This window comes from Pithys albifrons, chromosome 2 (assembly GCF_047495875.1).
Source record: "Pithys albifrons albifrons isolate INPA30051 chromosome 2, PitAlb_v1, whole genome shotgun sequence".
Taxonomy (NCBI): Eukaryota; Metazoa; Chordata; class Aves; order Passeriformes; family Thamnophilidae; genus Pithys; species Pithys albifrons.
Genome location: NC_092459.1, coordinates 48,537,956 through 48,814,440, shown reverse-complemented (window position 1 = coordinate 48,814,440; position 276,485 = coordinate 48,537,956). Strand labels below are relative to the sequence as shown.

Here is a 276,485-nt window from a genome sequence, read left to right as displayed (position 1 = left end):
CACTCAGAGCACTCTTCTCCCAAAGCAGCATATTTTGCCCTCTAAATTAACACTTGTCTGGCCACAACAGCTGCAAAGTATTATATGGAAAGTGTTCAGAAAAACAGTTTTCTGTTAAAGAACACAGAATTCCAATTTAATGGTTGGTTTTGCATTGATTAGCATGAAATTTTATGCCTTCCAAGAGGGACGAAAACAATGCCAAAATTAAAAATATGGATATTTTTAGAACAAAATGCTTATTTTTGTTATTTGAAACATCTTTTTTCTTGTAATATTATTGATTAAAATAAAGACATCAGAGGAAAACAAATGGACTTGTTTAATATTTTATAAAGTTTCTCATTGATGTTTTAATTTCTACCCTTTCATTTGCAGGTGGATGAATCTCAGACATCTAGGTGGAAAAAGATGTGGCCTAACTAATTCTGTCATTCTACCAAGTGCATAATACTGATCCTAAATGCAGCATGTGTGCCTGCATGCATGTACGCTCAGGGGCTTTACATGTTAGTAAATATTGTGTAGATTTTGTTTTCATTACATTAGTAAGTACTTACACTAGGTTAGTCATTTCATTGCTGAAACATTTGCCACTTGTTCAGAATAGCAAAAGACTGGTTTTGTTTTTCTGCAGATCATTCTCTTTCTAGCTGCTCTGTCCAAGGCCCATCCTGTTCTAAATTCCTGTCATTAGTCTTATCAAGCTCAACTTCCTCTTCACATTATTACTCTAAAATCTTGTACATGGAAAAGAGCACCTCTGTACTGATTTTCTGTTTCTAACAACTGGACTTGCTTCTTCAAGTGACGGAGCTGTAAGCTGCATTTCTCAGTGCCCAGTTCACAAAGGCACATGGAAAATTCTTTTTATTACAGGAAAATGCTTGTAATGCCTTTTGTCTCAGTCCAGGTAAAATTAATGCTTAACATGTTGGAGGTCCTGTCCACAAGCAGATCTGCTCCCTCCAGGTGGACTGACCTTCCCCAGAGGCCCATTGCCTCAGGCTGCGAAACTGAGGAAGTTATTCTGACTTTATGGTTGAACCAGCCATCTTATAAGTTTGAAGTGCAACACAGCTCAGTGGCACCACATAAATCATTAATAGTACTAATACTTAGTAGAGCAGCAGCCTGAGAAGTAGCACTGTGCCTGGGCCTGCACAGCTTACAACCATTTGTGCACCTTATACTGCTATTTTAAGGCATTACATTTATTAGTAGTTTTTGCTGAAAACGAGTTTTTAGTGGGTAGGAAGGAAACAGGTCTGTAAAACCAAGTGTGGCTCTGAAGGAAGCTCTGATGGGTGAGCTCTGGTACAGAGTCCCATAAGCCATGGCACTAACTTCCCCTTGCTATTATTTACTGCTGCTCTTTTAATGCTACAGGTCCACTAAAGGTCTCATTTCTGTATGGGGAGGGTCCAGTGACCCAGTCCAAATGTCCTACAGCAACCAGGTCTGTGAGGGTTTTACTGTTCAATCTACAATCTGTATGAGCCATAAATAAGTCTGTGTGATTCTTTAATGTTGACTGTGGATTAAATGACAAATATTTGCTGAATTTATAAGAAAACACATGATAGAAACATAGAATTAGAAAGGTAGAAGATGTTTTATGATGAAATTAAGGAATTTGGTGAGATAGATTATAGTTAAGTCTTTTGTAATCAGGTATATCACCCTGGGCAGTCAACTGATCAGTTTTAAGGAAAAAAAGCTGTTTTTAAAATTTATTATAGAAAATGAAATGCCATAAAGTTACTTTGCAAATTTAAGCATTTTAAACCCAAAATATTTCTACACTCATAAATGTCACACCTTGCTGCCTTGGAATTGCTAAATAGCTGAGATTTCACAGAGGGAGACTCATAGAAGGTCTGGGTTGAAAGGGACATTCAAAATCATCTAGTTCCAACTCTCCCCACAATGTGGAGGGAACCTTCCACTAGACCAGGTTACTCAGGACCCTATCCAGTCTGGTCTTGAACACCTCCAGGGATGGGGAGCCCAGAACCATTTTGGGCAACCTGTTCCAGTGACTCACCAGGACAGGATTTCTTCCTCATATCTAATCTAAACCTGTTCATCATCTTAAGACTATTGCCCCCTTGTCCTATCAAATAGATTTGATTCTGTTCCACTCTGTGCCTATGTGTGTGGCCTAATAGTGTTTGATCATATTCCACAAAAGATGCTCTGTACTTTCTATAAATTAATCCATCTTTCTCTTTTTAAACTTTAAGAAAATAACCACTTCTGTCACGGTAATATACCCGACTTCCTTTGCTGCATAAATCTTGCTGCCTTTTTTGTTCTTAACAGTAAGGCAGCACAAAGGTTGAGACCCTATCCCTTTCAAAGCTGTCAAAGAATTGAAAAGTTTCTGGCTTCTGACCTTTCTTGCTCATATATTTTTCAGTCTAATCCTTACCTGCAGAATACCCACGCTGTTTTAGCTTACCACAAATGTGCAAGCTGTGTCAAGCTCTATGGTAACTGTATCTGCCTTATATTAAAGGCTGAACTCTATCGCACTCAACAGCACTTTTGTGTGCAATTTCAATTTTTTTTTTTTAATAGGAAGATATGATTCAAAAGGAAAGAATATTATATAGGACATAAGGAGAAAGCATTCCCAGTTGCCTGTTTTTAATGACAGCAGTAGCTTTCCAAGGCTCTGGGTCTGCTCTCATTTATTCAAATACTCCATCATCATTGTCATTTTATTTCCACACCATTTACAGCTGTATTTTATAGCACTATTGCACATCACCTACATTACTCTGCCTTACATAAAGGTGGAGTTATCTAAGTGCCCTTCCAGGGACTCTGGGACTCTGCCTTTTCCCACTGCTAGCAACTTGCAGCTGGGTCTACCAGGAAACTACATGAGGCATAAAAGATTGTGTTTTATCTGTGCAGCACTTCAGCTGTCCTACAGAGCCTCGTGTCCTCTGAGGTGAAATAAGATATATGACATTTTAAGGCTAATTGACTGTGTACTGTTCACTACTCACTGGAGAAATAGGATCTCTTAATTTCCAGTGGGTCAATCACTTCATCACCTGACAAGAAGTGAAAGAATTTAATTACTTGTCTTGATCAAAATAAGGGTTATGCCATATAAAAAACCTCAAAAAACATAAGAGTGAGAGAAGTGATTATAGTTTTAGACTATAATTAATGGCAAAGACCTGCTATAACTGTTTTAGCATCTCTGCTAGGTCATGGAGCAGTTTGGCCTTCCTTAGCATGTCCCAAAGTTCAGTTCCCCATTCCAAGGACAGTCCTGTTCTTTAGGGAAAAAAAGAAATGCATATGCTTAATATCTATTCCCTCTTGCCATAAAGTAAGTTCATGTGGTTTACTCTCACAGCAGTGTGGCAGTGTAGGGAAGTTTCCATGTCCCAATCCTCCTCAAGTTTTTAATTCAGTGCCATTTCCTGTAGGCAGATCCAACAGGCCCATCCTTCCTGGCATCCCTAGCTTCCTGTGTTATAGTTTTTATGAAGACAAAGTTGGAAACCAGGTTTTTTATATTCACGATTTTAGAATCATTCCACCTCCTTGAAAAATGCCTTCCAAGTGGTGGTAGGTACACACCTAGACTATGTCATGTTTGGTGAAAAAAATGTATGTAAATATTTTGGGACAGTCAAAATTCATATATCCCCTTGTTATGGATTATTGTTCATGGTAACACAGCCCTGGGGGTTGGAGTGGGACAGTTTTCCTCTTGATTGTCTCAGGGTCAGTTAGGAGTCAAATTGATGAAATCACTGGTGGTTTTGGGCACAAGTCAAAGGGGGGAAAGGCCATAATATCTTGCTAAATGTCTTATATAACAGTGCCTTTCAAATATTAGCAATTTCTTTTCTGAGTCCCTAACTTTTTAGAAAATCATCACAAATGCTATGAATGCTGTTTTCCTTTATCAGCCTGAGGAACCTAGCAGGAAACGTAGTATCTTGGAGAAATGCTACATGTGCTTTTAACTGAAGGAATGACTAGATACATAGGGATAAAATGTCAAACCAGGTAAGAAGGTTGGGAGCTCCTTTCCTCATAGAGGCATATGCCTGGGCCACAGCTCATTGCTTATATGGCAGGCTTATGTTTGAGGAAAAGGCTTAGGTGGCAATGCCCAGTTTCACTGTTGCAGTGGTATACACTGTGTGTGTCATGAAGAACATACAGACTGAACCATGCCCTGTCAAATCTCTCATACACAGAGCAGGCTACTAAACAGATGGTGGTTACAACCCATTCCTCATGACTATCTTTCCTAGGGAACCCACTGTGCTTTTCAGTTCTGTCACTGGTGAGAATCTGCAGCTGAGATGGATGGGACCCTGAGTTTGATGCTAACATAAAATGCTATTAAGTCTTAGCTCCTTTCATGCCTTCAAGTTAAAGTTTACCTGAGAACAGATGAGAAGAACACAGCTTTCACAGCATCACCAAGACCCAGGGTGTCTACTAGGATCCCATAATTTTTCTTTCAGGATAATGAGGATTCCCACACCAATTATGGTACTGTTGCAGGCATTCTTGTAGAAAGCATGGACATATAAAGTCATGTCAACTGCATCTCTCCTGCCTTTTTTCTGTCTTCAAATTTGAAAACAAATCTGTGGGATTTAACAGCATAATTCCATCACCACAAGAACATCATTACAACAATGCATGATTTTTATTTTTCTCTTGCTATTTTTTTAATATGAATTAAAGCAGAGAGGATATGGCCTATGGATTCATGTGCTCCTTAGTGGTTCATGGCAATGGCAGTTGTTAACTTTCACTGAAAACTGAAGATGAAATCTAAATTCTCATGAAATTATTAGTTTTCTGGAATTAAATGGCTGCAGCTGCTATGCAGTGTAGAGTGGCAACCAAGCAACCACAAATTTAAATTAGTCATCTATCTGTATTAGTTATTGCTAGGAGAAAAACCGATGCCACGTTTGAGGAAAACCCAGTCATAACCTTATTTTTCAGAATATTTTTTAGAATGCCCTTAATATCTTGTGTAGTTGGGTCCAGCTCTCCTCAAACAGACAATAGTTTTATTCCTTCCTTGACAGGATCCAGAGCTCTTTCTTTGAAGTGCTTTGACATTATTTGTTTTGAGGTTGAACTTGTTTAGAAAACAGTCTATACTGATGACAGTACAGATATATCCAGCATTAGATTGCATAGGCCTGCTGCAGAGCGCTCCTGGAGTCAGCTGCCAAGAAAGGACACAAAATAACATCTTGGCTTCATTAGCTGAATCTGACTTACCAGCCTGAAGTTATCATACTGATTTTGACAGGCTAGACAGAGTAAAGGGATTAAAGCTAGACAAAAGTATTTTTGATCTCAACTCAGGCTTTTGCAGACCAAATACATGCAAAAATGTAATGTCCCAGTGCAGAAATACAGCATATGCTTTCAACACTAATAAAAAATTTTTATCACTGAAAAACACATGGGCCAGCAGAAGAATGTGATGTATTTCAGACATACGGTTCTTCAGAATAAGCTTTGATCTTACAAGTTTTAAGAAATGAACTAATGTGCTCCATTTCCTTTGCCTCCTTGACTCACAATGATGTATATAACATAGCCATTTTTAGCTGGACTCAAAAGATCATTAAAAAATATAAGAACTACATTCCACCCTCAAACGCATACATCACTACCTGTGGGTTGAATTGCCATTCACTTTGTCCAGAATACAGTGAATTAATTTCAGACTAAATTAGGCTGCAGCCCTGAAATGAAGCATGCGTGACTGAACAGCAGTTATTGAAGAGAAGCTGAGTGAAGTCAGCAGGGTCTCTGATGAATACAGGAACCCATCCACATATACTCAGTTGTAGGATAGCCAATTTTTCCTGCAGAAAATCAGTATTTTCAGAAACAAAAAGGCAGCAGAATAAGAATGGGAGAGGCATGTACCACAAACACCTCACTCTTGTGACTCAAGTTTAAATAGGGAGTGAAAAATACCTTTGCTAATGGGTACCATACAGTGACATTTCAAAAGCTGTTCAGTATATCCAATCCAGATGAAACTAGTGCTAAGTGCCTCTGCTGTGGACACAGAGCTCACTGAGACTGCTTCTCTCCTGCACTTCAGATGAAGGATGTAAAGGCAAGGACAGCATCCTCTCCAGTATAAGCAAGCATTGAGCAACACCTCCAGCCCTCCCACAAGTCAGTAAGGCTATCTGGGCTGATCCCAGTTACTTGCTCTTCCTCACCATCCTTCTTAGTGAAGGAAGGGCATCTCAGATTTTGCAATGTACACTGATATCTGACACCTCAAACTGCTTCTTTACTGTGACACAGACACTTCTAACCAACAGCCCAAGCTGCTGGTTGGTGATGGCATGGAACCATCTGTTCTTCTATTTGTTTCAAAATTCATTAAAAGGTTACAATCCTTGGTAAGGAATGAGAGGGATAAGAATGGAAGCAAAGAATGGAAACAAAACTTACAAAACTAGAGAGGGACTTTTTAAAGGGTCTGACCCAGAAAAGAATAAGAGAGTACACAGGATTCTTTTCATACAAGAAATACACTAAGCAAAATTAAGGCTTAACTAATTTCTTTAGTTGCTCTAGCTGAATCATCTGTGCAAGTGGAGTTCAGAGCTGCAAGTAATGACAGTCATACATAGGTAACTCCTTAATCCTTAACAGAAAGGTAATAGATGCAAAGCAAGCAAGCAGAGGCTGGAAAACCCTGGGATGAACACTTTATGCTGAAATGGGTCTGGTCTCTCATTCAGGAGAAGATGAGTGCACTTCATTTCCCTTCACTGTACCATTGCATGTACACCATTCACTTGAATGCTGCTCTGCTTTTAAGACCTGGTTGTGAGCATTGGCAGCTCTTTCAACCACCTCCTTCCCTTTGCATTTCTGGAACAGTGCAGAGAAGTGTAGTGCAAATGAGAGCTAATGTGTATGACCATACTTTACTTTCTAGTCTCTGCAGTTTCATTTGACAGCTGCAGTTCTGACAGTAATTCTGCATTTTCTCTTGACAGCTACACAAATCCCATACTAGAATTCAGATGCCATACTACAAAGAAAAGTAATGCAGATATTTCTCAAAAGTCTTCTAGACTACAAGTTGGTTTTCTATAGCTGATTGTTCACAGCAATAGCAAATTGACGCAGCATAAATGTGCTTAGATATGAAATAAAATCCTGACTTTTCAGTGTTTCATGGCCAATAATAATATCACCTAATATTGAAAAACTAACAGTGTCTTTCAAATTGAACATAAGCCAACAGATAGATTTCAAAGCATGTCTTCAAGTCATCACAGTGCAAAAGCAAAGGTAAGATTTTCAGAAATCCACAGCCTCTCACAGTTTCATTGCTTTCAGCAGGCATCACTGCAAACATGGAGCTATACTGGGTAACATGCCCAAGATCAGCTCCCTTCGCCTTAAGCAATTAAATGGGTGAGTTGGAAAAGATAATTATCAACTTGATATGCCTTTTGCCATTAGGGAAAAGGGGAAGGAATGTCTTGCAGATGTTTCAAGGTCTTATGTGGACCAAGTTACTATGTGTGGGCTTTCATACTCCCAATGACTATGCACGGATCAGAAATAAACTGGAGTCCTAAATCTTGCTTTGACCAAATACACCAAATTTAATTGAATAAATCCAGGCACTGGAGTCTGCAGTATGTGCAAATGTATGTGAACACAGTGCTCAGAACTGGTTCAGTAGCTGGAACCTAGGGAAAATATTCTGACTTGTTCACTGAAGATGTTTACACAAGGAAAGCTCATCACATTTCAACAAATAGATTGGAAGGCTTAACAGGAGTAATGTAGATAACATGTATCTAAAAGGTGCAGAGAAGAGGAAACAAAGGTTTGTGATTTGAACCAAGTGCTGATGAATATAATTACTGTAACTATCAGGAAAAACATTTTAATCAAACAACTTTTCCATAGAGATAATTATAATGCTTTTATTTACCAAATGTACTGAAAGAATTGCTTTTCTGTAAAGACATAAGGTATGCTCCAATTCCATAGAGCTTCTATTTTCTCAAGTAGCTATGAATTCTTAAAATCAGTTTAATGAACAGAAGGGGATATATGTGGAGATGTCAAATTTATTTTTGTCATAAACCACATGATTCCATTTACCACTAATCCCCAAATAATTGACCCGGGCCACCAAGAGCTTGCAGAACCCTTGCTGGTGTTTTATAGAGAACAGGCTGTTCACAAAATTTTAACTGTCCTCTTTCTAGCCATGTGAACAGAAAAAAGACATTAAATACTTTCATAATATACCTATTTTCTTTTTTCATACTGGCAGTAGCTAAGGTTACCACAGGAATGCTTTGGTTCTCTGTATTTTTACAATTGCATATGGAAGGGCAGTCATCTAGGACAATTATTTCCCTACCAAGATGTGCCCAGCTAAGGAGCATTGCTGGGCAGGGCACTGGGTGGAATTCAACCAAGAAGAAGGGGCAGGGTAAACTTTTGAGAGACTCTACCTTGTAAAATGGAGAACAGACCCTACAGCATTCAGCCTTCTATAGTCTACATTTGTCTAAAACTAATTTTTTTTTTCCTGAGAATTGTGTTCTCTTCTACTTTGAGTTAACCATAAATGTACCTTCTGCAACTGCCTGCTAGGTGTTGTGCCTCTTACTCAGGAAGTACTGACATGATTGTCATTTTCCACTGTGCCAGACTGTAAAGCATGAAGGAGATGACATGATATAAGGGTCTGCAATAATTATGCAGGAGTGTCCCACATTGAACTATTCTTTGGTTTGACAGAGAGAAATGAATTCTATTGCTAAGATCTGACTTGTATACTTATGTTTCAATGTCCTTGTCTTAAGAGAATGTCCAGAGACGTCCCTAGCAGCCTGAAATTGTAACTCACTATATGCAAACCAAATTCTGTATAAAAAAGAAAGTCTTTAGAAACACATCCATTAAGAGGCCTCTTCTCACCAAAAAATTAATTACAACCTTACTTTACTGGACTCTGACAAACAAAGCATAATATTCCCTCATATGTGAGACCCAAATCAAAACACAGGGGAGGAGTACTTATTAAGTACTTAGTTTTTGGAGATATTCATTGCTTGCCCTATTCTTTCATCCCTTCTGGTCTGAAAACAATCTTTCCCCAGCTGTTTTTGGAATGTTTCAGAAAAAAAAAAAAAAGATAAACTTTGGCCCTATTAGGGTTAATGCTTTTGCATAGATGTATATGACCATAAACTGGTCAACTAGTAGAGGTCTTCTGCTAACATTGTGACTGAGAACAAGAAGAATACAGCCACAATAATATACAGCTGTCTACTAAAAGTATTGCGTACAGACATCTTTGGCCATGCAGTCTCTTGGCCTTCTGAAAGTACGTGAGCTGCATTGCTAACATGACAAAAAAAATAGCAATGTTGAGAATTAGAAAGAGGCGAGTATAAGAAGCTGATATTGATGGGGCACTACTTCGAGCAGGTGTCACCATCTGTGCTAGTCCTGATCGGCCTTTGATTGACAATCCAGTTTTGTGCTTCACATAAGTGATATCTGCAAAATCCAGAAGATCTTTCATTTCCTCATCTTCATCTACAGGCAACTCTTTTTGTGCTTGAGTCTGTGCCTTTTGTCGCACTTTTCTTTCATTTACCTCAATTTGTGCAAAAATGTCAGGAACAGCATCAACAAATTTGTAGCCTTTGGCTACCTTTCTGTTTTTCTTTGCCCTACCACGCTGCTGCTGCTGCTGCCTCTGTGAGATTGCAAATATCCTGTCAATGGCCTCCTCTGTCTGTCTCTTATCTGAAAACCTCAGCAGGCGCTCAGCAGTCTTCCTAAAGCTGGCTGTGTTGCGTACACGAGACAGGATCTGCTTCTCAAGCTGCTGGAAAACAGGCTTAAAATGTTGCAGGTTCCTCTCCACAATCCCTATGTAGTCCTTCACTTCTGGCACTGCAGAGCTCCTAATGGCAGAGGCTCGGTCAAAGACAATTTTCTGGCGGTCCGCAATAACCTGTGCAAAGGCAAAGCGGGACCCATCCTCGACGGGCCACAGGTACACAGCATAGGCATGCTCACCAGTGGTAACAAAAACTTCCAGCTGCGGAGAATCTCCACGGACAGTAAAGCTCTGCACATCAACAGAGGGCCCAATGAAAAGGTAAATGGCCCTTGTGATGGGGTGCCGCAAGAGGGTCGTTACATTCACATAGTTTGTTCCATTGTATGGGTAGCCCCGGGGATACATCCTTGAGGCAATGGTGGCTTTCTCACTGTGGCCAGTGTCATCCATCCAGTACATCTTATATATCCCATCACGGTGCCTAATAAAGGCCCCATGGACATCATCAACAACTGTTTCTTCAAAAGGCACATCCACATTGTGGAAGAAACTGGTCGCTGCCTCCAGAGGGCTGTCATCTTCTAGGTGAATTTGGTCCACTAGCAAGAGGAGCTGGGGATGGAGCAGTATGAGGTTTCGTTGCAATTTCCTCAGCTTCAGTTTTGGATTGTATGCACCCACTCCTTCTCCCCTGACAAAAACCACTCCACTTTTCTCCATGGCGGCAACCACTCGTCCCTGACAGTCACCAGCTGAGTCATGTTTGTATTTAAGCCACTTTGAAGAACAGTCTTCTGTAATCTGCCCTTCCCATGGGGAAAAGCAGCTCTTTGACACAGCAGGGGAAAACATCAACACATTATTAAAGAACGTATATTTTGGCCCATACAGAGCTTCAGTTATGAAAGGTACACCATTGGGTGCAAAAGTAAAGGAGTTCTGGTCCGGGTGCTCATGGCCAGCATTAAAGTTCCTCCACCCCTTGATCCACTCTTTGTACTTGTTCTTATGAACAATATCATATATTGCACGTCCTCCCAGCTTTCCTGACTTGAAGGAAAGGAAAGGTCTGTTTATTTCAGCTGGCAAAGCACTTCCATAGGTTACTACTCCCCAGTCCTCAAAATAATGCAGCTTAGCAACCCCGTAGTCTGGTGGAGGTACGGAATGCAAACTTGCATCATACCTGCCAAAAAGATGAGAAAAATGAGTTTAAAAATCACTTGATTGATTTCATCATCAGCACCTGTACAAAACTCAAAAAAATGATTCAATCATTACATCAAGAAGCAGGCCTACAATATAAAGCCCACACTTACGCTTCCTAATCATGTAGTTCTAATGATATTTGTCATGCTTATCCCTATACAAATTTGTTGTGCACATTTTACAGAATAGCTGAAAGCACCTATTTTGCATTTAAAGCAAGCAGTCTTTTTGCTGTTCAAAAATAAGACAACCGCTAATTTCAAACTAGCCATGTTTTCTCTTATACAATCATAAAACTATTGACTGCAATACAGACCTTTAAAGAGGGCAGATTAGGACCAGGCTGTAGACACTGTCTATTCTGCACTAGATATCAACATTTGCACCTATTTACTGACTAAACAAAGAGAAGCACAGCATCTGTTTCCCCAAAATGATGATTACAGAAGTCTGCAATCTTCAAGTAGAATTAGCAGTAAATTAAAAATTAATGAAAAGGCATTTTAAAGGATTTTTTATATATATCAGCTAATGTATATTAGTTTCTTTCTCCAAACTAGGCTGAAGCAAAATTCACATGGTTTTCTTGTAAAAATTGGAAGATATAAGACATTTGGTTTAAAAAGAGCTCTTAATTCCAGAAGAGGTTACAATGCTTACAATTTTTGCTTTATTTCTTCTATGGGAGTTAAAACTACAAAAAACCTAATCAAAACAGAACAACCATGGAAAAGAAAACGTAACCTTCTGGCATTGTTTTTTAGCAACCAAAATAAACAAAACAATCATTAAGCCCAATAATACTTCTATTAGATGGTTCCTCATCAGATTTATTCTCTACAGCTAACCAAGAGCTTCTGTCAGGCCCTCGACAGTCATAGCTCATGTCCTGCATATGGCTTGGGGTAACTCCAGCCAGCACTGTGAGCCTGCTCTGTATCTACTGGTCCATGATGGAGACTTCTCTTAAAGCAGATCTTTTCCCTGAGACTGTAATGCAAATGGGCATGCTTATAAGAGTGACACCTGTAGCACAGGGCAAAGGCAACTGCTGAAATATTCAGATAATTTTGGTTTTTTTACTCAGGTACCCTTAAATTTTTTTTCCTTTTTCATCAAAATGAATGTTTTAAGCGTAACTTCCCAGAACTTCTATGATGCCACAGGAGAAAACAATGATGAAATGAGGTTATAGAGGAGAGATTCTGTATTTTGCAAAAAACAAGATGAAGGCTGCTTGAAGCCTAACAAACATGCATTCTAATGTGCCTATAATATGCACAAAACAAGAGATATTCAATAATATTTTTCTTGCAAGAGAGAGAAATGGACCTACACTGGCTCCTCAGTGTGGCTTATCTCCACAGACTGTGGAAATTCCTATGTGTATATAAAGCGTCTTGGGTCTTTTCATTTCTTGCCTTTAGAAGATTGATATAGAAGTTAGCAGAGCTGTCAATTACATGGGAAAATATGCATCTAGTAATCTAGCATTTTTTTCAAGCATAACTTGCAAATTAGTGTGTACAACCGGCTAACAGTAGCCTTACTGCTTACAATACTTTAGCTGTTAAAAGCAAATTTATACTATTTTGCAGAGCTTTTGAAAGAACACTATGCTTTAAAGAGTCCCCTATTATAAAAGACCACGACAGGACTAAAAACCATTAGAATAGACCAAATAAAATAAAGACTATATCCAGACAAATTTTTAGTTCCTTTGGAACTGCCTGTCTTCCATAAAAGCAATTCTGTAAAAGCAACAGATAGTGGAAAGAAACCATAAAAGCAGATGTAGGACAAGACCAAGGTGTTCCCTGTAGCAACCAATACTGTGGATCTATGCTAAATGAAGAAGTTTTTCTGTGCCTAATGACTCCATGGACAACCTCATCTGGGCTTCTACAGTACTAATCTAAAGATAATGAATTATCACTAATAGCAAACAGCTGTCAGGTTCCTTCTGAGCCCACTCATCCCCTTTCATACCAGAGAAATTCAGTGTGGAGAGTGCACCACCTCTGCCCTTTGGATGGTGTCCCTGGGCCCTCCACCACTCGGTTCCTTCTGATCTGCTCTGCCAACCAGTTTCCACTGCCATTGCGCATGACAAATTTGTCGAGAAACACCAGCTGGCTCTCTGGCCCGTAGAACCAGTTATAGTTGGAATCCGCAATGGCCACAGTTCTCTGAAACCCTTGGGAAAAAGTGAAAAGGAATGTAAGAAAGAACAAATAAATGTACAAAGATGCAATTGTAGAGCATGACAGTGAAGCCAAGTGCTACAAAAAGAAGCAGCCTTTTCAGATGTTTATAGACCTGCTTGTAAATGAACCATAAATAGGTTACACAGGAGCTGTTTTCTTCTGCTGCAGCTAACTTGAATATTCACCTTTCTTCTTTGGCTTTGGGATACAGTCACTACACAAAATGTAAGATGCAATGTCCCATATACTGCCTCTTCTCACTCAGATCTGGCAGAGGTAACATTCCTTTTATTGCTTTCACTTTTCTTATGTGAATCTATACACTCCAAAGTAATAAAACAGAGGTGCCCCCAAGGAAAAAAGAAAAAAATCAGCTTCACTTTGAAACAGCATGAGTTCATTTTGCTCTTAGTAACCCTTACTTTCCTGTGGATGCGTGAGGCCTCACATGGAGTCAGCACAATTCCTTATGTGCCTGTGCTGGCACTGGCATGTCAAAGCTGTGCTCAGCCTCTTTTACATGGATAGATCTGGGGTTCCAAAGGAGTTATCATGTTTTTTTAACCAGGATTTTGAGCAATGTAAGTTCCTAACAAATTGTCCTGCAATTAAGCAACACAAGGGGTAACAGCTTTAAAGTGAAAGACAGTAGACTTCGTTTGGATATAAGGATGAAGTTCTTTCCTGTGAAGATGGTGAGGCACTGCAACAGGTTGCCCAGAGAATTTGTGGATGCCCTGTCCCTGAAGTGTTCAGGCCAGACTGGATGGGGCTTTGAGCATTCTGGGCTAGTGGAAGGTGTCCCTGCCCATAGCAGGGGGGTTGGAAGTAGATGATCTTTAAGGTCTCCTCCAACCCAAGCCATTCTATGATTCTATGATAAAACCATTATCAAAAACTTGCAAGACTTCCTGAAACTAAATCTCTTCTGGAAGCTAGAAGAGACCAGTAATATAACTGGTTTTGTATTTGTGTATCTTCATCTTTCAGTCATAACTTGGACTTCAAATCAGAGATGCTGAAACACTGCAAGACACTGGAAAGACACAGAAAGAGAACAGAAATACTAAAAATCTTCAAAATTTAACCATTAGTGATGTCAGATATTTATGTTAAACTTTCACGCTGACAAAAGGACAGTTTATGTAACCCTAGACTGCACACGAAATTTATCACTTGAGTCACAGCATTTTCAGTAAGAAAAATATGCTATAAAAATCTGTTTCACTGTTTAGTAGAAAACTGGTGATCATGTAAACCTTTCCTATACTTTACTGATACTTTTACCTTGGGTTCATCATTTGCTATTTCCTTCACCCAAATTTTTAGTGTGATGACTTTTGGCAAAGGGAAAAAATCAAGAAGAACCTCAAAGAATATTTTTCAAACAGAAAACCCTAGCAACAGGTCTGTTGCAAACTTTGAAAAACAGAAACCAAATTATTTTCCTCCCTGTTCTTTTTTAACAAGTAGTGATAGACAAGGATGTCACTGTTTTTATAAACGACGCAAGCAAAATGCAAGGAAATGGTTATTTTAAAAAAATCCAAGTACACAGTTGTTTTAAAATGGCCTATTTGAAGTATGAAATTTATTGCTGCTTCTAATATTGGAAGATTCATCTTCATTCACCTGAAGGACCTACCTGGCAGGACAGTCCTGTACAGAAATGCAAAGTGCTGCTTGAGCCAAGGGTGGCTGAAGTGATTGATGTCAAAATGCCTTTGGACAAGAAACATGTACTGAAACAGCGACCTAGTTGTGTAGCTGCCATAAGCCACCCCTTCATAGAGGGAGCCATCTGTGACCTCTTGCAGCAGGACTACTGACTTCTCCATGATTGCCAACACTTGCTTGGTCCACAAGTAAGCTTCCTGAAGGTAGCCTGAATGAAAAAGACATTGGCAAAACTAATTACAACACAATGGTTCACAGATGGTGCCATAGATAATCCCACAGTGGGATCCTTCACAGCAAGGAATCTGCAATCCAGAGCTTTATAATGCAACCTACTGTTGCAGCATCCCTGTAGTGCTAGAGTGAAAAATAAAACACTGTATTTAAACAGAGCAAATCAAGGTCACATGAACAGGAGAAAATCTACCAAACGTATTTTGGTAATAATGTGGGATTATGTTTTACAATTTCAAAACAAAATTTCCTTAATGCATTCAAGACATGCAGAAAGGAAAGAGCCAAGCCAAGACTATTGCATTTCAAATTAAAGCCCTATGAAAACAAACCGATCGCCCCACTAGAGGGCTCCAGTAATGCAGCAATTCTGATCAGTCATTTGTCACTGGCAGGACTGCCAGGATGATAAGGAGATTCCCAGAGTTTAAAAATCCAAAGAAGTTCACATCAGTTAACTGCTATTCTACTAACCCATTCTCTATTTTAAGACTTGCCCTGCTCTACTTACATTTTCAGTTTTTTCTACAACCTAAAGGGTTATCCAAATAAAATTTATTTTGGAAGAGTTTTACATGGTTAGTTCCAAAAGCAGATTCCTCAATTCCAAAATAAAATTAATCTTCCAACTAGGTAAATTCTCAGCCTACAAATATACAAGTCCTAATCAGTTATAGTTTTTCTAAAGAAAAGCATTTCAGAGATTTTACTATTTTGGTCTGCTCTGCATAAATCAAGAGCTGGGAAGAGGTCGCAAGAAACCTTCTCAGGGCTTGTCTGCCTTCACCAAGCACAATGGCCTCAGTACTGCATTTATGCATTGCCGAAGTCAGCACATGGAATCCAGCAGAGGAAAGGCTACGTGCTTTCTCTTATTTTCTTTTGGACTGAGTAGCAAGAAAAGTAGGACTTCGCAGAGATCTTGTGCTTCTCTGTGGCAACTTAGTGTTCTCCCAACTCAAAGTGTTTGGACACAGATTTAACCAGAATTAATTCCACCCCACAGCAAAGCCCAGCTGGCACACATTATACCCCACTGTGTGGTGAAACAGTGCCTGCTGAATGAAGCACATGTGCCAGCCTAACAGAGTAGGAGCAACACTCAATCCTGTTACTAAGTGCTTCATCTCTCTGTGTCAAATACTGCATTTATGCTCAACAGAGTGATGAGTAATTCAGACATCCTACTAGTCAAGGCTGTCAAATCCTGCTCAGTTAACAGAGAAAAAAAATTAGCAGTGTCTAAGCAAAACAGGCAGCCTGAGTCTATCATGGTATTTTTATTGGCTTGCTAAAAAGAAAAGCATGATGGGGCAAGCCTGAGCAACAGGGACAGGTGGTACTACTTACTTCCACTTACTTTACTTACAGCAAAAATGACATGACTTCATTACTCTGATGGAGTTGGCAGAACAGTGGTCTGTTGGAAAAAAACTTGAACGCTTCCACTTGTTTTGCCTTGTGACATAACAGTCACAAAAGCTAGTTTTTGACTGATTCAAAAATGTTACTTGCCATGGTTCAGCATGGAGCATTTACCATTGTAATGCACTTATGTTCTGTTTACTTAGTGTATATCTATGCTGTAGTGCTCTATGTGTAGTATACTAAAAGAATACAGAGACATAAAGAAAGGAAAAGACTCAAAGCTCTGTCAGGCTATACAACAAATCAAACCAAAACTCAAATTAGCAGTATGGAAACCATGCATCTATATCTATATTAAGGTCTTACTCAAGTTTCAGTTTTGACTATCTGAGTGCCTAGGTACAAAGTCTACAATATATATGCATAGGATTCATTTCACTTAGTTTAATTTTCCAGTCCTATGGCAATGTTTACGGGCTTTTAAACTGGCTATTTAGTCTCTGCAAGCTGCAATAGCAGAGTTGTGTTTAAAGTTATTAGTTGGAATTTAAACCTTTTGTGAGAAAGGTCAACCCTGGGATACGTTATTTGCAATTTCTATGTATCCAATACAGGAAGTCTACTATGTTTATTCCCTTACTCCCATACCTTATTTTTTCCTTCAGATTTAGTCTTTCATACTGAAAGTACAGTTGTTTGGGGGGTTTTTATATTTGTTTTGCTTTAGACCAACAGAAAAACTTCGTTTAAGTTTCCATTTTAAAAAAATAAAGTTGCTCTATATTGAAACCTCCAGAATTTTAATTTAGAAATATACAGTCTGTTTCGACCTATTTTCCTTTGAAGTATGACCACTATTTTCAAATTGCTCAAGAATTCATGAATTTACTGCTTTTTTCCTTTTTTTAATCCCCAAAACAACCCTCACCAACTTTTAGTGAAGACAGTATTGCCCAACTTTTTTATGTTACCATTGTTTGCCACAAAGTATACTTATGGTCTATATTATAATGAAAAGCAGAGTCATCTTGGAAACTGCCAGCTTTCTGCATTAACAACGGTTTTGGAAAGATGAAATTATATGAAATTTAGCAAAACCCACTGAATAAACATGGTCTAAGTCCTTAGTTTGTGGAAGGCAAGACAGGAAGATAGGGAATAACTTCCACACATGCTCTTCATGCTTCTCACCACATACACGTCAGTCAATGTGCTTGTTTTGATAAGCACTTCACAAAGAGATGACCCTCCAAACACAGTAGGTGCCACAGGTTTTTTACCGTACTTCTTTGGGCATTTGAAAGCTCCAGTGATGTTCAGCTGTGCCTTTTCTTGGCAGAGCTGAACAGCTTGGCAACACCATCAGCATCCAGAAACTAGATTTTCCTTGACTTGCAGCACGTGAGTAGTTTCAGTGGGAATTGCATTTCCAAAATACTTGTAGCACATATTAAATAATCACCTGGTAAAATAATGATTCATTCTTATAAAAGCAGGAGCTGGCACCAAAGTACTTCTGGCATTTAAAAGTCAGGATTCCTTACGTGCTCTCTCTGACTTTGTGACTTGCATTCTCATTTACACTGTGTATCACTTAGACAGGAGGAGCGTGATAGCCCCTATGTATGGCAGCTAAATCAACTGTTCAGGGTATTCACCTTGGAAGTGGGAAGGATGGTTTTAAGTCTCCAAAGCAAAGAGGACACCTGGCACAGACACCTCTTGGATGACAGTTGTGGCATGCAAGGGCAGACTTCAGAGGGAAAAAAAGTAAAGCTCTGCTTATCTCCACAGAAAAGGCTGCTGGAAAGAAAGGTTCTGAGCTCTGGTCTTTGGGTGGATAAAGTTACACTTTTGCAGCTCTCTCAGGAGACAGGACAGAAGTCTTGGAAGAAATTCCAGGTAATTCTGTTTAGCTCCCAACTCGGAGTGCAGGGTGTTTCTGACTGCTGTGTAAACGGAGACCAGGTGCATCGCTCTTTACTGACAGTCTACCCTGAAAGACACTGTGTATAAATCTGGACTGGACAGACTGTACAAAAGGGGATTTTTAATTCTTACAAAATGTGAGATAAGAATTTCAGAATTATTTAGGTAACTGAATTTATATACACACATATTAGGCCTTGTACATCTTCCCACATACCTTTGTTCTGTTTAGTAAATTAAATTTTACTAAGCAGCAAAAGTGCACACACAATACTGCTGTACCCTCAGAAGCACTTTTATCAAATCCTGAACTCTGCTGCACAAATGGCTCATTCGAGTTGATATACTTCAGAGAAAACATTCCTATGGTTTAGCACATACCTTGATTCATCAGAACAAGGCTTCCAGCCAGCAGGGCCACACAGTTGGTAGGCTGGTGGTTGTGAAGGTACTGGAAGCCCCATCCACGTCTGTATGATGTTTCATACATATATCCTGAGGCATTGGCAATTACTTCAAGAAATCTCTCCTGTTGAATCTTGCTAAGATAGCTGTACAAGAAGTCATATGCAGTGGCAAAACCAACCAAGGAGTGAGCAAGAGGGACCTCATCCCAAGGGGCATCCTTCACTAGCCTGTCAATAAAGAAAGATGCCAATTAGTTGAATTACAGTTATTTAGTTTTTTCCCATACTGTACTGTGATATGGATATGATTTAATGTCATTCATGTTGAATTTTAACACAATAGTCGGCTACTTACCAAGTCTCTATGATCATTTCTTTCTATCCTTAGTATGGACAACACTAACCTTCAAAGCTCAATGATTTTATTAGAAAGATTAAGTAGATAAAGATTAAAAAAGTGCAGTATTCTGGGTTTTGCTAGGAGAAAGATAGGTAGAACACTGATTGCATAGAAATGGAATCTATTCATCTGAAGCAAGATTCACATCACTTTTGTGATACAGTAATATTCCATAGTTTATGCTCCTCCAACCTACTGTAACAAAACTTTTTTCTTTTCCAAAAGAGCCAATTGTTGATAAATGATGCCTATGGAACTAAAGTTGTCTTTAAAGCAAGTATAATAAAATAACTCACTACACCATTTCTTCATTTCCCAAATACATTCAGAGTGCAAGTAGAGAAAATGAAATCTACTTTCATAACTACAGCTAAAATTAACATACTTAATAAACAAATAAAATAGAAATAAAATGCTGTCACTACTAAAATTATTTCTAGGAACTACTGCCTTGTATGCAGTGATTACGTTGAACTTAACAAAATTTATTTAGCAACTTTATACCAAGAAAATTCATAATGGAGGTAATGTAGAACAAATATTTCTCTGCAATCAAGCACATATACTGTGTATCAAAGACTTTAGTTTTACAGTACTTCCAATACATGGTTCTACAGAAAAAGAAATGTGAAGGAATATACAGTGAAAATAAACTTTGATAAACAGAACAATCATCAGTTTCATGCTTGTTCTCCTCCTTCACTTTCTTGGCAATATATTTTTTACTAGAGAAATTAATTTTAAATTGCTGAGATGAGACCGTGTCCTAGTGTCATCAGTGAAAACTGAGCTGTGCTCCTGAAGGCATTCACATTCCAGCTTCAAATATTCTATGACTCTGTAAATACGATTTCATCTTACTTTGTGTAAGCAGCAGTGTGAACAGATGAGAAAAAATATCAAAAGAAGAAAAAAATCATCATTCTACTAGAGAAGCATTTATTTGCATTCAAAATGCATTAATAAACCACGTAGAAATTATGATCATGGACACTGCAATGATGGTAAAACACATGTGCAAGCGAGAAAAAATGACTTGCAAATTTTATTTGATCATATTTAACACCATTGAAAGAACTCAAATAAACCTGGCACATTCATACTTGTAGGTAAGGAAAGCCTCTACATGCTTTTTGATTTGCTGAATTTTCAGTAGTTTTAACTGTTCACCTTCTCTTAGCTTTGATCTCATCTTCTGCTAAATTAAATTAAATATTCTTTTTTCCATTTTTTAAAATGAAATATTTGTCTCACAGATTTTAAATTAAACACGTGAATGCATTCAACATTGAGCACAGGATTTGACTTTTTTTTTTGAACTACAGTTTTTATTGGACTACATTATTTTGTTTGCACAATTTTACTGGTTAACAGGCACTGATAGAAAATGGTTAGGAGCAAGCAGTATTAAGGCAGACAGCTACAAGTGTGGTAACAACTGTCAAAGCATCAGGAAAAAGAGTTCTAGAAATTAACTACTTATCTTCTCTGCATCCATGTGCTATTCTCAGTGGTCAGCGTCAGGAACATTTCTCTGACATTTTTTTCCTGGTTCAAATTCTAAATTTATCAGTGAGGACTTTCAGTCAGATACAGTAAAACTTCCTACTTCTGTTTTCACTTGATTGTTGTGCAAAAAATTGCAGACTTGTAAACCAAAATATTTACATGCTTTTTCTACATGCTCACTCTTTCTGTATTTCCAGAGAAACTGGAAAAAAAAATGTAGCTGAACTGGGCAAGTGTCTTCTGACACTTCAGATATTTTTATATTCCTTCACTGAGACACAAAATTTGAAAATCTAAGTTACCTGGTTATTTGTCAATCTTGCTTAATTATCTGGAACTGCTTCTGCTTTTTCATCTTTCCTTATAATTGGAAAAGCTCTTAAAATGTTGTTGGTCTTCCACATAAAAGTAAAGTTGCATTCTATGACAATTATATGCAACACTCTGGCACCATGATTCCTGTCAGTAATTCTCTGACACAGGAACATTCCTTTGATCATCTATATCATGAATCCTAATTTCCAAAGTATTTTTAGTTGTGCTTTTCATTAAACCTTTGCATATTCAGAAATCACAAGTTCAAATGGGTATAGGAAATTTCACTTTAAAGGCCTCTGCTTGGAACAATTACAAAGAGTTTGAGGCTAAGCTTTACATTAGGGTGGAAGAAAAGCACAACAAAAGAATTTGAGCTAAATTAAAATATTTAATTCAAAGTTCAGTATACTTTTAACAACATACAAGTTGCTAATTAGAATCTGCTTAAATCTATTTACTGATCTTCACCTGACTTAATTTAAAATTTGACAGTGAACTGATTTATTGTAACGTTCACTGTTAAGATCTATGCTAACTTTACGTTTGGTTTCTAACACAACACTGCATCAAATTCTACAGTATAAGAGCATATTTTAGTCTCTGTGGCACCACTTCTGAAAAAAGAGAAAGCACTCCTCTACATGGGATGAGCTAAACTGCATTTAGGTTCTTGATTTCTTTGGGGGGGGGGCGGGGAAGACCACACAGCCTTTCAGTGTAAAGGCACACTAATCACACCTACTGCCATAGTCACCCACCTTGGTCTAGACAAGTAATTTTGTTCTAACTTCCCTCAAATTTCAATTCTGTACAGTTAAGTCTTGTATAAAATTTCACAGAGGAGATGCACACAAGTAATAGAGAAAATTAAAGATGAAAATTTAGAGATCCTTATTTCTAAATATTCAAACCCACAGTCTACATCTGTTCTTAAAATGAAGCTCTTCTGAAGTAACAACTCTTTAGCTGCTATAAACCAGTGCACCCCCATTAACTTAACTCAGTGGAACCAAGCAACGTACACCAAATATGAGGAACATGATTCACAAGAAGCGTGGTCAAATAGCAAGCATTACATGGTTTTTGTATCTAAATTATGCCCTCCTTTTTCAAATGCATCTCCCAGTGTCACATTTGGTAAATAGCCTGGCTAATAAACTGTGGGAAAGCATGGAGCCAGAGGTGTGCACTGAATACAGTTGAAAAGAGAGTTCTCAGGGCTACTATTAATTACTAGGAAAAGTTGTGTGTATTTATACAAAAAAGATAGGTAAAAACATGTCAACACTTTGCACTTTGCACTTTGTCTAAGCCTCTCAGGAGTAAAATTTAACATCAGTTAGCATGAACTTCACCTCAGCAATTAACCGATTGACTGTGTCTGAATATAGCAGCTAACCTTTACTGCAAAGCTGCATTAGCCTCTTCAGTCTTTTAAAGGTATCGGATGTTAAAGAAAAAAGTCCATAGTAAATAAAAATGTCTGCAATGGATTCTCTAATATAGAGCACCTATTTAGTTGCAAACAAAAATAATTTGAGCAAAGACAACTGTTCCAAAAATTCTAAAATGTATTTTAAAGTAACAGATAAAACATAAAGGCATCCCTACAATACTTTTTACACTTTTATATCTATACCTGCATTTGGAAGAGATGACTATATGAAAACTTGAGAAAGTTTATAAAAGAGCAAAATGTCCTGAACAGGTTTGCTACCTAATGATCAATCTCCATAAACACTCAAAAACACATGCATTGTTCTGTACAAAAAACTGCTGTGTGCATAAATTCTGTCAATGGCACAGGATAAATACATGCCTGGGGTGTTAAGTATTGTTCATAGGTGTCAAATAAAATATTTTTGTTAATCTATTTTAAACACTTAGAGTTTGATATAAATCCTCCATGAAGAAACTAGAGAAATGAAGAGATTATGGATAAGGTTGGAATTATGGATAAGTAGTATGGTTTTCCTATATGTATTGAGAATTTTAGCATGGTGCAGTGTGGTTTGTCTGTTTTAGATTTGTCACCTTCTACAATGAACAATGAATCTGAAGTGGGAGCTAAGACCCAGTTCTTCAGTGATAAATTTATGGTGTCAGGAACCAGTAATACATGCACTGCATTTGTTCTGTGTATACATAGCACTCTCATTAAACGTAATTCCATGCTCTAAATAAGTATACTATTTGTACAAAATTTTGGATGGAAAGTAAAAATCACTATCAATAACAAAGCCAAGATTACCATAACCTCTCTATTTCTTGACAACATTACTAATGCTACTAAGATCTCTGCTCTCAGTAGAAATGGTTTTCTGCAATTCTCCCCCTCATTACTCACTACTACTACTTCCTTACTGAAACTAGGGTCACCTGGGTCAAGGCTATCCCAGACATGAGTATAGACTGGGAAAAGAATTCTCTGAGAGCAGTCCTGAGCTGCAACAAAAGCAGCGTGGCCAGCAGTTTGAGGGAGGTGATTCTCCCTCTCTACTCTGCTCTGATGAGATGCCACCTGGAGTACTTCATTCAGCTCTGAGAAGGACGTGGAACTGTGGAGGCCACAAAGATGCTCAAAAGGCTGGAGCACCTCTCCAATGAAGACAAGCTGAGAGAGCTGGGGGTGTTCAGCCTGGAGAAGAGAATGCTCCAAGGGGACCTTATAGAAGCCTTCTTGTACCTAAAGGGGGGCTTATAAAAAGACAGGTTCTGGATGGGCAGATAATGATATGACAAGGAGGAACAGCTTTAAACTAAAAGAGGAGAGATTTAGATTAGGTGTTAAGAATAAACTCTTCCTGTGAGCGTGGTAAGGCCCTGGCACAGGTTGCTCAGAGAACCTGGGGATGTCCCATTCCTGGAGGCATTCAAGGCCAGGCTGGAGCTTTCAGCAACCTTGTCTAGTGCAAGGTGTCCCTCCTCAGTGCAGGGGTGGAGGAATTAGATGATCTTTAAGATCTCTTCCAACCCAAAGCATCTGATACTTCCATGATTCTATTAGCATTTCTCTCAGAAATACAGGCCAAGACGCAAAAAACACTGTCTGCCCAGCTCAAGGCAGGATTTAAATCAACGTTTACTGCTGAAGATCATGGATGGCCCCTGGGATGTCTTGAATCGCCCTCTCTTCACTTTGTATCCAGTTCTTATCAACCAACTAAAGTAAATGGGAAAATAACACTCTTTACCTGAGACATAGAACACACTTCCCATCAGTGCAAGACCTGATTTTTTGCCTCTAGGTCACCATTGCTGCATGCAAAATGAAGAATTCAGCAAATCCTGACAGATGCATTACACAATTAATCCGCATCCTAAATTTTAATGCTCCAAACTTTCCCATGACAAATTACTACAGAATAATTCCTGGAGGTGGAGACTGAAGGAAAGACGCCAGTCTTCCCTCTTCAGTACTGAAATTCTCATTCTCATTAGGTAGATGCAAAGGAAATAAGTCAGGGCTCTTTTTTAACGGCTTACAGATGAAAATTAGTTCAAAGACACCCCTTTAGTGCATTTTGATGCCATCTATCTCAGACATGTTAGCCAACTAACAGGATGGTTAAATTTAATGCACGTTAAATGTCAAGTGTGGATGCAAATGAGGCATGTAATGGGGCCAACTGACCTCTTGATCCCGAAATTGCTTGTGTAATTGTACAGTCTTCCTAATGCCAAGGGCAATGCCTTGGTACTCTTGCTATTGTTCTGACCTGCCTCTGGGGGAAGAAGATACAGCTTTAAACCTCCCATCAGGCAAAGGAGAAATATTCTTCCATGGCTAGACAAAAGATACATACCAAGAAGGAGCACACCTGCCAAGAGGAATGAGACCACCAACATTTATTTTATGAACTAGACCAGATTTTAAGTATTTTTCTTACAAAGTATTTCAATGTGCTCAAATAGAATTATTTTCTTCACTAATGGAACCAATATTTTACAATTGTTGTTTTGGGAAATAAAAAGAAAAATCTTTGAAAAAATCTGTTTCATCCAAAACAACCTCTCAGCTTTCACCCTTTCTACATTTTTCTGGTTGGCTGCCAAAACAAAAGACCCATTATCTGCACAGCCTTAGTGCTTGCTCATTTGCAACAACAAAAATGTTAAGAACAAAAAACATATTTGAAAAATTGATGATTTATATTTCCGGTGTCTAAGGTAAAACATACAAGTTTGCTCCTATCTTCTTACCAGTCTTGTTTCAGCAGCAGCCATTTGGACATGCTCGTGTTCATTGTAGCTCAGTTGACAGGAAGACAGGCAAAGGAGTGGTTAAATGTAAAGAGCTACATTCCTATCAGAATGGGAAAAAAGGCAACATATAGACAGAAGTTTAAAGAGTTTACAACAGAAGTTGGGTTGTACTGCTTAGGTGTTGAGGAGGCAACTAAAACTTTAGTCCCTTAAAAACCTTCATCTACCTTTTTTCCTCTTTCCCTCTTTCCCTACAGGTCTATGATCACCATTCTGATGCTTATAAAGCTTCTTTCAGATCCTCTTGCATTTTTGGCTTTGAACACAAGAGAGTCCTTTTCACACAGTACTCATTTTAAGTATCCATCATGATGCTTCTGTGTTGAGGTATTAATAAGGAGAACTGAGTCTGTTTTATTTGTTCTCAGAGCCACATTAAGCAGATTATCTCTAGCTCTTGTTTTAGCAAATGTTTATACCAGGCATGCCACCAAGTAAGCTCCCTGTAGACAGGACCACAGAACTTCAGCACCAATTTATCTCCTATACCAATTAAAAAATCCCAAGATATAAAAGAAGCTCTTCAAAATCCAGCTAATTTCACAGTCATGCACAATTTCTATTTTTAAACGCTACATATGTAAAAGATAAAAACAGCACAGAGGGTTGATATTTCACTTACTAACATAATATGAATTCCAGATACCAAATTCATCCTCTACCCTTCCTTTTGTTTTTCTTTCTCCCTTCAGGAGACAACATATCAGCATCCCTAAGCTTATTTTATATTAACTTCTATGCCAAAGTCTTCTAAAGCCCCCTCTAAGTTTTCTTTGAATGTTACTGCTGGCTGATTACTGGGAGTCAAACAGATAAGTTTCTGGTGGCAGCACAAACTCACTTTATTTCAACTTGGCACATGTGAATTTATTTTAGTTAAATGATTATCTACCCATTAAATTCTTTATATGTATGTATTTTTACTTCATAATCTGTACTGTTCAACATTTAGCACTATCTGGATTCTAACAGCAGTGATCCTATAGGATGCTCCAATACTTTTTAATAAACAGTGACTAACAGAAGGCTACTGGATTGCTAGTTTGTAAGGAAATAGCAGAAAGGTCACAGATTTGTTATGCTGAAGCCTCCTGTTAGCTTCTCCTTAGTTGCTGCTATTTCTGTGGAATGTCTGCATGTGCTTGACAGTAATTATCTCCCCTATGAAACCCAGAGAGCCAGCTACTGTAAAATCCCACACCTTACTGGACATTGGTAACATACTTGTCTTTAAAAATGGGGCGTCAACTATGTGCAAAAAAACCCAAAACCAAACCCACAGAGAAATTTTGTCTGGCAATTGCAAACGTCTCTCCTGCTGCAAGAAGGGTGCAGAATTTGTGAACTTCTAAGGCATTTGTAAGGCAGGCTTAGTAAAGAAGAGAGTTTTTCACTGCTTTGTCCAAAACACAGGATCTGACTGGACTCTTATTTCTGCACAATGTGTGACTCTGATTACATCATTCTGCTCAGTACGGGAATGGGACAAGGCAGCATATGGAAAGAATCACAAGTTCAGATCCCCTTGGCCAAAACGCCCTTCTGGTGGGGAGTGCGCTGGGGGCCAGGCACAGATAAAATGCCAGAAAACGCATCAATATCCTCTGTTGTCTCTAAAAGAAGATAACACAGTTCAAATATAAGGACAAACTTTCCCTAAGGTTTTAAACAGAATCTAGAGATCAAATCCATGGAAAACCAAGGGGTTTATTTATTACCAGCTTTTAATTTCTACAGGAAAAACCATTGAAGTTCATCATATGTTTCTCTGCTGTTGCTAGTCTCCAAAACGTTGTTCTCATATTATTTCGGGTGATTGTTATAGTTAGTTATTAGCCATTGCCCCTCTGTTTACTTTAAAATGTAAACCTACTCCAGGATGTAGCCATTAGGGATGCTCTGCTAATGAGCAGCATGCCTATCAGCATGGGTTGTTATGACAAAGAGCTCAAGTTCTGTTAGTTGACATGAATGGGAGCTCAATTAAGGGTGTACTTTATTATGTGATACAAAATGACAATTTTAGTAGATGAGAAAGGACAAAAGTCCTTAATTACATGTCTCTTTCACATATGTATCAATTATCAGTAGACTTTCTCATAATTGTATCATGAGATATTGAGCCATATTTGAACTAGGGATTCCACTAACGTAAAGATGAAATTTAAAATGTCAGTTTCCCTAATCTCCTAGTATTCTTGAAAAAAATAACCAGTGACATTTTAAGCCATATTTCTTTTATCCAACCACTGCATGTGCAAGTAAAGTACACTTTTGTTTTTTGGCAAGGCTTAAATTTTACTTAATATTGCCACAAAAATTAGAAGAAACTCGTTAAGATAGATTGTTCTTTTAATTCTAAACCGGTTTTAAAGTCAATGCTGCACCAGCAGAAGTCAAAAGAAATCCAGATTATACTTCTGAGAGAATCAAGCTGCCAACACCCATTCTTTCGGTTTCTGAACCTGCTAACCTGTTTGAGCAAAGTCAGACAGTACAGTACATGCCTCAGAGATGTCACATTCCTACTTTCCTGAAAATCACTGTTGGACAAGGGAGGGAGGTCTATATTATTGCCATCACTGATGGAGATACAGTGTAAACTCCATGTTGACAGCATTCAGCCATAAGTTCTCAAGGGGAAAACAGAGAACCTTGATTAAAACTTGGATTGATTGCTGAATGGGTTGTCTACATCAGAAGGGAAAAATGGGAAAAACACGGCTTCTCTTTCACCAAGGTAATGCAAGATACTTCCTTGAAAAAACCACCACTTTAAGGGAGGTAAATAACATCAAAGCTAAGTAGAAATGGGTATCTGATTGGTTCTGATTGGTATCTGGTGAGCTGGGACAAAGGAGAGAATTATAGCAAAGGACAGAAGAACCACAGTTAATCCAAGGCAGAAATCACAGGACATAAGGAACTTAAATAAGGCTGAAACAGTGTGTGAGATGTAGGAAACTGAAAAAGATAGACACAAATAAGTTGTTCTGCTGAAAATAATACTTGCTCGTCTTATTTCATTAGGACAGATGGCCATGTAACTATGCACTTCTGTGTGAACAACGAAACTAGGGAGTAAAATGCTGACTTTCGAGCAGTTTGTAGGTCCTATTGGAGATGGTGACACATCCTTGGATTCACGTCTGTAAGCTATATCCCTCTGTCAATGTGCCAGGAGAAACACAGAGTCTTTGGAGCTAAGAAAGACTGAAGCCTTGTATAGCTATGCTTCAGTGGAAGATTTTAGAAATTACCACCATCCTGTTGTGAAAATACTTTTTCTCCCAGCTCCCATGTGTCCTCTCTTCTATGACACGCAGGCAATATATGGCCAGTGTGTCCCTTGTCTCTCACATCACGTCTTTTGTTCTAGTTCATGTATTTCTGTGGCATTCACCACTTTAATACTCCATGTAGGGAAACCTGAACACTGTAATACCTTTTCATCATGTCCATCAGAAGGACATGGATCCCAAGTCAGGGTATCTCAAATCCAGCATAATTCCAATGACAGTCCACGGATGGATACTGTTTGTAGTACCAGTTGGTCTTAACCCAAAGAACAGTAGTTTGAATAACGAATACTGCTTGAACGGTTAATGTTTCTCTCTGTGATGACTTGAAATTTGACTCAGACTTCTGCTGAGCCATAAATTAGCAGCTGTGACAAAACTGAGCAGTGCCTCATCCGCCTCCAGCTCAATTCCCTGGACAGAAGCCACTGTCCTGGCAAAGCCCATGTTCCTCTCCTCTAACCTACTCATAGGGACAGCAATTCTGGGCCACACTCTGCAAAGTGCATCAAATGGCAACTGCTGCAGGGGATAGGGGAAATGCATCTGCCTGAGAAAAAAGGGAAATAAATTGCTGGTGAGTATGGAAGAAAGATGATGATAAGGAGACCTTGTTAGAATCACTCATACATTAACATCTGTCCCCATAGAAAGAGTGTGACACAACCAGGACAGAGTAACTTGTGGATGACAGTCCATATCCAGGGGAAGTTAATCTAGGAGGTGGTCATCAAAACACCAGTTCCAGGCAGTTCCAATAAAGTACTCAGATCAACCCCTATCACATCCTAGTATGTCTTAAGGAGAGGCTGAAGAACCGTGCAGCCAACCTAAGGCTCAGACAAAAGATAGAGTAAACTGCAGAAACTGTATCATTTTTATCTATACCTAACTATACCTTTTTCATAATCCCCCTTTATTGAATTCTTTCTAAGGAAGAACTAACAAAAAAAAAGTTTGGGGAAAAAAAAATAATAGTTTAAGAATCTTTTGCCACAAAACAATGTGAAACTGCCTTCTGATAGAGTTGGTTTGGATTACTATTTTTTTTTTAGCAATTAGGGTGGTGCATAAAGGGTCATGCTCCTTCTTTCAGCATTAGCTTGCAAGAGGGTAAGTGTAGTGAAGGTGAAAAGCTGTGTGTCACTGCTGGTCCAGATGATGAGGGTAAAGGCATTCAGCAAGTCAGTCACTGTTAGAGTGAATGTTAGAACAACTGAAATAATTCAAGCAATGCACTCATCCACTCACTCTTCCAATTTTAAGCAGTTTATACAGTAAGAACAATTAAAAAAAAAAAAAGACAAAAATCTACCAACTAGGCTGAGCTGCCATCCTCTCCATGTAATCCTTGGCCATATTGATGGCCTCAATGTTTTCAGGGTAGAGTACACAGAACATCGCCAGGGCCCCAAGATTGTTGCCATAAATTTCATTCCACCGAGCGCTGAACTCCTTCGGGTCCCAGGGAGGAAGGTACTCCAGGGGATTCGACAGCATCGTTTGCACTGCCTCAATCAGACGAGCCGCAATGTGCTGGTGTGTGGTGGTGGCCTGGAGACGCAGAGTCTCCACATCCCCTTTGGAGAAGTAGAGCATGGGGTAGCTGTCATAGTTGGCATTGACAAAAGGAACCATCGCGTCTCGGTCCTCCCTGGCGCCGCAGGCAAAGGCAAAGCAAACCGCATGTATGAAAAACACACTTGGGGCTCCCCGTGTGTGAGTCCTCATTGTGGCATCAGATCTCCAGGTCTCAATGGCAGCCAAACCATCTTTGAAATGTCCTACGGCAGATGGAGTGAAAGAAAGAGTTAGAAAATGAATCTGTGACATTGTAATTCAGGAGCCTCTCTAGGAAATACAATTCCATCTAGACTTAAAGAACCCCATGTATTGTCCAGGTGACTTTCAAATCATTTCTATACAAATACTTCAGCCAAAACACCTACTGAGCAATTCATCTGAGAGAAAAAACTGTACACTTTGAAGAAAGCCCCTTCCTCCCACATCTTTCCCTCTAGTAGCTGATACAATGTGAAGGAACACAACAACAGCTCCTTTACTTGAGATTTCAAATAATTGCAACAGTGCCTAATACGAAGCAGCTCTGACTGTGCTGGCAAGCAGAGAAGGGTGGGAGGGGAGGATGAAGCGGGAGAGCCAGGGAGCTTATGCTGGCAGAAGCCAAGCCTGCATGCTGCCTTGGCTGATGTTAGCAGCTGGAGAGGGAAGGATGAGGAATGTTGGAGGGTTTTCACCAGGGTCATTTTCTACCGCACTTAAAGGCCTCTGGCTCTGACACGTCCTCATTTTAAAAAATCAAAAAGAACCGTCAGAAAGAAAAAAGCGAAAGAGAAAGTGTCAGCCTTAAAAAAACCAGCTGAAATACTTTTAACTTCCAGGCATTTAGGGGTTTGCATTATTATCATTTTTTTTCAAGGGTCTTTCCATTTTACATGTGGAGATTTACTGCCAGCTACCAAGGCAGCTGAACATTGAATTAAAGGGCATATTCTCCTAAGTACATGATTTCTTGAAATGTGCTCAAATGGCAAATATATGCAGAGGTTAAATGCAACTATTTAAACATAGTAAGTTACTTTGTAGAAATTACCAACTATCTGGCCTAAAGTCTCAGATAAAACATGGCCAGGATCCCCCTGAGGAAAGCCAGCAAATTCCTAAAATTCTTCTGAGGGGAAAGGTTACAGAAAGCAGGCCCAAGTGAGACAGTTTTATGTAAATAATGAACAGTAGTTTTCAATTATTACAAGGATAAATAGTAGGAAGGAAAACCTAAAAACATGCAATTTTTTTCCCATGGAAAACCTGTTTCATTGGATTCAGTCATAAAACTCATAGGAAGTACAAAGCAACCTTTTACTTCTTCCCACAGGTTCCTATTCCATAGCCAAAATTTTCTAACAGAAACTTAGGCTGCTAAAACCTTATTTAGAGACCCACATCCTGATTCAACAAAGTCATTAATGTGAGACAACCTTAACAGACCATGACCCTTGATGACTACTGGGTACTCACTCCCTTTAGATGCCTGTGTTTAGCCCCTTAAAATTAATTTGGAGGCAAGCATCTTTGGCCAAGAAATACATCTTTTCATGTCCATTCCTGTCTAGGGCAAAAAAAATATTGCACCCTGTAACTGCTTGAATTTATACATTACTGTATGCAGCATAATTGCTTTAACAGAGCATAATTGAAGATGACATTTTCATAGTATTTGAATGCATTTTTCAAGTACATTTTGCCCTTTTTTAGATGTAAACCAATCATTACAAAATGCATTATGCAGATCACAGGCTGGTTTATTTGGTAATACTTTTACTATATCTACATAGTGTCTCACCACATACACACACACACACAAAAAGAAACATACACCACAGTTTATCCAAACATTCTCAAATCTACACATATTCTCATCTATAAATAATGAAATTATACAACAGAATATTTTGAGAGGAAGGAGGTAAAAAAGAGCCAAACCAATACATTAATTCTGAAACACTACATAATTTCTTTAATTGATAACACCCCCCCATTTTTCATAATAAAAACCCCTATAGTTTTGGGGTTTTTTAAATAAAAAGCCTGCATGATCCTTTAGAACTGTAAGTAGAGAAAAGGACCTAAAAATATCTGAAAAAAAAAGCTAAAAATGCTTATAACTTTTTCTGTGTTAACCATACCTTGAGAAAGTTTCCTGGCTTACATAATTATAAAAAAATTTGAGCTAGCAGTCAGGGCTTCATGTATTTTTAACTCAGTTTGACTTCTGTAAGTACTTCTGCTCATCAGTGAGAAATAAGAACATGCATAAATTTAGGGATGGTTTTAAGAGTTTCCTCAATTAGGGTATTTCTGACTTGAGATTAAGGAATATATAGTAAGGTTTCCCAGAACTCCTTTGTAAATCTGAACACACATTTCCCAGCATTACACCATCACCAAACACCTCCAGATTTGCCAAAAAGTCACAGTGCGTACTCTAAGTATTTAATAACCTCCTCATTTTCATCCTTTATTCATGTGTGCATTTCAAAGAGAAGGCAAATCCTTTTTTTTTTTACCATTACATGAGAAGGAACCACCACACCACATTGTCTAGGCTAAGAACAACATTGGAAAACTAACCTATACTATATTCATAAGCATCATATTCAGAGTCAAGATCTGCAAGAAAGTCAATAGGCATTGACAAAAACAAGAGTATGAAGTAATTCATTCTTGATTAAATCCTACTGATGCTCCTTCTATGATACAAAGTCAGTAACTTACAGCAGCCACGACTTGGTAAGGACAGCACACCCTGACCCATGATTTTGTAGGGCTCAGCCTGTTGTGACTGATGGATAGGAGGAGGCAGTTAGAAGGGAGTACACCACATGCAAACCTTTGTGGAGGCACCAGCAACAACCATGTGGAGACAACTGCCCATGAGAAGCTCAGGATGGCATGACTGTGGCTCACACCATGCTACAGAGAGTGAGAAAGACAGATGTTAGACTTTTTCTCATCTATGATGTCCTTAAGAACAAGACCAGCAGAAGTAGTAATGAAGACAACCACAGAGCTCCAAACAGAATAAACACATGGATTTTCAATAAAAATCACCCAGATAGTGAGGAAAGACAAAATACATGGTTCTGGGTACAGCCATGACAAACCATCCTCACAGGCATTTCCAGTGGCAGAATTCAACCACACATACTATCAAGCACTTCACAGACTAGGACCAGACCTGACCATGCATTTTATTCCTTTACTGACTCACCCCAGTAACTCTGCAGGGCTAACAGGAATGATCACCATTCCTCAGTGTTAAGATATATATATATATATATAAAAACACTTCAAAAATTATCAGGTGGTTACAGAAGAACCAAAGCAAGAATGCGACCAAGCCTAGTGACATTTCTGGACTACACAGAATTCATTACAATGGTATAAATGTGACTGGGTAGGGGGGAACCACCAAGCCAAAAACACTGGAACAGATTGCAAATTCAGGTGTGTTACACTCTACACTTTGAGGTTCCCTTAGTTAACTTATTCACACTGAAAGCTAAAGAAACACATATGAATCTTGGTTATCTGCACAGCTTAGGTGAAGCCAGACCTGCATAAATAACTGTCTGCATAAGCTCTAACTTACCAGTTATGAGTGAACTTGCTACAAGTTTGCTTGACACGCAGGGCTCAAAGGAATAGAAGTCTGGGCCTTCTGATCCCTGAACTTGCACTTACAATACCATTTTTTAAAGTCAGAAGAATTTCTTACTCTCATATTACACTACATCATTACCAGCCACATCTTCCAAGAAAAACTTTACCAAGCAACTCAACCTTTTCTAAAAATGAGGGGGTTTTATTCAGTCGGAAAACCATAAAGTATTAAATATTAAAAGGACAGTAAATGATGTTTGTCCATGGAAGAAAATGCTACTATACAATGTGCTTTGAAAACATTGTCATTTCTCATGATTTCCACTGCCAGCAGAAACAGTAAAGAACAGCAATTATTTCAGGAAAAAGGAACCCAAAAAACCCCAAATCAGTTGAATCCTAACTCTTTCAGTTCTTCCCATCTGCATGTTCAACTGCAGTGAAAAAAAGTGTTGTAAAACTGAAGGCACTAACTAAACTCAACATTGGTTTATACAGAGAACTTCACCAAGTAAAGAAATGAGAGGTTCATTTACTCCTGCAACACGTGCAGCACATGTTGCTCCAGCACCGAGAGCAGAGGAGGGGGAGGGGGCAGAGGACTGGGGTTAGGAAAGGATGGCACTATTAGGACTACCAGCTTGCACAGCTGTCCTTGAAGCCATCTGACCTTCTTTTGGATCATTAAAAATTAAAAACAGGAAAAGAATTGTGGCTTTCTGTAGTATCAGTTCTGAAGATCCACTCTGCTTTGTGGATGGTTTTTCCTGGAATCACACTTCTATCACTTCTTAAAAAGCAGAAATTGCAGATGTCACTGCCAGTATCTCCAATGTTAGTCCATGACTCATCTCTGAGACGGGTATCCTGTCAACATTCACAATCAGGAACAAAAAAGGCGGAATTTCTGGTGACTAAAGCTTCCATGAACAGGAGGCATTGCAACTTCACAAATTACTCATGTTTCTGCACAAAAGATCTTCCCAGAGTGTAAGGGCTTAGACATAAACACCTCAGACCTGCCTGTTCAGTCACACCAGGAGTGACTGTGGCAGAACACAGCTCTTGACCACACTTGGGTCATGGGCCCTCCTCCACCTCACTGGTGGAGGTCATGGGCTCTCCTGCACTTCACTGTTTTACCCACACTGATGCCATAGCCTTCCTCTACCTCCCTAGGACCTACCTTGGGAAAGGCTAATGCTCAAACAGATGCAGGAGTCTCCAGCCAGAAGAAGGTAGATGGAGTTACACCCTCAGTGAGAGCTGGGTTTCACACTCCCATGCTGTGTTCTCCTTGTAGATTGCTCAGGAGATGCTGCAGGCAAACCCCCGGCACCTCCACTGTGGATGCACTGGTTTTCCTCTGAATCCCCCTGGAAGATGCCTCACTACCACCAGGGGAGCTAAGAGAAGCCCTGACACACTGCTTGAATATCTAATCTCTGTGTCTATTAGAAAAGAAGAAAAACCAAATATATATATATAAAGGATAGATAGATAGATAGATAGATAGATAGATAGATAGATAGATAGATAGATAGATATAAACAGATACAATTTTTTTAACTGATTTAAAACTCAAAAGTACCATTCAAAGACTTCTCTTCACAGATTGTACAGCTTTTTGTCTTCTTTTGGGAAGCTACTATTTTCCACAAAGGCTACAATTCTCATGATCACTGAGACACCTGAGAAATAAATGTGTTGGGTTTTTTTTAAAGAAATGTGTTCAAATATTTAAAGGAAAGTCTATTTCACCATACTGACAAAAAGCAAGTCTTCAGGTTCAGTGTGCAAACTTTTACCTTAGACAATGACCTCTGAGTCAGCATGGACTTAAATTTCAGAAGTTTTTGCATCACTTCTTCATCAACTACTGACAGCAAAAGCAAGGTTTTCTACTAAATTTTTTGCTATGCTTGTAATGGTAATGTGCAATTTCATTTTGAACAACATTGTAATATTGTCACAAATTACATTACAAGATCAGGTTATTAGGCCATTCAATAAGCAATTTTGGCACCCAATGCAAAAACATGTAAGAGAGTCATAGATATTTTAAAAAGATATGATCAATCACCAGAAACTGGTGACCTACCAAAACTGCAAAACTAATAGTTAATGTTGCAATGAGATGTGTGTGGAATCTGTGCAACTTTCTGTCCCAACACTGCAACTGCTTGTCATGAGGAGTGGTATGTTAGATCACGGTGGAAAAAATAAAACTTCTATAGGTACTCCTTCTTTTGCACTTTGTCCAAATACCTCAAATAATTAGCATATATTTTCACACGCAATTGACTTTGTTGCTGATGAGAGAAGCAACATCTATAAAATTCTAAAATCATGACAGTTACATCAGCTGAAGAGCTATTTTGTTCAACAATGTCAGTTTTACCACCAACCTAAATATTTTGCAAACATATTTAAAAATGGGAGAGCAATTAAGCCTTCTGACTGAATTCACTAACATTTAGGTACTAAAAATGCAGTCCATGGAAACAGAGGGGAAAGGGTGAATAGGAACTAATTCTCATGTGTATGTTGCCATTTGGTTCCAGAGCAACATATACAAATACAGCAAAATTAGGTGGTAAATGGAGCAGAACAAAGAAAACTATAAGCTTATATTTACGCTGTAACAACCACAGTAAATCTACTGACCAAAGCCCCACACTGTATAGCTTGCACATCAGCAAGTAGTACTGCTGAGTGCCTTTCAAAGCTGTGGGGCTGGACACCAGGGCAGGAAATTCCCACGTCCCAAGATAAGAGCAGTCAGGAGTCCTTCATCCAGCTTTTGGTCAGTGAACTAAAACTAGTGACCATCTGTTTCTCCAATAAAAATGCTGGAAATCTGTAAAAATCACTGCTTACAACTTGAAAAATACCTATTACACCTTTAACCACCAGGGGACATTACTTCATTTCTTCCTCTGATTTTTTCACTATGAAAAATATGCTACATCACAATTATATAATGTTCAAGGTATTTCAAAGCTTATATACAGAAATCCCAAATATAGTTCAGAATTACATCTGCAATAAATAAAGTATAGCTCAGGTACCCAGGTGTTGGTATTGCACTTTTTATGAAGTGACCTGAAAGACTTTGAAAGAAGCTTTGTATCAATTTGTATGTCTGAATAACAGCTGTGCTATGAAAATCCTAATGGTAACCAGAAACAACCAGTTTCTATAGGGATTATCAGTATATGACATCTTGTCAGCAGTCAAGATTTAGATGTGTGTCTGTCCTTTGATCTACACACAAAACTCAACGGATCTATGTAGAGCAGTACACAGGCGTGTGCGACAATAACCCCAGAGAATGGAGGGTTGCACTCATTCTCCACCATGCTACAGATAAGACACCAATAGCAAAGTAGTTTTACAAGTTTACAGTAAGATGTATAAAATACCTGTGGAAGTTTCACTGGTGAATTCCTTTAATTGAAAAGTTTATTTGTCTGTACATATAAAATAACAGGGCATATGCACACTGAATGCACAACCTTCTCTCTGCCTCAAGCAAAATGAAGATTTAAATTGTTTGCATGCCCAAACCATATCAGGGAACTTGGAATTTTCTTCTATTTTATAATATATCCTATTATATAAATGCTTTCTCAGTAATTTTTGGTTGCATCAACATTACTATTTTTAACCCTTATTGGAATTTTTTATTCCGTACTTCACTCTATAGAATGAGTAAGGAAAGTAATGTTGATATCCAGAATCCTGCTGATGATCATTCCCAGCCAGTGCAGACATGCCTGTTAAGGCATCCACATTCAGTGAATGAAAGGCCAGTCACTTTTACCATCAAAGGCATAAAACTATAGGCCACCACAGAAAAACTTCCTTTAGAGAACCAGTACTTTATCCTGTGTTGACATAATTTGAAAAGGCCATTTCAATAATTGAAAATAGTGGGGGTTATTTTAAGAAATAAGCTAAAGCTAATGAAAGGCAGTTTCAATCAGCTCCATTAATGATCCAGAAGTCAATCAAGCCACTCGACGATGTAACAGCATGTAGGGCACCTCTGGGGCCTGGGACTATGACAGTGACAGGCACTGCAGAAACAGAGAACAAAAGCGCCTGTAAAATCTGGCTGGTGACACAATACTCCTTTGGCAGCTGCTGAAAAGTAACTCATCCTCCTGGCCCTCCCACGGAGACCCACTCGGGGTCAGTAAGGTTGTGAAGCCTTCAGGATATTAGAAACGACACTGAGGGTTTCCTCTGACAGCAGCCCACTGCTCCGAAGCACAACCACCCCGCACAAGAAGAGAGCAATGGAACAGAATGCCTGGGGCACACAGGAGAGTGCAAACAAAGGACAGGAAAAAACAGTCATACATGCAGAAGTGGAACCCCAATTTTACTGCTATCAGAATTACTTGTGCCTAACCCAGCCACATCAGACAGCTGCATGCTATCCAGCCTCCCTCACTTTCTGCGGCCAATTACAACACCAGGGACTTCTGATACCAAAACAAGTGGTTTTCATTTCAGACTTTAACTTCTATCTTCTTTCCAACTTATTCTTCTTTGCTAGTCTTGACCTTTACTCTTTCAAATACTTGTAAATGTTTTAAGTCCCCTGGTTTGCTGGTCTCCTCTACTATGTATAATTAACGGTTTTACCTGTTTATTGTTTTAATTGCCCTTCATTCAATTGTCTTCAAGATGTTGTAAATGGATGATGTGGTTCTGCTGGAGTTTTGGAAAACTACTTCTCACTCTTTGTATATTTAGCTCTACCTACAGACTCACTAGCTGAAGATATCAAACAAATAGTTTTATTTTTAAAACATTTCCACAGGACATCATATTAATAGACAGGAATTCTAAAATGCATGATATCCTTCAGTTGCTATGGGATCAAAACTAGGTTTCCATATCCTGTTTATGACTCAGTGTTGTATACAAAACTACATTAATTTTTTTTTTACTGTGATGGTTTGGCTGAGGTAGAGATAATCTTCTTCCCAGTAGCTGATACGAGGCTGTGTTTTGGATTTGTGCTGGAAACAGTGTTGATAATTTAAGGGATGTTTTAGTTACTGCTGACCAACGTTTATACAGTCAAGGACTTTTCTGCCTCTCCTCCCACCCCACCACCAAGAAGGCTGGGGATGCACAAGGAGTTGAGAAGGGGCACAGGATAGTTGATCCCAGCTGATCAAAGAGAGATATGGCATATGGCACATCATACTGGGGAGGAAGGAACAGGGGCATATTCAGAGTTACAGCATTTGTTACATGTGATGGTCCCCTGTTTTCCTGAGGATGGCTGAACACCTGTCTGTCCACGGAATGTGGTGAATGAATTCCTTGTTTTGCCTTGCCTGTGAGTGCAGCTTTTGCTTTACCTGTTAAACTGACTATATCTCAACCCATTAGTGTTATCACTTTTACTCTTCCAATTCTTTCCTCATCCCACTGGGCAAAGTGAGCAAGTGGCTGTGTGGGGCTGAATTGCCAGCTGGGATCAAATCATGGCAATTATATATGGTAAATTATTTTAACAGCATATAGGAGCACCAGCAAAGTCCAAAGGTGCTGATGCCAGCCAATTTATGAATCTAAGAAGTTTGCAATCTAAGCAATATAAATCACCACTTGTTTTTATATGATCTGCAAATCAGTTTATATTGTGAGTATGCAGAGCCCAAATCTGTATTAACATAGAAGAACTAGTGTTTCATTTGTTACAGGATAAACTTCATTGTGTTTGTAGACTGAAACTGCACCATGCTAGCCAGTAGTTAAATCTCTCTGCAGATCAGTGTGTTGTTCATTATTATTGGTACAATTCTGTTGTTAGCTCTGCTGCTCTCAGCTGTTACCTCATCACCTAGGGTTTCTCTCTATATAGTTTGTAGTCCCTCTCTCCTGACAGATATAATATACATGTATCCGGATGCAACTGATTTTTTCAAGGTACAAATTTGGAGAAACAATAAAATGTATTGTCCTGTAGTTCTTTCAGGGCTATTACTGTCCTAATCACTCCCCAGAATACTCTTAATAAAAAGCAGAATATACTTGATAAAAGTGACAAATTTTCAAGGACAGAAGCCTCAGCTGCAGATGAAGTTAAAAGGCTATGTTATTCCTGCAAAATGTAGCTACTCACAGTGTGCATACAATTTGTGAGCAGGTGTCAAGACAACCATGAAATTATGGGTTAATTTTGAAATTTACAATCTTACGATCTCATTTCTGACTGTAAATTGCGCAGACATGACTGTCATAGCAGAACTGAAACTGGACAGATCATTTTAACAAAAAGTAGAATTCACCATGCTTGCAATGATATGATGAAATGGCTTTAAAAGCACATGATATGCCCAGAAATGCTTGTAAATAAGTTTTCAAAATACTTTAACAACTCTAGGCAGCCACTTGATTAGAAGGCTTAAGAAGGCATGCCAGGTTTATACAGAATGTTAAGCATTTTTAATATTTCTCATTAAAGAAACCCCACAAACAAAATAAGAACATAACCAGGACAACTGCGGTGAAAGAACTCGTACGTTAAAATTACATTTCTCTTGCACTGAGACACAATACCTGCCTGAGTCAGGTGACCAGGGCCCCTACAATTCTTTGCCTACTCTAAATAATGCTATTGCCAATTCCTACTGTATACTCTGTGATTTTAAGCAAGGGGAAAAACTGAAAGAAGGACCAAACAAACAAAATTTCAGACTGTGTACGTAATGGCTGCACTGTGCCTGTGCTTTCACACCTGACCGTGTCCCAGGAGTGGATGAAAGTGTGATGCCAACAGCTGATGTGAGGAAGTATTTCCAGTGCTCTGTCCTTCATGCAATCCCCAAAATGACTAGACTTCTTCAGTCAGTTCTTCATAACCAACACTTCACTTCTGCTAAATTTCTACTGACAAAGCATTCATGAGAGAGATCCCTGGTAGCATCAGCTACATTTCCTTTTTCCTAGAAGGCTTTAGTTGCCTCCTCTGCCCTGTTCCTATCCTGAGCAGATAACCAAGTCAGCTCAAAGCGCAGTGCACAAGGTTTTGGAGTTTTACTAATGCACCACTGTCACACCTCCCCATATCCCAGGAGAGCTTAGCTGGGCTAGCAGACATCAGAAGAAAGTTTACCCATGTAAACAGAAAACTAGCTCAAAGGAAGCCAAATGCAGAATCTATTAAATTATTTATAGTAAGTATATGGCTGCAGTCTTGAACACAAACTGGCACCACAGTTTAACAGCTTTAGAGACTACACTACTGTAACTAAACTCTTTACCTCAGCTGAAGGGAGACAGCATATTTACCAATTAAATACAACTTGCTAAGCAAAGTCATATTCTCTTACACTCACCAGACATTGGATTACCAAATCTAAATGAGGAAACAATGGTAATGGAAAGTTGGGGGCTTTTCTTTATTTTTTAATTGCTTCAAGAATAAAAATAAACAAAAATAAATAAAAAAATCCCAGAAACAAACAAAAAAAATAAAGGAAAATGGGCTTTATTTCTTGCAACATATTCAGGAAAAATAGCAGTAGTAATAAAATTTGTTTCTGTTCATTGCTGTAGTATGCTGTGGGTGCCAGATGTGCAAGTTCTCACACACAAGCCTAAGAATGTGACTGAGTTTTAGTTAAATGCAATAATCTCTGAGAGAAGGGACACTGCAGTTTTACAAACACATTTACAGCCTCATTTAACCCTAGTTTTCACTGCTCAGACTGCTGGGTACTGATGGATGTGACCATCTCTCAGTATATAAACTCCTTATGTTGATTCCCAGTCCAACAGCTGCCTGGTAATGTGAATGACTTTCTACCCCCAGTAATCTAGGCTTCATTTGAATTTAGTTTTAAAAAAGCTTATGGACCTGGTGTCATTGTCCCTGAGAACAAAATTGTACACACAGACCTCATGAGCCTTTAAAAAGTACCGAAACGTCACTCTAAAACTAGCTTTCAGCTACTCCTTTTTACTTATAACGGTATGCAGTCTATGAAAATCACATCTAACATCTGGCCAGGTAATTAAACACATTCTCCTCTCTATTGTAGAGTAGATATTTACTATATATCAGTTATAATAACTAATACACACTGTAATAAAAACTGAGCTTGCCTAGGCAACCAAAATCTATCAGCTTTTACCACAGGCTCATGCATTTCTTTCTTTCAAACCATATTCTTTATGACCAAAGAACAGGTTGTAAAAGAGACTGCATGTAAATATGCACTGGAAAATCATCCCCAGCTGTCATCTAAGGTCAGTCTCCACTGTAGAGCATACAGATATGTATATAAACTATTCCCATCTCTCACTCCCTTATTATCTTAAGAGCACTCAGGTTTTTCTCATGGCAATTCAGAATTATGCAAAACGTCACAATGCTTCAAATAAAACAACAAAAGCAAGCTCTTACTTTGAATAACAAGAAAATTACATTTTCTTAAAGGACTGTGATTAGTATATTCTGGTTTCATGTCCCAGTGAACTTTATATATAGTGAATACAATTCCAATCCAATACTGCTACTTTGTTTGCTTCCCCTGAAAACGTTGCTTACATGTGTTGTTTTCAATGACCTGAATTGACTATGAGACACAGTTAAAAACTCAGAGTTGAAAAGATGCACCCAAGGATCTACAAGTAGTTATGAAACAAGTTAATTAATTAAACTTCTCAACACCCCTGTGAAGTAAGCAAGCAAATTTATCTGTTTTATGAGGAAGGAAACAGAGCAATGGAGAGGTGGAGTGACTTGCCCAAGGCTGCCCAGCAAGAGTCTTTCTAGAGTAATAAACAGCATCTGAATTATTGATTCCCACTGTTGCCCTTCAGCTGAATTGTTCCTTTTTTGAAATACTGCAGTGAGTTATAATAATTGCTGGCATGAAAAGCATATTGTGGCAATATTTAGGCTGAGAATTTCTTTGTCTTTGTTTAGACTATGTTAAAATTTTAGTGTTATTTAAATTGTACTTGATCTTCTTAGGGCAATCAAAAGTTTCCAACTAGTTGAGCAATATTTGTTGTATTTCATTTACAGTTGTCTCTATTTTGTTATGCTGCCATTGCTTATGACTAAAAACCAAGCCACTACAGCTTGAAAACACAGGAAAATATCACAGTTTTATATTGCTTCAAGAGGGAATGGCAGAAGAGCAGAGAAGGTGGCTACTATCATTCATACCAAACTGAATTTTAAGAGTTAGCGTGAGATGCACCAAGCGATGATGCACTGCTTTCATGCAATATTAGCTACAGGAACTGGAACTCGCTGCCTTGGGCCGAGGAGACTGAGCTTCCCGAATTAACAATTCTGGTCCCAAGTCACTCAAGACTTTAACAATTAAAAAAAAATAAAAAAGAGAAGTGGCAGGAAGTTGCATGGGGCAAATCACTCTGTTCCTGTGTCTCAGCTTGCCTAGGTGCAAGACAAGGATGCTGCCGCTTACCTTTCACACACGCATGTTGGGGAGGCTGAACTCAGCTGCAAAAGGCTCGGAGGCTCCTGCGGTCACGGTGCTGCGGAGGAGCAGAGCTGTTATCACACACGGCACCCGCAGGTAAAGCTTTACACAGAAAGCGCCACGTCCCCCCTGCGCACACCCACCGCCCGCGGACTCGCGGGGCCCATCCTGCGGGCTGCCCGGCACCTCGCGCTGGGGCGGCTGCCCCGACAGCAGCCCCGCTCCGCCGGGACAGCCGGGGAAAGCCCGTGCCTGGGGGCTGCTCCCCGCGGGGCGCACCCGGCCACCACCCCGCGCCTGCCCCGCAACCGGCCCCCGCCGCCCGGCCCCTCGTCCCGCGAACAGCGCCGGCGCCCCCAGCGCGCCCCACGGCCCGGGGAGGCGAGTGCCGCGGCCGGGACGCAGTGCTGGGACCAACCTCCCTTTCCCAAGCCTGCAGGCAGCCGGAGCCCCCAGCCCCGCGCCACGCCCGCGCCGCCGCCAGCCGCGCCGGGATGGGACGGGACAGAGGAGCTGGGAGCGCTGCCCGGCACCGCACGGGCACTCACCGCGGCGCCGACCCGCCTCTCGGCTGCCACACAGTCTCTCCTCCACAGCCCCAGGGGACGGAGCTGGGAGGGGGGAGTTGCGTTTTTCAACGCAGGAAGAAAGTGACTCCCCTCTCCCGCTCCACCTCCCGCTTCCCCGCCCTCCTTCCGTACCTCTCCCCGTCCTCCTCCTCCCCCCGCGGCCCCGCCGGCCCCTCACGCCATGGCGGCATCACTCGGCGAAGCCCGTCCGGCTCTCACGGTCCAGCCCGCGGAGCCCCTGCCGCTCGGTCTATGCCCTCGTGTTTGTTTATTCCTGGCGCATACACGGCTTTTCTTCCCCCGCCCGCTCCTCCCGGGCCCGAACTTCGCGGAAATACCCTAATTCTCCCTTTTAGTGGGAGGACTCGTTTCTCCGCAGGGAATGTGTTTGTCTCAGCACTGGAGTGTCAGCAATTTGATTCCCTTCACCTGGAGAGTACGGCAGCGGTACCACGATTCGGGCAAGGGTGGCTCTGGAGGTGACAGCATCCCGGGGGACCATTCATACTCGATGTCCATCCCTTGAACTGTCCCCACACTGCATGAGAGTAGTAAGACATCGCATCCAAGAGTTCCCTTAAGCCAGCAAAGAAACAAAAAGCCTATTTGTCAGTTTGCTCTTTTATGTGTGGTGTGGCTACTTATATAAAAGTTTCCCAATAAAAACAAAAAACCAAAACAATCGAACAAAAACCCACAAACAAACAAACAAACCACCCTAAAAAACAAGGGAAAAAAAACCACATCCAAAAACCAGTGAAACACCGTGACTGTTCAAGTCAATCACCCTGACATTTTATGCGGCCACACAACAGAAAATACTTCAGAAAGTAATACAAAAGAGGATAAAATAAATGATCTTGTGGAAGAACATTGTCTTTTCTTTCTTGGTCACTATAACAAACTTCAAAGTGGCAAATTCCAAATGTTTGTTGGGTTTCTAAAGCTGAGTGTGTCGACTGCAGACTTCTCTATGTAAATGAAAATAAAAATATTTACATGTGATAGATCAGAATGGTCTCCAACCGCCTGAAGTTTACATCTCACAAAACTTAGTCTTCACTTTAGTAATGTGTTTACTGATGTTACTGAATTCAGTCAGCAGGGTCATAAGTGCTGAGTTCCCTGGTTTTAAATTCAAAATTATGTTTTCTGAAGGTGGTTTTAAACAGTTTCATTGTGGTTTGAAATGTGATTCCCTGCTATTTTATCAAGATTAATGAACTCGTGGAAACTAGACAAAGCTAGAAACTGTAAATTTCCCTTCACCCTTTCACTCTTGTTGCCTTTCCCAGCAAGGTCTCTTGATGGCCTCAGCCCTAAAGAATAGGGATCCACAAACTGTTTCTGCAAACTCCAAGAGCCACACCAGAACCTGGAATGAAGCCTTGCTTTTTTCGCCAGTAATGACATGCCTAAAAGCACTAAGTGTTTCCGTTTCAGTCATACAACACTATGTTAATCATTAGAAGATATGTTTCTAAACACCTATTTGAATTATATTAGTATATATTGCATTTATAGTAGAGTTGTAAAATATTGATGTTGGGACATAAATGAGCATGTGAAGAGCTACAGACTCACACAGTCAGACCAGATGTGGCTAATAGGATGATTCTACTGGCATTTCTAAATCGTTGGGATGCTTAAAGGGATCAGAAGGAAGGCATCTAAGTATTTGTCATATGTCTGCATTATAAGGTAATTAAATATATTAGCTATCTGACTAAGTTAAATGGAAAGCATAATGCCTGAAAGAGCTTTTGAAATCCTGTCCTTAGTCTGTGTTTGTATCTCTCTGTATTGTGGAAAAACTGCCCTGTGCTTCCCTACTGAATACCTGGGCAAAGCAGACCATGGCTCCCCAGTAGCACATGCTATAGCTCTTCTGTTTCTGCCACATAGAGGATGAGATTGGATATGCTACTTGAATCTTGCTCTGGTGTGCAGTTAGAATGTGGTAGAGATACTACAGAGTGGGTAGCCACAAATCCTCTCTGCCTTATGTCCTTGTGTGTAAGATGGGGCTCATTTTGCTGCCCAGTAACTCGGAGTGCTTGTCAGGCTAAATAAGTAAGTTAAAATTTATAGGATGATTCAAAGATTTCTAAGAGAGGCAAGGTCTGTCCATGCTAGATTAATTTCAGCATTGCCACTAGTAGTTTTGAAATGAAAATGACCCTGGCTTTTGCAAGCATGATGTATACTGAAAGACTGAAAAAATTTGCCCAAGGAGAAGCTGGAGGAAGATTGCCTTCAACTATGACAAAGCTACTAAAAAGAGGATAATAATCTCTTATCCCCATCCTCTGAAAACACTATGTAAATTGCAGTAACAGAAGTTTAGGATAAAAAAAGTATTGAATAAAGTAAATAAAGCAGGAGTGAACAGCACCTCTGCCCCAGAGGCTTTTTAAGTATAAGTTGGACATATATTTGACAAGAATGGTTCATGTCTAGAAAGTCTGATGAATACTGCCTTAGAGCAAGGGGTGGACCCGATGACCTGTCAAGGTCCTTTCCAGTCCTGTTTTGTGTGATTATGTTCAAAATACTACTTGCACAGGCAAGACTATGGATCCTCTTTGATCTCCCTATGCCCTTCACTTCTTTAGCAATGGGTATAACCCCTCTTGCTGAGGCTGAGATTCTTACAGTGGTTTGCTAGCCTTGCTGCATGCCAGTGAATTTGTTGCTGATGACAGCAAGAAGAAAACAATTAAACAATGAAACAATGTCACTCTGGAGCAGCAATTTTGGGTGGGATCCATCTAACCTCTGAATATGTCATGTGCTTTAGTTCTATACTTGACTAGTAACTGTCTCTGATAGTCACCTTACACTCTTTATACTTGCAGCGAAACATAAATTCTTTTACAGCAGAATTCATCTGACCTGTTTTAGATGTCTTCATTAGGATGTAATGAATCATGTCCTCAGGCTATGTATTCTTGCCACACCATAAAGTTGGTTTAAATGACTGATTCAGTAACATACCATCACACAATTTCCACTCCCTTGGTGCTTCTGTCCCTCAAATCTCTAACTCCCTCTCTGCTTGCATTGCTCCAGAATGGATATAGGAAAGGAGCTAAATTTACCTATTGGAGCTGCAGGGCATTGACTTGGCCAGTTGCACAGAGTTTCTTTCACGGAAATTTTTTGAAAACTGTTCAGATCAGACATTGCTGTTCTCCTGCGTCACATGCTTATTATTCTTCCTTGGCCTTTATGCCAAGCCACATTAGTAGGGACATGAAGTGTCTGGTGCCTGTGTGACTGAGCCAAACACATGTGGGAAAAGCTGGTCTTTCCCAACAATGGCAAGTTTTTTGGGTCACACCCATGGAAGTCACTGTACACCTCTGTGCACATCTTGAAAATGTCTGCAGCATCACAGCAGCCATCTCTTGGTTACAAGGTCTTGGTAGCATCTACTCTTTCTTCTCCCTTACAGTAGTTACCTGGCTCTCAGAGTGGGTAAGTGCACTTTATTTTCCTGCTGCATTGACAAGCTAGATCATGGGAATATAAAGGGGAGCAAGCCCTGTTATCACACTTGGGCAATGAGGAAGGAAGGCACCAGGGCTATGTGTAACCAACAATGCAGGGCTCATCCGTTTTGGAAGAGACACCAGGTGTCAGCTGATGCTTCATTTAAGAGCCTTTGGTTTTCACTTTGTTGTAAAAATGAAAGGATGATTCCTTTTTCTTTCTTTGCGACTGAAGATGTTGGCCTAAAGAAGGAAGCTGTACATCATTTAGCCTGTTTCACATGTGCAGCTTTGGCCATTCTTTTCTTTCTTCCTGCCCACCCTATGCAACAGCATTTTTTTTTCTCCTTTGATTTTTCCTCTGCAAGGTTTGTTGGGTTTTTTTTGTGTTGGTTTTTTTTTGTTTTTGTTTTGGTTTGCACTTTTTTTGTTCTGTTTGGTTGTTTTGTTGGTTTTTTGTTTTGTTTTGTTTGGTTTCACTAAAGACCTGTTCTCTGTGTGATCTGCTTGGTCTCTAGTTTCCATGTAAGAAATGCTTTTACATTTGTCATTAAGTGACAAAACTCTTCAAAAGAAAAGAGAGAAAAACACAAAATTCTCCAGATTCTTTCACTAATACTCCAAAACAATTGATTTGGTTATGACCATAACCCTTGTGTTTTCTTTGCCTTTTGTGTCCAGCTGTGAAGATCTCTGATCTTTTTGCTATGAGCTCAAACCCACAGGACAAGAGTGTTAGGATAGTCTTTTCTTGTAACTGAACTGCAGACCTGCAAATCTGGATACTTGTATAATGCTCCCCCTGCCCTCCTTGATCTGGGATGTTCTGCCCAACTCTTCCCTCTGGACTTTCTTAGTGCCACATGAAGGCAGCTTTCATTTTCCACACTTATCCCACTTCCAGACTCATATGGGGGAATGTTGTCTATCTCCTCTTTTCCAGCCAGGGTGTGGACCAGTGTCCTAACTTGGTTGTTCCTACTGCATCCTTTGAGTTTAAGAGAGTAGTGCATGATTCATACCATTTACTACTTGGAGATTTGGGGCTCTGGCTCACTGTGCAGGCTATGGGCAGAAAGTCACAGTTCCAAAACTAGAATGAAAAGGAGTTGCCTAAAATCAGCCTTAAGAATGAGAAATAGCTGGAAATCCAGAAATTTTGTCTAAACTCATCAGGGTACCTGTCTGTCTGGGGCTCATTCAATGTGGCACAAAGCAATTTCTCTCTCAGAAAAATCCTGTCTGCTGCTGCCTGAACATACTGGAAATGCTTCACCCTTTCCCACAAATGCAGCCTTTTACTTTTCTACTTTGTGGTAGCCAAAGTATCAGTAGGGTAGCTGGAAGGGGAAAACACTAGATGTGTTTCCTAAACAGCTCTTCTTTGTATGTAAATGAACATCTTTCTCTGCTTTACATTTCCTTTCTTTCCTTCTTTCTTGCTCTCACCATGTGTTCAGCCTGGTTTAGCTCGAGGCCTGCAGACAGAAAGTCGGATGAAAAAAAGGGATTCCTGCAAATTTCTTAAGAAATAGGAAGCCGTGGCATCAGTAATGAGGTAAAACATCAGTGAGTGGAGACAGAGTCATGGTGCTGAGATATGTCAGGAAGACAGTAACCATAAAGCAGGTACATAGGTACTCAACTGTGAAAACCCAAAAAATACCTGGATCCAATGAAAAAATTACTTGCATTGCTTGCATCATCTGTACTGTGCCTTTTAACAGAGGAATCCATGTTACTGCTTTTACCTTGCTGTAGACATACACTGAGTGTCAGTTTATTTTCTTTTAGCAGCTGTCAGGTTGCCTAACTCGTCTGCCCCTTCTTTAGCATGTACCCCTTCTTTTCCCTGATGATGATTAGAACAGGTTGGAGAGGGGAAACCTCTCCAGCAGCACGTGGCTTTTCATTCAGTTGAATTGGTTGTTAATTTGTTTTCAAGTGCATGACCTTTCTCAACATGTATGATCTGTGTCAACGTCTTTCCTTCCAGATTTCTGTGATATTATAAACCAAGCAGTATTCCCTGTGGAGCACAAAATGTTAATGCTCGTACCAAAAGGAACCTTCCAAGGCCAGATTTCATCAGAACTCTGTTAGAGCTGACTGCCACAATCTCTCTCTCTGGATGGCAATTGTTTCGCACTTGTAACATGCTGTTTTCAATGAAATGCATTTTTAAAGCTAGAATCCACCTACTTTATGGAGTCACTTGATATGCAGAAAGCCAGCAGACAACTAAACAACTGCTGGAATTCAGGAAAATTTTTACAAGTTGCTTACTTATCCCCACACCAGTTCTTTTGTTTCATAGTCCTATGTGTCTCTCCTCTTCCTTATACTAGAGACATGTAATGAAAAAGGTTTGTCTTTTTGTCTCTGAGTCTCCATTTCTCTTTGTAACCTTTTACATCTGATTTGCTGCATCCTGGTTGCAAGCAAGGCTCAAGACTGAGATATTAGATCAAACATAAACAAAGGCATCAAAAATTTTCACCTAAACATAGTTCTGACCTATGCATCATTAGCCTGTACAGTAGCTAACAATTCTTTGCACTTGATTCTGAAGAAATGGTGCTCAACAACTGGTGGCTCTTGTAGTCGTACATACTCCCTAAAGACAGTTCCATCACTGTGCTTAGTTTCAGGGTCTTCATGAGGTTGTTTCACTAGTCTGCATCAATAACTGGTTATGTGTATTGCTCTGGGGCTTTTGGGGCGCTGTTGTTTAGTATTTAGGGGGCCTCTGTAGCAAATCCATATTCATTGAGCCCCTGGCAGCATGCTCTGCACAGCAGTGGTTTCTAAATATGTATACACACATGTATGTATGTACATAAAAATATTTATACAGTTACATTAAGAATATCTATCTAACTATGGTCATATTAATGGCTAATGAGTCTATTTTCTTAAATTCATTTAATTGTCTTTGCGTTACTTTTTTTCTCATTTTGTTTATGGATTAATATCAGTAGTCTACCAGATATCTCCAAGTCCTGCACAATAACAGGGGAAAGAGGAAAACCCCACACAATATTTTTTGGTAATTATTATTTTCTGTGATATATGGGCACATGGACTCTTGGTGATGGTCCTGTGCAGGGCTAGGTGTTGGACTCGATGATCCTTGTGGGTGCCTTCCAACTCAGTACATTCTTTGATTCTGTGAAAAATTCCACTCCCTGACACCCTCTAGCCATCTATGTCCTGTAGAACTATTGTCAGCTCATGCTGATCCTTGGCCTTTTCGTCTTTCAGCTTCATTTATACTTCATCGCCTGTCTACTACTGATCTAGAGATTTTCCTGCTTACTGCCTGAGAGTGTTTAGTTTATTTAACTGACCTAAAACTCCAGAGAAATGCAGATAATTTCATCATCCCCTTGGTGTCTGTGTTTCTGTGTCATGGGATTCTAGGCTTTAATTGCTGACTGTTCATGTGAGTATGTATATATATGTACATGGGCATTCATGCACTTTTTTCCTGGGCATCTTTGAGGGAAAAAACAAGTGTAGAAGTTCACGACTGCCATCTTCAACACTGCTGCAGCTGCTTCAAGCGCAGCCCGTCAGTAGATATTGAGGCTTCTGTCAGTATAAGACAAAGACTTTTTTTTATTTCTTAATTTCATAACATCCCCTCTTTTCACAAAAATTACAATGGCTTCTTTCTCTGGATTAATATAATTTGCAGGGTGGTTAGCACCTGTGAGTGCACATTTAATTTTTCAATGTTGGCTGAGGTTATAGGGGATGATGTAGCAAGAATACTGCAACTCTGGTATTATAAGGCAAGACAAGGGTTATTATATTCACCTGGACTTTTATTTCTCAGAGATGGTGGAGGGTTTAAAAATAAATCTTTTAATGTAACATTATTAGGCATGTGGAGTCATAATTTTTAGAATTCCTTTAGTGCTGTGACAGAACAAGGTCTATTGAAAGTTAATGGATTTGTTTACCTAAAATACACCCTGAAAATTCCACTTTGATAAATTTTGGACAAGAACATCTATTTTTTCCTCCTGTATACAGTGTAAAATAGTTTACAATTTTCTTCACTCTTAAAAGGAATGTAAGGTCTTCAACCTTGTAAGAGGGAATCAAACTGAATGTTCAAGTGATTTTACTCAATATTTAGTAGTCACTGGAAAATAGAAACACCTTTCTGGCTGGCAGAATCTGCTTTGGCTGGGCTGTTGGAGCTGTGGTGTGTTCTGTGCAGACTGCTATTCAATTTGTGCTGCTGCCATTTTGTGTCTTGCAACCTCTAATTTGCAGAAGGGGCTGGAAGCCATAACATGGTTTTGAAGTGGCTGTGATGGTTTCTCACCCTCGTGCTAGTATTTGAAAGTCATTAGGGCCATGTGTGAGAGAACTGCATAGGCGCAGTGGCAACATGAGTGGGAAGCATGATAGATTTTTAGCACAGTTCTGATTAAATCAGTTTAGCTGCAGTGGCGCAGAAGTTAAACACGGTACTTCAGATGTTTGCCCTTCTGTGAACTGTGACATCTGGCCAGCTGCAAGACCTCTGTGGTCTTGCCATGCTTGCCAGAGAACTGCTGTGGGTATCCACTTCATACTGAAAAGATTTGCATTACACCTTTGTCCCATATTCAAGAAAGTGATTGGTCATGCTGGCCACAGTACTGGTCCATTGACCTGCAGATAGGAATTCTCAGTTTGCCCTGCAAATATGCTAGCACGCTTTTAGAGCTGGAAATCTCCAAGTCTGTTTAACTTCCTGGATTCCATCTTGGCCCTAACCCAAGCTCCGTTTTCCAGTTAAGCATTTCTATTTATAATGCTTGTGGAAAAACAGGGTTTGTTTCTTGCACCAAAAACATTCAGCAGAAAATATATTTTTTTCTCTCTCTCCTGTGATTCACCAAGGGGGTTTGATGTTTCATTTACTTAGAACTGCAGAAAACAAAATTACAGGCAACTGAATTTATGATAGGATTGAGCCTTTCCCCTGGAGGGTTCTGGATTTGCTATGTGCTTGCTGGAAGGGCTGTTTTGTGGCCATTTGTTAACAATACATGTCTGTGGCTACACCATTTTAGCCATTATACCATACAGCTGGCATTCTCTGCAGAGGTAAAGTTCCTGTAGCTTAGCCATGTGCTTTCCCTCCTAAATCTGATGCTGTGAGTCAGCTGAAATGCTCTTTGCCTCCAGGCATGTGGAGAGAGAGGCATATTTTGTTTTAAAACTCATTCACTTTAATGTACCAGAAAACTTGTCTTGCTCCTTCCATGATGCTGAGGAGCAGCAGGCTGCCCCATGCCATGCCCCTTTCCCAGGGAAGTTACAAGCAACGTCTTCCCATCCTGTATGGTGCAGTTATGAGACTTGTAGCTTCTTGCACAGAGGTGACTTTGTTTCTAAACCTGACTTTCTGAGAAACCATACAGTAAAACATCCTGGTTGTGTACATAAGGATGTTATACACTTACTGCATTTTTGTTCCCTCTGGTGACAAAATAGAGTTGACATGGAAGCCATGGAAGCTCAGATGCTGCCTTTCCTCTGTTGGCATCTCTGCTGATTTATATATTCTTCAGACTCTTCTGCTGCTTACCTTGGTATGGTTTAATGTATCCTTGGCCTCAGGAGGAAAGACTTAAAGCAGTTTGAGGAATGCCAATTCCCAGTGCCTGTCATCAAATTTTCCTGGGAATTCCTTTAGGACTTGCTCCAGCACTACTGTACTGTCACAGACCTGGGACTCATCTGGGACTCAGAGGAGTCAGAGAGGCCCATCAGCCCGGGGAAGCAACAGTCTCAATAAATCATTGTTCCAGCAGTGCCCAGTGTCTGACATGGATAATCTATCCATATTTCTTTATTTAACTTCTACTCACTGGTGATAAAGAAGCCTTCAGCTTCCAGGAAGAAGCCCTATTCAGGAAACACTCGCAGTGAGCTCTGCTTTGCATCAAAGATAACTTCCCTATAGGTATTAAAGGTATTAATTTATTAAAGTTGATTTACATCTTTCAGGCTGTAGCACAAACCTCTCCTTGCACTGCTTTGAGACAACCTTGTCTCTTTTTTTTTTCTGTTTGCTACTCAGCTATAAATTCAGAGAACGCTGGTTTTTTTTGTTTGTTTGTTTTGTTTTTCTCAGAAATAAATTCTCTTTATTTTAAAATTCAGACACCAAAAGAGACTTGCTATTCATCTCTGGTTTTAAGCAAACCTGTGGCTTTCAGGGCTATCTAACCAGACACAGTGATTTTAATGAAACTTTACATTATGTCTCCCTGCTGAAGGTGAAGGTAGTTTTGGAGGCACTTCAGCAACACTTCTGTCAATGGCCTTTCACAAGAGAATCCAAGAAATTTCAAAGATTTCCAGGGTTTAAAAAAAAAAAGAAGGAGAGAAATAAGGAAAAAGCAAAGATGGTGTCCTTAGATGTCATGTGAAATATGGACAGCTCTCTACCAATTTTCTGCCCTGTGCATTTCCTCTCCCTTATTCTTCACAGCACCTCCACTTCCAATAGCTCTCCTATTGCCACAGCACTGATTGCCCTCCTTGCTTGTTCATTGCCAATCTCTGCTCCACTTCCAACAGCTCTCCTATTGCCACAGCACTGATTGCCCTCCTTGTTTGTTCATTGCCAATCTCTGCTTTGTAATAAGACCAGTATAATTTTCAGATTCTTGAATAGAAGAGACTTCAGTAAGAAGAACTTTATTTTTTGAGCAACCACTTCAGTCTTCCTGCAGCCACAGCCTATGGTGGCACATGGAGTCATGCTTACAGTAGCTTTCTGTTATCCTTTTCTTTCTCTGCTACTGTGATGTCCTTCTGGCAGCAAGTGCAAATGACTGGTGACAGTCAGATGGTTATATGTATTTCTTCTGGTGAGCTTCATGTTCAGACTGTCCTTTGAATCTGCCACCTTTCCATTAAAAAAAATACTGTTTCTCTGCTGTGACTCCAGGACCCAAGGACTTAAATGATTTTCACTCCAATTTTGTTTAACAATTCAATTAGTTTTTCTTAAAAAAACAAGAAAAAATCTCCAACCTACAAAAATCAGTTCCGAATTCAGAACAACAGAAGTGTGAGGGTACAAAATACAGGTTTGCACCATAATGTAGTTAGAAATTATTTGCATTAGTACTTGATTCAGGTTAGAATTTCAATGATGCTGTAATCAGGGATCTAAGATTTTAGTCTAGGTATTTCTCTGCTTAATACAAATCATATCCCTGCCATGAGCCAGATTTGCTGCAGAAGACATTGATGCTAATTAAAAAATTTCAAAATAAACTCAAGTATTACTAATTGTTACCATCTTAAGTCAAATATTTTCAGCCTGTAGTTTGTGAGGAGGATAATGGCACTTTAATTTTTATTCCTCATCCACCTTGTTTTAAAGAAAGGTTTTATCAATTTTGTTCCCATTTGTTTTATGGTTCCCCTTCAGTAAACCCATGCTTAATGCTAATTTGGAGAAGTTGCGTATTACTTAGAAGCATACTGGACCACGAGACTATTAAAATAACATTCTATGCAAAGAAAAGGAAAAAATGAGCAAACAAAAGCGGTTATCCCCGAAACAAGTTGAAATGGTGTTTGTGTCTGATTCTGATGCAAAATATTTTAACTGGTGAAGCTGCAAAAATACAGACTGAGCTGCAGTGACACAAGTTAACACAAGTTAAAGCCATTCTGATAATTGTCTAGGCCTAAGAAAATAAATTCTTTTTCTTGGAAACAAGAAAATAAGGTTTCTGTTTATTGTTCTTTAAAATTTGAGGGAAATTTCTTCAAAATTCTGCTGAGTGTGACAAAACTAAACAAATATCTGACAAGTTTTTGCACCTGCTAGGCTGCATTATTTACTGAGGGCTCCCTGTCCAAAGCACTGGAGAACAGGTCTTTGGACATAAATCTGCAGAGAACAGGGTGTCTCTTTGCTTAAATCAGCAGATAAGAAAGCCCATATTCAGTTTATGCCTTCAGTTCTGTTACTCTTCTGGGCTGAGGCTGTTCTGTATCTTTCCTCCTCTTGGAAGGATTTCCCAGGGAGGTGGAGAATGTGGGCTGAACCACTCCATCAGAGATAGAAACTGTATACAGGTTTCCCTTCTTCTGCAGAAGAGCTCTGACTCTTGAGGTATTGAAGACTAAAGGAGGAAAAGGCATGTAGGGAACCCTAATGCTGAAGAGTGGTTAGGCCCTTATCAGGAATACAAAGCGTGTGAGAAATGCTTTCAGAACTATCAGTCGGCATTTACTTGCCTAAATCCCATTCAAGTTCCTCTTTGAGTATGATGCATCTTTTTCTTTGGGCTTCAGTCTTTCTCTATCTTCAAGAATAGCTACAGTGAGAAGAGAAATTCCTCAGAGCCTGCACTATCTATGTTGATAACCTGGACTGTCCAAGGTAATATGGCTGAGGGTCTGGACTGGGTCTTGGGGCTTCCAGTAGCAATAGCATCATTTTACATAGGGATAGTACCTAAAATGTCCTTGAAAATGTAGAATGTAACTTGGGACTACTACATTTCTCCTGAAGATGGTGGGCAGTGCATAGAAAAAGCCAATAGCACTTGGTGAAAGGTAGTGGTAGACAGGAGATTTAGAGAGAAGGATGCATTGCTCATCTGTTCCGGCTAGACTAGAGAAACAAGTGAAACAAGTCTACACAGGAGTCTGCTTTAATCCATCACTCTATTTTATGAAGCATCACACAGCATTTTCACCAATTAGCATTTGATAGCAGTTTAAGTAAGGGCCACAGGGTTGTTTGAGGAAAAAGCTGATAACCTATTTCATAGTCACTGACTCCTCATTTGGCAGCAGTGCTCTCGGAGGGGTTGGATAGTACCCGGCAGTTGCTGAGCTATTTGAGGAAAATCGTGTAAATCTATAATCCAGTGGTAAATCTGCAAGACAGAAACATACCACATCCGATTAGCAACACAGTCTGTATCACATAAAAAATAAGCCTGTGGTGAACAGCAGTTCTTCTTAAAACCTTGAGCTGTTTGCTCACCAGCATTAGAATTCAATCAGATTGCATGATTACACATTTATTTGACGTCTTCAGCTGTCCAAGGGATTGACTTTCAGAGTTTACTCAACTGCAGTAAAGGATATTCAGTTATTTGATTGCTGAAATAATGCTAATTAGAGAAAATTATTTAACTAATACTTAAATACTAATCAAACATCTTCATTGAGCCTAGATGGAATTTCCCCCCAAGTGCACCTTCAAGTTCATTCTTCAACTTGTCACCTTTCTCTTTTATGTCAGCAATCTACTCATAACAGGGTTATGTTTAAAACATGTTTTTCATGGCTGTTTTAGCAAGATTCCCCAAAGGCACCCGCTCTTAGACCTTCTTGCAGTCCAGTGTTAACATCATTTTGTATCAAGCATTCTTAGAAATCTGTAACTTGGTGTACTCATCACTTCCAGTCTGTAAAGAACACTGAATGCATTAAAATAGTTCTGAACAGTAAAAGCTTTCTTTTCTGTAGCTTTAAAAAAAAAAGTCTTTGCTGGTAGCAGTGACCCACCCACCCTCCCAGCCAGAAAACTGATACTTCCTGTGCTCACCTCTCAAAGTTCAAGAAACCAGATTAGAAAAACACATAAATAAAACTTAATTCAAAAAACAATTACATTTACAATAAATGAAAAAAAAAACACCAAACAAAACCCAGCAAAAAAGGGTTAGCTCCTTTCCAGGTTGTCTGCTTAAAACCAAAGCAAAACACAAAAAGTATTACTCAGCACATCTGTACAGTAAGTAAAATTTGCAGTAAATTTGGGGAAATGATATCCTGTAACTATATGCTACAATGTTTGGGGTTTTTTTCACTTATCAAGTTTTATGAAACAGAAACACACAATTTTAGCAGTTTCGGCGCAAACAGGAAATTCAGTTCTGTCTCACAAGCGATTTGCAGGCAGGCACCAGGACAGCATCCAGGTACACAGCTTTAAAACCATATTAAACATTACTATAGCAAGCAAATGAGTAGATCAAGCTGAAAAATCAGAGTGTGGAATAAAGTAGGAATAGGAGGGAACTTGACTGAAAGAGAATTATGCTTTATTAAGTGGGTTATTTTAGCTCAAAGAAGTGCATTTTCTCATTTTGTCTGAGTCAGGAAAATCTCTGGAGCTTGTTCTCAGCACAGCAGAACAGGCAGATGTTTTTCTAGCATGCAGAGGGCCCACTGGATTTACTGACTGCTGAGTCTATTTATGACAGCTCTGTTTAAAACAAAGGTTTCAAAAATAACAGATAATAATGAAAAAGAAAGAAAATATTTCTTAATATCTTTATGAGCTATAAAAATCAAATGCCATACAACTACTTTTATATAAAAGCTTTTACTACCATTTTAGCCTAACAGTCTGGAGTCTCCCAAGAGTAGTTTAATCAAAGAGCAGCACAAATGGGGCAGGCTTGCTGCAGAGTTGCTTATTGCTGAAGAAAAGAATCAGTTGGATCAGAATGGTAATTTTATTGATAATTTCTGTTAAACTAACTTTACACAATCAGCTTGAACACTGAAACCATTCTATATACATGGCACAAGACTTCAGAAGAGAATAATCATATTTTTTACATATTCACCCCCCAATCTATTAATTTAAATATCGCTTTTGTCTCAGCAAGCTGACTTTGAAAGATGACCAGAAGATATCCATATTTAAAAATGTTGCCCAAGGCATCACTAAAAGTTGCTTGAAGCATGAGGCAGACACTATTCTTCACCTATGAGGAAGATTTTATGTATCACATCTGTAAAAACTTCCTGTATTTCCAGATTTGTTTCCATCAGTGATTACAACTGCTGCATCTGTTGCATCTGCTTGGCTCAGAATATGCAATATTTTATACTAGGGTTTGATTTCAGTTTGATATATTTATGAGAAAGCTCTGGAGTGATCCAGAAAGGCATACTTGGAATCTTAGTGGCTATAAATAAATACACACAGAGAAAGAAGGGCAAGTTTACAGGGAAATTAAGATAGATTTTTTTTTATTGCAAAATTTAAAGAAAGTTCTTTGAAAACTCTTCAATTTAAAATAAATCACAGCTCCCCTGGAATGCAGAAGTATCATGTGAATTGTACACAAAAGCTCAATACAGCTTCTTTTAATGTAAAAGGCAATGGTATCACTAGGTCCAGCAATATTGGCTCATCAACAAAGAACAGCAATACAAGTCTGGAGTCTGTCTCCTGGACACAGGAGCAAACAATTTCATGTCTATTCTTTTTCCATGTTCTCACTGATGATATAGAGAAGAAATAAGCAGCTTTGGGGGAAGCCAGGAGGAGTGGCTGAGGTCACTTGTTCTGCTCAGCCTGGAGAAGAGGAGACCTGAGGGGAGACCTCACTGCAGTCTACAGCTTCCTCATGAGGGGAAGAGGAAGGGCAGGCACTGATCTCTTCACTCTTATGACCAGGGATAGGATCTGATGGAATGGCATGAAGGTGTGTCAGGAAAGGGTTTAGATTGGATATTGAAATTAGGTACTTCACCCAGAGGGTGGTTGAGCACTGGAACAGGCCCCCAGGAAGTGGTCATTCTACCAAGCCTGACAGAGTTCAAGAAGTATTTGGACAATGCTCTCAGGCACATGGTGTGATTCTTGGAGCTGTTCTATGCATGGCCAGGAGTTGGACTCAATGATCGTAATGGGTCCCTTCCAATGCAGGATATCCTATGATTCTTATGAATTCCATTTTGCTATAATGAAATGCTTGCACAGAGCATGGCTTGATGCAAAAGAATGAAAAAAATAAGACACAGTATTTGATAATAAAGCCAGTCTCAGGAAAAAAAATAGTTGCTTTTTTCCAAGTTGTTGTTTTCCTAGTATTTCTGCCAGTAAATTCTTCAGGTTTTACTATTGTGTATGCTCACAGCTGCTGCTGTCGTGGCAGACCTTTGCATCTTGGCACCCCCTTTTCACTTAACCCTGATGAAGACTCATAAATTAGGTGGGGGTGGTGGTGGTGGGGGCAGATACCTAGTCCTCTCTGAGATATAATTTGACAGTGAGTCTTTAATCAGTTCTAACCAACAGGTTAGAATTAAGCTCAAAACACATTTAATATTGCCACTACTATAAAACCCCCCAAACAAACACGAATAAACTAAAGAGCTTGAGGCTGGAAGGATGAACTATCTGGCTGTACCCAATTGCTTCAGAATCACAGTTCCAGAATTTTTCTATCATTCTTAGATAATTCCACGCAACCACATTTTTTTTCCCCCAAGATAAATAGGATATTCACTTTTTGAGCCAAAGACTCCTAGAAGTCAAACATGAAGAGTCTCAAGGTCCCTTTCTAGGTCTACAGAAATGTCAGTTATTAGATGCATCAACCTGAATTTCTGTCCCACTTGTTTCTTTGGTCCCATATCAGCCTGAGTACAAGTGAGTGATGAAAACTGGTTTCCTTTATGGTGACTATTCAGTGTTACTAGCATTTCTCAATGGCTTGGGCAACTCTCACAGGTTAATGCCTTAGCCTCAGCTCAGAAGCAGAAGTCCTGCACTGCCCTACCTCCCTTACAGGACTCCAGCAGCCCTGATATAAACAAAATAACAATGATGATATTTGAACAGTAACCACTGTCAGCTACTGTGTTCCAGTTATTCAGCTCCATGTATTAAGTCACAATAATTACAACATTGTGTTCTGAAGCTTATGTATACCCATATCCATGCACGTACTTAGATGCTACTGATGGATTTATGTCATAGTTACAAAGCTGACAATATCTCAGTGTCTGTGTGCTGTGCAATTAGTGTAAGCCAACTAAATGAAAGCTACAAGCTTTTATCAGAGGCAGACTTGAAGTTCCACCCACAAGGAAGGAAAAGAAACCACAAGAAGAAGGGAAAATGTAATATTCTTGATGAGCGATCAGAAAAATATTTGAGTAACTGAATGGAAGACAATTATCATCTAATCCAGACACAGGCCGGTTTGATAAACTTAATACTTATGGATAATTAGTGTGGTTTTTTTTAATTTCCTTGAACAAACCAACACATTAAACAAATAAAATCTCAACTATGCTTTAGATGGAAGGCGTTTTTTTCAATTAAAAGCACAGTCCAAGACTGAAACAGATTTGTCCCAAAATACACAGCAGAAATGTCAGGAAAAATTTTTCAGTATTGAACAACAAAAGCAAAGCCAACATTTTTTCATCATGACACCACAGCAACATCCCCATGACGAGTGAGAAGCTCTACAGAAAGCAGAACTCCCCTCCCCTCTCTGAGGTCTGTTTCTTGCCAGCCAGCAGGGCTGGAGCCAGATACTGCAGTAGCCTCCTAGTAAACAGCAGGGTTATGTTCTTAAGTGAATCCAAATATATTCTCCTGATTATCACCAAAAATGCCCAGGGAGGAAAACTAAAATCTCATTAGTAATATCCAAGTTTGAAAAAAAATAATCTTTGAACTGCTTAATTGTGGCAAATCTCAGAAAACACAGTCAAAACTCTGTCTTACATCTATCTCATCATCCAGGTGATGTAAATTTTAGGGGCAGACCATCAGCCAGTATCAATTCTTTTGCTTTTACAGAATTTTCCATAATGTACACTGGCTTAGCAGCTTTACCATAAATTTTTCATTGTATTTCCAAGTTGCTGTTGAAAGAAAATGTGCATCGAGTGACCTGACTTGCCAATCTGCAGGTAAAGTGTAACAAGTAGGTTTTTTTCTTAAATAATAATTTTATCTCCTGATACATTTCTATTTATAAAAGGGAAAGCAGAGTTTGCCCCAAAAGCTCAGGATGTGAGGGAGCATACTAGTGGCAAAAAGAAAAAAACCCAAGGTCACAAGTAGATTTATCTGATGGCAGTTATTTTTAGAAATACTTCCAAGGCTGATTTTTCTAAGGAGGAGATCAGATGTTTGCTGTACTAAAGCAAAGCTTCAGAGAGTGAAGTCAGCACTAGAAAAGCTTTCCTTCTGACAATTACATGAAAGTCATTGCTGCTGTCTGCATATTCTATGACTCAAAAGTCAGAGAGAAGGAAGGTATCTGTGTGGTGTCACATGGGAAAGGGGGGACTTTTCAGTACAGGTATGCTCTATAGGAGAAAGTTTCTGACTGTGGATGTAATTGGTGACATGAGCCACCACAGTTTATTCCTGAGCATGCAGGAATAAAGACTAAAGTTGGTCTCAGTCAAAGTGCAGGTTTGCGCTTTAATTGCAATTTAATAAGAGTTTTTGCTAACATGGGTGTATTGGTCAGAGACCATGGCTGCAGCACTGCCAGTAGACATTTGTGGCACGAGCTTGGCCTGAGCGAGAGCTTCACTGCCACTGGCGTTTATCACTGGTTGTTCTTTTGTGGTATCTAACACAGAAGATGGTGACATTGAAGAAAACCCAAGTGGCAAACTGCAGGGATTTGTGCAGCAGCAGCAGCTTTGCTACCAGAGTATTGCAGAGGGGTGAATGCCTCGGTCAATGGAATGACCATCCCATCATGGCTTTGAAATTGCTCATGGTGTGCAGTTTCACTGCAATTAGTTTGGGAATAACAATTCACATTACTTTGGGTCTATCCCATGTCCAAGTGACTGCTGACCCCTTCTTGAACAAAACAGCTGTGCATAAGGCATGCACTGAACTCAGCTGAGCCTCTTAAGTGTCTGCTGTGAAGGAAAGCCTTCGAAATTCCTTTGCTGTTTTGGGTTTACATGAGAAAAGTCAATATTTGTATGTGAGGAAAATGCCTCTCATTTTTATTTTATTTTAAATGGTGACTTTTAGAGATCTTTTAAGAAAATAGTCCTTTGTGGTTCTTTGCTTTATCTGAAACTGATCAAAAGAAAATATTAGACTATAATGTTTTCAAATATTTACGTGAAAACCTAATCTAAAAAAAAACCAACCTAAAGGAATGGCAAGACCCTACTGGGAAATGTTAAGTCTTTCAGGGATCTGTTAATCCATTTCTGTGTGAATGACTCCTTCTGGATCTAAGAGTGGTAGAAGTTAGCCTGGAAACAAGAAACTGTTTGAGCTGACAGGCATTTCTAAGAAAAAGAAATAAGTTGCACTTTGAGACTGTGAAGGAGCTGTATTAAGACAAATGCAGAGATGATACACCCCTTACTTTCATTTTGAGGTAAGGTCACCAAGATCAACCTTCCTCTCCCAGCTTGGCTTAACCTCATCCTGTTCCTTTCTTGCAAAACAAATGTTTTCTTTCCCTTTTTATGATTTTTCCTCTGGATGGTTGACAAACATTGGTTACCTTAAAGTAAAAATCCACACACAGACACACATGAAGACAAGGCCTACATTGTTTTTTGTATGTGTGTTACCATCTTAATCTAGAGGGAATGAATTAGGCATCAATCCAGAGTACATAAATGCTTCCAGTAACTTTTTCTTGCACATGTAAGGTTGCAGATTATGTAAAATTGCAACCTTGTCATAGAATTACTTCCAATACTTGCTGACTTACCTATTTTCACATTCAAAATAATCACACTTTATGTTACAACCAGAGTTTTTCAAGCAGCAATCTAAACCCACTCCATAAGCCTGTGATCCCGTCAAAACCCAATTACAGTTTAATTACAGCCTGCAAATGAAATTATGCTGCCTGAGTTGAAGAATAACTTAAAAGCAGAAATGACTGAGTACTTCCCCCTTTCTTAATGAGTTGCTCATGAGTTCTCCCTTTAATCTTTTAGAGGTGGCTGTACTTTGACATCTCACAGAGCAGGATAACGATGGCAAGAACATTTCTGTCAGCTATTGGCTAGGAAGTAATCTTTTGGGTTCTGCATGATTTGACATGGCCTTCAGGGCACAAGTCAATACACCTTTCTGGAGGAAGGAAAGGCTGAACAAATTGTAATACACTGAATACTGTCCTTTCTACACAGAAAGTTACTATTAAGTAGTCAAATTCTGTGGGAAAGTTGGGGTCTCAAACCCTTTGGGCAATAACTGGGTCCCGAAGACTCTTTATAAGCAAGTTCTGATATAGTAAACAATAATTTGCTATGGTTAAAATACAGGTTGCTGTTGGTTTCAGTTGTACTTTGCTGCTGAAAAAATAAATGCGTTGTATTTCTTGGTTGTGTTGGGCAAGTTATTAATTCTCTTAAAAGAATATTGAAACTAGTTTCTGGGAACAGATCAATCTGATTTACACTATCTGATGCTTTTCATTTGACGCATAAAGCAAGATGATGTTCATACACGCACAGCATGTTATCTTCTCCCTAGTCAGTTATCTTTCTCTCTTTTTTTCCTTGCACGAAACCTCAGAACCAGAAAACCTCAGAAATGTTGGTGTTGTATATGTACACCAGTTTTTCACCAGATATAAAAAGATGTTTTTTGCCTAAAAGGTTTAATTATAAAAATGACCTCTTTGGCCTTGTAGTAGCAACTACTATTTATAGTAGCTAAGCCCCAAAGCAGTTCAAATTCTCAAAGCATTTTGATAAACTTAGTGTTTAGATGTTATTCTGTAGACTCATTCTTACACTGAATCTGGTAAGTAAAAGAACAGTGGCAAGGTAAGGCATTAAATATAAAAGGGTATTGCTAATGAACAATGCATAATATAGATAGTTCTATATGTTTAAGGAAATTGTAGATTTGACTAAGAGCATGTAATTATCAGTCTAGTTACAGGAAGGACTAATGTAATTTTAAGAGGAGCTGCCTTTGACTTTAAAGGATATAATGTCAATGAAAAAACATGGAACTTATGTGTTAAAATATGGGGGATTTTTTTGTTTCACTTCAGCAATAATTATGAATGATGCTGTTCAGGATATAGAAATGAGTATATAGGTACACGTTAGAGACCTCTGTGGTAATAGTTGATTCCTTAAGATCATCACCTTTAAAATATGTGTGGAAGATGGTATGTGAAATTTGCAATTTGTAGTTGATCTGTGATGGGCAGACCTGGGTATCTGCGACCCACAGACTGCCAGTTCTGGAGCCCCAGCCAGGGCTGCCCTGGGCTTTCCATTGTGCAGATAATTTGCAACTCTAAGCAGAAACATGAACTTCTTTGTCATGGTTCACTGGCAATTTTATCATTATATTCATACAGCAAGCAGACTGATGACTCAAACTCCTGCAGAAAGTGGCAGGGTACAGATTTGCAGCCACTTTTAAAGAGACAGCTTTGGTAAATTATAATGGAGATTTTTCTCTTGTTCTAGCTAACTGAAATAACAATAAGGCATGAAGAAAAACTTATGCAGCCATATGGGCAAACCCTGATAAGATTTCATATGGCATCCAAGATTTAACAAAATGCATTATCCTCATGCATGTCATAAGCTTGGTTATCAAACCTCCAAGGTGTGAAATTGTCTTCATAAAACATTTTATTTGCACTAATTCTTATCTGAAATGAAACTCTCTACAACTGCAATATTGCTCAGTCTTCTATTCTTGCTTACATTATTTTTTAATCCTATAACAAATCTCAGAGATTGTGAGACAAATTCAGATTAGGTCAACATAAAAATTTTTAAAAAAGAGTTTTTTGTATTTTCCTTATTGGGATTTTGATCCCACTTTCTTCAGCTTTTCTTTGCAATGAAGAACAAAAAAAAACCCTTCCAAAATTCCCCCTAAGCTCTAAAACTCCTCATGGTATTTTTTGAAGTGGGACTTTTATAAAACTACCACTGATCATGAGATCAAAAGGAAAAGCATTACCTTGAAATAGGCATATTATTTTTGGGATCAAAGAATTGCTAATCAAATGACCACCTGAAATGATATTATTGAAATTATTGTTGGAATACCTGTGTGATACAGGAAATATAATTATTTGCATGGGTATCTGGAAATTTGATCAAATGGTCAGAGAGTAGTGGATGCCTTCCCTGAAGGTGAAGTTCAATTTATTCAAGTAGGATGAATAAGACCAACCCACCTCTATTTGGCTCATACCTAACTTTCTGAAGTGGAGATAGATGTTTTAGAAACACTGGTTAACACAAAAATGTCATTTTTCAGAGAGACCTCTACACCTTTTACTTTCCGTGTGGGACCTCTAACGGAACATTCCCACGGTAATGGATCCTGGTATGGAAAATCTGTTTTATGACATCATTGTGCTTGAAAATGGTCAAAGTCTGCAAGGGAGCTGTAAATGAGGAGAGATTCAATAGCAGAGGAGTGGAGAAACAGATGGATTTGTGAATGAGACATGTAGAATAGGAGTAGGGGCATTGGCTTCTACTATTTTATTGACCATGTACTGTCAATATAACCTGTATCTGATTTCCACTCAAACTGAGGAATGTTCATAGAAGATCTCCTTTGAGAAATGTTAGCAATAAAAAATATAGTTTCTCATGCAGAAGGAAAATGCCAGTCTCTTTAGGGACTCTCAGGGGAGTTTAGATGGCAAACTGTGATGCAGTAATCTGCAATCCCACTAATACCTTCCTTGCCAGAGCTGAGATTAAAGTTCAGAATTTCTGATGCATCTTTGAATGGAAAACCCTTTTGAGTCAGATATTGAATTTTCTATTTGTGTATGTGCTTTTTTATTTTATACTTTGAATGGATGAGAACTCCAACAGCAGCATTCCCTATGATACTCTTTTCCTACAATGCTCTTTGGCAACACTCAGGTTGTACTGTTTAGTCACATGCATAAATACTTCACGTGAAACTATCAGAAGCCACCTGCACCAAATTTACAACATGCTGGTGAAAAATGCATGCCAGTGGCTGGGAGGTGGGCTCACATGGTCAGCCTGCAGGTGACTGGGAGCTGAACTCACATGGCCACAATGCCTGTCTGCACGTTTGGGCTGAGGGGATCTTAAGGAAAGGCATGCGTTTTTGCAGCTAGGCAGTGGAAAGTCCTCTGCTGGTAAATAAAGTAGATGAATAGAAAGGGAAAAGTTGGGGCACATCAAACTCGCATAACCCGTTTCAATCTCTTCTAGCTAGTTATTCCCAAATAGCTGCAGCTAAGCTATGACTTAAAACTGCAGCCAAAAACTTTAGGGCTTGGCAAAGCAAGGGCTTTCACAGCTTGCTGGGACAGGAGTCAGACAAGGTATTGAAGAGGAGTCAGGAATTCTTCAACATCCATAATAATGAACATCTGCTCTTCCACACAAACAAAGAAGAAATACCTCTCTCTGTAAGGAGGCAGAGATGTTCTCATACCTGAAGCCTTGAGTCTGCTTTCAGGCACACAGCTGTAAGTTAAAAACATTATTTCTCCTCTATCCTTTAGCACTGGGGTTTAGGTTTCACAGACATCAGCCCCTGCCCCAGCACTGGTTCAGTGTAGAGACTGACAGCACACAGTGTCCTTCCTAAGGGAGGAACAGGCTTTGCAAGAGCTCCACTGCCAATGACAGGCAGCTATCCTACTCATTAACTACCCAGATGTGCCTTTCTGGTTCTCACCCCTTCATCTGTAGCTGGAAAGTTGGTGGTACAGTTGTGGTTGAGAGCCCTTGCTAGTCCTGCAAACTGAGCTGTGGTTATGGGGAGCTGGCTGGGAGGCAGAGTTTCAGAGTGCGGCTGACCAACGTGTTTTCTCTTGGCCAACACTTTCAAAGCAAGCCACAGAATGACCCTGAAAAAGTATTAGATGGGAGTTTTACAGAAGTTATGCCTGTTGGCAATTTCCCTTGGTATATCTGGGCTTTGCACCTTTCGGATGAAATACAGATAATGTGCAAAATGGCAAATTATCAGGACTGTGGCACAGTAGGAATCATCTGTTTTGAGATATTTTTATAATGTAACTGCATGTGTAAAATATGGTTGCAAAGAACAGGTCTATCATGTGTCCTGCTGTAGAAATAACTGTGGGCATGTCTGAAAAGCTCTTTCACAACAAACCTTTTATTTCTTGGTCTTATGCATGAAGTGGGCGACAGATGCTGAACTGAGGGGTTAGCAAACTAAATGCTTGCTGTGTTCTTCATACAGCTAAGCACCTCATTCATTTAATAGTTTATTTCTTTAGGTACAGATATGGACAAAATTCAGTAATGTACAATGACAGACCAGGGATATATAGATAGAAGGTCTTCACCACCACTTCATGATCCACTGACATGTACTGCAGTTTCAAAGTTTTAGTGAGCTGATTGAGGAAGTATAACAAGCCAGATTAGATGGAAACATATTTGAAAGTATAACAACCCCAAGTGACTTTCCATGTGATTGTTTCCTAATCTAATTCAATAGAAACAGCAAAATACTTGGTCAGGGGAAGTCCTGACCAAGACCAGGAACTAAAATCTACAGTCTGTTAAATGTTACATCCTATTTCTACTAGGGAATAAATAAAACTTCTAATATTTGCAGAGACAAAAAGCTCTGGTGTATTGGACAACAATTAAAAGCACAAACATCAACGTAATCAAAGGCCAGTAGCGCTGTTGCATGATATGAAGAGTATTTCAAATGTATTTTAGTTATGTGTAATTTCAAAATCAGATCTACAGCATTACAAATTTACTACATGTTCATTAGGAAAAAAAAAAGCCATCTTCCTTACCTGCTATTGCTTCAAGACTAGGGATTGCAATAGTGCTGTAAGTGCTAATACATTTACAGGACCATGTGTGAACTAAGGTTTCCTCTGCATTTTCCAGGCCTGGCAATCTGTCCATGAAGAAAGAGCCCCACTGTTCAGATACAAAGTAAGGGACTTTGACCTGATCTTCCTGAAAGAAAAATAAATAAATATGTAATGTAAGATAAAAAAAAAATCTTTATTCATCCACAAGCATTAGTTTAAGAAACTCTGGTGTTCATCTCAGTCCCCAAGCATCTTTTTATGTATTTTATCAATTATCCAGGATATAAAAAATTAATTTAAAAATATTTTTCTGTTAAAAAAAAATCTTCCATTCCCTGTTTTTGTGATTCTGATACTGTTAATTGCCTGCTGCCTTTCTCTGCTGGAGAGGCTGGATAGCTGTGTCACAGACTGTAACACATCCTGTACCTCCTCTTCAGGGAAAAGGAGCTTCCTGGTGCTGGATGGAGTAACTGTGAAGAATGCATCATGCCACCTGTGTTATCTGTTTCTGAGCTGAGGAAAGAATGAAAACAGAGCCACAGAATCCATGGAGAGCCATTCATTTCCTAGCAAACTGTGAAAAATTGATTTTTTTCATGGATATTTTCAGACAACATCTAGACTAATTATGTTTTAAAGAAAGCATTAACACACCATTGGGAAAACTGATTTTTTACCGGTTCATCTTGAAACCTGCTATATACTGCCATAAGCAATCAGAGAAAAACTTCAGGAGATATCTACAGAAAGATGAAAAACTGGAAAACAAACCTGTGAACTACACTACAGAAAATCTGTTAAAGTCATTTGTTGCAAAGTAACTTCTCAGACATGCAAAGCATATGAGAACAGATATTGTAGCGTGTGCCTCCAGATTCGTGAACTTTTGCACTTTATTTTCTATTAACCCGCTTCATTGTAGTTTAAGAATCTGATGGAATCATTTATATTTATAACAGAGGCCTGTATCTTTTGATCACAAGAAAGCTGTTGATCCAGCCAAACAGACCTTGTCAGTAAACATAAAGCTATTTTTTTTGTGAGTCTGAGTAAGTTTTTCCTCTGAGCGCAGCTGGGGGCAGGGAGGAAGTATTGGTTTCAGCAAATACAGATATTAGTTTCTGTCTTCTGGTGCGAATAAGTTGAGAAAAAAACTCCTATCTTTTGTTTCAAAGCTAGGATTTAACCTAAGTCCCAGGCATTTCTGTGTTGGTGTGTTTTTGTTTTTTTTGTCTTACACAAAGGGACATCATCTTACTTTTTTTGCCAAATCCTACCTTTCCATGCAAATCCCATCGGTATACATCAATAATAATTAAATGTAGATGCTATGCTGAATTAAAATCCATTTTCCAGCTGGATGACATATGCAGAAAACTCTTAAGCTGTTCAGGTGATTAATCAAAACAACAATGCCAGTACTGGCCCACATAAGCATTTGCACAAAAGACAGGGCCTTGTTTATTGACAAGAGAAAAAATGTGAGTGTTCTGCCTTTTGAAATGCATGGTTGGTTCAACCGACAATTAAAAATGCAACCTGAGGAAATTAACTGTTTTTTTTCCGGAGGTTTGATTCTCAGTGTGAGAATTTCTTCCTTATTAAGGACAAGGGAGCTACATTTTGGATTTACAACCCAAGCCCTCATTAAAACCAAATTCAGTAAGATATGAAAATTAAGTCACCTGGTAGAGAGCTCCCATCATTTTGCTATTGACTTTTCTCCACATTACAGGGCAGGTTTGGCAGGCTAAATCTTGATTTCAAATCTGAAAAGAGCTGTCAAAATTTTGCCCACCACAGCATCAGAAATGGCTCTCCCTGCCATCCCTAACTGATGCCTATAGGGTGTCCACATCTCATGGGCAGCACACATAGCCTGCAGTAAGGACAGACTGCATACCATGAATCCATACATCTGTGAAATCAGGCAAAAGTCTCCTCTTACCATGGCTACTCCTCACATGCTTGGAGGCACATGCTCAGCGGTGGGGCTGAGGATCTCTGGAAGATGCCCCAGCCACTCCTGCAGTCCCCAGACATGGCATTTACTCTCACAGCAGGACCGTAGGTCCTGGGAAGTGCTGAGCAATCCCTCTTTCTCATGCAAATCCTCCAGGCATATGGATTTGCTCTCAGGCATATTGGTCAGACAGTAGGTGAGACACTGATTGTAACACAATCCAGGCTTGCAGCAAGCCTGGGTAGTGCCCTTCTCAAATCTTCGTTCTGAAGCCTAGCCATGATTGTATCAGTTGAAGGTACAAAGTCTCAAAACAACCCGTCTAGACTTCAGGGAACTGAGGATGGTACCAGGCTTCCTCAAGTTCCAGGGTTTTCCACTAAGTCAAAACACCTGGAATACTTACTATCACCTTTGCTCTACTAACTGCAGGCAAATAGGGCCTGTTAACAAAGCAGGCAGAATCTATTATCGTAAAACTAATTCATCAGCTTACAAATGATCTTTCTAAAATACAAATAGGCAGGGAGCTGAGCTCTGAAGCTTTTCTGCATTTGGTAAAGGGATGAAAAAAAGAAAGATGTAAAGGAGACAGGAGTGAAAGATCAAGCTGTTAGTATTTTTAAAGGCTTTATTTAGGTGGAGATTTGCCATCTATGCCATCATCTTTGTACCAAGCACAGCGCATGAGGAATATTTTACTGCATCCAGTATGATGGTTGGTACTGATGGTTTTATGCTTTGTGCCAAGATAGTAACACCACCACCGGCTCTTGATGACAGAAAAAATCAATGGTAAAAGTACAGTTTTGCTGGTATTAGAGTAAGTATTTGAGATGTTGCTGCCAGCACAGCTGTGCTGGTCACAACAGCCAGATGTCCCTGAGTAACACCTGTGCTGGGTGTGCAAATGGACACGCCAGCCACTGGACTAACTTTTTTTTGCACAGAACCTGTCCCTCCTCTAAGTCACATGCAAATATTAAATATTTCACCAATTACTATTGTACCTAAAGTACAATATGGACCACTATAAGCAGACTTAAAATAAAATGCATTGCACTTCAGGGTATTGCCTTAAGGATATTGCTTTAACTCACCAAGCTCCACAACATCCCATCAAGGTTGTTCCTGAAATTACTGTTAGATTTGTGTTAAAGATAAACGAGAATAAAGAGACAAACAGAGCCAAAAGGCACAAAGTAAACAGCCTTGTCTATGGTCACAGTGAGGGAGTCATGGAAATTTGGGAGGATAAGGGCCCTGACCCTTACAACCAACCAGCCACTAGGCAATACTGTAAAAAATAAGTTCTCCCTTCTAACAGCAAAAATATCATATATATCCGCCAGTAAATCCTTTGGTATCTGCTCCATTTATTCCTATAGCCCAAGGTTTTTACAGCTCCTCTGTAACAATTTCCCTCGAAATCCTGGGACAAATTCCAGCTTTTCTTTGAGTTTTCATTGATGGAATTGATCACACATTTAAAGAACAGAAGGCAAAACCAAAGCCTTCAGCCAAGCAAAAAACCCAGTTCTGTGAGGGAGGAAAATCTTGTTTCAACACAATGCTTCATATTTTTTTTTCCCCTGCATGCTGCAATTCACTTAGGAGCCAAGTAACTGCATGAATAGTTTTTAGTTTGCTATTCTCTTGCTTATTTGGTCATGACTCACATACTTAAAAGAACTGTAGTTGTTTCCCTAATTTCACAGTTATGTGTATCTGGCTTGTATCATGAGTTTAACTGAAGGGAAAAGACAAAAACTGCTAATGAAAATGGAAATTACAAGTCTTCCAGTTTGTGTGTGAGGAGGTTATTTTCTTCTCCTCTCTCTTTTAGTGCTGAACCACCAATCAAACAACTGAAAACAGATTTTTATAATTTTTTCTGAAAGATGTAATTGCAAATTGGGGTAATGCTTTATTTCTATAATATTATTTTGTAAAGAGCAATAGAAATAAAGATTGTATCATGTTTCAAGTTTTCAGTCCCCCTCTGCACACACAGGGAAGTGTATTTTTTTAATTGCCAATGAATGTGAAAGCTGATGAACCAGAGGAAATCTAATCTGTTTGCGACTAATTTTCCAAAAACACCTGACTTTGTACAATCCTTTGAATTGGCTTTTCTTCCTTCTTAACCAAAGGCTTAATGGGAGAAGTTGCTCAGGGAAATGAAAATAGAACTTCCATAGGCTTGTAAACGGAGTCCCTTTGAACTAGTCCTGTTAAGTTAGTGGTGTCCAGTCAACTGCAGAGATATGGATGTGACCTGTTGTTCAGACTCCACTGAGCAGTGTGGTAATGAAATAACACCACTGACCTGCCACGGCCCCCCTGGTTCAGGTTCCTTTAATCAACACAATTCATTTCTCCCTTGCTTGCTTGCTGTCACGGGTAGCGGATGTAAAGGGAACAGAGGTTGTGTGTGGCAGGGGTGATGTCTCCCCAAGATACTGCAATTGCTTATCAGGATTACTACAGCATCAGTGAAATGTCAAGCTCATGTCTAAAAGTCTCAGTTTCCTGCTTGATAACTGCTGTGATAGAGAAGATGGACCTTGTGAGCAGTTAACCAGAGCTGTTTCAGTGAGAGAAAACCAAATCATCATCCTGTGCTTAGAAACACATGGCTCAATTACCCTTTGTACTTCCAGGAAAAGAAACATTTTCTCGCTGTCTGTTCAAAAATGGGGGCTTCAAAGGCCCATATTGAACATTCTTAAGAAAGTGTGGTTCAATAAAATCCCACAAACCTTGCAGAGATGTAAGTTCTGTGCAGCAATGTAGCAGAATCTCCAGTCAGAGAATGAACAAATTTATGGAGGAGAATGAGCTATTTTTAAAGCATTAATTCCTCAAATAATGTTATATAAACCTATATATAGTGCTACTAATAACTCCTCCTTCTCCCACCTTCCCCCCACCTTTCTTACCAAGAAACATAGTTTTCTTGACAGGAGATTGAGTTTGTTTGTCTTAATTTTTGTTTTTCTACAACCCAGGAAAAAGCCTAAACATCAATGATTTCATTTCCTTATTTCAGTAACTAAACTGTCCTTGTCTGACTTTAGTTTAGAAATCAGGATAATGGGGGAAAATATGATATATGCCAATTAAATAAACTAGAAAAATAGATATCACATCTATATTGTTTTAGCCCCATTGAAGATATACTTTTCTTCATTTAAAACCAGGTTTTACAACACTTATTAGATTAAAAACATATCTAGTATAAAAACACCTCCACAAATTTTTCTATCAATAAGTTAACTTTTTAATCACAAAGAGTAATTATTTTAAAAGAAAAATCAAGTTCAGTGCTTTATAAAGCAAAGTGCAAAAAGCATATATATCTCTCTGCAACTAGGAGAAGATGACCCATGTATTTAGTGGTATATGAAATTAAGAAACAGTCCAAACAGAAAGTAAAGCTGCACTGAGTTCCTACCTACAAAGGACATGCTAGAGGTACAACGCTCCTCCATCATCCATCTGAGCACTGATCCCTAACTATTTTGTTCTTTGGCGGCAGAAAGAATACACCATAGTAACTTTCCACCATCTGTGGGAGAACTAAAGGGTGGCAGTAGTGTTAAGGTTCTGCTTTCCAGCTGTGATCAACCTGAAAACCACAATTTATGTGAGGTAACTATCAGTAGTTTGCACTGGAACAGATTTCAAAACAGTCCCTCTTATCTGAGTGCAGCTGCCACTGAAATAAACAACCTGTGAGTTAAGCAGAAAATTAAAATTTCTTTGCATGTGAGGAAAGCGAAAGCAAAGAGAAAAAAGCAAGCTTTAAAACAATATAATAAAAATTCCCCTATGTTTACAGTTGGCCACAACACACAGGGAAACATGAACTCAGCAGAGTTTAGGTGCTGGATCTGTGATAAGTGGCCATTAAATTTTTTCTTGAAGGATAGAGGGTAGGTTTCTGTTAATAAAAAGTAGAAGACTCTGGGCTGTTGCTAAGGGACAGCACATACAGCTCTTTTTCTGAGATCCATTACTTAGCTCCAGGTAGAGGCTCTGTGTTGCCTATGGAATGCCTAAGCTGGGACAAAACAGCATTCTCCTGGTAAGACAAGTAGGATACATCTTTGGAGGATGCTGATGCTGCCAGCATCCTGGTAGGATAAACAGGTTCATTCTCAGTGCAGGTGGCATGAAGCTTTTTTGTAACCTACTTTATTCTGTTCCAGGAAACATCTGCAAGGAACCCTTACCTCGTATTTTCCTTTCTTCTCCAAGGGCTCAGATTCAGCCTTCACAGGCACTGTAACTTTGTTCCCTAGAAGCTCCTCTAAGATGAAGACAGTTTCCCAGTTGCTATAGTGACGAGCTGGGAAAATATCGGAGTGCATGCTGTCACCAAAATAAACAACCTACAAGGGAAGAAGCAAATTAGAAGTTCATTGTATATGAAGAAAACACAAGCAAACTGTATTTCACAGAGAGAAAAAGAGGTTTAAAAACAACCTAATAAAAATTCCTCCATGTTTACAGCTGGTCATGACACACAGAGATCTTGTTAATGTCAGGTTTGGGGTTTTATCTTCTACCAGCTCCATAAGGGAAAGGCTGGCCTCTCAACATTCTCCTCACTCTCGCCCTCCAGGGACACTTGACAGCGATGCCCAACTGGGACCAGCACAAGGGACATCACTGATTTTTTTGATTTACAGAAATAGCCTGACAGGAAGCAGTAGAATGACTACCAAGAAAATACACTAAATGGAAAAGAGTTTTGGACTACAGTGGAAACAAGAGAGAACATGGAGCACCTCTTGATGGTACATAACTTTTCCATGTCCAGGGAGGAGTTTACCCACTAGGGAAAGTGTGGTTGCACCATCTTCACGTGGAATTTTCACCCATCCAGACCTGTACTTAAAATAACATAATCCTAGTTTTCACTTTCTAATCTATATAAGGTTTCCAGATTATAATCCATTTCTTTCCAAAGCTGCTGAAATGCATGATCATGCATACAGGATAAAACATCTAGAAAGTTTATATATTCTACCAATAAGAAGACTAATATGCTACTTCCAGTTCTGGGCTGCAGTCTGTTAGACAGCAGCAAGCATAACCAGAACAAAAGGTGGTGACCAATCACATCAATAAGCTTAATGAAAGCTTGTCTGGTGAATTCTTGATTGAAAAGGTATTTTCAGAAAGATTTATTCTAAACATACCTTGGGGTCCAGCTTGCCAGTCATCTTCTTCAGTAGATCAAAGAGCTGGATAGCATTACCTTGGGAATACCAGCCGGGCTTGTCCAGTGACAGCAGAGCCTCCTGCTCCTCATCGTTCTCTGGAATCACCAAATTGCACACTGTTAGTGAGAGCAGCCTATCCTTCTGTATTTGTGACATGTGTGAGAAGTTGCCTGTGCACAGCTGGTCTATTTTGACATTAAAGCAGCTCCAGTGTCTGGCTCAAGTTTTGGTACTGACTGCAGATTCAATCATGGTGTTTGGTAGCTGTGGGGAGGGAGACATTTGTGAGAAAAGAAGCAGCTGAACCTTCTCTGCAAGGACTACAGAAGAGGTAAGGAATCAAAGTCATGGGCTTTGCCTCCCAAATACTGCAGCAGTGAAGGCAGGAAGACACATGGACCAGACTGATGGAGGAGCTGCTACAAACGTAAGGTGAAACCATAAGATAAAACAGACTGTAAGACACAACATGTACTTTTTCACACAGACAAATGATATACGGATTTTAAACACTGACATGAAAACAACAAACCAGACTGAAATAGCTCTTAAGGACATTCACCAGCCTTAGATCACCACAGACAATGAGCAGTTCCAGTTATCATCCAGTTTTGATGAAGCGATGAGTGGACAGTATTGCTGCTGGTGGTGTAATCTACATTTTCATACATTCACACTGCCAGTAAGTGAATCAGAAAAATCAGCAGAAGCTGAACCTCCCTGGTCATTGCCCAGCTGTGCCACAGGCTTCATTTCTGGATGGTCACAAAGCAGATTGACCTCTTCTGGTGTCCATGTAACCTCATTGCTTTTTCAGATCCATGTGCTATTGACAGATGAACTCCATTTAGCTGCTTGCTGAAGCCTTAGTGAACTGCTAAACTTGAATTTCATCAGAAATATTAACATTAATGTCTTTTGTCTACTGAATTGGTGAAATAAAAGGTTGATTTTGTTATTCAGTCTCAATCAAACATGTCTTAATTTTATGCTAGAGATAGAGGGGTTACAAGCCAATACAGTACTGAGATCTGACTTAGGTGTAGCATCAGGACTTGAGTTTTTCTCCTGCTTTATAGAATTTTTTGAAGTACTAAGAATATATTAGGAATAAGAGTAAGAGAAAAATTCACTTGGTTAGAGACTGCTGGAAGTTGGAATGCACATTTTGGAGAAAAGTGAAATTATAAGAAAGTTTTACATTTAAGAACACTGAAGACATACATGGAGCAATACATTGGTCCTGGAAAGAAAATCAAAAAAGAAGAAAAAAGGGGGAAATAGGTATGTGGAGAGAGGAAGTAAATAATTCCTTAATATTATGAATCTAAGAATTTGAATAAACACAGGATTTATTCTCAGACAAAACAATTCTATATAAGGGTGTTTTATAAACCAGGAAAACCCAAGGAAATTAAAAGTTGACATCAACAATTCATGTAGAACTTGTGTGGAAATGTCTTTCCCTTTGTTCTTCTTCAGGAACTTAACAATAATAATAATAATAATATGATAGCATCCATTAAAAATATCTTAATTTCCTGACTTTTAAAATACCTTTGATCAAACAACTTTTGATCAAACAGAAATTGTCAAACTTCAGTAAATTTGTTTTATTTTCTCTGTATGTTTAGACATATTTGCATGGCTGGCTGAACAAGTAGACATAATCTTCAAATGACATGGACACAGAAAAAGAAACTTACAAAACCAACTCTCTTGAGCTGCTATAAAAAGTTTCTTGAAATTTGTGAAGGTTAATATAGTTATCATTGTCTCTCCATTGAGAGACAATTCAATCAGGAAAATACTAGAGAAAAATGGAGCCATTATGAGGGGTATTCTCAGAATAACAACATTGCATTTGCAAACAGGAGCCCTATGTATTACAGCAGCATCAGAAGGCTCCAGCAAAGAGCAAGACCCTGCTTCGCTACCTCTCTGGCAAGGCATAAGGGGCAGTGCTGACCGAAACAATTCACTCTAATTACAGGGTAGAGGACGTCTCTGTGAGAGCTATTATTGTCACCCCTAGCAATGGGATTCATCTCCCTTAACCCAATGCATGCAGAATTTAGGCTTCTAATTTAAGTGACAATCTGAACTAGTTGGTAGGCAAAAGAGAGTGCAAGAAGGACTTTCTAAGGTGCCAGTTCGGGAGAAGGAAAGGATTTAATTAAGTTAAAAACTTGGCTTTTAGGCAGAGAAATGAAGGGAAATTAATTTCCCCTTTAGAAGGTGGCAGCAAATAGCATTGAGATATCTAACTCATTATGGGAACACTTGTATTTTGGAAGGAGCTTCAGAAATTTGAGGAATTGGGAAAGGTCCTTTAAAATATTTGAGTTGTAGGGTCATAGGGATAAAACTATGAATGGGCAAACCTTGCCTCGAACCATTTCACGTGGCTGCTTGTGCATACACATCTAGGAGTGACTGTATCAATTTTTTTCTGCAATCTGAAGTGGGAGGAAATGAATGGTGTTTCAGTTCTGGTAAGTCATTAACGGGAACAGTTTCTAATTCACTTATATTTTCTCTGTGGTAAAATATAGCTAAGAAACTTATTATTCAGCACTGCCTCTTATGGTTTCCTGTAGAATTTCTGTGATGTAAAAATTGATACACAACTTGGAAACTCATCAATGACACCATTGGCTCTGACCTTGTATTGTATCCTTCAGATGGCAGCTACATGACAGCGCTGAATTTCCTGCAGAAATGCTCCATAAAAGTGGTTATAGTAGTTCCTAAGATATCTTAGATATTCCAAGCCTAACACTGGCTACACTTGGTCAGGAGGAAAACTGCTCCCGACCTTCTTTCCACTTTACTGTTAGTGATTTGTAGGAGTTTATTCAAAGGTCAGAAATGCTATAAATATTCTTTCATGAGGAAGCAACATATATAGGTGTGGATGCTAATGCTTCAGCTCTTATAAGCTGGGAGGAAAAGGAGATGTCCTGACAATTTCAAACAGACGGGATAACTGAAAAGAATTTCTCAGATGATTTAGATAGAGCAACTTGCTTCCTTATGAAGTCTAATATATCACTGCAGCCCAGATTCCTATGTGTAGATTGAAAACATGTCACAACAAGAAAAGTAAAGGTAGAAAGCAAGTAAAATTAAAATAATTAAATCCAGAAAATCATTTTATTAAAACACTAACCCAAACCTAATAGCAGTTTCCCTGAAGTGAAGTTACTGTTCCTTTTTAAAAACAACAAAAGCTTGACTCATACTGGGTCAATATTAATATTGCTGGGATGGCAATTTGCATATGGCTGGGTCTAACAGCTTGGGAAATGGTTTCTGAGTCAGAAATACATTCTCATCACTGCTAGCAGATACGTTTTTTCCAGATAAACCACTTCACTAGCAAGACTTCCTTACCTTTAAAATGTGCATTGCAGCTTTATAACATGGGCTGAGGAACATCTGGTTTCATTCTGAATGATTATGCAAAAAGTAATCAGTGAAGCTTATTCTCATTTAAATGACAACTGATGGTAATTTACTTTGGCAAAGAGTGACTGGTTGGGAAAGACTGCACACACTTGCATAATGCTGCCTGCTTGGCTGTCTGTTTATGGGTTATATCTGCTGAAGTGGAAACCTGAACACATGTAGTTCCAGTGCCAAAGTGGTGTCTACACTGCATGTTCAGCCCCAGGTCTAAACCTGGGCATCTATCCCTAACCTGGCTGGTGTTTGCACTGTTAAACTCCAGCTCATGGGACAGGGCTCCTGATTGGGAAGGCTAAGGCCAAAAGAGAAGCTAGAGGTGAGGATGAATTTATGCTTCAACAATTATTCGTCTGTACTGAGTCATACCTACACCCAGCTTAATTTTCATAAGCTCACCAGCCCTGAAACTACACCCTGCACTGCTTCTCTGGCTGGGTGCTCTGCAGTGAGTCTTGGTTACATGTCAGGGCCAGGACTGGGTGACTCACCAGAGAGCCTGAGGACACCTCACATCTACTTGACTGGGCAGAGACCAGGGTAAGAAAGCAATTACAGGTGCCTAGAGGCCATGCCAGCCAAAGGTGTGCTAGAATACAGGGTAAAGCTTCCCAACAGCCCCATCTCCTGCCTTTCTGACTTTCCCTTGACAGCCTTTTACTCATTTCCATACAGACCTAGTTAGACTGGCTTCTAGGTTCACTGATAATTTTTTTCCTTTGAGCTGTACAGTGGAATGAAAAACATGTGTCAACTCTGTCACTACTTGTGCCTGTACCTGCTCCTGCCTCTTCTTGCCCACGGGCAGCTCCGGTGGGCTCCCACTGCCTGCAGGCACCTAGTGCTGATGGGCTTGTGTTCAGCACACTGAAGCACTGGTTACAGCACAGGGGTTATTGTAAAACAAGTACATTCTGTGATCCACAACTATCATACTGATGAGCCTCTCTGCAATTTAAAATAATGTCATTTCAGCCCCTGAGGCATTAATATAAAAGCTGGATTATGTTCCAACCTCACCTGCAAGGACAGTCTGATTCTGGATAGCATTTTTGGCTCACTTTAGGAAGACAAACGTTCCTCTCCCTAAAGGGAATTAGGTCAGGAAAGCACATTGTTTTACAGTCAAGACAAAGAGACCTGCACAGGTAAAATCTTTCTGGTGGGATGACATAAGCTGTAGAGTTTCCCTGTGGGCATGTTCTCCACGAAGAAAGCAAGTACTTACAAGTTTCCTGGAGGTAAAACTTGATACTCTATAGGCATCCTTCTTAGAGTATCACCCAAAATTCCTGTGTGTAGACCAATCAACTTTGCTGTGTATTTTCAGGATTCACACAGGTATTACTGTATGTTTTGCCATCCCTGATTTGCTTCTGTGCCCTGAAAGGAGCTGTGAAATCCATCTGCCCAATATGTGCATCAGCACTTGCCAGTCCCTTGCATGACTGAATGACTGCAGGTAAGTGATAAGGAACAAATTATTTCCTTAGCAGGATGTGCTGAAATAAAAGCTTAAGGCTTCCCAAAATGACTGGTGATTTTGGGCACCTCCATTCTTGGCAGTCCAGTTTGGTGATTTTTTTTGGTTTCTTGTTGTTGTTGTTTTTGTTGTTTTTTTTTTGCTTGGTTCTGTCCCCCATGCTCCACCCCTACCCCTGCCCGAAAAAAACTGAAGATCATTTCCCCTTCCTGCCTCTACATCATTCTGCCCTTTTTGGGGCACCTTATGGTGGATGAGACAGAGGCTGAACTAATCAAAGTAAAAATTCAGTTTTAAAAGCTATAATGAGGAGTTTAAATTTACACAGGCAGTGATACATCCTTCTTATGCTTAGCAATCCCAACATGTATGTGCTGATTCATTTGGAGGACTAAACAACAGCACTACTAAAAGCTGGCAGTACTCCAAAAGAACATCACAGATAAAGCTGAGAGAAAAATACAGATACTATCCTATGGAAAAAAATAAACTATTTCATAATAATACTGGTTATCCAAATACTAAACAATTCCTTTTCTCAGGAAGGACTTCTGCTCTTTTGCTGTTTTATATGGCATGATAAGACCAAAGTACACAATAGTGCATTTTCAAATTGCTCTGGCCATATATAAACCCCACAGAAAACTTTGGGTAGAAGTAAAACCAAAAGTTTTTACATTTTTAGTTTTACTAAAACCTTTTAAATTTTTATTAAAATCTGCTTTACTGTGTAATTGTGCCAAGCAACAGGATATGTAGAGACAAGACTGAAGTTTTTCTTGTCGTAAGAAAATCAGTAGTTCCTTTAGAGAAGTCAGCAAGTAAGTTTCTAGAGAAGGTTTCGGCTGTTGTGTTACAGGAACTGAAAATAACAGCTCACTAGAGATTTAGTAATTTGCTTTCAAATCTGTCAAAGCATTAACTTTATACCTGCCTAGGAACAGTCTGGCTAGTGAACAGAGTGTTCTTTAAAACATTGTTATGATGAAATACAAGCAAGGCCATTGTTTCTCGGAAAAGGAGAATTATTTGGAAGGTGATTCATCTACAAGTCCATTTTTAATTGTGGTTCATGCGCAAATCTGGTGAGGGTATTTTTCCATAGTTTTATTGAATTTTATTTAAAAATAAGAAAACTTCTACTTTGAATGGCTAAGAGGGACATTTGTACACAATTTCACTTCATTATTGTAAAGATTTTGTTGGGTTTTTTATTTTGTTTTTTGAAATTGGGATCTTGAAGAGGTAAAAAATGGCAAGAAAAGAAACAAATTCCCTCTCTAGGACAGTTATATTCTGGACCTCATTAGTTTTGTAAAAAGATCATTATAAATGAGGAACTCCCATTATTCAGATAAATGTTCCCAAATAACCATGTAAATAATATCACTGTCATCCTAGAGATCCCTACATAATCATGTAGAGAGAAATGAATAGAATGCTTTCGCAGAAAGCATTTTCATTTCAAATAAGTTAGGAATGGTATGGTAATTGAGGAAAAAAACCTGACAAACATTTCAGGAATATGCAGTTCAGTTCAAGCATCTGTCTATAGCCTCTCTTACTAGTGTGTACTTCACTACGGTACAAAACTCTAAAGAGTGGATGGAAGCAGAAGATGGATGGAAGCACAGAAGATGAGATGAAGTCCATCAGTCAGTTCTGACCTAACCTGTCACTTCAGAAAAATGTCTCCATTTCTTAATTAAAATAACACTGAGACACACAAACAATCTTCTTTGCACTGTGTAGTCTGTAATCCTTCCATTTATCCGAACCCTCTAAATCTCTCCAATAATACCTACTGAAATAAGGCATATTGAAATTTGCTCTTGGACCATACTCTTCCCCAGTGAAAACTGACACTGAAGTGTAATGGGGAAAAACTTCCTGCCATAATTTACTTTGGCCTCAGACATGTATATATAAAGGAGGAACAAATACAAGAAGAAAAGTTCTTTAATCCTCAGTTACAGAAATGCTAAGAATTTTTTCCCTACATCATAATACTGCAGGTATAAAATACATATGTAAACTGGAATAGACAATTTGATTCTAAACAAATGTATCCCCATAAAACAATATGTAGACCTTCTGCAAGGGGCCTTTGCTTTTAACTTTTTCAATTCCCTAAAATACGTTATTTCAAAGGAAATAGTCACTGCAGAGGAGACACGATCATGCATAGTTATTGTAAGTACTCATTTGCCTGAAATACACAATAGATATTTTCACTAACATTTATGTGAAAATTAATTACAAAACCAAGTTGATTTATGATTTATAAGTAGTTGCATTCTTTTTTCCTAACTTATTACACTTCCTGAAATCCCTACTTTAGTTTTTATTGATTTCCTCTGTCTGAAGTCACAGCTCTAAATATTGGCTGCCTCTGAAGTGGGGGAGGTTTAGACCAGCCTTAAAAGATGAACTTAAGATTTACAGCTCCACAGGTAAAAAAATGAAATTTGGATATTAAAAATAAATAAATAAATAACTATGCACAGCATTTTGTCTGTTAATAACTGCACAAGTATCCCATAGCTGCAGTTAGTTATTAAAACCTTGCTTAGCCTTAGAAGAACCCCATGCCAACCCAGTATTTCTAAGGAGAATTGGATGCATTAGAATAATCTTTTTTTCATGAAAATAAAAGCTTATGTTTGAGAGTACTGAGAGAGGGGTTCTGACTCCTGTTGACTCAAGACTTCTTTTTATCACATGGTAGTAGAGGAGCATTATATTACACATTTAAAATCATACTGATTTTAAACCAATTTGAATCTGGCTGTCAGAGAAGAGAGTACTTTGGCATTCCTTCTTACATGTACTAAATTGTGATTATTTTTATAGTTTATTAATAACACTTGGCAATTTAAGCAACAATAAAAGAAAAAATATTTAATTAGAAAATAATGGCATTGAATAGTTAAGGGCTACTTCCTATTAGGAAATATAGAAACTGCCACTAACAGTTTCAAATTACAAATGTAACAGAATACCAACATACCCACACAGTGGGTGGTCTTGTTCAGCAGCAAATAGACTTTTTTTTCCCCTAATGCATGTTTTGCCTTATGTTTTGTTTCCTTTGCTTATGATAATGTTCAAGAAGCATCAAAAGACAGTTTAGGACCTAAAACTGATTCTAGCTTCAGAGACTCTTCTCTTGGAACCATATCTCTATTCATGTATCACCAATGATTCCCAATGGGCATTTTGCAATTTTTTGCAATAAGGAAGACCCTTAGATGATTTTATTACAATCCCTACTGCATTTTATATTATTACTATCCCTTCTATATAAAAAACATTACAAAGCCAGAGGTTGTGCAGTGCATCCTTGCCATGAGCAACATGAGCATTAAGGTCTATCAGAGAAAGTCTTTAACAGTAAGTGCCGAAGAAAGAAAATAGTTTGGAGTTGTGCTGTTGAGTACTTGGGTGGCACTACAAGTTACAGATAAACAGAAAAAAGAGGAGTACATAAAGCAGGAAATCTCTCCAGATGGTGGTTGTGCTGGAGTGCAGCCCAGCTGGGGAGCAGGATGGCCATGTTGCAGGCAACTCCGCAAACACTGCTGAGCGGAGTCGGGGAGCTGTGACTGAGGATGTCCTTGAGGAGGGTGCTCAATCTTGGGAACATAGCAGGGAAAACACATCCTGATGCAGCTAGCACTTGGGGGACTGTGGTGGGCTGCATGGGTGGGAAGATGATGCACCCATGGCTTGGTTCAGATTACTTGGCTTTTGGCATAGGAAATCACCAGTTCTACCAGATTTCCTATCTGATCTCAGGTGTTTTGTGTGTAAATAGAAGTGTTAAAGCTCACAGATATCAGAAGTCTTATGAGTGTAATTATATTCAGGTTCATGAAGTATATTGGTACTACAGTGGTAACAACAGTCATTTAAGTGGCTTAGAGGGCTAAAGATGAAGATGAGAGATAAAACTGGATTTTTACAGATTAGAACAAATAACTGCGTTGTGACATTGCTCACGCCAAGAAGGTGGAGATGAGAGACAGCAGGAAAACTTCTGGGGACCAAAGAGACTGAAATATTTTCATCTTCTTTCCAATTTTTTGTGCCACTTCCGACCCTGTCTATGTAGGGTGTGCACACACTGAGCTCCACATTGAAACTTATGACCTATGGTGGATGGGAAGCAGAAGGGAAGGAGAAAGTTTGTGCATGTGATAGCACTTGTTGTCACAACTCTGTCTTCTGTGTTGAGGTCTGGGGACAATTTCATGGCCCTGTGGATCACAGTCAAGGATAAATTCAAAGCAGGGGCAAAGAGTGTGACAGGGTTTGAACAACAGGCAGAGATTTTAGATACTGTTTAAGGTCTGCTATGGAGCCAGGGGTATCAGAGAAAAACAGAATGAAAATCAAGAAGAGACTGTTCCTATAGGATTTGTTAAGATATACTACAACTTCATACTTAATAAACAAAATGAAAAATGTTTGGAAATTATTGTTCCAACAAAATGTAAGGGTTCCTATATGTGAAACAGTCACTGTAAATCTCAGAACAACGTAACTGGACTGGAGATGGCAAAGAAAAATGGCAACTATTCCTTTCTGGCAAAATACGTTTAGCTATTCTTAGGTGGGAAGACCAACATGAAAGATTTGCAGTTATGAGTTTTCTGAAGATCTAAAAGAGAAATGGTTCCCATCACACTTCCTATAACAATTCGTAAGGCACATGGAGGACAGGGAGGTGATTCAAGACAGCCAGCACGGCTTCACCAAGGAAAAATCTCGTCTGATCAACATAGTGGCTTTCTATAATGGAGTGACTACATCAGTGGGTAAGGGAAGATACACATATAATTTATCTGTAAGATACAGATGTAATTTATCTGGATTCCTGTACAGTCTTTGACACAGTCCTCCACAATGTTCTTCTCTTCAAATTGGAGAGTGATAGATTTGATAGGTAGACTGGTAGGTTGGACTGGGAATTGGTTGGATGGTCACATCCAGAGGGCAGTGGTCAGTGGCTCAGAGTCCCAGTGGACATCAGGGATAAGCGGTGTCCTTCAAGGGTCTGTACTGGGAGCAGTGCTATTTGGTATCTTCATTAATGATATAGATGGAAGGATCAAGTGCATCCTCTGCAAATTTGCAGATGCCACCAAGCTGAGTGGTGTGGTTGACACACCTGGAAGACGGGATGCCATTCAGAGGGACCTATACAGGCTCAAGAAATGGGCCCATGGGAATCTCATGCAGTTTAACAAGACCAAGTGAAAGTTGCCGCACCTGGGAGATGAACAGATCAAGAGCAGTCCTGCTGAGAAAGCCTTGAGGGTGCTGGTGGATGAGAGGCTGGACATGATCCAGCAATGTGCACTCACAGCCCAGAAAGAAAATCATATCCTGGGCTGCATCAAAAGCAGCTTGGCCAGTGGGTCAAGAGAGGGGATTTTGCCCCTCTACTCTGCTCTGATGAGACCCTGCCTGGAGTAAGATGTTTACTTCTGGGGATCTCAGCAAAGGAAGACATTGATTGGAGGGATGGAGCACCTCTCCAATGAGGAAAGGCCAAGAGAACTGGACTTATTCAGCCTGGAAACAAGAAGGTTTCAGGGTGACCTAATTGTGGACTTCTAGTACGTGAAGGGAGCTTACAGGAAAGATAAAGACTATGTACAAGGGCATGTATTGACAGGACAAGGGGGGGATGATTTTAAATTGAAAGAGAGTAGGTTTAGATTAGATATTAGGAAAAAATTCTTTACTGTGAGGGTGGTGAGACACTGGAACACTTTGCCCAGGAAGCTCTGTATGCCTCATACCTGGAGATGTTCAAGGCCAGGTTGGATGGGGCTTTGAGCAACCTGGTCTAGTGAAAGGTGTCCCTGCCCACAGCAGGGGGTTAGAAATAGATGATCTTCAAGGTCCCCTTCCAACCCAGACCACTTTATGAATTCTGTGAACACCTTTCCCATTTCTTATCTGTGCTTTCTGTAGGATTTGCAAAACCACTCAGTATCTACATGAAAGTGTGCTTTACCTTGTTTCTCAGAAACAAGAGCATTGTGCCAGATTTTCCTATGCAGGAATTTCACAGATAAAATCTCTTGCTACTATTATTCCAGAAAAAAGAATAATCTTGGAGCATTCAGCCTTAGTCTGGTAATATCAGAGAGGCACCTGGAATCTGTGGACAGCAATTATATATAAAGTGGTTTTACAGCAGATAAGAATCAGGTTAGAATTAATGTACTAATGAAGATAAAAAAGTCCTGGTGTTGCTAACTCTTCCTAGAAAAACATGCAAGATACATATTGAAGTTTAAGACATCTGGAGCCCAATGTGAATAAAGAAAGACCGAAGAACAAAGACAGTGAGGAAGAAGATGGTACATAACTTTTACCTTTTCTTGAGCTTTCAGATTGCAAGAACTAATTCCCTTCTGAGGAATACCTACTTACCTAAACATGGCAATGTCCCATGATTGCTTGCCAGCCAAGAAATGTTGATTTTTATATTATCTGACCTTTTATTTCCCTGTACTGACCGGGGGAGGCTGAGCTGCTCCTGAACAGGATAACTCTGTACAAACCTGAGATGTCCTTCATGTGCAATAATTCCACAACTGCTGTTTGTTGCCTCTCCCCTCTGCCTCTTATCACTTTACAGTTCTCTTGGGTACTTCATAAACATTAGGTAAGGTGTAGTATTTAGAAACTAGGAAACCGAGGCAGAGATTAGCTGTCATATCACACTGAAGCAGATGTCAGCCCAGGATTTGGTCATGATTCTTCCTCATTTTCTCAGCTCATTTCTAGGGCTTCCTGTCCAGCTCCTTTCACTACTTGCTTCCAATAGCAGATCTGATGCCTGCAGTACAAAGAGCAAAATGTGCTTTCTGCGAAAAAACAATTCCTCAGACTAACCTTAATGAAAGGTTGACATTTTGGAAGAACACACAAGAGAACTCTAAAGTTGCTTAATGAAAACCAGCACATACAGATTCATGGAAACTATGCTGAAGGGAAGCTTTTTGCACTGGTTGCCAGCTTTTGTTCTGCCAGGAATGTACCATACACAACTCTATTTTTGCTCTACTACAAACTGCCTCAATTCCAAGTTCCAAATTAATTACAGGCCAAATCACAAGGTAACTCCTTATGAAGTTCTCTTTCTAATCATCTACTACTTTTTGAATTCTGCAGATGGGAACAATTACACGGAGAACAGAGATGAATACACTCCCCAACCTCTATCATGTATTGTTTACACACATGTGATGTATGTAAAATAATGTTTTATCCCTGCAAAGTCATAATGGTAGGTCCCCCATGACATAGGTAATCTTTTTTTTTTTTTCCTGTAAATTCCCTTTGGATTTTGACAGCTGTTTAAAAACTATAATGTGAAGTAATTTCTCACAGGTTTGCACCTAATTTTAGTGGACGGGTGAAATTTAAAAACTTGTACTGACCCATTACTGAGACATACAGGCCTCCATAGGTCCTGTGCCACTTCTGCAAGACCTGTGTTTGAGTTCCTTGCGGCTCTTGACTAGCACTTGAGGTCTGTAATTAGGCAAGGAGTGTGCCATGGCTGGGATTCAGACCGAGGTGCAGAAACACAGTGTGAAGGCTCTACAATAGGAAGCACAGCAACTGCAAAGCGTAGCACTGAGTCAATGGGACCAATGTATTCTGTGCAGTGTGGGCACAGCACTAGGTCTTCACTGACAACAGTGGGAGTTGGCTGAGGATAAATGATAGACAGTCAGTGTAGTTTCTATACACTGTTTTTTGTATCTATTCCTGGTACTTATTTGTTTCAAAATAGACCTGTGTGATTTTCAACAAATGGCATCACCCTCACAATGCAATTCTGAGTCAATTTTTGTTTGAAGGAGTGTGCTGGTTTTGCTGGGGCAGAGTTAATTTTCTTCACAGTGGCTACTGTGGAGGTGTGATTTGAATTTTTACTGAACACAGCAATGATAAAAGAAATGTTTTTGTTATTGCTGAGCAGTGCTTACACAGAGCCAAGGCCTTTTCTGCTTTTCATACTCCCACGTTGGTAAGGATGTTGGAGGTGCATGAGGATTTGGGAGGAGATGCAGCTGGGACAGGTGACCCAAACTGACCAAAGGGATATTCCATACGGTCTGCTATCATGTTCGGTATACAAAGTGGGAAAAGAAGGAGGAACATTTGGAGTGATGGTGTTTGTCTTCCTGAGTAACCCGTTACGCATGATGAGGTCTTGGTCTCCTGGAGATGGCTGAACTACCTGCCTGCCCATGGGAAGTAGTGAATTAACTCCTTGTTTTGCTTTGCTTGAGTGCACAGTGTTATGGGTTCACCTAGGTGGGCCTAAATTTGGGCTCTGAAGTCTGGACTAGGCCGAAGCTGTCAGCTGACTTGAGCTGGGCTGAGCTTACAGCTGACCTCTTCTAGCCAGTAACTTTGTATTCCATACCACATTATGACATCATCTCCAGGGAAGTAGGAACCAGTGTGGGAGTGGTTAAGGCAGTCGCTTCTCAGCCCTCCTCTTGGGAGGATGCATGATGCTGTCCCAGGGGGGATGGAGAGGACCAGGCCCACCACTGGCTCACAGGGTACCTCAGGAAAGTAAAATGTGTTGTTCTGGGTCTCTCCTTTCTGCTTGGGTTTGTCTCCCTGGGGAATAAGCTTCTTCTTAAGTAATGTGTAGTTAGGACAGTAGAATTTGTGTGTTCGTTAAGAAGCTGAGGTGGGGAACTTGTTGCCGCAGACTTGTGTGAGTGTATATTTGTACTCTCTTCTAATTGTCTCTTTCTTTCTGTGAAAAATATATGTAGATTTAGTATAAATGCAGTTTGAAGTGTTTTTTTCTTTCCCCTCTCTTTTTCTCCCTTTCCCTGGTGTTAGGAGGGAGGCTTTTCTCTCTGTGCTTGGGGGGGTTGGCAGTTGCTTATCTCAAACCAAGACACACAGCTTCAGTTTTTCCTATTAAATTGTCTTTATCTCAACCCATAAGTTTTCTGGCTTCTACCCTTCTGATTCTCTCCTCAATTCAGCTAGTGGGGAGCCAGCAAGTGGCTGTATGGACCTTGGTGTGGGCTGGGGTTAAACCACAACAGGGAGAGTCTTGCAACTCCATGTAAAAATACAGCTTCTGAAAACTATCAATTCCTCTGATACAGGTTTAGCAAGAAGAAAAGTCAGGTTTTGAATAAGCTACCAAGGGTGTAACATCCTACTTAGAAACAGCAGTAGAGTCTGGAAATGGTCTCCGTGAATTTCTAAGTTTTCCAGTGGGACCTTTATTATTCCATGGACAAAATAAAATGCATCTGTTTAACTATCTAGTAGTAAAAATGAACAAAACAACAAATCAAAAGGAAGTATGTACTCTCGTAATGCCAGAACAGTTGCTCAGTTGTGCATAGTATGTTTCCCTAGTGTTCCTTTCAGACTTTTGAAATTTCCAGTTTAGTTCTTCCCTCCAGTCATGGATGCTCTTGGAGGACACTCTAATGTATGCTAGGAAATAGAATGAAGATGAAATAACATTCACAACCAGAAGCATTATTAAAAATAAATCACAGCCTTCTAGTCTAGAATTCTGGATATTGAATTGATTTATCTGTATAAATAATTGCTACCCATTCTTCACTTATTATGCTGGGGTAAGCTCCCATGTATCCAATGCAAAGAAGTCACAAACTACTTGATCATTAAGACAATATCTTAACATCACTTCGATAAATTAAATTAGGTGAGCTTATGTGTCCCTCAGATGCAAATGCTTATCCAACCTTTTCAAACTTCAGCATTTCCATGGAAATATAAACATGGGAACTGGAGGTATTATATCAGAAGGAGTGCTACTAATGCTGCAACAAGAGTTAGCTTGGTGAGTCTTAGATGTGCATTGGTCATTGTCTTTCATATAGAACTCTCTCTCCACATTAAGTGCGAAATCTTCCATAAATCTGAAGTATTTTTATGCATTACACATTATTGTCACACTATAAATGTGGCCCATGTTGACTGCTGGCTGCTCTGCTTCTAAATCTTGTCTGTCTTTTCTCAGAGAATATGGAGGAAATATCATCTCCTCTTAATAATATTTTCATGTGTTGGAGCCCTTAAGCCAGACAATCTACTTGATGAACTCAATTTTGTCTGTAATACAAAGAGGTCATTTAGGCATTTGGGCTTTGGTTTTGAAAACACATACTAAGATATGGCAATTCATGTTTTGTGGTGATCGATTGCAGAAAGAGGATGGGGTTGACAGGCCCTTACCAGCTCATTCTGCTGTAAAAAGAAGCTGAGTATTTTGATTACTTTGGGTTCCTAAGTGTGGGAGTTTTTCTACCTTATCTCTCCGGTACAATCCTGTTGGGACCACGTTTTCATTTTCTACTAACATCTTGAAATGAAAGACAATAACATAGCAACACTGGAAGGTGATCATAAAACTATGATTGAAGATTTTCTGTAGATGTTGACTTTTAATGTCCTCCCAATCACATGGTGTATGTATTTAAAGGCATCTGACATGCTTCTCTATGAAGAAGTTTCTTCCATTAAAATGAAACATAAACATGGCCTGAATCACTGGCATGTGACTGTCTTACAAAAAACCTCAAAGTAATCTAGTTTATTGCTTTCAATATTTTGAAATAATTATTGACTAACCATTGAATAATTTGAATAATTTTAGTATAGAAGACATCAAGCTCATAGGCCCACTTCTTTGAACTTTTACAGGATGACACTGAACCATAAAAAGTAAATCCAGCAGAATTAATTGCAATTATGTTATCTTAATTTTCCCATTGTGCTAAATCTTTGAAAAGGGCTAAAAGGATTTTCACAATCAAGACTGATGGGAGTCTTTATGCAAACTCAGTTTACAGTTCTTCATTTCCTCTGGATTAGGACATTAGATGTCTTATGCAAATATGGTGATCTGCCAGAGATACAATTATAGGTAAGTCATTATCTCAGTTCCTTGGCCCTAACAGAAAAGCAAGTGCTTTTGTTTTTCCTCCATTCTTTTATCTGATGTGCCTGTGGGTTTCTCGAAGACAGATTGACTCTTATCATGTCCTTGCACAATACCTTAAAGAACTGGGGTTTGAGCTTTATCCAGGTCTCCAATACAAGAAGATGTAATCAATAAATAGGATTTTGCAGTAATGTTACTATAGTAGTTACTGCAGCTCTTTTTGAAAATGAAAAGACACTCTCCATACACAAAGAATTATAGTTTTGGAGTACTTAGCAATTATGCTAAATATGTTTTCCAGTTTTAACAAAAGGAGTATTGTTGATACCATGTTTTTGATAGCAGCAGTTTTAGCTTTCTTTGAACTAGGTTTCCGTAATATTCTCATCAGCTTTGTGCTAAACATTCTATTTAAAATCCAAGGTAATCAGCTGAAGCAACCCCTGCTGTCTTTATGCAGAAGCAAGTTACAGTTTTTCACTGTTTTGATTTTTGGATGAATAACTTTTTATCCCTTTTATCCTCTGAGGTACTTTGAACACTATGCAAACATATAAAGACCCTGGCCTGACATTTACTATATTTATTTTTTTTAAAGAATTGGCATTGCAGAATGTATCCACAGCTTAGCATTCATCTCAATATTCAGCAACAAAGAGGTGCCGTACTTCAAAGAGTTTAATTTTTTCCTTTTCTTTTTTTTTTCTTTTTTTCATTTAAACAGACAAGGAATTGTTTATGAACAACAGTGGAAATAATGGGGCCAATCTTCCTATGAAGTTGGATCTTGCAGTTGGATTCACTGAATATCTAACTGGGTGGAAAGTCTCTAGGGTGCTTTTCCAGTAGCTGGGTCATTAGTGGCTCGGCTGTCCTGGACAGATACTCTTGATATCTAATCCAGGGTAAGCTTATACTTCAGCCTTTCTCTGCATTGTCAGTGACAGACCCATTTTTTCCTCTCCAGCCTGCTGGGGCTGCCATATCTCTGAGAATACTAGGCCTAGCTGGGCCAACTTTATTCTGCTTTTTACACGTATTTTAAATGCTTTCACATAGACCAGTTTACTGGACATGTGAAAAAACAAAATTCAGACTGTTATTGTCAAATAAGCCCATGTTTATCACAGGTGAAATAAAATGTAACTGTTAGAAAAGAGATCCTTAATCACAGTCTCCCATCTTACCTATCCCATGGCTTAATTATAATTGCAGACATCTATTCACAAATAATTCCCAAAGTGTTGATTTCAAATTATACACAGGTAATATCTAGCAATCTTTAAAATGATTAGTTAGTAAATCCCTTTGATTACAAGGCAATATGAGTTGATTTATGATTGCCTACCGCACATAATAACATTGGAAACCAAAAGTCCCCAAGGCAGATGTTTACACTGTCATAAAAAAAAATCTGTGGAGTAGCTGATATCTGTGCAAAGGCAATACACAAAGTGCAATAGTTTTAGATCATTTAAACAAAGGGTGAGAGGAGAAACAGTCATCCAGGGAGCTTGACATTGTAGATTTTGGGAAACTCTCTGAGCTTCCTCACTGGATGATGAATACCTGTATGAAAACAAACTCTGCTACATGAGATGAAATTTCTTTGTGTCTCACTGTCAGCCCAACTGGCCAACCCTAGTCTGCTTTTCAGAAAGTGGAGTCAGGCCCTGATCATGTTGCCAAAGAGGGTGTCAGATGAAGGAATCATCTTTTTAAGGTCTTCCATAATCCTTATGGTTTTTCATAATAAACATTAAAAATGGTCAGATTCCATCATGGAACATGAAGATCTTTCTATATAATCATCCATACTGAATAGTAGCTTAAAAAGAAACTCCTCTTTCTCCAGAAATGATGGATAAAATGAAAATCCCTGGCTGAGATAAGAGTAGGGAATTACTTCTCAGTGGTGACTTGGGTATAGAAAAGGGTACTTTATCTCTTTAAACAGCAGACCTCCTACTACCAGCTTAACACAGAACCTGTTTCTGATATTAAAGCATTAAGAGAGTCCTGATATTAATGTCATGATGCATGCAGGTACAAAAAGTTCTAGTGTTGAAAGCTAGAGTACAAAGTACCACTATTTATTAGTTATAATAATTTTTTCTTTCCTAAATAGGCAGAAAATCCGTGGAAAACAGTGCCAATACACTTTAAGAATCGCTAAACAGCATTTCCCTTAAAAAGAATAGCATTGCTTTTACAGGTTATACAGGGATATTACAACAAGATAAAGGCAGTCATTTTTGAAGACATATGGAAAACAGTTACGGACTTTATACCTCTTGAATATTCAGTCGGCAGGCAGAACAATCTTTACATGCCACTCTGTCAGACGTTCTCAGCAAAAATGCATTATGTGGCCTCATGTTATGGAAAATTTTCAGACAGATTGATATGAAGACGTACCATGTAAAGAATAATGGCAACAAGCACAGCTGCATTACATAAAGGAACAACACCCTGAGCCACTGAACGGAAAGATTACACAGGTGTCCTTTACGGGTGCTGCTATTCTGCTTGTGGCTCCTGAGAGACAAGAGAAGAGGCCCTTTGGAGGCTTCCCCACAAAAGGCTTCCTGAGCCCTCCCTGAAGGCAGTGCTGCATCCCCTGCTGTGGCCGAAGGGCCAGCTGGGAGTCTCAGTTCAGGCAGGACACAGGTGCACCATTTTAAGCCACGTTTGACATATTAACCTTATTTCAAAAGTCCTCCTTGATGCAACGGTAGATGACAAAAAGAAAACACCTGAAATCCAGAAAACCTCCTCGCCTCCTCTGCTGGTAGTGGAAGGAGCAATGAGCATTCAAGCTTGAGTGTTCAGGGACAAAGATGTACTGGGGATCCCCACAAAACAACCAAAGAAAAAGTCAAAAGTGTTATTTAATCCCTGCAATGACCTGTGGCTGGAGGAGTTCAGCGCAGACCAAATCTGTGGAAAATATGATAGCCTTTGCAGACTGATGACCACAACCCATCTATTGGAGTAAGAATTCACAGGTAGCAAAAGACTAGAGGGAGCTCTTCATCAAATATCAAGTCTATGTATGAAAATACCAACAACTGTGCTGTCATATCTGTGATGAGCTAAAGGGCATATCTAAAATTATTTTTAAATTTAAATTTGAATCTACACTGAAATATGAAGATCTGATGACAGCATGTAAGGTAAGATTGGTAAGAAGACATGATGGGAACAATTAAGATAGCCAAAAAGAGTAGCTATACTTTCATGTTTTAACCTTACAGTTTGATGTAAAAAAAATAACTCTTTTCTTATCAAGGTAGCCTTCACTAGGGGAGATAGTAACTGAAATACTTATTACACAGCAATTATAGCAACTAAGCTACATTGTAGATTCAATTCAATGGGTTTTAGTTGAAGATTTAATCAGAATTTTCTAGAGGAGGCATTTATGATCTTCAAACCAGTGAATGCAAGACTATTTAAGTGATTCATATAATGGTGCAATACAATCTGTTTCAAAATTCCCACATTTTTAATATGTATTCTACAGTTTTACTAAAGGTCATATAAAATATATGGCTGGGAAGCGTTTTGGTATATTTCTGGTGGTAAAGACAGAAATCTCAAATAAAAAGAAGGATCTAAAAAGAAGTTACATGTCTCACACAAGAAGGAAGGCACTCCCTTCCTGATCCCACTTCTCAGGCCTAAAAAGCCTTAGAATACAAATGCAAAAAACCAGTTATATAGGATCATCTCTCATTCTCCGCTCGGTTCTGCAGACCATCGCAGCAATGGTCAAGCCCAGATGTCACAAAAGATGGCAGAAGAAAACTGAAGTAGAACAGACAAGGGATCACCACCTTCTGAAGTCTTGCAGTCCCTAATAATCAAAGATAGTCTTCAGACTAGAGGTATATTATTTTACATCCTGTCCCCTTATTTTCTTTTCAAATTGGTCCTTTCAGCTTATAGAATTTTCCTGTATTCTTAGAAGGCTAGAGAAGAGTGACTGAAGGAATTAAAAAGCTTCTGCACAGAATCATTAAAATGTCAGTTACCAGAAAATCATAAAAAATTGGAGGCCTGAAAGTGTTTCTTAAATTGGAAGCTGCATTCTACAGCAGAGGCACCATAAGCTGGACAGAAATTCAAGTTCAAGAATAAGGCAGACAGCCTGGAAGTGCAACTGAAAGCAGGCTTTGAAAACCCAAGACTCTGTAGGAGAAGGAGAGTGGGTTTGTTTCTCTGGGCATACGATGAAGGCACACAATCTCACAGAAATGTGACATCCATTGGCACTCCATCTATAGGATTGTTTTCAGCCTGTACATGTACACACATATATATGCAAGAATATACATCTGTTTTTAAATATATGTTGTAAATTCAGACACTGAACAATCAGCAACATGTTTTCAATGTATTAAAAAAAGTAAGATCAGAAAAGAGAGTAACTGTGCCTGAGCTGGAAATCAAATATGTGTAAGTCTTATTTAAGCAGAATTCCCTGTGCATGCAGACTTACAGAAGGCTTTCAGGGAATTAAGGGTTATCTTGAGCATTTCAATTATAATTTTGGATTGTAAAAATATATTTGACAATGATCAGAGCTGGCAGTCAGGCTAGTAATTTGATATACATTAACAGGAAATGTGATAAAGGGAAAGCTTAGTTGTCAAATGTTACAGAAATCTTCATGTATTGCAGATTATCAAGTAAGTCACAACTGTATTTTCTACTTATATTCCTTCAAGTCCTTCATGGAATGATAAATTAAGCTGGATGTAGCTGCTGAAAGCAAAGAAAATCCTTCATTGTCAACAAAGGATTTACACAAATATTTTCAACTTGATCCTTAGATCCTGTAGCTCAAGATATTATTAGTACTTTCAAGAACCATGTGAAGAATTTCCCTGTGTAAAAGAAAATGTAACCTTGTGAATAACAAGTAAATTATGGGATATTCATAATATGGTAGTAAAGTCTGGGGCTTTTTTATGTATAGCACTGTTCTCACAAACTATGTGTTTTGCTGCATAAGTTACCCCTAATCATAAAAACTGTTTTGCCAGGTAAAAATAAGCGTAGCTGTTCTAAAATATGTAAAGATACATATAAACTGCTCCTCCATTTAATAGAATGGTACTTGAAAGACAATCATGAGAAATTGTTCTTTTCAGTGTCCCAGTTCAATAAAAAGCAGTCACATAAATCTTTCAGGATTTCAGTGTTTTGGTTGCTTTAAATGATGCCCATCTTGAAACTCAAATGAAGTAGTGATGTAATTTTAATTGAGCAATTAAAATGATTTTTCATGGTTTCTAAAAGGATTAGCTCTAAAATTACTTGTCTACTGGAAAAACACTTCTGCAGAGCAGTTACTTGATATCACATTTCCAGACAATGCCTCCTTTGTCATCTTGTCCTGTTTCTCGTTGTCCTTCAAGTGTTTACTGAACACAGTTGCCTTTTGAACTTATTCACTGAAAAGAATTTATCCTACTCTTTAGTAAACTTCAAAACCTTTTCTTTAGTCAATCTGCAGCAGAATTCCTGTTATAGATAAATAATGTTAAACTCCAGCACACAGTGCAACACTTGGGGTGTTTGAAATTAAGAACACATTCCATATATTGTGCCTTATCCTTAAGTACATTTATAAGACAATTCCCTTGGCATAGAAGGAAATACAGTTTCATTAGGAATTTACTGCAGCTCAGATGGATAGAAGAATATAGCTGAAACTCAGACCTGGAGAAATGAATAGCAAAGATAAGCAGTTTGTTCAGTTCATTTTTTACAACACATTTCTTCATGGAACAAGCTACTCTAGCAAAAGTTTACTCTTTGTGCTTTAAGAAAATATTTACTACGACATTCACCTCTAGATTTTTCCTTTTTCAAAGCAAAATAAAGAAATTTTATCTCCCTGATCTGAAGCACAATAGCCAAAGTCTTCTGTTGGAAATCTACAATGGCAAAAGGAAGATATAAACTAGGAACTGAAATTTTGAATTTTCAATGGTTCTGATACAAAAGAAAACCTTAAAAAGAATCTGGAAACCGGAAAACTGCTCCTCCTCAACGTATTAGAAGCTTGACTGTATCCTGTTTCAGAAATGAACTGTGCTCCTAGCTATCTAGAGTTACTGGGTGAAACAATCAGTGACTACCCTGAAATTATATGGTTGTTGTGAGGAACACAGAAGGAGGGCAGCAAAAGATACATTATTCCATGCATTTTCTCATATAAATGCTTTTTATAGTTTAAACTTCTCATATTCTTAAACAAGCTCTTCACTTTTTCAAAACGTGTCTCTAAAAACCTGTCCATAATTCTTTGCTTTGAACGTTCTGGTTGGTCTTTCAGAAGAAACTAGTCATTGACAATCAAATAGAAATACACAAAAAAATCCACTCTGAGGCTAGTTGTTTGAACAGATTATTTATCTGATGACTGCTTTAGTTATGTTTGTGTCCCTTATCTACTTAGATACAGAAGTGTCCAGAACAGAAACTACTTTTTTTTTTGCATTAATAAGGTATTCATATAATGAGTGATTAACTGCCATTTGAGCCTTTTTGCAATGCCAAGATATAAAGTGAATGAAAACCACTAAGTTAGTAAGAGGACTCTAGGGAGTGCTATGCCTGTTTCAAAACATGAGAAAGAGACAGCTTCATGAAAATTGGTCCTTATTATCTAATATGGTGAATAAGCCAAAGCTACACAATATTTCTCAATGGAGACAGTAACTGGGTCTTCTTCCTCTATTCGGCCTTTATTTGCACAAAAACCCCACTCACGTTGTCAAAGTATTTTGGAACTTTTTGGCTGTCTATTAAATTTACTGAAACTAGCCAGCAGGTTCAAAAGTTGCTGGCTAGATTACTGACAGAGGGACACAGCAGGATTTCCTTAGGAAGTCAGGCCAATCAGGTTGTTTAAAAAAATCCAAAATGAATTACATTTCATTTTCAATTTGCATTGTATGAAACTAAATAAAATGGTTGGAGAACTGACCTGTTTTCACTCTTTATGATTTTACTTCACTCCCTCCTTTCATATAAAAAGTTTGAATTTCCCTTCTGAGATTATTTTTTCTCAAATTGTCAGCTTGGCAACTATTTGAACTAAATCTTTAAAAATCACACAAGATATTTCTTACTTATTTTCCTATATAAATACGAGAAACATTAAAACGTAATTTTAATATACATTTCTGTGGCTTGTTTTAGTTTTACTGTAAAAGTTCCACAAGCAGAATCTCTTTTGGGGTGGAAAGCTGACTTTCCTGTCATAAAATGATAAAATACAGTTCAATATATGCTGACTTACGCTATTTTCTGGTAACACTTAATCAAAAAGGGATTTACCAAAATTGGAAAAAATTAACTGTCTTCAGCCACATTACTATTGTTATTTGTAGTTCAATGAACACTGCTCTTACAAATCTCTTGTGCTACAACCTTAATTACCTAATGGACAACATTGTCAAATGTTTCATATTGTTTTAATTAAATTAAGTGAGTACAGGGGTACTTCCTTTTCACCTACTCTGTCATTATTTAGCCAAAGAAAATACATTTAATACTGTCAGATTTCCATCATACATCCCTTCCTTCAGCTTTGCAATTTTATTTGTACCGTTGTCTGAATTTCCTTTAAATTCTTTAAATATTTCTGCTACATTTTTTCTCAGAACATTTAATTTTCTGTGCATGACCTTGTCAGCACAATAAAAAAAGGACTCTTTTTCATTAATGAGGCAATATCTGAGCCCCAATGTAATTTTTATTACTGTCGCAGCTCTGCCTTTTAAATATCTTCAGCCTTATAATTCCTTATTTCTCAGTGCTCTTCAGTCTTAACAGAATTTTAAGAGTGTAGAGTCCACTTCCCACTGCCATGCCAGCTGTTCAGTCACCTTAATTTTTTTATTTTACATAGAGGTAAGCAGAAGAAAAGGGAATCATGGCTGAACTTACCAAGAGTTCGGAAAGGTCTTTGGTTTGGTGTATGGGAGAAGAAACCAGGTTTCAAAGCATTTGTGATCAAAATGTCAAAATACTCTTCAAAATCATTCCTAGAAAACAAAAGAAATTTGATTAGTTCAAGTAATGAATTAGCTAAATACTAAATACTCTTTAAGAATTAAGAAAAGCACTTCTTTAAGGCTTCTGTCACTGTTTTACCCAAGGCTTCTGTGTCACTATTGCACTTCTTTTCCTGAGGTTGTCAAAAGGGAGTCAGATCTACAGTGCTAAATCTTTGGGATCACTCATTATTTGTAAAAAGGTGTTCCTTGAACATGTAATAGATGACATATTTTAATTTCAGATGGCAACATATGCACAGACACACACAGAAAGGTGTTAATAAGGGATTTTCTTTACGAAGAGGAACATGAAGTGAAGCAATGGGGTAGGAAGTAACTGAAGACACTTAAACACAAGTGCTTATATTGTTGGTATCCATACTGTAGGTATGCACAGGCCTAATGAGTATGTAAAAGATGCCACTGGTAGACAACAGAGATATAATTAACACAGTCAATGAAGTGTGGTTTCACATACCCTCAAGTTGAAACATCATTTTGATAGCTGCTCTCACTAAATCCCCGCTGGTTACAGGGAAGTTAAACATGTTAGGTGTTACAAATAAACACCTACAAACTTTGAATCTTAATCTGCCAGCTGAATCCCACCACTTAATTTGAGTTTTTCAAAGCTCATTAGGTCCATATATACAGAGCGATATCTGAACTGTGGAAATCCCGTCAATGTAAATGGGACTGAATGTTTCAGCATGGTATGCAAGAAAATGTAAACATTCCTCCTCTATGATGTGCTCTGTTTTATTAGAAATGTTTCATTGCTTGGGTGATTTTATTGCCTATAATACACAAAAAATGATGGATACTCTTGCATGGAACAAAGAAATCACAGATGGAAAGACCAGGATGGACACAGGCACTGAAATGCTGTCAGCAGTAGAGGAAGTTTGCTGGAAGTAAACTCTTAACTATGTCACTTTCAAATAATCCACAATCTTACATGGGACTGAGATATCTTAAGTAAAAAACTGAATGTTCTCCCTATGAGCTTATCTTCAAGCCTCGGTTTTGTGCTCAAAATTACATTCCACCCTTAAAATAAAAGTCCTTTAAATTTCCTTCCTCTAATGAAATTTTAGCTTTGTCTACTTGTCTCCACTTGTGACCATATGCAAACCTTTACCTTTTTAAAAGAAGCAACATCAAATATGACAATGGTGTGTTTTAAGAATGTGCTTCTGTGTGGAAAATTCCAGAAGCTGAATGAAGAGGCATGGCTCTTCTGTCCTTAGGTGAAAAATATTGACAGAGATAGACTTCTCAAATTAGCAGACAGTGCCAATAATGCTTCCACGGGTAAGTTAAGCTTGAACTTGCAAAATAAAGCAAACACTTCAGGAACACTATGGAGAACAAGTGAGAGGATGAGAGGAAATGGCCTCAAGTTGCAGCAGGGGAGGTTTAGACTAGATATTAGGAAAAATTTCTTCACAGAAAGGGAGGGCAGACATTGGAACAGGCTGCCCATGGAAGTCATGGAATCACCATCCCTAGAAGTGTTCAAATAATGTGTGGATGTGGCAGTTGGTGATATGGCTTAGCTGTGAACAGAATTGCTTGGTTAACACTTGGACTCAATGATCTTAGAGGTCTTAACCCAACCCAAATGATTCTATGATTCCATTATTTTTAGGAACAGTGGCAAGTGCTTTGCACAAAAAGTTTTGAAACAGAAGGTTTGTTAATTTTTTATTGATCTGCTGCAGAAAAAACTATGTTTTGTGTGAGGAGATGTGTTATCTGTGTCCTGTTTTGAAACATGTTCAATCTCATGTAAAAAGCTACTGGTTTTATGAGAGACCTCGTGTTACATTACTATGTAACAATATACATAAACCAAATCTCTTCCAGTTACTGCTTGTGTTGGTAGAGTGGCCTGCGGTTACAGTAAATCGCTAAGACAAAGGGTAGAATGAATCTCACATAACTTTAACCATCTCAGAATTGCACACTGAATTCACAGATAGTGACTGACACCACAGACAGAGCCAATGGAGAAACATCCACATTTTTAGGAGGTACATCCTATTTATTTCAGACATAATTCTACAATACAGAATGAGTTGCCAAGGATAATACCCAGTGTTTTCTCTGCTCTAACCACAGAGGAAACCAAAATGACCAGCTTCAAAAAATTCCCAGCTTTTACATCGTTAACATTCATGAAAAGGTGAAATTACTTCAGTGACTATGTGGTGATTGACTCGTCTTTAGGTGTGCTCCTGCCAACACTTAAACATTCAGGCAACGAGCCACACATTCTCATGGTAGATAAGACTGAAAAGTCACACCATGATGCTGCTTGTGTGAATGAACTGGCACTTGCTTCTGTAGGTTTACATGCCATATACACTGGTCCCAGCACTATGCGTGTGCTCTGGCTGGGCAACAGTTCTTATTTTATTTCAAACCGAAATTTTCTCTTACACTTTCTCTCCCTACCAAAATGTCTTTTAGTTAAGGGCGTTTTGGTCAGATGAACACAGCTGGGATATTTTGATCATGAAATGGTAAATGATAAACTTAAGCATGAATTACCTAGCACAGATTTTATGAAGACAATAATTTCCTAGCCAAAAAGGAACTTCTCAAATATAGTGCAGTAAACAGCTATAAGGCAAGTATGTTAGGAGTAAGAGGATAAAATTTGACATGCATCTCTGTTTTTCTTTACCATTAGGGTTTTTTATTTATTACTATACAGTTTTGGACTTCTCAGTATCATATTGATTAACTGAAAGAACTAGGGATAGAAATTAATAAAGGATCATGTAGATCCAAGTTGTAAGGGTTGATGTCAAGAGTAGAATGCAGTTAGCCTGGACAAATTAAAGTTAAGGGCAGAGGTAATAGGTGTGAACCTAAACTATATTCCAGTACAGCAAAAAGCAGCACAGGTAAGTAGAGACTTTTTGTCCAATACAAGAAGTATGGAACAAACAAAACCAATAAAAGCTTAGATTTTCAGGAAAAAAACCCACTTCAGTAATGTCTCATGGATAGTGGAGTACTCAGTTCTCCAGAAAGCACTTGAAGCCACACTGTATGAGTCACTGGAAAACATGATTTTAATAAATACCACAGAACATCCTACACTTCTGTGGAAAGAGAGAGTGATGCAATACCCTTCAAGCAGGACAACTCTTTCTGTCTTTTGAAAGACAACTGATTGCCTCTGATGCCTTGCTAACTGTCTTTCAGCAGGATTTCTATAGCTGCCTGAAACAACTGAAACACTATTCACCAAGGAAAAGAAAGTCAAAATCATTATATGCAGCCAAGAATTTACTTTTATACCAAATTTTCATTTAGAAAGGTCTACACAAAAGATTTAATTCGCAGGCATCTTACTCATAAGGAGAACTGCTTTTTGAGAGGAGGTAGATTTGCCCCTCAAATGAGAAGTATAATGTTCATGTAAGGCAGTAAGAACTGGCACAACTGATGCTTCATTTAGCATTTAGCTTGGAGAGCACAAAAGGGAAGTGATACTGGCAGGACTGGTTTTGGAAGGTAGCTCTGTTTTTTACCTTACCTCTGGTTTTCGTATTGTGTTGCTGTATTCACTCTGCTGTTCCCTGACATATCCTGATAGCCAGTGTTGGCTCATATTGAAATACTTTGTTTCTTAGATTAATAAAAAATTAACAGTCTCACCCTGTCACCCACCTAACTATTTGCATTACTTATTAATTTTTTCTAGGTGTGTTAGTGATGGTTCTACTGAATTTCACTGAATTTGACTTGACCAATCACGTTCTTAACCGTACACTAAAAACAGATCCTGTGATCAGCAGCTGCAATCTTATGTGGTTGCCAAGTGCAATGAACTGCCTGTCTTTCCTGTTGTGATCTGTAAATGCACATTTCTCATGCTCAGCCATCTTTTGGGAACCATCAATGAACCATTTGTAAGCTTTTCCTGTAGATTTACTGGAAACAAAATAGTACTATTAGTTGCACTCACTGCTGGAGAAGCACAGAAAGGAAGTGGCTTAAATAAGATAGTCCAGCAAAAGTTTATGATAAAAGTGGAATTCAGGGGATGTAGTGGGTGTTGGCTTGACAGATCATCAATCAATCAATCAATCAATCAATCAATCAATCACATCTGGCATCTTCAATCCCAACGTGATGACCCCAAAAAGATGCTGAATATAAGTGTGCTGTGGGTCAGATACAGCTCACAGGCTCATAGATGGACTACTTTGTCTCAAGTACCCTGTACCACCCTACCGGAGAGGACCCACCAGAAGACTCCGAACCAAATAATTCACAATACATTAAGAAACTCAAATTAGCTTCCCAATAGCTTAGGCATATGTCCAGCTGCTGCCTGGCAGATAAAATTTGAAATGGACTTTGCACTTACCCAAGAACATGTTCACACAGGAGCCTGCAATAGTCACTGTGAGAACTAGTAATTAAAACCAGAATCTTCCCAGCATTTTTAAGTTGTTTCAGCCACTTTTTTACAGACTCAGGACATCTCTGTAAGTATTTTTCTGGGTGACTTTTCACTTCTGGGAAATACTTCCCACAGTCTTCTAAAAAGATTAAAACATAATTGTGTTATCCAATCCTGCTCATAAACCACTTAATCCACAAAGCAAATATTGGTTTATGTACAAAAAAACGAAGTTAAAAAAGGCAAATCAAAATTTAAAATTTAACCAAAAACCCCCAATCAAACCAAGAGGATATGTTGTAGTAGAAATAAGTTTGCATGACTTTTCTCTTTCATTATGAAATTGTCATTCTTATTTTGTTTGGTGCTCTTTTGCTCACAGCAGTTAATAATACAGAAATTACAGATTACAGTTTCATGCAGGAAATAATTACTTCTTGTTGCCTTTGCTCAATTTTTGGATCCTCTGCTTGTGATTGTGAGTGTAATGTTTAGACAATGGTAAGGACCTGAAATTCCCAAGAACACCTGTTTAGTTACCTCTGATACTCTAGGCTAGCACTGCCTGATCAGTAACATCCATTTTGTAATTTTCGCATTTTTCACAAATAGCACTTTATATATGAAGGGTTGATAAAATTGGTAAAGACTCAGGTATTCCGAATACTAGGAACAGATGCAAAATAACCTCTAGTTCCAATTTCATCTTCAACAACGCTCTTTTGGCCAAATAAAATGACAATTGAATTTTGCAAATACACTTGGAATGTAAGATTTTAAAAAGTGTACAGTAACACTAGCTTGGCAGTAAAAGTTACCTATTCATTACAGTCATTGATAAATATTTATCTTGTTATAGCCCATAGCTGCTTCACCAAGATGTCAAATTCAACTTAGCTACATATTTCCTCTGTGCTCAAACACTCTATAACCAAAACTGTCAAGCAAGTTAAAGGCTTAAAAAGAAATATAATAATTGTAGAGACAGAAATTATACCAAGTATTTGGCTCTCAATCTTTTTGTTATAATATAATGAACATCATCATAGATTATTTTTCATCCAGCATTTGTTCTATATGCAACTGTCTGTAGTCAACTTTGCTGAATGATTTAATAAATCCCAGACATTACTTAGCCCTCTGGTATGTGAGTAATGCTGTTCTCTAGTTTGAAAAAATAAGATTTAAACCACTTGAACTTTAGCTATTTAATGAAAGAGAGCATGTACATTTGAACCAGTAGCATCAAAGAAAGTCTGAAAGATAGTAGGCACTAAACATAACACTATTTCATACATTACACATTCAAACATCTACAGATGTCAGGGAATAAAAGTCTTCTGAAATAAGTTTCAAATCGGCTGCTATCTCTGCAACTAAACAGGAGCAAAAATGTATTATTCTGTACTAAAACTTGACAGATTTCTTCCAAAAAAGTGGACTACTATATCTGAGGAAAGTCTCTCAAAAATCTCCCAAATCACAACCAGGTCACTATTCCAGTTCTTCACTGTATTTAGGTCAGGCTGTGTAACAGCATGTACCAGTGGAATATGAGCCTGTTCCTGTAGTCAGCATTATGGGATGCTATGACATTTGCCCTGAAAGCTAGCCAAGAACAATGATTTTTTTGATTAAACAAAGCAGATTTACAAAAGAAGGCTTCCTGTTGTGTTTTCCCTCCTTCTTTCCTGGGGCATGAATATTGTTTGGGAAGAGCAATAGAGTTTCTAGGAGCAGAAATTTTTCAGTATTATCATTAGTAATTCCATTTCATATGCTATGCCATGACAATTTTTCTTCTTTGGTGTTTTAGAAAGTACACATTAGATGAGAATGAAGGGGGAGACAAACAAAGCAGGCTTGGCATTAGCTCTCACAGGTTCAAACAATTAAAAGAAACATGGCAAAGTTCATTTAAGAACCAGTGACCTAACAGTCTTTTTACCCTCAGCCAAAAAGATTCATTTTATATGGACTTTACTCTTGGACATTCTGTTTTGCTTTCTTTATGAAATGCCTTCCATCCTCCATGATCATTCTTTGATGCCCAATTTAAAGACTTTGAGTTAATTTAATCAACACTGTCTTCTTTGTCCGTAATCTGTGCAATAGCTTCTTTGTGATAAATGTATTATATTTGGCCTTTGAGTTACATCTGCACTGGAAAAGGCCAACAACTCTGGATTCAATATATGAACTGAAAGAGAGTCTTATTCTAGCTTTCTATGCAGACCCTGAAGCCCAGCTGTTAATTGCAGACAAGCAATGATTCAGTTCTTGACACTGGGATTTGAAGTTTGCCTCTGGGCTGTTTGCCATATCAGGCAGAGGTAGCTCAGAAGAACCCTAATTAAAGCATACCCTACTGTAATTAGACCAGCATGGCCAAGGAAAGTAGAGTTTGACTCTAATTCCTAACATACTATTTCATTTGGTAAAGACAGTTTGGTGAAATACATACTCATACCTGTAGATGAGTTTAACCACCAAAACTTGCAAGATTTGATTGAAAGCCAAATAAAATAAAAGCTGGAAAACTTGCTCATTATCCCAGAGCAAGAACCAGTTTTGAGAAGTACAGGCACCTTGCTGGCAAAAAGAGTTGTGGAAGCTTTAACATTCTTTAAATAGCATGTTGTCAAACCTTCACAATAAATGGAACGATTTGCTAATGACAAATGAAGCATTGTTTTCCCACTATGCCATATGCTGCTCTTTGTTTTTCTAAAGCAGACAAATCATAAAAATCATAAAAAAACTCTATCGAGCATAGCATCAGTGAGAAATCAGAAAAGAACTAAGTTTACCAGAGCCAACGGATGAAAGTTAATAGTAATGAGTGACTTTTACGCAACTTGAATACAGCTCCATTCTTGGAAAACAAAAAAGTGATTCTTCGGAAAAACACCATTCTTGAGAAACAAGACATATCTCTAGCTTGCAATATCTTACTGATAATGCTTATGGGCCATACAAGTTGCAAAATACCCTTAAAAATGAAACTATAGTCACACTTTAGAAAAGTTTTGTTGGTACACAAATTCACTGCATCAAAGCGGGGGACTCATGGTCACTGACAGACCTACAACTGCTAGTTTGTTGTTGGTACAGTGCCTAAAATAAAATCTCTACATTTTTATCTCTCTGCTTTATGCATATTGCTTAACACACAGCTTTTTGGACATTGAGAGGTATTAATGAATACCCACAAATCAGTGAAAACAAAATAGTAACAAACCAACTGTCCCAACTTTCACTTCAAAGTCTCCATGTTTTCAGTTATCTTCAAGTATGTCAAAGCCTATACAAATAACCTGGCTCTTTGGCAGTGAGAACACTTACTCAAAATATAAGAAAGTATTCAGTAAAAAGAAAATTGAAAAAAGAAGACCACGACAATCAACATAACAATCAACACATTTACCGCTTGTGATTTTATGAGAAAATTTAATCCAATGAAACAGAACAGGAAAGCAAAACCTAAGCATTTAATGCACAGCTTTGTAATTTATCACATATATATTGACATGTTTTTGTTTTCAATTTCCATTCTTATTAGTAAACAACTTGGAGTTTATCTGAAATCTCTGAAATACAGCATGGAATAGCAAATTAGCAATTAGCCTCTGTAGGGATTTATAATCATCTTCCAAATAGATTTTCAAAAACAATAATTGCCTTTGCAATCCACCAAATCCTTTCAGAATAATACATTTCCTTTTTAAGAAGAAGATAGAAATATAAACAATTAAGTTGTCTAAAACTGCTACATATTAAAGTCCTGCCAGAGCCTCTTTTGGTGCAAGGTTGGTGTCCCTTTGCATTTTCAAAGCAATATAATTTCTTCTATGTATATTACCAGAGGATCCCTTAGTGCCCAGTTTGGAGTTTACTTTTTCCTGTATCATCTGACATTGTAATTTAATCAGGATGTTCTTTGCATCATCTTGCCTTGAAGTTTGTGTCTAAAACAGTTGTGATGGCAACTCAGAAAGAGCCTGTAGAACGCTTATTGTTGTTTCCAGCACAGACAATAATCCAGTTCTTAATCCAACTGTCCTCCTCTACTACAGTCGCAAAATTATTTTATTGAAGTATGCAGTTTGATGTTCCAATATAATTAATGTATTTGTGGAAAAACTAATTGTGGATTTCTTTGGTGCTTTGTATTACACTGTTTCTCCTTGGCAGAATCAGTTTACACCTACTGGCTCTGGACTCCTTTGTACTCAGTGTCTGTAAACCTGCCTTGCCAGGACACTGCAGTTTTCATCCCTTAACTATTATTTGGATTATAAAATGGGCAATTGTTCAAGAGGCACATTTCTGGCAAGATTTCAGTCCAGAACTAACACACAGGAACACAGTGTGTTTTTTAGTATTGTCACTGCTTCTAAGAGGTACCTACTTGATTGAATTAAAAGTAATTTATCCGCTATTTATACAATTTAGCTAAGCAGAGAGGTATGAGGCCAAAAAAAAGTCCATAGAATTCAGCCAAGAAAAATAAACTTTCAGCTGCCAATTTGTAGCTTATATTTAGTGGCTTTAACAATCTCTTACAATGAAACTATTATTTGGGAATGTGACTTTCTCTCTTCTAAACTCAAGGGCAGTACGATAGCTTACTTATCAATACCCATAGCCAGATTCTCTGCAGCTCTGACATGAGTAGGGAACTCTTTCCTAATTTTTGTCTGAATGCAGGCTTGTAGGTAACAGTTATTAATTTGACTAACAGAGTAAAGCTTCAATAGTGTGTTCCAATCGGCAGTGATACAGTCAACTATATTCACTGTATATTGCTATCCCTCACACTTTACTGCACTTCAAATTTTTAGAGTGAACACATTTTGAACATTGTTGCTGTCTTTTTCTGTTGTCCAAATAAATAAATCTAACAAGTACTGTGAGCATTCAACAGAAACACAAGAAAAGTACCTTAATCACAAAAGATTTTTCAAAATAATTTAAATTTCATCTAATGAAAGCAAGTAGAGGAGAAATGGGGTAATGGTTAAAATTACATTAGACAAGTAGTCTCTCATTTCCTTTCATTTAAGCTCAAGTGTGTATTCTAGTGGAGCAGCAGAACTAAAATGAGAGACAGAGGGAAGGAAACGTTAACATAAGATAAGAAAACAGAGTGAAGCATGAAGCAAGGATGACTGGACAAAATATGTTACATTCTGGAGGCCTGGGACAAGGCAGATATCAGGAATAGGGTGCAGCAGGAAGAGATAAATCATCCCTCTCCTTCCTCCAGGAGATAAAAATGTTTAAAAACAGAATAAAGGGATGACAGTCCAGGAAGATAAGAGGTTAGGAAGAGGCAAATGCCGTAAGAGCAAAAATGAAATATGACAGATGCCAAATAATCTGTACTTTTCCACTTTCTGCACTTGTCTCAATTCTTTACTGTACAGTTTCTTAACAGACATAAGGGTTAAGGATCCAGGTTCAGTTCAGGATGGAAGAATACCAGCTATTTGCACCTCTTCTTTAAGTAGGAGCAGACATGAAAAGAGGGTACTAACTTTGGAGACAAATGAGATGTTAGTATTATGGTACCAAATCTTTCATTCTCACCTGACAAAAGAGAGAAGTAGTATTTCTGTGAGAAGAGAGGGGAGAAAAAAGAAGTATGGGTGGGTTGGCCAGCAGAGACCAGAAATTCGAACTGACACCTCAGTGAGTTGCTGACTGCCATGAGGTTGAACTTGGAAGCATGATGAACCTCTGCTTGTTGCAGCTAAGAATTAGCTTATGTGCCTAGATATACGAGTAGTTGCTTACAAAACAGAGTATCTTTCAAGCTGCTCTTTTATGTACAAATGAAACAGAATGAGAAACAAAAAGGGAAGAAATTACAAAAATCAGGCAGGAGAGAGGAACTGGGAAATACGAAGAGAAAAGAAAAATAGACCAGTATTAAGGATAGGTTGCATTCTATTAATAATGCATAAATAGGGAATGTGTATCACTATGTCAAATCAAATTAAAGAGAAAACTCTTCCTCCTGTGTTCTCAGAAAAATTGGGATTTTTATGATCACAAACTAAATGCTTTGCACATGGCACTTCAGTTTTGAACAAATCACTTATTACCAGCAGAAATACAGGATCCAGCTGATCCTCCATTTACCCCTTTTGCATCTCTTAAAGATGTTTATTGCTCGTGTAACATTAACCTTTTCAATATTTTTAGCAACAGTCAGCTCCGGTCAGGCAAAAACAGATCATGTTTTCTAAAATAATAAACTATTTTCCAGTGATGACAACTCTATGCTCACCTTGATTAATTTCAGAGGGGTGATGATAAGGTAAAGGTCTGTGGTGGCTAGGAAAAACATGACTACTTGGATTAACAGTGACTGCAGGGCTATATAAACATTCAATATACTGAAGGAAACACTTCAGCAGAACACACACAGAACATCACCTCTGCAAATATTTCATGGGTCACTTCCTATTCTACTCATTTTCTACTCCTGTGTCCTATGAGAGATTTACTGCCAAATTTAAAGTGCTTTGGTAGCTAAAAACAGGCTTCCAACTAAAAAGGGCTGAATGACTAGAAATTCTTCTAAGGAAGCCAAGAGCAGATGTAGCTTCTTCTGGTTTGATATTACAAGGCAGGAACCACCTCCCTCCCTCCCACCCTTATGATTCTGAGGTGAGATTCCCATGACAAAATCTGTCAGGAACAGCACAGTTATATTAGTTAGTTATACTTAAAAGGAAGTCATAATATCTAAATTAGAAGCTATTGCTGCTCTGACATCTCTTAGCAGCTCCCACCTCCAGTGTATTGAGGTCAGACTGAAGACCTGTGATGACCAGCCCAGAACTTCAAGGCTTGTTGTAACCAAACCCAGCTTCAATGTGAGGCTGTATCTGTTTCTTGAAAATATAGCTTGTTAATGACTTTTTCCCAAAAGCTTTTCAAGCAAGCTAAAAAAAGTGTAATTTCTTGACATCCCCCCACCATATCCTATCTGAAAGAAGAACCCTGTTCAACCTGTTCCTAGTCTTTACCCTCTTGCTTCCCACCCCTGCCTCACCTTCCATCACATCAGCAGTGTCCTAGCTGCAGAACAGTCAAGATTCCTAGGAGCACAATGCCACAGATGCTTGCATGGCTTTTACATGTAGTGTTATTCTTTGTTCTTACTGAGATACACGGACAGCGGAAGAGAAAGCCAAGCTATTTTCATACGTTTTCTGTTCTTATCGGCATTCCAAATGACTGAAAGTATCCCAGACCATTGACACCTTGCTGGTACAACTGCTCCCAGTTCCACAGCAAGCCGCACTCTGGAGTCCTTGCCGTATCCCATCCCGAGCTTGCAGACCCCTTTCTTTAGTAAAGGGTAACAACACAAAGCAAAAAACATTGCGAGAAGTAAATCGTATGTGGCAAAGTCTGCATCCTAACTTCAGGATGACTGCTAACACATGACACTTGTAAGGAAGGGGTCTTTATATAGGTAGCTTGAATGACCTTCCACAGTTTTGTATACATAAAACTTGGAAACAGAATTTATCTTTCCTTAATTTTTCTTTTCATTCTGGCTTTATGTTAATATTTGTATCAACATAGCAACATTTTGCCAGTGCATTACAAAGCAGGAAGGATGTACTTTGGAGGCAGGACAGAACCTGTTGCTACATTTTAAAGGAAATGATTTCTTTCTCAAAAGAATTCACTTCCTTGCTTTACATTACCATGCTAGTTTCTAGTGCAACAGATTTATCAAACTGTTGATAAGACCAATCAAATTGTGATTACTCTTGCAACCCATGGGCCAAGCACTAAACCTGTGCAAAGGTAACTACCCTTTGCTGGACAGACATTCAGTTAAATTAGTTTGATTCATCAGATCTTCCCAACTGCAACAATTAAAATGAATAATCTGCAGGCAGAAAAATCTGGTTTGTTCCATTGTCAAGAATGTCTTCTAACAGTATTCATAAAACACACTTACCTACACTTGGAAGTAAAGGACTGAAAGGTGATACACTGATTACTCAAAGCAACACAATTCACATTTTTTCCTCTTAAGACTTACATAGATCGTTTGTTATAGAAGTATTACCAGGGTGTTAATATTTACAGGAAGACAATCTATCAGTAGAAAATTGCCATAAATATACTGGAAATCTCCATCTTCACCTATACTCAGACTGCTGTAGTTACTGAGCCTTATACATACATTTTTTAGACATCCTTGCAATAGAAGTATGTTTGAGATTATTCTTCTATATACACACATTACAACTATTTGCACTGAAAAGCTACTTTTCCCAGCAAGGTGTGTACTTACATGCCTATTCAACTCTACCTGGGGTCAATTCACATACCCTTACAATACATCACCTGGTAAACACATCTTAAAAATCTTGCAAAACAATTTAGAACAGAAGAAGAAAATTGTTTTGTTCAACTTAATACAGCTAAGTAGGTGGAAATGGGATCTATTCAGGTTGCTGCTGCAGTTTAATAGAAATGCTGGCACCTAATTTGACAGGAAGTAAAATATTAGAGTGCCTTTTTATACATCTGATGAGGGTTACTTGAATCCATTGGCTTACAGGAAGTGCGCTGTTATGTTTGGTGTGGAAGTAAAATGCATGATGAAGAAATAAAATACAGTCCATATTTTATGACATCCAGACTACTCTTTGCTGACAAACAGAATCCTACTCAGCTGTACTGCTCCAGCAAGAAGACACTACAGATAACTCCTTGTTTCTGAGATCTCGAATTACAATAGCTCTGGGGAAGAGTTGAAACTCTTTTTGAAGCTTTGAATGTAGCAGCAGCTTTGAGGAACTTGTTGCAGTAAGACAAGAATAAATGGTGTTAATTCCAGCCTCTGGGTCTACAGTAGCAAACTTTCCAAATGGGTACAGATGGACCAAAAGCTGTAAGAAGACTCCAGTTTTACTTGCTATGTAATAGTCTCCTACAGATGCCACATCCACACTTCAACAACAATCCAAAGGGCAACAGGAAACTGCAAGCAACAAGCACCACAAGACTGAGGTAGAGGGGAATAACTATGTTTAAAAAGAGGCATATTAAATTGTATCAGAAAAACATATCAGAAAATAAAAGACAATGCATAAGGGTGTGACAATAGAGGAGATCTGTGACAGGCTGTTCACCCGTCCTGTTTACGATTAGCCTGTATATATACAAAGTTACCAGTCCTGTGCTTTCTGTGATCTCATTATTTTTGTAATTTACAAGTAGCATTCAACAATAACTACTCCTACTGTAGGTGATGTACCACCTTTTGTCATGCTTACCATCAGAGTTTAATACATACAATGAAAGTCTTACTCTTCTTGTCTGGGATCTCATGCTAGCTATCCTGTTAACAGAGCTCTCAAATCACACATATATCAAGTTCTAGCCTATAGAGGTTCATAAATCTGGCTGAGGCTGCAGAGGTGTCCATTTCCAGTCCTCGTGTATTAAGGAAATATTAACAGGAGGTACCAAGAAGGGCCATCAGGATAAGAATGAAAGAGCTTAAATGACAAAGAGTCAGGATACATTCAGACCCCGCAGTGAGACGCAGGATAAAGGCATTCCCTGCTCTCCAAGAAGCCAGCACAGCTGGAAGAAACGAGGCCTCCATGTGTGCATATTTGTTTGGCATCCCAACAGTTCAGCCATATGGCACTGGCAAAAGAGAGAGCGGGAGCTAATCCTTCCAGGCGCGATTTCTCTCTCCGGTCCATCGTGCGGCTGGTGCCACCTAGCGAGGTGGGGGGGGGCCGCTCCCGGGATCCCCTCGGAACCGCCGGCATTCCCAGCGCCCGCGAGGGCGGCGCGGAGCAGGATACCCGCAGGTGGGGCTGCACCGACAGCTCGAAGCACCGCAGCCTCCCTGTCATCAAGAGCCATCAAAGCATGCGCGTCAGGAACACGAATCCCTGCTCTTTCCTGGGCTGTTCGCTTTTGTGGGTGGTGTTGGTTTGTTTCTGGTTTGTTGTTTTAACCCTCTTAATTTTTTCCCGTTTCTGTATTTATTGGCCTCCATGAAGGCAGATGAGACTTGGGAATCCTTTTTGAATTTCTAGACAAAATTTTAAAAGACAGAACAGAACTGAAACATGCAGTTCCACAGAAATGACCCCACATGGCAGTGATCCTCAAACATCCAGCACCAAAGGTCAGGATGTGGGGGAAGGCTTCTTGGAAAAGACTGGGTGATTTGACAGCTTAAAGATAAATCTAAGAGGGAAATAATAACTGTCTTCAAACATGTAGAAAGCTCATGCCTGGGGCAGAGAAGAAAAAAAGGAATAATCTGTCCTCTGAGACCAAGGTCAATAAGCCCAGAAGCTGTGACCTTACACTTCTGTAAATCTAGATTAAAATTATAAGAAAGTTTCTGATTTTCATGGTAGTGATGCACTGGGAAAGCTGCCAAGGAGGTTTTATGATCTTTTAAAGTGTAGATCTTCAAAAAGAGGCTAGAAAATTAGCCGGTAGGAACACCTAACCCATCTCCTTAGCAGTGGTGTGATAAATGCAAAATATCTTCTATCATCCCTTAATGTACTGCGATTACATATTACTGATGAATATGCAGCCCCATCCCCATACATGGCTTTAATGAGTAAGACTATTGTTCACATTTATCAGTGTCACCTATGGATAATGATGCCTATGGTTACAACAGAAAAATCTCCTAGTAGGCAGTAAAAGGAATGAATTCAGCAAGGAGCAGCAGCACAGTTTTTGCCAATCAGAATACACAAAAAACAAGAGGTCTGAAACTTCCACCCACACAAAAGAAAAAGATACAGACTGCTGACTTTATGCTATTCTAATTGCAGACCATCCCTCTCCCATTTGTACCAGCACATTTACCATAAGAAGGCTGAGAGAAGAATATTCCATTTCTAATGCCGTTCTTATGAGTACAAACACCTGTTTACTTTAAAGACAAGTGAAGAAGTGAACAGCTTCAGAACAAAGAAAAAAGCTCCTTTCCAGAATTTAACAAGATGTATAATCTCCATTAAAAATGTTCAAAAAAATCGCAAAACTAAATTAACTTATTTTGTGCAAAGTTTCTTGTGTGTTGAGTTCATCGCTCTCTTATGGAGAATTGAAAAAGAGCAGTTAGGTAAAATTATACCTAAAGTCCTTGGAAAGGTCCTTGCTGGTCAATCTGTCAAGAAGAAAATTGGAATTTAGAGTCCAAAAAGATCTATTTAAAAGTTACGAAAAAAAATTTTCTGAGTGCTCTATTTGTGATTCTGCATTCTTTTCTCTCCTGATTTAATTCTTCATCTGTTTTAACGTTACCCAAACAAGGGTAAACAGATGAAAAGTAAACTCAGTGTAAAACAGAACCCAAAATAACAGTGGACTAACCCAGATTAATCCCAGGAGCGAGCATGAGGAGGAAAAAGGTTTTTCTGCAAGTATGATTGTGCATGAAACCATTATTTTTTAGCTCAGAAATTTTTCTAGGATTCCAGATTGTACTCCTATCCTGCATCAGGATTAAACAGAAGTCCTTAAAAAAAGAAAAATAGTAAGGAGAAACACACATGCACATGGACTGGCACTTGCTTACTGTGCACAAGTCCATTTTGCAAGGCAGGCAGAAGTTCTGTTTCTGCCTTGCTGCAACATGGTTCCAGTCTGATGAATCCTGCTGCTGACGTGATTTTAGTTTTGTGCTTTAATCTCATTTATCTGCCCCACTCCATTTCATATTGCAACAGGGACTCAAACTTTACAATACCTTGCTGTGTGTGAGTGTCCTAATCATCAAACCTGGAACTAGTCTCTGGCTCTGTATTTCAAGCTCATCCTTTGGAAATCTTTATTACAGAGATATTAATGATATGAACACAGGCCCTCTTGCACACCACATGAATATCTAAGGATACCTGATATGCTTGATCTTCTTTTGTTTTTTTTGTCATTCTAATCAGAAATTAATTAACTGTTAATCTGAGATCATGTACCCTCATAGCCATTCCACTACCATTTTCATTTTTATTTCCATGCCAGAGTTGCAGAGAGATGCCAGCATGGACAGTTCAAGGTGAATGCAATCTCGCATACATGTCAAAGAAGCTACATATGCAACTACGACAGGGGAGTCCAAACTTTTTTGAAAATACATTTGGACACATGTCTAAGAGTTCTTTACCTTTAAAAGAGACCTCTTGCAGCAAGGAGAAAGTACTCTGGAGAGTTTGTATGTATTCAGAGAGCCCTTTGCCATTCCAGGTCATCTATAGGCTCTATTAAAGTGAGGACTCGGCTTTCTGGGGCCAGTTTTGTATGGATCTCTGCAGATACTAGCAGGAAATTTTGGAAATAAAAGACAATCTGCTTGATATAAAATCATTGACTCATAGAATGGTTTGGGTTGGAAGGGACCTTAAAGATCATCTAGTTCCAAATCTCCCCCAACATATTTAAATGACTACAGAATATCTCTTAGATTTACAGTGTATTTACAAAATATCTCTTAAAAGGCTGTTGCTGTTTCTGATAATGCAAACTTTACAAGGCTCAGCCTTGGCAGTGGGTGGCTGGGAACACATGCTGCTCGTTGCAGCAGTGGGCACTCCTGGGCATCCTCCTGCTGTTCTGCTTGGTGGGTGGGCTGTTGAGTAGGAGTAACTTCATCACCAACAGCCCTGCTCCAATTCCCATCTCACTACAACCTTTATTACACACTTTGAAGAGAAAAAGCAGAAAACAAAAGCCTGGTTACCTCTTGAATCCTTGTTAGACTGCAAGGAAGGAAGTCCTGGCATTCAAATCTCACTTACTTGGGGATCAGCCAAACCGGATGGAGTATTTATGAAAGTGAAGACTGCATGAACATTTAATATTTATATATTTAAAATGTTTGTAGCGGCAGCTTCCACAAAGTAACAAAAGTCTCGCTGAATATTTATGAAGAAACTAAACAACACACAAACAGCTCTTTTGTTTTCCAGACTGCAGGACTGTTTATAAAGTCCCAAGAAAACAGACATGTAAGGAGTTGTGCTCTACTTTAGGCTTTAGATTGCCGTTCAGGCCAAAGGCAATGACATATGCACAGCATATTTGCATTCAGCATCTCATACTCTGCAATCACGGAAGAACATTTTAGTCCTCATTCACTTATTTTTTGGACTGACATCTGAACATTAATGTCAGATTCTTGTGTTAATATCAAGTGTTATATGTACTTTATTACCTCCGTTCTGCTAGAAGAAATTAATTGAGTATGGAAAATGTATCTATAATCAATGCTGGTTTTAGACTGTTTATAGTGATATAAGACACAAAGTAGACCTCTGTTTTTATCATTAAAAATCTGTATTTGCACACAGCACATACATGAGTGTGAGATGTATTTGTACAGAAAGATAAATACTCTTCTATGGAAAGTGCTATTATTACCATTATAATTACAAGTTTATGGACTAGTGGATAGAATAAAACAGTAACTATACTTAAAAAAATTTAAATCATACATAAAGACTTCAAATCTTTACAGAAAGTGCTGTAAGTTCTTACGTGCTCATTCAATTGTTAGGCATTTGAATTACTTATTAGTTTTCCAGATTATAGAATTGTTCATCTACAGAAATGTATTGTTAGAAAGTATGAGGACAGCACCACATGCTGTTATGAACAGAAAAATATAGGAAAGTTATAATAATTTTTTTCAAGGATTTTTTATTGAAGCTCATGCTCCTTCATGATTAGCTCACCAGAAACATTGTGGTAATTAAAGTATTTCTTGGTTTAGCCAGGATCTATGGTTGCATTCTTCCATAAATGTTTTTGCCCAGGGAATGGAAGTGCTGTGTAGAAACAAAAGGTATCATGCCACAGGCTGTCTAAAGAACTTCTCTCTGATTCTTTCTAGCTTTACACACTTTGACATGTGCGTAGCTGTTGGTATTTGACCATAGCTGACTGCGTGCTACAGTAAGATATTTTACAGATTGATAGAAGAATGCCTCTTAAGGATTTGTTTACAGTCCCATAGCAAAATTCATACTGACTTCAAAGGCATAAGGGTCTTCAAGAATTTTATTCTCCTCAGTATGAGACCGAGAATCAGTTAATACAATTTTACACATTCAAAAGACACAAGCTGGTTTTGTTACTACTCCTTCTCTCATTTTAATTTCTGTGTAGCAGATGATTACAAGAGATCAAACAAGCAAACCCAAGCAGTTGCCATCTGGCAGATGAGAACTCGTACCTGCTTTCTTTACTCCCTCATTTAGGAGAATGTTTTATTTCACTGTGGGGACCGGTTTAATGTACACGAATGCAATCAGTCACTCCATCTCACCTGACAGGCCGTAACTTTTTATGCCATTTGCAAGTACAGCAACATGCCCCATGTAACATGCCAATCTAAAAACACCTTTCACAATATTCACCTGGGAAGTTTAAACCCTTCTTTTACACCTTGTTTAAAATACCCTTTACTTGAGCCAAACAAAATGGGTATAAAGATGACTGCAGGAGTCAAAGACCAGGAAAAGTACTCTGGCTTATTAAGCGGAGAGAACTATACCAAACAGGTGACAGTATTTCCCCACAGTGCAGTAAGAAGCTTGTCTGAGTGACTTACAAGCTTAGACATGCAAGAAACATTTCAACTGCCATGTACAAATTTTGTCTACAAGATACATGTCTCGTATTTTACCCAGTTAATCTTATTATAATATGGCAGAACTAGGAATGATTTAACTTAAAAGCAGGCTCATATGCCAATTTTTTTCTAGCTTGACAGATATAAATAGCTTTATATTATAAACAAAAACAACAAGTGGTTTCTACATGAAGGTCCCAAAATTAGACAGGCAAATTATTTTTCTTTAATGCCATAATCATACAACTTGGGAATGCAATGAAATAATATAGTAAAATGGAAGGATTATATATAGTAAAGATGGCATTCAGACCAATATGGATGGTATGTGTGTGGCTCTTTGCATTCACTGCAATGGCACCTGAGTGCCTCTATGAGAACACTAACTGGAAAAAAATTTCTTTTTAACAGTAAAATATAGTAAGTTTTTAAAATACTTTTACAGAATTTATAAAGGTAAAATTTTCTCATGATTATGATGTAATTAAATTATACCTCTGGATTTAAATGTCACCAAGCACTGGCTCTGCTGAAACACCAGAGGGAGCAAGTTTAACAGAGGAGTGAAGACTTTTATTGAAAACTCTTCCGGCTACTAAACATTTTTCATCATTTCATCATTTAGTAGGATGCAAAAGAATTTAGTCGGATTACCTGGAATGGCTAGGAATATGCCAGTGAAGCAAAGCCGTTCAGCTTTTGATGAAATGTGCAACATGGAGCTACTAAACAGCAGAAAAAGTGAGGATATGCATCATTTGGACAATGGCAGGGTTAGATTCACAGAGCTGAAAAATCATCTGTTACTAACTACAGGATGAAAAATGAAGAGTCTTGACATCTTTGTCTAGAGAAAATTATTTTGGCACTGGCTGCTTTTTAAGAAGTTGACTCACACTCTTCATTCACAGCACGGACTCAGCTGTGAACTACTCTGAAAAAATACTAAAAAAACAAACTATAGATATGATCAAAGTCAAAGTCACCTGTGCACTGAACTGTATTACTTGCAAAAGCCTCATTCTCTTAATTCCCTCATTAGGGACTAAACCGAGGCAAGGCTCAAAGAAAAGGACCTTCAAATCAGTTGTGTCTATGATGATTCACTTCCAAAAAACCTAGACCTGACTCAGAAGAGACCTTGCTGCTGAGTTTTAACTTTTCAGCTTCTCTTAAGGACTGCCTGCATTGTTAATACAGTTTAAAATTTAGCATGATAAAAATCCTTCTATGTCATTATACTGTGCCCAGATTTGGTCAGAAGACATTATCACCCACTACATGGTGAGATCCCAAATGCTTCTCATCACAGCTCCTGCCCTGTTGCTGGTGGTGCCCTGCTCCAGAGAGACCTATGAAGTCAGGTCTAGTCTTTATGTTACCGTTAGTACAATTTCTCCTCATAAAGAATTTTTCAGCATGCATATCACTTTATTCCTTCCTGCTCTCTCCAGTGAATGGTGCTTGATCCAAACTGCTAGTCAGTCACCCTGTATAAACAGTATGCACAGGCAGAGCTGTTTCAAACCAAAGAAAACAGTTTGTGGTGTTCTTGGAACCTGCTTTCAATCTAAGAACAATGAGTTTCAGAAAAGAGGGTGGAGCAGAGGAAAGTCATAGGGGTAAGCCAGGGAAGGGGAGGGGGAAGAGAAAGAGCTGCCTCTTGAGTGGGTAAGGTTTCTGGCCTGGGAGCCACAACAGCAACAGAAAGCAGAATTCACAACAGGTGTTTCTGGAGCTGGTTTGATTGGTACTACAGTGGCAAACCTGCTCGTATGTCTTTTACTCCAAACACATTATGATCCCGTGGGAGAAAACCATCCTAGGGATTGATTATTATAATTATTGCAAGAAGCAAAGATTTTGGTGCAAGGAGCAAGCAAAAGGAATGCCTAAAAGATGGTATTCTGCAGCATGCCCCCTAGATGTATTTAAGCCAGTTAAAAGTCTATCTAAGAAAAAAAGTAAGAGAGAATGCTTTATTGCCCTTAGTCACCTTTAGGCAGCATTAGGAGGATTTCCAGTGCCTAGACACAAAGTATTTTTCTGCTTTCCAAAGCACAGGCTGAAAAAAGGAAAACTGTCACAGTGTCTGCCAACACGAGGGCTGCTGTGGTACAAGCAATGCCTCCTGACAGGAGCAGTACAGGAGACAGATGTGTGCCTGGAGAAGGTCACATCCTGCCAGGCCTGCCCTCTGTGATGGATATCTTCAGAAGGTCATCCCCCATGTCTCACTGCCTAATTTCTCTTTTCAGGGTACATCACCCCTACACTGCCCATATGGCTGTTTAGAAATCAGAGAGGTCATAAAGTGAGATTTAAGGAACCCAAAGGAACACAACCCATGGTTTCCTGGACTCTGTTCATAAACTACATCCTTCCATCTCCTTCTGGTTATTGTGTGACTTGGAGGCCTGTTGTTGAGGTAATAGTATGCTGTGAAACACTGTGTTGAAGTTCTTAGGCTAGCTTTTATAAGTGTTTTGAAGTGCTGAATTTTACTTCACAGCATGCAAAAAGGATATATGGCTCTTGTAGCCCAGTGATCATTGCATTATTTCAGCTCCCACAAACAGCACAGCAGCCCTTCATTCTGGATGTACCTTTTTGTACCAAACCCACACATCCCCAGAGATTCAGCGAAGTTATGTGATTTTAAAGTGTCTATGAGAAGCCATTTGAGTCCCTTTTTGCTTTGAATCATTGACGTCTACCTTGTCTGACTGGAGTTCTTATGTTTGCTGATGGATCTGACCCAGCCACAACTTGTGGTGAGAGGGCTCCAGGCCAGCATTGTGAGTAGCCCTCATCCAAAGAAAGACCATTGGGTGGAACAGTCTTGCAAAACAACTTTTTCTCATAAACCTTTTTCTCAGACAAATGGTATTGTAACTATAGTTTGTAATTTGTACAACCCCATCAGCAAACTGGTATACCAGCTCTATGGAAAAACAGTGAGCTCTTAAAGATTGGATGGTATACTGGAAAGAAAGAAATGTAACTCCGATTCTGCAAACTTCACACTGTGTTTTCCCCTCCTTGTGGTAAGTAGATAGGTCAATGTAATTAGGGAGTTTGTACTTCACCTCAACTTAATGGATAAACTTACTAGCTGTTGGAGCACTACACTTGTCCTTTTCAAACTCCAAGGAAGAGGCTGGCTGGCACCTCAGCAGGCTACTGAGATCCAGCAGTGCTGTCACTGCCTCCCAGCTTGAAACAATCCTTCCCACCCCTTTCACATACCACACAGGTCTCGTAGTTCAACTCTCAAGCTCCCAGAAACCACGAAATATTTGGCACTGCAACAGGTCTAAGATCTTTCCTGTTTGGTTTTGCTCAGAGCTCTATTAAGGCATAGTTGGTATAAAGGCACAGGAGACTTAAAGGATTTCAGCAGTGGTGTTCTCCCTTTGGAGAACATCACTCCCTTTTCTCTCTATACAAGCACTTGGCTGCTATCCTTCAGCTGTTTGGAAGTTAGTTTGCCTCTGAAATACACATTAATGCCACAAAAGCTCTCTTGCTGGAAGGTGGATGCATGCTATATGCCTGCTGATTGGATATATTTTACACTGTTTTCAAATTTACCAGCAAGACGGTTCAAATCACCTTCTAAGATTGATGTAAGTTACCAGAGAGAAAATTTTATGTTAGGTAGTTATCTGGCTCCCTGACGGATTTATTTGAAACTTACAATTCTCAAAAAATAGCATATGATCATGTATAATTGGGGTTTTTGTTTTGTTTTGTCAGAAAATCAGTTACCACCATTACTAATATTTAGCAGACACCTGCTTTAAATGGGAAATTATTTAAAAGCTTTTTTCAGCCTACTTAAACTGCACACATAAATTATGATTCCTCTTCCTCTCCAATTCTTTTCTAAATATTTTGATTTTTCAACTTCTTTTTAAAAAGAAGGTGATCTCTTTTTCCTAAATTTTAATAGCAGCTACAAAATAGCTGGCACTTCAAACAGGGAGTCAGATCCCATACAGTCAGATATGATATCCCATCTGTATTTTTTCTTTTGTCTTTTGTTTTTTATCCTCGTTATAGATCCAATTTCAAATAACTCTATACATTTGACTGTAAGAATTTAGGTTTATATGTAGCAAGGAAGTTTATATTTAGCAGGCAAGTTTTTATTTAGCAAATGTCTACTTCAGACTAATAAAGCAGTTTTAGTAACTTCAAGTTAGATAAACGAAAAAATAAATGTACCTTAATGCATCTATTTGATACAAAAAATGCATCCAAACAATATATTATTTTACCTTTTTTTTTTTGAGGGTAGTTGTTTATATTGTCTAACTTTTCCAAACCAGTTTTCCTACTTTATTATTGCAGAAACTGAGGCAGATACAGAACAAAATCTGAGGCGGATTTAGAACAAAAAAATAATGCAAGTGCTAACTCTATAGAGGGAACATCACAGAAAGCTTACTACTAATGTTCTACTGGCAGCTAAGTGCTTCTGCTTGAGCTAAATAATTAGCAAACTGAAGTGCACTGAATAAATGTTTTAAAATCTAAACAAGTCACCTTTTAAGTTACTTCATACATCCCAAGAAATCCTGAAACAATTCACTGATAAGACTTACCAAAGGACAATAGAAAATATTTTCCAGTTCATGAGGTCACAAGCAAGTTGTTAGTGATCAAACAGACCTTTCATCATTAGTTTGTGGGATCTAGTAAGTATATTTTTTCTTGAGTGGTTTTCTTTTCCAAAACTGGGAAGTATTGGTTTCCTTCTCTCCTCTCCTAATGACTAAGATGCAGTGGCTCTGCTAGGCGGGTCAGAGGCAGGGAGACAGGAAGAATGTGTTGTCATCTCCCACAGAGATTCTTTTCTTCAGACAATTTCAATATGGCATGAAAGCAAGTCCTGTCCAGGTCAGCTTTAATAGGAAAGAGAATTCTCGCCAGGGATTGTGGCTACCCTCAAGACTTCATTTAAATCACTTGGGAGCACAAATATAAATTTCATTAACAGCTTGCTATATTTTAGCTTTCAAAACCAAAGCCCTAGTGTGATTTGTAATGTAGACAAATAGCTAGGATTATGAGATTATTACTGAGAATTATTATTATTGAAATATAAAATTATTACAATTAATTAAATCTAAATTTATTATTATTAATTAATGAACTCTAAACCAGCAAAAATTGGAATATTGCTTTAACCACAAAGGGGTACTAAAAGCTCAGCCTCTCTACTTGTCCTTTATTCCTTTTCTACTGGAAATCTAGAAATCAAAATTAATAAATGAAGCACTAACACTGAATGTTTTTTTTTCTTTTTAATTGCCATGAGAATGTCCTCTTGTTGTTATTCTTCCCAAGAACCAGAATATTACTCATTTTTCCTTATGGGAAGAGAATACTACTCCAGTTGCAATACAAGCACCTTTGTCATCCTAATACCTTCACTAGGTACTTTCTCTATTACCACTCTCTCTTTATTGTCCTTAGAATAGGTAGGTAAGTTCCCGTAAGCATAACAGGATAAAATCTAAGCTGCACAGTCATTTATATCATATCTGTCCTCTGGCAGATCACCCAATACAATTCAAATTTGCACCAGGTCAGACATAATCACATTACTTTCACATTTCACAAAGCACACTATAATAAGCTCTTTGTACTGATGTTACGATTTTGTCCTGGTTTTATGCTAAATGCAGATCAAATACATGAGACTTTATAAAGCTGAAGTGATGGGAGCCTCAAAGAAAGCCTGCTGGGACAAAGGTAACCTGATGATATTTCTGGAGAGAAATCTTATCAGCAAAGTGCTTTTCCCTAAACCAGTGCTTTATTTAGTGTGATGTTCTGGATCAGGCATTAGGAGCCTTAAGCCGGCATCAGTTCATCATTGAATATGAGAGCACACACATTTAGGTTCAACTTAAAAGAGAGTGTTTGTGTATGTTCATACTCAGACACTGCGGATATTTCTAAATGCTCCCTTCTACAGTTGTCCACAATTATACCAGTTTGGGAACATCTACAATGGTTTCTACTTACTGCAAACACTCTTTCTGTGAAAGTTTTGCTTTGTTTGAGTTGCCATACTGATTATCCCAATTTGTTTCTCTTTGCTGTGGGATCATTTGCAGGTGCAAACAGAATGCTGGCAAGGTTGGGAAACTATAAGAGATCACAGAGAATATCAGTGCTGAGAACTTCTGTCTGTCACCCAGATCTTCCAGAGGAGACTTTCAGTGCCTTCATCCCAGTGAAGAACCAGAACCTCCCAAAGCAGTTAATGCCACTGATGGGTCACTTTTGGGATTGGTCCTAAACAAGAGCTCTCCCCTGAGTTACATGTACAGTCCCACGTACGTAATGTACAGCTACACTATAATTTCTGGGTAAGCAAAGAAGGAGAATGAGTTTTCCCTGGAACATGGAAATTTCCCAGCTCTGCAAGATGAGGACAGGACTTACTCATGAATCACTGCTTTGGTAAAAACCAAGCCCAGTAAAAGAACAGTCCTTAAGGATGGGAATCACCCCACCTAAGGTTGACAATCCCTAAATCTGTGCAGGATGGCAAGGCTTCTTTCAGTCAGTGGAGACAAACGGGTGTCTCTAGCATGCTGCTCTTCCCACCCTAGTGTACACAGATGTCTAAAATAGATCATGAGTCACACTCTACAAATGCCCATTTCTTTCCTTTGGCTCAAAAAGGGAATCTAGACAACAGATGCCTAACTGTTGATGTCCAGTGTTCAGATGTATGAAAGCCAGTCTGGCTGGAGGGATGCCATTTGTTCAGCTGGGCTAATTAAACTTGAAATCTCTAAAACAGGGCATAGCAAACAATGATCAGGCAGGAATGCATTGGATTGATGAATACCAAAGGACAAGAGGCATAAGACTGCCTGAGTATGAATTATTTTCTTTTCCATCCTCTTCCTCCTCTCTTTCAGGAAAGATGAAAATTACTATGTAGATAAAATGGACATGCCCAAAATCTTGCCTGTCTTCCTCATAATTTGAGAAAAATGAGATGTCTTAGCTTGAATACAGCCAGGGTTCAAGAAAAAAGAAACCTTTGAACTAGTATTTATGCTAAGCAAAGTTATGTGGGCTTATTCCTTTTACTTGCATTAATTTTTCTCATCCAACTTTGCAACTATGCCCTTTACTGCAAATTCTGCAAATAATTATCTTTTAGATAAAGTTAAAATCTCTTTTAGATTAGGTTAAACTGATGAAAAAAAACCCTTCAGGTTAGCCAGCTGATCACAGTTCTAAACATCAGGATATTTTAGCAGGTAAGAGATGTTTCTGTTTCATTCCATAACCTTGATTAAGAAACTGGTGACCTCTGACTGCCATACATAGCCTATTGCATACAGCAAATGGTGCAACATATTTCCAATGGGGCATATAACAGCCTTTTTTAGCCTTTGAAAAAGGAAATATTGGCTTGTCTGCTTCATTAGCAACTTTCCAAAGCCTTATTGACTAAACATTTGAACAAATTAGGTAAATAATTCTCTTTCTCTCCACTTGATACAAAAGTAAAAATATCAGCCAAGAAAATACTTGGTTGTGATATTCTTTGTAACTATATTGTACTCCCTTATTTATTGAATTAGGTTGCTACGATCATGGTCCAATTAGTTAAGAGGAACAAACGAAGGAGCAAACAAAGCAGCTACAGTCCAAAATGACAATCAATTGTATTACTCTTTTCCTGTAAAGCAAATGTCTCAATGTGTTGGCATCTCAAAGCACTACTAAACGAAGACAGCAAACGGGTCCCCGTCATGGGAGAGCCACATCCACTGTTTTGGTGCACGTGTCTACAGCCATTTGCTCTTTTTGCCTTTCCACATCCATCTGGCGAACTTAGAGGAACAATAATTCTGTAATTGTTACTGAACAATGAGATGCTGCTGCAGTGTTTTCTTACATTTCCTTTGTAAAATGTTTTTTAGTCTACTACTGTTAATGACTTAAAATAGTGTTTCTACTACTGTTAATGATTTAAAATAGTGTTTTTATACCTTAGTAAAGTGTTTAGTAAAAGTTGTTTGGTCAATAATACAAAGGCCTTTTCCTTTCTACATAAGCAATAATAGAGTTACTGAAAACAAGCTTTGATTAACCAGAAACTCTCTTAAAAGTTTGCAAGCAACGTAAGCTTAATTTCCTGTTAAAAGTGAAGAGCTATTTATTTTACCAGTAAAATAAACTATTTTGCAGAGAGGACATACTTTAAAACACCTTTTCAAGAGCTCCCTTGAGATTTATTTGAAAATACTAGTCCTCTCAGATGAAAAATAAAAATAGTAAAAGACCAACACATTGATGGACACCTGAGTTTCTTTATATCAAATATTTAAGTATTAATTGGAACTTGCATCTCAAGGAAAGGGAAGTCCCTTTACATCATGTCTGCAGATCCACCGGAAAAATAACAGTATTTGAAAAAACAGAAAGCCTAAAATGATGGGATAAAACCCCCAAAACATAAATGGCAAAATTAATTCCTCCTTGAAAAAAAAAGACACTCAGGGAAATGCCAATTACTTTTTCAACTACTGCGGAAAAAACCACAGCTTTATCAAAGAAGTTGAAATACCATAGTAGAAATCAATATGTGATCCCCAAATTAAGTGTAAGTCTTCAGTGAAGTCAGTGTTAGTTAAGTAAATATATGCCCAGAATCATAGTCAAGGGACAAGCAAAGCATAAACGGCTTCATTCACTGAGTCTACTCACAAGACCACTTTCACCTCACAACTCTGAAAAATGGCTATGTACTACCAGATCCAATAGAAAGATTTTTAATGAAGATATTACTTAGGTAGAACTACAAAATACGCTCAAATTGCAACTAGACTTTTGCCAACATCAGAGAATAAAAAGTGGCTTAAAACTCTTTATCCTTTCCCACCTCAGGCTCTATGTTAATCTTATCATAAAATTTGAAGAAAAGAATAATTAATGGCTTGAAGAGAAATGGATAATAGAGTGAAATGTAACATGGCTTTAGAAAAGGTAGGTCATGTCAGACTAGCCCGATTTTTCCCTTTGATAGGATACCTGATTTTTCAGACAAAAGAACTGCACAGAGAGATTAGATTTTATCTGAACTCCAGCAGAACACTTGGTAAGGTGTCACAATGGAGATTACCTGATAAAGTGGTAAAAAAGGTTAGAATAAGACTATGAAGGTGCTGACTAAAGTGACTGTTGCAGAGGAAATGCCAGTGAATTGTGCTTAAAGGGGAACATCTGGGCTAAAAGAGATTACTCCAGTGGGGCTTCTTCTGAAGCAGTCTTGGCCTTCATTTTGTTTACAATTTTATTTTTGTGATTCCTAAAACAGGAATGAACTTTATATCTTCACAGCTGTTGAGTCTCCTGGTATAATGATCAGAAAGATGTGAACAAATCCACTGGTAATTTTATATTGCCTACTTTAGAATGGGATAAATAGAGATTCTTTGAAGAGTCTTCCACCTTTCTATAGTCATCCATAAAGGACATTTGGAAGACTTCCTTAGATGCCTAACTTTTAAACTTCTAAATCTGATGTGAAAAATCTCTCCAAGGATTATTGCAAATTTACTTTTCAGTAGCTCATCAGCCAGAAATCATGCAGGAGAAAAACCTGCCTTTTTTTCTGACCTAGAACTCTGTAAAGCAGAAATAACTTCTTCAGACATACTAACAAAGTAAACTCAATTGAAGCAGCAAAGAGTTAATGTAAGTGTAAAGCCAATAGTAAGATCTCATCTGAGTCAATATCTGGCTGTCCATATTCTACAAGAGTCCTTCAGAACACACCTTGTCTTGCAAGAAAACACTGCAAGATCAAGAACTGCATGAATAGTTAAATATACCATATCATTAGACCCTCCCCACTCCATAAGGGAGAAGGACAATTTAATCTTAAAAAGCAAAAAGAGCAACAGTCTAGAAACCTGCCACAAACAGGTTTAGCCTGGAAACTTTCTACACCATGAGAATAGTGAGGTTATAGGACTGCCTTGCAGAAGAGCTACTGAAGGCCAAAACCTGAAGAGTTTTAAGTCACCTGGACAGTTTTATGAAATAGATTATATGATGCAGGGCCTGAGAAGAAGAGGCATGCTGGGAGAATCTTGCTAGCTTTATGTTTACTTGAAAGAAGACTCAAAAAGCTAAATTCCTAACTATAAATTGGAAATGAGCTGAAATGCCCAGGAAAACCTTTATTTCATAATTTTATGTATCAAAAAGACATCTTCTAAGATCTTAAATATTTTTCCAGTGTTGCTTCTTATATTTATAAATATTTTTGATAGGAAATAACAGATTTATCAATTCTGATGACAGCAACAGAACCAGATGTCTGAATTCAAACCTAATATTTTTCTTTACAGGGGCGCGTTAATCCGATCATATCAAACATTTGATTGTTGCTTTGATTTATTTATTTAGTTTTTTAAGAAAGAAACAAAGAAAGAATGATTCGAACAACATAAATTGGCCTTTGCTTGAATTAGAATTATGTTCAAATGCACTATTTCTTTACTTTTTTTCTTTTCATTTGGACAGATCAAGCACATGGATTTTTTATCAAGGAGCTTTTTCCACTTTTTTTTCTTGAGCATTCCTAGTATATACACATTCTTTAAAAATGCATATATAATTAGTGAAATAATATATCAAAATAAATTTTATAAATTGATTTTGTTTCAGTAACTATGTTTTTGCAATTTCATAAGAAATAGAAGCTCTAAAATTCATTATGCGATAAAGCTAATTTATTTCTGATGTTTTTATCCAAATTTGAGAGACATCTTGAAGAGTTCAGTAAAAAAAAAATTTACAAAGCCTACCACATAAATATCTGATGTTTTTGTAGCATGTCCAGTTTAAATCATCCCAGTGTAATTAAAGAGTCATCAACTGTGAATAATCAGATTTTATTTCTTCTCCTAGGAATTCAAATCTCACTTTGTCCTTTTGCCATATGCTCATCATAACTGCATTAGTATCAAATAGTTATGGATTGAATCTACTATTCTCTTATAAATTCATCTTCTTTTAGTATAGATCTGGGGAAGCATATGCTGAAACAAGCACTTAATGACAAAAATACTGGAACTGTAAAATAAATGTATGATAAAAAAGAAAATTGTTAGTCTTCAATGCCAAGCTTTACATTACCTCACCTTAGAAAAAGCAAACAGTTAATAAAAAGGTATCAGTAATATGTTACACTTGATAGATGACCTATTCTTTCATGGATCTTTGAAACATCCTTTGAAGCAAACATACATTCAATTTATAAGGGAAAGGGAAAAATGAAAAGTTTAAATGGCTTATCCAAATAAGCCTTCCGCTAAACCAAAAATACAAGTAAATTCAAGACATCTCTTGATTTTTCTGTGCTGTCCTAAGAAATAAAAAAGTCAAATAAACTCAGGATTATCAATTACCTTATTCACAGGATATGTACATCTTAATTATTTTAGCTGCATTGTTCTGCAAACTATTTCAATCTGGTCATATATCCCCCAGTCTGTTCATTTCTGTCTTTAACAAGGATCTTGCTTGCACTCTGCTGAGATGCACCAACGCTACGTAATTAAAGCTATATGGATGCTGTAGGGACATGGCCTACCAGCTCCAACTACAGCCTGAAGCATTGCTTTCATGCAATGAAGCTCTCTCCATTCTCAGAGCATTGTGGCCGTCTGTGCCTCATATGCTTCTTCCCTCCCTGCTCCATACATATAGTGGGATTTTGCACAAGGGCACCTGATGACTCTGTGGGTTTCTGTTGCACAGGTTGACTCTGAGCCAAAGCTTTTATTGTCTCTGTCTTATGTGGATTTCCTAGAGCCTGGCAAATGAGCACAGACAAAAACTGAAATACTACCAGTTTTGCCTTTCCAAGTAGAAATGTATTCAAAGTTTTCTTAGGTACATCTTAAGGCAAACAGAATGATCTCTAATGAGAGATGAAAACTAAATTATGGAAGAGAATTTGTGCTTGCCCAAAAGAACATGTTTTGGATTAAATATATTTATCATCATAATTAAAAGTTGCATTAAAAAAAAGAACATTGAGAAGGCTTTTGAAGACAGGAAAAAGAAAATACATAAACTCTAGCTCAGAAAAAGTGAAAGAAACTCTTCTTACAAATGCAATTTTTATCTATTTAAATAAAAATATGTATTTTAGCTCAATGGTACCCAGCCTTAACATTTTTTGGGCACTATCTGCTTGTTTTCCATGATTATTTAATTTTAATAGCAATTTTTCTGTCTCCAGAAAGGGTGTAGAAAATTTCGCAGAAGACAAGTTATGAGCTGGGGACCATGAAACAAAAAGAGATTCTGTTTAAACAGAGCAAGATCTTTAGTGATCACTTCACTGCCTCCACCAGAATTACACAGTCAGAGGCTAAAGGAAGATAAAGCAAAATTTCTACTTCAGTTAAGTGTCTGGCCTTGGATTCTTCCTCCTTGGTAATTAAAATCCAATGGATTGTGATTATTGGTTTGTTCCACTACAGTAGAATTGGATCCTATGTACTCATGCTTAGCTAGGGAAAAAAACTTAACTCTATATATACTAACGTTATTGAAAACTGGGATGCAGTCACACACAATTTAGTACAATTAACAAAGAAAAATAACCAATCTACCTAGGAACAAAACATCTCAAAAGTATTTTATACTGTCTATTTGGTTTATGTGGCAAGGTTTTGGAAGCAGGATGCTGTAGGGATGTCTTCTCTGAAATGCTGCTAAAAGCTTCCCCTGTGTCTGATGGAGCCAGGGCCAGCCAGCTCCAAGACAGGCTGAGCTCATCAGTGACAGTCACAGAGACTTCCCACAATTTGGGAAGAACTGCAGCCCATGGGAAGGACTCACACTGGAGTTCATGGAGGACTGTAGGCCATGGGAGGGACCTTACAGTGGAGCAGGAGAGCAGTGTGAGGAGTCCTCCCTCTGAAGAGGAAGGAGTGGCAGAGCAAATGTGTGATGAACCTACCACAGATTCTGAGTAACTCAGAGCCACTGGTAGAGAGGAAGTAGAGAATTCAGGAGTGAAATTGAGCTTGGGAAGAATGGAGAAGTGGGGGGAATATGCTTTTAAGATTTGGTTTTATTTATTGTTATCCTACTCTGGTTTGATTGGTAATCATTTAATTTCCCCAAGTTGAGTCTGTTTTGTTCATGACAGTAATCTCAGTTTGAATGCAAAGATCATTGTCCAGAGCAGACCGGCATGACTCAGAAAATACACAGAATTCTATGAGAACCAGAATCCAACCTCTTTACATCTTTTATAGAAACAAAGCTAACAGCCATTAAATTCACTATAATACAGTTAGTAACTAGGAATTGGGAATAAAGAAACAATGTTCTATTAGAATTGAGCAGTAGCTGTGTGTGTGTGTTTTACGCCACTGATTCACATGGGGTGGTGGTGTTTGTTTTATGGCACTACTTCACGTTGATCAAAAGATCTAACGATATATAGAAAATAAAGGAAAAAAGAAATATGGTGCTACTACAGTGTTCATGACAACATGATTTAATATAAAAAATTATTAAGAAGTTAGGTAGATGTGCTAAAATACATTTTGCCATATGAAGGATTTAATGCAATGAAGTCAGCTTGTATCAATGATTTGACTTTGGAAGCCTTTTCTGCTTTACAGCCACTACAATGACAAGTAATTTGAGACAAGAACCCAGGTCTGGTTTATAATCAGAACAAGATTTGTAAATAGGATTTAAAATATTTGTTCAAGGATTTCCTTTGCTGTGCAATATGCATGAATAGAATGAATCTACAGATAAAGCACCATACCTACAATCTAGGGTGGTTTGGCATTTCCAGTTCCAAACTGCATGACTCCTAAACTTGTACCAGTGAGTCAGGATTTTCCACACCTGATGACTGCATTACAATCAATTTCTTTATCTTTTGAAAAAAAATTTACTCGTAGAGAGTTTCAGGAAAATAGTTTGGCTACTGCCATGAATGTAAAGAACAAGTTGTCTTACACATAACATGAGCAGTGAGAACAACCACCAGCACCTAAAAATCAGAAGTCCTTGAAATTTAAATAATGGCACAAACTGTCTCCTGGTGTTAAAGTGCTCTGGTTTTACACTTTAGCAACAATCTAAAATACACGCTTCTGAAATTTGCATTATAGAGTTAGGTAGTAAAATTCTTCAAAGATTCCATCCCTCCTATGCATTTTCTATTCCCATGTAGCGCTGCTGTGCCAGTAGGATTACATAATTCATTATTCTTGCCTAGAAACTCAATGCAACATGTTCCAAGTCTCCTTGGCATGAAGGGGACCTTGTCTGCCAGGGGAGAGGCAGCAACAGTTGAAAGCAATGAGCTTCTCAGTTCTCAGATATCTGGGTATTCTGGAGAGGAACAGAAAAGTCTCCCAAGAAATGACAAATCTTGCACAGAACAAGGGTGGAAATTTCTAAGACGCTGATATAAGACAGTGGGACTAGGAAAGCAAGAAGGGAGAGGGAAAGAAGCAATGATTTACTACAAAGGAATCATGGTTTATCTTGTCCTCATCCAAGCCAGGAGTGCTGGGTGAAAGGTCAATTAAAAGTGCATTCAACTCAAAAATATTCAGAATGGACAAAGACTGGATTCAGGACCATACATCACAAAACCTTTTACGGAAATCAGTAGTTGACCTGCTGCTAATTCCTGTCTTTCTCAATACTCCCACAGCACTTACCACTCTGGACTATAGATACTGCAATCCTAAACTGTGAATTTAAAGGGATGCATTAAAGAAGTTCAGATACATGTTAAAGGACCAGCGAAATACATACAGGGCAGGAAATGCCACTTTCATTATAAGATCTATCATAAAAATAAAGGCCTGCACCCATTAAATGAGGAAGACGGCTAAGGCTGAAGTTCCAGAAAAATAGTCTTACATTCCTTGTACTTTATAAACACGTAGTTTCATTTTTTTCTCTTAATATGACAGACTCACTTCTATATTTTATATGTTTTTTTTACATGTTTGTATATATGTTGCACACAGATCTATTGATTGGGCTTTCTTATGACTGTCAGCACTACCACCCATCAAGGCATCCCAGAGTTTTACAAACACTTACAAACTTTCATCAGATTCTTATGAGATACTGGTATTTTTTTAAATCCATCTTACAGGAATCCTCAGCTGCCCAAAGCAGAGAGACCTACTAATTCTGAGTGACCCTTTCCTTGACATTTTTTCTTTGGTTGTTTTTTTTTCCCCCAAGCTTATTCATAAACAGAAGTCCCATGCACACGTATTACAACCTTCTGTTCTACCCTTCTGCATGTCAAGCCCTTAGTCCACAAATGATTGCAAAAAATCTGTGATCATCTGGAAAGAGATGTGAGTTGTGACAGCCTTGTGGCTTTAAATGCCACAGAATTTAAATGCCAGAGAATTTCTGCAGTTCAAGGAAAAGCTTGTCCCTCCTGAAGTCATACTCAAAAATGCCATAGAAAAGAATGGGATCACTGCCTCCAGAGCAGCAATATCCTAACATTGGCATTCCCACTTCCAGTACTTGGGTTAATAAGATTCAGAAGTGGTAATGAAAAGGAAGAAAAGATCCTGATTTGAGATTATTCTTTTGAATTCCAGGAAACACTAATACTTTAGACTCACCTCTCATTCCTTAATATGGAAAAAAATCACAGGTATTGCTGACTGAACTTTATATTAAGAAGTAGAAAAATGGATGAAAGACATGATGGCATTTGTGTAAGATCTTTTAGGAAGTTTGTCCTCCCTTTCTGAAATCTGAGTTTTGCTAAAAGAATATGGATAGAGTAACACATACAGAAAAATACTGTAACTTTTTCTCCTAAGCAGCAATTTTTATTGGTTACAGAACATCAAGGAATTTGTTCTCTACTCTCCAAAAAAATCCATTCCATTAGACAGACATGTCAAATGAATTTCACACTCCTTTTTAACACAGAAAAATAAGAACATGAAGGTTAAACAAGTGAGAATCCTCAATCCCCTTCCACCTCTCATATGGAGTAATTTTCTGCTGGGAAACAAAAAATTATTCTCTCCTGGAACTGAATCAGAAGGCAGACCCGTCAGTCAGTAGCCAACATATGATTCAGCTCAGCTTTTCAATACGTTAAGAAGTCCAAAAGCCACCAAAAAGAGTTTTTGAATGAGAGAGCTGCCTCCTTCTAACTCTTTTGAGATCCATGCTGAACACTCCTTTGAATCATGCCTGCTGCAAGAGGAGCACATCTGAGTTAAGAAAGCAGGGATTTTCGGTGACAGCTGGCAAGCAGACACTCCCTCTATCGAGGGACAGCTTTCACTCAACTAAAAGGTAGGACAAACATCAATTCCTGTAGCTGGACACTCAAAAAGAACTAGATCAAGGATTAAAATACATAGCAAGTACAACTCTCCCTCAAACACAGTGTTTTTAAAGGAAAAAAATCCAGCATACGGTTTTCTAAAAAGAAAAATATGTTGATTATAGATGCCGCATAAAATATGCTAATTTTTGCTTATATTTTATGATTCTACTAGCAAGCATTGAATAATTGAGTAATAAACACTATTACAAATTGGAAAAAGTCATTCCATTCAAGCCTTCGGAAAAGACATAATATAGCACTAAATATTCCACTCATCTTAAATTCAGTGCTTGAATTGCAGAATGATTTAGCTGTGCCTTCAAATACCTTCAATATTCCTTCATGCAATGTACACAATCAGAAAACTATTTCTGCTGTAATTCACTCGCATTTCCAAGAGAATGCATTTTGAATAGAGGTTTTGTCCTACTTGTTAAGCCAATCGAAAGGAATACTACTTGGCTCCCAGATTAATCATATGGTAGATTTTTACTAGCCTGACCACCTAAAAAATTACTAACAATAAATATTTCCTGTTCAAAAAACTTCAGTTTAAATGACTGCAGAGCAGCCTTATAACACAATAACAATAGACAAAACTGCCTGAGCTTTACAAAAATGTGTGATTTGCACAAAAGTGCTGAAAAATTGCATTAAAAAATACTTAATTTCCCTTAATCTGTTTTGATGTCTGCTTTCCTTGATTAAAGACACTGGAAATGTATCTACATGCAAAAATGTGAAAATAAGGTTTCAAAAATGACTGTCTTTTTTGGGGGGGAAGCAGCTTATCTCAACTTTAAAACTGAGACTGCATTGAAAACTGTCTCTAATTCTTTTTTTCTTTAAACAAGATTTGAAAAGATACTTTGCATGAAAGGGTTCTTTCCTACCTTCCAAAATTTCCTTTGAAAGAATTTGCCTATTTTTAGGCCAAAGGGGAGAAAATGCTTCAGATATTTTTCACTGTCTACACAGCAATGTTTAATGAACAAATTTTACTCCATAATCCCACTTTGAATTTGGGCTCCTCAGCAGCCAGTTGTGGTGCTTGTCTGATTTTACTTAAAAGTTTAAGACTTGAAAACTGTCTTTTAAAGGGACAAAAATTAACTTTGAATGTGGATTTCAGATGACCCTCACCATGCCAACTATTGTAGCTGCATTCTGTGAATACAGTTAGACTAAACTGAAACATTTTCAAAGTACTCATCTCAATAAAGTGAACAATCCTCTTATCAGAGAGTTACTCTGATATCAGGGCAGTTAAATGCCTCCCTGATGCCCGATCCCGTCACATCTCCAAAGCTAAGCAGGGTCAGCCCTAGTTAGTACTTGGATGGGAGGCCTCCTGGGAATACCGGGGGCTGGAGGTTCTAGTCCTGAGGGCTTCATTGTCACCGTCCAAGCTCGCTCAGCCCTGGCAGATGAACCTTTGGAGTTAAAGGATGGGGGCAGTTCTGTGCACGCTGTGCCTCACCTAAAAAATCCACTGTGCAGGCTCAGACACACCCACGTGGGGAGAGCCCTGCCCAAACCTTCGTTCGCGAAGCTTAACCATGCATATGTATACTCTGATATATATTCATAGATGAGGGCCTAATTTGGCATAGGAAGCTACCAATACAACTTCTGAGCCTTATCTTGTATTTTAAAGTGCAAGTATGAGCCTATCTTTGCCAAACACCTTCTCCATACCTGAAATTAAATAATGCATAATGATAACTCAAAAGAACTCATTAGCTTGCTCAATATTAAAAAGTATGCTTCAAATCTAATCACCTTGCAGATGACTATATTTTTTACCATATACATATATATTATTTTATATTACTTATATATATGTAGAGCATATACACTATATCTCTAGCGTACTTACTAAAACACATTTGACTCAGTTCTACTACAGCTTTCATTATCAGAGGTTCTGAGATGTATCTTAGCCTCATACAGGAACTCACACACCAGGACACACACAAATCTCCAAGCCCCAAAACACACCTGTAAAAGCGTAAGACTTGTCGCAACTATAGGTCTCAGTTATGCTCCACAGACTCTCTGCATAGGAGGAGTGGGGAAGCAGACAAGGACAGAATATAAATGCTGGATTTACTTGTTAACTTTGCAATTTAAGGAAAATTAGAATCTTTATGCTGTTTTGTGTGTACTTGAAGAAGAGAAGTCCCTGAAATTTGAAACATAGGGCTTTATGAAAGCAAAAAGTCAGGGCAAACATTTCAAATCCATGTGTATGTCTAGGAGAGGGAATTGACCTCTGGCAGTAGAAGCTAATGTTGAATCAGGATCCATTTTTCTGCAGAGCCTCCGATCTCTCCAGTCTTCCTCCCCCAAACTCCTTTCCCTAAAGCCTCTAGTTTCATTTCTTTAGTACCAGTTCCTCCCAGATCTAATCTTCCTATCCCAGAGTGCCAATGCTTTGCCTCCAAAGTTCCACTTACTCTAAATGCTCTCCCAAAAACTCTTGCTTATTCCCCCTCTACATCCAATTACTTTCCATTCCTTTTGGAATAGAACATAACAGACTAGAGTAGACTAGTTCACTAGTACAGTGGTTCAACTGGAAGGCACTTACAGTGACCGTCTAGTCCAAGTGCTGTATCACTTCAGATCTGAATGAAAATTAAAGCATGTTACTAAGGGCATTGTCCATATGCCTCTTTAAAACTGACTGGTTTGGGACACTGACCACCTCTTTAGGGAGCTCATTTGTACTTGACTAAAATCTTGGTAAAGAAATGTATCCTAATGTCAAGTCTGCACCTACCCTGAGGTGTTACTGCTAAATTGTCTCCCATGGAAGCCCCTCCCAACATTATTCTTTTCCTGAACCACTCCTTCCAGCTCCACACTGCACCTGAAATCTGCATGTCTCAAACCCCACCTTTCACCAGGCTAGTCTTGTAACTCATGATGCCGGAATTACTCAATATTGCTCAGTATGCTCACTACTTTTTGTGTTTCCACTTCCGTATAACAAAATAAAACCACTGAAAACACTTTTAGAAAGTGATCAGCACTTCTAAAGTTAGGCATGTCCTTAACTTAGTTGGGCTGATTCAGGGCTCAAGACTGAGTATTAACACTTGGGCTTCAGAAAACCCAATCAATAGCCTTTCATCTAGGCACTTCCAGTCATATTGATAATACAAGTTCTGTAGAGGCTCACCACCTCTTTAAGGAGGTCTGCTTAATCAGGCCATCTTGCATCCCTGCATGTTCTTAGGAACTCCTCAGCAGTGAGGTGGAGTATCCAGAAGGTCTGCTGCAGGTAGTCATCACCTGCAAAGATCTGTCCATGGACTGTGAGACCTATTCACATGGTTATCCTCACAGACCATATCCACAGGAGCAGTATTCAAATCAGAGAAAGCTGGAGAGCACTTGAAAGAAAATGTCCTTCTTTTATGCCTAAATTGGTATTGTCTTCCAATAGCATTAAGAATTTAAAAGCACTTAATTTTTAATGTATTTTTGCAGACCTAAGCAGATGTTACAAGAAGATTCCTCATTTTAAAATGGATGTGCCAAAAATCCCTCTATGATACAGCACTCAGACTTCCTAAATTCAAAGGCTTAAGAACATGGTTGGTAAAAGAATTTAGCATGGCTTGCCATGAAAATTGGTAATTCTGCCATTGAAAAGCAAGTCGGAGGAAGAAAAGGATGCATTTTAATAACTGTGGCCTAAATTACATTACAGTAAATATCAAAGGAGACTATCCTTAATAATGGAGTAAGAGATGGAGTAAGAGAGAAATGTACTAGACAATGTTGTTTCTGCTGAATACAGACATTGCTGTTTGAACTTTATTTTCCCACAAGAGTCAGCTAATGAAAACAATTTTTAAAGAATCAGCATATCTTCCACTGGTAATCTAAAGGATCTCCAAAGTGTCTGAGGGCACACATGAGTCAAAACTTCAGATTTTCATTTATCTTTCTATTCTGCCCTACAACTTCATGCTATGCTCTCAATTAATTTCAAGCTATTATATGAGGATATAATGAGTAGTTTACTAATATATTTACAGAATAGATGGACATAATACAATTAACATTATATGGAGCTGTATTTACAAAATCACCAAATTAACACAACTCTATCAAATATTCTTGGCTTTGGACATAATTTTTACATGGCAATATTTTTCATTAAAGTGCTTGCTGCTATCTGGTGCCCATGTATTTTTTTACAGCTTCTCTTCAGACTTGGTGGCTTTCTGCAAGCATATGGGAAATAGCAGATTTCTAGCCTTTTCCATGTTACTACCATTTTCCAGTGAACTTGGCCTTATCTTTCAGTCATAAATTACTTATCAACATCCCACACGCAGTTCCTCATAGGCCAATTTCTTATTTATTACCAATTACATCAGCAGTTCCAAGTGATGCATTTTCATTTTTTAATACTTTTCAAGAAACAGCATTAGATGTATTTATTTTTGCATTAAGGAATTTTCTGGGTGAAGTTCAAAGCATTTCATGATTCTGCCCCAAGATTATAAAAGTTTGATAAATTTGTCTTATTTGGGAAATAAGACAAGGGTTAGTCACTCACTGAATCAATTCAGATTATCTAAATGATTCTATGATTGCTTTCCTCACTATTGATCAGTGATTTTTCTTCAACTTTTAGTAATCTTAAAGCACTCACCGCCTTGCCACCTCCATAGCTAGCAACAGCTTAACTACTCTTCCCATACATTTAATTTTTATTTGAAATAGTCCCCTAACGTTCATTCAATACACAGTTCTGGGAAAGGTTATTTCCCAATCTTTTGTAAATACTATTCCTCTTGAATGACAAAATATCATTCCTTTCACCAGAGTACTTTTTGTGTGCTTTGACTGCCAAGGCAGGAGAACTGACATTACCAAGAAACTGACCATAGCCTAAAAAATTGTCACAGAAAGCAAAAATAATTCAATTAGCAAATACTACAGTAGTACCTTATACTTACAATTTGCAGTATTATCTGCTTTCTCACAGTCTGGGTGGCATGGCTGGTACACATCAGCTGTGATACACTCCTCTGCCTTACCACCACAGCAAGGAAACGCTGTCACAGGCAACTCTTGTCTCTGGACTGCATCACCTTGGGTACCACACACACACACACACACACACACACACACACACACACACACACACAATGGTCCAGCAACAGTGATGTTACGAAATTTCCTTTTACATTAAAGAAAGAAACCAATGAACAGAGTTTGATCAACAACAAATATGAAATCACACTTTCAGGGAAAAATTAGCTACGTCTATTGTGCCAGAGGTGTAAGATCACCAAATATTTTTGGCGAAACATGGGAAAAGACAAATACCACACAGTTCAGATAAGAATAAATCTACTGAAATAACTTCTGGACATGACAAAGAGGAACAAGAATTTGGCTAAATCATACTAAAGTTATCATTGAGTTTAGTATTTATATTTCTCTAAAACTTAATACTTATAGACCATAGAAACCACCACTGGTACTTGCTTCAGAAGAAAGTGGTATAAAAACCACCAAACCCAAACAACCCTACTCAGCAATTTGCACCAAGGAAAAAAGTAGAGTAATGAAAATGTTGGGGGAATCACCTAGATTTTAAACTAAGAACATCTGCCTTTTGCAGAGACAAGCTTTAAACCTGTACTAAGCAATCCATTAGGACATAATCTACTTAAGTCTCAGGATATAAGCAGGTAGTATTTTTGGGGGGTAATGTTTCACAAGTGCCACTGCTCTCAGCTCCCTACCCCAGCATCAAAGGATACATGAATTCTTTGAATAACAGCGGTTGCCACCCCCCATACTGTGCCAAATATGTGAAAGGAAAAAAGACTGTACACGTTGGATTCCTTTAAAGACAGAATAGGTCATGGAGAGGAAAACTGCATGCCATGATCAACACTTAAGCAGTCAGAACCAAAACAACCATAATGTGACTCATTTGTATTTTACATGATAGGTTGGTGTTTATAAGAAAGTGCAGCAGGCAGTAGTTGCAGTCAATGTGCTTGAGGCATTACCTTCAGTAGCATTATTTGGTTATTTTTAGGATGGCAACCCAGATAAGTGGCATTAAGGGGCATCATAAGCCTCTGCTAAGTTACTCTACAGATGGCAGTATATATGCAAATATACAGCAATTAGCAGGTGCTCTTACATTGGGGTCTGGATGAATACAAAGATTTACAGTTTATTCTTTTCTCAAAATGAGCAATACATAGGACTCAGACCCCATTTTATGAAACAGAACAATAAGCCATTGAGTCAAGGCTGGCTAAGTATAATCTACATAACTAAAATAAGACTATTAAATCCTTATTAGCATATTAGCACTTCAGTTACCCAAGTATCAGATTTCTTTCAAGAAGATGTAAAGGAAAAGACACAGTACTGACGATAAGCCGGTTTGCTTTTCTTGTAAAAAGTGTCCCCATGTTCAAAATTTAAGACATGAAAAATGCTCAGAGGAGAAAATATTTATTGTCTAAAAATTATGTTTAAAGCTTTTTTCCTAACAAAATCAAGACATAGCAAGAAACCAAATTTTTATAAGGAAATAAAAAGGAGTCAGCATGATAGGTGCAGTTAAACTCCTAAGTATTGTCATCTCTTAAGTATTTAAACAGGAAGTTAAAACCAAATTGAACAGCCATTTGACTTTTTCATCTTTTAGGATGTCTACCCTGTTCCTCCTTTCCCCATGCATCTGTGTAAGGGTACTGTAAGTCTGCATGATGGGGTGTACCTCACTGCATTCTGACAGGTTCTTTGTAGGACTACCTACAACATAAGTGTTTTAAATACAGACTTAAACAATGAAAACACAGATGTTGACCTTCTGCTGTTGCTGGGGTATGGGAACTTTCCATTTCACCTCCTTTTTCTCTTGCACACTTTCCTGATGCCACATACCTCCTTCTACTCTCAGCTATTGCCAATAGCTAACAATTTTCTTTCTGTAACTTTCATGCTTCATTTTACCCTCTTTCTATAAGGAGTTTACTATATGACAAATATTTCCATAAAGTGACCACATTCCATTTTCCTTGGGAACAGACCATCTTTGTTGAGGACAGGCATGGAAAATGGTAACAATTGTAGTAAAGTGAATGTAACAAGTTTAAATACAGGAAGTAAAAATACTGAAAAGTTGAGGGATCCAGAATAATAGATTTAACTTCACAGAGTCTACTTTTATTTTTGAATTATATATGACATAGATCTTAAAAAACATGCAGAATACATCGAACAGTAGCAAGAGGCAAAAGTTTATTTGATTTTTACGGAAAGAAATGCCTCTAATCTTTCATCTAAATCCTTCAGTACTGTTTCAACACATAACCTAGAGTTCACAGAATGATCTGAAATAGTACATATGTTTTCTTTTGCATAAAAGGTTCATATAAAAGTCTGTACAGTTGCTTTTGAACTAATGGAAGTTTCCTGGTTTCATTCACACTCTATTCAGATTAATAAATTCTTTCAATAGGTTTAGAAAAGTGATTTAACTAGGCAATAGCTCTCCTTAATTTTTACAAAGTTTGCAACTTCTGCAGTTTCTAGCATGGGATAAGGGTAGACCTTGTCCTACTCCCCTGCTGTGGCATGAGCCACACATGAGAAGTTCAGCCTTGGTGCTCGGCTGCTGTGCACCTGCATCCAGTGAACCCCGCCAGTCTGGTCCACCTGCAGCTTCCTGCAAGTAGTTCTGATGACTCCGTGGGCCTGGGCAGCAACACAATCACATCCTAGACTCCTGCATGTCTACATTGATATATGATTTCTTCAGATGCTGCTGTGGTGGCTTTGGGTAGTCATGGATGTACAGGGGAAAAGAGAATCTGGACAAGCCAAGCACTCGATCCCTTCCTACAACATATGCTTCTCTCCAGTCTTGTTTTCTGGTATGAAACAGTTTGAAATTAACTGGTTATCACAAATCTGAACATAGACTGGATTGATTTCCTGCAGAATATCACATTTTTACTCAAGATGTCTCAAACTATTAAGCAATACTAAAGGATTTCAAATATCTAGAGTGCACTGATATAATAAACCTTTCAAAGGTATAAAAGATAAATAGCAACATAGCTAAGTTTCAGGACTTCAGTCTACTTCTATAAACAAAAAGCAACAATGGCTCTGCTTCATATACAAGGTGCAGGTTAAAAAAAAAAGAAAAAAAGGTGTTCACTGCTAGAGTCAGAGACCTGAATTAAAAATATGGGTTATGGAACATACCTAGTGATTTATGGAGCTGTTCCTTCTGTTCACTCTTTCAACCCAGTGCTGATGAAACATCCCTGTAATGCTCTTTCAATTTTCTAAAATGGAAGAAAACTAAACCAGTAAGTAGGTTTGATTAGTTTAAGCCATCTCAGCTAAAGCAGATCCCAGAAAAACTTGCCAACAGCCACACATGAGGTAAGGAAATAAGGAGAGCACAGAACAGGGAGTAAATGACAGAGCTAGGGCAGAGAAGCTGACCTTTTGGTGGCAAGCAGTACCCTAGATGGGCTCAGCTTAGCCTATACAGATAAAGACGCTAATCAGTTACGCTCATAATTTCATGTTTACCATAGACTACTAAGCACATAAACACATAATGCTGTTTTGATGCAAGGTAATCCATTAGATGGCATGTCCCAGAGCTAAAGCACAGAAATAGGGGGACGACAATCAGCATTGTGATTTGGACTTTATCCACACTCTGGTGGCTTATTCTTCTGCTTCCAAATTACTTTGAATTAACATGCTACAATAACAAATATTACACATAAAACATGAACCTCCAAGTTTGTACCCTTAGAAACACATAGAGCCTATATCAATGGTTATGGGGCAAAAAACCCCATGGTTACTGAGTAAGAAAGAAGTACCTATCCTGCAGAAATGTCAGGGATACAATTTAGGAGGTATAAAAATATGGACTTGATAAAAATGTTGTGTAACAGCTGTGAAATTACTTAAATCCATTTGCTTAAAAATAAAAGACAGATGTCAAAATTGAAAGAAAGTCCTTCTCTTGGCAGTTTAGATGCTAAGGTTAACTTCTGCAAACGTCTCTTAGTGTTACCATTTTCTTATGTTTAGTCCAGTAATTTCTTAGGCCAAAGATTATCTTGGAAGTTATTAAATTAAGAAGCAGCATTATATTACAAAAAAAAAGAGATGGAACACTTTTAAAATATGGAAACTTACTTGCAAATGCCACATATGCTGAATATATCACCTCCTCTGATGTCTGTGTTTTTCTTATTAAATAACTTTTTCTTGTGAAACAAATTAGACTACTACAATTGAAACTGCGAGTCCCCTTTCCTAAGGGCTAGGCTAATACTACTCACAAAAAAGGCATAAATAATAAAACAAATAAATTTTCTGTATATAGGCTCCCCTGTCCCATGTAGATGACCTTTTCTGTGCTAGATTGAACATTTAAACTCTTGTAGTAAAACACATTAAATTGCAGGCTGGGATATTAATGATAACCATAATGTCATGTCTGTGGGAATTGCTCAGAGACACTTGGTTTAAACAGAAATATTAGGATACTTTTAACACTCAAGTGTGTATTATTTTTGTTCTTTACAAACACTTTTTTCTTTAAGAAAGATTTCTAGTCTGGTGACAGGAAGATAAACACTGTGTTTGTCTCCTGTTCTGACCTGTGTATGAACAGGTCTTCTCTGTTTATTTCTCTTACTATAATGAGAAAGCAGAATGTAAAGGAAAAAAAGGAATAATTTGTTCATTAAATATGAATATATGAATGCTCCTGGACAGTGCTGAAAAGCTGCTTTGATATGGTGTCTGAGGTGTTGTTGCCATAAGCAAAAAAATCTTTTTAACCATGGAGATCTTGGTTTACTACATACCTTTGTGCAGTTCCTTTGTTCTACCGAAATAAGGAATTGGACATATGGCGTTCAAAAAGTCATGCAGAGACATTTTACTGTTATGATGAACCATCTTAAAGCAAAATTTCCTATCAATTATTATCTCTTACAACTATGTTTCTCTTCCAGTTGTGGAAAAGGGTTGATGCTTCAGCTTTCATCAAAATATAATGTCTCTTGTCCATTATGCAAACATAAAAGTGCTCAACAAACAAATCTTACAAGGGACTATTTTCATCTAGTTCTATGTTGTCAAATGGATTATGAGAGATATGCCTTGTTTCCATTTTTAACTTCAGCATACACAAACAGACAGTGCAATAATTATGTAAGTAATTATGTGATACCATAAAGAAATATTAATACATATAGAAAATGAGAAAAAAATGTAGATTTCATTAAAAGCCTATAATAAACTATGTTGCTGATAATAAAAATTATAATCTGAACAAAATTAGGAAAACCAGAAGGAAAAAAGATTAACAAGAGGTGAAAGATACATCAGAATGGTGATGAAGATGTGCAAAGAAAGGATAAACAGAATAATTGTATTACTCAGTTTTAGACACAATGCCTTGTTTCTTTTCATGAGATGCCTTCTGTAAATCATAGTTTTCTGTATTTCATCACATTTTTTTAATATCTAAGTTGAAATTCAAAATGCAATGAAAAAATCCCCAATTTATGCATTAAGCATTACAAATTAAAAGCTATTTGCAGATCAGTTGACCTACAATAATTTATGGACTCAGTCCTCAGGCAAACAAAAGAAAAACAACTGCATTTCAGCTTCAGAAAAACCAGTATCCTCCTAGGCTAAACTCAAACCACTATTAATAATGCCAACATTTTCTCTATCCTCAGCAGTAATATGAATTTTACTCTTTTTGAACTGCTCAAGAAATAAAATAGATCTATAGAAGAGGATAAGAAGATAATGATTTCTTTTAAGTCTACAAATAATCAACAGCCATCTGCCAATGCGATACTGCATTCTCGACTAGGAAAAAGCACACTTTCTCTCTCACCACAGAAAGCAGTTCCATATTTTAATACTTGAAGTTCAAATAAGTAAGTAGCATTGTTCCTCTGCGGCCACTTTCAAATGTTTTAATAGACCTTTCAACTAACTTGGCATTGTCTGCCTTTCATACCAAGTCTGACTAAAGGTCCTGCAGCCAAAGTAAACATGTTGTGTTTAACTGGAAAAGTTTGAAAAGAGAAATTTACAAGTTGACCATAAGTTGGAATGACTAAATTAGTGATGGGAAAATATTTTTTAGTCTTCTGTCACCTTTTCCAGGTTGAAGGTTGCCCTCCTTTCTCTCTCACTATAAATACACATACACATATACATACATGCAAAATTTAATTTGTTTTTTTGAAAAGAAAATGGAGAATATGAAACTGAGCCACAAAATTCCCAGCTTTTCACAGGCATTTAGAAGAAAAAGGATTTCAGGGAAAAAGCATTAAAGTTTTTCCAACAAGTATTTTTGAATGAAAAGTGTTTTTGTAAAAAAAGAAACACAGATTTTAAAACATTTTTAAGACTTCTTTCCATTTGTGGGTGGCAGAGGGAATGCAGTTACTGAGGAGTAAAATTACATTTTTCAACAGTTCATTACAACGACCATATCAATTTAATCTCCATCCACATAAAACCAACCAAATCTTGCATATAACTGCTTCCGCTTTTTCAAGGTACAACAGCTCATTTTTAACATTGCCTTAGAAGCACTGTACATTAGTGTTATACATTTCCCTTCAGCTAATCAGGAAGCTTTAACTAATTCATGACAGAGAGAAAATTATTCATAGATTAACTATAAGTTAATAGATTGAACTAGGTATGTAGTTGTAGCAGCACTATACAATTTGGATACTTCTTTTCACTTTTTTTTTTCTTTTTTAATCAATACCTACTTTTGTCAAATCTATACTCCACTGAAATAAGTCAGACTGGTATAAAACACAGCTGTAGTCAACATCAGAAATATCAAAGTTGTGACTGGTCCTCAAACAAGGCACATTCATAGTGTTTTCTGATCCTACCCATTTTCTGATATATAACTATACCTATGTAACTGCAACAGGTAGAAAAAGTAAAAAAGCCTTCAGGATCAATTAGTTTGGATTGTTTTAAAAAATAATTCTCATCAAATTCACTTCTGAGTCCCAAAACTTGTCTTTTAAAATACCTCTGTTTGATATAATAGAAGACACTATTCCTAACCCATGTTTGGAGGTTCCCACTGCCATAAAGCAGCCCCCAATTATTGTTTCTATCAGCAGATGACCATACATCTTCTAAAGATAAATTAAACTGTCTTCCTCTCGACCTTCTCTATGAAAGGAAAAACAAAGCACCATCATACTAGCCATGTGAACACCATCATACTAGTTTTCTGAACCATGTGAGCAGTCGGTACACTTCCATGGGACTGTTTGTGTGCTGCAAGCAGAACTTGTTCAGCTGAATCAGCAATTATAAACATGAGTCAGCTTTTGAGCTAAAGAAGGTGCCTCTTATACTATTATCTGGACTAGCCTTTTTAGGAGACAAAGACTAATACTACCTAATGTTACTTACACAAATATTGAGCTTTTCACATTGTCTACTGGGTAAAGCTGGGCTTTTGATATATTTACATTTCCAGAACACTAACACAAACTACATCTCTTTAAAATGAGGAAACACAACAGATCTAAAGTTCTTCATGGGAATGAGGCTCTGGGGTCTTTTTTGTTGGTGGTGTTATGTTTTTGTTTTCTCTCTTTTTTCTTTAAATTTATGTGAATCGGACTTATGGATACATTTTACCTTAATATATGGGGCTAAGGTAAAATCTCTTTTGATACAAAGGAAGTATTTATTTTCCATATAGAAGGGGACCTTTATTACATAAGGACTCTTGTCATCTCTTCAGTCTTTACAGTTTATAAAAATGCAGTAGCTCTGCTTTCTCAGAAAAAAAGTATTTCATATATAAGTTTATCTACAACAGATGTTCTCTGCTAAAAGGAAAATATCTGCTTTTCCAATGGGTGTGGAAGGATTTATCTTTCACTTTCTTTAAAATCACTCAATCACCAAGTGAAGTTCTAGGAACATACTGTAACAGACACCAAAGCTGTTCTCTCTGGAACCACAGCTTCATAGTATACTCCATAATTGTTTATGCATATTTCTTAAAAACCAACCATATTTTGCAGTTCAGAAGGAAGAAGTCTGTTCAAAATCATAAGCACACACAATAGGATTTCCAGCCTTCTCACTCATCGAGCTCCAAGCCACTTTCCTCATAGCATCCAACAGAGAATGGCTGCGTGGAAGAGGCTCCTGCCAAATCCAGTTTTGTGTGCTCTGGCATTTTGAAGGAAATAGTTTGGTGTAAAAGAAAAACTTCTTTTCCCTTTCCAGCAGCATTCTTTTTCCACCCTCCTTGTATTCTGCAATGGTAACAACTATTTCTTTTTACCGTAATTTGAAATTTTATTTTTAGGTGACCAGAACTGGCAGTTCTACACAGTCTGTTGGACACAGCAGTGATACATGTGCAGGCAGGTGCAAATAGACTCTGCTTACAGAGGGAGCTGGCTGCACACAAAGCTGCATTAGCATGGATGTCCCCTTGCTTATACATGAGCTGTGCTGTACCAGTCTAGGATGCTCACACAACTTTCAGTCAAGGCCTGCTTCACATCCAGCTGGGTTCTGTAGGACTGCAAGAGTCTGGTGCCAGCTGTTTAGATATGTCCAATGTGCTCAGAGGATCAAATATAAAAAATCAGGATTTGCTTTGTGTAGTTGGGCAGAGACATGAAATATGCTGATGAGCATCTTTCTGTAAAGCCGCAGCTGCTAGAGAAAAGACAACCTCCCAGCAATTCAAATGGAAGTATGATAAAACTTCACAGGTCAACTAGACATTAGCAATGGAAGATGCAATGTAGCACTTTTGAAGACTTAATTAATGACACTCAAGAGGAAAAGTACAACCTGCTACCACAGACTCAAATAGAAATTGGCATCTCAAATTTATTTGTGTACATTTGGCAAGTTGCAGAAAGAGTTTTATATTCACTCTTCTGGTCAAAAAAAGAGAGCTGCTTTGGTGTCAGCAGGACTTGCCAGATGCAAGTTCGGTCATGCATCTGTCAACAGAAACACTCTGAAACGCTTCACGTAGGTCATGTAGGCTCTGGGCTGCCAGGCTTGACAGCATTCCTTTGTTTTTTTTTCATATTTGCTGTCACAACCTTATTTCTACTTCAGCCTTTCCTGTTTAAAGTCATTTTCTAGCTTGAAAGACACACTTCAAACTAATTTAGGAGCTTATCCCAAGAGAAAAACTTCGTCAACATGGATAAAGATGGGATCCATCCAACAGACTCTACTTACAGACATCATGGACCAGTCTAGACATTTGCTCTAGTGAACATTATAGTCATGCTACTCATCATTTGCAAAGGAGATGGATGCCGTTCTGATGCATGACATACAAGTTAACTGAGCTCTAAATGTAAAAGCATTAATTAATATTTTTCAAAAGATAATTACAGTGTTTAAAATTATTTTGGAAAATAAGAAATTAAATACACTTGAAAAAGCAAAGATTTTGATGCACCTAAGAGTAAAGGCTCCAGAACAGTTCAAGGAATGTTCCTTTTCTGATAAGGAAAAAATGCTTCTCTTGAATTTGAAGAGAAACATATTAAGTAGAATTATTACAAAGCTTTGCTATAGCTTACCTAGATCTGATAGATATCTCTTGGGTGTCAATTAGTATAAAAGTTGAATTTTTAAGTCAGGAACTAGCTTAATTCAGAGATTAGAAATAAATGGTTATATATTTTCCATGTAATTTAATATTTTTGTCTGGATTAATTTTCACATCACTGTCCAAAAAGAATTAATATCTTGTAATTAAAACTTAATTTATGATTTTTATGTATGGCCTGAAAACAGTGTTGGAATCAAATACTGAAACTTAGGTGATGCTAGATAACTTTTCATCAACTTTTCATATATACAAAAGATGTCTTATGTAAAAAAGTATATTTTTAAACTATATTTGTGCAAGTCTGTTATCCAATTAGTCTGCTTAAATAAATATTCACAGCAACTCACATGCTGTATTCAAAAGACAGAATATATACCATATCCAAATAAGCAGGAAGATGACAGGATAAGAAATTTATCAAGACAAAAAGAAAGATATGAAAACAGAACCACTGAACTAATTATGAAAGCATTATGAGAGGAAGAAAGAGAGGAAGAGAGAGGGAGAGCAGTGTACTCAAAATAAGAAACTTAGAAAAATCAAGATCCTTTTGAGATATAGGAGAGGTCATGTGTCCAAAGTACCCATCTAGGATAGTTCCTGATTCTCTCAAATCAAAACAAGTTCATATAGCTCCTTGTATGCTAAAATAGCACTGCACAATATTCCACTGCAGGAAAAAAAACCATGGAAAAAAGAGAAAAGAAAAAGAAACTCCTGCCAAATATTTGGAAGATGTGATAACAGAGGGAGCTCTCCTATGTGATGCGAAGTAGGAATTCTGCTCCTGAGGATCAGGAGCAGTTTGTGAAGCAACCATAGTAACTCACAGCTAAATAAAGGCTAGGATGTTATGTCCTTAAAGATATGCTTTGGGCAGAAACAGAAGCTCCTGGGCAAGCTTCTTTGACAGTCGGAATGAATTATTGTAATGACCCAGTTTGGCTTTAGTCACTGAAAATATTTAAAATTATGTTTTGCTCAAGGGAGAATAAGCTGCAGACACATGTCAAGGCTCCAGAGAATTATTAGGAAACCTGGTAGTGATTACTGAGATAGCAAGAACACTTATCAGTCTCACAGAGTTGAAATAAATTTGAAGAAAACAAAGGACTGAGCAACTACAAGAAGAAACTTGAAACAAGTGGCATATAAAAGTATCCCTATTTGTTTCCTGCTGGAAGAAGTTCCTTTCAAGTTCACAGACATAAACAAAGACAAGTACCCTGAATTCCAAAGCTGACCTGATCGAGCAGAGAGCATTCTTGGACTGTCATCACAGAAGAAATATTTCATCACCAGACTGACTCACTCTGCAGGTTCTTGGAGCTAAGAGCCACAAAGCAGGTTTTTCATTTTGCATGCATACAGGCAAATGAATGGGAAATTTAAAAATTACTTTTTATTCAGTACATCCAGGCTAGCACTCAAACTCAGATGATCTTCAGTTCTGCTGAATAAAAAATATGCTATTTATAATGAAAATTCTGATCTTGGACAGCATGACAGAAATTATAACAACAAAATTATAAAATCCAAAGCCTTTGCCAAGGGTAGACTGTGATTCTGTCTGAAGTTTCAAGATTGCTGACTTTTGTCTCAGGTTTATATTTAGAGGAATGCATTTTAAAGTGAGTCAATGGGCAGACCAGCATCTTCTGCAGTCTAATACTAAATATCAAATTTTGTACATAGTGCTTTTGAAGACACATAAAATACGACTTAAGTTATACTCTAGTGAAATTTTTCATTTAAAAGCAGTGATTATATGTCAACATTGTCAGACACTTTGCTGCTAGAATACACTGTACAATGCAGCAGTTTTTTGCTGCCTAAAGCCTCTATTCTAGCCAGCATCAAAAATGTACTTCCTTTTCTGTCTGGGCCTCATTTTTCAAAAAAAGGACTCTCACCCTATTTATGTGGCTTGGCTCCACAGAACCCCTGAGGGATAGTACATGAGTAATAAGAGCTGACATAAGGAGCAGCAACAAATTCTGCCACCCATGCCATGTTGAATGGTATAGATAGAACACCCTAAATACTATGAGGAAGCATCAAATACACTGAGAAGTAGACAGCAAAGCTAAAGATATGGAAATTAGAAAGAAATGCATAGAAAGAATCACTGAAAGACAGAGATAAGCCTTCAATTCTAAATGTATTACTTGCATGTTTTATGTATGAAATTTCTAGTTAAAACCTAACTATCTTCTCTCTTTAGACCCACTTCCACAAGCTCAGAGGCTTCAGGAGAAGAAAACCTGCACCTCTAAAGGGAGTGAAAACACTTCCTGATGTGCTCTTGAAAAGAGGATAGCCTGAAAGCAAAACAGGCTTCCTTTGTTGCTTCCTTATGGTTTGCCATTTTGCAAACTTTGGAAAGCCAAGTGCTTTCAAGAACTGACAGGCTGACAAAAAATATAGCAGTATTAGCAGTAAAAGGAAAGGGGGATATTCTTAAAATCATATTCTATTATAAACTAATTATATTCTACTAAACAAATGCCAAAACTACTACCCAACATAACACTGAAGTACAAAGAAATAAAATTAGCCCCCCTATCTTCCACTGCCTAACTGTTCTACATATGAACTGTAATACAAATGTAGTCAGTTCTATGATCTCATTGTCTTCCATCAATGAACAACTGCCTTTTAGGGAGGCTTGACTAACATGTGGACAGCACTTGGCGTGATTTTTGGCTGGTTTTGCTGCAGGGAGTGGATGCTATTCATTATCAGCAGACATTAATGGCCAGATGCAAAGAGAGATGCAGGAATTACCAGAGCATTTGGTATTTAATAGTAATACATTGAATAAGTACATAAATAATGGAAGCAAAGAGCAGGGGAAAAAAACCCTTAAAAGGCCACAAAAATAACCACAAAAAAGGCTATCTAATTGTTACATTCCAATTACTTTGGGAGGTGAAGCCAAAGAGAGATTGCCTACACACATATGCAGTATTTTAAAACTCTGATCCTCTCTCTGCACTTACATGCAGTTTCTGAAAGCATCCCAAAAGGATGCACCTCAGAAGATATACTGATATTCCTAACCATTTTTATAGTCCTCTACAGATGATTCTGATATAAATATATATAGGAGGATACAAAATTAACTGCCCAATCAGCTCCAAAACATAAATATTATAGAAAGCTTTACCAAGTCCTCATATTTAATATGACAATAACTGAAATTTAGAGCAAACATTCTGTTCTAGACTAATAAAAATAAATGCCAGATTGGGAAAACAGAATTTAAAAAAACCCAGCTTTTCTCAACTTTGTTGTTGTTTTTTATACTCTGAAAGCAATAAAAACCCCTGTTCTTCAAGAAGAGCCAGGAACATTGCAATACTCACCTTTAACAGGTTCTCCAAATGCAAACTTTGTAAATGACTGGGATGAAGAAGAGAAGAAATCCCACTGGAAAGAGATGGCAAGCCTGAAGCTAGTTTAGATGTGAGTTTAAACTTTTCCAAAGCACTAGTTTCTTACTCTTAGAAACTATTTGGCCAGAGTATCTCAGAGGGATGCAGTTACCAGTAAGAAGATAAGAAGTGATCTTGCTTTAAATTACAGTACTATGAAGGACACTTCCCTGAAGGGAAGTTCTAGCCAGGTGGGGGGTTGGTCTCTTCTCCCAGGCACTCAGCAATAGGACAAGTGGGCATGGACTCAAGCTCTGCCAGGGGAAATTTAAGTTGGAGATCAGAAAAAATTTTTTCCAGAGAGAGTAATCAGGCATTGGAATGAGCTGCCCAGAGAGGTGGTGGATTCACCATTCCTGAAGGTTTTTAAACTGAGATTGGATGTGGCACTGAGTGCCAAGATCTAGTAAACGCACTGGAGTTGGACCAAGGGTTGGACTTGATGATCTCGGAGGTCTTTTCCAACCCAGTCGATTCTATGATTCTATGATTTGTATTCTTTGCCCTTTTTTTCTCATGAAGATTTCATTTTAATTCATGGTCATTGAGTGCTAATACACAGCACTTTCAACACCAGTTTTTGTAGGTCAAACACCTTTGAATAACAATATGAAATATTCAGTTTTAATAATAAATGTAAAGACTTTGAAAACAACTTTCCTTAAAACAAACCACAGATGCCCTGAATTGTAAAAGCATAAGAGGAAAGAGCTTAACCTGATGTTATAACAATCTTTGCTTCATCTTTATTGGAAAGTGTGAGGTTTCATTAAGACTGTGTTTTCAGATAAAATGTCTCAATTTTATTAGGCATTTTCGATCTCTAGAAACTGGTAAAGGTATTAAAATTATCCTATACCATTATTAAATAGTTTTTAAGGTTAACAGGAGATTGTTTCACATATCAAATAATTCTGTTCATGCTCCTGCCAGGACTGTTTTCCCAGCAGTGTTGACAATGCCTGTGTGACTAGCCTAAATATATTTTCTCTTAAAGTACCCACAAGCTAATAGGACACAAACAAACAAAAGCCCCTTTTCTAAACAACATGAGTGTCTCAGGTATTTAGAACTGCATGAAGGCCCTGAGGGAGAAGTCTGCCAGAAACTTAGCAGAGTTCACATAAACATCCTGCAGTCACCAGTACAGCCAAAGGCAGAACACACCTCTTAAACCCAATACAATTTATGTACACAGAACATGCCAGCAAAGACCTGGATTTAGACAGGTATAAAAAGGAACCAGGAGGAAATATTCCAGTATGTTAATTTTACTTTCACTTACTAATACGTAGGTAAGCAAATACATCCCACCATAGGTCTACAGACACAGGAGGCCTATTTTCTGAAACAATTAGCTCTCTCTGAATGACCTAATGTGCATTCTTGGTGACCTAATATTTCAACAGACAAACCATGTTAGGTTTATGTTCTGAAAAAAGATAAGTGTTTAAAGATGCGCAGCTTTATATAAAAATATTTCAAGCTGGTAAATGAAAAGGTTTCAATCAAAAAAATAAAATTCCAAATCTCATTCCTCTTAATTTCTACAAATTTGCAGATAAGATCTTCACAAAAATGTGAAATACCTTTTAAAAAAAAGAAAAATCTAGCATGCAGAATGAGATTGCAAATATAGATCTTTGCCTTGTTTCCAGTGTGGAAGTGGATTCTAATTGGATAAGCCATGCAATGGCAATAGAGACATTGAATTGACTCTACCAGATTTAACATCAAATGATGTGATGAAACTATCATAGATACCACATCAAATAACAGCATTCATTTTAGCCATAACTTCCAAGATTCTGCACTTTTATCTGGTTGAAAACTAATTTAGAGCAACCCTTTATTTTCTAATGTTAAAAAACACTACCCTAATCATTGTATGATACTTTTTATCTCTGTAGACATACAGTTTTACTAGCTCTCAAAATGGAATTTACAACAGCTTATCGGTGGACAACCTAGAGGTTCAACAAGAATTCCTCAAGGGAGATGTTGCATGAGATAACCATGTAATTCAGACTCCACATCACGATTTGGACTATGTGACAGAAAATTACTCTTTCCCTCATCCCATTTCCTATCCCCCTTCTGCTTTTGTATGCAGCAGAAATACGTTGGGCTCTTATCCATTACCTCTGTGGAGATCCTTCCTTATATCTCACCATCAATGGGTGCAGAAGTTACCTAACACCACCTCCAGCAGGAGTTCAATTTTCAGTTTTGTATTTTCACCACTTACTGCAGTAACAGCAGGGTCAGCAAGTATCACCACTGAAAACAGGATGACGTTTGGTCAGTTCATCTGAGTTTAGGAGTACCTGTCCTTCCAGTTATCCGCATATTTTTTGGTATCGGTACTTTGGGAAGTACCTATCTGCTCCGCATATGAGCCACTTTTGTATCTTTTGATCCTCTAAGCTTTGACTGTGAAAGCCTACTAATTGATCTACATAAAAAAAATATCACCCTTCACATTCATGTGATTTTCCTCCTATGAAATGCAGGAGACACTGAAGCTTGTGATTTGAGTCAGGTAATAAGGCAAGTGTCACCTATAAAACTTAGCATACCTGATGCATTTTCTCTATTAATAAAAGCTGCCATTGCATTAGCACTTTATTAAAAGCAAGTAATTATGACTCTCCTTTATGAAAATATAATGCCTCCAAAAATGCAATCTCAGCTAATTGAAACACAAACTAGTCCAGTTAATAATCCTTATGAATAATTAGGCGCCATGGACTCAAGCTTATTTTGCATAAGAGGGTATAAAAAATTACATAGAATCATAGAATTATTTAGGTTTCAAAAGACTTCTAATATCATCGAGTCCAGCCATTAACTCAGCATTGCCAAGTCCACCACTAAACTATGTCTCTAAGCACCACATGTACACGACTTTAAAACACCTCCAGGAATGGTGACTCAACCCCTTCTCTGGGGAACCTGTTCCAATGCTTGACAACCCTTTTGGTGAAGAAATTTTTCCTAATATCCAATCTAAACCTCCTATGGTTCAACTTGAGGCCATTTCCTCTTGTTGTATCACTTTTTACTTGGAAAAAGACACTGGAACTTGCTTCGCTACATCTTCTTTTCAGATAGCTGTAGAGAGCAATAAGGTCCCCTCAAGCCTTCTTCTCTCCAGGTTAAAAAACTTGAGTTTCCTTAGCTACTCCTCATAGCACTTGCATCCCCAATGCATATGCATCCATCAAAAGAATTTTCCTAGTTTTCAATTTAAATAAATTAAAACAAAAGAGCAACATTTAAAATGCCAGACTTAATAAAACAAAGAAATCCCTTCTTTTTAAAGTGAACTCAGACAACTTTTATTTGTTCTGGTTGTAAAAGTCTGGATTTTCTCCCCTCAACCTTTGGCACCTGTTTTTAAACATGGTAGTTTAAAAACAACTCTGTGCCAATTGTCCAAACCACAGCAGGTAGTACAGTCTATGAATGAAACTATTCAGCAGGCTGACTACATGCCCCAGTGGGTACGCTTGAAAAAGTAGCTCAGTTACATCTATTTTTCACCAACTATTTGGAAGATTCCCCTAATTATGGATACCAAAGGAAGCTGCATGAACTTTTTCACCTTTGGGAAAGAAGGAGTGGTTCCAACCCTTATTTTACCATGGTTTCTACTCTATTTGCTGTGGTGCAGGACAGTCTGACAGCAGGCACAGAGGTAGAACAAGACATTAAATAATCTCATAAAAGTAAGAGAAAAATAGAGCATGAATTAAACAAAAAGAAACCACATAAAAATACTCCTCCCTGGGAAAATATGACTATTTAGCATTTTTACGTTTTTATGTGCATGTCCTTTTTAAACAAAAACATCATGAACTTATTAAAATAGAAAGAACACTTGCAGTAATTTCTAAAGACAAATTACATATTTCATGCGTTTAAAATTCATTTAACACACCCTATGAAATGATAGACACCTACAGAAAACAAGGTTCCCTCCTCCCATCACTCCCAGGAATGTCTGATTGCATTTTAATCCAAATCAAATTCTTATAGAAAAGGTTCATAAACCATTATATTGATACAACTGGGAGTGAAGGCAACATCAGTCAAAAGGCTGCACAAAGTGCACAAAGTTAACTGAATACTTCCACTTTTCCTCCCCATGCAAGTCCTGCCAGATGCAAGTCCTGCCATCATCTGCATATTTAAACTTTTAAATAGAACTAGTGAAAATACATAAATTATTTTAATATATTTTAATAAATACATATATTAATTGATATATTTAAACACACTACTTAATCAGAAAAGCATTTGTGGGAGAAAGGATGAATACTAATATATAAAACCAGCTTTGTGTTTTCAGTATCTTGAAAGTGCTCAGCTTTCAATTAAAGTCACACATTTGATATGAGTTTCAAATTAACACATTCATTTGAACAATATTTGTTGTTTTTCCTTGCAGAGGGAGAAATAAAAATAAGGGAGGAATAAGGCCAGGCCAGCAGCACACCCAAGGTACAGGAAAACATTTATTCTAACACCAGTACTTCTGTTTGGTATCTTTTACTCTATTACCAGAAATTCTCTAAGATGGGTGAAGATTATCCTGTCTTTATACAAGCAAAATGAATGCAGTCATAAACAATGTAATGTTGTAAGAAAGCATTCATTAATAATAGTATCTGACTCTGAGGATCTTATCATCAGAAATTCATGTTAGTCTTAAAGCTTTCTCTATAAACCATGTGAAACATGTCTCCTTTTGAGGTTTCAGCATGGTTATTCAATTTCTCTGCAAATTAACTCAGACAGAACACAACTATAAATATTTAACTGGGTGTCATCTATTTAAATATACTGCTATACTAAATAGAGCTCTTGTGATCAACAGTTACCTGAGCTGAACAGAACAAACTGGTCAGCAGTCAGTTTTGCAGTGCCAGAATAAACACAGACCATCTTTCCATTACTACTTGAAAGGAGGACATTTATTCAACCACAATTACAAGTGTTAAAAGTATAAGGACTTTAAATCTATAAAAAGACTAGTACAGGACTGCAGGAGTAACAGAGTTTGTTTTGGTTTGTTTGTTTAAAGAGAATTCATTATTATATCTCAACATATGGATACAGATAGGACTGCACAGCCCTACAGATCACCTCAACAAGTCTTTCAATTACAAAAGACAACATGCATTCTAAAACTCAAAAGAAATCTTATTTTTCAATTAGCAAGGTACATATTTTCTTCACTAACTTGTTTTCTAGTCCTGTGCAGTCCAAGCTGCTAGTGTTGGAACAGAAATTACCCTCCACGTAAATACGAAGTTATAATACATACAAAATAAAAAACAACAAAAAAGAAACAAACATAAAACCACCCAGATTTTCCACAGCTATCAAGCTGACAATTCTTCCCACTTCCTATTCCTTTGGGTTCATTTCACTGCAAGCAGTAAGAAGCTGAAACCCCTCTGTATTAGTTTTCCCCATCATGTACAGCAGAACATTGTTCCTCTGCACTCCCATTGAGAGCTTACCTGGCTGCTATCATCAGAGCATGAAAACATTTCTCACCATTGTGTGACAGGAAGGGAGAGAGGACAGTTTTAAACCATGGAGTTGAGGTGATTTAAGAGTTTCCAGAGTGTCATAAAGCACACCACAAACAGGAAACCCAATTATTCCTTTAATTTCACAGCAAGCTTTCAAACATGTTGTGGAAATTCTTAAGCATCTTTCTTTGAAAGCTTAAAACTGGAGACTGGATAATTCATTCACCAGAAATGATGCTAGAAGCTGTTGGAGTCCTTTGTAAAACAGCAGCTACTATGAGTTTTGGGTATAAACATTTTAATAGAGGAAAACTTTGTCACAGATTTCAGTCTTCAAAGTCTTCAAAGTTACTTCAAGAGATAAGAAAATCAAAACCAACATCAGGAAGCAGTAGTAATGGATCCTAAGCCAGAAGCAGCAAAATAATTGGGTCCTCTTGTTAAGAGTGTTTTGATTTTATACTGTCAATAACAAGTTTCTCACAATTTTTCAGGCTACTTTTTAAACAAAAGGAAAAATCTCCCACCAGCACATTCCTGCCTCTTTCTTCACAGTTGAAATTACCTACCCAAACGAAAGGAGAAAACACTCCTACACACACACCAGGTTCCTTGCATACCAATTAACATAAAGAGTAACTATAATCCTGAAAAAAATCAGGATTAAGACTAAGGGCCAATTATCTAAAATAAGACAATTCTAAGTTAAAGCTGTGAGCTATTATTTTAAAAGAACTCAGTTCTTTCAAACTAAGCACATGGTTTGTGCTTAGATGGTACAAAAATCTAGATCACATACTCTAAGTCAAAACAATAAATCTAAGTGAATTCACACTGAAAATACTCAGCATCAAAACATACTTGGCCAGTTCCCAACTACTGAAAGGATCTAGCCCAATCTCTACTGGAGTTTTGCTTTACAGCGTTCTCTTTTTGAGAAGTGCATGAGAGGGACTGGTTGCTTCTTTCATTACAATTTATGCTTAATTAAGATGTTCCTCATTTCTTCCGCATAAGCAGTTGCTTGTTTTGGGACTCATTCAAATCACTTTTGAGTAACTTGCAGGATTGTGGTGAAAGCAAATTTTATTTCCCAAATCAGTGTCACATCCACGTTACACGTTTTCACTGACTATGTGGGAGGAAGACACCAAAGAAACATGGGGTTTCAGAAAGTATGTCTAAGTGCATGCTTTCCAACAACATTCCACAACAATCTGAACATCCAGTCATCAAATAAGATGAAACACTGCAGACTGCTGCAAATGGCTTTGACTTCAGTATCTAATTCATGTGATCCAGAGAGATTCTGAGTCTTTTTGCTGCAGTTAAGCTTAGGGCTTAAGTATCATGACTACCTTTACATGGGAAGATGCAGCCAATACACAACTGAAAAGCAAGTTTTGGAGTAGTGGAATGGATCTAATTTTATTCCTGACTATTACCATTGTGGGACAGGAGGGTGCAAAGACACCTCCATTTGTAAGCAAGGACAACTTTCTAAATCCATAGCCATAAAACAAAAGCATCTGAAGGTTTATATTTTGAAAACAGATTTGTGAATAACCTTTCTTATTTAAAATGTACCACTATTGTAAATAGGCAAATGTGTCTATTGCATGTATTTTTACATGTGCAAATATATGCTGAAGCACACCCTTCATATGCACACTTATTGCTAAATGCATGTTAGTGCTCTGCCAGTATGAAATATCCCCAGCAACAAGGAAAACATACAAAAGCAGTGAGCTCCAGTTCTACCTCAATTTCTCATACCCACAAAACACAAAACCTCAAACCAAAGAAGTGGCATAAGATAGCACAATAGGGTGGAGTTAATCACAAGGACAACGGGTTTGCCTGTATATACCTTTTGACCCCACAATCATCCCTATTTATGCAGAGACACACAGAGATTATTCACCTTCCTGCCCAGGAGCCAAGCAGGAAGTGAGACTGCTGGGCAAATATTAGTGCACATTATTGATGCTTTTGTAGCATAAGTGTGCCTGCTTTGGGGGTATTTATGAATTAGGCGAGAAATTAGCATGAAACTGTGTGTGCATAAAACCGTCGCCTGCTGTTCTTAACTTTCTTAACCAAATATTGTCAAATTAGCAACAACCACACTTCCCACTGAGTGTTGTATATTTAAATGCTTTAAAAAAATCAAAAGCTATTTTTGAATTTATATGAACCAAAAAAGGGGCTGGAGTTGGGTTTCTTCAAGGAGGAAATAAACTTTATGCCCATATATTTGCTACCTCTGTCAAAAGGTAGCAATCCACTCATCACTGGATTCTCATTTGAGTTTATAGAGACTGTTTTTTAAATAAAGCAACTTGAGAAGTTACACAAAAAACTGGAGGACAGAGCTTCCTTCTCCTAAAAGGAACTGGATGCACATACGAAGAGTAGAAATGCCACCTGAGATGTGCAAATATTATCTGAAAATCACTGACCAGATAAGGCTTACAAGCTTAACGGAGAAAGCAGGCTTCAGTCTGAAGACCCCAAAAGGGTTTATTTACAAAAATAGAACATAATGTTGTTTACAGGATGCCTAGGAAGGAGAATAGAAGAAAAGAACTGTTCAACAATGCATTAAATAAATTACTGCAAGAGCCTAAGTTAAAACATTAAACCAGTCCTCTAGTAGGCAAAGGTATTAGCACAATTGTAAGCAGAACAGACTTGATGGTCCATTGGTCTCTTTCAGTACAGTAACTTGTGTTCTAGGATATTTGCCTTAATACATAAAAGCCAAAAAAGCTGAAGAATGTGGAATTAAACAAAGACACAAAGCAGGTAAAAATCAGCCCATGTTAACCTGCCATTCCACAGGGTAGCTGCACAGTTCAGAGCCACCAGTTCAGTCTTTTGGTTGGAATGGTAACAGATGTCCCTTCCATACCCACCTTCCATGAGAACTGACAGTAGTAGTATTAGAATTCCTATCACTCCTATGACACTGAATTCCACATACCAATATAAAACAACTCTGCAATTGGCAAAGGAGTTTTAATCCATTAATAATTTATATGAAGGTATTTTTGCTGAAAGCAAAGTGTACTATATATTTAGTTCTACAGTTTCATCCTAAGTCAGAAAAGCTTGTTTCTTGTCTCTTACTGTGCCCTTCAATTTTAAATGACATTTCAGACTCACAAACAATTCAAGGACTGAAAATTACTTCCTATTTAGTACCGAACATTAGTAAAAGTGATGCTGAAACGTTGTAAGATTAATTAAAAATTTCTAAGGTTTATTCAAAATAAGAAGTCACAATCTGTGGATACAGTCCATGAAGCAAGACTGGTTTAACAAAATCTCTGAACAGCTAAAACCATTAAGTTTGAATCAACAGTAGTTTAAATTTACTGAACTGAAACCCCAAAATATCAGCCTTTATAACACTTGCAAATTCAAGCAGTAAGGATTTCAGCATATTTGTTACAACTGGTCACAATGAAGTTCTCATTCTGTAAGGTAACTTTGCACTTCAAGACTTCGTAACACAGAAACATTATATGCATTATATACGCAGTACTGTACCTCCAGCATCAAAACTGAAGTCTAGAAATACTATGTGAAGATAACATCTCCTAAAATAATAACTGCTTCAAAGTAATCAGGTTCTCACACGACTCCCTTATTAACACTTTGATTGATTCTAAGTTCTTCATTTGCATCCCAATGAACAATTACTCACATAAGTAGTCTCTACAAACTTTAGAGGAGTTACTCCTGAAAGTAACAGCTCACCAAAGTCCAGAATGTATAGACCTTAAAACACAGAGAAATTTAAACGAAGCACTTCAAATTACTAACCTTACTTACTAGTTCATTCTTTTTCCCAAGTACCTTTTCCCAATTACCTTTATCAATTCTAAAAATAGAAGGGCCATAACATTTTAGAAAAAATAAGCTATGAGCAATAAAATCTCATAAACAATAAGAAATCCAAGGAAAGAAGTAGAAGAAAAAAATAACAAAAAAAAAACCCTTTATAGAATCTAGGATGACTGCCCAAAATAGCTCCCCCCACCCCTAAAAAACACACTTATACACACACAGATAATTACTGCTTACTGATTTCAGGGGAGGAGCTTATGCCCAGCAGTCACCCAGCTAAGGGGAAAACCATATAAATACTCAAGGGTGACACTTGAAAATCATCAGCTTCTGCTCACTCACCAGTGGCAGAAGAACTCCTCAAGAGAGGAGGATTCACTGCTCTACCACTCTGCATTGGAGCTGCACAACATTTTGGTATGTTATGATTTCATTTCATTCTCTTTGGTTTCAAAGGTAACTTATACAGATACCTGTTTTCTGCCTGGGGGCGGGAAGTGGATTGATACCTGTTTTCTGCCTGGGGGCGGGAAGGGCCACTGACAGAATCCTCACTGACACTGGTGCTGTTTGGAAGGCTACAGATAAAACCCTGGTTTTAAGCAAGACATTGTGAGATTTTTGCCATTTCTGCTGAAGGGCCCAGGACGTCATCCTTTATTTGTTATAGAATTAGATAGAGGCAGTAAGGTCATGGTAGAGTGCCTATGTATTGCCACTGAAAAGCTCTCTTCATTTCAGGAATTTTGATACATGCATCTCCTGAACTCACTTTTGGAGTTCTAGTTTAAATGATCACTGTTTCTGAAGACAGTTGTCTTGAATAGACTGGCACTCATGAAAAAGTATTCTTTTCCTAAGTGTGAGACTATTGCCTGTAAGCTATCTACACAAGAGCTCTATCATTCAAAGTGATAGCAATACTGATGCCCTTTCACAAATAGTGAAAACACATGGAAGTGCAAAATAATAATACTTTTAATACCAGTGCTTTAAAAAACTTATTTATTTATGAACAAGAAACAGAACTGAACAGCTTTACTTTACAACAAACTTTTTCTATCCTTTCTAACACAGAACAGATTTGGAAACATGCATTTAGAAATATCTTTATTGCTGCTACTTTGTCTGAACATTGTCCATGGTGGTGATGGATATTTTTCTGAGCGGTATCAGAAACAATCCAGCATCAAGGGGCCACATTTTCTACCGTACAACGTAAAGAGTCAAGGTAAGTTTACTATTTTTTCATAATAAACTAACATAATTACTCTTACAGGGTCAATACACGAACAAAAGCCCTTTGTTTATATTATTGACATACAACCTTCACTAACAGTTTGAGTTTATTGAAATAATGTTATCACTATAGAAAGAATGCAGTGGCTCTGGAATTGCCTCCTATTGACAAATGTACTCTTGTCAGACAAATTTTTTTACACAATAGTAAGTAAAGACACCTAGAGCTGAAACAAAATAACAGCTCCAGATCTCATCTTCAACAGGAGAGTAACACAACATGATTATGTACAACATGCTAATCATCTTCAACTTTCTTGATTCAGCACTGGGGTTTCTAACAACATACCTGTCACCTACAATATTCAAGAAGAACCTTTACATGTTTTATCATGTTTTTTACTACTCAAACAGATCTTAGGTATGAATATAAATTTCTTTGATACACATGGGCCAACAAAGATCAGTTTGAAACCTAGAAAGGCCCATGTAAAAATGTGATATAAACTTACCCCCCATAATGTTCTGAGCTGCAACAAAATTCTATCACAGTTTCATCCACTGACTTCAGTACAAGGACTTTCTGGAACCCTAACAGCACTCCTAGATCAAATTTAGGTAAATGTACATAAACAGCAACTCTGAGGACTTACTAACTAGAATTTTCACTGAGAATGCTGCGTTTCCTCCCTCCCCCCTCATTACCTTTCCATAGTGTTTCTCCATGACCTTTGTTCAGAATTACTTACATTTTTATACTACTTTTAAAGTGAAGCACAGTATTTACTTGGTTATCCTCTACCATACTTCATTTACTTCTCTTCTCATAGAGGTTTTTTGGGTTTTTTTCCTTCTATAGAAAACATTTGGAAAGGAGGAAATGAATTGTCCTTAACTAAGTTTACACTTTTCACTATAACACAGAATCCAATGTGAGTGAAAATTCATATTTAGAATGATTATTATCAACATCTGAGAAGTGTGAAGTGCTGTCTACTTAGGGAAGGTAATAAAGACTATATACTAGACTTTAAAAGCAGGAATAGCCTACAGTTTTACAGATGTGTGAGGCCTGTCACTCAAAAGTGCTTGACAAATTTTCATTTGGCAAACAAGCATCAAAATGGAGGACTGCTATTCTTAAGTCTGGAAAACAGCATCCTATATAGAGATTTTAGAATAATTCAAAGATGGAAGCCTGTGAGAGATCATCACTTCTAATAAGGGATGATCTCTGAAGAATAAAACAGCAGTCTACAGAACCAGATTGATCTAGCTATTGTCCAGTGAGTTCTTCCATATGCAAGTAGCTCAAGTAGCACATGGAAGGCTTTTCATAGCCTACTTTTCCTATTTGATCACCAAACATTGACTCATACAGATTTAGTTACCCATAGATTTTCTTTTTGTTTTGTACAGCTTTGTGAAAACGTAGTGTGGAACAGAAATTTTAGTCTAGGCTCAAACTGGTGACTCAGAACAGCATGTAATAGATAATACAATTTCTGTTGGCAACCAAAGCCTATTCAATCTTCATTTAATTTGATGAAATTGCCTTAAGTTTTAAAAATCTTGTTCTTGACAGTTCTCCAGTCCGTCAAAATATACTTTCTTTTTCTTTATTTAGTATTACCATGATTTTAAATTACCAGAACATAATTTTTAACCAGTAGTTCTTTGGCTTCAAATATTTGAGAAGTCCAAGTTGAAAATATTAATTGAATTAGGTCTGACTATTCAGCAGTGTTTAAATAAGCCATTATTGCAGGTTATTTAACAGTCTACATACTTAATTCAATACATATGTAATGTTTGACTGCACTTACAGAATGTATAATGATTTTGCATCAAGGTATGTGCTGAGACATATAAAAGAGTAGCCAACTAATACTTTAACTTTCTTGGTAAAAATATTATTTTATTAATGTGTTCAGCACTCCTTTCCTCAGAGGAATTATCACTGTCTGTAGACAGCACAATTAAAATTACAATTTTAATCTAAAAGCAGCACAGCTTTGAAACAATATAGCTTCTTACAGAAGATTTCTGTAACAGGAATGCTGACATAGCTTTTAACATCTTAAGCAAAAAAGGCAGCACCCACCACTGTGAACTTAGGATTGATATAGTTTCATGTAAAATATGGTAAAAAGCAAGAAAGAGATGTACTCTGTAGCTGAAGTCTGAGTCAATTTGCCACAAAAAAAAAATTGTCAGTAAGTCACAGGCCTTGCTTGCTTTCTATGTGTAGGATTTTGGCAACTATCCTTTTCATTGTCTTAAGAAGGATAAGATAGGAAGGTGTGCAAAATAAGGTGATATGCCTTTGTGCTGATTTTATGCAACAGCAAAAATGAAAATGCACTCACTGTACTTGCTTGATAAGGACACTCTCCCTGATAATAAAGGAAGAATGCAACCTTGCAGATCCAATAACAAACCAAAATCAAATGTATTTTATACACATACCTCTATTATTTTTTAAAATCAAATATGTATAAGAATAGTTTCCTCCACCTATTTTTGTTTCAAGACTAGCCACAGATTGGAAAATGCAATTTATTATCTAAGAGACAGCCAAATAGTCATTGCATAAACTTTCACATGTGTATATATACACATACATATACACACATATATAATATATACATACACACACATACACTGAGTCTCTTCTGAGAGAGAGTGAAAGGCAAATTATAGCTGATACAATTGTTGATCAATTACCAATTTTTTCTAAATAAGCATTAAACAGAATATGTTGCCATTACAAAAAAAACCACAATCCAGGCTCTTTTCGTATCCTTCAATTTTTGTTTTAAAATTACTTCTTAAATTAACATTCATCATATGTATGCCACTTTGTTCTATAATGCTGCCAGTTGCTGCAAAATACTATGTCCATGTGCTTACAATATCCATGTTAATCGTGTATTGCAATGTCCGACAAATCATCCTAAGTCCACCAGGAAGCTGCAGACTCCTTCAAAGTACACAGAAAACTAAGGAGGGAGCTGGTTATTCCTCTATTTCTGACATTTGGTTAAGTGGCTCCACCTGCTGTTTTGCTAAGAAAATGAAGTATTAAAAACCAAAACAGTGCCAGAATTCTGACAGCAGTAAGAGAAATTATCAGTTGTGATCTTGCCATTGTGTGAAATTTTTATGACAGACAAAAGTCTTTCAGACTGTATTGGAAAATACAACATTCATATATTTACAAAAGAACCAGAACCACAGCCCACTTTTGGAAAGCAGGGGGCAGAGAAGGACAAAAATCTCACTACTTAAATGCACCACTAAGTAGTTTCCAAAAGGCTGCTACACCTGCATAGAAAGCTTTCTGTAGTTTCTTTCATCAAGAGGCAAGGCTGGTGGCCTGCTGCACCTGTTACCTGGTTGTTTGTTTTTTACTTACTTAGTAGTCTGCATCTACTTGCACAGCACTTGTTAAGCTCTCTGTTGACCCTAAAAGTATTGAAAAAAAATCTAGAAGCCTTGTAGCTAACATTTCCAACAAATTTTAGCTTGTTACCTGTAAGAGCTCTGAAATACTTTTGCTCTGAATGTCAGCTTCTCAGTGACCAACACAGTAGTTGAAACTTGACTTCTACAAAGTTCAAGTTAAGTTAACCCTTCACGCATTTCCCCACGGTGCTACACACTGCAAATAGTGTAGATGCCATGGCTCATCCAGTTTCCTCTCTCTCACAGGTGTGCAGGTCAGGGGGGAACAAGGACCCCCTGGTCCCCCAGGCCCCGCTGGACCAAGAGGACAACCAGGTCCTGCAGGAAAGCCAGGGTTTGGAAGTCCGGGTCCTCAAGGCCCCCCCGGCCCTCCAGGACCACCTGGATTCTCTGCAGTTGGAAAGCCAGGTGTGCCAGGTCTACCAGGAAAGCCAGGAGACAGAGGACTAAGTGGTGAGAAAGGAGAACCTGGACCTGCTGGACTCCCAGGAGCAAGAGGTCCACAGGGACCACCTGGCACTCCTGGCCCTGCAGGACTGACTGTCCCAGGAAAGCCAGGACCACAAGGCCCTCCAGGTGCTCAGGGGCCAAGGGGCCTCCCTGGTGAGAAGGGAGAGCCAGGTATCCCTGGTATAAATGGACAAAAGGGAGAAAATGGATTTGGCATTCCAGGCCGCCCGGGTAGCCGGGGCCTTCCAGGCCCACAGGGACCCCGAGGCCCTCCAGGTCCTGCTGGAGTAGGGAAGCCTGGTGAAAATGGTCTTCCAGGTCAGCCAGGTCTGAAAGGTGACCGAGGTTTTCCAGGGGCACCCGGGGCAGCTGGTCTGCCTGGTCCTCAGGGTCTCCCAGGCGAACCTGGAGAAGCTGGCATTGGCAAGCCTGGCCCAATAGGACCACCAGGAGCAGCGGGCATCCCTGGAGCCAAGGGACATCCTGGACCTGCAGGCCTGCCTGGATCCCCAGGTCTTCCAGGTTTTGGAAAGCCAGGATTGCCAGGGATGAAGGGACACAGAGGGCCTGAAGGTGCTCCTGGCCTTCCAGGACCTAAAGGAGACCAAGGCCCAGCTGGTGTGCCAGGAGAACCAGGCCCGACTGGGCCACCAGGGCACATGGGCCCTCATGGACTCAAAGGGTTGCCTGGGGAGAATGGCCTGCCCGGGCCTAAAGGTGACATGGGCCCTGCAGGCCTCCCGGGATTCCCAGGGGCCAAGGGGGAACGAGGCCTACCAGGAGCAGAGGGAAAACCCGGATACCCAGGTGAGCAGGGTCTTGCTGGTCCTAAGGGACAACCAGGTCTCCCAGGTCCAAAAGGTGACACTGGCCATGCTGGGCTACCTGGATTGCCTGGTCCAATGGGTCCCCAAGGAGCCAAGGGAGTGCCAGGGACCAATGGCGAGCCAGGCCCTAGAGGGCCTTCAGGAATACCTGGGATCAGAGGCCCCATTGGCCCCCCTGGTCTGCCAGGAGCCCCAGGTGCAAAGGGTGAGCCGGGAGCACCGGGACTGCCAGGCCCAGCAGGTATTTCCACGAAAGGCATGAGCGGACCCATGGGACCACCTGGACCCCCCGGGCCTAAAGGCAGCACTGGTGAGCCTGGTATGCCAGGCCCTCCAGGTCCTCCTGGCCCCCCCGGCCAAGCTGTAATCCCACAGATGCCCGAAGGCTACGTTAAAGCAGGAGAGTCTCGGGAGCTATCAGGAATATCTTTCATAAAAGGAGGAGTAAACCAAGCTCTTACTGGGATGCCAGTGTCTGCTTTCAGTGTCATCCTCTCAAAAGCTTACCCTGCAGCAACAGTCCCCATCAAATTTGATAAAATCTTGTACAATAGGCAGCAACACTACGACCCCAGGACAGGAATCTTCACCTGCAGGACCCCTGGACTGTACTATTTCTCCTATCATGTACATGCAAAAGGAACAAATGTTTGGGTGGGACTCTATAAAAATGGTACGCCCATCATGTACACCTATGATGAGTACAAGAAAGGATACCTTGACCAGGCTTCTGGCAGTGCTGTCATTGATCTCATGGAGAACGACCAAGTGTGGCTCCAACTGCCCAACTCAGAATCCAATGGTCTCTACTCCTCTGACTATGTTCACTCTTCTTTCTCAGGTTTCCTGTTTGCTCATATCTAACATCCCACTTACCCTGTCTTGACACACTCTTTTCAGATCATTTTAACCAGGTGCTGATCCATCATTAGCAATTTGTTGCAATTTCAATGTTGCAACAGAAATAAAGGAGGGAGTGAGAATGTGGAAGAGAGTGGTTCAAAACTAGTAGAATATTGTATGTTCTTAGAGAATTTTCATAAAAAACTTGTTTCAAATGATGATCAATTGTCTGACTGAATGCAACATTAAAATTTTATGAATTAATATAATGCACCAGTCTCTTTTCTTTTAATCTTTTCTTTTAAAAGAAAAATCAGAATTTCTGACTATCACACATAAAGGATTCTAGATCATATTTCACCATACTTGAATTAACTGAAGGTATTTTATTCAAAGTAAATGGTCTTAAATACACCACAGTCATCACAACAGCAGGGTAATATATTTCAGGAACACTCTGTTACCAGCTTCATCTCTAAACTATCGAACAGGACTCATAAATAACAACTCTAATACAGTGCACATCATGTCACAGTTATCAGTAATTCCACCATTCTTATTAATGAGTAAGTATCTTGGGGAAAGGTAGATCAATAAATTATTATAGGTCACTGAAGATCTAAGACTTTCACAGTATGAAAAAACAACCAGATTTGAAGCCTCAAAACCCACTTAGCTTTCTTTGATACACATTGATGCAACAAACTAGTTCATTATTTTTAAATCTCCCAACATTCTGTAAAACTACAATATTCAGAGTACTGTAAAGTAACTCTCACCAAACCCAAAAATTAAGAATGTATCTTCACAAGCAGGCAGTGACTTACAAAATCAGAACAGCTTTACCACCCCAAAATTTCAGGTAATTCTTGCCCTGAATTTCCCTAAACTGTTCATTCTTTTAAAACACAATAGTGTGGGCAATATATTTTACTTATTTTGTAAATTTATCAGATGATGGCAGTAATTAGTCAGTAGACATAATCATATTTGCCACATCTACATACACGCATCTCTCAAAAACATTAGACAGTTCATTAATCTGTCATGGTACTTCATGAAGAGCATATGTCATAAAGAAAGTTAGCTTACAAATTATGAAACCATAATAATTTGATGACACATTTCTTCCAGTGACAGTTACCATTCATGTGCTTTAAAAGTATCATATACATCAACATATAAACTCTCAGAAGTATTACAGTTAGCTTAGATTTTTTTAAACAAAAGCTTTTAATCATTTGCACTAAAAGTATATAGACTTATGTTTAAAAATTTTGTGATATTACCATTTCTTCGTGAAAAGAGAACTTCAGCCTTGTTAGGTTGAGTACATTTGAAATCAGCATTTTCCTAAGTACTTGATAATATGCTGTGATTAATAAAAAAGAAAGGATACCTTTTTCTTGATGGTTGATCCATCGTTAGCAAAACTATATAATGTTTTGGAAACTGTAAAGACCTACCAAGAAAGTAACTTGAAGAATTTTTTTTCTTCTCTTATTAAGTGCTGCTGGATAAGGAAGACTGAAGTTTAGGCTATACTTCAGTAAATGAGAAATGCTTAAATAAAGTGCAACATGCGATCTACTTATTTAGCAGCCGAGTGGACACAGGCAAGCAAGTTGGTACTATTATACACACTACACACAAAGATTTGTATGGAAATAATACAAAGAACAGTACCACAATTTATAAAGAGCGACCATGCAATACTTTTCTTTCAAGCCAAAATAAAACTGCAGACACTTGAGTCTGAATTCTCTATTCCCACTTTTCTAGCTTAATGTTTTAGGCCAAACACTAATTACAGCTCTTAATAATAATCTCTTTTTTACACCTATAGTTTTCCTGTGCAGCCACTCACATTAGTTCAACAGACTTTTACAGTGTTTAAACACAGCATGTGCTGCCATGCATCCATTCAACTAATCTGGAACTTTTGTTTCAGAAACAGAAGGACTGAGTATGGGAGCTGGAAAATACGACTTAGTAGTTGTGAGATTTCTGGTTAGTTGCTTTACGTATGAAATGTATGCCAAAACTGGGAGATGTTTGGTACTCACAATGACATTGCTGCCCTGTGATTGCAATAAATTAAAAAGAAACTGGGCCCAGACTTTTCTTGAAGCATAGTTCATTAACCCTTATCCTCCATTCACTTTAAATCAGGTTTTGCCCTTTAACATCTCTGCTCTTCAAACATGTAGGGCTTCAAATAAGTCTACAGTTTGGTACGATATGCCCCTTTTCTTGAAGTATTTTCATAATTGCTTAGATGTTATTAAGAAAGCAATTCTTAAAACTGAAACTATAAAGCAAATTGTGGCACAAGCACAACTTACACTTTGATTTTAGCTTTGGATTCTCAATTTAGAGGGTTTCTTGAGAAGGTCTGTAAGGTCTCTTCTCTGTGGTGACCAGTGACAGAACCCGAGGGAATGGCCTGAAGTTGTGTCAGGGGAGGTTTAGGCTGGATATTAGAAAAAGGTTCTTCCCCCAGAGGGTTGTTGGGCACTGGAACAGGCTCCTCAGGGAAGCTGTCACAGCACAAAGTCTGACAGAGTTCAAGAACCATTTGGACAAGGCTCTCGGGCTCTCGGGCACATGGTGTGACTCTTAGGGATGATCTTGTGCAGGGCCAGGAATTGGACTCAACGATCCTTGTGGGTCCCTTCCAACTCAGCATATTCTGTGATTCTATGAAGATCTTTATTTTCTCCACATGAAGATGAGCAATCTACCTAAAGATAAAGCCCTTCCAGAAATCCCATCTCCTCTGGATCATGGGCAGTGGAGGAAAGAAAATCCAACATGAGATTAAAATGAAACCATAAGAAATTGTTATAGTACAACAGTCACTTCCAAAGAAGTACTGTAATTTCTGAAGCCTTAAGTGGTTAAAAACATGAAGTAATAAAACAATCCCTTCTGTATTTAGCTGGAAAGCCCAAAAGGAAGTGTAAGAAATTTACTTGCTTCTTGTTGCAGTTTTCACAATTAAGACAAATAAAGATATCTAATCACTTCTACATCAATATTAGGAATTAACTAATGTTTATGCAGAATTTTTTGAGGATTCTTTGTTTCTAGCCAGAAAAGCAACTTTGATGTTGCATATGAAAACACACATACCACAGACATCTAGATTCATTACCTTCTGCCAAGACCATAAATTTGTGATCAAAAATGTATGTATCCCATCATACCTTCTTATGAGCAATATATGAAGTCTGCTGCCATATTAGTCATGATCTTTTTACTTCCAAAATGAAATACAATCTTACAAACTGATTGAAAATATTACAAATATATAATTTTAACTATATAACCACAGATGCTACAGTTTTCTAAAGTGTCAGGAAAATTATAGGGAAAGACAACTATGCAGGAGAATGTAGACTTTAAGGTAAGAAATTTTTAAAAATTCTGCTCTAAGAAGTTATATGAGGCAATATTTGCCTAAAAAAGCCATTGAGTTTTCTGTCAAAAATCATCAAATATCATATCTGAATTTTTTCCCAAGGAAATCGTTCTACAATACTTCAAGCTCTCATTAGTTCTCTGAAGAGCAAACCTTGTTTCCGTAACACATTGAGGACCTCTGCCCACATATCTTACTAGTGTAAAATACATTGCCCCATGATGTTTGCTTTAAAATTGCTCTTTACTAATGTCTATAGAACATTCACTAACTGCAAAACATACCAGGTAACATTAATCACCTTACAGTTGCAAAATATTCCAGTAATAGATTAAATATGTACAAAATGAATTCTCAAAATAATTTAATGCCCAACTTAGATATTAATTTAAGAGAGTATTCTTGTAGGTATCATTTGGTAAGAAACTACCACATTGCAAATATGAATCTGTGTTCATTGCTATCTGACATCATGCTTTTCTGATAGCATAATGTCATAGATTCTTTTTTTTTTTACTTATTTTTCACAAAGCAATGTCTGAATAATAGAAGACTATTTTGGAACCCTCTTACTTTCCTTTTGCAAGCCTCAGTTTTTCACTTCTTTACAAGTAGAAGAGGGGGTTAACACACTTCATCAAGCTGAGTCAGGACAATCATGCCTATCTGAAAGAGCCATCCAAAAAAAATATCATAGGGCAATTATCTAAGGCAATTACCATAGCTAAGACAATGAAAAGAAAAATCCATCAGACACCTGATTATGATCAAAAAAATCATGTGAAAAAGAGAATGGACATAAAGAAACAAGGGCATACTGACAACAAATCAAAGTGAACTGCAAACACTTAGTGGATTTCAAAAAATAAAACGGTCAGTCGTTCTGCTCTGTCACTGACAATGGCACCACTAAGACGGCATTTCGAGTTGGGAACTTTGCGTCTCCTCAACTGACCACTTAATAAGTTTGCTTTTGAAATTTTACCTTGACTAAGTGTTCATTGAGCACTGCTTTTCTCCCAAGGGTTAAACCTTCTACACGGCAAGGAGTTAAGTCAAAAGCCTGTGATTTTCAGGCCAGACTGGGCTTTATAAAAGACAGTGGGGCTTCCTGGTATGAAGATGTTGGAGCCAGGTTTAGGAGTTTCCTCAGGAAGTTATGTTAGAGGTGCAACTGAGAAAAATAAAATTTCTTTGGCAGTTAGAAGAACAGTATGATTATTCTCATTTCACAGAGGGGCCTGAAGCAAAAAGAGATGATCCATGGGAATATCAGTGGCAAGTGATACAGGAAGAAACTATCTCTGGTTCTTCTGACTCCTTGTTCAGTCCTTTATCTACTGGACCATGTTATTAAAAAGAAAATAAAACCACTATGAAGCCTTTCAAAGTGATGCATGACAGAGCACATCACTATCTTATGTTACAGTATTTAAGTAGTGTATATAATTGGCATAGAGTCACTTCTGATTTTACAGAGCTTTAGCCAATAAAACTCCTGCCTATCAGATACTATACTTGCTTGTATTTTTAACACTTTTATGCACCTGCTTCTGATAGAAGATAGAAAGGATTAAGGCATATCACACATCTGTTGGTTTGCAGATTCCAGGCTTACATATACAAATAGGTACCTGATAGGTAGGTATAAGCACAAATGTTCACATGTACACACACAAGCAGACCCATATAAATAAAATTGGGCAATTATCTGTACAACATAAAAGATCAGACTTTAACTTTTTCTGGATCTCACTTCCAAAGATTATTTTCAAAAATTATTTGCCAAATTTTGCCATTTTTGCCAAATGCTGCATGATCTATACCTTTTAAAACAAAGATCTGTCATGATTTGAAAAATTAATTAAAAAAATGCTAAAAAAATAATTAGAGTTGATTAGGGTTCATATCAGCAGGAAAGAAACAATACATTTATTTCATGTATGAATTAGGTCCTAGACAAATTCATAACTACTGACCCCAGCCTAAGCTCCAATGGAAAAACAGTAACAACAGCAAACAAAACACTTTAAAAATATCTTGCTGTCTTTTACAATATGCATCCTGACATCAATTTCTATTTTTGTTTGAAATATCTCTGAAACAATTTTCTCAACTACGTTTGAGAGAAATAAAGCAACCAGGACAGCTCAGGTGAGCAAAAAGTAAGTTTTAGGAAGCTCCAAACTACACTAATGCCTAATGAATGTTACAACAACGAAGGTAATTCTAACAGCAGTTCAGAATTCAGAACTGAGCTGCATAGAATCGTTTTACAAAAAGAACTGTTATATATAACTTCAATTACTGTGTGCCCACACAGTAGTTAGCCTTTATTATCAACTTACTATTTTGTATGACTAATAGAAACTCTGAAGTTATGTCTGTGAAAGGAAAATAATTTCTAGCTGTTGTTTTCCAGATGTTTTCCATTTCTAATTTATATTACAGTACTATAAGGTGGGCTTTAGGTGGAGGAAAGCTATTATAAAAAAAAGTCCTCTGCAATTGTTAAGAAATTCATTACAAAACAAAAATCTCCTTACTATTGTGTGAATATTATGTGAGGAATTCTAATCAAAACTAAAGCGCTAAACAAAATCATAAAATACTAGCTAGTACTTAAATTTTTCCAATTTTCCCACTGCATGTCTGATTTTAGATATGATTACAACATCGAAAGGAACAGATTTAAAATAGCTCAAGGATGCCCACATTACTATACCAATCACAGTAGGAAACCATTTTTCCTCTAAATTGAATGAAATAATCCATCACAAATACTATTAAAGATAGCAAAACTGTCTCAGCTAAATGAATTAGAAACAGTTATCATAAAGATGTTCTATTTCAGGAAAAATATGTGTCTACTATGCAACTATTTGTAAACTTGAAAAGTAAAGGCTGTGTTGAGTGGCCCACAGATTACTTGCAAATGCATTTGCTCTGGCAAGTGCATGTAATATTTTCAGTTATTGCAGTGAGTCTTCAGCAAACCCACTTACCTTTAAAAGCTGATATTTTATAATTATGTTGGATAGCTGCCACCATGTCCTTCCAGAAGTCATATTTTTTCTGACCATCATGCTGTAAGTGTCAAAAAGAACCCAGTCATTATAACAAGTATCAGCTACTACAAGCTTTCATACTGAAATAGTGACAGGAATGCCATGAATAAACAAAATGACATGGAGTGAAACAGTCTTAAGATGTTAGGATTCAGGACATCAGGACTCAGTAGTAATCACCTTAACTCTGGGTAACTGCAGACAAGTTATCTCCCTGCTTAACAGGGTTATGGTGGGGGGGAGGAAGGGAAAGCGAGAAACAATTTGTAGTTGTGAGGAACTCTGAAACACTACAGCAAAGGGGGGCATTACATAGAACAGCAATTTACAAAATGATCAATCCCACTGACATTTGGGAAAAAAAAGTGCCTAAGGCTGCATATACTGAACTTAATTAGCAAGCTGACATGATCTGCAGCCTGGTACTCCTTTCACCTTCCACCCTCAGAACTGGCAAGTCCCTTCACTGTAATCTAGAGGTAATGCCCTTCTGCCAACAAGCCCGCCCCAAACACTGTATGAAATATTCATCGAGAAGCCCAGATGAGCAGCACTTCATTGCCCTGTACTCTGTACACTGCCAAACCCCAGCTCTGGAAGAAGGACACAGGAAGGTGACCTGTGCTTGTGAACAGTCTCTCACTGTTCCTAGAAAGCTTCCCGGCCGATGAGAGCTCGAGCTGCCCTGCCCCTTCAGCATCTCACAAAGGAGAGGAAAAGCATCTCAACCAGCTGAGCCCCATAGCACCACCAAACGCCACAGATTTTAGGGGTGATGAATTAAGCAGCCAGACAGTATTACAGAGCAGAGTATTACCTACAGAGCTCTCAGAGTTACACAGTAATGTAGCAGCCAAAAAGCAGGTAGTATCCTCTTTGTGTTTATACTTTGTGGAAAGTTATCTGAAGTGCTGTTAGAGGATTTCCACAGCTACATTAGGATAAATTTCAAAGAAACTGTTACCAGATGTCAGGGCATTACTGCCCTCTGTGTATTGACCACTGCACTGATGCCTGAATAATGACCCATTTTGTAAGTATAATGCTTTTTCTAGAGAGGGAAATATTCAGAAACTGAAAAATACACCCAAACAATCAAACAAATAAACACTTAACAGCACCAAACCAAAACATGTAGTTTATATATACTGAAGCAAACTGCTGTTTCAGGCCTAATCTGTCATAGAGGCTTCCAGAGGAACAGTCTGTCCTTAATTTCACAACCAGTAAGTCACCCAAACAAGGTCTTTTGAGCAGAACTAACAAGCACTATGGCAGTCTGCTTATCATTCTCCAGCTCAGGTTAAGAGCAGGAAAAACATAGCACTGTGGCTTTCAGACTTTTTTTAATTCACTCCTATAGCAAACTGACACAGAAATGTAAAAAGAACTATTAAAAAGTTTCATGTCAGACTTCAGTTACCTGCTAAACAAGGTATACCACTCAAAGTTGTGTACAGGAGATACTGGGGACCATCTATCTAGTAGCAATGCAACTAGCCTGTGCTATCACTAACGTTAAGATAGACAGATTCAACTGTCTGCTTCCCTCATACTCCATGGGCTTGACTTACTCCTTAGTTTGGGGTTTTGTGTTGTAGGTTGTTTCTCTTAAAGAAAGCAGTTCCTGAGAGTGCCGTTTTGAGGACAGACGGATACTAGTTTAAAAGTGGGTACACTTCCTTCAAAACATTTGAACTCTGAGAAGACTAAAATAATCTTCAAACTAAGTCCTTGCAAATTTTCAGCTGTTGCATACAAGACATAAAGGAAAACTGACCAATACCCAAAACGCAGAGAGAAGACTGTAAGCATGCCCATGCAGTCCACCCTGATTTTGGTGTGATTATCAAATGTGATTTCACTAGATGAACTATCAAGACAAAGCAATATTTTGAGTAGCTTTTAAGTGTGAAGATCAAAAACAGCAAGAAGCCCCCCTGCTTTGTCTGAAAACACATAAGAATTCTGGCTCTGGACACAGCAAAAGGAGGTACATTTTCAAGGCAGTCCAGCATTTAGCTTATGTCTAAAACCATTCTGAATCCAAACTTAGTAGTTCTCCCATTTGCTTCCAGTAGAACGCTTTCCTGATCCTAGAATGTTGTCTGGAAAAGTTAAGAAAATACCACTTACTGAACAGTCTCAGAGAACAGGAAACAGAAGACTCTGCTTTCTTTTAGAAATGTGGAAGAACAAAATGGGATGGTTTTAAACCCTTAGGATGCAGCATTTTGCAGGCGTGAGCACTGGGCTGAAGAGGCTGATTACCTCTTGCCCTTCATCTTTGTCATTTGGCTGATGCTAGTCCTCCTGTTGAAATGGGGCCAACATCCAGTAAAATATATATGAACTGCTAGTTGATAAAGAGGGTGCATGACCCACTTCCAGTAGCTCTCTGGTGAAACAGCAGGGGTTTAATTCTCTCTGGCTGAAGACGAGAGAATTAGCTTGTGAGCTAGTAACTGGATGTGAAAGCTTATTACACACATGCAATGACGTACTTGGTCTCTCAGTAAGTAGGTGATTTGTGCTGAGTCTAAATTAAACATAAAATAAATACAATACAGGTATTATAACTGAGAAGCTGTGACCAGCTTAGAGAAAGGAGATTAATCAGGCAGAAAATTAAGAGTCTTATGGAGCACCTGTCCTCCATGCTTCCCTGGTGAGGTAGTTTTAGCTAACTCTTCATGCAACACTCACACTTAGGCAGCAATCTACTCAGCATGCTATACTGGAGTGAAGGTTAAAGCAACAAGCGACCTAATATCCAAAGGGACCCCAGATACTCATCTTACAGCTCTTCCATTCTGCAGACAAACTTTAGTATTGACAATTTTCAGGGTCTGCAGCTCTTTGCTACCTTTAGCCAGAAGATTACATCAGTACTCTTTGACACCAATATAGTTACTCTATGAGAAGAACCCTCTTCTACCCCCAGCTGCAAGTTAAAGATTCAAACCTTCTTTTACACAACAAAACAATTATCAAACTTCACAGGCAGAATTTGGGACATTTTTTCTATCCAAAAAGCATTGAAAAGGGTTCAAGCAATCGTATTTTGGACCTTGAGAATTTAACTTATTGTTTAGCAGAGAAAGAAAATAAAAAGCCACCATACAAGAGATGTAATTACATCTGTGTACACAGATCAATATATATAGGACAAAAACAAGCTTAAGAAAGAATGAAAGAAAGCTTTCAACTTATTAACAATTTGCAAATTAGCAAATCATGTCATTCAGAAGACTTATATTTTGTTCGAGTACCATCAAGTATAATTAAAGGAGCCCTTAAGAACGATATTCTGCATATCATGGGGCAAACTTGAGGAAACAGTAGATTTCTATTAGTATCCTAGTTATTTGTGCCCTCTGGTGGAAGTACCTCTATTTTGAACATGCCACATAGCTCATTATTATCTTCAGAAACAACTTTACTACACTAAGTGAAACAAAAAACCTTCCAAATGAGAAAAAAACCTAAAGACGTTGGTATTGTTCAATACAGTATTCATATGCATTTAATAATGCATGCAAGAAGTTTGGTGCTAGAAGAAAAAGATAATGCAATACTTAATTTTCAAACAATCCAGTTCTTACCTGATCTAAGCTGTCCACAACCCTTGCACATAAGAGAGCTCCTGGTAGGTCAAAATAATTATCATACAAATAGTATTTAGCTGGAAAAAAAAAAACCCTTTAAAAATCTGTATCGTATGCTTCAATTACAAATAACAACTACATTTAAATAATAACACAAGCTCCTATTTGAATTTTACTGGTAATAAGCATTACCTGTTTTCCAGTCTTTCTTACCACTTCTAATTCTCAGAATTGGCAACTAAAATTTGTTTACCTATATCAAGGCAGTGAGATTTTAAAAAGACATTTTAAGTTTCTAAAAGTTAAAGAGGAGAAACATGAGTTAGTCAGGACAGTATCCTTCAACTTTTACAAAATACCTATATCCCTAGCAGTGGAAGCACAGAGAAAGCATTTGAGGAGTTGCTTCAGAGACAATTGGACAGGTCTTAATATATAGCCATGTCCTTTGCACACACATGCTGTAGACAGCGACATGGCCCAAGGGGAGCCGTGCTCACATTACTACATGAGTCCCCAAAACAGAACTGTATCAGGAGAGTGCAAATGTCTTCCCAGATTAAGGTCATGTTCAGCAACTCTCTCCTAGGGGAATGACTTAACCAGCAATGTTTTATGATCTTGTCTGTGCTGTCTCTTAGGTATATTAAAGAACAAGTCAGCGACATTGGGATTAAAATTCACCAGAGACCAAGTGCATGTTTCAATGAAAAAGAAAGGCACATCTCCCATATGACCAAAGGAAACCTTTCTCTTCCTCCCTATTGCAAAGATTACCTGTGGTTTAGAATAAGCATGTCAGCAAAATCTCAAGGAAAGTATCTCCATTACCTAAAAAAATGCAACTTAACCGAGCACTTTCTGTGTGCTACTCACAGCTGCCAAGATCAAAGTAAAACAGAGGAAACAGCAAGAATGCAACCATAGTCACAGTGCCTTCAAAGTGATTCCTAACTCAAAACCAAGAAACTTCAACTGCAAGGGGAGAAGTTTTGCTCTTCCAGACCCACTGTTCTTTGCACCTGCACCTAGGCCTCCAGTAACAGCACAGATAGTAATAAGTCAACAATTAAGAAAAACTTAGTATTTGCTAAATGAGATAGGGTATCAGTCAGCAGGTGGTGAGCAATTGCATCGTGCATCAGTTGTTTCTCTTGGGTTCTGTTATTCTCATTCTATCATCAGTACAATAATTATTATTAGTATTATGAGCATATTTATTATTATAACATTTAATTTCAATTATTAAATAGTTCTTATCTCAACCCACAAGTTTTATTGTTCTTTCTGATTCTCCTGCCCACTGGGCCTGGGCGGGAAGGGAGGGAGGGAGCAAGCAGCTGTACAGCACTTAGTTGCTGGCTGGGGTTAAATCATGATACTGGTAGTGTCAGTCTACTTCAATGTGCCAATCACTATAACCAAAACATGCCTATAATGTGAGTCAGCTCATTTGTCTTTATCATTGGCGAAATAAATTTAAGGTGAATTCTGGTATTAGAAGTAGAAAATACATAAAAATAAAGTCTCCCTCAACATATTTACCTTTACATTTATATTCCAGTAACTCTTATGTCAAGTAGTTTTACAAAGTTGTGGTAAGAACTAACAGTATGAGGCACTGAAGAGACAGGAACAATCTCAAAGAAGAGGATGTGCTAAAGTATACCTACCTGTGCGGGAAACCATTCCACTGACTGTACTGAAATGCTTCCACTCCCTCCTTCCATATGTCTCCAGGATCTCTTCAAATGTCATGCTCTTTGTACCATGGCTTGCCCTATTCAATGCATTGTTTATTAATAAAAAAAAGGAAAAAGGGTTAAAAACATCCAAATTACTACTTCCGCAAAGTAATACACTACAACTGAATACTGCAGTGCATGCAAGTTGATCCAAACTAACTCTCTTTATAGCTCAGAAGTTTCCCAGGACCTAAGCTTTTATCATATACATTACAGTTCTCGATAAAAGCCTTACTACACAAAGGTTTGGTTGGCTGGGGGCACAGCTACTGTGCCTCACCTGCTAACACAATCACTCTGTATTGCTCGAATGTTTTCAATTGTGTGAGGACACTCGCTATACTTGAGCTATCAATATGCACTGCACAATAAAGCACAGTGCAGAAAGCCTATACATCATTCTGAAGCCTGGTAACAGTCACAGAATGCAGGGCAGAACTATAGAAAAGTGCTAGTTTGAGCCCTGCAAGCAGCTCTTTAATACAGAAGTACACACAAGCCTTTTTAGGAATTAAAAATTAAATAGTTTGACCATCAAATTGGGCCCCATTTCAAAGCAAATGCAGGTAATGACAGGAGAAGTAATCCTGGATCATTCTTCCCATGAATGAGGTATAGCTTTTATCTTGAATTCTGCACTTAGTACTTAAAATTCATGCTATTAAATGAATGTTGGGATACACATCAAAGACTCAAAGGTATTTCTTCTTCTAATTCTGATTTCCTCTGTCATCCTTATGCTCCTTCTGCCACATGCTATCAGAAAAAATAAAAAGTAGAGTCTGTCTTGCACACTAAATTACAGTTTTTCATTCTGGAACAAAATAAGGGAGAAATGAGGATGGGATTGATATACTTCAGATATATTTACTTTTCACATTTTTGATTCAAAATAGCAGTCTTCTATCTTTAAAAACAAAAAAAACAAGGAGAGAAAGAGGATCTAAGGATGTACTGAAATGAAAATTGAAAGTACAATATAGTTTTTAAGAGGAACACTCCCAGAATTCTGAAAGTGAATATGTCCGTTTCTGTGTTTAATTTATCTCAGGCTATTCAAACTATGTGGTGTAAGCCTGCAGAATTTTGAATGTATATGGTACAAAGATAATAGTGTTCCCATCATTAGCATTAGTCATCAGCACTGCCTCCAAGTCAGGTTACTCACAAGCCAAAGAAAAGCCTTACTCTGGATTTTAGCAGAACTGGACAAAGAGTACATTGCTAGCCACTGAAAAAGTGACCAGTCTGCCCACAGAGTCTTAGATGTTTATTACAAATGAGACATTACTTCCAGCTAACATAGAAATATTATGAAAAGACTGTGTATGTAACACTAACAGAAACTGAGCACCACATTATCAAACAGTATTTCAGCTTTTACATCTAATAAATGAATGCATACTGAAATTAGTATTTTAAATATTTATAAAATTGAAAGATGGGGCTCAGAAATGGGATAAATTTTTGATGCATTTAACAATACAACTTATATTTAACAATATAGAGTTATTGTCAATATTACCTTAAAACTGTTCCATCTTCTGCAAGTTTCAGGAAGTTTCCTTCTTCGATGTCCAACACTAAGCCTTTGCAACTAAGAATGATTTTATTTTAAGGAAGAAAAGAACAATTAATGCTTTCAGAGGAAAGCCATCTTATCTATCAGTGATATGCAGATACAGAAGCTATGGTGCTACACAAAACCACGCAAGACACAACACTTCAAATACTTCCATGTTTGAACAACGTAAGCAAATAAATATTATTACAATGAGGACTGGATTTTATTTACATAGCAAATTCTGCTAAATAAATCCAAGTACACTATTCAGTGAATTCAGTGAATGTTCACATAGATTGGTTGGAGGACTAAAGTCCAAATATATGCAACTAAGAAATCAGATAATTAAAGAGATTTTTATTTTTGGTGACAACTCCTCTACTTATTAGTACTAGACTGATAACACCACTTATTATAGGAAAGAGGGGTAGAACATTGCTCGAAATGAGGCAACTGAATAACCAAAGAACACATGAAGCAGATACACTGCCATGCTAACCAGCACTAACAAGGGGAAGAGTTGACAGCCTAGGACAGACAACCAGTAAGAGTTCTATGTCTTCCTAATAAATCTGTATCTTCCAGATAATTGAATCTACATTGACTTCAGTTGTTTGAAAAATTAATTCAGAGCTCAGTGGTTAGACTACAAATGAACAAAAGGGACTGAAAATGTAACACCACCTTCATCCTCTGTTATAAGGCAATCAAAGGAAAGAATTTATGACGTGCAGGTGGGGCAAGCAGATCCCAACCTTTCACAAATGACACCTGGGCAAGTAGCACTGTGGCCTTAAGGTCCATGTTAATGAAATTCCTGCATCAGTAAGAGATCAAACCCAATATAACTAGATCTTAACAAAGGACTTCTTGCATCAGAGGCCTCAAAATATGACAAAGAAATACGTTGCTTGTCTCATGGAAGTTGAAATCAATCTCACTGGAAAATGTCCAGTCAAATATTGTAAAAACCATTACACAAGAATGCATGCATTATTTAATAAGTATTTAGTAATTACCTGGACTTAAAGTCCATACCCCCATGGCCTAGGTAATAACCTATAAAAGTTGAAAGATTAGAGATTTGAATTCAAGGTCTTGCTCAAAGACCACCACTGAGTACAGAGCAGGAGCTTGCATTTCAGCCTTTTGCATCACCGCTTTGTGCCTGACATGACACTCATGAGCTTCTTCCTGCCACGTCACCTTTCCTTAGTTTCTCAGATGGCTGTTGGGATTATTATGCCTTACACAAAGAAAATCACATCTGTCAAGATAAAAATGACTACATTCTGATGGTTAATGGATTTACCAGTTGACTAGAAGGTAGAAGACAAAGATACATAAGAGAGTAAGTCAGACTAAAAGGTTTGTGTCCAGACAGCTAGAAGCACAGACAAAGCAAGTTTGGATGCTCAGTTCTCTCTTCAGAATACCTCATTAGAAGTATCTCATGACAAATACTTGTTAGAACAAGTATTCAAAACTGTAATTTTGGATTCATCTATTGGGCTTGAAAATCATAACAGCAACTGCCTAATAAGAGAAGCTGTCTTCCAAGCTTTGTAAAAGTTACAGTAAGTTACGAAAAAAATTTCTATCTTCTTTGTACTCACCAGAAGTCTAAGCTGTCCGGAGCTAGAGTCAGCAAGTCCTCATCATAACCCTTCTCCGTTACCAGATAATGGGCAAAACTATCATATATAAGCTACAAATGAAAAAATATATGCTTTAATTATATTGACTGAGGTCAAATATATTGCTTCTTTGGAAAGTGACAAGATGCACGTGTTAGCGTCTCCTAAGTGAAAACAAACCAGGTAGCTAAGGGCCCTGGCCCACTGCCTCCCCTGGGAAATAGTGCCTAAGGTTATTTCTGTCAACGCTGTAGAACATACAGGAGTTCTGGTGTACTGTGTCCAGCACAACTACATTTATAACATTCTACCATATGGTCACTGTGCTTCAAGACTATTGAGAAATCAAGATGTTAATTACTTAAAGACTAGTCACAGTAGTTTTTGGTTTTTAATTTTAAATGTCATGGTTACTGAGATTTAAGAAGCAGCTTCCAAGTCAATAATCATTTAGGCATTTTAGAAGTATTTGAAGGACTGTATTTTGAAGGAAACAGGCAACAACTAAATAAACAGTTATTATTTCTAACTTCAGAAGGAACACTGTGAAGGCTTAATACAACTGTCAGAAATTTATTAATGTACTGTGCTGGTAAAGTTGTACAAGAAGATCTAAGGAGATGCTGCCATGTCCTTAAAGACCATCCAAAAATAGTTATTGCTCCATTTTTCTCAACAGTTCTTTCATTAAAGCTGTTCCCTGGCCCTTTTTCTTTACTTACAGAAGCTGCTCTTGGAAATAATATGAATGATGTCAGAGAAAGACAATTATGAAGGCCAACGCTAAAAGAGTAAGGACTAACTACATCTCTCGACTTTTTAAAGTATTTTAAACTTCCAATAGATAAGGAGGCATGTAATGGGCATGTCTGTCTCTGTGTCCTGTGAAAAGATGAAGAGTGAATCAAGTCTAATGAGCTTTTTGTTTGGTTTTTTTTTATCTTGTTCATTGGTTGGCTAGATTTTTTAAAAAACTTTTATAGTTATCAATAGTCAGATGTTTACCTTCATCAGACAAAACTCTTACCAGCAACAATGTGCTTGTGTAAGACGTGATGTGTGTGGCAGAACAGAAAGAACATGGAAGGTAAGTCTAGAGTTACAGTTCCCAGCTAGAAATAAAAGAGCTCATACATTTTATTGATTTTATTGAACTGTCTTTTGTAAGGAAGGTGCCTCTCCATGGAAGTTCAGTCACAACTAAAGGAAGCAAGGCACTTTTTCAACACAGCACACACTGCACATTGCTTATTGATAAATGGGACAGCTCATAAACACTTGTTTCTATACCAAATTCTGAAATATCTTGCAAATAGTGTAGGAGTCCTGTGCAGTGCAAATGTAATATAAGTGAATAGAGGCAAATTACCATGAGCATACATGACACAAGGTAGCTCCGGGCAGAGTCCTGACATAAAGTACGAGTCAATGAAAGATCACCGGGAGTTTAAAAAAAAAAGTGCCAGTGGCGGGAAGGCACAGCACATAACAGCAGCTTCTCTCCGAAAAGGGCAAAACGGCTAAGTCAGAGCTGCTGAGTGCCTATAAACTCGGCGGTTTACTGTAAGCACCAGAAAGTTTGCAAAGGTCTCCTTTCCAAAGTGCTGGGGACTCCTCACTCTGCAGCATCTCTGGATTTGGCGGGGGCGGGTGAGGAGGAGGGAGGGCTCTACCCTTCTCTTAGCGCCGCTACAGCAGAGAAAGCACCGTTCTCAAGGAGGAAGACATGGCTGTCCCCTTCGCTCGGGCACAGGCCTGCTGAGGAAGGGCCCGGAGAGAGATGCAATTCTGTTTCTCTTACTCCTAGGTTTCTCCGTGGGCATCTGAGACAGCCGGCACAAGGCTCGCTGCCCCCACCACGGGGATCCCCCTGGGACCCGGGACTTTCCCTTTCGCCTAGGGACGCGGCGGGGAGCGGGGCGGAGCGGGGTCCCCCCCGCCGCCGCGGTGCTGCGGCCGCCGGCCGCACTCACCCGTGCGCTCTGCGGGAGGTGGTACCGGCAGAGCGTGTGGTCCAGGTCGAAGCCCACCACGTCGCAGTCAGCCAGGGAAAAATGCTGCTGCATCGCCGAGCCGCCGCCGCCGGCGGGCGGAGGAGGAGGAGGAGGAGGAAAGAGAAGGAAGGAGCTCGGGCGGCGCTTCCTGCGGCGCGGGCGGTGCGGTGCCGTGCGGGCTGAGCCAGCACTGCCCGCAGCACAGCCCGCCCCGCCGGGGCCGCCCTCACCTGCGGCACAGCCCGGCGGCGAACGCGGGCTCCGGAGAGGCGGGCACAAGGCGGGCGGCTGGAGGCGTGTCCAAGCGCTCTGATTTGAAAACCACGTTGCCCGCCGAGGTTTTGTGCGCTTGGGAGCAGGCGTGGGAACGCAGGGAAGCCGCTGTCCTGCCTGCCTCGCAAACGCGGGTCATCGGAAGGGCGTTTGCTGGGATCCGCTGAGCGGGGCGGGGGCCGGACACGGGAGTCAGCCCAGGTTAAGTGACAGGACGGACGGGTCACCCCGCAAGGGCCCTTCTGGGGACAACTGGCTTACATAAGCAGACAAGCAGTACCACCACTTCATTATGCACCCTCAGCACATTTGCTATGGTACCAAGGCGAGGGAAGGGATATGCCACCCAGAGAGACTGATGCACGTGAGAGATGGGACTTTGCCAACCTCATGAAATTCAACAAGGCCAAGTGCAAGGTCCTGCACCTATACCAGGGCAAGCCCAAGAGGAAGTGCAGGCTGGGCAGGGAATGGACAGAGGGTAGCCCTGAGGAGAAGGACTTGGGGTGTTTGTGGATGAGAAGCTCAACATGATCTAGCAATATGCACTGGCAGCCCAGAAAGACCACCATGCTTTGAGATGCACCAAAAGAAGCATGGCCGGCAGCTTGACAGAGGTGACTCTGCCCCTTCTACTCTGCTCATACTGTATCCAGCTCTAGTGCCACCAGCATAAGAAGGATGTGGACATGCTGGGAGAGCTGGAGCACCTGTCCTGTGAAGACAGGCTGAGAGAGATGGGGATGAGATAGGGATGTTCAGCCTGGAGAAGAGAAGGCTTTGGAGAGCAGCCTTCCTGTACCTAAAAGGGGCTTATGAGAGAGCTGGAGAAGGCCTTTTCACAATGGCATGTAGTGACAAGAAAAGCAGTAATGGCTTTAAATTTAGGATAGATTTAGATTAGATACAAGGAAGAAATTCTTTCCCATGAGTGTGGTGAGGCAGTGGAACAGCTCACCCAAACAAGTTATAGATATCTCATGCCATGAATTGTTGAAGGCAAAGTTGGATGGGGCCCCAAACACCCTGGTCTAGTGGAAGGTTGGAACCAGATGATCTTCAAGGTCCTTTCCAATCCAAACCATTTTATGATTCTGTAACTATGCAGTCCCTGCAGAGTATAAGCAACTCTATATGGTAAACCTCACTATGCTGTGCATTTAGCTGTGGAAAAACCCAAATGCCACAGGTAACTAGCTACCTTTTAATTTGACAGCTTTGGTAATGAAAAAAATAATAATATTAAGAACAGTAAAGTCTGTACCTAAAATACATAATAAAATTAATTTTTGATGGGTACCTGCTCAATAAGTAATGCCATAGTGCAATTAGAAAGTGCTGTCTGAAATAAATTCCTGTGTTTGGAGACAAGCAAACAGATGAGAGTTTCATCGACATAGTCTTGTTCTCTGTTGTTGAACTTGAATATAGTGTCCTGTTAAGGCTGTACTTGGGATGCTGAAACAGCTGGACTTGACAGCCTTGTTTGCCGGACCTCCTTATTATTTTATTACTCTTTTCTCTCTGTAGGCCAATGACACCATGAAAACTTTGCTTTGATCCACAAAACATGAAAAACTAGTTGAATATATTCCAAATAAATATATTTTCTTTTAAAATTCTTGTTTGGCTATAAATAGAATACTAAAAACACATTTGAATTGAGAGCAATTGTTATAAAACATTTAATACATTATCTTTTCATGTTGCCTTCCTGTGCACATCTGTAAGTGTTGTGCTTTGTAGGTGGCTAAGTTGGGTGCATAACCACAGCAGCAGTGTGCAGCAGCAATTTTGATTATGTCAAATTATGATTTGATTTTTGCAAGATGACTTGATGATTTGGGATTACAGAGCAAAGTGGTTTTGAAAATACATTAAAATAGTTGACTGAGATACAATATGAATACATATATATAAAATATGTTGATGTAGACACAGAGGAGAGAAATTTAAATAACATGACCTATCACATACATTTAAAAATTCTACAGAGAAGTTCAGTGTCAGATTAGTAAGTGGATAACAAAAGAAAATAATGGAAATCAGGAATAAAATTCACAAATGTTAATAGTACGACAGGATGAGCACTTAAGGTGTTAGAGGAAGATAGAAATGGGTTGCATAAATTTACTGTAGCCCATTGTATAGCAGCCTCTTTCAAAGGTTCTCAGTATCTTCCAGACATTGATATACTTCCTACTGCCATTGTGTGTATATGTATTTGAATACCATGTATTATATGTACATTATATGTTATATACACAGCATACATTATGTATGTATGCAGACCATAAATTATGTATACATAATGATATGTACATATGTTGTAGATATATGTTAAAGAAATAAACATATGTCTAAATATATATGTCTAAATTTGTTGTTGTAGTTTGGGATTATTATGTAAATTCTCTCCCCTGCCACTTAACTGCCCAGGCCAGCGGTTAACAAAAGAAGCAGTTAACTGTTAATCGCTTGGGTGGGGGCAGGTTTGTCTCTTTTGGGTTTTTTTGGATATTCTTCCCAGTCTTGGCTCGGCGGAACGCGGGAGTGGGGGCTCCAAGGAGGCAGGCTGCCCTGCTGGTTACTGCTGGGGTTTTCCTGGCTGTCTCGCTGCTGCCTACCCCGGACTACTTTTCGTGCCGCGCTGCTGCTGCTGCCTGCCTTGGATTTGCTTCTGGTTGCTCGTACCTTTCTGCTTCTTGGACGGGGAACACAGGGAGAAGAGACTGAGTCCATCTGAAAGCTCACTGCTTGTCTGTCTCGCTGGAGAGGGACTGAAACTCACTCTGCAGCCAGTCGGGCTGTGACATGGACACTTAAGTATAACCTTTTCTCACGGAGAAAAAACCTGCTGGGATTTGTTGTTGTTTTGTTTTTTTTTCTTTCTCTTGTGGTGTTGGGGAAGTGGGTTGCACTAGTCTGTTTACATATATATATATATATATACACAGCAGTTATCCTTCTTGTATTAAAATTCCTTTTCTTAAATTTAATAAAGAGTGGTGTGATTATCGTGGAGGAGGCCCCTCCCCTGCTTGTGGGTAAAACATTTTGGTTTTTTCCCCTCAAACCGAGACATTTCTTGGTGCCCAACGTGGGGCGGCTTGTAAACAAAGAAGGATAACTGCTATTTTGTGGCACCATGTGGGTCTTGAGTTTAGGGTTCATCAGGACCATCCTGTATAATATATTGGCTTTTTGTTGGTACAAATTCATGCCAAAAGGAGCGGCAGGTTTAAGTCTTATCAACAAATCAATGAGTAAAACTCAAATAGCCGCAATTATTATTGAGTTCTTACTCTGGATTTATGGTGCCATGAATTCGATGCCTTTGGATGTCGTGTGGGTGGTGTTCTCCAGACTGTTTTCCTGCCGCAACCTAAGCTGCTACCTCTGGGGATTCAGTGATAATAGTATGGACCCTTGGGAAGGAACAAAGAGGAATCTTTTCTCCCAACCCTTTGTCCATTCCCCATTCAAGTCTGCTACAACAGCTTTTGAGATGTTTAAATTCTCCCTGGATGCCAGAGTTATCTTGCTCTTTATGGTTTTTCTGCAAGGTTGTATCCCTGCGGCTTACAGAATGTTTGAAGGTAGGGCCAGGGTTTTTCCAGAATGCATTCAGAAGCCTAGCCCAGTGAAGGGGGAAAAGCAAGAGAATAAAACCCCTGATGCCACAGTGAATGGGGAAAAGCAAGAGAATAAAACCCCTGATGCCACACTGAATGGGGAAAAGCAAGAGAATAAAACCCCTGACGTTACAGTGAAGAGGGAGAAGGAAGAGGGTAAAACCCCTGACGTTACAGTGATGCAGGATGGGGCTAAAAAAGGGGAAGAGGGTAAAACCTCTGATGTTACAATGATGCAGGACGAGGCTAAACCAGGAGGACAGGCCAAGCCTATGGAAGTTGCCCCTATCCAGAAAAGGAAATATAAGACCAAATTAGACCATCCAGCGGATGATGAGGGGGCTGCTGCACCTCCACAGCAAGCAGACCCAGAGCCTGAGATCATCACTGAGTCATTGTCATTTGATAATCTCCGTAGTTTGCGGAAAGACATTGCTCGACACCCGGGTGAGCCCATCCTGACTTGGTTGATCCGAGTTTGGGACCTTATGGGTGAAACCTTACAACTAGATGGTGCTGAAGCCAGGTTTTTGGGGGCTCTGGCCCAGGATGTGGCTATTGAACAGGTGTTCGTGAGGGAATCAAAGCCCCTTTCACTCTGGGCACGACTTCTAATGAGTGTAAGAGAGAAGTTTGTTTATAGAGAAATCCTGCAGGAAGATCATATTAGGAAGACATGGAAGACGATGGAAGAAGGAATTTTACGTCTGAGGGAGATGGCAATGATGGACATGCTTTTTGGAAGGGGTGGGCAAACCAATAATGACCCTGACAAGGTCAGATGCACACCACATATGTGGTGGAACCTTTCACACTCGGGGCCAGCTGAATACACCGATTTCCTGGCATCCATGTATAGGGAAGAGAACCAAGAAACAGTGGGCGCTGTAGCAAATAAGCTCCGGATATATGAAGGCATGACCCACAGCCCAATGCAGGCCCGTATTTCTGATGTAGAGACATTGGTTGAGAGTCTCAAGACGCTGCCTGCAGAGGTAAAAGTGATCAGAGAGGAAATTAGGGAAAGTCTCCAAGTGGCACCAGTGCGAATGAGAACCTCTGAAGTCAGAGCCAGATGCCCCCCAGCCAGAGGAAGTGGACAGACCTCACGAACTGAGATGTGGTACTTCCTGGCCAAACATGGAGAAGACATGGGACGGTGGGATGGGAAACCCACCCGTGCCCTTGCAGCCCGAGTACAAGAACTGAAGGAGAATGGAAGAAGGTCAGTGAGAGTAAGTGCAGTCCCAGTTTCCCACGGGCAAGAATCTGACCCACAGGAGGGCACCTCCCAGGTGTACTCAGCGAGAAAAGGTTCTGACTGCTATGACCAGGATCAGAGTTAGAGGGGCCCTGCCTCTAGCCAGATAGAGGCACGGGACAACCGTGTCTATTGGACTGTGTGGATTCGATGGCCTGGTACATCAGACCCACAAAAGTATAAGGCTTTGGTTGATACTGGCGCTCAATGCACATTAATGCCATCAGGACATGTGGGCTCAGAAACTATTTCTATTTCTGGGGTGACAAGGGGATCTCAAGAATTGACTGTGCTAGAAGCTGAAGTGAGCTTGACAGGGAGAGATTGGCAGAAACACCCCATTGTGACTGGTCCAGCCGCCCCATGTATCCTGGGCATTGACTACCTCAGGAATGGATATTTTAAGGACCCAAAGGGGCATAGATGGGCTTTTGGAATAGCCACTGTACAGACAGAAGGGATTGAACAATTGAACTCATTGCCAGGTCTCTCAGAAAGTCCTTCTGCTGTTGGACTGTTGAAAGTTGAGGAACAGCAAGTGCCAATTGCCACCACGACAGTGCACCGTCGGCAATACCGAACGAACCGCGATGCTGTGATCCCCATCCATAAGATGATCCGTGAACTGGAGAGCCAAGGGGTGGTCAGCAAAACCCACTCACCCTTCAACAGCCCCATCTGGCCTGTGTGTAAGTCTGATGGAGAATGGAGATTGACTGTGGACTATCGTGGCTTGAATGAAGTTACCCCACCGCTGAGTGCCGCTGTGCCGGACATGCTGGAGCTCCAGTATGAACTGGAGTCCAGGGCAGCAAAGTGGTATGCCACTATTGACATTGCTAATGCGTTCTTCTCCATTCCTCTGGCACCAGAGTGCAGGCCACAGTTTGCTTTTACGTGGAGGGGCGTGCAGTACACCTGGAACCGACTACCCCAGGGGTGGAAACACAGTCCCACCGTCTGTCATGGACTGATCCAGACTGCACTGGAGAAGGGTGAGGCTCCAGAACACCTGCAATACATTGATGACATCATTGTGTGGGGGGACACAGCAGAAGAGGTTTTTCAGAAAGGAGAGAAAATCATCCAGATCCTTTTGGGAGCTGGCTTTGCCATCAAACGGAGTAAGGTTAAGGGACCAGCCCAAGAGATCCAGTTCCTGGGAGTGAAGTGGCAGGATGGACGCCGTCAGATTCCAACAGAAGTCATCAATAAGATCACAGCAATGTCTCCACCTACCAGCAAAAAGGAAACACAAGCCTTCCTGGGTGCCATAGGGTTCTGGAGGATGCATATCCCAGCATACAGTCAGATCGTAAGCCCTCTCTACTTGGTAACCCGTAAGAAGAATGATTTCCACTGGGGTCCTGAGCAGCAACAAGCCTTTGACTAGATCAAGCATGAGATTGCTCAGGCTGTAGCCCTTGGACCAGTCAGGACAGGACCAGACATACAGAACATGCTCTACTCCGCCGCCGGGAATAATGGCCTGTCTTGGAGCCTTTGGCAGAAGGTGCCTGGTGAGACTCGAGGCCGACCACTTGGATTCTGGAGCCGAGGCTACAGAGGATCTGAAGCCAACTATACCCCCACAGAGAAAGAGATCCTAGCCGCCTGTGAAGGAGTTCAAGTTGCCTCAGAGGTGATTGGCACAGAAGCACAGCTCTTTCTGGCACCTTGACTACCAGTGCTGAAGTGGATGTTGTCAGGACAGGCTGCCTCTACACATCACGCCACTGATGCTACCTGGAGCAAGTGGATTGCCGTGATTACGCAGCGCGCCCGTATAGGAAAATCAAATCGCCCTGGGATCCTGGAAATCATCACGAACTGGCCTGAAGGTGAAAATTTTGGTCTAGCAGATGAAGAGGAAGAGCAGGTGACACGTGCGGAAAAAGCTCCACCATACAATCAATTGCCAAAAGAGGAAATACGCTACGCCCTCTTCATCGATGGCTCCTGTCGCATTGTAGGGACTAATCGCAAATGGAAAGCAGCTGTATGGAGTCCCACCCGACAAGTTGCAGAAGCTACTGAAGGAGAAGATGGGTTGAGTCAGTTTACAGAGCTTAAAGCCGTGCAGTTGGCCCTGGACATTGCTGAACGAGAGAAATGGCCAAAGCTTTACCTCTACACCGACTCATGGATGGTGGCCAATGCTCTCTGGGGATAGTTAGACCGATGGAAGAAAACCAATTGGAAACGCAGAGGGAAACCCATCTGGGCTGCCGATATATGGCAAGATATTGCCACCCGAGTAGAGAAGCTGATTGTGAGAGTCCGCCACGTAGACGCACACGTGCCCAAAAATCGGGCCAATGAGGAACATCTCAACAACCAACAGGCAGACCGAGCTGCGCAAGTGAAAGTATCACAGACAGATCTGGACTGGCAGCACAAGGGAGAGCTGTTCTTGGCTCGATGGGCCCATGATGCCTCGGGCCATCAGGGCAGAGATGCCACTTATAAATGGGCACGAGACCGAGGGGTGGATTTAACCATGGACATTATCTCTCAGGTTATCCATGACTGTGAGACATGTGCTGCCATTAAGCAGGCTAAGAGAGTGAAGCCCCTGTGGTATGGTGGACGCTGGGATAAGTATAAGTACGGGGAGGCCTGGCAGGTTGACTACATCACACTGCCACAGACCCGCCAAGGCAAGCGCTATGTGCTCACCATGGTGGAAGCAACCACAGGGTGGCTGGAGACACACCCACTGCCTCACGCCACTGCTCGGAACACCATCCTAGGCCTGGAAAAACAAGTGCTGTGGCGACATGGCACCCCAGAACGAATTGAGTCAGATAATGGAACTCATTTCAAGAACAGCTTAGTTGCTACCTGGGCGAGAGAGCACGGCATTGAGTGGGTGTATCATATCCCCTACCATGCACCAGCTGCCGGGAAAGTTGAATGGTGTAATGGACTGTTGAAAACCACTTTGAAGGCATTGGGTGGAGGGACTTTCAAACACTGGGATCAACACTTAGCAAAGGCTACATGGCTAGTCAACACTAGAGGCTCTGTCAATCGAGCCGGTCCTGCCCAATCAGAACCCCTTCACACTGTAGATGGAGACAAAGTCCCTGTAATACACCTGAGAGGTATGCTAGGGAAAACAGTCTGGATCAACCCTGCCTCAGGTAAAGGCAAACCCATTCGTGGGGTTGTCTTTGCTCAAGGATCTGGTTCCACCTGGTGGGTGATGCAGGAAGATGGAGAGACATGATGTGTACCTCAAGGGGAACTTATCTCTGGGTAAACGACTCATATTACTGTATTTGTAAACACTTAATTATTTGAAAGAAAATTTAAGTTTAATGTAAAGTATCAGCATGGAAGAGAATTTAGGGGTGGATAATGTTGTAGTTTGGGATTATTATGTAAATTCTCTCCCCTGTCACTTAACTGCCCAGGCCAGCGGTTAACAAAAGAAGCAGTTAACTGTTAATCGCTTGGGTGGGGGCAGGTTTGTCTCTTTTGGTTTTTTTGGATATTCTTCCCAATCTTGGCTCGGCGGAACGCGGGAGTGGGGGCTCCAAGGAGGCAGGCTGCCCTGCTGGTTACTGCTGGGGTTTTCCTGGCTGTCTCGCTGCTGCCTACCCCGGACTACTTTTCGTGCCGCGCTGCTGCTGCTGCCTGCCTTGGATTTGCTTCTGGTTGCTCGTACCTTTCTGCTTCTTGGACGGGGAACACAGGGGGAAGAGACTGAGTCCATCTGAAAGCTCACTGCTCGTCTGTCTCGCTGGAGAGGGACTGAAACTCGCTCTGCAGCCAGCTGGGCTGTGACATGGACACTTAAGTATAACCTTTCCTTCCGGAGGAAAACCTGCTGGGTTGTGTTGTTGTTTTTTTTCTTTCTCTTGTGGTGTTGGGGAAGTGGGTTGCACTAGTTTGTTTACATATATATATATATATATATATATATATATATAAGTTATCCTTCTTGTATTAAAATTCCTTTTCTTAAATTTGATAAAGAGTGGTGTGATTATTGTGGAGGAGGCCCCTCCCCTGCTTGTGGGTAAAACATTTTGGTTTTTTCCCCTCAAACCGAGACATTCGTATGTGTGAAATCTGAACATATAAAATGATGCATCCAGGACCTCACACACAACAGGGATCATAACCATCAAGATGAGGCAGCACCTTTGGAACTCAGAGCACAAGTCAATTTACCTTCATAAAGCTGCTCACTTTAGAAAACACAGAGCAAATTCCTGCGCCACTGAAGGCAATGGTCACAATTTTGATTGACTTCAGCAGGTTCAAGAGTTCAGCTACAGCTGGTGTTTCACACTATCCTCACATAAAGTTTGTCTGCCTTGCAGATTATATCAGTACAGCTGTCTTACTCCTCAGTTACCTTTTTTTCCCTCCCAAAAAGGATTCATGTAGCTTCCAAAGTGGTGTTCAGATTATGGCATTCAAAAGGTATAACTTCTTTTTACAGGCCAGGCCTGTAAAACCTTTTATACAAAAACTAACTGGAACTGAAGTATTGAAACATTTGGACAGATACTGAAAATCATAGAATCATTGATAGAATCATAGGATGGTTTGTGTTAGAAGATCATCTAGTCAAACCCTCTGATCATTGTATTCACTGTCAACTGAAGGCAATCTTGAACATCCAGATTATATGAATGCTGCACAATTATATTGACAGTAATGACAAGCTACATAGATTGTACAGAAAAGTACTAATCGTATTTAAATCTTTAACCACTTCGTGTAGGGAACAATATTCACCTATGGAGAGATTCAGCAAGTTACATTTCAGGTACATGAAGCTGAAGATTACATTAGAAGTTTGACAATGAGAAATAGAGAAAATATTGATGAAGAGAGCTGGTTTTCAGTTCTGGGGAAAGAGAAGATCAAGGAGAGAATAAACTTTATCTGCAGTATTTGTAGCACAAACCTGGTAACAGGAAAATCTCAGCAGTTTACTTTCAGCACACAACCCACCCATTTTATTCATTTTTGTTTTGTCTTAAAAGTGTTTTGTCTCTCAGTTTTTTCCTTTGAGATGAATCCTTTAAACATACTGACATCCCATTCCAGGACCTTTCTCAGAAAAGGGCTGCCTTGAATAGAAATTATCTGCAACAACTGTACTGTCTTTTATGTGTTAACATCACCCTTTCAGCTCTGTTTTTCAAGTTTGACGGCACCATGAGCCACTCAGAAATTCCACATAACTGAGGTTAAACTCTTGGGCTGTCAGGTCCCAACAGAGATTATTTTAGGTTTCCCTGTGGCTAATTTATGCACTAAAGTAATTATTTAATTATGTTGTAAATAGTGGGTAATTGGAAAATTGGGAAAAATCCTAAATCTTGTCCTAGTAGGGGAAATTTCTAAGGAGTCACGCTGAAGGAGATAGACTTGCTTGTATTGTGGCTCACCTCCTTCAGCTGCAGCATCGCTCGGGCTGGGACTGCAATGCTGCCTCGGGGGAGATTCCCCATTCCAGCCCCCGAGGCACAGACACCCGTGGAGCTGGCAGGACAGGGCTACCCACCCTCAGCATCCTTAGGAACCTGCAGGAAACACCCATGAGATAGGAGATCTGATGTATCAAAGCCTTTTATAGGCATGCAAAGGGGCATTTTGGTTTCCATCATGCTCGTGCCTGTTTTCCACATAAACAGTCTCCTAACGCCATGTAGTTTTAGAGCACAGGAGTGGGCTAACATGCCCTGGAGAGAAAAGAAGCGTTACACAGTGCGGTATCATACATAAAGGCATGGGAACCATGTCAAAATACCTTAGGTAGATATACCCTAGCTGTCACTCTGGAGCTGTAGGCCGCTGAGCAAGACAGGTGCTCCAGCTCCTCGCTTCTTTTGTCCATAAGAGGGCAGCAGTACGATGCATTGGAGCATCCTTCCAAGCTAGCTTTGAAGCGTCTGCACCGTAGCCTATTTTACTTTCCTTAAACTTCGTGTGTATTGTACGGAGACTGTGTAAGTTGGCTTTTTTGGTTGTGTTTTGTCCTGACCATGCAGTTGTAGTCGTTTGTCTATTTTGGCAAAGCTTGTAGAGTTAAGAAAGGATAGATAATTCGAACAAATGTGGGGTGCTTTCATTTTGGACAAGGAGCACCTTCATACAGAGAAGTAAGATCAGAACATTCCCTGTTTGTTTTAAAAACAAATGAATATATTTTTGGAGTAGCGTTAGTCAAACCAAAAAGTGTTAGGCATTTTTTAATATATTTTATTTTAGCATACTGGTAAGAGATGAACCTGAGGTTTACACTTGATTTAGCTTGTAACCCATGAAGTTAAAAGCTTTTAACCCATGAAGTTTCAGTGCACAGACAGAAGAATGCCTCACAGCCCACCATCCCCATTCTGTACCTCCAGAGTACCTCCATTCCCCCTGAAGCATGATGCCCACTCTCCCAGCTGGGATAACTCCTTGCTCTTCACAGCACGAACTCCCCATCTGATCACTGTCACTTTCATCCCAGACTGACAGGAGGGCAGAGCCCACATCTCAGGCTCACCCAACTGGCCCAGCTCAGGGATCTCTGCATACATGTCTCCTGAGAGCTCTCCTCAGTCTGGGGTAGCCCTAAGAGAAATATTCCTGTTGCTCTACCTTCACTCCCATCTCAGGCAGGCCCATGTAGGCACTTTTTGGTGCTGCCACAGCAGACAACCACCCTTAACAACACCTGAAAAGCCATGACACAGGTCCCATAACACAGACACTTCCTAACAATGCATCACAACCTTTCTGCTTCCTCTCTTAATGCTGGATCAATAATCAGATTGAAATGCAATGCAGTTGATTTGGCATAATGACACCATACCTATTTAAACTGAAAGGGCCTAGTGAGCTTCATCTCTGACCCTACGATTACAGCTTGAAAAAAAACCTCACTAGTAGTGGGTGGTAGTCACACCAGTGCAACACGTTTCTAGGTTTTTGCATGAAATTGAACTTAGAATGGGATCCTTCCCATGTTTAAACAGGATTGATGGATTTGGTTCCTTGATTTTAAGTTTAGGACACTAAGAAGTAAACAGTCTTTTAGAAACCATAAGAGGAATAAGCTAAGAATATACAGAAGCAAGCCTAGGATTTATTACAGAGTGATACTTTAATAGACATATATCTGTCAACACTAATTCATTTTAAGGATAACCCGATTCTCTGTGAGAGAATGAAAGCTGTCAAGAATATATTTTCTTTGAGAAACAGTCACTAGCAGTTCCTGTTTCTTTAGCAGACCATTACAAGTTGAGCAAAATACTACATAATCTTTGAGGTATCCCTCTGTGACACACGGGATACCTTGTTACTAGGTAGAGAAGTCTGGTGAATATACATAATATACTATTGATCAGGATTTAAGATTTGATTAAATTCTAGCCATTTCAGAAGTTTTGCTGTTTATTGGGTTGTTTAGTAGCCTGTTTATATAGCACAAAATATGGACACATCAACTTTTTCAGTGGAATCATATACATAAAATTTATAGAATCCTGCTGGGAGTAGGACATCTGATTACATCTGGCACCTCATATTCCTTACGTTCTCTCTCACCAGCATAGAAATGAGACTCAGGCTGCTAAAGAGACAAGATTCCCAAAACTAAACCCAATAGTTCATCAAAAGGTTAAACAGACAGTAATCCACTAGGTGCTCAAAATCTCTCAAAAGCCTGCTTATTGTCCTTATCATCTCTCTTAGATCTTGTAATGTGCCCATGCAACATGAAAGAAGGAAATGAAAATCAATTATTTTGTCAGAATGACTAATAGCAAAGATTTATGGCTGGACCCATAGTGTGTATATATTTTAAAACTCGGCATAGTTGTTTAAAGGTACTTTGAAAGATTTTTCTTTTTGAGCTGGATAGATATTACATTTAGTCAAAATAAATTGTGCTAGAAATATGGACTTTTGCTGAAACTATACTTCCAAAGTAGACCTTTCTGTATTTTATGGTGAGAGAACTGTGCCGTTTCTATGATCTATGGGACACTATCTTATTTCTCAAATGTTTGATTTCAGTGTTGGGAGTTTTTTTGTGTGTGTGTGTTTTTTTTTGGCATATGGTTATTTTATATTTACAGTGTCAAACAAAATCCAGAGGAGGACTACTCAGCTCTCAATCCTCATTTCCCATTCGCTCATGGTGGACAGATAAATTACTTACAGCTTCAATTTGTTCATGACTAAAACTGGAATATGTCTAATTCAGACATTCTGGGAATTTCTGTGTTGTTCAAGTGGGTTACAGGCTTGCATTTCAAGCCTGACACTTGCTAGTGATTGTATTAAAAAACCCCCAAAACTGATGTATTTCAACTCACAGTCTGCACAAAAGAACAGAGCTATTGAACAGGAGGTGGAAAATGCCACTATAAGACTGCAGAGTGGAAGAAAACAGAACTAGGAAAGACCTAAAGACAGTCTACTTCTGCCCTGGAGCAGGATCAATCCAACTAAAAACATCCTTAAGAGTCAATTGTCTAACTTCTTAACATGTACCAAAGAGCCACTGAGGCAGTTTTTTCCAGTGTTTAACAGTCCTTATATGCAGAACATTGAGCTTTTCACCTCTCCCCATTTCTAAACAGTCTCTGTTACTCTAATGCATCTTTCTTATGTTGTGTTCTATTCCTAGCAGATATGAGAACCACATCTGTGCACCAGACTTCTATCTATTTGAAGGCTGTTACTACATGTTTTTTTCCCCACAGACTCTTTTGTTTAATTATTTAAGGTCCTTCCTTAAAGGCTGAGGGATTTGAGCCCACTTGTCTTTCATTCTCAATCTGGATGACAGCCATTCGCCACTCTTTCATTACCAAATTGGTCATTATCAAATTTTCTTGAATATAGGATCAAAAACTGGGCACATTGCTCTAGTTTTGATCTTACTAGGAGTGAGTACAGAAATAATTAAACCATTGTAACATAATATAGAATTCCATGCTTTCAATGTAATATACAAGTTATTTAATAAATTGCAATCATTACCACCTTAGGATTTTCAAAATCAGATTCTATCCTATTGGTGTCATGAGTACAGAGATCAATTTTTTTCATTCTGTAACAGTAAGCTATCTTTCTTAAGGAGTATTTGATCTTCTATTCAAGAAATATTTTCTTCTGTATGTGTTCATTGCTGAGTATAAAAGACACAGAGTGATATTCCTTGGAGCTGCAATAATAAAAATCTAGTATTAATGCTTATAAATCTAAAGTATAAGAGATTATTTTGAATATAAATTGCATATGATATTTGCTATTCTGCTTCTGCCTCTAAGGGATATCTGGTAGCGAACTGATGGAAGGATAAAAAAAGTATGCTGGATTTTGATTAGAAAGAAGTGCTCTATAGGAATATATCCTAAAACTGTAAGTATACACTAAGCCTCAAGAAGATTCCACCATGCTGATGTAACTGTTCAAAGATCAGTATTCTGTTTCTATGTAAGTCTGTGAAGAAGGTCAGAGCCACCTCTTCTACTTTTTAGGAAAACAGTATGTTCACATTTACCTATGTTGCGTTGAGCCTCCTGCTCTTCACAGGGAGAGAGGAAATTCAGGTAAGTTTTAAAGCTGTGGAAACAAAGACAGAGGAATACAAAATTGAGAAAATTTTGTCAGAGAAAGAAAGTAAATTATTTTGTCTACAACAGAAAACTGTACCAGAAGTGCTCACTGTAAGTATCACTAAAGCTGCTAGCTTCCTATCCCCTTTCCCTATGTTTATAATTTCTTGTTGGGTAATGTTCTTTGTAAAGCATTTTCACTGCATAGGTGTGAAAGACACATGGCAGAAAAACAAAGAGAAAGTAGGAAACTATATAGAAATGTTTTGTATCTCTAAAGGGAGAGAAGAATATAGAAACAAAAGCAAAAAGGAATAAAAGGAAAGAGTATGAGTATGCATATTTGCAGGACAAGTTGCATCAGTTTCATTTGTGAAACCAGAGTGTGCACACACAGAAACGGGTTAAACTGCTGCTGCAACACATTAAGGAATAACTTCACATACTGCATCTTTACTTTTACATTAAAACTGTTCTAAATATAAGTTAAAAATTGATAAAAATAGTGATACATGAACTAAGGGTAAAAAGGTAATCCTGCTCTCAGTTAAACCAATCAGTATATTGTCACTGACTTCAGAGTAAGACCTTTTAAACTGGATAAAATATAGAAACTACTCAGCTAAATATTTGTGCTGGTTTAAAGGTGAACCAGCAGGGGAAATGAACTCACCACGAGAGAGATTATAAGTCAGAGCTAAAATTTAATAATAATATTACAATAGCAACACTGACACACAAAGGAAATTGCTTTCAACTCACAAAACCCCAGCAGTATGATCCAGTGTCCTGGGGCACAAACCCAAGGGGATTTGTTTGCCCTTGTGCTGAGACCCCTGTGGTTCCCCCAAGTCCAGAGCAAAAGGAAAAGAAAAACCTGTTGGTGCAGGCGAGGGCTGTGGTCTGGGCGAGAGCGGTGATCTCCTGCTGTCAAGGTCCTGCTGCTGCTCTGGATCCAACAAGAAGTTCCCGAGGTCTTCTTACCCACCACTTATGTACCCTCAGGGAGCACCCAGTCCCTCCCACTGGGCGGGGACTCACACAATGGGTGATTCACTCTGGGAGCCAGGGGGTGTTGAGCTGTTGATGGCCCATTAGCAGCTCCTCTCCCCCTCAGGCTGGGTGTGAAGGTGATAATGGCTCCCTGGGCAGCTGCTGCTAATGGCCCATTGACCTTGGGGAATGAATAGAGGGGGTAGAATACACAGCTTGGATCACCCCCACACAGGGTTAGCTGGTCCCTCCTGCTGAACTAGGACAATATTGGTATTTGTTGACCCTCAGATTAGGCTTCTGAAGAAGGGTAGGTGAGATAACGGCTTTTAAATTGATTGTGCCCTTGGCCATGGCTACACTATGGTGTTTGAGATTTTAGTTTCCAGAGTTTAACATATACCCTAGCTGCTACTTCCCAATGTAATTTTAAAGTAAACCTTACATTTATAGCTTCCTTTTCTGCCTATCTTTTCCTTTTCATCTGGAAAATACAAAAGTGCACATTCTGAGGTTGCACTTCCAATCCCCCTTCCTCTGGCTTATAGAGTGCCTTACATTTTGGGTAAGGTTCTTTGTACAGCACCTCACTGTGAAAGGCAGACACAGTAGAAAACTAGAAATTATACAAGGAGTACTCAGGAAGTGGACAGACAGTGCACAGGGTTTATATAGTCAAGGAAACTGATTGTAGACCCAGTCCTTTCCCTATAGAGTGATTTTAGCTGTATAAAAGGCTAGTGTATGCACAATTTACAGTAATGTGGTTTGTTGAGATGCAGTCTACTTAGCAGGAAGGATAAAAGTACGATGCAGTAGAGGGGGAGGTTCTTGTCCCTGAGATTCAGTAACAGGGCATGTAGGACTGGTTGCAAGTTGCACCAGGGGACGTTCCAGCTGGATGTTAGGAAGCATTTCTTTACTGAGAGGGTGGTCAAACACTGGAATGGCCTTCCTAGAGAGGTAGTTGCACTCAGTGTTTAAGAGGCATTTTGGCAATGTCCTTTGTAACACACTTTAACTTTTGGTTAGTCCTGAAGTGGTCAGGCAGATGGTCATTGTAGGTCACTTCCAGCTGAACTATTCTATTCTATTCTTAATAGCTAGAATTTTTCTACTGGTTTTGCATATAGTATTTCAGCAATTTAAAGTAATCAATAGGATGTGTAAGTAATTAATGTGTTCCTTTATGTGGTATATCAATACATTCTAATTGTGAATTTTAGCTTCCTATGAGATGCTGCCTTTCTCACTTACAGTGAAGGTGAGGAGAGAGTGCTGATTTTATTTTTCAAAAGAAAACCCTCACTTCTACTCACAGGTGAAACAAAGAGTATACTGCTTTGATACACTACTCATTTCCATCTATCTCTCTTTGGACTTCTCTCCTTCTTTTGATGCAATTCCAACTTAAGATAAAAAAGGTAAATCATATTCAAAGGTCATCCATAGCATGCAGAATTTGATAGAGTTATGTGAGAAATAATCTTGACCCATTATAAAATCTTCATGAATGTACACACTTTCTAAATTTATAAACTATTCATAACAGGGTCAGGATTGGAATATATTTTCTTAAAAGAATGGCAAAGTCATGTTTGCTGATAATTCTTTGTCATTCTTTTCCATATTTTTCCCCACACAGAGATAGATTCGATTAGAAGTATTTTTCATGCCTTAGAGAGCTACAGCTCTCTGGTTTCATTCAGAGAGGCTGCTTCATAGAAAGCAAATTAACTTCCAATTTTTAACAGTGTAGGCTGTATATCACTTAGAATAATGTACAGTTAAATGAAAAATAATGGCTGAGGTCTGGTCCCATTGCAGATAATGGTAAAACTCACATTAAATTTGAGCAGAGTGAAATCTGTTTGTTTGAACAAATAGAGAAAGTCTCTATTCTGTCAATTCTTGACAGAGCCTTATTCCTCTCTGTTGCTTTTTGTCAGGTATAGCCTGTTTCAGGCCTGAATTTGGCTAATAAATAAGCAACCCTCAACACCAAAGCACTTGAAAGTGTACTTTTAATGCTTTCTAGAGTAGAGATGGATTACTGGATTAGCCTTATGGAAATAAATAGCCAGAGTTTTCTCATTACAAATGCAAAAGATTTCATGTTGGAAAATGCCGAATCAAATATAACTCTATGTCTTCATGGATTTATGGTTTAAGATAATAGACAAAACCAGGACAGTGATTAATCAGTAAGAGTAAACAATTTTGTCAAGAGTAAAATTGCGCACATAATTTATTTTCACTGAAAAGAATAGCAATTTGTAAATTACAGAAACAAAATGGAAGTGCTGATTAAAAGGAATATAAAAAAGCTACAAAGTGGTGATATTGTGCGCCATTTTAATGTGCAAATGGAAAGAGATAGAGCTGAAAAGACAGCTGTGATAAAAAAAATCACTGTGCTTTATTTCAGTTTGTTACCTTAAAAAACGTACACAACTTTAAAATGTTTAATCATTTAAATTATTTTCCAAGCACAGATTCAAAGCAATATGCTTTTGGTTTTCTTCTAATTTATTTAAAGATCCTATTTTTTGAATATTTTATTTTGCTGAAACATTTGACTTGCTTTATCATAATGTAGTAAGAAGTTTTTCTAAGAGAGGTATATAATGCCAAATATTTAAACTAGCATACACTAATGCAACAGTACAGCTCCTAACTTGAAAAAGATTATACAGTGCAGAAAGTGATGGTATAGGCAGCAGTCTCATACATTATTTAATTACAATTGTTGCATTTTATGTCCTAATTTCTCATTTTCCTACTTACAGAATTCAAAACAATTGTGAAGGAAAATATTTGTGTCCTTGTGATCTCATCTTACTTAGAAAAAACACACTCTCAATTTCCAGAGCAAACTGACACATATTTCTTAACAAAACTGTTGGTGGATATTGCCTTGGAATATTCTTTTTTCTCCAGCAGAGCACTGTTCAGACTGTAATTCTCTGCACAGCATAGGGAAATTGCTTCAAACATCATGTATCATCAGTAACAAAGACTGATGCTCAATGATGTTCACTCCTTGTCTCTGAAATATGGACCAGAATATTTATGTGTCAAAGGAGGGTTTATTTTTAATGAAACTGTTTATGTATTTATACCAATAGTTCCATACAGAGCACATACAAATCAATACTCAAAGGAAATATCTGTAATTAAAAGTCATGCAAAATCATTTTTGAAAGCTTAGAACACAAAATATATCAAAACAAGACTTTTGAAGTATTAGGGATTCAATCTTATCTGTACAAATTTAATACACCTCAATCTGATACCTTAATTCATGCAGGGCAGGACCTCATTCCAACAGCACTTCTATTAATATCAGTATTGTAGATTAGGTTTGTACTAAGCTTACTAAAACATATAATATTAACACATTAATTTTCTCTCCATTCAGACAACTAAGAGAAATATGTTTTACCACCATGTCTGAACACGATTGTTTTGTAGAATAAATAAGACCTAAAGAATATTGACTCTAAGTTAATTAGAATTTGATTTAATGGATTTAGAGGAGTGCAAATTAATCCTTTAAGCAGGAGTAAGTCTCCTTGCAAGAGTCTTACTTACTGGACTTTGTAAGCAACATGCAGAATATAAAAAGTAAGTTCAGATATCTGTCATCCTTAAATCTACAGCATCAGTGTGCACTTTTTTCTTTATAGAACAAGGAAGTATACATTAGAAGCAATGGGGAATTACCTAGTGTGAAGGGGGAATGTACTGCTTGATTGAATAGATTCACTCCGTTTTCTAAAATCTAAGTTTATATGGTCCTGTCAGACACAGCTTTTAAATGATCCATCTTTGTTTTAAGGTTTGCATATTTCAAGAAACTACTTGCAATATTAATGGGTGGGGGTTTATAATAGAGAAACCAGAATACTAAATTTCAGTATCCATCCTGTAATTGTGCCATTCTGGTTATAATAAATTAATCTTTCTTACTAGCTAGTACTGGCTGTAAGAATGAGATGAGACTCTTGTGTCCTTCTCAAAGCATTTGTGATAATAAAATTCATCAATATATCTGATTAAGTCTTTACAGTCACTTTACCCACAGGAGCTTATTTATTTGAACAATTTCTGCTTTGGTATTCAGCCCCCCAAACAAATTAATAAAGATACAGGAGGCCAATAAGCAATGCAGAACTGTTTGACCTCCTTTTGCAAAAAAAGAAAACATAGTGGGATGCAAGGCAAAAGAACTAAATTAAACCAAGAAATAGGTGCTGCAAAGATTATCCTATTAAATTACATGTAATACCACTGCAGAGGCCTCGGACAATAGTTTATATTGAGAAACCCCTGAATATACATGATTATCCTCATTTGTTCCAAACTGTGAATATGAAAATTAGGATTATGGGATTTATCAAACTTTATTTTCTTCAGTAAAACCAGCAAGAACATTTTTATTACTTGCTAATTTTTTTCATGCCTGTGATAAAATTATATAGTCTCTAAACCATAAAGAGTACTGCTTTATTTTCACATGTGCACTGAATCCTCAATGAAGTCACCAAAATGAGAATAAAGACCCTTGCAGAGGCACTGCTGTAGTGTGTCCACTGCCGCTCACCTACTGTCCTGTCCCATAAGGGCTAGGGAATCTGCTTGGCAGTTCTCAGCAACCCCAATTCTCTCTCTTTTTGAGGAGAGTGTTAAATCTGACTAATGAATTTAATGGCTATTTTTAAAAGTTTAATACATATAACTGGTCCTGAAGATCAGTATGAAAGCAATCTGATTTATAGTTATTTATAACTTCCAGCAAAACTCTTGTTCTTGTACAACCAAGCAGAAGCATAAATTTAGAGAGAAGATGAATTTAATTCCTGGAGCTCTTTGAGATAAGGAAGTCATATACACAGAGGTTTGTAGGCTTAAGCCTGGTTCTACAGTTATAAATACTTAGCTGAGTGGTCTCAGTGAATGCAGTGTGATTTCTAATGAATTTTTATTTTGGTACCTCTCAGTGTGAAGATGGACCTTGATCCTGAAAAGAGCTGTGCAGGAGATTGATTCTGTAGGATGCAAGTGGCTCCCTTGTCATGATGAATCTATTCTATGCAGTAAATGTGTATGGACACCTTTGCCACTTTAATGCCTTGAGTTGCCAGAATCATGGCAACAGGAAAAGTCACTCTAATATGCAAACTGGAAATCCCCAGGTTAATTAATAGTGGCCTTGCCTGCCTTTGGATATAGTCTATCACACATAAAAAAAGTAAATATCTCTTGGATATCTGTGTTCTTCTTATTATGTGACTAATAATTCCTGTGGTGAAAAAATCTTCTCCAGTGGTGCTTCAGAAACTAAACACAATTTTCATAATCTGCAAAATCAGCATGCCATTTTTTTATCAGACCCAAAGTGTTCACTACAGATGATGAGGTTCAGTGATCATTTAACGTTTATGGTACTTCCTGCTTTATTTAATTTCTTTTGCAGCATTGCAGAAGAGGAGGGAATAAGCAGATCCCCATCCTTCGTGGAGATGCACTTCATAGTAATACACTTTCAGTGGAGATTTCTTTCAGTCATCTGACAGTCCCTAACTCACCAGGAGGCTTCTGCCTCTGCCACTGGTCTCCTCATTCAAATGAATGAGAGACAAGATAAAAGCAAGTGACTTTGGTTTCTGTTATTTAGTTGTTTTCTTTCTAGTAAAGTAAAGCAACAGAAGTTAGCAGCTCTAAATGGAACTGAGAGATGTGTAAATGTTTTAGGAAAACAGCACCATATAAAAAATGGAAGTCAGGGTTTTTAATCACCAGAAGTCATAGGTCCACGTGTGAGTTTTACTGACCTAACTAAGCCTCTCATTCATAAGTATTTACCTCTTACTGAAATGCCACCAGAGGGCAGACACGCTGCCTGCTTCTCTCCTGCTTCGTGTTCCTGATCCAAGCATTTCATGTCCCACAGACGGTGATGATTTCCAGCAGTTATAAAGCTTGGGTTGTGCTGCTGTGATACGGCAGCCAGCTCTTCAGCCTGCTTTGCCACAGAAGTATCCAGACACTTGTGCTTGTTCTGTATGCTGGGTTACAGGTGCTTTAGAAATGGGAATATACTGGTCAATGCAGTTTCATTGGTTTACATAGTGACTGGAAGACGCCATTATTTTTATAGGGGGTTGATATAATTAGCCAACCACCTAGAGCAATTTTGTTTTGGCTAGTGCCTTTGTTTCCTCAAAATGCAAAATAAGGAATACATTAAAAAGTACTGCTTTATTATTGTAAGCCACATATATTTGTTTTTCCTTGTAACAAGTACCAAATCCAGGTGAGTAAAAAAAATCCAGGGGGTTGATTTGAAGGGCCGGAACTTGGCAGGGAATGCACAAGGGTGTGAGTGAAGAGAGAAGCAACAGGTGCACTCCAGGTGAAGGCGTCTGCCAGTCTCAGGTTAGCAAAACCTTCCCACTATGAACCGAAACCAGCTCAAACCAGGAAACAAAAAGAAATATTCAGTCAAGTTGCCAACGTCAGAGACTGCTTAGAAAGCAGGCAGGTCAGCTTGGTTAATCATTACCAAGACAGACTTTGCAGATAGTTCACTGCTGATCATATGACCAGTTGCCACCTGAGCTAAGAAAACAGCAGTAGGAGTTGAGAAGCCTCCCTTGCTAAGATGTTCTGACATTATTGTTTTGCTGTAGCAGAAGACGCTCCACAATTCCCCGTTGTTGCCAGAGCTCAGCCCAGCACAGCTGTTGTGTTGCTTTCCTGTTCCGAAGAGGAAGTGAGAAGTTCCCTCCACGTGTGCTGACACTTGAGTGCTCAGGTTTCACTCCCTAACCAGGAGCTGCCGGTAATGAACTATCAGTGGGATTCAGAGAGGAGTTTCCAGCTGTGCCAAGAGTTGTTTCATTTTGTGCCACAGAAGAAGGGGGAGAAAAAATCTACAAAAACGTGAAATGTTGATGATGCAAAGACTGTTCTAAGGTCTTGCAGACAGGAAAAGCAAAAGAAAAATAGAAGCAGAGGAAGGAACAAGGAACCAGGATGGGAAACTTCTGCCAGAAGCACTGCCTCTTTTTGGAACCTTACATCCCCTGCTTATTCTGGGGGACAAACGATGAGCAAGATGGCAAAGTGGGTCAAGTCTTCGCCAACCTTGCTGTGGTAAGGCCTGATTTCCAAACAGGACAGAAAGACCTAGAACATAAGATAAAAGAGAAACCTTTACCTCCACTGCCTGGCCAGCATCTAGTTAACATTTGCAGCTTTGTGGCACTGTTTGACTATGAAGCTCGCACTGAGGAGGACTTGAGCTTTCGAGCTGGGGACAAGCTGGAAGTGCTGAATGCATCCCACGAGGGCTGGTGGTATGCTAGGCTCCTCCTGCCCACAGGATCAGTCTGTCCTGGACGCAAGCTTGAGGGCTACATCCCCGCCAACTACATAGCTGCTGACCAGAGCATTGAAGCTGAGCCGTGAGTAACCCACATAATGTGCACTGCACTCTTTTCTCTTATGTGAAGTGCATTTGGGACAGGAGGTACAGTGTTTTCCCTTGCTGAGTAGTATCCTGCCACAGTCACCCTCTAGTGATCTAGCAGTTGTAGCACTGTAGTTGGCATGTACAATGAAAAGACACCGTGGTCACAAGAAAATAAGTTACAAAAGGCAGAGTGTGGAGAGTTTTTATTTTGATTAAAATAATTTCCCTCTCTGATATACCCTAATCACTTGTTTAAGAAGCATCTGGGAAGATCAGTTTCGTTTGCCACGGTGATGGTTCATTACTCTTATTTGTGTAATAGCAAGTGTGTCAGATGTTACCCAGAGAGTGAAAATGTATGACCCTTGCCCTGAATAATGTTCAGCCTGCAAAGTACTCATTAATCAGTTACTGGAAGCTACCTTTACACCTTTCCATCTTCTTACAAATGATGTGTGAGTCTCTAACAGATAAGTTCTTATGGTTTATTGTACATTATTTGCTTCTTCTTTGGAGGCAAATCTCTAGTCTCAGGACAGACTTTAACTGGAGGACTTACTGCAAGGGTCAAAAGAGTAGATATAGCAACACAGCACAAATAAAAGTTGTTAAACTTTCAGAGTTTAATTATTCATCCCATGTTTTTCTGCCCTTTCAAAACATGCCCAATCTTATTTAATTTTCTGATATAGAGCAGAAATCAGAGAGAATCAGTTACTTGGCTCCCTAGCGAGGATGAGTTAGGTGTGAGTCAGTCGGGGCTTCACAGTTACTTCTGTGTGTTGCAGTCAGAGGCAGAATTTCCTGAAATAGGTCTGACTTCAGTTCCAGAGGTATGTTTTGGCAAAAAAATATCACTGTGTAAAGAAACAGCAAAAAGGGCACTCATTATTAGTCTCAGAATTAACTTGACTTTAGAGGGATGATGTTGCAGCTTTTCAGTTAAGTCTCATTTGGACCTGAAACATCATCTCTGACCCGATCAGCCAACTGTACTGCTGAGGGCTTGGAAAATTGGCTCAGATATGATTATGTTAGTCTTTTATAATCTGTAGGATTTGTGCTAGAGGCATTTTAGGGCAATTCTAGGATTCATCTCTAACATGAAGACTTTAATTTCCAGAGTCTGACCAGCTGTTTCTATTTCTGTATTCAGGCAGACAGCACTTCTAATGGTCATGGTCAAAAAAATTCTTCCAATTGCAGAAATTGATCTGCAGAGAAGGCATTTTCTGAATCACTAGAGAAATGGTGGTAGGCTCAAATTCAGCTCAGTTTGGCCTTTGCTCCCTTTCAATAGCTAGCTTTATGAGAAGTCATCTAAGATTTCTTCATGTTGTAAATACTTTGAAATTAATTTTGCCCCGTTATACAGCAGTGTCTCAGCTCTTATGATCCTTCTTATATTTGAAGCCATACTTATATACCTATAGCTTCAAATACAAAGTTAAATTTTCTAGAGTTCATTGTTGTGTAACCTCTGTTTTCTTACTTTTTACTGAAGCAATTTTTTTTCATTCTTTTCATATACCTTTCTCCCTTTAGTTATAAAGACTAAGTTACAGAAAAACATTTTTCTTTATCAGTTGTTAGAAGACTGGAGAGGTAAAAATGGAGAGGTTTTACAGCTCTTAGATGGAGTAATTTCTCAAAAATGAGTTTTGAATTTCACAGCAAGACTAATATGGCTAAACATGTTGTCTTTTCTCTGATTTCTTTCTAAGTTAGTTGGCTTTAGTGATCTTGATATGTATGCAAGACTGTTTACTGTCAGTCCACACACATACAGCCATAGAGTACCTCAGGTTGGAAAGGGCCTCCAAAGGACAATGGAAGCAGTCATCCCAACTCATACATAGTCAAAATACATATAGACTGTTTGCTTTGTTGAGCATTTCCAGTAGATCTTTTCATCCTTATGGTGAGGATTTTTTTGCCTTGTATCAAATTATTATATCCCTTGCTATGATTTCCTCCAAGTATTTGCTTTCACTCACCCTCTGCATAAGAGCGAGAGTAATGATGGTGTAAAGAACTAAGCCTTATTTTCCTTAAAGATTGCAAGTAGAAAAAGAAGTTGTTCTAATGTCTCTTGAATTAAAATTCAATGCTTTAATCATACTCTCTACCTAAACTTAGTTTTATCTTCTCTCATTATTGCATTTTGATTTTAATTCCCATTGGTGTTGGCCAGCTGCTCATAGCCATGACATAGACATTTGTGGAAATAGGAGAACTTTCTAATGCATCCTTGCATCCTGTATAGCAGTCCTTTATGGTCCCAGCACAGAACTGAAAAAGAATGGAAGACTTACAATCTCATGTTCACCTACCAAAATGCATATTCACCGTATACTTCCAGTGTATTGGTTATACTTTGCAATATTTGCCAGGGACAGCTGGCAAATCAAGTCTTGACCTAATCGAATGTACATTTTGTAGCACCAGACACCTACTTTATATCTGCAGAGACAACATGAATTTTAGCTATTTTCTAGACTGCATCTCCATCTTATTAGACCAAGACAAACTGGCTATACTGTTCTGAGAAACAGACTTGATTCGTAGTGTGACTTTTAGAAAGCTTGAGAGAGAAACCAAACTGACCATATTTTTTAGAAGTTGATTTCAGCATGTTTGTGTAGAAGCTATTAAAAAAATTACATTCATATGCATGCATGACTACTCCATAAATTCACTTGAACATATGGAAGAAGGGCATGAAATGTTCTATAGTGACTGACATGAAAGGGTAACTCTGTAAGTTTAGCTCTGCATGCAGAGCAATGAAATTTCTTTTACTAATCATTTCAGATTTTCCTGTGACCAGAATTTTTAACAAAAAGATATTACCTGGCCTCTTTTATCAGTATTTTGACATGGTCTTTATTACAGAGAAAGCAGAGATCAGATTGTCCATCTGGATCTGTGTTCAAGAGAATAATGTTAAGTCATTGCTTGTTCTTAGCAATTGCTGCAGTAGAACAGTTTGTCTCCTTGCTGAAGTGTCTGTAAATTTTCATCAGGAAAAAAAGCCTTTTAACTTTTTCTTGGTAAGAAAGAGAATGAAGTTAAGTAAGAAGGAAAGTGAGAAACTTCCTTAGAGAACAGTTTTTCTTCCTGGAAGTCTCTGACTGCCTAGTGTGACTGAGGTAGTGCTGATAAGATAGATCAATAACTGGATGAAAGGGCAGAAAGGATGTGTAGTATCTACAGTCTGGGGAAAACAAAACTTAAACACTTTTCATATCAAAGGAAATTTTTATGTATCCATGGCTATCAGAATGTTCAAGCATAAGTGAGAAAGAATGAGATTTCTTTACTGTGTTGCTCTTCTCAAACCAACAGTTATTGGTAGAAGTTGTATGCTAAAATTGAAGAGTTGTTTTTTAACTTTTTAGTCTATATTTATACTGTATAATAGAACTAACTTATGGAAGAAGTCAAACACTCTTTATTTGTGTGTGGTATCTTGTTACAAAAAAGTTTATTTTGCTTCCTTCCTTTGGCTTGAGCAATCCGTTCCTGGCTGAAGGATTTGGATTAAATCAGTAACAATCTATGTGAATATATAAGGTAAAATCCATGGCTTGGGTTCTACCTGCTGCAGCACTGCAGTCCAAACATGTGCTGCATAAGAGTAAATACATCCAAGAAGTGCACACCTGCTACCATGAAGTCTGTTTTGGACAGATGGGAACAAGGCCCTTCATTTTTATATTTACCAGTAAAGCATCTTCTTATTGCTGATCTCTTCTAGCACCTGCAGTACTCCTTGTACCAGCAACAGCCTGCCAGGTGGAGGGATTATGAAGGAATTGTGCCTACTGTCTCTGGAGACAGGTGTGTTCTCCTGGCCCCACCTGCAGTAGGTGGGACAAGGCAGTCGGGGAGTGGAAGCATTCAACCATAGTCACAAAATGAGCTTCCTCTTCATAAGGAAATAAACCTGGTACCACAAAAACATTATTTTTTAAATAATACCTGACCAAAAGCAGGCAGCAAACTATGCTAATGATAAATTAGCAACTGTAAGAGCACTTGGTGCTTCCCTCTGCATCACAGGTAGCAGTCAAAACCACTAGCCAGACAGATTTTTCATTTCTAAAGTAGTTTTGAGGGAGGTTGTATCTGCTGCATCCCATGAATTTGGAATGCCGTTCTTTCTATTTTTAGACGTGTAACATTTAGAAAGAGGAAAACAAAAAATGCAGTTGGAGATACAATCACATAATTTAACTTGCACATCCAGCAAAGGATGATCAGAAAGAACAATTTGACAAACACCAAAATTGGTATTAAAAGATAAATTTCCTTGGCAAAGACTGTGATCTTCCTGTCTCTGTGCTCTTTCTGTGCCTGTTGTACAAACAGGATCCATAGTAACACATTCACCTGCCTTTGGTTTAGTGTTGCCAGTTGTTTAAACTAAACAAGAAAATTACATAGTGCAAACTATTGTGGATAAAAAGCACAGCCCAGCTGTACAGTTAATTTTAATGAAGCAAAAATTAAAGAAAACACCTCACTGTTGGAGTGATGTGAATTCTTTTTTTCTAACAGAAAGGTAGAGTGTACTTAGAGGGGTCTCTTGCCTGCCATCCTGATGGACCTGTTGGCCATTTATTGAAAGTTAACTTAAAACCATGAAATCATAGAATCATTGAGGTTGAAAAAGACCTCTAAAATCATTGAGTTAACTATTAATACTGCACTGCTGTGTTCACCACTAAACCCCAAGTGCCACATCCAAGTGCCGCATCCACGTGCCTTTTGAACACTTTTAGGCATGGTGATTCCACCAGTTTCCCAGCTAGCTTGTTCCAATGCTTGACAACCCTTTTCATTAAGATTTTTTTTCTAATATCCAGTCTAAACCTTCCGTGGCATAACTTTTAGTCTTGTCCTGTCACCCTATTATCTGGAAGAAACTGACCCCCACCTCCCTTGCCCTTCTCTGGATTTGCTCAAACAGCTCGATGTCTGTCTTGTACTGAGGGGCCCAGAACCGAACACAGGATTTAAGGTGTTGCCTCAGCAGTGCTCAGTACAGAAGAACAATCACTGTTCTAGTCCTTCTAGCCACAGTATTTCTGATACAAGCCAAGATGCCATTTACTGTCAGACACTTTATATATTCATGCCAACATTTTTGACAGAAGACTGCTGTGCTGAGGGAAATAAATCCATATAAATTCCTAGTAGATTAGCTCAAATAAGATCACAGCAATTACGTTTAACTTTTGTCAGTTTTAGAAACATTTCTTATCTCTTATAAGAAATCTAATAAGATTTCTTATGTAGGTATGTCCCAGCTGGTGGAAACTGAGCCCCAGACCTAATCAATGAAACCTCACTAGTCAATTCCACAATGAGCTTTTTAAACAACCCTTTGAAAGCAGAAGTGACTAGTAGGTTATTTTTGTCAATCTCTGTAATTCCTTCACCTTCTGTGACCTGACTCAGCTTTAACTATTTCGTACATTAACTGAATCCAAGTTACTATATGTGAACAATAAAGTATTCCTTGGACTGACTTGTTTCATATGTTTTGCATATTGAGGCTTATAGGGTTTCATTTGTTCATGTGGCTTTTTTAAAAGTGAAACCTTAGATCCTATTGAATATCTCAGAAAACTGAATGTAATCCACTGTGGTTTCTGCGTGCTCCCTCTCTTTTGCTCTCATAGTTCCTCTCTCTGACAGTTCAAATTCCTGAGTTCACCACCAGAACCAGCACTAACTCTTATACTGAAATGAACTTGTAAAAAAAAGTACAAAAGTTATTCTTGTATGTTTTTTGGTAGAGGTCTTTTTCTTGCAAAAATGTGTATTTATTATAAAACATTGAAGAGGCTGTGTGTGAAATTACATCTTTTCTTTCAATTGGTATACTTTAGATATATTTTTGTGTGTGTGCATATATGTGTACACACCCACCCCCACCATAAAGTTTGTAAGACCAATATTTTTAAGATCACACAGTACGTATCTGTGAGATGAAGTGTATATTGCAAAGCTATATCATACTTTTGATGTTTTTGATCTTGTGTTCACAGTATCAAAAGTACTAAACATTTGAAACTAGCATGTATGTTGTGAAGTGTTTCTCTTGAATTTAAACAATCGAATACTGCAAAAAGACCATGAATTTAATCACTTAACTTCTTTGGTTGTGATTGATCATTCCAGTGCTGTCTTCAAGCATATCTCAAATTTTGACTTAATTTCTGCTCATTTCTTAAATACTCAAAGAATACTGAACACAAAAGGAAATGGTTTACAGAACTATGTAATGTCAGATTTTGTCAATTGCCAGCAGTATTTAAACATCCATGTATATACCTGTGTCCAGAAAATGTGTATCTCTTCTCAGAAAGGTGGAAGGAATTATGCCATTGTAGATGAGCAGTTCATGCAAACTTGTCTAATTTAGGTAATCTATTTTCTGGCAATATGGTTTTCTAAGTATACAACTTTATCTATTCAGATTTTGAGAAATTAGGAAAATTTTTCCTATTTTGTCTTTATTTGAGATTAGTGTTAACATTATATATTATAATCATTAGGTACTGGTTTCCCTTACCCTGTTTTGAAAGATTTGGCAGTGAATCATGTGAAGATGAGAAACAATATCCTTAAAACATATGCTGCAAATATGGCCAGTTACCTTTTCCTACAGCTTGATGAAACCCAGGTGACCTTTACAGTTCTTTTTGAACAGAAAAATATAACCCCAAACCATATACTGCTCATAATAACTCAATAGTCTTGTTTAATGGAGGTTTTTACAAACCCAGTAGGAACAAGAATTGTGCATGCTAGCATAGATTGTTTGGTTTTGAGTAACGTTGTTGGCAAAAACCTTCAGCAGGTATTGTATGATGTTTCCTCAGTAGCTGTCTTTGAGGATTCTCTGCACAGGACAATATCAACTCAGCACTTGTTGAACCTGAAAACTGGAAATTGGCAGCCATATTCCTCAGCATGGTCAGGGACCCTGTGTCCCCAGGCCGGACTCCAGAAGACAAGACTGAAAGAGGTGGCTGGTCTTAAATCCCCTTAGTGGTCTTGTTTGCCTCTGCTTCAAAAAAGGAAGTCTTGGCTTTCTGTTCCTTTTATTGCATGCTTTTCCCAAACTCCTACAGATTTATGAATGTTTAGAAGTGTGTATATGTTCTCAGCTACGGACATGGATGTATCAGTATAATTTTTATCTATAAAAAAATCATCTGAAATTTTTTGCTGTTCCACAATAACAATTTGATTAGCTTGGAAAGATAATTTTTAGTTTTCTGAATACCTGCAAGAAAAGAAAATAGAAAAGAAGATCTTGTACTTATTACAGAACTAAAATATTTGAGAAATTGCCCAGAAACTTCCTTTGCTGCTGACATATCTTTCTGACATGGTGTTGTGATCTCTTAAAAAAGAAACCCTGTGTGAGGGTCTTGGTCTGATAACACACACATTGATACAGAGTTTGATGTGCTACAGCTTTTACTTCTGGAAGTCAAAGGTATCTATAGTGTGTCACCCTTCCCATCTGTCAGCCTGAAAAGGTTAGCCTGAAAGCTGGAAGATGTTCTGTTAAAGAAATTTGCCCACCCCCCTCCCCCCCCCTCCCCCTCCCCCCCCCCCCATGAAAGAACCATTTTATCCTTTGGCTTAGGGTCACCTCGGGTGGCCACACTGCACTATTCTTTCCTGAGTCCCTCTGGTTGTTCTTCACTGAAAATTGACCTAAAAGAGCATACAAGTCCACCAAACTGCTGGCAATAGGCAGAGGAGGTGTGGGCCCAAGTGGATGTCCAAGAGAGAGCTCTGAACGAAATGGATGAAGAGATCTGCTGTACCACCAGTGTCCTGGGCAGGCAAAGGGGACTTTATGTTTCTGAGGGTTTCTGTATTATTTCTATACTGAGATGAGTGTCCCTGTGAGAAAGAAAAATAATTTCTCTGGAATGATTTTCTCAAGAAAATCAATTGAGTGCTTTTGGAAGCTGTAATGGTTGAAGTGAATGTATGATTGAAAATTTTCTTGTCTATTTGAGTTTCCCTTAATGCTAAATCAATTCAAGTTATTTCTGTTCTCTGTACTGTGTTAACAATAAGGCTACCTCGAGCTTTCCACTTTGTTCCTCCATTTTTATGAATAGTAGAGTGTTTGCCACTTTTACAGTATATCATGTCAGTATTTCAGTACTTTTGTTCATGTATGTGTTAACAAATGCATACAGGTACTAGTAGCATTGATGCAAGATTTTACAGTGCTATTTGGAAGACTCTATGCAGCAGAAATAGGGTCTCAGAAACACATTTTAGGTTTGGATTTTTTAAAGAGTTGACTATATGGCTAGATTTCACAGCTGAATTCCCAAAGCAATGACTGTTAAAGACAATAGTATCTTTTCATTGACTCTAAATACAAGCTGTTTTTTTATAACAAGTTTTAAATGCAATGGAACCCTTATCCAGGTACAAAACCACTACAGGAAATAAACTTTTATGATTGACTTTAGGCTCTTAAATTAGAGAAATACCAGAGACTTTTGTAAATAAAACACCACCAAAAAAATAATATATCACTTTCACTTACTGTTTATTTTCTTATCTAAAAGAACTTCAGAGCAGCTTAAATAATAGAGCATGCAGATGACCAACATTGTGGAGAATGAATACAAATATTAAATTATTTACACAATAGCAAAGCAGGGACTCACAAGATGAGATCAGTTTATGGATATTTCCACAAATTAACCTTATCAGACTGGTTGGTTGCTGCTTTATTATCTTTTGTTCCTCTTGTGCCGTGAACCTTGTATTGAGTGGGGTATATTAATTTACAGAGCTCATGCACTTGGCCTTGTAATACTATAGAGAAATAGTCACTTGCAGTCATCACAGAGTGCGAGTAGCCAAAGGATCAATGGTTTGTCATCCTGCAGCAGACTCGGAGCAAATCAATTTCCCTGTTTGCAGCACAGCCAGCTTCTATTGTCAACCATTGAAAAATTAATGTAGTATTATGCATAATCCTATGTAACAGAATCAGACGACAGTACAGTTACGGCCTACCGAAGTCATTGCTGAAAAGTTTATACACAATGTGTCACACATTTTTAGACTAACACACAAGTAATGTTTGTGTTTACTTTTACAAGGGAGTAAATTTGTTCTAGACTGTAAGAGGAAATGGCCTGCCCTTGTGGAGGGTTTAAACCAACTTATTGTTGAATTTTGCTTTATCTAAACAATCCCACGCAGTTACTTACTGTAAAAACCCATGAAGTCCTGGAAGACCCCTCAGCTTATTATTTCTAGCAAAAACAATAGGGTATCACAAAACAAAGCTATTTCTTAGATCAAAACAGGCTTTAGAGGCTCAGTGTCCTTTTTGACACCCGTTGCTCTCTTGTCATGAGATAATAACCTTCTGCAGTTTCTTCAGTTGGGTTCTCCCAGTGATTTCTAAGTGCAACCTGGGGGTCCTTTTGGGTCTCAGATACACACAGGGTCAGTCTGGCAGGGTGCCTGGGTGTTCCACGTTTGCTACAGGTGCATTACAGTCATTGGGGTTGTGTGGAGTAAGCTACTGTTCAGTGTTATGGTCAAGTTGTCGGTGAGTAGTAAAATTGAAACCATCTCTTTTTAAAGTCACTGTGCAGTGTGGTTAATCTTATCTTTTAGTCTAGAAATATAAAGACATTTGTCTGGCACTAACCTGCAATTTCCCATCTTGCTAAAAGAAATAGTAGCAAAGATTCTGCCTGATTTTCTTGGTAGCTCACGGTTGTTCAGTCCCCAAAATATTACCTCCGTTTTCACAGTATGTTCTCCATATTTAAGCATCTATGCACATTGTATATGCCAGCAAGACAGTGACTATAATATATTAGAGACATAGGTTTAAATTGCCTCATTTTAACTAAAGATCCCCTTTTACGTGGATGGATGTAGTTTTTGTATTCTAGTGCGCACATTCATTATCGAATTAGAGTGGGAAGAGAGAGAGGAAAAATGTCTCCCTTCTCCTGGAAGAAAGGAACAGTGAGATTTCTTAAGAGCCCTTGATTTTAGCTTTGTATGAAATCAAAATATGCACTGAAATAAAGTGAAGCTTACTGCTTGGTGTGTCTTGTTTTCAGATACCTTAATAATTTCTGAACAAAATTAAAAAAAATGCTTGTGCTTTGCTGGAACCTCCATTTCAAAACAGAAACAGAAGAAACTTTTAAACTTGAAATTTATTCAAATTGAGTGCTTTCACAAATTCAGCTTTAATTTTTTTTTAGAAAATATATTGAGAAATGTAACTTAATTTTCTTTCCCTTTTTTGCCTCTATGTCTCTTCTCCTATCTCCTCTTATATTCTGCCATCTCACCAATAAAACTTCTCTTGAGTCTAACATAAATTTAGTGTTTATGGAAAGACACCAACCATTCAGCTATAATCTGCTGACAAGAACACTAGAAAAATGTTATCCAAAAGCCAAGATAAAAGTGGGATCTGTTATTTTCCAAAACTGTTTATTTCACACTGTAATGCTTATTCAAAGAAAAATCCCACTGTTGATCTCCAAGTATGGAAAATGCAGGGAAACTACAGACAGCCACTTTCAAAAATGCAGACAGATATTTAAAAACATAACCAGTGCTGGTCTGTTGCTTTGGTACATTTCTGCTGCTAACACAGTGTAGAAATGAGCTTTTTAATTTTTCACAACTATTCACATGTTCTATGTTTTTCTCTGTGGAAAGAAAAACAAACTTATTTCACCCATTCGCATTGTGAAAAGACTGAAAAACTCCAAGTCCCACACACAGTGCATGCAAGATAGTCTTCATTTTAGTTTGTGATAAGTTATTCAACAAGGATCTGAGCAATGTAAATGACTCAGATCTTTATATGTGAAGCAAATTCATTGGAATTGCTAAAGGTTAGGTGTGCTGCCTGACTAACCATTCCTGAAAACCTGAATTTCTAGTTTCACTTGGAGGAAACTAGATTCTGATTATGGTAAATAAGTAATCAGGACTGAGCTGTGTCACTTTACATATACAATTAAAATGACTTTTTGTTTCAAGTCCAAGTCAGTTACTTTCTGCAATGTGTTAGGATTTCAGATAATTTGCTTAAGCAGATAGAGAAAGGTGTTACCTAAACATTTTTTAACAACTTCCCCTGACTCACTTTTTGCTGATGGTACTTTGGTGAATGAGGTTTAATGCGATGACCTCTGGACATATGTGGTGAAAATGAATGTTAAAGTGTTCTCTTGGCAAGTACATAAATACATGGTACTGGGAAAGGGAAAAGAACTGTATAGAGTAATCCTTACAGTGAGAGTTAGTTTGTGTAATTGGTTCAATAGATATTCTGTGAAATTGTTTCCCCAAGTAGGACTGAAATGGCTGCCAAAAACACATGCACTGTGGAAGCAGGGTAAGATGAAACCCAGCATTTGCTGAACGGTGCAGCAGCAGATTATAGCCCTTGGACACTCAATGCAATCCTCAGCTTTGTCTTGTCTTTATTTTTTCATTGTTGCCTATTAACTCTGACTTTTCTCTCTCCTCTCCATCCACTTGCTAATATTCTGTGGTCTTCTCAACATTGAATTTTTACTGTCCTATTTCCTCCCTTCCTCCTTGTATATCCTTTATCATTAACTTTGAATTCCTTCCTCTTAAATTTTGTCCTTGGTCCATGCATCCTTCAGTATCTGATAATAAATGATGATGCGAGACAGAATTAAAAATGATGCCAGACACGCCTGTAGAAGGAGGTGAAGAGGAAGGGCTGTGTTTCCAAAGAACCTGAAAACCAATCCTAGGTTTTCTAGCCTCTGCACAGTGAAAGTCTACAAGCCCTAGAATAATTCCGAACTTTTCATTATGTAGATTTTTGTGCCATATCTGAGAAGTCTTGTGTTTTTGAAAATGCTCATAAAAGGAATCTTGCTTGCAAGTGTTCGTCTTCATGGTTTAGCCTGACTACAGATTTTGTGTCTTTTTTTTTTCTTTCAAAAGCTGTCATCAGGTTCAGTGTAGACTATAAAGGGAAAATTGAAGCAGCCAGCACTCATCTCCCACGCTCTCCTTCATGCATGCCACTCATCATTTGTAAAGCACATCTGTTTCTTAACTATATTATATCTGGAAGCCTTTCATCTTTGCAGTGATATTTCCTAATTTCTTGAAATATCAGCTCTTGAAAAAATGCTATTACTTCATTAGTCTTGTAATTATAACAGCCTAGTATTTTCTATCAGAAGACCTTGTTTAGTTGCATTTTCCAGACTTTACCTGATTGGGTGTGAATTTTCCGGGGACATACCAGGTGCAGGATGCCTCTTTCTCTTCCTGAAAGCAAAAAACGTGGCTCAGAACAGTATGAGAAATCCTTTGAGTATGTACTTTGGAGGAAGTAGGAGAGATTCATATTTAGTAGGGGAGATTGCTGTACTAAAAGTGTGTGCTTTGTTGCTATCTGAGGTAACTTTTATTCAAACAAATCAAGGTTTAGGAAATACAATTCCATTTTATATGTGATAAAAAACATATTCATTAGAATTTTACAGCTGCATGTTTTATTTTTGATATTTTGGGAAAACCCAGCAAGTGCTTGAAGACTTCCTCTCAGCATAGAGGGAACTTGCTGGTGGCTCCCTTGAAAAACTTCTCCCTGTGCTTCTGCGCTTTTCTACCCACAGCAGACTGCAAACTTGGCATAGATTAAAAGCTGGTTCAGCAGCCTCATTCTCCTGCATGGATGACAGCAGTGACAAGTGGTGCACACAAGCCTGTTCAGGTTTCCATGTGCTGAGTAAGGGCAGTGGTCACAGGATGCTCATATGATGAAAGGACTTGAATAAGACCCTGAAGGATCCCTTTCTCTTTCTGTCTCTCTCTGTTTCTTTAGCTTTCCATGCATCTCTCCTTGTCTCCTATGGCACTGAAGTTAGCACCTATTCCTGGCCAAATAAGCTACTACATACTGTACAATGTTATATTCATGGAAAGATAGGCCCTGAGCTTTTCAAGCTGGACATCCAAAATTAGTAGAAAATGCTTATAATAGTTTCTTATTACCCTAGTCCTAACTAGGTATTTTTTCCACTACAGAAAAAATTTACAATCAAAAGTGATACAAAAAGAATTTAATGAATGTTTGTAAAGTACTTAGATATTATGGTCATGAACACTGTAATAGGAAATAAGCCATTCGTGTAACTTTGTAACTGGCATTGAGACCAGAGGCTAAATAAGGTACAGTAAATAAACTCTATCTACACAATGACAAAACAAAATAGAGGGTAACTATTCATTGAGCAGCATTCATATTAACATTGTAGCAAGCACTGGATATGACCATGTAATTAAAGATGGTATCGTACTGGATTTTCCTGAAAATGGCTGAGTAGATGCAATGAAAACAATATTAAAGTCATTTCCTAACTTTGGAGTTCTTGAGTTTGCAGTTACAGCTTTCTATGACAGTAGATTTTGAGACATTTAAAATTTAACTTCATCTAGTATTGGAGCTTTTCTTTATTTTTTTTTATCTATTACACAAGCTTTCTGCACTCCAGAAGAAACTGGGATATAGGTGGTTTCAGTATATATAGTATATGTGGGTGGTTTTTGTCTTCACCCAAGTCTTTTGCTCTAATTGCAGTAATTTTTTGCTCTTCGCAGTCTAAGAAACATCTTCTCCTCAGCCTAGTACTACAGACACAGGTAACACACTCCAGTTAATCTTTTGGGGGCACGGCTAATCTGTTTGTCATCATCATTTGTTCCATAATGGAGACTTCTGGTTGAGAACCTTAGGAATCTCAACTAACCCTCTCAGCTGCCGACATTTAACAGTCTCATGAGATATATCGTAACATGAGAAAGTAAATCCCCGGTGCAAGCATTTACAAAAAATGAGACACAAGATGCCCGTAATGCCACAAAGTGCTGATCCAAGGATAGGATCATGCTGTCCATTTAAACATCTTCAGCCATGTTTGTTAATAAATTTCATGTGACCAATTCCTGATATTTATTCTGTTATGGTTGCAAGCTTTTTCTCAGCATTTTTTCTTCCCTTTCCTCTCTCTTCATTCATATTGTAATGATAATGGCTTCTATATGTGCCTGTATTTTACTGCTGACTCAGCCCTCAGGATTTTCCCTTTTAATAGAACATTCACAAAATTAAGAGTATGTCACAGACCTCTGATTCTAGCCTTAGCTTACCTCCAGTGTTCTGCAGCTTGAATGAGAAACTGAAATAATCCCCCCCTTATCCCAGCCACAGCTAGTTATTAAAGCAAATTCACTGACTTCAGATATGACATTGTGGAGTTAATTCTGACTTTAATCCTGTACATTCTCGAACGCTTCCATCAGCGCTGCCTCCGTACAATCCTAAACATCCACTGGTCAGATTACATGATGAATGTGTCTGTTCTTGAACAGACAGGAGTTACCAGTATTGAGGCCATACTGATGAGAACGCAGCTGCACTGGGCAGGGCACATCTCCAGGATGGAGGATCACCGCCTTCCGAAGATTGTGCTCTATGGTGAACTCGCCACCGGCTGCCGCAAGAGAGGAGCCCCGAAGAAGAGATACAAGGACTCCCTGAAACAACACCTCAGCCTTGGCCATATTGACTGCCACCAATGGTCCACTCTGGCCTCCAGTCGGTATTCATGGAGACACACCATTCACAACGCTGCTGCTTCCTTTGAGAATGCGTGCAGAGTCAGTCTTGAGGAAAAAAGACAACGCAGAAAGAACTGTTCCTCACCAATATCAGCTAAGGAGACTTTCCACTGTGCCTTTTGTGACCAGACCTGCCTTTTTAGCCACCAGCACACTTGCAGCAAGTGTGGGTAGTGCCCTTCCCAAATTTTCGTTCGCGAAGCCTAGCCATAATGAATGGTAGAGGATAATGGTGGGAAGCTGTGTTCTGGTGAGCTCTAATGGAAATGGGTGAAATAGTCAGAACTTTCACATCATTTTCTCTGCTGGTCATCAGTGTGGACCATAAAAGAGCAGTGAGGGATCTGCTGAAATTTCCAGGGAAGTCAGTATAGCTGTTATTTCAGAGCTGGTGTTTAGATTGGTCATGAGGATCTTGCACCCAAAAGGGAGATGCACACAGAGTCCTTAATCATGAATTTAGAATTTCTGTTGAAGAGTAACTGCAAAGAGGCTGCCATAGTAAAGACTTGTGTCCCAAGAAGTATTTTGTCTGGCCCGTGACTGCAGTGCTTTGGTTAAGGCTCAGCAAACACCTTGTCTTAGAGTCAGGGTTTAGCATGATAGGGATTTAGGAGAGACCAAGCAGAGAACTTCAGTGTAGGGAGGTGAGGGGTCTGTAAAAGGGCTGTCCAAGGAATGGCAAGTTGCCAAAAAAGTATTTCCCCTGAGAGCTTTACCATCTGGAGTAGGGTGGGGAATGCATTTTTGGGTTCAACTTTTTGTGTTGGATAGAGTTAATTTCAGGATAGAAAAAGAGCCTGTAATTCCCAGACTAGTTGAGAGAGGTGATGATGGAGCCAGCTAAACACTACTTCTATTGAACTCATGACTCCATCTTAATTCAGACTGGACTGAATGGGTAGGCAGGAGTAAGCATAAGGTAACATGATTGTGACTCTTGGGAATCACCCTGTGCAATGCTGAGGGTTGGGCTTGGTGATCCTTGTAGGTAGTTTCCATCTCAGCATATTCTGTGATTCTGTGATTTTATGATCTCTGTTTCTTTAAAAAATTGCCTTTCTAGTATAACCACCAGCCTTCAGTGAGATGAAGTTACATATGTTCCTTTGCTGGAGGAAACTTTCAGCAGTGATACTGTCATATTCAGGGAACATCCCATGACAAAGCCTGGTATGATCCATGATGGTAATCCTGTAATCAAAAACTGTTAGTGGAATTGATGTCCAATAGAGATGTGACTACTATGCTCTCAATAACCACAACCAATCTCACTGGTATTCCAATACTGAGCAACATCTGCAACAAGTGAGGATTGTGTGACCTTCATGTGACCTACATGAAGGTCATGTTTTGTGTCCCCAAAGTCCTCCCCTACATGGTGGCCAGAAGTGACCTGGAAGTACCCTGGAGTTTTAAATTAAGAGATTCCTGATAGTTGTGAATAATGGTGGAAACAAGGGATTTTGAGAAAGCTGCTTAGAAACAATCCCCAAAACACAGATCTGGCGTGGTACACTGGAGAGGGAGTTGGGGTGTTGGATGCAGTGTTGGCCAAGAGAGCACGTTCCTGGGTCTCACTGACAGAAGAGCACTATTGCTGTGCTAGCCAGACAGTTCCTGCTAGAAATGGGAAATTATGCCTAATTCTGAATGCACTCATTTGTGCCATATGTGATAATCTACTGATCCTTCACTGACCATCATGACCCAAAATGATCTGGCTGAGGTTCAGAGTGATACTGTGTATCCATAATGTGTACTGAAGTGCTGGTTACTTAACTCCTGCAATGGATAGTGCTTCATCTTTAGTTTTGTTTTTCCAAGTGTTGTATCAAAACCTTCATCTGTCTTTGAGCTATAAAACACAAAATGATTTACTCTAAGGTTTGTGTGTTGGTTGTGGTCTGACTTTTGTATCCTGCAGACCAATATCTCATGGGGAGCAATTCCTTTGATTCATAATTACTTTTTCAAGCACTTTTCCCTCTGAGATACACACTTTTGGGTGAAGAAAAATATTAAGCCTTTTGAAGCATTGTGCTGGTTTGAAGGTGAACCAGCAAGGGAGAATGAACTCACCACGAGAGAGATTATAAGTCAGAGCTAAAATTTAATAATAATATTATTATAGCAACACTGACACACAAGGGAAATTGCTTTCAACTCACAATACCCCAGCAGTATAACCCAGTGTCCTGGGGCACAAACCCAAGGGGGTTTGTTTGCCCTTGTGCTGAGACCCCTGTGGCTCCCCCAAGTCCAGAGCAAAAGGAAAAGAAAGACCTGTTGGTGCAGGCGAGGGCTGTGGTCTGGGCGAGAGCGGTGATCTCCTCCTGTCGAGGTCCTGCTGCTGCTCTGGATCCGACGAGAAGTACCCGAGGTCTTCTTACCCACCACTTATGTACCCTCAGGGAGCACTCAGTCCCTCCCCCTGGGCGGGGACTCACACAATGGGTGATTGACTCTGGGAGCCAGGGGGTGTTGAGCTGTTGATGGCCCATTAGCAGCTCCGCCCCCCTCAGGCTGGGTGTGAAGGTGATAATGGCTCCCTGGGCAGCTGCTGCTAATGGCCCATTGTCCTTGGGGAATGATTAGAGGGGGTAGAATACACAGCTTTGATCACCCCCACACAGGGTTAGCTGGTCCCTCCTGCTGAACTAGGACATTATCCACCCCTTATTCTACTCCATCTAGTCATTCCCAAATTAATCCCCTTTTTACCTATACATATATATATATACATAAATGCAATGAAACATTACAAACTCTTCTCGCTCAAAATTAGGTCCCCTTGTGGTACACAACGTGTTTCTCCATCTTTTTGCATTACCCACCAAGTGCAACCAGGTCCTTGAGCAAAGACAATCCCTCGGATGGGTTTGCCTTTGTTTGAGGTGGGACTCACCCAAACAGTCTTTCCTAACATACCTCTCATATGGACCACAGGGACTTTATCTCCATCTACAGTATTCAAGAGTTCTGATTGGGCAGGGCCAGCTCGATTGATGGAGCCCCGAGTGTTGACCAACCAGGTGGCCTTTGCCAAATGCAGCTCCCAGTGTTTGAAAGTTCCCCCACCCAACGCCTTCAAGGTTGTTTTCAGCAGTCCATTACATCGCTCAACTTTCCCGGCAGCTGGAGCATGGTAGGGGATATGATACACCCACTCAATGCCGTGCTCTCTGGCCCAGGTGTCTATGAGGCTGTTCTTGAAGTGGGTGCCGTTGTCAGACTCTATTCTCTCTGGGGTGCCGTGTCTCCACAGGACTTGTTTCTCAAGGCCCAGGATGGTATTCCGGGCAGTGGCGTGAGATACGGGGTATGTCTCCAGCCATCCAGTGGTTGCCTCTACCATGGTCAGCACATAGCGCTTGCCTTGGCGTGTTTGGGGAAGTGTGATGTAATCAACTTGCCAGGCTTCCCCATACCTGTATTTCGACCACCGTCCACCATACCATAGAGGCTTCACCCGCTTGGCCTGCTTGATGGCAGCACATGTGTCACAGTCGTGGATAACCTGTGAGACACTGTCCATGGTTAGATCCACCCCTCGGTCACGAGCCCATCTGTATGTCGCATCTCTGCCTTGATGACCAGAGGCATCATGGGCCCATCGGGCTAGAAACAATTCACCTTTATGCTGCCAATCCAGATCCACCTGAGAGACTTCAATCCTGGCAGCTCGATCCACCTGCTTGTTGTTACGATGCTCCTCATTAGCCCGGCTCTTAGGTACATGAGCATCTACGTGACGGACCTTCACACTCAGCTTCTCTACCCGGGCAGCGATGTCCTGCCACATCTCAGCCGCCCAGATGGGTTTCCCTTTGCGCTGCCAGCCGGCCTTTCTCCAGCGCTCCAGCCATCCCCACAGAGCATTGGCCACCATCCACGAGTCAGTGTAAAGGTAGAGTCTTGGCCACTTCTCTCGTTCAGCGATATCCAAAGCCAGCTGAACAGCTTTCAGCTCTGCAACCTGACTTGATCCACCTTGTCCTTCAGTCGCTTCTGCAACTCGACGTGTAGGACTCCATACAGCTGCTTTCCATTTCCGGCTTGTCCCTACAATGCGGCAAGAGCCATCTGTGAAGAGAGCATATCGCTTCTCCTCTTCTGGTAGCTGGTTATATGGTGGGGCCTCCTCAGCTCGTGTCACCTGCTCCTCTTCTTCTTCAGAGGACAATCCGAAACTCTCACCTTCTGGCCAGTTGGTGATGATTTCCAAAATCCCAGGGCGATTAGGATTCCCTATCCGGGTTCGCTGCGTGATCAGAGCGATCCACTTACTCCATGTGGCATCAGTGGCGTGATGGGTAGAAGGAGCTTTTCCTTTGAACATCCAGCCCAACACTGGTAGTCGGGGTGCCAGGATGAGCTGTGCCTCAGTGCCAATCACTTCTGAGGCAGCTCGAACTCCTTCATAAGCTGCCAGGATCTCTTTCTCAGTTGGGGTGTAGCTGGCCTCAGATCCTTTGTATCCCCGACTCCAGAATCCCAGCGGTCGTCCTCGAGTCTCCCCAGGTACTTTCTGCCAGAGGCTCCAGGATGGGCCATTCTCCCCGGCTGCGGTGTAGAGCACATTCTTCACATCCTGTCCTGTCCTGACTGGCCCAAGGGCTACTGCATGGGTAATCTCCTGTTTAATCTGCTCAAAGGCTTGTTGTTGTTCAGGGCCCCACTGGAAATCATTTTTCTTCCGTGTCACAAGGTAGAGAGGGCTTACAATCTGACTGTACTCAGGGATATGCATCCTCCAAAAGCCCACGGCGCCTAGGAAAGCCTGAGTTTCCTTCTTGCTGGTCGGTGGGGACATAGCTGCTATTTTGTTGATCACCTCTGTTGGAATCTGACGACGCCCGTCTTGCCACTTCACTCCTAGGAACTGAATTTCCTGAGCAGGTCCCTTGACCTTACTTCGTTTAATGGCAAAACCAGCTCTTAGGAGAATCTGGATTATCTTCTTTCCTTTCTCAAAAACCTCCCCTGCTGTGTTCCCCCATACAATGATGTCATCGATGTACTGTAGATGTTCTGGAGCCTCACCCTTTTCCAATGCAGTCTGGATCAGTCCATGGCAAATGGTGGGACTGTGTTTCCACCCCTGGGGCAGTCGATTCCAGGTGTACTGCACCCCCTTCCAGGTGAAAGCGAACTGCGGCCTGCACTCTGCTGCCAACGGAATGGAGAAAAAGGCATTGGCAATGTCGATGGTGGCATACCACTTGGCTGCCTTGGACTCCAGCTCATACTGAAGCTCCAGCATGTCCGGCACAGCGGCACTCAGGGGGGGTGTGACCTCATTGAGACCACGGTAATCCACTGTCAGCCTCCACTCTCCACTGGACTTTCGTACTGGCCATATGGGGCTATTAAAGGGTGAGTGAGTCTTGCTGACCACCCCTTGGCTCTCCAGCTCACGAATCATCTTGTGTATGGGGGTCACAGAGTCTCGGTCAGTGCGGTATTGCCGACGGTGCACTGTGGCTGTGGCCAGCGGTACCAATTGTTCTTCAACTTTCAGCAGTCCTACAGCAGAAGGGTCCTCTGAGAGGCCAGGCAAGGTGCTCAGCTGTCTGATTTCCTCTGTCTCCACAGCAGCTATGCCAAAGGCCCAACGCAGTCCCTTTGGGTCTTTGAAATATCCATTCCTCAGGTAGTCTATGCCAAGGATACACGGGGCTTCTGGACCAGTCACAATGGGGTGTCTATGCCATTCCTTGCCAGTCAAGCTGACTTCAGCTTCCAGTACAGTCAGCTGTTGGGATCCCCCTGTTACCCCAGAAATAGAGATGGATTCTGCCCCGACGTATCCTGATGGCATCAACGTGCATTGTGCGCCAGTGTCCACTAAAGCTTTGTATTTCTGTGGGTCTGATGAGCCAGGCCACCGAATCCACACAGTCCAATAAACCCGATTGTCCCTCTCCTCTACCTGGCTAGAGGCAGGGCCCCCCTAGTTCTGGTCATGGTATTCACTGCGCTCTCCCTGTGAATATGACCGGGAGGTTCCTTCAAGAGGATCGGGCATAACATCATCATTCCTATACTGTCTGGAGCCTTGCCCACGAGAGACCGGAGCAGCCTTCAACCTTGAAGAATTCCCTGTGTTAGTTGTGCCTCTTTGCAATTCACGTACCCGAGCTGCTAAGGAAGAGGTGGGTTTCCCATCCCACTTCCTCATATCTTCTCCATGCTCATGGAGGTAAAACCACAGATTGCCGCGTGGAGTGTACCCTTTCTCCTTAGCTGGAAGACGCCTGCTTCTGATGGCGGAGACTCTTGTTTGTTCTGGAGAGATATGGAAGAGTCCTTCCTTAATCTTCTCTTCCAGTTCAGCCAGTTTTGTTTCCACAGCTGAGACATGGGCTCGTAATGGAGCAGTGACAGTGTCTTCATAAATCCTGAGTTTGCTGACCAGTGCACCCACCTTGTCTTCTCCCTCTCTCCACTGCAATGTTGCAAGGTAGCGAGAATACATTTCTGGCCCAAGTCGTGCAAATTTTAACCACATCTGGGATGTGCACTGGACACCATCTGGACTTTTAGGGAATCTCTCATCCTCTGAAAAGATTATCTCCAGTACGGCTAATTCCCTTAAGCACCGGATACCTTGTTCCATCGTGTTCCACTGTCCTTGCTGTACGTGGAGGTCCTCCTTACAAAGATATCTCTCCCTCACGCTTGACAACAGTCGCCGCCAGAGGCTGAGAGTTTCCTGTCTCTTTCCAATGCCCTGATCAATGACAACATCTCGAGACAGGGATCCCAGCTGCCTTGCCTCACTCCCATCTAGAATGGTATCATTGGCTGCAGCATCCCAGATTCGAAGTAGCCAGGTCAAGATGGACTCATTTGCCTGTCGTGTGAACTCTCTCCGGAGCTCACGCAGCTCTCCCAGGGATAGGGACCGGGTGATTATTTCTGGCTCCATTTCTTCTGCTTGAGATGAAGGTCCTGACTCTTCCTCGTCATGCACTATACGAACTGATTTGGTCTTTGATTTTCTTTTCTGGACAGGGGCAACTGCTATCGGTTTCTGTTGTCCTTCTGGCTCCTCCGTGGTTTGTGTGGACATGGTGCTGGTTGATGTATCTCTCTTCCTCTCTGGCTCAGTCATGGTCTGGGTGGACATGGCACTGGTTAATGTATCTCTCTTCCTCTCTGGCTCAGTCATGGTCTGGGTGGACATGGCGCTAGTTGATGTATCTCTCTTCCTCTCTGGCTCAGTCATGGTCTGGGTGGACATGGCGCTAGTTGATGTATCTCTCTTCCTCTCTGGCTCAGTCATGGTCTGGGTGGACATGGCGCTAGTTGATGTATCTCTCTTCCTCTCTGGCTCAGTCATGGTCTGGCTGGACATGGTGCTGATTGATGTATCTCTCTTCCTCACTGGCTCAGACGTGGTTTGGGTGGACATGGTGCCTGTGGATTTGCTCCTTTTCTCCTCCTCCTGATGATGCTGTACCACACCAAGCAGTGTGCGGTAGGCAGTGGCCAGGGCCCAGCAGGTTGCTGTGAGCTGCACATCTCTGGGACTACCAGAGCATCTTCCTTTCACATAGCTTAGCATTTTGGCAGGGTCCTGCAGTTGTTCCGGGGTGAATTTCCAGATCATTTGAGGAGAGAAGGTCTCCAAATACTGGCCCATATCTTCCCACTTCCCGAGCCACTCAACATCATCCGCTCCCAGGGTAGGCCTCCAGCAAGTCTCCTTAGAGAGCCCAGTTCTGACCCTAAACATGGTGTATACAGTACAGAGGAGACAAAGCAACACTAACAGCAGGATTATGCTGTCCCTAACATCAAAAGGAAGCTCAATATTTTCAATGATTGTTGTAGCAGAGGTGAAAAGGTGGAAGTAACCATCTCCGCCTGTTTTCCCCACAGTCTGGGTGCTATTTTTAATGAGACCCCAGAGGTAACAACCCAAACCAGGACAGGCACACCAGACTGAATATACATTCACAATGAAATTCATTGCTTCTGATGTTATGACAACATAAACATAGTATATTAATAAAGCAATTTTGATCCTTCTCCCTGGTATTAAAGAGAGCATCAAAACAGGCACATGGTTCCCCATGTGTCGAAATATGAACAGGCCCAGATACACCATCCACATGAATGCATCAAGCAACATGGTAGTCAGGGAGTTTCTGTACCCAAATACACAAAATGAAATTGTAGTTCTGACTTCTCTCTCGTGCCCCACGTTGGGCGCCAAAAGATGTGCTGGTTTGAAGGTGAACCAGCAAGGGAGAATGAACTCACCACGAGAGAGATTATAAGTCAGAGCTAAAATTTAATAATAATATTATTATAGCAACACTGACACACAAGGGAAATTGCTTTCAACTCACAATACCCCAGCAGTATAACCCAGTGTCCTGGGGCACAAACCCAAGGGGGTTTGTTTGCCCTTGTGCTGAGACCCCTGTGGCTCCCCCAAGTCCAGAGCAAAAGGAAAAGAAAGACCTGTTGGTGCAGGCGAGGGCTGTGGTCTGGGCGAGAGCGGTGATCTCCTCCTGTCGAGGTCCTGCTGCTGCTCTGGATCCGACGAGAAGTACCCGAGGTCTTCTTACCCACCACTTATGTACCCTCAGGGAGCACTCAGTCCCTCCCCCTGGGCGGGGACTCACACAATGGGTGATTGACTCTGGGAGCCAGGGGGTGTTGAGCTGTTGATGGCCCATTAGCAGCTCCGCCCCCCTCAGGCTGGGTGTGAAGGTGATAATGGCTCCCTGGGCAGCTGCTGCTAATGGCCCATTGTCCTTGGGGAATGATTAGAGGGGGTAGAATACACAGCTTTGATCACCCCCACACAGGGTTAGCTGGTCCCTCCTGCTGAACTAGGACAAGCATAAATTCAATTGCTAGAAATTGAAATAAGCTCCTCACACTCTATAAAAGGAATTTTAAATTCCATTATGGTGAAAATACTACTTTAAATTCAAATGTGCTTTTGTTAAAAAAAAAAGTGAATAACAAATTAAATTATTTTCTTTAAAGTTAAGGGGTTGTTATTTCACAATCAGTTTTGCTTTTGGTACTATATATTATTATTGTTAACTTAGTTCTATGACTTTGAACTAAGATTCAGATTGTCAAGTGCTATTAAAAGTAATTTTCCCTATATTTTTCTGAATCATTTTAAACAGATCATATAAAGTCAGGCAAATTAGGTAATATACAATATCTGTCCACTTTTCACTCTCCATAATAATGCTTCAATGACACCTTCTAAAATAATTTTGCCCTAATTATCTCATTTTCAAGTTACAATCTTTTAAACTGCTAAGTTTATCTGGAGTCAAAACCTACATATATATCCTCCATATAACCTTTAATGGTAATTTCATATCAATTTAAATGAAGTTTTTTGAACCAAATTAAAGTAAGCATATAATTTGAAATGTTTTAAAGTCAAAAAACCAGATACTTATGCCTAAATATGATGTACTTTTGTATTATTTTCCAAAATCGTGGCTTGTATTGTAGACATGACTCTACATAGGCAGCATAATACTATTTTAATTTGTATTTCCAAAATAAACCAACAACTTCCTCTTATTGCATACATTGTATTATTACTCATGTTTTCAGCTTTAGTAATTTGAGTAACTAACAGTGTATGTTCAAATATTGAATCAAGTAAAGACTGTATTTTGACTGTCCATAAAATTTAATCTTGCTAATAATGAATTGGAAGCTATTTTGGGTTTGGTGCAAAATTAAATTCTTTGGAAAAGATGCTCTCTTCTTAACCCATGAAGAAAGAATGAACAAAATTAAACACCTCTTCTTATACACTCTTATGAGAATCAGTCACTTTGAACACTACTAAGTGATATCTTAGGGTTCAAGGAGAAAAATATTAGTCCTTTTTTTCCAGATCATACAGTTTTTTGGTTTTCAGACGTTACTGTCAGAGCAGGTATATTTAGAAAATTCAGAGATTCTAATTCAGCTTCTAGGGCAGACAGGTTTTCTTTAGGACTGGAATAGAGTTGAACTTGTACTCTGTACTCTCATTCCTTTGACAAGAACCTCACTCAAGAATTTGAATATTTATTCATTACTTAGTTTTACAGTCTAAATAATGAATTAATTAAATTAATTCGTTTAATTAATGAACACATTTAACTAATTAAAATTATGACTAACACATTTTAGCTTTCTAATGAGATTACTTTCCTTGCCAAATATGTATCAAGGTCTATTTTATCCAAATCGTGTTCAGATCAGAGTACAGGAATATAGTCTGGAATATAGTCTGGAATATCTGTCTTTCATTTTCTTTTTTTAACAAAGTACTTCCGTGTCTGTTAGCGCCATCTCTATTTTCCTCTTCTTATTTCCTCTTTATTAATAAAAACCCATTTATCAGTCCTCATGCTTGCTCAGCCAAGGTGTCACCCAACATTCTCATTTATTTCCCCCATTCCACTTGATGATTAATGCTTTGCATATACTAAAGTGGTGTGCTGATGACTCCTTCAGTACTTTTCACTAGTAATTGACAAAGCAAGTAGTTAACTGAATACACAATTTATTCATGATGTGATACATTGATTTATATTTAAAGTTTGCATAATAGGCTTAGCTGTGATTAATTTAAAAAGCGTTCTCCTATGAGTATATGGCATATTTCTGATACCTATTTATCACCATTTGCTTCAAATAAGGGGTGGAGTTAATCTTGGAAAAAGCTTTGCATGTTTGTTGGAAGGAAGCTGAATGCTGCCCCAGCTGAAAATGCTGACTCATCTCTGTCTTATTTACATTTAATTTAAATCAGTGAAAAACAGCAAAAGAGCTAATAGTAGCTTCGGAGGAGGAAACTAAAACTATTGCTTGAACAAGCCTTTGTGAACTACAGGTTTTACTGAGAGAGGAAAAATATGTTTTAAAAGGCATAGGTGGAAGTAGATTTTCACAGAACACAGATATTGAGGTGTTTGTAGTGACTTGAGCAACATACTGGTTTTGTTTGCCAAACAGCAGCAGAGCTGAAAAATTACCAGTAACTCCCTGGAGGTATTGATGTGGCAGTGAAATGGGGAAGGTTGCAGGCTGATTTACACCTTGGAACCTGAGAGCCCTTTTGCACTTTTGGCTTTTAAGATGTTGCAATGTTAGCGCATACTTGCACCTCTACATAGTTCAAGTGGCATCACTGGCCTTGGTATCACTTTCTGCCACTGTAGCCTTAGCAAAGTTTCTTGGTGATTTTTTTTCTGGAACAAGACCAGTCTGTCACTTCTGAATGCTTGTTCCCTTGAAATCGGTAAGACTTTCCATTAGTAGTAAAATCCAGATTTCACTCAAATGTGTAAGCAATATTTCCTAGCAGTAAATTTGTTGTGTAGTTCTTGGGTTTTTTTCTGCATACTATTGCTATTTAATTAGCATAGCACAGATTATCTCTTAGTAAATATGCAGCATGTTTATAAAAGCTAAACTGTCATCCTGATATGTTTCACTGAATGGTAAAATTAATGGTTTTTATTTGTTCAGATGGTTCTTTGGCTCAACCAAACGAGCAGATGCTGAGAGACAACTGTCATACCCTGGAAACCAGGCAGGAGCCTTCCTAATCCGAGAAAGTGAAAGTCTAAAGGGCGAATACTCACTCTCAGGTATATCCTAGTTTTTCATCTGAAGCAATTCTTTAAAAATTTCTCAGGTGATTTGGGTTTTTTCATTTTTGAAACAATAAACTGTGGGCATGAAAATGAAATGAAGTCTATAACAATACTTATTTCCCAGGAGATACATAAAGAAAACTTGGCAAGAGTAATTTGAGTTTATATTTTATAGAGTTTATCAATATGCTCAGAACAGAAATTAACTTTTTTATGATTAGTACTTCCAGTGTGTCAGCTGCCTTAAAATACAGTATTTTCATGATCAAATCACAAAAAATTACATTGCAGTTGTACCCTACTGTTCTGATTAGTGCATAAAATAAAAGTAAAAGCATATTGGAACATATCTGCAGTTTAAGGAAAATATTTCTGCTAGAGCTCACACTTAGGTTTATATTTATTTGTTTTCAGTGGTAAAATGATAGATCTTCAAAGCTGTACTTTAGAATCAGTCATGTTTCACTGAAAAGTTAGTTGTAAGCATCAGCAAAAAATTAAATTTATGATGATGATGCATTTTGAAATTCATTTAAGTCCTTTATTTGAATCTGAGAGATTATCAAATAAGGACACATATTTGTTAATAATTTTCCTCACTTGTACATCAGGTTTTTTCATGCAGTAAATACTTGCCATTTTAGATAGTAAACGTTGTTGTTCATTGGTTGTTTTCTGTGAACGTCTTCCATCAAACTTGTCATACAACTGTGAGTCACAAGCATAGTGTTGTCCCTGAGACAAGGGCTCCACTCCCAAGCTCTACCTCTATTAATTTCAGGCACCTGCAAAGACTCTTGACGTTTGTGAATAAATGGTAAGTAGTCATATGTGGAATTATGTCAGTATAATAAGAGGCACCTTGTACATAAGCAATTTCATTCATGATTACTCTTTTTTGCCTGGATACTTTTGTCATTCAAATGTTCTGAACATTACACAGAAACACAGTGTAATGAATTTTTGACACATTCTTGGTTTCTCTTTCCCAGTTATAAGGAAAGGGTATATACCTTCAATATCTTGTGGTAATGGAAAGATTACTTTTCATTGTCAAGACAAAGAAATGCGGAGCGAAGTACAGGGAATTTTGTGAAATAAATGTGATATTTATAATTCTGGGAGAGTTCACTCCATAGTTTTCGGTTTGCCCTCAAGGAATTTGGTTCTTGACATAAAGTGTTGAAAGGAAAACTGTCATCAGCAAGGAATCAGACTGCTCCTGAGCTGTGACAGACCCAACTCTTGTTCATACAAACTTTCAACCAAGGACTGTGTTATAGCCAAAGACCTTTCAAAATGCTTTCTTTCCATGTGCCAACTTACTGCTCTGTAACATGGTTTCAGCTTCCTTCAAGTGTTCTTCATCAGTGAATTGATTTCATCCAAGGACTGGGCTAGACCAATAACAGTGTGGTCTTATTACAGAAGTACAGATAGGTCTGTATTATCTTTTTAATGCTGGCACTTGAATATATGACACCTTAATAAAAATCAATGAAAAATCTTCTGCTTGTGCTTTTGGGAGTGGACAAGCAATTTCTTTTTATTATAGGCTTTTAGGAAAGATTCAAAATCTTCCTTATTTATCTGCATATTAACCACTTCTATAACAGGAAGACAGACATATTTCAGTTAAACTATGAGATACTCCAGAGAAAAATCCAAGAAAATGAAAATAAATATTAGGCCAACATTTGTGGTAGGATGAGATCATCCTTTGATGCTGCTGTTTAGTTTTTTCCTTACCAATTTTGGATGGAAAATTTATTCGCTCTGATTTAGTATATTTGATTAAAATATAAAAGTCTGTGGTAGACATTTTTCAGGTTTCTGTATAAGCTTATTAGGGAGCAAGAAATTTGATGATGACCGATAGAAGCAAGATATGAAACTATCAGTGTGGATTTGTTTCATGGTGATTTGTTTGATGAAGGAAGGAAAGAGTGGCACTGAAGAACATAATATGCACAGAGGCAAGGCTGCAGCTAGAGGACCCAGCTCTCCTTTATGCACAAACATGGGTTGTTCTCTGAGCGTGTATGCATGTATATATGTATCATCTTAGATTTATTAAACATTTGTGGTCTTTTAGGCAAAGAAAGAGAATAAACTCTGTAGACAGTATTAGAGACATGGTTTCCCAGTGCTGCTGCTTTTAGCAACTTCCCAGACTTGAATATAGTTTAGCCTCAAGATGCTACTTTATCCTCAGTAGGTAAATATTATTTGCTGGTTACTGAATAGGCTTGGCTAAGTGGTGTCTGTGGTGTGCAAGCTCTTGTGCTTCCAACATAATAGTATCCATCATGGTCTAGACATTGTATGTCCATAATGTTATTACTTATTGTCTGCTTTTTTGAAAGCTACTGCATTCTAAAACAAATAATGAAGAGGTTTGTGTTGTGGGAAGTATTAATTGGAAGGAAGGTTTTTTAGTTCACGAAATGCTATGGAGAAGGCGTTTTTCATGCATCTTTATTCTTTGTGCCATCAGAAGGAATTGTAAGACACTAAGCTGAGGCAGAAGGATGGCTTCTATCTCCATGGTAGCTGATAAACTGACAGAGGAGAAGTCAAAACCTGGTATTTTCCAATATGCCCCTAATTTCTCTTTCCGATTTTTTTTGATGCAGAAAGAATAGACTCCCAAAGTCCCATCCTCTGTAGGTCTGGCTGGATTTTCTCTATCTTCTATTGATCTTTTAGTTTTATTTCAGAGTAGATGCTAATGGCTAGAAGAATGATAACCTGGCTTTCAGAATTAAAGTCTTTAAGAAAATGTTTTAATTCTCTGTCCAGCCTAACATTTAGGTGTAATAAAGCTAAAAAAAGAAGAAAAATTTAAACGCCAGAGAGATTTTACCCAAGAACACATAAACTGATTTTATGACTTTCTTGCTTGATTTCATACTCATGAAATGTATAAGAGACTTAATGTTAATTAGAGAAACAAATTATCTCCTCAGAAAAAAAAAAAAGGAAAAAGAAAAACCCCTACCTTCCATGAAAATAGTACTTTTCACTTCTAACTTACCTTGTTGGGGAAACTCTCAGTTTGTAAGATGTAGATAATAAGCAACTATCTAAATTAAAAACAAAAAGTCACATTCAGAAAGGTTTTTCTCGTCTGCAAATGGTTAAATGAAAAACTCATCAAACCAGATAGGCCACTGAGATGTGTTGCTATAATTTAAAGGGTTTGACATCTTAAAAATAGGTTTTCCCATTTTAAAAATGCACATGTTGTTGACAGATTTTAATGTTGATGACTCCAGCATCTGGTATGAAATGTATTAAATTTTAAACACATTGGTGCCATCTTAGACATTGCCTCTTTTTAATTAAAAGCCATAATTTAGATGTGCTCAGCTTAATTGAGGGTCATTGCCTATGATAGCAGGAGACTTTCTACTTAGCCTATCACTGAACAATGGTATCTAAAAGATTTATTGCATTCAATAACAATGTAAATAGTTTGTGTTCAATTTTTTTTCCATACTCCTAAAAAATTCTGTGTGGTTCCCTCTAGGCCAGACTGGATTTCAGCATAAGAAAAATAGGTAACTGTGTAAGGCAGCAGACTCACAGGACTGTGAAATCATGGCCATAGTAAGATGATGATTTCAGATCTGCCTCGCCTCTACACCTGTTCTGTGCTGGTGAGGGTGATCTCAGGAGTTACCCTCCTACCACATCCCGCCTGGGCATGGAGACTGAGCAGAGCTCATGCTGGCAGCGCTGTGTGGCCAGCTCTAGGGTAGCATTGCTGACCAGAGCGATGTTGGGACGCGTTGTTGCTGGTGGTAATGGTGCGTTAGCGTCTCCATGATTAATTTGGTGAAGATGTTGGTTCTGCTGGTGCAACCATATATTTTTCTGCCCATGGGAAGGAGTAGTAAATAATTTTATTCTCGTTCTTCAGGTAGCAAAATCTATTTCTAATTAGTTCATCTTTATGAAGATGGGTAGCAGGGAGACGAGAATCCTTTTGTTAAACTGAAACCGTGTAGAAATCTAATGAGGAGCTGTAATTCTTTTGGAAAGGGCAAGCTGAAGAAAACCACTTCAATCTTCAAACTCAGCTACTGTCAAGCTGAGTGAAGCTGAAGTCACAATCCTGTCCTGATTAGCAGTTTGGCATGGGTGTAGGGTTGACTGGAAGGGGTTATGACTAGCTCTTCCCTGAGTGACATGTGCTCAGTATTGTCTTGGCAGAGGAGCCACACCATGTTACAGAGCTGCAAGTGTGTGGTGCGGTTGTACAGCCAGACTCAGCCCTGGGGTTACAAGTAAACAACCTGCTGTCAAATACTACACTAATCTCAGATGCTTATCACAAGAAGAGATGATATCAATGCAGAAATTTTTTCCATCTTCTTTACATATATCACCGCCTGACCTGGATGCTGTCAATCAGAAGGCTCATTCGAGAAATTAGAGCACATCCTTCAGACCAGCTCCTGCAGTAATGTTGGCTGCTTCACAAGTAGTAGTTACAATACTGCTAATAAGTAAAGCAGGTAGTCAACTGAGATTATTTATGATGTGCAACTGAGACTGAATTAACAGTGTCATTCTGTTGTCCCTGTATTCAATGCTTCATAAAGACTTCTCAATTTGTCCAGATCAGTTTTCCTGTGAACTTTGGAAGAGTCATTGAATTTTGAGTCTGTTGTTACTGAATTACTCTTTGTTTCTTTTTCTTTCAACCCAATTTCCAAATGATACATCACAAAAATATGCATAAATTTTATAATTAAAAATACGATTTAAGCTAAAAAGAAATGGCATTTGAAAAGTGTGATGTGTTTGTCTTTATAATCTGGATTTTGTTTATAAATATTCTCCTTCCTGGTCTTCATAATTTTAAATTCTCAGCTCCCTAAAATTACTATCTCAGGAATATGTTGAACAGCTCCTGTCTGCCCTCTGGTGGGCTGGGGTGACAATCGCACAGCATAGTACAAAAAATACTTGATTATCCACAATAGTACTTAAGGAAGGAGAGATTTTCCTTTTTAACTTGATCACTTAAATGGTAAAATCAATTATTCCTTATATCAACTTTTTTAGTTGCATGAAAACAATAATTTTATATATATTTTTCTACATAAAATATGCAACTAAGCATTCTTCTGTTACAATCAAAGTGTTTGCCAAAATCCATGCAGTGTTACAGTATAAAGGGTCTGTCAGGTGTAGTAAATTCAGAGAAGAGCAATAGCAATTTTTTCAACAATTACATTTTCAAATGTACCAGACCAAGGCTGCTTTTATGATTGAAAAAAAAATTGCATTAAATTATTTAACTAAAAGTATCCACTGGTCAATGTGACAAAACTGAATCTGTTTGCTGAAATTTTGGCTACTAAAAGGTACTGCAGGTTAATAAGACGGAAATAACAGAAGGCCTTTCCCTGTGACTCCATTTTGCTTTTCAGACTTCTGTGTTGCGTGAGGAGTCTGAGACCAGACATTGGTGATCTCCCAGATTGATAGATGTGAAAGGAACCACCTGACCTGCTGGATAGGTGTAAAGTTAGGTGATGATGACTAGGATAACAACAAGAGCATCCTCCTCCCCTTGAAAGCTCTTTCTCTGCTCATCATGGAAGAGCACTGTGTTGTTTCATTAAATGCAGAATGAGATACCACTCTGATTTTTCTGCCCTTTTTTTTAGCTATTGCTACTTTCTTTTTTCCAAAATGTGGTGCTTCACATTTAGTCCTGCTCCAGTGTTCCTCCTTCTGGCCAATCCTCAGACTCACTAGATGATTACCATTCTCCTTTTTGGCTTGATTTGCAATCTCACTGGCCCCCACCCTAACTGTGTCTGTCCCTTCACCTTGAACCCAAACCAGCTTTAACAGGCAGCAAAAAATTCTGTTCACTCTTTCAAATCGTGGTCTATCACCTAATCTTACAGCTTGGTAACCCTGATTGAGCTCTGAAATTCCTAGGGTCAGAAAACCTCTGTGTACTGATGCATATATCTTCTGCTTGACACAGCAAATTTGTCCAACTACTTAATCTTCCCTCTTAAGTTACACTTTATATGGTCAAGATTTCCTCATTACCAGCTGGGCTTATTGTGGAACACTTAATGTTAGAGCTAACAGCTGTGGCATAGTTAGGAGCTAAATCAGTTACAGTTCTATAAGTAACATAAAGTCTCAATTGCCCATTGAAAGTGGACAGTGATGTCTAAATAATGGAGTGGCTTGTTAAATGACACTAAATACAACTAAATACCTTTTGAGCTCTTCTGAACTGCCCTCTCTGATGATTCTCAGCCCACCATTCCTACTACCAATATTCCTTTATAAATGAGATCTCTAAGCTAGTGGTAGCTTTTTGCTTGTGTACCACTCCCACGAAAAAAGATTCTTGAGCATTCACCCTAGACATATATATTTATTTTTTTTGGTAAATATACACATGTACTACTTGTACTGATACATTATGTATGTTGTAGGGCATACACAAAAAAAAATAGAAAGGATGGGATAAAGATCAAATAAACAGTATTATAAAAATATTTATTTTATTTTAGTGGTACAAGCCCACTTTTTTTCTCATGCCACAATGTATTGTCTTGTGCACTCCCTGGGTTGCATGAGCCCTGCTTTGGAGATCACTGCTCTAAACTGTGTATAATGGAGATACCAGAAATGGCAATTCTGAGCCTAATATTCCTTAAATAGTGCAGTAGATGAATGACTGCATTTTTTGTCCCTTCCTGATCTGGTTCTGGTCCAGGTCCAGCTCCCCAGCCCAGCCTTACTTCTGACACATCTAAAGAATGCTCCAATAGTCACAGGGTCATGATACACAGGTGAATAACCTACAGGAGGTGAGGAGAGCAAAATCTTGATGATTAAGAAACAACAGATTAGAATAAAACACATTTCATTGTAAAGGAGTTAATCAACTACCTGAAACAGAGCATTATTCACCTGATTTTTACATATTCCAAACACACACAAAACTCAAAAAAACCCTTGGAATATGTGAGTGCTTTTCAGGAAATTATGGCCATGTGAAGGGTATATCTGTTTCCTCTAAACTGCCCAAGAGCCCAGCAGCTCCTATTTGGAATGCTGACCCTGATAAAGGAAATATTAAAAACTGATTAAATGATTACTGTGAATAAGATGCTTCTGATTGGGGTGTCTTCAAAGATGGAAAACATGAGCTGCCTCACAGAAGTACTTCTACACCAATTCTTACAGTGCAAGCAGTAATCCCTAGATCTCAGTTACTGCAGACTGACAGAGGCAGATAGTAATAAGCTATCTGAAGAGTGGGATTCAGTTTGAAAGAGGGTTTTTATGGTTGTTATATGTGAAACTAAAATAATTTATTTTAACATCTTCATAAATATATTTAGGACCATTATGATGGTCTGGTCATAAATGGTATTGTACCACTGTTATAATTCTGGAAACTTAATATATTTAAATCTTTTTAGTTTTTGATGGTGCATCTGTGAAGCACTACAGGATCAGAAAGCTGGATGAAGGAGGCTTTTTTCTAAGCAGAAGGAAAACTTTTAAAACTCTGAATGACTTGGTTGACTATTATAGCAAGAACAGTGATGGCCTCTGTGTGTTGCTCAGAAAGCCATGCCTAAAGGTAAGAGTGGATGCTACTCTGCAAAATATTTAGTGAAAGCTAACTCATCAACTATCTGTCAGAAAGTGGTGTCCCCATATCTGCTTCTACCATTTCAAAATGTTGATGATCTGCTTGTTGTCAGGAAGTTCCGGGTAGTGTTTCATTCTTGATGCTGACAAGTTAATAACAGAAGACCATGCCATTTTGAACAAATCATTGAGTGGCTGGGGGAGAAAACATGCCAAATCATGATTTATGAATGCTTTTTTTATAAATATATATGGAGATGAAATTTCCAACTTCATAACTCTAGCTGTCCATAAGTAATTACTAAGACAAAACCATAAGGTTCAGGCAAGCAATACGTCACTGTTCAAAAAGCTTGCTAGAGGGATGATTTCTAATTTTTACTTTTAATGGAAATATATTTGCTTTATCATATTTCTTATTTCTAAACAAAAGTACCCAATATATGGGTTGTATTTTGTATTCTTGGCTCACTTGATCACGTGTGTGTACTCTGAGGAAACATTATTTATATCTGTTTGAACTTTACATGACATAGTTAACAGTGGTTTGTATATGCTGTTGAAAAAATATTAAAAGTCTCAATTATTGTATTATTTATTTTCTTTTACCAGGTTCAAATTCCTGCTACTTTTGATTTGTCTTATAAAACTGTGGATCAGTGGGAGATAGACCGACAATCTCTGAAACTGGTGAAAAAATTAGGATCTGGTCAGTTTGGTGAGGTATGGGAAGGACGGTGGAATAATACTACCCCTGTGGCAATCAAAACATTAAAACCGGGTATGTAAACTACTTTTGAATACTAATAATGTGAAATGTTAGCAAGGGTGCTCATTTGCTTTTTACTGAAAAGAGAGCCTGTCCATATATGCAATCATTCTTAAAATTCACACACTTGAACATGAAGAATAGTAAATCTCAAAGTTCAGATAGTCTCTGGTATTTGAATTACAATTTTATACAGTTTTCTGTTTCTAGATGAGCTGAACTCATTCAACATCTATATTAGAAACACAACCCCAGCAAGGGTTGTACCTCTTGCTGCATTTTATCTGTAGGTAAAGTAATTAATTGATTTACTACAGGTTTGTCATCTGTAGAATTTTTCTAGTGATTAGATGCAATATTTTAATTGTTTCTTTGGTAATAGAGAATATGTACTATGCTAAGTTTTTAATTAAGAACTGTTTTAATCTTAGTATTGATGGAATAAAATTTCTCAAAGTTTTTGATACACAACAGTAATGCCCAAAATTTGCAGGTAATATAAGATTGTGGGTAATGCAGCTTTTAGCATTCTGTTCTTAATGATGTTTCGTTAACTTCAAGTAATTTGTGCATTTTAAATTGACAACATAAAATATCTGCCAGCAGATGGCAAGAACCACATAGATAAGAAAGGTAGCCCAGATGATATACATGCTTTTTTAAAACAAGATAACAATGTGAGTTGTGGTTAATTGAAAAAGCTTGTGTTGAGCATTAATGAATATGGTTCATGAAGCAGAACAGATTCAGATCTTTAATTCAGAATAACAGCAATATGCTTGAGCCCTGCTTGAATGGTCTCCTGAACAGGGAAGAATTTAAGCATGTGTTTTAAAGCTCTCTTGTATCTGGGTATTGTTTGTGTTTTGAGCTTCGCAAATTGAAAGAAAATAAACACTTTTTTTTCCTACTTAACTGAAAATATAAAAATTGCTCAGACTAAAGACTTTCTGTAATTCATATGAAAGACAGTACTTTTTTCAGTGAAAAGGTACATCTCCCTAGTGACCCAGAAAACACGGAAACAATTCTGGAATCTCTTTCTCACTGGAATAAACATAAGGCTTACTGCAAACTTGTTATGGCATACAGACTAGCACAGTATTGTGGAAGAAACTCCTTCAACTGTGATTCTTTTTGTAGTATCATAGTTCATCTGGGAAAAAGGGCTCGATTAATCAATACTTTTTTTATCTCTGGGTTTTTTTTCACTGTAGTCTGACTCCTGTTAAGGTCAAAAGTGGTAGTCTCATTGATTTCATGGTGGGTTATATTGAATTAGGGCAGATACAAGCCCCACCTGGATGCGGTGCTTGGATAGCAGATACTTTGTGATCTAATACTGTGATAGGGAAGTCATGCATTGCACATAGGGTTGCTCAAAATGAGGACTTTGATTCTCAAAGCCATCTTGATAAATTATATAGTTAATATTGAATTTCTTATCACTGTACTTTGTGAACTATCTCATTCTAGAAAAGCAGTTCAAACAGTCTGAAACATGAGCATTTAACCTTGTAGTACACTTCTCTAGGGAGTTAGCCTCTTCTACTGCTGTGTTTTTCACCATTTGGAGTGCCTTGCTGTAATCAGTTAGCACATTAATTTTCCACAGCTTGTTCTCATTGTTACTCATGAGGAATAACACTTCATTAATTGAAGAAAAGCCCCAATACCCTCACCCTAATCTGAATAATAAAGGCTTATCTTGGTAATCGTAAAATTTTAGGAAAGGGTAGGTCTGGTAAATTCATTCACCATAATATAAAGAAGATAAATGAATGGAAAACATATTAGTTAATGAGTAATACATTGTGTTATATGTTGATGTTTGAAGCTTCTAATCTCACATAGGCAATATTCAGGCTTCAGGTGTAACACAGTGTGAAATGATCCTCGGCTGTTTCTTGGTTCAAAGATCTAAATCAGTTGTCTTTAGACTGAGGCAAGAAGCTTCATATTTTAAACTGCAGTCTTTTCACTAAGCTGCTTTACAGTGTAGACCCTTTGGAAGAGAAAGGCATCAGATCAACAGTTGAGTGTGTTAAACTCAATGCGATCTGGCAAATACAGGGGGCTGAAATGGAGTGGGTTCTGTTAAAAAGGTTTTAGCACCAGAGAAATTGTGAAATGGAGCAATGCTCTTATTACCAAGCAGGAACAGGTCAATCAAGTAGGGTAATCACATGGTGAACAATATAGAAGAGCATAATCCAATTAGTACATTGTAGATTGATAGGCCTGAAGGGCAAAAAGGATTTCTATTACTTTGAGTTTTTCTGTTGAGCATTGTTTTACAGTGTACATCTATGCTAGATTATATATAGTCTGAATACTTTGCCATTTCACATCATTCCTGTGCTGAGATTAGAATTTATATTGACTCAAAACACAGTTTGTTCTTGACTGGATAATAACTAGAAGTTTTCTCATCTCAAGATGAAGGCACTGTAAGAATGTGGGCCTAATTTTGCCTCTGAATTTACCTAATGTCATTAACCCTTTTTATGTCTTCTTGTAATAAAATAAAAGCCTCTTTGTGGGCATTAATATTTCTTTCTGTTTTGGAGGTACATACAGAGTGAGTTAAACCAGTTTTCACTTGTCTTTAGAAAGGCTAAATATAGTTTCTTTGTATACAGTATTCTTCTCATTTCGCAATCATTTTTTTCTGGACTTTAACTAGTTTTTAGCTATTGCTGCTAAAAGCCTTAAACTAAGAAGGACAATGGCATCTTGCCCTGTATCAGAAACAGCATGACTAGCAGGAGTAGGAAAGTGATTATTCCCCTGTACTCAGCGCTGGTAAGGCTGCACCGTGAATCTTGGGTTCAGTTCTGGGCCCCTCACTGCAAGAGAGACATTAAAGTGCTGGAGCATGTCCAGGGAAAAGCAACAAAGCTGGTGAAGGGTCTAGAGAGTAAGTCATAAGAGGAGCTGGTGAGGGAACTGGGTTTGTTTAGTCTGGAGAAGAGGTGCAGGGGAGACCTTACCGCTCTCCACAACTACCTGAAAGGAGGTTGTAGTTAGATAGGGGTCTCTTCTCCCAGGTAACAAGCAACAGGGCAAGAGGAAATAGGCTCTAATTGTGCCAGGAGAGGCTTAGATTGGAAAAATTTCTTCATGGTAGGTGTTGTCAAGCATTGGAACAATTTGTCTGGGGAACTGGTGGAATCACCATTCCTGGAAGTGCTCAAAAGGCATGTGGATGGGGAGCTTGGGGTCAAGGTTTAGTGGTGAATGTGACAGTACTGGGTTAATGTTTGGACTTGATGATCTCAGAGATCTTTTCCAGCCTTAAAAATTCTAAGATTCTGTAACTCTATGACCTTCCAACCTGCAGGAAGAACTAATCTCCCAGAATTCTGGTGAGATGGCAGTGATGGGTTTTTCTCAGAGGCAGTTCTCTCTTGATGCAAATGTGTGATTCCTAACTTGTGAGTAAGTAGGGTATTCAAAATTCTGTTTCTATTTCATGTTTGAGCAAGAGCCAATTTTTCAAATATTACACTCAAGCTGGAAATTTCACAACCTTTTCTTTCAGAAATATTTATGTGCAGTATACTAGCTACATTTTTCCTATTTTTAGGCATATAACATCTTAGATATATCAGCTTTTTTAATAATTAGCAGGAATAAATAAGAACTCACATATTAAATCATATTAGAGATGAAAAATGCACATTACAATGAGAAAATAGCATACAATAAAAGCACATTTCTTTCCACTGGTGGTGATGTCTAGATGCCAGGAAGCCAAAATTCTCAAAACACCTTCCCTTACCCCTCTCTTCTTCCCAGGCTTAACTTCACTCCTGAATTCTCTACCTCCTCCCTTGCAGTGGTGCAAGGGGGCAGGGAATGGGAGTTTTGGTCAGTGGATCACATGTTGTCTCTGATGTTCCTTCTTCCTCAGGAAAAGGGCTCCTCACACTTTTCCCCTGCTCCAGCATGGGGGCCCTCTCACAGAGGAGAGTTCTCCAGAACTTTCTCCAACTTGAGGCTTACCCATGGGCTACAGTTCTTCACAAACTGTTCCAGCATGGGTCCCTTCCATGTGGTGCAGTCCTTCAGGAACAGACTGCTCCAGCATAGAACACATATCCCCACTCCTTTCTTCTCCGGTCGTTGCTGGTGTTGCACAAGTTTTCTTTCTCCTCTTGTTAAATGTGTTTTCTCAGGGACACTACCACCATCACAGTAGAGTTTGGCCTTGGCCAGCAGCAGGTCTGTCTAGAAGCCAACTGAAATTGGCTCTATTGACATGAAAGTTTCTAGCAGCTTGTCACAGAAGCCACCCCTGTAGCCCCCAGCAACCAAACCTTGCCACATAAAACCAATACATTCTACATCTCAGCTTTGTGTATCACATATTTAAGAGTTATCATTCAAGTCCACTTTCATCACAGAAATGTCATAAACTTCCTGCACATCAAGAAAAAGATTTATCCACATCAAAATCATAATACCATAATCATAACACCAAAGTGAACAATTTACACACAATCCATCCCTTGTCCCTTCAGCACAATTACAACAACTGAAATTCCCCATGATCATTCCACCCTTCGCTCTCAAATGTGTTGTCCATTTATTGCCCATTACCCCTCCTTATCCTTATTACAATCTGTTAATCACTGTGACTATAAACAAAAAGCAGTAGTAATGTGGTGCATTCATTCAGATGATTTGTTTGCTGGTGTTTGTCTCTGGTTTGGAGACATGTGTGACATTTTATCAGTCAAACCCATAGTGATGGATGCGTGAATGAAGAAACAAAACTTAAGAACATCTTTGCCTTAAGGAACATCTCTGGCTTTTGAGTTGTTGACCCACAGTTATCAAAGAGGTGTAGGGATCAGTAGATAGGAACATAGTCTAGATGCCAGCAGTTGCTATGTCTGTTCTTGGCTCTGCACAGCACTGTCCTGATGCAGATCCCTGAACATGTCATTTTACATTTCTGTTTTTATTTCCTCACTGAGACATTGTTTTTTTTATTTAAGTGGAAATCATTGCAGCAGAGATTTGCACTTCATCCTGTGCTGAGTGTGATGGATTTCCTAGAACCTATTGCCTGGGTTAGCTTGCTTCTCCAACTGTCAACATGTGAAGCAGACATCTATCATCACCAATTAATTGTATCTGATAAAGTTCCTTATGCCTGTTCAAGTTGACAGATACATTTGTCATTATCATGTTGTAAAGCATCTCCCAAGCTTCTCTCTGCATGGAAGCTGCCCAAGCATGATTTTTATTTTTCAGGAGACTTTCCCAAAATATTACCTGGGTTGGTACCATCAGCAGAGTTTTTAATAATATTTTCAGTTCTTCAGTATGTCATCTCTTTAGTGCATTGCAGGGTAAAAAGATTTGCACTCAGAAAAGTCCCTCAATTTGCCTGAAAAAAGTCATTTCATTCAATTTAATTCAGTATAGGACCTTACTCTAACTTGTGAGTTTAGTTTTGTATGGTGATAAAGTTGCTTGAGAACAGTCAGATACCTATATCACTCACCTGTTTATGTCAATGGGATTTTTAAGTCTCTTATGTTACCAAATACTTGTTCTTTTTAATGTTCTTTCTTTATTACTCATAAACTTCTTCAGAAGATCACAGTTATATGCTTAATATAGTCTCCACAGCCACATAAGTTCATTTTCTATAAACTTAATCAGAAGACTAGGTTCCTGTGAAGTACAAGGTTACTTTGAGGTTATTTGGGAAGGTTTATTGAAAGTTGCAAACAAAGTGTCTTGAGAGGGGCTTATCAAATATATAAGGGCCAGTTATTTTTAGGCCAGTGAAGTCTGGAAAATAACTGTCCTTCCCTAACTCATTTCCAAATTATCAGAGTTTATCTTATAATGTGAAGCTTCTTCAAATCTACAACAACATATTTTCAAAAAGAAGGTAATCAAAACTGATATACCTGCTTTAAGTAAGGTTAAACTAGAGGTAATTACTGTCAAAGCAGCACATCTTCATAGAACACATCAAAGAAATAGATTCCATAGATTCCAGTATTTTGTCTTGAGAATGACTTTGACATTTAAAAAAACATTTTTCATTCAAAAAACAAATTATCAAAGCAGTATTTTCTTCAGGTACTGATAAACCAAACTTGTGTCTTGCCCCAAAGCTTTTAGTTGTTCCAGTAAAGACTTCTGTTAACTAATTGTTTTATGATCAAGTGGTTTCTATTTACAGTAACCTGCTGTTCGTACTGTGTTTAATATTTACAGCTGAAAACATAGACTTCATTAAAAACACACATATTCAACTGCAAGCTAAAAAACCCTCAGTTATTTGAAACTCCATGTGGCATGTATTTCCTTCTTCAAAAACATGTACTGTAACTTGTGACAGGTTTTATCCAACTCACTTGTAACATGCATGTTTGCTTGCTTTGAGAGGCAGTTTTTACTTGGCTTATCCAGTTGCTGCTAAAACCTAATCTTAGGCAAAACACTCATAAAGACATTTTTAAATTTTTTCACTTGGCATGCAATCCTCTCATTAACTACAATGTAAGATCTTCAGGGCTCTGAAGGGTTTGGAGCACTCTCTTCTTCTTGTGCTATTTAAAGATACAAACTAACTTAAACGTGAAGGTTGCAAATGCTCTTTAAAATATGCAGGAAATACTTATTGATCTTTGTCACTAGTTATTAGTATTATTAGTGTTATTAGTATTATTATTATTATTATTAAATACTAATAATTATATATTTTACAGTGTAAAGAGGTATTTGCAGATATTCAACTAACAGAATACTTCCCTCCTGATCAATTTATTGAAAGTTGTCATATGTGAAAAACATGTTGCTTGGTTTCAGTTTGTTGGATGAAGTTTATAGCATGATTAAACTGAGAAATTCCTTGTAGGCAAACTTTGATGATGGGAACAAATCAGACTGTCATATTCTATGGTGTGAAGAAATCCTGTATAATGATCCACAGAGGGTTCATGATTTGGTAGACCTTGTGAGCAAATACTTCATTGTTTTTAGGAGAGGCTTGTCAAATGTTGGCACTGATGGTAAATCATTAGTCATGCTTATGCATTTGCTTTGGAGGCAGAATGCTTCACACCATGCAGCTTCTCTGTAGATTTTAGGTTGATTTCTATGACTCTTGAAAAGCGTAAGCAAGTGGGGCACAGTTTTGAATAAGTATCAAAGTGAGTCCAAACCCTGTAAAGACAACCCTAGACCTTCTTTTTTTTTTTTAATCTAGAATTGGTGAAATGTTCAAATAAATCTGTAAAGTTTGCTTTACTCTGAACAGGAAAAGGACATAGAGTAAGCATTACAGATACTTGGGTTTTTCTCATCATTTATGTCATAATTTATGCTTTATCCAGACCAAGTATGATCATTTACTTTTCATGCAGGCCCCCACTTTCCCTGGATAGTGACAAAAGGAAATTACTATAGCCTGTACCTGTTGAGGATGTATTTTTGGCTGTTCTCCATTTATTGATGGCAATGAAATCCATTACCTTTCACCATCCCTCCTAATGACATCCTCTAAATTATTGCCAAATTGGACCCTATGGGATTGCCAAGGGAAGTATGAGGACATGGATGGGAGGAGAACCTGTCCCTTGAAGTGATCTTTGCTCTCCCAAGTTGCAATGTCAAGTGTCTCTTTTTTTCAAAAAGTCTATGTCAGAAGTATTTCTGAGTCATTCCTCTTGCATTGATGCAAGTATATGAAATCATGCATCATTAATATGGTTTTGGAAATAGACTGGAGCATTTTTCAGGAAGTGGCACTCAAGGTAGATGTTGGGTGTGCCAGTTCATTTTGTAGAATGGACTTTCCGTTGGAGTTTTATTGCTCAGCCATTTAACATTCTCCCAGAATTTCACTTAATTTAAACATCTATGTTTGGATCAGAGTCAAACTCCGAAATGAACCTGGTTGGTTACCTAATGTTAAAAAACCATAAAGAGTCTTATACTTGCAGCTTTGGCTTCTCAAATGACTCGGCTTGCTTACACCGAAAGGAGAGTTTGTTTTAAACATGACATGGAGCAAAATAACTTGGATAGATATTTATCCTCCCCAGTCTTCACTGTAATATTTTTGTAATTAAAGTATTTTGATTTGGGAGGAGTGAGACATTTGAGTAGTTGAATAACTTCATATTTGTTTCTACAAGCATTTTGAAGTAGATATTATTTACCAGCTTCCTCAAATGTCTAAGAATATCTGATTGCTACTGAATCATTCATAGAGAAAGCTTTGTTTCTTTATTTGTGCATGTTTTTCTAATCAATCCCCTCTTCAGGATATATGCACCTTAATCCTAAATTTACCATGACCTCAGCTCCTTGTGCATTTCTGATTGTTTCTTTGACATAGTTCATGCATTGGCTAACTGTGTATATGAATAGAACTAGAGATGTTATGACCTTATGTAATGCTTAAAATGCATAATTTGTTGTTAAGACACTTCAGCATTTAAGGGATTGTAAAATTAGTGTTACGTCTGTGCATACATTGGTATTTCTAAGAAGATTGCTATTACTTGAACGTCATAAATATTTGGTTTTATATATATATAATGCACACATCTACTCTGCATATACTAAAGAGATTCCAATGCTTTCAGACTTTGGTTGGTGAAGCTGAAAATATAGTTCAAGAGTTTCTAATTGCAGCGCTACTTTTCTCTCAGAAATTTCATGTTCATTTTCTAGACATTCCCACCTCAGTTTCTGGTCTTTTCATTAATCAGTTGTTTGCTTAAATTGTATCTGCTAACATTCTAGCCTCACTTTTTTTTTCCTGTTTGGGGAAGGCCTGAGGGCGGTTGATTTCACCTTTATATTTCTGGTGGCTGGAACACATATGTTCTCTGTCCCTGTGCAACTGGCATGTTTCACTCATTAACTGTTTGGTTGAGTTGCACTGTCTGTTTTCTGTGAGAACTGTGAAGATTTGAGATGCTAATGTACTTTCAAAGGCAGAAAATTATCTCAGTGTCTCCCTTAAGACTGCCAGGCTGGTAGGAAGGCCTTTAATAACCTCAGCTTATGTTTTGTTATATGTTGTTGTTTCAGGTTCAATGGATCCAAAAGACTTTCTGAGGGAAGCACAGATAATGAAGAACTTGAGACATCCAAAGCTTATACAGCTTTATGCTGTCTGTACTTTGGAGGACCCAATTTACATTATTACTGAGCTGATGAGATTTGGAAGTCTTCTAGAATACCTTCAAAGTAAGCAAATGACTATACAATCCTTTTAGACATGCCACAGCTGTCAGTTTAGTAAATACACTAACATAGAAAATAGAAATGTGACACTATGGTTTAAATAAAAGCTGCATTATTTGTCACATGTTGGCATAAGAAAAGTGGAAAGAAAAGTTTGTGAATTTTTGACTTGCCAAAATATTTGAGAAGTAGGAAAGAATCGTATTCACCGTTTGATTCTTGCCTTATAATGACCCATATATTTTCACCCAGTTCTATGAGTAGCTGGGAACATACACTAATGGAATAAAACTATGAGTGTCCAGAAGGATAGGTCATCATATATGACATGAAATAGAGGCACTTCCACAAAATATCCTTAATAGGTTTGAAAACTATCACTAGTCAGGAATAGCTTTTCGCTATGAATTTGTCTCTTGCCTATTGCATCAGGGCTTTTATCTCAGCAGCACTTCAAAGTGCTCTTTTGAAGGCAAATAGTAATTAAAAATAAAACTGTACAGCCTGGAACAGACTAACATAATGATTGCACTTTAAGTTCACTCCTGTTATTGAGAAATGCTTGATTCTAGTGTTGTTACCCATTTTCAGTTTAGCAGATGTCTCTGAGATGCTCAATGTCTGTAAAGCTGTAATGATCTCTTGAAGACAAAATGTTTGCTGTGATTGTCATGCTTAATTTTTCTCTCTTTTCAGCCCATAAAGCAAGGCTCTGTGAAATACAACAGACAGTATTTACCATGACACATGCCTTCCCCCATCTTCTCTGCAGAACCATTTTCTAAATGAGTCTCAGTCCATAGACAAGTAAAGCTAAAGAAATCTCTGACAGAGGGACATCCTTTCTATGAAATGTGCAGAGAGGGTCTGCCATGATCTTGGGCCAGATCTTCTGCAGTTTTGTAGGCATTTACTCGCTAGAGATAGCAAGGCACAAATTTCCTTTCAATTCTCATCTTTGGTGCCTTTGTGTGTAGATTGCCGCTTACCTGATTGAAAGAGCCTGGCACATCAGGAATTGATTGCTGTGCATGAAAACACTTACTGCACTGGAAAAATAGCTCTGAGAAAGCCAGGATGAGCCACAGCTCTTGCAGAGGTGCAAACCGGCCTGTTTGTGCACAGAGTTCAGCATATCCAGGGCACATCAACCTGTGTGTGGATCAGTTGCCAGCATATGCACAGCAGCTGCCCTTGCTGTGGGCAGCGCATATATGCGGCCTGCTCCTGCCCAAAGGGCTCACTCCTGTATCTCTGCGTCAGAGACTGTGGAAAGTCAGTTGCTTTCCAGGCAGCCTTCAAGATAACCGTAAAAATGTCCAGGTGAAACTCAGCCTGCTGGTATCCTTCTCGGATGGCCTGTGCACAGAGAGGTACACAGAACTAAGAGATGGAGACAGAGATCCAGGTGCTTTGATAGGTATTTTTCAGAGAAGAGTCATTGCTGTCAGTGAGAGTAATAAAGAAAGAGATTTGAAGTTTGCATAGAGCTCTGTGACTGGAAATGATCTGTATCAGCTGGCAGAGAGTGGGCAGTTCCTCCTAAGTTTTCTTGAGACTCAGCTACTGCAGGGAATGGGACAATATTTCCAGAAGACTTCTGTCTCTGCATGCACTATGGGTAAATATGGCAAACTACAGCAGAGTACAGAGATATTCTCTGGTCAAGTTTCCCCTCCTAGAACTGCTTGGTATGTTTTTCCAGCATTAAAAGTCCCTAATATTTTATTCAGAGTTACTGTCACATTCCACCATAATGACAGCTGCTTAATAATGATGGGCATGTGAATTCCCTGTGCACCCAGAAAATGTACTTTGGGATAGCTCTTGATAATGCTGCTTAGTAAAGTTATTGAGCTGCCACCACTGTGAGGAAAATGCAACTGAAAACCTTTCTTTGTTATTGAATGTGAATGAAATTGTCCTAAATGTATGAGTGCTTTTATCAAATCTGATAGACCTGGGGCTTCTTGTGGCAGAGACATAGTTTTGTAGTTTGGTGAATTATTACAGAGGCAATGCCTTCACTGAAGAAAGTGCTGCTTTTTTATTTTTCATTTTTTTTATTGGCACATATCTGTCAATGAGAGTATTTTCCTGTCTTTTTTATATGAGATATTGTGATTGATTGCTTAGAACAGGGTGCAGACCCCAAGACTTCTTTAATATTTTCTCTAATAAATTTTTCATATAAGTGTGATAGTTTTGTCAAAAAATATTAGTAAAAAGGGACATGGGGTTGCTACATTTTATTTATTGGTCCATGGGAAGATTTTATAAATTCCCCAGTAGTGCCTGATTTTGAGTATGGAAGTTATATAGACATACATATATATATATAAAAGTTAGAGCAGCCTTCCCATACCTAAAGGGGGCCTACAAGAGAGCTGGAGAGGGACTTTTTACAAGGGCATATAGTGATACGACAAGGAGGAATGGCTTCAGACTGAAAATGGGTATATTTATATTAGGTAATTCTTAGAAATTCTTCACTATAATGGTGGTAAGGCACTGGGACAAGTTGCCCAGAGAAGTTGTGGATGCCTCATCCCTGGGATCTTTCGAGGCCAGGTTGGATGGGGCCCTGAGCAATGTGGTTGAGTGAGTGGCATCCCTGCCCATGACAGAGAGGTTGAAACTAGATGATCTTTAAGGTACCTTCCAATCCAAACCCTTCTATGAGTCTATGTAAAACTTTTTTGTTGTTGTTTTTATAGTTTTTCCTCCCTTAGAACACTTTAAAATAAACAAAAGCACATATATACCCATATGGATGCAACTCTAAACTCTTCTGAAGTGCTCTGAACCAGACAAATGGGAGCTGGTTCTGGTCTGGAAACTTCTGTAGTTCTACTAATAGTGCTGTGCTTGAACTTCTGTGGTTTGGCTGGCCCAGCCTGCAGTTGTGGAGGTATAGTCAGAAATCTTAATGAGACAGCCATACATGATTTATGCTTCAGATTCCAAAGAGATGTGTGGATTTGTCCTCTATCTTTGTGCATAGTTTGCAGCTCCTGATCAGGTAAGGCTCCTCCTTAAAGCTTTCCCTTCTTTAGCTCCAGAACAGCTGCAAGGCAAAACCAGCTTACAGAGATAAATCATCCAAGAAATACTGCACCAGCCAGGGCAACAGTGGCCTCTTCCTCTCCCTCAGCCCACAGGCTAAAGGCAGTAGGTCAGCCCAGTCTGGTACCCCAAACAGGTCCCATGGAAGAAATAGTCTTTCAGCTGCATCCCCACGGTTAGAGGTGGATCTCATCTTTGTCCTTTAGCCCAGTGCATCTGAGTGTCGTGTAGGGTTTAGCAGCTCTAACTCCTGTTCTCCACTGAAGAAGCTCATTCAGCACAAGGCCTGTGAGTCATCCCTTTTTCCCTGTGACATTGTTCTGCCTGTTACAGCAAGCTTGTGTCAGGCTGTCCTGGAGAACTGGCAGACCAATGTGCTCAAGTTTTGTCTGCATTCTTGTCTGCTCTTACCAGAAGGTAGCTCTCAGCCTATACAGATGAAGAAGCCATGCGGAAGGGAATATTTAAAGCTGACTCACATAAGCTAGCTTCCAAAACCCAAGTACTTATGAAAGGTACCTGTACATATTTAGGTGTTCTGTGACTAAATACAACATAGGCATCATTTTTGCATTTATATCTTTGTCTAGCAAGATGAATAATAAATGTTGATGCCTGTGAGTTATCAGAACTGCAAAACTTCAGTGTTATATTATTCTGTGGCCTAATTTTATTCCCTCTCTCTTTTAAAGGTCAATGCAACTATGGCACCTATGTGCAGGAGAGGAAAAGACATTCTGAGTCAACAATAGAAGTAAATAATCTTAGCGCTAGATTATCATGACAATGAGTTTAGCCTCAAAAGGAAGTAGGGTAATACACATACAGGATGAGTTTAATAATTTTAAATAATTTTTTTAACCTATTCATCTCAGAACAGCCAGATGAGCAGGAAATTCAAGGCCTGGCAATTGCAGAATAGATTAGTGTGCTGGTTTGAAGGTGAACCAGCAGGGGAAATGAACTCACCACGAGAGAGATTATAAGTCAGACCTAAAATTTAATAATAATATTACAATAGCAACACTGACACACAAGGGAAATTGCTTTCAACTCACAAAACCCCAGCAGTATAACCCAGTGTCCTGGGGCACAAACCCAAGGGGGTTTGTTTGCCCTTGTGCTGAGACCCCTGTGGTTCCCCCAAGTCCAGAGCAAAAGGAAAAGAAAAACCTGTTGGTGCAGGCGAGGGCTGGGGTCTGGGCGAGAGCGGTGATCTCCTGCTGTCGAGGTCCTGCTGCTGCTCTGGATCCGATGAGAAGTTTTCAAGGTCTTCTTACCCACCACTTATGTACCCTCAGGGAGCACTCAGTCCCTCCCCCTGGGCGGGGACTCACACAATGGGTGATTAACTCTGGGAGCCAGGGGGTGTTGAACTGTTGATGGCCCATAGCAGCTCTGCCCCCCTCAGGCTGGGTGTGAAGGTGATAATGGCTCCCTGGGCAGCTGCTGCTAATGGCCCATTGACCTTGGGGAATGAATAGAGGGGGTAGAATACACAGCTTTGATCACCCCCACACAGGGTTAGCTGGTCCCTCCTGCTGAACTAGGACAATTAGTAAACAATGGAATTTCACACTCTTCATAAAGTTGGATTGCAAGGTTATTCCAGATAAAATGCCAGAACTTGATAAGGCTATGCAAAACAACACTAAGACACACTATCACTACAAATAAAATAAACAACAGGAAAACTGCCAGCTACAAATGTTTTATTTCTCTAACACAGAGACAGCAAGTAAAAGTCACCAACCTGAGGAGAAAGGAAAACTACTAATAAGCCTAGCAGCAAGGAATCAGCTTTTTGATACCATTAAGATTCAGCAACAGAAATTTGAAACTGTTTTGGGTGTTAGAGGCTACAGAGGTAGGCACTCATGTTTCAGTGCTGCAGCATCGTGGACTGGGAGACAGTGGTGCTTGAATATAACACTGATACAGCTTACCTAGATTACCTTGGGGTACAAATTCTTTGCTATGAGGAGGTCAGCTGTCCCCAAAATGCCACAAAGGCCCTGAATTTGTATTCTAATATGTTATACCCCAATGACTTTTTTTGGTTACCTCTCTTACCATTTTTGACTGCAGATTTTCATGTCCCAAGACTCTTTCTTTCATTTGTGTAGGCAAGTAGCTCTGCTCAAAGTTCTACTGCTTTATTTGAACTAATCTTTGATTGCCAAATTCCAGTTTGTGGGATTTGCTGATTTTAAAGTGGTGGAAATGTCATGCTGTTCAAGAAAGTCCAACTAGAGATGCAGGCAGCTTGAAAGCAGCTCAAGGAGTCTTACTGTTGAGTAGCAACAACAGAGATAACAGTGTGAAGCGGTCAAGTGGACTGGAAAGTGAAAATGAGAGTTAGACTTGACAGCAGATGGTATATTTCCTAGTAAGAATAATTGGAGAACAGGGAAAAAGGATGGTTTTGTGCTTTTCTGTCTTTAGTCAACTCTGTCTGGGGGTATTGACGTTAATGCTTTCTCACCATTTGGAACAGTTTTATACACCTGTCAGAAAGGTGCATACTGTGCTACTGAGAGCAGATAAGCAGCTTTCACTTTGGACTGTGTCAGCAGCTCCTTCCAGGCCTAGATCAACTCCCACATTTAGTATCTACTCTTTTAGAGGAGATGGGACAGACACTGTTACTCAATTTTTGTGAAATAAATAGTGTTCCTAACCTCTGTCAGTTGTTTGGGCTATTACTTCATTGTATCACATGGTTTTGTTCATTTGTGTTGGCTATTTAAACCAGTCAGATTTTCTGTTATTTACATCTGAAAGCTATAAATATTATGTTGTTCTTGTCATCCTCCTTTAAACAGAAGATGGAGGCTCTCAAATCTTCTTGACACATCAAGTGGACATGGCTACTCAGGTGGCTTCTGGGATGGCGTACCTTGAATCTCAGAACTATATCCATCGGGATCTGGCAGCCAGGAATGTTCTTGTTGGTGAACACAATGTTTACAAAGTGGCAGACTTTGGTCTTGCAAGGGTTTTTAAGGTAGGTTGTGAGAGGGTCAATTGCCTTTGCTTTTGACTCTGGAGACCAAGGTGAAAGAGGCCAACTAAAGGATCAGCTGTAACCTCTGAATTGCTGGGTTCAGACAAAAAGCAAGCCCAGGGAGAAAAGGACCCTTAAAGTGTTCATTTGTATCCTCTCTACCTGCATTGTCCCATGCAAGGTTAGAAATTGGCCTGTGCCTTTTTGTCAGTCTGGAGCAGGCATACTGGAGTTTGCTTCCCACCCAGTCACCAAGGAAGGAGCCTGGAAAGCAATATGCTTTGCTGGACAACCTTTAACCACAATCCTACTGTCTGCCACATGGAGAGAGATCACAGGAATGATGGAAAAAATATATTCTTGAGCGTGTAAGGGAAGGCATATAAAAATGTATTGGCACCTATCTTCTCCTTTTTCACTTCCCCACTGCCTCCATGATGCTTACAAGTGGAGGTAGTAATCATAAAAAGACCTATTCCTCTGCACAACTAACAGCAAAGTTCGTAAAGTGAGCTCTCAGGGCTTTAAATATGATGCAGTTTCAAGTTTTTTGCCACTGCACCTTTTTTTTTTCTTCTCTCTAGCTCTTGAGGGCAGGGAATGACAAGTATCACTGACCAAAATCTCCCTAGGAAGGAGCTGTGATTTAGAAATGAGATTTCCTACCTCTGCAAATGATTTGATCAGAGCTGGAAAGGTTTGATTTGCTGTATTTTATGGATTTCAGTATGTAATCCATAATTTCTGAGGTCTTTGCATGTTGGTTTTTTTTAATTTATTTGAGTTCTTGCACTAAGAAGAAAAACCAGAAAAAGTCCTTTGCCTCTCGTTTGTTTTTTAACATTCAAGCAGCAGAAAATGAAATTCATTACAGAATTGGATTTATTACATATTGAAGTACAGAATGGCATCAAGGAACTTTAAAAGTGCTTTTTGCTTAATTTTGATCCTTCTAGATATGCATAAGTTCAGATGCACATTTTTTATCATGAAAAAATGCATATTTTAAATGAACAATGCTCACAGTGGATATTTCTCCTCTGTCCTCTCTAGAGAGGGTAGTAATTTACACCTTTGACATTTCTTGTTAAAACTGAACTTTGCTAAAATACTCAGTCATAGAGTCATTTTGGCATACTTTTTAGGGAATAATTTGTCTCCTAAGCCATAGCACTAATATGGTCACATGCAAAGATCACAAAGGATTAGGTGTGAGAAATGAAATAATTATTTCCATATGCATTGATTAGTCTAATGAAATAACTTCTTGCTTCTAGAGATGAGTATTATGGTCAAGATACTCTATCAGTATATAGATACAAATCCCTAATGCCCAATATATGCAAAACTATAGCGCATTGAAGATGGGAGATATACATTTTCTATTAAAACAAGGAAAATCTGGTACATGTTTGCCTGGATTTGCATGTGAAAAACTTGACCAGTGCTTGAATATGTCTTATGTACACTAAATTACATGAAGGAATTAAAGAAAGAGTAAATGTTCACAAAATTTAGATGCCTGTGTAATAAACCTTTAAGGACATAATTCTACAAATTTGCAAGCCAACAGTTTTTCTATGTGTCTTTCATCTTCACTTTACATTAATTAATTTGACTCACTGTAAGCTAATATGTTAATTTGAATCAGTCAGAGTTTATTCTTTGGTCCCGGAAACCTGCTTAAGTGATTGTTATCAAAGTCAATGGCCCTTCAACACCACAATAAATCACAGAAGAAAGGTTCTGAAATTCATTAGCTCTGGCTCTTGCCTTCTCTGTTTACTGAAGACCAGACGTGAAGCCATTTGGTCTCTAGTGTCAGCAGGATGCTTACACTGCCACTCCTGACAGACTTTTGAAATCTCTCATGCCAGGTCCAGAATTCACAGTAGCAAGTCATAATTAATCAGGAGCCACTCCAACGCTGTGTGCTTGTTTGAAATGATAAATGCTTTAGAAAAGCCTCTGATGAAGCCTCCACATCTTTCAAATGCAAAGAAAAATTCAATGATAGACTTCAGAAAATGTGTATTTTAATGCCATGAAAGAGAAGTTCTTGGCTAAAAGATGGTAAGATTAAGCACATGCTCAGCTTAGTCAGGTGCTTAAGCACTTTTCTGAAGCAGATCTGAAAGCAGGCTTGCTTTGTTTTATCCATGACAGGTAGAAAATGAATATGTATATGAAGCTAGGACTGAAACAAAGCTCCCAGTAAAATGGACAGCCCCGGAGGCAATCCGCTACAACAGATTTAGCATTAAATCAGATGTCTGGTCATTTGGAATACTTCTCTTTGAAATAGTCACCTACGGGAAGATGCCTTATGCTGGTAAGTCATTTTACCAAAAGAATGACGTCTATTTTTTTCTTGCTTTCAGGATGACACATGCACAGAAAAAAGGTTGAATACTTGTACTATGTTAAAGGGTTAAAAGTCTAAATAGAGAAAGAAGGCTGTTCAGATAAGGTTCATTTAGTGGGTCAGACCTTCTGGCTTCCCCAGGCTCCCTGGAAGCTTTCCAAAGGCTGTGATTAGCATACATTTAAGCTTCCTCTTGCTGTAGTCAACCTGCACTGCACAGGCACCTAAGCCAGCTGGCTGTTTTCCTCCAGCATCTGATCAAAGATGCCAATTCATGGAATATGGAAAAAGATAAGGAAAAAAGGAAGGGTTTTTCATTGCCCATACTATCCTTTATTTCTTTTTTTTTGAGAATATCTCATCGAAGAATAGACTATATGTAAAAAGCTGCACAGGCATTTCAGGAAGAGGTGTCTGAGAAATAAATCAGGGTGGTTTTACCCCCTTCCCTCAAATTTTGCTATTGCAATGAAAAGTTTTCATAAAGAGAAGGATCATAAGAATTAATTAATTAAATAATTAATTAAAATTTCACCAATCTCAAAGGTACATACAGTGATCTGAGAGCAGCTACTGTTCCTAGCACTGTGAGAAATGCTCAATGAAATGTGTCTCCAAAATCAACAGTAAGATAGATGATTGTCTGTGACTCATTATGTGCTGATGAGGAGAACACAAGGGAAGGACTAAAGCAAAAAAAAGTTATAATGCATCTGTACAGGCCTGAGGGGTGGTGCATTTGCCATAAACTACATTTCACAGGGTCCCAGACTGGTATTTCCTGTAAAAGGAAAAATTGATTTAGCTTTTTGATTCCCACCCTCACCTCCTGTAAAATTGTTCTGAAGAAAAGAAAAGAAAGTAAAGCAAAAAATCATAAGGTCTTATATAAACTATAATCATCATCATCATCATGGCCAGGCTTCATGAACGCAGATTTGGGCAGGGCTCTCCCCATGTGGGTGTGCCCTTCCAGCCTGCGCAGTGGATTTTTTAGGTGAGGCACAGCGTGCACAGAACTGGCCCCACTGTTTAAGTCCTAAGGTCCATTCGCCACGGCTGAGTGAGCTTGGATGGTGACAGTGAAATCCTCAGGACTAGAACCTAGGGTCAGGCCCAGTTAGTACTTGGATGGGAGACCTCTTGGGGGAATATATAAACTATAGGTGTGTGCATATGCCCACACGCACAAAACTAAAAGGTTTTAGTATAAATAGTATGTAGCACCATGGTTCTGGGTATTGTCTGAAAATACGCTTCATGTTATCCCTTTCAAAGGCATAGTTTACCTGTATCTTGACAGTAGAAAATGTCCTTTTGCCATGGCTGTTTGCTTATTTGGTATTACTTTCAGGAGTTTGTTCTCAGTAATCAGGAGAAAAGGTACTGTTGATTTGTAGTGGCATTGGGTAATGTGCAGAGGAAACACCATTCAGAGATCTAGGGAAAAGAAGTTAAGATTACCCAATCTGAGATTTAATTTTAAGAGTAAACAATTGAAAGTGCATGGGACAATAGTCTTTAGTTTATAAAGGTATAGCAAAGGCAGGGGAATGGTTTCTTCTCTGTGACTGGTGGTGACAGAGCAGGAAGGATGCCATCACGCAGCCGCCTTTGAGGAGATTTAGGGCTGACTTTAGGAAAAAGTTTCTAAATGTGAGGAAAATTCAGTAACAGGATAGGTTTTCTTGAGATATTTTAGAGTCATTGAGACTAGAGGGATTTAGGAATAATTTAAGCAAAATAGATGTAATAAAAATTTTGGCAAGCCTGGATGGTCCAAGAAAAGCTTCACACCCAGACAAATCCGTTTGCTATGCCTTGCAAGTGGCATAGTCAGAGTTAGGTGGTTGGGAAGCATTGGAGGTGATTTTTAACAGCTCATAAACAATAAGAGGTGAGGCCCCATCTCTGAAAGTCTTCAAGGCCAGGCTGGAAGGGACTGTGATCTGCTTGGTCTAGTGGAAGGACAGTGTCCCTCTCCATTGCAGGGTGGTTGGAGCAAGATGGTCTTTAAGGTCCCTTCCAATCAAAACCATTCTACAGTGATCCTATGATGGAGAGACAGAGATGTATGGCATTGCTAAGTAGACCCTGAGTAGTCTGATGAACTCATTTTTGTTTGCAGGTATGCCAGGACACCAGGTGATCCAGCTGCTGGACGATGGGTACAGACTTCCTCAGCCAGAGACCTGCCCAGCACCGCTCTATGAGATGATGCTGCGGTGCTGGAGTGCGGAGGCAGATGGACGGCCCACCTTCAATGCCCTCAGCGAGCAGCTGGAGTGCTACTTTGACACTGAGTCCTCTTCCTATGCCTAGGCACAGGCTGTGGTGAAAGGAACCCCTGGGTGGGTCCTGAAGGACAGGTGCTAGCCAACATAGATGACAGACGGCTGTGGAATCAGCTTAACCTCAAGCATGGAGGTTCCTCGGGGGTGCTGAGGAATCCTGTGACATTTTCATCCCTGCTCTGATCCTCAAAGACTCGTAAAATTTTTGCTCCTGACAAGTGTTTTGCAAGACAAAGCTTCAGGAAGCTGGAGGGGTGGGGTCTTATAAAAAATAAAGTATCTTCTCTTTATTTTTAAATAACAGATTCCACAAATGAACAAATGAAATAAGTCTAGCTCAGTAACGATAGTAGCTTTTTGTCATTTTTTTATTGGAATAATTATTTGCTGTTGCTTAGATTTTTAATCCTTACCAGGTTGTTCTCGTGAAGGAGGAGATGGCTCTGCACAGCAGGATCTGTGCTCCCAGAGTCCTCTCACTGTAAAAAATAATAAAAGTAATCCCATGACTGTGATGATGGCAGAATCCAAATTTATTGCCTTGCTTAGATTTGGAGTACATGTGCTTTTGCTATATCAAAAAATAGATGTTCATTGGAGTAAAGGAATTATTTTTGTTGTGGATGCAAAGGTTGATCTTTTTTAGTTTGTCTACCGTTCTATCACAAGAATAAACATAATTATTATTAGATTATTAAATCTGTTTGTTCTTAAGATTGCTAAGTAGTGCCGTGGAACTGATAAATTATTGTTCATTGAACTGTAAGGATTTATTTTATAGTTCTTAATTTTAGTGGTATTGGAGTAAAAAATACCTTAACATGAACTTAAGACTGCCTTAGCCTTTTAGAATGACACTCTTTCCAATCCTACTCCCTGAAATCATGGACCCTCTCCCACAGGACAAGGCCCAGGGTAAGTCTAGGTATTTTGCAGAGGAACTAGCAAACCATTCTTCTACCTTTCCCAAATGTAACTTTAATATAGGAGATTTAAATAACAGATGATTAATTTTATTTTCTTCCACCACATAATGGAGCTCAGGAGCTTCTTCTAGCAGTCTTTATAGCTACAGATGTTAAAGTTTTTTTGCCTCTTTTCTGACTAACAACAATATTGGTTCTGCTAAAATCTGGTGTCACTGTGACAGTTTTATGTTCTTAGCTGTGAGGCTTACAGAACGAAGATTTAATTATTTACTTGTGATTCATCTGTTAATTATTTATCAACACAGTTCAGGAATTAAGATCTGTACTGCATTATCATAGTGTCAGGTCAGTATAAGTGTGCTACCATTTTCCTCTAATATCCAAAAAGCATATAAAAAATCAAAAGGTTGATTAAGGGCTGGGTGGCTTTTATTACATCTTTTTAAAATTATTTCCTTCTCTCTATACTTCAAATCTATTCATCTTGCTTGCTTGCCTTGCTTCTAATTTTTAATTTCCTTTTCCCCTTCTCTGCCTTTGGAAGTAAGCAACTGTTGGTTACTTTCATACACATCTCTTATGTACTTATTATTCAAAACCCCTTATTTATTGTTTTTCTCCTCTTTCTATCTCACTACAGTGTCTTTATAGCATTGTGTCTCTGTTCAACTTCATTTTCTGTGCAGTGTTTCTCCCTACTTACCCTCTTTATAGTAATTAAATTTGTAAAGCACAATATAGCTGTAATTAATTAGCTGTCATGCCATCCATGTGATTTTGAAAAGTAATCATCCACTCTGAAAGAAGAAGAGGTTAAATGGCTTTGCCAAATCCATCCTGATAAGAATTGGCATGGGCAGACCTGGGAAATTCTCAGGCAAAGTCTCCTGCTGTCTTCCATCCATGTTTGTGTTGAGACTCATGCTAGCTACTGGCTCATGGCCTCAACAAGATGTTATTTATAATTATCAAACCTCCATCAATCCATGCGTATCTCATCTAGCTAGGAGCTGTGTTTAATTCTGTTACAGTACAAGGTTAGCAAATCCCCCAGAGTAGGTTTATCTAATAAGACTAGGAATACTGTTATTTGGAAAGATCTCTGCATGAGACTTGGGATCTTGATGTTCAAAGCAGTCTTTGTGACATTATTTTTCGGACTAAAAGCTGAGTTTCCTCAGTCAAAAAAAAAAACAACCCAAACTGCTGATAAAATATATAATCTTAAAAAACACAGATGTGTGCAGTTCACAGGAGACAAGGTGCCAGGAAAAAACCCAAAACATTGACAGCAGGAAAATGGCAGTTTTCAGAATTCCGAATTACACCAACTGGTCCAAGCTGCCCTGTGCTGGCCTCTGCCCTAGGCTGGAAGTTAGCAGGGTCTTACAGGACTCCACTGAAGTAACACCAGTAATTCTGAAGAAATCTCAACTGTGCAATAAATATATTCCTAAACTAACATATAGGAAGTAGAAAGTCTGCTTGTCCAGGTAAATTAAATTTGTTGTCTCTTTAATTTCTTCAATAGTCAAAGATGAGAGGGGGAGAGAGAGAGAGAAGTTCCTTGAGATGATGAATCAGTGCTCCAAAACTGCTTTCTCCTCTGAACCACCCTTGGTGGGCTTCTTTGTGTTTGCTGCTGTAAAGGTATCTGGCAGAGATAAGACTCTTTGCTGAAGGGTGTGTGTGATAACCCTTATGTTGTAAACTGAAATTAGCTGTTTAAAGCTCCCTCTTCCAAGTGTGGCCTCACATGCCACCTTAGGCTGAAAGGAGCAGACGCTGCAAGCAAGCTGCACCCTGCTGAGCTGTGTGAGGAGCGGGCACCTGCATGTGATGGCCTCCAGGTGATACAGCCTGGCATGCTGGGCTGCTGCTGCCAGGCATGTTCCCCTGCTGCTGCATCCTGCCACTTCATCCCCTCTGCTTTCTCTTTGCATGCTTGCACAGACACAGATGGTTAATGGAGTTCAGATCTGCCAGCTGCCTCTCCTATGTGCTGGCCCAGGGTGGGAGACAAGCAGCAGCATTGCCTGAAAGCAGCAGGTAAGTTCAGTTTGGTGTGTCTCCTAATAGGCACTACACTGAATAAATTAATTCTGTGTTCATATTTGAGGTAGCTTACGCATATTTGGCCTCCCCAAGATGTATTGTAGGTGTAAAGGTGTCAGTCTTTATCTTCCAAGCCTGAGCACCATTCCCACCCCACTGATGAGTGTCTTGAGACTAGTGCACTCTTTTTTTTGCCAAGGTGGAAAGCAAAGAAAGGCAGGAAAGTAGGTTGTTGATTTCTCTTTTGCTCTGGGTTGCACTGATAAAGTCTGGTGCTTTGCAGAGCCCCTTTGACACTATCAATAATCCAGCTGAGGCCAAGCTTGGAAAACACAGATGCTGATCTGAGATCCATTGATTCCTCATTCTGGCTTAAATCCATGCACTTGCACTTGCTCCCTTATTTTGCCTATCTGTAAACTGTTGTTGTACAAGTGAAATGCTGCCACTCTAATGTGAGCTCTAATTCTGGGTCTTTGTTTTCCCTTGGGCTGGCAGGGGAACAAAGGAGACAAAATCACCAATGCAATAGAACCAGCAAAGCTCTGGAAATAGAGTAATGGGGAAAATTAATCATTTGTTTTCAACTTGCTCTTTCCATATTTTTTGCAGTCAAATGGATTCATTATTAGGAAAGACTGGTGGGAGAAGACAGCAAAGAGTGATAAACCTTAACAGAGTTCAATTTGCTTACAGGCAATAAAACAAGCAAAACTATACCTTTCCAAGCCCAATTCCACTTCACAATAGTTTTATTTATATGACAGATAACAATTATAGTCAGAAGTCTGTGCTATGACTTGATTTAAATTAAACCTCAAAGTTATCATTTCCAGTTATAATGCATGGCAAGATAGGTTTAACATATTCTATTCTTGAGGCCTTTTCTGTTCAAGGTTCTGCTAGAACAATCTACTGCACTTGTTTTTGCCTGATGGCTCATGGAGGAAAAATAACGGATTCAGTTACAAGAAGGAGTAATAGATTTTTTTGAACTGACATAAATTTCTATGTTTAGAGAGAATAAAAGGATTAGTAAGAGATAAGTTGAATTTCTTACAATAGACTTGTCCTTGTAAAATATACATAAGTTGTACTGAGATGTCTTTTATACAATGTTTTATTTATGTAATTCAGTTATTCTTTGACAACTAAATCATTTTATGTGGTCTTACAAATGATAACTTAAAAATGTCTGACCAGAAAGAACCTCTATTTTTCTTAAACTCTACATTCTTCAGGAAGTTATGGAGCAATGCAATTGAGCAGTAAGTATTAGAGAGTCCCCAGTGTTTATATTTTGACTTCTATTAGAGAATTTTGCTCACCCAATCTGCATCCAAGCACACACGCAGGGATACTAAATGTGATAGGGCAACAGGGAACCTTCTAATCTTGCACTGCTTTCTTATTTTGTCCATTGTATCTTGTACTTGCTCTCTGAATTACTGACTATAAGAAGAAATTTTCTTTGTGTAGATTTGTAACTTAGGGCTTACAAGGAACTGAGCCACCTGAATGCTTTATTCTATCATGGTTCAGACTCAACAAACTATCAGCACATAGAAATGGACTAGAGGACTCATTTGAGTTATTGCAGCTTAAGCTCTCTCTCCTACATGCTTCTGTTTCACTCCTTTAAAAAGTGCTGTAGCAACATGCCCACTCAGTGCCCCCATGGTAACTGTGACTGGTCAGGTATTTGTAGTGTGTGGATCTTGGGGCAGATGAAAATGCTGCATGTATGAGCTGTGTCACTGTGCTCAAAAAGATGTAGATGTGTGGCATACTTTTATGGGAACCTGTGTGGCTTCCATTCCGTTCCAACAACATCTGGGTCAGTGTGTCTCTCAGTTACCTGGTGCAAAAGTTTGCCCAGAACTCTGTGTATGCTCAAACAAAGCACTGAACTGGTGTCTATGAAAAAAGACTTAATTCTACCCACGCTTACTGTTAGCAGGTCCATTTAATTTATTTTTTTCAGTCTCAGGCTTCTCAGGAAAGACTAATGCAAAAGAAAAAAAATCAATGACATGTATGAGCAAGCTGGGGAAATCACTGAAAAGTACTTTGGCATTTTAATCTTCACAGCTATATTTTGCTGAAGAATTCAATCTGGCCTTGTTTTGGTATTGATGCCGTGAATGACCCTTACCCCAAAAACAGGACTTCGAGCCACGTTAGTGTAGGGTAAGATAAAAAGTAAAGGTCCTTTAATAACACAGGGCCTACAGCCCACAGGAATACATGGTGACATGCATGTGTCTCAGTTCTTGTTTCCATGGCTTTTATAATAAGATCCCTCCAATCATTGCTTTACACATTTCTCAGTCCAGCCCCAGTCCCACCCCTGGTCCAACCCCCTGGAATTGGGTCTGGGGTCGTCAGGACCCTCTGTCTTCATCAGCTCTTCTTCCTCAGGCACACAAAGGTCTCTTGGAGCTCATCCAATTCTGGCTTTTGGGTCACTCTGACCTATGTTTATGTTTCATTCTGTAGGCCTTCTGATATCCTTCAGCTCTTTACCTTGGAAAGGAGTCTAAACAAGATTAATTCACTAAAGGAATTTGAGCTCCCTGTTCTGGGACAGGGGTAGTGATAGAAAGGCATTAAACTTAAACTGTTAGAAATATTAACCTTCTAAAAATCTACAACTACTGTGTTCCTAAAATCTACAAAATGTGAAAATCAGAACAAAAACCCTTTTGGCATCAGTATAGAGAAAGTGAAAATGTACATTTGAAGCATTCAGTATTCTAGAAATGAATTTTAGCCAATTTCTGGATCTAAATATCATTAGAATTGAAAAACATGATTGAAACTGTACCTCGGTTCCTACCACTATTTTCAACAAAATAGATTCTCTAAAAATTCAGCAGATATGGAAAAGATAGCAATACAACTTCTTCATTTCTTCTCCCTTCCCCCATTTCTTTACCAATATTATTAAAAGGGGATTAGAACTCCAACAGATTGAAAAGACTCTTTATTTATGCTGAGAGATAAAGAAATTTCACAATCATTTATGTCTTCAGCAAAGACAATGGTAAACATTTCAGAGAAAAGAAATTGAGCATTTCAGAAAACTGCTCCTGAATTTGTAAAAAATCCTGACTAAGCTGATTATACTATTTGTACTATTAAAGGAACAAAAAGCATATTGCACTGCATTCTTTTTCTTTAATTACTTTGATATAAATATCTGAGTAAACTGATTGAACTTTTCTCTTTTAATATACTAGAGAATTCAAATATATGGGCAGTAATATCCAAACAGTTTTATTTCCTGTCTCTCTGCTTAAAAGACTATCTAAACATGTTAAAAGTTTCTGTTGGTTGTGATGGTTTTCATGTTTTTCGATGTTATTTTTTCTCTCAATATTTTTTTCTTTTCTTGGTATTTAAAACCTTTTACTTGGTTGTTTTTATGCTATGATCTGTTTATTTACATATGCAAACAGAAAAATTCATATTTCAAAGTGCTCCATTACTGTGCCAAATATTTTAAATGACAAAAAATAGAACACAAAGCATTTGGTGGGTTGTTTTTTTTTTTACTATGAGGCAATTTCTTATAAGAAATACCTCTCTGGTCTGTGCCATCACCAGTACCTCACATCTCCACCTCCCTGTCAGAAGCCAGAAGAATGCAAACTGAACTTGTATGTTCTACTGGAACCCTTGACTCTGGGTTACTTTGCACCAGAATGAAAATTTTGAAAAATGTGCATTTCATTGTTCCTTTTACCTCCTCTTCCAAATGTAGGCATCAGTTCTCCAAAGTCAGCAGTGTCACCTGAAACTACACTCCTACCACAACTCTTTCATAATAACTGTCTCCTCTTCCAGTTTTTCCAGAATCAGCATTGGCTGTCTCCTTAGCAAGCTGGCTCTCATCCATACTATCATCTCTGCCAGATATCAGATCATTTATGGAAAGAGAGACATGCAGTAACAAGTTATAAGCCCAGAGATCTTCCCTGATTTATTTGACTGTCCTTCCACACACATACATTGGATTGTGATAATAATAGACTCCTATTGCAGTTGACAGACTGTATTTGGAGCTAATGAGCAGTGACTCAAGGCAAATATTTGGGAACCCTCAACTATGAATGAATAATATTACTGTAGTCAGATTAACAAGGTACTGAAATTTGGAACAAATGAGGTGTAAGAGCTGCTACTTCACAAACTTCACCACAGCCTTCTCTGAAGTAGAAACACGGGCCTGTTTTTGTACAAAAGGGGAGATGGCAACAGAAATTCATTGATGGCAGGGCACAAGAGATTGTGATGGTTCCCTAAATTGCCAATGTCAAGATCTTAATATTTATCTGGAATTTTCCTGTGGTACTAGAAATAGAAAATGGACTAGACTTTTAGTGGAGGAAAAATCAGTGATACACAGTGTGATTCTAATATAAGGTGCTAGTAAAGCATAAATCTGAAAACGTGGCTGGGTCAGAGGGGAGGCCGGTAAGCTCTTTTTATATTTGTACTGTGGCTAGAGGAGGGTCTGGCTCCTGAGCAGTTTACCTCAAAAGTCTGGAGACCCAAACTGAGAGGAAATTTCACTGTGGTCAATTACCTTTATGAAAACTTTTGCCTTACAATGCTGTAAAGCAAACAAATGGGGACAAACTTTTAAGTATTTATTTGTACTCTGTGGATGTATGTAGGAATACCCCAACTAGCTTCAGCTGCTGTCATCTGGCTGTGGCATGTGAAAATAGCTCTTTCTGATCAGAATCATTCTGACTTTTGATGTGGATGAGAGATCTGATTTCTGAAATGCCACTGGTAATTGTTGGAGCTCACACCCAACCAAGACAATATTCATGTCTTGGAAATTCTGCAGAGAAAGACTTTCTTTTGGAAAGCATTTATACCCTGCTCAGCTGCTTTCCCATGATCTTTGATATATTTTACAAGACCTCAGGTTGCAGTAGCAGCAGACCCATTCTTACTGGCATTGACTTTCTGTATCTGCAGAAGTAGATAATGAACTAGGTAAGTTAGCATAGTTTCTCGAGAGAGTATAGATAGAAAAGATTAATAAGGAAGCAGAGAATTCAGAGCAACAAATTAATTGGGATTTGTATCAGTTATCCATTTGCATCTTGAGGTTTGTATAGGTATTTCATTTTGCCCTTTTCACTTGGAAGTTTTTAAAGCTATTTTTTTGTCTCTCAGGAAGACTTAGTCCTAAAAGAGCTGTTAATAATGTCCAGAAATTCTAGCTAAGTTTAATTTAGCTTGGCAAGTGTAACTTTGTAGTGTCAAACTGACTGAATTAGATAAGAGTTGGAAACACTTCTATGCCAAACATTTCCCGTCTTGCTTGTAGGATTAGCCCTGTATAGCCCAGTAATGCCTCAGGTTGCTGGGTAGGGTCACTGGTAAGATGAAACAGCTTCAGGATGATCCAACAGCTCTCCTGGCACTGCAATGGTACATGGTTGTATCACTTAATGTTTATCTCCTGAAAACTCCTATAATCTCCATTTCAGGAGCATGCAATGTAGCTCTTATTTTCCTCTAATCAATTGTCACACAAATAAAGGAAGTGTATTTGCTAATCCCTTCCTCATACAGTGATAAGAGATTTCATATACTTGTGGTTTCTGGAGATCTGATAAGTGCATATCACATCCTCCTCTGGGTCCCAAAACTCTAAAATAATTTTGTGGTTTTTCTTAATCACCCTTGATACAAGAAATGTGGCTCCAGCAATCATTTACCATGTGAAATTATTCTTAAGGGCAGAGATAAAACATCCAGAGTATTAGAAAATAACCATGCTTTATTTCTTTAATTCTTCATATAACTAAATTATGAGTTACAATGAGATATTACACAAGATTTATTTAGGATAGGTTTTGGAACATCATTGCAAAAAATGTACTTGCCATTATGAATTGTTTATTATGTTGGTCCGTCTTTAGCCTGATTTGTGTAATAACTGTATTCTCAACAGTGAATTCTTAATGTGCTTTAGAGCAATATAATTTAAATATACTGCAAGTGTTAAATACTGATTTGAAGTTAACTTATGACTGATGTCTAAATCATAATGGTGCTGTTTCTTAAGGCTGCAAACATCTGATCCCTTACTTTATTCTCTCTTATATATATTAGCAAAATTAAACTTCTAACCTAATAAAATTAAGATTTTTCAAATGTATAGTTTCAACATGAATACATTTCTGTGGCTGTGCAAGCAGCTTAGAAACCTTCTGGTATTTCACAGAGGCTTTTTGAAATTAGGAAATAACAATTTTCTCTATGATATTTCTGGGCTGCAGGCAAAGGTGTAACTTTATTCTCCATGGATATAACAGAGAAAAGTTTACATCACAAGATAACTTGGTACCATTGCTAAATATTTGTAGAAAACTAGAATCTACTACTAGCCTCACAGAGAAAGCTGGAGAAATGTACCTTCAAGTTAGTCTCTGCAGTTTTGTAATGGTTTGGCCTCACTGTTCATAACCTCTGCACTAGCTGGTATGCTAGCGTAAGTTTCAACAACTGCAATGAAGATATATATTGTCTGTACTTTGGAGAAGTTGATAACAAGGTTTAGTCACCTAGTCATCCACATTCAGTGTTTTGGTTTCAAAAGTGAAAGATGAAAGTTTAATAGTCTTCTGAGTGGCATTTTGAGTTAGCTCTTAAAATGCTGTTTCTCACCCATCACAGGTAACTTGGAGCTCAGAACATCACAGGTGTTCAGCTGAAGTCTGTTTATTACCCTGTGTTACTGCAGATGTGCTGTTTTGGGTTCAAATAATGGGTTGGGAATGGCCTATACAAATCACAGACTTATTTCTGATTTAAAATGTAAAACACTGAAAATAATTTATCTGCCTGAAGTGGATGAAGGTAAGATTAAAAGATAAGCAAAGAGGGAGAATGCCTATGGGAATAAAGTATTCCTGTCTAAAGACCAGCACTGCAGTCAAGAATGTATGTCCTTGGATGTTTCCAAGATAATAAGACTAAAAGGCTGGGTCTCCTTGGGATACTCTGTGAGTCTAGTAGGATTTAGATGTCCTTTGTTGATTTTGGCCAAAAAAAATTTACAGGAACCCATCAAGTTTTTTTATTTTTCAAAAGCACAGGCTCCTGTGGCAGTTTGACTGCCTTTCCTTGTGTTGGCATAGAAAGTAGTAGTACTGGTATAAATTTTACAACAGGCTTTCTCAATTTTTACATGGTGCATGATATCAGCAAGCCTTCAGTACATAGTCTCTGTAGCAAGTGCAGCAATGTTGTGTGTGGCATTAGGAACAGCCACTTCTGTTTCCAGACTCTTTGACACAGGGCAGAGCTGGGGCAGACCCAAAACTCTTGGCATTTACCAGCTTACATTAACCACCTGGTTTCTACTGTAATGAATAGGAAGATATAAAATAATGATATAGTTCTAATTTTCATATATATGGAAAATGTGCCCAAGCAGCTCATTTCTTCATAGTAGGGGGTTTCCAGCCTGACTCTCACCCTGCTGCCTCCTCTACTCTTTTCTGTTGCTCTTTCACCTTAAAGATGGGGCATTTCAGCAGTCCTGCAGTCTTTGCAGGTTATATTTAATAATTTATTTTTTTTTAGGTATTAGGTGCATGTTTGTGAATTTTATATGTCTGTGGTTTGCTTTTGCAAAGGCATAAGCAATTTGAGCGATAGAACACTTTGGGAGGCAGTGTAATACCCTGTGTGGAGACCCCTGCATGGTTGAACTCCCTTTTTACCCCAAATGTCACTAAAACATCTTTCAGTTATGATGCTACAGACAATATTGACATCCAGGTATTTGCTCAAACTGACTTTACCTGCTGTGATCCTTGTAGCTGTGGAAAGCCTTGCTAGTCTTGAACTTGAATTCAACCTTTAACATTTCTGAGAGAAGAATTTCCTTTCTTGTCTTTCCTGATGGTGTGGGGGGATGGGGAAAATGTAAGACAAATGTTGGATGCAGAGGCAGATACTTACTAGCAGTTGCTTGTTTGATTGCTCCTCCCTTTCCTTCGTGGAAGCTTACTGAAGACCAGGAAAAAAGTGGAGCAGAAACAGACTGGTATAAATTATTCAAGGTGCTGCTGTTTCTAAGAAGCCAAGAGGAGTCTGCCTATAAAATATTAATATGACATTTTTGAATTGTGATGGGTGGGTTGGGAGAAGAAAGCTTAAGAATGAGTAGAGCACTTCTCTAAAGAAACAGAGACCTTTTTTAAACTACAAACAAGCTTCCTTTATCACTGAGTTGCACCTGAGTTTCCAGTGATTATGACTCTGGGGAAAAGGAAGGTGGGAGTGGAAGAGGGCATATGAAAATCTTACAGTCTTCTCAATGGGTTACAAAAGATCTGGTCAGTACTTCTATGGGTAAACAGATCTTTTGTCTAAAACTGGGGAGTGATCCACTTGCCTTGCTTAAAATGTTGAAAAATCCTTTTGCTTCTGATTGACAGTTTGGAATCTTAATTCACTTGTGATCTGCCTGATTTCCCTGGAGACTTCAAAGCACAAAAAGTGCAAAGGTGGTGTAATTTTTTTATTTAGGTTCAGTAGACAGATAGCAACAATACAATGATACCAAATTCCCTCATGTGCTACAGCACTTTTTCAATTGGTAAGCCCTATGGCAATGTCAGATGCCCTTTTTGTTTAATGACATCCCTGTATTTTAGAACTAAAATACTATTTTGGACAGACTGAAGACAAGTTTCCAGGGGAATAAAATATCTCCTAGGACTAGAGACAGTGAACAATGTCTTATGTTGAATGGAACAACTATGTAGAATTCATGAATTCGCCACTGCATTTTTTGGCTTTGTACCTTTAGTTCAATGTTTCAAATCTTTGACTCCTATGATTTTGCCCTATGGCCTTTCTCTTTTCCCCTATAGGTGATTCAAATTTTCTGTTCCTAATGCAGGCTTTTTGCAAAAGCAGCCTGCTACCTATACAGAAGCTAGGCATAAAAGTGATGCTCACAAAAGGCCAGCCTACAGAAGCAGATTTCCTTCTCTCTCTCTTTCTATATATAATTTGTATATAGTACGATTTCATATCCCAGCTCAATTTCTTTCTTTACTGTTTTTGTCCCTCCTGGGTTGACTTTTTTCTCCTCTCTGTCCTGCAGTGAATGATTTTCTTTTTATCTGCTCAACATTCCTTTTCCCCCAGATATACAATGCCAATAATAGTTGAGGCATATTTTTAACAGATGAATACATTTAAAATGATGTAAAGTTATCCTGCCCACTTTGCCCAGGCAGCATAGGAGAATAACCCCTTTGCATAGTTAGCCAAAGGTAAGAATCAGAACTATGTCTTTGATT

At 38.8% G+C, this 276,485-nt stretch overlaps 4 protein-coding genes across 9 annotated transcripts; 2 read left to right on the top strand and 2 right to left on the bottom strand.

Annotated features, from left to right (window-relative positions):
* Positions 1-7,972: 7,972 nt before the first annotated feature.
* DSE (dermatan sulfate epimerase) lies at positions 7,973-44,191 on the bottom strand. Of its 6 annotated transcripts, none has more exons than XM_071548938.1 (7): positions 44,071-44,191; positions 43,355-43,424; positions 30,013-30,481; positions 18,880-19,133; positions 14,936-15,175; positions 13,073-13,280; positions 7,973-11,060 (listed from the first exon to the last, which is right to left on the bottom strand). In XM_071548938.1, the coding sequence occupies exons 3-7, from the start codon at positions 30,426-30,428 to the stop codon at positions 9,296-9,298; spliced, it is 2,883 nt and encodes a 960-aa protein (XP_071405039.1). In that variant the 5' UTR covers positions 30,429-30,481; positions 43,355-43,424; positions 44,071-44,191; the 3' UTR covers positions 7,973-9,295. The 6 variants fall into 6 exon arrangements, with proteins under 6 accessions (XP_071405039.1, XP_071405038.1, XP_071405041.1 ...); XM_071548937.1 differs by lacking the exon at positions 44,071-44,191 and adding an exon at positions 43,918-44,032; XM_071548940.1 differs by lacking the exon at positions 44,071-44,191 and adding an exon at positions 43,788-43,882.
* Positions 44,192-55,978: 11,787 nt separating this feature from the next.
* On the bottom strand, positions 55,979-186,430 carry NT5DC1 (5'-nucleotidase domain containing 1). Its single transcript, XM_071547877.1, has 12 exons — positions 186,151-186,430; positions 184,157-184,248; positions 182,502-182,573; positions 180,905-181,011; positions 179,229-179,308; positions 175,561-175,642; positions 103,633-103,807; positions 99,133-99,230; positions 75,203-75,321; positions 74,231-74,389; positions 68,003-68,171; positions 55,979-56,350 (listed from the first exon to the last, which is right to left on the bottom strand). Exons 1-12 carry the CDS (start codon positions 186,241-186,243, stop codon positions 56,232-56,234), a joined length of 1,365 nt encoding a protein of 454 aa, XP_071403978.1. The 5' UTR covers positions 186,244-186,430; the 3' UTR covers positions 55,979-56,231.
* On the top strand, positions 163,397-169,152 carry COL10A1 (collagen type X alpha 1 chain). The gene is made up of 2 exons (XM_071547876.1): positions 163,397-163,535; positions 167,258-169,152. The coding sequence occupies exons 1-2, from the start codon at positions 163,397-163,399 to the stop codon at positions 169,150-169,152; spliced, it is 2,034 nt and encodes a 677-aa protein (XP_071403977.1).
* Positions 186,431-208,531: 22,101 nt separating the features above from the next.
* FRK (fyn related Src family tyrosine kinase) lies at positions 208,532-264,877 on the top strand. Its single transcript, XM_071548936.1, has 8 exons — positions 208,532-209,392; positions 235,642-235,763; positions 243,245-243,408; positions 244,032-244,200; positions 253,264-253,422; positions 259,311-259,496; positions 261,663-261,824; positions 263,986-264,877. The coding sequence occupies exons 1-8, from the start codon at positions 208,962-208,964 to the stop codon at positions 264,177-264,179; spliced, it is 1,587 nt and encodes a 528-aa protein (XP_071405037.1). The 5' UTR covers positions 208,532-208,961; the 3' UTR covers positions 264,180-264,877.
* Positions 264,878-276,485: the final 11,608 nt, after the last annotated feature.

What these genes read in the sequence shown, in the direction of transcription:
- DSE (XM_071548938.1), bottom strand. Translation starts at nt 30,428, where the DNA reads ATGAGGACTCACACACGGGGAGCCCCAAGTGTGTTTTTCATACATGCG. An exon ending in CCTTGTTCTGATGAATCAAG is followed by an intron (nt 15,176 to 18,879) that starts GTATGTGCTAAA and finishes TTTTTCATTCAG; the next exon opens with GCTACCTTCAGGAAGCTTAC. An exon ending in GTACAGGACTGTCCTGCCAG is followed by an intron (nt 13,281 to 14,935) that starts GTAGGTCCTTCA and finishes CTTTTTCCCAAG; the next exon opens with GGTTTCAGAGAACTGTGGCC.
- COL10A1 (XM_071547876.1), top strand. Translation starts at nt 163,397, where the DNA reads ATGCATTTAGAAATATCTTTATTGCTGCTACTTTGTCTGAACATTGTC. An exon ending in GTACAACGTAAAGAGTCAAG is followed by an intron (nt 163,536 to 167,257) that starts GTAAGTTTACTA and finishes TCTCTCTCACAG; the next exon opens with GTGTGCAGGTCAGGGGGGAA.
- NT5DC1 (XM_071547877.1), bottom strand. Translation starts at nt 186,243, where the DNA reads ATGCAGCAGCATTTTTCCCTGGCTGACTGCGACGTGGTGGGCTTCGAC. An exon ending in CTGTGTGAACATGTTCTTGG is followed by an intron (nt 99,231 to 103,632) that starts GTAAGTGCAAAG and finishes TTTGTTTTCTAG; the next exon opens with GAATGATTTTGAAGAGTATT. An exon ending in AAGACCTTTCCGAACTCTTG is followed by an intron (nt 75,322 to 99,132) that starts GTAAGTTCAGCC and finishes TGGTGATTCCAG; the next exon opens with AGAACGATGAGGAGCAGGAG.
- FRK (XM_071548936.1), top strand. Translation starts at nt 208,962, where the DNA reads ATGGGAAACTTCTGCCAGAAGCACTGCCTCTTTTTGGAACCTTACATC. An exon ending in GGGCGAATACTCACTCTCAG is followed by an intron (nt 235,764 to 243,244) that starts GTATATCCTAGT and finishes AAATCTTTTTAG; the next exon opens with TTTTTGATGGTGCATCTGTG. An exon ending in TGCAAGGGTTTTTAAGGTAG is followed by an intron (nt 259,497 to 261,662) that starts GTTGTGAGAGGG and finishes CATGACAGGTAG; the next exon opens with AAAATGAATATGTATATGAA.